The following is a 213,345-nucleotide window of genomic DNA, read 5'->3' as shown; positions in this document are numbered from 1 at the left end:
GTTTTATACTCTTTTTCTAGCATTATATCATGTACCATTTATTGGGTTTTATACCCTTTTTCTAGCAGTATATCATGTACCATTTATTGCGTTTTATACTGGCCCTTTTTCTAGCAGTATATCCTGTACCATTTATTTAGTTTTATACTCTTTTTTTTTTTTTTTTTCCAGCAATATATCATGTACCATTGTCAAACTCGTACCAGTGGCACTAGCTTCTTACCAGGACATGTTCTTTACAAGTGACCAACAACTTCTCTACATGGAACAGAGGTAGAAGGCAAAAGGCTTTGGGTTTTCAAGTATGTCCGAGTCTGAGAGATCATTTTTCACATCTTCAGACTGTTGGCCTGATGCTCTTTCTATTTTGCTAAGCTGGTGTGTTGGGCCGGGTTTACATGATAGAACAAAACTAATAATATATCACATTTATTTTTAGTTACAAAGGTCAATAAACTGGTTTACAAAATTTAACATGAAAAGTCCACATTTATAAATTCAAATAAATATGCTCACATTGTAGATAAAATCATTTTAAACTGCATTAAAAACTTAATAAACTGCAGTTGATAAACCTCTTGCAAAAATACCAAGAGTTTAAATTCAACATGAATTTCAGCTCGCATGCTTAGCTCAGTTGGGACAGCATTGGTCTACGGATCGCGGGGTCGCGAGTTCGATCCCCGGGCGGGCGTATGTTCTCCGTGACGATTTGATAAAAGACATTGTGTCTGAAATCATTCGTCCTCCACCTCTGATAATTCATGTGGGGAAGTTGGCAGTTACTTGTGGAGAACAGGTTTGTACTGGTACAGAATCCAGGAACACTGGTTAGGTTAACTGCCCGCCGTTACATGACCGAAATACTGTTGAAAAACGGCGTTAAACCCAAAACAAACAAAATGTATTTCAGAAGATCCAATATTTATATCAATTTTGTTATACAAGAGTTACTCAGCTTTCGTGTCATTGGTCCATTATCACAATTACCGACCAATGAAACTGAAGTTAAGAAGACATTAACCAATCAGATCAAGTAACACAAACAGTATCACAGACATTGACCAATGATATTTCTTGGCACAGGGCTAATCTTTACGACCATAATACAAATAATATTTCTACAAAAATCACGGATAAATGTTGGTCTTTTAAATGGTGGCCTTAAGTTAATGTTACAGATAAAAATATGAATGTACAAAGAAAAATCAATGCAGTAAATATTACAAGGTTTACACAAATTTAAAGTGATCTTACAATATCAAAGAAAACAGCTGCCATTATTTCCAGGAAATGTTCATTGTTCCTATAAAGGCCGTTACATAAAAGTATAATATAACACAGTATAAATGCGTGTAAATTCCTATTCTGGTTAAATATAAAACATTAGCACTTGACTTAAATATCCAAGACAGACTGTACGGATCAAGCCAACAGATTACTAAACATATTAAGTAGAAAATTGATACAGGAAAGATATATTCTAGAAAACTTGCAGACATAATAGTCGGAGGAAAATCAACTTTAGTTCTGTATAATCAAGGCAGGCGGACTATGCATATTTCGTGTTGAGTTTCACTGCATATGAAAAATGAAGTAAGGGAAGGTACTCTAGTTACCTTAACTAATATATTGCAAGAGAGACCACTCAGTGTATCAGAAAATATTCAAAGAAATGTTCCATGGAAACTTTTTAAAAGGCATAAAGAATTGCATATAATACTTCTAACCCTGTATCTATATCTATTTTCAGTATCATGTCATCATTTGATTTAAAGTTAACAAAAATTGCAAAGTAACAGACACATATTAAATGCTGATTTTCTAATACTGAAACCCTTCTGACTCATCAGCTTACTGGTCAATGTAAGTTTAAATCATCATCGAAACAATGCAGTTCTACAGCTGCATGCATTTCACTGACCAAGCGAATATTTCCGAAGTCCAATAATCAGGAAAAAATGTGTTGCCCAGATGATATAAAGGTAACTTGTATACTTGAGTGCTGCTGTGCAAAAACTAATGTTTGGGCTTTATGACCACTATTGATTCAGATCAGACTTCACATCCATGCAGTCTGATCAGGATCTGTACTCTTACTTGTCAGTTGTATACAAGTGCTGACACTGATAAATAAATGGTAAAGATGTGTGGATAAACAAATAGTGCACTGATTCTCTGCTGATCACAAAGTCCTAACGTTGGTTTTTGCACAACGGCACCTACAAGCACTTGCAATAACTCTGACTAACAAAAGGAAATATATAGGGAAACAATAGAAATGATATATTCATAAACGAAATGAAATTCAATAATTTACCTATGTAATATCACAGAATTTTTTAATGTAGAAGAAGTGTGTATAGAAAAATACTACATCACAGACTTGTATCATTTTACACAACTGTATCCAGTTACTTGAAAGGTAAAACTGAATTACACCAAGAGAAGAAACTGAGAGCCGTATATTATCAATTTTTTACAATGTTAAATAATTGGCCTCATTTACCAAACAAAGTAATGTTGTTTACTGAAAACATGTTAAATGGCAAATAATACACATGCTTAAATAAAACCTCATGATTTATATTAATATAATCCAAAATTTAACTGTACCCATATATCCTAGAAAACGGTATTTCGCAATTAATTTAAATAATGTAATATCACAGTATATTACAGCATATGAAAAGTATATTATGGCAGTTATATATATATAATGATGTATATAGATACATGCTGGGATATATTCTACTTTTTAAGCGAAATACGACGATATTTCTGATCTGTCAGCTAAGTGAAAAATAAATAACTGTATGACTCTTCAATTAAAAAAAAATGGACGGAATAAGCACTTAATATACAGATATAAATAAATATAAATATAAACTGATTGTTCTATAAAATAGATATGGATGGAATCTGTATATATATATTTGCTTATTCATAAATAAGCAATGATATATTTCTTTAAGAACAGTCTAGGTGTTAGGCTGATTATCGTACAGAAGTTCTTGGTGACTTGGCATGTTGATTTAACTGAGTGTATGCTTTCTCTAGCTGAATTAATTCCTGAAATGAAATAAAAAAAAAAACCATAGTTTTAAAGGTGTACGCTAGAAATCAGGGCAAAATTTGTCCCAATAATAGAATTTCTTCAAACTTTGGATATTCCCCACTAATGCTGTTTTCAAGGGCAGATAACTCTTTTCAATACTGGTGACCTATGATTTTTATTGCATATTGTCCTTTTAATATCCAAAGTTTGAAGAAATTATTTTATTTGGAAAAATTTAGCCCATCTCTTACACAGGGAATTCTAGGGTACGCCTTTAATACACATTTATTTTTCTTATGCAGTATAAATTATCCCCTCTTTATACAAAGAATGAACTCCCTTTTATACAAAAAAGTTAGCCTGATACACAATAAATTACCCCCACTTGTACACCATAAATTATCTCTTTTTATACACTGTAAGATATCCCTAAAAAACAAGGGCGGACACAAAATGGAAGGCTCAAACCTTTTCCCTTGAGCTGTGACCCTGACCTAACATGGCTGATTCATGAGTTCTGCACATCATCTTGATGAGGGGATTATCTGACTCAAGTTTCATGAAAATCCTTCAGAGATACAGAGCGAACACAAAATGTTACGGACAGATGGAAGGAAGGAAGACAGTAAGATGGACAGATGGAGACCATTTCTATAACCACCACCATTTGTGGCAAGGGATTAATAACCTATCCCACCATTTGTGACAAGGGATTAATAACCTATCCCACCATTTGTGACAAGGGATTAATAACCTATCCCACCATTTGTGACAAGGGATTAATAACCTATCCCACCATTTGTGACAAGGGAGTAATAACCTATCCCACCATTTGTGACAAGGGAGTAATAACCTATCCCACCATTTGTGACAAGGGATTAATAACCTATCCCACCATTTGTGACAAGGGATTAATAACCTATCCCACCATTTGTGACAAGGGAGTAATAACCTATCCCACCATTTGTGACAAGGGATTAATAACCTATCCCACCATTTGTGACAAGGGATTAATAACCTATCCCACCATTTGTGACAAGGGATTAATAACCTATCCCACCATTTGTGACCTATCCCACCATTTGTGACAAGGGATTAATAACCTATCCCACCATTTGTGACAAGGGATTAATAACCTATCCCACCATTTGTGACCTATCCCACCATTTGTGACAAGGGATTAATAACCTATCCCACCATTTGTGACAAGGGATTAATAACCTATCCCACCATTTGTGACCTATCCCACCATTTGTGACAAGGGATTAATAACCTATCCCACCATTTGTGACAAGGGATTAATAACCTATCCCACCATTTGTGGCAAGGGATTAATAACCGATAAACAATTATTATACCTTTGCTTGATTAGTGAGTGTATTTTGTAATTTCGACATTTCCGCCATTTTCTTCGACATTATATCTCTGTTAACTCTCTGATGATGAGTGAGGGCTTCTGTCTCGTAATCGTGTTCACGCGTTCTTAGTTCAAGATTACTGGCCAACCTCTGCTGGTCGCGCGTCGGTGACGGAGACCTCATTGTGAACTATATGGTAGGAAAATGCAATTCATATCAATTATTATTTTTATATCTATGTTAATTAAAGGTCAAATGACAGGCCTTTTGTTGACCCGTTACAAATTATTTTCAATACAATAAAAACTGAAACGCTGATGGGAGCAAGACTTTCAAACTGTTAAATATGGAAATTAATCAATCAGAATAATCATAAATAAATTCTAGTTTTAGTTCAGTAAAAGAATTTCCAAAAAAGTTTGAATAAAACATACCTTAATTGGTGACAAAATTCATTAGCATAAAAAGTGTAGGGATAAATTTACCTTTCTATGTGAGTTGTACATGTCAGGTGTGGTGAGATTAGGGCTACTGGAAGACACGTTAAATTTGGCACGTCGTAGGTTACTGTTGTCAGATTGCAGCTGTCGTACCTTCGACTGTAACTGGGCAAGTCTTTTTGCATAATCTATATCTTCATGACCATGTGAACCTGATCCTGTATTCTAAAGAATAAATGTTTGGAATCAGTTAACTTTATATTAAATATAAAGTTTGATTCAGGACTTTGGCATCTTTATTTCAAACCATTTTACTCCTTTACAGCCCTTATTTATGCATCAAAAGTACTTTTGTGCACATTTCATAAACAAATCATCAATTTTTTTTTTAATTTCTTAAAAGTACATAATGCTTGTCTAAGACTTAGAACTGTGACTAAATTTTGCCAATGTTGTTTTTGTTCTGTCTTCTTTTTGCCCATAAAAAGACAATGTTTTCTTCATTATTTTGTATTTTTGTTGATTTGTCAGTGAAAAAATTAAGATTTATATTATCTGTATGTAGCATGTAATTATTTCATTCTGTCACACTGACTACCTCTACCCCAATAACTGTACACTTAATTGTCATCTTTTCATGGACATAAAATGAAAATATAAAATTAAATGTGTTAGAAACCATTACTAATTTGTCAGTCCAACAAATGGTTTAGTCTACAGTACTTAGAGAAACCATTGCTAATTTGTCAGTCCAACAAATGGGTTAGTCTACAGTACTAAGAGAAACCATTGCTAATTTGTCAGTCCAACAAATGGTTTAGTCTACAGTACTTAAAGAAACCATTGCTAATTTGTCAGTCCAACAAATGGGTTAGTCTAAAGTACGTAAAGAAACCATTGCTAATTTGTCAGTCCAACAAATGGGTTAATCTACAGTACTTAAACAATTACTAATTTGTCAGTCCAACAAATGGGTTAGTCTACAGTACTTAAAGAAACCATTGCTAATTTGTCAGTCCAACAAATGGGTTAGTCTACAGTACTTAAACAATTACTAATTTGTCAGTCCAACAAATATGTTATTCTACGGTATTTAAACCTACCATTACTAATTTGCTGATCTCCTGCTCAAGTCTCTCCAGATCTTGATGTTGTTGTTCAGACATCTGTCGGAGATGGCGTTCATTTGGATAAGACTTCAACTCACTGCGATGACTGAAGAAAAAAATTTTGTATTGCATAATAACTTACAAATAAATTTAGGATTTTGGAATTGATTTGCTATTTTCACTAGTATTCATATATGTGAAAAGACTTTTCTTGCAGATAAAAACTGTTAGGACGATTAAATCAACATAAATTTCCTTTATCATATATCATGCCCTACACTTTCATCACAACTTTTTTTGTATTTTCGTATAATACAAAAGTAGTAATTAAGTGTAAGAATTTTCTTCAAATTATTCTAAAAGTATCTTTACCTTTTTAGGTTATTTACAACTTTTACATCTGATTTCTCTGATTTTGTCAATATACATGAAAAGGTGAGACTTACACTGTTGCGTCATTGTCAGGGGCATATAGTAAACTTCTGTATTCATTGGTTGAAAGTCCCTGAAATAAAAAAAAAGTATTTTTTGATCAAAATATAATATTTTTTTCTCTTTTTTTTTATGGATCATTTTAATGTCAATTCAAGTTATGAGGTCATAATCATGACTTGCCAGTTTTACTGGTAAACATGGACCCAAGGATATAAACTGAATTTGGACATGTGTTTCAATATTCTAGCAACTGACAGGCTGTTCCTGAAAACAGATTTGAAATCCATAACTTGTAAGGGACAAACCACTTGTGGCAAGGGTCAGTCCACATCAGGCCAGGCTCAAACCACATCTGGCAAAGCTGAGTCCATATCTGACAAGGGACAAACAACATGTGGCAAGGGACAAACAACACATAGCAAGTGACAAACTATATCTAGAAAGGAACAACATGTGGCAAGGGACAAACTATATCTGGCAAGGGACAAAACACGTAGCATCAGGCATGGGACAAACAACATGTGGCAAGGGACAAACCATATCTGGCAAGAAACAACATGTGGCAAGGGACAGACTAGATCTGGCAAAGGACAAACAACATGACTGTAGCAAGGGACAAACTACATCTGGCAATGGACAAAGTACATGCGGCAAGGGACATATTATATCTGGCAAGGGACAAACTAGATCTGGCAAGGGACAAAACACATGTAGCATCAGGCATGGGACAAACAACATGTAGCAATCGAGACAAACAACATGTGGCAAGGGTCAAACCATATCTGGCAAGAAACAACATGTGGCAAGGGACAAACTAGATCTGGCAAAGGACAAACAACATGACTGTAGCAAGGGACAAACTACATCTGGCAATGGACAAAGTACATGCGGCAAGGGACATATTATATCTGGCAAGGGACAAACTAGATCCAGCAAAAGACAAACAATATGTAGCAAGGGACAAACTAGATCCAGCAAAAGACAAACAATATGTAGCAAGGGACAAACTATATCTGGCAAGGGACAAAGCACAAGTAGCAGAGCAAACCACATCTGGCAAAGCTTAAACCAATCTGGCAAATAATTCCAAGGTCTGTGACCTTTCACTTCTGAGTCAAAACTATGGCTATCACTAAAGGTGATGAATGTACCCCCCGCATGCACTGACACAGTACATTGCAATTTGACGCACACAAGATTGCATAATTATGTGGACTGTATGTATATAGACTGTATGTATGCAGTATAGTAACAAAAAACAAAGTCCCATAACTATGCAGAATATTTATCTAAAAGAATGTAACATGCACCATGCACAACTAGGGTTGGTACTGATCACTTGTGTGAAGTTTCATTAAATTGTGTGTAAGGGTTTGGTAGATCAGGCACGCACAAGATTGCATATGCAGACTGTATGTACATAGTATGTTAACAAGAAACAAAGTCCCATAACTCTGCAATTTTTGTCGCTGAAAGAACCTAACATGCCCCATGCACAACTACTGTTGTTACTGATCACTTGTGTGAAGTTTTATTAAATTGTGTCAAGTGGATGAGGAGAGATGGTGCGTACAAGATTGTGTCTATGTATACAGTATAGTAACAAAAAAACAAAGTCCCATAACTCTGCAATTTTTTTTCTGAAAGAACCTAACATGCCCCATGCACAACTACTGTTGTTACTGATCACTTGTGTGAAGTTTCATTAAATTGTGTCAAGGGGATGAGGAGAGATGGTGCACACAAGATTGTGTCTATGTATATAGTATAGTAACAAAAAACAAAGTCCCGTAACTCTGCCAACTTTTTTTCTAAAAGAACCTAACATGCCCCATGCACAACTACTGTTGGTACTGATCACTTGTGTGAAGTTTCATTAAATTCTGTCAAGGGGATAAGGAGAGATGGTGCGCACAAGATTGCGTCTACGGACAGACGGACAGACGACCAGACGGACAGACAGACAGACAGACAGACAGACAGACAACCTGAAACCAGTATACCCCCCCTTACAACTTTGTTGTCGGGGGGTACAAAAAGACACTAAAATCGTTAAAAATTTTCAGTTCATTCAAAATATTACACCCTGTCTTTTATGTTCATAGGCCTCCTTTTTCAGTCCTACTTGAGAGGAATCTTTCGTCATCATGATATTATGACCATGATATCAAGTAAGTAGAGTTTGAAGATTACTCATATAGCTATTTTCATTGCTTTTTCTTAAATAAATTCAATATTTCACATGATTAAAACTGATATAAATCACATTATGGCTGATCTCTAAGTAAGGTATAAAAACATAAAGGTCTTAAATAAAAGTTAATTAAACCAAAGTAAATACATATGCAAACAATGCAGGAAACATGGATTTTAATAAAATGATAAAATGTTTAAATTACTTGCAGAAATGTGCACCTGTATTAAAGATAACTTTGAAAAGTTGAAATAAATCATGACAAAATTCTTTTTATCACGATTACTTTTATACAAACCTTTCATTAATAAAATGTCCTTTTATTTATGATCTTCTTTATTAAACCAATGACATGACATTGTTATTGCCTAATTGTTGTCATAGGGATAAAATAGTACCCTGTCCTGGTTCCCAGCACTATTGAGATTATATATACTTGATAGAAAAACAAGACCTGCTTTCCATTGCCATAAATATTTTCATTTTACTGTTCTTTCTGTAACAGGTTTTATTTATGATAACAGTGTGCACACATTATAAACATTGTGCACACATTATAAACATTATGGAACCCTATTCTTTTTCACTTCTTTGACTTAAAAGTGTGCACAGAATATTTGGAGAAATTAATGGAATATGATCAGAGCCAGATGCTCCACCTAAATTTTCTATTATAGAGAAACAAAGGGAGCTTACCCTGACAAGTTTTTCCTTCAGTCGTGCCATTTCTTCCTCCTTCTCTCTCTCCAGCTGTCTCTTCAATGTAGAAAGTGCTTCATCCTGCAAACATACACACACTGTATGATATGACGTAGGTTAGTACAATACAAGGCCTTTTGTTATATTGTCATAGGGTTTATTATCATATTGTATAAGCCGAGAGAAGGCACTGTGACCATGGATTTGTTTTCATTGAGTTTAACATCACATTGGCTAAATTATAGGTCATATAGCCCATTTCACTACGGTTTTTAACGAGAATCCACGAAAAACGGCGATCATGATCCGAACATCTAATCGTCTGACGAATCAAATGCTGGAGGATACATGTACAAAATACGCTTTAAATAGTAACATAAATTATAAACAACGGCGCGTATTTACTTTTTAAAATATGGATTTTATTGTAAAAACGTCAACTGAAACTACTTCATTATTTATACAATCACTCAGTGCGTTTAACCAGAGAGTGGTAATGTGAAAAAAGGACAAAAGTCCAGCAGGAAAAACTTCACAACTAACTTTTCTTTGTCTTGGAACTTGACCTACATACGCTACGATACCAATACATGTATAATTACTCGGACATGTCCGTTCGTGTAGTGCTCGTAAGAAACTTCCCTGATTGAGCGAAAATCGGAATGCGAATGAGGAAATAAGTAATAATAGTAAGAATATTGAATTTTCTGAAAGTCTGTGGCAGTTTTCTAATAAAATAAGAGTCTTTTAATTCAATAAAAGGGTGCTCGTCTGCTGCTGAAGTACTCGCCATCACAAAACAGTCATGTAGAATTAAGAACCAGTATTTCATTGGTCGAGCCGATCAGCTGATAAGCCTCCACGTGATTTGATTTTACCAACATTTCCGATAAATTCCGAAGTTCCTGTGAAATGGGCTATGGTGACTTTCAAAACCCCAGATGCCTCTCCAGGGATTAAAGGTATGGGTAAGCACCTGGATAGAATTACTGCTCATGAGCTTCCATAAGCCTGCAGGATGACTTCATAATGAAAGACTTCTAAACACCTAGCTACGTTCTGAACACACAGTGGTTAGGGACAAGTGACCTAAACTACTGGGCAATGGAGGCCCTAGACTGGCTCCCGTCCCTATGTTTGTTCTTATTTACATATATACAAGCTCATTCATTAAGAGGGAATTAACTCCAGCATGTTATTTCTACATCATCATTTTTTATTGCCCCTGGCTCCGAACATAGGTATGGTTCAGCCATCAGATAAAATGTGCTATTTTAGAGGCTTAAGATTTTCTAATTTTGCTTGCAGTATTTATATAAAAAACAAGAGCACCGCCTTGCGGGTGCTGACGCTCATCTGATTTTTTTGTATAATAGAAATATTGTCCTACCCATGATTTTCTAAGTCTAAAAAGGGCCATCATTCTTGCAAAAAGCAGGGTAGAGTTATGTTTCTTGATGTACAGTGTCCGCTTATGACGGTGAAAAACTGTTGCAAGTTTTAAAGCAATAGCTTTGATAGTTTATGAGAAAAGCTGACTTAAACATAATACTCAACCAATAAAATGATTTTCTAAGTCCAAAAGGGGCAAAAATTATTGCAAAAAGCAGGATGGAGTTATGTTGCTTGCTGTACAGGGTCAGCTTATGATGGTGAACAAGTGTTGCAAGTTTCAAAGCAATAGCTTAGATAGTTTAAGAGAAAAAGTTGACCTAAACATAAAACTTAACCAAGAAATCCGATATTTTCTAAGTCCAAAAGGGGCCATAAATCTTGCAAAAAGCAGGATGGAGTTATTTTTCTTGCTGTACAGGGTCAGCTTATGACGGTGAACAAGTGTTGCAAGTTTTAAAGCAATAGCTTTGATAGTTTAGGAGAAAAGCTGACCTAAACATAAAACTTAACCAAGAAAACTGATTTTCTAAGTCCAAACGGGGCAATAATTCTTGCAAAAAGCATGATGGAGTTATATTTCTTGATGTACAGGGTCAGCTTATGATGGTGAACAAGTGATGCAAGTTTCAAAGCAATAGCTTTGATAGTTTAGGAGAAAAGTTGACCTAAACATAAAACTTAACCAAGAAATCTGATAATTTCTAAGTACAAAAGGGGCCATAAATCTTGCAAAAAGCAGGATGGAGTTATGTTTCTTGCTATACAGTGTCAGCTTATGATGGTGAACAAGTGCTGCAAGTTTCAAAGCAATAGCTTTGATAGTTTAGGAGAAAAGCTGACCTAAACATAAAACTTAACCAGGCAACGCTGACACAGACGCCGACACCGCTCAAGTGATGACAATAACTCATCATTTTTTTTCAAAAAATCAGATGAGCTAATAACCATGCAGCCAGGGAGCCAGGCTATGGAGGTCCCTCCGCTATGACTTTGCGAGAGCACTAGCATTGAGTGGATTTTTGTTACTTGAGACAATACAATAAGCATATTATAACAGAACCTTAATCTTCAATATTATATTTGGCTCAAGTGGATTTTACCAGGCACTTGCACCAAGTGTGGTCCAGTCTGGCAAAATCCAGGAGAACCTAATGCATCATAGCAGATCAAGGAATTGTTTTAATGACCCCTTTGTTATATACCTTTACCTGTTTATACTGTTGGTGAAAACATTACATCATTTCTGATGTCCTATTTGACACCATGACTAAAGCAAGTAATCCTACCATTGATTATATATTTGGAATTCAATGGGAGCTGAATTTAGCAATTTGTGTTTGTGAAATACAAGCTGTTTTTTTTTTTTCAGATAGAAATTCATAGGTATATAATAAAAGAAAAAAAAACATGAAAAATACGCAACAAGCTGAACTATTTGGTGTCTACAACTAGATTAGGTACATAAGACAGCAAGAGCCACATCCTGTTCTTCTTAAATGGAACAACTTACAAATATAAAATATTCATAACTTTTTATAACAAAAGATAAAATATTGCACACATACATGCATTTTAATTATGAATTTTCAAATATATCACTGCTCACATTTAAACATTCCACTTCAAAACTTGAAATAAAACATGCACAAACCATACATGCAAAACAGAAAATAGTGAAAATTCTGTACCATGTCCGAGGGTGTACCAAGAGTTTTGTATTTAATAAAAAAAAAAAACTATTTTGAAAGAATAAAACATATGTGACAGAGAGACAAAAAGAAATAAAAGTCTAAGTAAATTTCTTTATGTATTTTATCAATTGTCTGTGATCTACAAAATTAAAACACATGGGAGTGTTATTTTGATGATATTACCAAATAAATAATTCTGAAGTTTAAAATCTTGTAAGAAAGCTTAAACTATCTTCCTATTTTATCAAAATAACATTTGCTCTTTTCAATTCCAAAGCATACTGGTACTGATGATAAACCCAGACAGAAAATGAGGTTTTTTTTCCTGTAACTTTTTTATTTCTGCACATTGTTATCAATGGTTGGTATCAAAATAAAGCTTAACATTTGCTGAAAACTTTACATAAGGCGTAAAAAAAAAAATTCTTTGTTTCCGGTATCCCGACCTACCCTAAATTTTTGGCCCGACCCTAAATGTTTTTATGGCCTTGGAGAATATATTTTTCAACTTTTTAACAAAAAAGATGCAAAACCGCACTTTTTATGCTTTAAACATGGCCAGTGATGTTAGAAGTCAACTTACTGATGGTCTAAAGGCATAACCCCCTTATTTGTAATCATTTTTTGACAAAAAAATAATTTCCGAAAAGTCTCCCTTAATAAAAAAAAATTCCAAAAAAAAATATTTTCCGACCTACCTACCCTAATTTTTTTGAGCATGTTACCGGAAACAAAGAATTTTTTTTTTTAGGCCTAATTCAAATTTATATTTAGAATGCAAACTCACATGAAGTGGGGCCTTGAAAGGGGTATGTAAAATGGGGACTGTACGAAAGTTGACTGATGATAAATTTGACCACTTTGTCATTTACAAAATTTTCCTCATAGTATTATATTGAAACTTTCCCAAAAATGATGCAACAGTCATCCCGGATCAATCAAATAATGAAAAGTGACCAAATGTCAGGCCTTTATGTGTTGACAGTGAGCATGCGTAAAAGAGCACCCTCTTCCCCAGTAATTTTGGATAAATATTTTGTTATTCAGATAAATGTAAGTCATTTATTTATACAGAATATTTACCAATTTTGTTTTTGTTTACACCAGTTGGTGTTGTAAGTGGTTACTATTATTATGGTGTGTTCAATTATATAAATATAACCAATTGCAATCAAATAATTCCAAGGTGGTCGACTTTATCATCTGTCCAGATTTATCATCAGTACCAGTACTTGATTGTTTTCCCTTTTTCCTAGGGATTAAGAGTCTGGTAAACTATAGTAATTCCAAGGAATTAAAGAATGTTTTGAAAATCCTTTAGATTATGAGCAACATTTCACTTAGTTTCAGTGATGCAAGTGCTGGAATAATTTAGTAAACTATCTTGCTGCTGCCTATGTGGTGTACAGTATTGACATAAGGTCATTCCCCATTATAACTGGACAGAACTTTAATAATTAACAACAATTTTTTAAAAAACTTCAAGTAACTGCCATTGGCACAATTGGACCAGAGGGGATTTGTTAAATATCACACAATATTCAGGCATGCTAGATTAATATTGGTAAATGTCAAAGAATCCTGTCATAACTCTTTTAAAAACTTTGTCACAGCTGTTAAATATTTCAAACATATTGTATAGCAAATCATGTTTTTTTTATGTTAACTGTTTTAAGAAAAGATATTTCTCATGCTAAATGTTTCAAAAAGTTTAGAACAATCTGCAATGAAATGCAAAGCGGAGCATGTTTTACATTTCTGTCCCAGATTCTGTTCCATATACGTCTGAAATTGCAGCTCTGTAAAAGGACAAGGCAACATGAAAAGACTACAAAAACAACAACAACAAAATTCAAGAGACTTGGTGCTTATTCTCAGTTAATGTCCCTTCAATCTAAATAGAGCTGCTGGCAAGATGTGAAGTTCATCCTGAAAAGCAGAAGTACCAAATTTCTGGGAATTACAAAGAGCAGGAAGATTTTTTTTTAAGAGATTCAAAATATTCAAGAAATGTTTATTTCATTTAAATTTTACCCTATTTACACCACTGATTTATCATGACAGAAGGACATTTTTTATGTGTCAGTGAAAGAATTTCAATGGGAAAAAAAAAGAAGTTGAAAGAGAAATAACAACACTGGTGAATGAAGAGAAACAACAAATTGGTGGGTTAGAAGGGAATTCTATAGTACCATTTTCACTATGTCCTCCGCCATTTTTCTATTCTGCAAGAAAACATGCTTCAATTGAATACAACATTCTAACATATATATGCACTAGAACTTCTGTACTATACTTTTATTAAGTCATTTGTGTTTCCAGTTCACCATTATTATTGCAATCACATTTAGATTTATAAAGCACCCATATCAGTCAAACACGTCCAAAGGCAGTCACTCAGGGCTCTACCAGTACTGACACAGAGCGATCTAACTAGAGTGAAAGAGAGAAAGAAATCCCCCCAAGAACAGAATTCTTATTCATCAGATGTTCGACATGGTACCCCGAGATGAACCAGAGGACTATGGTAAACATCTGGTACGTGAGAAAGCAGAACAAAGAGAGAGTAATCGTTTAGATACAGGCATGTACTACTGGTAAGTTTGATATGGCAACCTCCTTAAAAAGCCTATTTCTTGTACTTGTTTACTTGATAATTTACCTATAACGGTTTTGCACTAAGCTGAAAATGTGCAGTTACCTGACTTTTGTAACAAGTGTAACTATAACTATACATGACAAAAACTACATGTATTAAAAATTAGCGCAAAACGTAAGCAGGCAGTTACTAAAGTTAGTACCTTTTGTCTATCTGCAACATTTAATGTGTTACGCTGTACCTCAAGTTCACGCTGTAAGTCGGTCACATGCATTCTCAGTTCCTCGTTACATGCACGTAGGTTAGCCTGAAATTAGTGCCCCAGTTTAAATATTATTGTCACAAGTTCTGTCCTTATTATTACAAGAAAAATGAGTTCAATACCCATGATTATATTTCAATCGGTTAAAATGATACTGTCAAAGAAAGAGAAATGGTAAAATTCAATCAGTTTATGATGTTACATATTAGTATGACGTCATGCCTACTGTCTGATCTGCATTTTCCATAACAAAGTTTTTCCTAAATTACTTTTTTTGTACAGGACAGTAAATGTATGTTATACAGCATGCAAAAGAAATCTGAGAGGGGTAATAGGAACTTTTAAATTCTTTAAGATATCACGGTAAGTTTTGAACTGATAACAAAAAGATACCAAAACATTTTAATTTAAACATTATTTGTAGATGAATTGTTTTGAAATGTTCAGGACATCTTAATTAGCCTAAAAGCAGCATTTTCTGAAATTATAACAAACTGAAAAGTATATTTCTTTCAAATTTTCCATGGCCAAGATTTTACACAGGAAAAAATACAATTCTGGCTAAGAATAAACACCACTAAAACTACCTTAGAGACCTTTTTTTTTCTTTTTTTTTTGTTGGGTTTAACGTCGCACCGACACAATTTTAGGTCATATGGCGACTTTCCAGCTTTAATGGTGGAGGAAGCCCCAGGTGCCCCTCCGTGCATAATTTCATCATGAGCGGGCACCTGGGTAGAACCACCGACCTTCCGTAAGCCAGCTGGATGGCTTCCTCACGTGAAGAATTCTACGCCCCAAATGAGGTTTCGAACCCACATAGATGAGGGGCAAATGGTTTGAAGTCAATGACTCTAACCACTCGGCCACAGAGGCCCCCTTAGAGACCTTTAGAATGATAGATATAACTTATATTTGGACCTTGCAAAATAAGGTCATATCTCGAGAAAAGCTTATTACAGTACTTGCAGATCAAACGGGAAGATTAAGGCACTTGATCTTTAATGAACAGTTAGTAGACAAAACATACACAATGGAAAATTAATATGAACACAAAATGTTGCAAACACATAACGACCCTGAAATACAATGTAACAATATGACCAAGGATCAGAGTTAGAGTTTGTCCATGACCTTGACCTCGGAGGTGCAGACTCTTGCATGACACATCTCTTCTGACAATAATTCATGAACTGTGTAAAGTTTAGCATAAAACAAAAGAGGTCAAATATCTCTTCTGATCAAATTTGAGAGAGAACCTTACAAGGGGATCAGCCATTCAGTTCAGTGAAAAAAGTTATTTCGAGACATTTCTCTGTGTGTGTGTGTGTGTGTGTGTGTGTGTGTGTGTTCGGGTTTAACGTCTTTTTCAACAACTTTTCAGTCATATAAACGACGGTGTCTACTTGTAGCAGTGAGCACAATGCCCAACTTTATAGTGCTGCCTCACTGGAATATCACACCGTAGACACGTGGCATGATACCCCACCCAGTCACATTATACTGACACCAGGCTGACCAGTCCTAGCACTATCCTCTTAATGCTGAGCGCCAAGCGAGGAAGCTACTAGTACCATTTTTTACGTCTTTGGTATGACGCGGCTGAGGATCAAACGCACAACCTCCCGCACTGGAAGCGGATGCTCTACCACTAGGCTACCGAGGCGGTTCTTTTTTTAGCTTTAGTGGCCCCTTAATGCAAGTGTCCCCATTAACAGAGTTAACAGAGGACTTTATAAGAATGCTACTGACCAAGTTTGATGAAGATCCATGAAGCAGTTCATGAAAAGAAACTGTTTAAACCTTTTTCTACTTTTGGCTCTAGCAGCCCCAAGTGCCTCCATTTGAACAAATTTAAGAGAAGAGTTTGCAAGGATACTACAGACCAAGTTTGGTGTAAGTCTGACCAACGAGTAGTTTCAGAGAAGATGATGTTTATGTAAATTATGGATGATGGAAAATAGATGCCATACCATCCATCTATTCTAATAGCTCACTCTGTACCTTTGTTTTAAGCATCTAAGAAAGACTGAATATATTTGAGCTGCATCATGAGAAAACCAACATAGCGCATTTGCGCCCAGCATCTGTAGTTTGGTCAGGATCCATGCTGTTCGCTTTCAAAGCCTATTGCAATTAGAGAAACCATTAGTGAACAGCATGGATTCTGACCAGACTGCGCAGATGCGCAGGCTGGTCTGGATCCATGCTGGCCGTAAATGCATTTTGTTGGTTTTCTCATGGCGCAGCTCATTTATGTTAAAATAAAAGAATAGGATACTGTTTCTAAGTGCACATGAAAAATATGTAAACAAAATAGTATTCAATAAAATAACACTAAATGTGCAAGAAAACAGTCTTAAGAAACAACTACATGTAAAAAGCTCAGCTACTGATGTGTACATAAAACAAAGGTCATTCAACAGAAACACCATACCTGTATAAACCAGAATTTTACTAATAACTGGAATTATGTGTGTATATTGGCTCAGTGTAATAAATGTATTTTTGGGATATAAACAAGAGCTGTCCGAAAGACAGGGCGCTCGACTTTTCTCAGTGCTTGACTCAAAATTAGAGCTTTGCCAGTAAATACTTTAAACAAACGTTTTAGTTAAAAAGGGTCATAACTCTGACAACATTCAAATCAAAGTTATGGGGATTGCTTCTCCAAGTGTTCACTTTGATAGTTAATAACTATTTTAAGTTTCAAGTCAATAGCTTTGATAGTAACAGAGATATTTGACTTTATCAAAAACTTTAACCGAAAATTCTTAATTAAAAACTGGCATAACTCTGTCAAGATTCAATCAGAGTTATGGGGATTGTTTCTCCTGGTGTAGACTTTGATAGTAGATTACTATTTTAAGTTTCAAGTCAATAGCTGTAATAGTAACAGAGATATTTTACTTTATCAAAAACTTTAGCGACGGCGATGCAGACACCGGGGCGAGTGCAGTAGCTCTACTTTTTCTTCGAAATGTCGAGCTAAAAATAGAAACAGATAAAAATCAAGTTGTGCTAGGGTTGAAAGGAAAAACAATCAACCAGAAAACCCTTGTCTAGAGGTAGTAGCTAGTGTAGAGCTTCCCTGTAGCTGGGTGCAAATCCGTAACCTTAAAACAATTTGCAAAAAAATACCCGATCTGTTTTGAACTCCTGGTTTTGTTCATTTGGCTCCTTTGGGCCAACCCTTGGGGAGGTTAATATCTTAAACTGAAAGACGTAGGATATACTTTAAAATTGAAATTATCCACCAGGGAGTAACTTTTATCAATTTAGCTTTGCCAAACATTAATTCTCCTGGAAAACTCAGATTTAAAATACAGCTTCACAGTGTAGATACCAAACTGCACAATTAAACTCTTTCTAAATGTTGGTTACTGTTATAATTCATTTAACTACCAAATTAAGACATTAAGTAAAACTTGCGATTTGCTTCATAATTGTGTCTGCAGTTAATTCACATAATCCTTATTTGCAGACTGTTTTAATAAAGAGCCGTGCCATAAGAAAACCAACATAGTGGGTTTGCAACCAGCATGGATCCAGACCAGCCTGCGCATCCGCGCAGTCTAGTCAGGATCCATGCTGTTCGCTAACAGTTTCTCTAATTCCAATAGGCTTTGAAAGCGAACAGCATGGATCCTGACCAGACTGTGCAGATGCGCAGGCTGGTCTGGATCCATGCTGGTCTCAAACCCACTATGTTCGTTTTCCCATGGCGCGGCTCAATTATATCTTCAATCAGTCCTGATATAACAGATATATAAAGCTATACAGACGGTAAAGCACCACTGGCACTAGGTCACAACGGGGTGAGAAAAATTATTCGAGTGGATCCTGATAATCTCATAGTGAAATTATTTTTTTTCACTGGTATAAAACTACACAATATACAAATGTGGAAAAGATGAGATATATGAATAATTGGAAAATCATTTAAAAAAAACAAACTACATTGAAAGACAATTATAGATATTTAGTGTTTGAAATTATTTTTTGTCCAATGGCATTGCAGTATTTTTCAAATTATTGGGAAATTTATTTTCAAATTGGTAAATCAACATTTACTTCCAGTTGTTCAAAATTAACCCGATGAGTCACATACTGTAGGCGGAGCTTAAATTTGTAAACAAAAAATAATTTCAAACACAGGTTAGTGTTTATTAGTAAGCATTTATCAAATTAAATTCGTTGCGCGGGTGACAGACAAATTTAATTTGACAAATGCTTACTAATAAACACTAACCTATACATAAAATTCCTTATTTATAAATCCCTTCATAATAAAGTATGCAACAGTAACATGAGGTGATTCCAAGTACAAAATGTACTAAGAAATCATTTAATTTCATGTGTAAAAAATGTCCATGGATTTTGGCCAAATATGGCTATTTCATGCAGATAAGAAGTTGTGGATTTTTGTGCTTGAAGGGTACTTATATGCGAAAATTATTTGTTTATAGGAATTAAATTTCATACACTGACGCAAAAACCATAAATATTAGTCCCACATGAATACTAATGATTTCACAGTATCTTTAACCCTTAACCTGCTTAATTGCTATAATGAACTTGTCCATCTTTCAATTTGGACAGTACCATTAACTGATAAAAGGGGTGCTTATCAAAAAAGATACTGACTGAATGGCAAACAGTGCAGATCTTGATCAAACTGCACAGATGTGCAGGCTGATCATGATCTACATTGGTAGCAAGGCAGAATCAGTTCTGTTTAGCATGATACGGGTTAAAGTAAAGCAAAGCTAACTGTAAAGAATATCATGATAGTTTTAAACTCTGATACCTCTTAAAAATTTTTGAAAATTAATTAACTTAATAACATATTAATACAATGCTTTTTACCTCTTAAAAAATTTTGAAAATTAATTAACTTAATAACATATATTAATACAATGCTTTTTATACTGATAAACAACAAATCTCAAACTTACTAGCAATATCTACTGAAAACCTTGACCTGACCAAAAAAGATTGAATAAATCCTTTATGAAATTATTAAAACCCATGGTCCAAGGTTATAAAACAATGTTTGGAGGTCAGCCTAAAATATGCAACATCTGATTGGTTCTTGCTGAGTACAGTTTTTGAAATCGACCAATGGTATGACTGCATTCTTAGACTGATCTCCATAACCTAGGGGTCTCTTTATATTCTTAGCCATATTCATAATTGTCACCAAAAAGCAATTTCAACATGATAAGACTGGCAACATATTTACATCTAAGCAAAGAAAAGAGGAAGAAAACTTCAATTTTAGAGTAGAAATTGACTGAAGTGTAATTCTACAGTTTTTATCAAATGGGGAAAAAGTGATTCTGGTGTTGAAAGTCTGAATATACGTGCATTTTTGTTCTATGGGCAAAACATCTGACACTACATAAATCCATAACATTGAAGCAAAACACACATTTAACTATATGTCTGAATAAAACAGATCTAGAAATAAGTTGAACTCTGTCTTGTATTAAAACTGTCTACCATAATGAGCAAAAATCTAATCTCTCAGTACTTGAAAGAAGAGGGCCAAGATGGCTCTATTTGCCCACCTGACTCAAATGGGTATACATGTTTTCTTGGCAGAGGGCCTCTCATAAAGCAATATGCCAAGTATACAAGCTTTAGGCCATGGGGTTTTTGACAAGAAGACAAGGGACCCAACAGGTGGGGCCAATTTGACCCCAGGGTCATTACTTCAACAAACCTTGTAGGGGATCACTACACAATAATTCAAACCAACTATCTAGGGCTCTATGTTTTAGACAAGAACATCTTTTAAAGATTTTAAAAATAAGTCTACGAAAACCAAGTCAACCCCTGGGCAGGGCCAATTTTGACCCAAGGGACATAATTTAACCACTGGCAGAGTACCACTACACAATTATATTAATAACTTTATTAGAGGACTATGCAAGGTCTAATTTATACATAATTTATTATAGGTCAATTGTGAAGCAAGTTCCACAACTTATATTAATCACTCTAGACACCTCATTCCTGATGAAATCCATCACCACAAACGTATGAGAGAAGAGAAGCCAGTTTCCCTTTTAATGCCGAGTGTCAAGCAAGGGAGCTACTGGTACCATTTTTCACGTCTTTGGTATGACGCGGATGGGGAATGAACCCGCGACCTCCCGCATTCGAAGCCGGTGCTCTACCACTAGACTATCGAGGTGGTTTATGCAAGGTGTCAGCCATCGACTTCCAACAAATGGTTTCAGAGATGTTGTTTGAAGAGAAAAGAGGACGGACAGATGGACAGTAAGTGATCACAATAATTCACCCCAAGGACGTCTTGTTCAGGTGATCTAAAAAGTGCACTAAAGTGTCTTGTGTCTTGAATAAGACAAGAGGACCATGATGGTCCTGAATCGCTCACCTCTTCCCATATGACCCAGTTTTGAGTATGACGTCATTTTTTCTATTATCTGACATAGTGACCTAGTTTTTGAGCTCATGTGACCCAGTTTTGAACTTGACCTAGATATTATCAAGATAAAAATTCTGACCAATTTTCATGAAGATCCATTGAAAAATATGGTCTCTAGAGAGGTCAAAAGATTTTAATAATTTTAGACCTACTGACCTAGTTTTTGACCGCAGTTGACCCAGTTTCAAATTTGACTTAGATATCATCAAGATGAACATTCAGACCAACTTTCATACAGATCCCATGAAAAGTATGGCCTCTAGAGAGGTCACAAGGTTTTTTTATTATTTGACCTACTGACCTAGTTTTTTATGGCATGTGACCCAGTTTCAAACTTGACCTAGATATCATCAAGATGAACATTCTGACCAATTTTTATGGAGATCCATTCACAAGTATGGTCTCTAGAGAGGTCACAAGGTTTTTCTATTTTTAGACCTAATGACCTAGTTTTTGACCGCACATGACCCTGTTTCGAACTGGACCTAGATATCATCAAGATGAACATTCAGACCAATTTTCATACAGATCCCATGAAAAATATGGCCTTTAGAGAGGTCACAAGGTTTTTCTATTATTTGACCTACTGACCTAGTTTTTGATGGCACATGACCCACTTTCAAACTTGACCTAGATATCATCAAGATGAACATTCAGACCAATTTTCATACAGATCCCATGAAAAATATGGCCTCTAGAGAGGTCACAAGGTTTTTCTATTATTTGACCTACTGACCTACTTTTTGACCGCACATGACCCACTTTCGAACTTGACCTAGATATCATCAAGGTGAACATTCTGACCAATTTTCATGAAGATCTTATGAAATATATGGCCTCTAGAGAGGTCACAAGGTTTTTCTATTTTTAGACCTACTGACCTAGTTTTTGTCCGCACATGACCCAGTTTCGAACTTGACCTAGATATCATCAAGATGAACATTCAGACCAACTTTCATACATATCCCATGAAAAATATGGCCTCTAGAGAGGTCACAAGGTTTTTCTATTATTTGGCCTACTGACCTAGTTTTTGATGGCACGTGACCCAGTTTCGAACTTGACCTAGATATTATCAAGGTGAACGTTTTCACTAATTTTCATGAAGATCTTGTGAAATATATGGCCTCTAGAGAGGTCACAAGGTTTTTCTATTTTTAGACCTACTGACCTAGTTTTTGATGGCACGTGACCCAGTTTCGAACTTGACCTAGATATCATCAAGGTGAACATTCTGACCATGTTTCATGAAGATCTTGTGAAATATATGGCCTCTAGAGAGGTCACAAGGTTTTTCTATTTTTAGACCTACTGACCTAGTTTTTGAAGGCACGTGACCCAGTTTCGAACTTGACCTAGATATCATCAAGATGAACATTCTGACCAACTTTCATAAAGATCCCATGAAAAATGTTACCTCTAGAGTGGTCACAAGCAAAAGTTTACGGACGGACGCACGCACGCACGGACGGACGACGGACGACGGACACCGCGCGATCACAAAAGCTCACCTTGTCACTTTGTGACAGGTGAGCTAAAAATGGGTGATTTGGGTGCAGAGAAATCTAAAAATATGTGATTTGATCCTGTATACTAAAAAATTCCGACACTACATGAAATCTACGTTACTGTAGCAGCACACCCATATCTAAATATTACACAAACCTCACTCGCACGACAAACTTCCTGGGCGTCAGTAAACAGAAACAGGTCGTCTCGAGATTTTTGCTTAAAGTTTACAAAAAATTGGAACAAATGAAAATAAAACACATACAGGAAACAGATAAAATGATAGTAACTAAATGTACAGAATGTTGCAAAGAAATGGTGATTATAAACAGAATGTTAAGATATTTATGTAAAATGAAAGCATGACTTTTTGATTCCTTCTGGCATTAAATTTTAGTTTACAAATAGTCTGTTTCATATCGCATCAACCAACAGAAAAATAATAGTAAAAGTTACAATTTAGCCAACTACATACAATTCTGATAAATTTTGAAATGAGACTGTAACAAGAGGGCCATAAAGGCCCTGTATCGCTCACCTGACCTACTGACCTACTGACCTAAAGATCATCAAGATTAACATTCTGACCAAGTTTCATAAAGATATGGTCATAAATGTGATCTTGAAGTGTTAACTAGCTTTTCCTTTTATGCCCTAGTTTTTGACCCCACAAGACCAAGATTCAAACTTGACCTAAAGATCATCAAGATTAACATTCTGACCAAGTTCCATGAAGATACAGTCATAAATGTGGCCTCTAGAGTGTTAACAAGCTTTTCTTTGATTTGACCTAGTGACCTAGTTTTTGACCCCACCTGACCCAGATTAGGACTTGACCTATAGATCATCGAGAACAACATTCTGACCAAGTTTCATTAAGATATGGACATAAATGTGGCCTCTACAGTGTTGACTAGCTTTTCCTTTGATTTGACCTGGTGACCTAGTTTTTGATCCTACATTCCCCGGGGAAAGAACTGACTGGGGAAAAAACTGACCATTACACCGGTTCAAACTGGACCTTGAGACAATCAAGATTAACATTCTGACCAAGATTCATGAAGATACAGTCATAAATGTGGCCTCTACAGTGTTAAAAAGCTTTTCCTTTGATTTGACCTGGTGACCTAGTTTTTGACCCCAGATAGCCTAATATTGAACTCGTCCAAGATTTTATTGAGAGTAATATTCTGACCAAGTTTCATTAACATTGGGCCAAAAATGTGACCTCTAGAGTGTTAACAAGCTTTTCCTTTGATTTGACCTGGTGACCTAGTTTTTGATCCCAGATGACCCAATATCAAATTCGTCCAAGATTTTATTGAGAGTAATATTCTGACCAAGTTTCATTTAGATTGGCCCAAAATTGTGATCTCTAGAGTGTTAACAAGCTTTTCCTTTGATTTGACCTGATGACCTAGTTTTTGACCCCAGATGACCCAATATCAAACTCATCTAAGATTTTATTGAGGATAACATTCGGACCAAGTTTCATTAAGATTGGGCCAAAATTGTGACCTCTAGAGTGTTAACAAGCTTTTCCTTTGATTTGACCTGGTGACCTAGTTTTTGACATCAGATGACCCAATATCGAACTCGTTCAAGATTTTATTGAGAGTAACATTCTGACCAAGATTCATTAAGATTGGGCCAAAATTGTGACCTCTAGAGTGTTAACAAGCTTTTCCTTTGATTTGACCTGGTGACCCTAGTTTTTGACCCCAGATGACCCAATATCAAACTCGTCTAAGATTTTATTGAGAGTAATATTCTGACAAAGTTTCATTAAGATTGGGCCAAAATTTTGACCTCTAGAGTGTTAACAAGCTTTTCCTTTGATTTGACCTGGTGACCTAGTTTTTGACCCCAGATGACCCAATATCGAATCATCCAAGATTTTATTGAGGGTAACATTCTGACCAAGTTTCATTAAGATTGGGCCCAAATTGTGACCTCTAGAGTGTTAACAAGCTTTTCCTTTGATTTGACCTGGTGTCCTACTTTTTGACCTCAGATGACCCAATGTTGAACTCGTCCAAGATTTTATTGAGGATAACATTCGGACCAAGTTTCATTAAGATTGGGCCAAAATTGTGACCTCTAGAGTGTTAATTAATAGTCAAATTGTTGACGATGGACGGACGGACGACGGACACAGGGCGATCACAAAAGCTCACCTTTGAGCACCTTGTGCTCAGGTGAGCTAAAAATCTATGAAGAAAAATGACCAAACGCCATTCTTTCGTCAAAAAGTCAGCTCTAAATGTGAGTAAAAAATTCACAGCACTGTGGTCAGTTACGTCGATATACACAAAACTAAAACATTTTTATCATCAGAATCTACAAATTCACAATACTGAATGCACATGTATCTGAAAAAACAACCATCTGCTTATATTAATGAGAGACGATCTTTGTTGAATATATTCTAAAAGAGTAGATTAGAACTATTAGAGTTCTAAAACCTATTCTACTTGTAAAGGAATAATACATCTCAGTATATACATACCAGGGCTGAAGTTGTAGGTGACTTTGAGCTAGTAGTATTCTGTGAACTGAAATACAAAAATATTTTACTACATATGCAGACAAGCAATGGGTTGGCAAGTGTTAATTGTAAACTTCATAGAGAAAAATTGAAATAAATCACTTTCTTCTAAATTCTGCTAGTATGTTAAGAATATGTTCACTTCTAAATTGAAGTAAAATAGTTAGAATGACCATTATATCAACTTATAAATAATTTAAAGAAACTGTAGATCAAAGCCAGAAACTCATATCTACAGCTCAACAAAACCAATTGTCTGCTCATGCATAAATATGTGTAGAAATCATCTCTGAACAAGTGTAACTTGCAGCAATTTTTGTTCTGCTGGATGAGTGCAAGTTTTGACCAAAAATATAATAAAATTCTACGAAAATGAATCTGTAAAAAACATCCACACATCTCAGTGACTGTTTAAAAAAAGAAAATGATTTGTTTTCGCAACTCTAAAATCCGTTACAACACCAAATTATGGTCACATCAGATAGATGCTCTGTACACAACAAGATTCCGGTATGTACAGTCCATAAAATAAACGACCTGTACCACTTTCACCATACGCAAACAGATGCATTATGAACAATACAGTATAATAGGCATTTTTCTCAAGTGAGTTGCAGACCAAATACAAATTGCAGCAGGATGAGTGAAAATTTTAAGCAGCTCGTCCTGCAGAATGACTTGCTTTCAAACAATTTGTTTAGTTTTAAAGAAATTTCTGCATTTTTTAATTGTAAAAAATTAAAGAACTAACTTGCTAAGTGAAATCTGTCTGGGTGTGAGCCCAAGCACCTCTGATGTTTTCCGGCATTCTTCATTAATCTCGTTAACCAATGTTCGCTCTGTCCGGTCCTGAGAAAAACTGAGTTCTTTTTGTTGTCTTGCTAAACGCATCCGCTCCTCACGGAACTGACGTAGCTCTTCTTCTTGAACTCTGATTGTATCCTTTAATTTGTCAATTTCTTTCTTATGCTCCTGTAATGACAGAAATGAAATGAGACAACATCCCATTAACATTCATTCAAATAACTTTAAACATGTACAATATTGTTCATCAAAAACATATATGAGCCGTTCCATGAGAAAACCAACATAGTGGGTTTGCGACCAGCATGGATCCAGACCAGCCTGCGCATCTGCGCAGTCTGGTCAGGATCCATGCTGTTCGCTTTTAAAGCCTATTGGTATTGGAGAAACCGTTAGCGAACAGCATGGATCCTGACCAGACTGCGAAGATGCGCAGGCTGGTCTGGATCCATGCTGGTCGCAAACCCACTATGTTGGTTTTCTCATGGCACGGCTCAATTATATTATACATGATTACCATCAAAATAGAAGGGTGTTATAGCATCACAGTATAACCTTGAAACCACTGTCCTCATTCCGACCTATCCAAAAGCAAGCTATGCACTCTCCTTGCAGATCAATGTAACTTCTTCAGTCCCTAAAATAATTTGGCATTGAACTGAATAGTTTTGTTGTAAAATTGTGGTAGACACATCCACTTAGTTATTTGAAAAAAAATAAATACATATTACGGTACCTTTATATGTTTTGTAAACTATAATATTGCAGCAAGACAAGAAATTTTACTACTGTTGGATTGACCTTCTAAAACAGCAAGTGAATAATTTCTTTACTTTCCTCATTTACCTGTTTCAATTGTTCTTTAATTCTGTCTAACTCTGATAATTGCTCCTGTCTCATCAACTCCTTGGCACGTGCTACAGCCACAAGTTTCTCGTGCACTACTGCTTTGTTTGAGTTCTTCAGCTCTTCCAATTCCTGACATGAAAGTAATCAGTTATGTACATTTGCCTTATTATGTCATGTACACATAGTCTAAAAATTTTCCAGAAATAACAAAACAGAGTAGTAAAAAAAAAAAAAAATAATAACATTTTTTACAAAAACAATTTTTTAACTCTTTGCATGAAGAAATCTGTTTTGTAACTGTGAAAATATCATTTGGGACTTCTACATATTTTACGATTTTTTTTTTTTACGAACTGAAGATGAACATCTGCAATTAAATACATGACAGTTAAGTACATGCCTATATAGGACTCAGAACTTCACTATTTTTTAAGGCATGACAGTTCCTTTTCATTTGTTGTAAACTTTAATACCACAATACACCTCAAAAGAAAACAAATCTTTATCATACTGTCACCTTGGCACAAAACTGAATAAATGCATTGAAATACAGAAGCATTATTGAGATTTTGTGCTGAGGTGACAAAATTATTGTATAAAATTTATAGAACATGGAAATACACTTATACATTATAAGTGTGGTCCCTAATGCATTGAAAAAGTCCATTAAGTTATTATTACTATTATTATTATACCAGATTTATATAGCGCCCTTTTCATGATCAATTTCATGTTCAAAGGCACTTTACATAGTTCAAATGCAGCCAAACAGGGCGCATAATTCATCCTCTACTAGTACAGACACAGAGCGATCTGACCAGCGGGACAGAGTGAGACAAAGCCCCCACGACTGAGAGATCAGAAATCAGATACAGGCTTGTCCGGCTAACTTAGCCTAGCTCATTTCGAATAGACAGCCTGGTTCTTTAACGTGCCCAGTGTATAGCACTGATACACGCAAGGATTGCCTGGGTTCCTGACCAGTACACCTCTAGTTATATAAGGCCAATCTTTAAAATATCTTTGTTTCCTCTCATTAACGGCTGGGTAGGCAGGTAGGTAAGTTATCTTAGTATTTCTTTCTTTGTTTAATACATTTGTATCGTTTTCAATATATATATGTGTGATATATATAAGCAGCCTGTCCCTCCTGTATTAAGAATAACACCATTTTTTTATTCACACACAGCTCTGTTACATCTGTAACTTTTGTCATAAGTTTAATTTAAAAGACCATAATTATATTCATTCAGAATCAGAACCATATATCCTAAAAGATAATAATACTTTCTTAATTTTAGGCCAAACTATTTCTGATTTTACAGACTGTCAAAATTAACTTTTAATTTATCATGTTTAAATACAAGTTACTATATTTACAAAAGAGTAAAAGCCATATAGATAAGACTAGGCTAAAGTTTGAAAGGGTAGAATAATAATGTTTAGAATACAAGAACAATACTATCGCTGTATCTCAGTGTTTTATGATACCCCTTGATAAACTATTTGTTCAACAAGTTTTACTTTAAACATACAATAATTATGTAAAGGTGTTTAAACATGTTCCTAAAATTTACACACTTCTGAACTTTTCTTTTTAATTTCAGCATAATTTTAACATAATTTAGCATACCAGAAGCATTAATTAGATGACTGAAAAGAAAAGTATGTCCATGACTTTTTTTTTGGAGAACGGGAAGTAGAAGAATTTTGTCTGATAAACTGTTTTCAAACATAAAATGTTCAAATATTATAGTATTCAATATGAAATATGTCGAAAATAAAATATCCTGCAAATTAAATAGACATTATTATTTCCATCCTAAGGGAGAATAGACCACATCAAGACTCGACTGAAACTCTCAGAAAATACAATACATCTTCATAGGGTGTCGAAATGTTTACATCATATTTACATCTCGGGGGGTGGGGGCGGGGGGTGGAATCTGAGTCATGTCCAGCATGATAAGGGTTCATTTACTGTGTAAGTACAGTAAAACTTTTTTTTGTAAATTGTGAATACTCCAATCACACAGTCTACCTACTGCATTAGTGATATTATTTACAAACTAACGCTACAACAGACCCTTCAGTGTCATTTCATCTTAAAATTGCAATTACCAAAGGCTAGCACAATTCTTGTATTTAAAAGAAGTCTCAATGTTTATTCCTGTGTAAAAACACAAACATAGCATTTAATATATAATACAAATTAAATAAATAATTTTCCCAATAAACTAAGATTTCAAAAAATTACCCGTGAACAGGACAAGAACCTGTTCCTGACTTCTCTCAATTGGTCATAATCCAGATCCATTTTTAAGATATTGATACCTCCACTATTTTGAAAACTTTTTTTTCACAATCCAGGCTACAGGCGTTCTCTCAAAGCTATGTAGTTCTCTACTTGTTCAAGCCTACTAATATTCAACCATTGTGGCTGATGGTCTAAATGTATGAATGCCTCTCGTATATTCTCTACTATCTTCTATGTTCCTTCATTAATTATTAAATTATTTCAATCTATTTAATTGCACACTGAGTTAAATTGAACATCAATTTCATTTTAATTATTCATTTCACCATAGTATACTTGCATTCAGGCGAAAACTCCACAATTTTAAATTTTTTTTTACACAATTATTTAAAATAAAAAAAATATTCCATAAGGCTTTCGACTGCACTTCAACCGTCAACAAACCACTGACAGTAATTAAACGTCTACCATAAATCACGTTTCGAAAGTTTTTTTTTCTTTACAATTAAAACGGGTGATTAAATGTAATCACTATACTAATGATTTATCAATAGTTCACAGTGCTTATATAGAAAGCTATTGGCGAGTTGAAATGCCTGTCTTAAATGCCCAAAGATAATCAATCTCCCACCGCTAATAAATTCTTTATCCATTCAACTTAGTACACCTTTTATGTAAATGTACGTTAAAGAAGCATTCGTATAATCGCTATAATGCATTAATAATTTACCGCCACTTGCACTTAAAACTACTGTTCTTTAAGCGTCTTTAAGATGTTTGTTTTCCCAGCTTAAGGAGCTGTTGTAAATATTTTTATCTTATATTTTATACAAAAGATTAAACAAACAAGTATTCTCGCTTTTGAGTTACGAAAATATTGAAAAGATAATGTTTTTCGACAGTTTAGAACATGTGTGGATCAATTTTGCGCACTAGTTTTTAAAGAAAATATTTAGAAGGTAATAGTTTTCGACAGTTTTGAATATGTATGAATCAATTTTGCACACTAGTATGTACAATGAAAATGGAGGAGTGGACAATATTCTATAACAGTCATCAAATTTGAATTAAGAATTAATTATGCAACTGTGTACCATCAGGTTAAAAACGACTTCCTTAAACCATCTTACAATTTTTTTCAAATTCTGGTTACCGAAACAAGAACAGTCATGTTAAAACACAATTGTTAATGCATATCACAACTCAAAAAAGGACTCTATAAAAGTAAAAACATGAAAAAATACTATGATCTCTGACAAAAAATGCCAATCTATATAATGGTCTATTTTTCATGACACACATCATAAATTGAAAATCAACCTGTCATCTGAAAAATCTTCCATGTACCAGAATGCCAAATTTAAGGATAATTTTGAATCAGAATAAATACATTTCACTTGCATTGTTACACAACATACACAGCTTTTGTTAAATTGCTAAAACTGACTAAAGTACTTTCTTTCATTTGAAAATAATTAATCCAAGCTATATACAAATGAATTTATGGTTGTACAAATTTTGATTTAAAATCACTGTACCGAAATTACAATACATTCTACTATTCTAAACCATTTTATTGCTATCCAATTTATTTTTTCACACAAATAACTAAAACTTTAGCGTAAGCAAAATCAGTTTCTTTTGATAACTCTAAATAATACATGACAGACATAAATGCACTAAAAATCTCAACAATTCTGTAGAAAATGCAGGATTTAAACATTTTTTAAACTTACATATAATGTATAAATAAAGTTTAGCCAAATAAATGAGATGAAAAACTGGTTTGAATTTTGTAATACTGTGGAATCATTAACCTTTAGCCCACAGAATTTCTAAAATGGACTGGTCCATCATTCAATTTGGGCGGTAACATCTATTATTCGAAGGGGTGTTCACTGAAAATTTACTGACTGTATAGCGACCAGTACAGACAAATATCGGCCTGTACGTCTAAGGCAGAATCACTTGCTGCCGGCAGGCTAAAGGTTAATATAGTCTTGATGGACTATTTTTCACGGACTTGGTGTTTGACACTCAAAAGGCGAACCAGTAAAGTATATTTGAGCTGTCCTAGAGAAAACCAACATAGTGGCTTTGCGACCAGCATGGATCCAGACCAGCCTGCGCATCCGCGCAGTCTGGTCAGGATCCATGCTGTTCGCTAACAGTTTCTCCAATTCCAATAGCCTTTAAAAGCGAACAGCATGGAGCCTGACCAGACTGCACAGATGCGCAGGCTGGTCTGGATCCACGCTGGTCGCAAACCCACTATGTTGGTTTTCTCATGGCACGGCTCATTTCAACTTTATAAGGTCTATAATTCACCATTCATATTTCTTTTCCCTTAAAACAAATCTGATTAACATAAATTTTCTCTTACCTGGCCTAGAGACCTAATTTTTTTTCTGCTATGTTATAAAATATTTTACCAGTCATTAAACAATCATAAAAAATTATATGAAAAATTCTTACTCAATAATATGTACATGTATATGCAAATCAAAGAAAAAAAAGATTGCTGGTGGGGGACCTCCAACATTCTATTCTACATTAACAACTAAACCTGGGTAAAAGCTATCAAGCTAATAAACCCTATATAAATCAAACATGTTCACATCAACATTATTAGATGCTTTGCTAACAAAACATAAACACATTTTTACACAAGTCAGCTTCTGCAGAAAATCATAAAATCTATCCACATGCCAGTTCAAAAATTCACATACAACTTACCGCCTGCAAGAGTTTAACATGCAATAAAAAATCCATTTTTTGAAATAACTTTCATCCGGAATAGGCAGTGTTAGTTGCCAACTTTAGTTTGAATCACTTATCAAAAGCATTGACAAATGATAACACACAAATCAAATACTGGTAACCCTGAATAGTTTGTTTTAAAGGCCTATAGAATTGAAAGAAATGTTGATATTATTCTACTATTAAGACTCAAACCCAATCCATTATACATTTTACACTGCTTTTATGTTTTTTATTTTACTGTTTGGTTTAGTTATACAAACACAATTTAGGTCTTGTGGCTACTTTTCCAGCATTTGGTTGTTAAGGAAGAGCTCAGCTGGCCTTACAATACAGGCGTCTCAGGCATGCGCAGGTACCTGGGTGAAACCACCGACCTTCCATAAGACAACTAGATGTCTTCCTCACATGAAAAAGCTATGTTTCGAACCCACATTGGTTAGGGGCAAGTGATTCAAAGCCAATGACCTTAACCACTCTAATACAAAGCCCCAGCTCTTATGAAAGGATCTAGCTGTCAGCATATGAGCCGCACCATGAGAAAACCGACACAGTGTGTTTGCGACCAGCATGGATCCAGACCAGCCTGCGCATCCTTGCAGTCTGGTCAAGATCAATGCTGTTCGTCAGTGGTTTCTCTAGTTGCAATAGGCTTTGGAAGCACAGGCTGGTCTGGATCCATGCTGGTCACAAACGCACTATGTTGGTTTTCTCATGGCGCCTCATATGTAAGCCAGCTTCTGGGAGAAAAAAAAGACTGGCTTCTAAGGAGAAACAGATCTGCATCAACTGGAGCTCAAACCTGTGCTGCATGACATGAGGGGCAGACACTATATCATTTACACAACAAAAACCTTTAAATCTTACTATTTCATCCATCAAGCAATGAATATTATAAAGCAGTATAAAGTGTCCATTCACAGCAGACAGAGTGTGTTTTTTTTTAACAAAAAAAGGTCATTTGTAATTAAATTTTTAGAACCAGTCCCTTTTCAGTCAGCCAGAGCACTATGAATATAAATAATTAATATTTTTCCAATATTATTTGCTGTTTATATATTTACTATTTGCTTATGGCAAAAACAAATATTATACTTTCAGTTCATCAATAATTTTTCAATTTACTGAAAGATTTTTAATTTCAAAATTCCAAACAAGGAAAATGGAAATGTGTTTACAAAAGAAATTCTTTTGAATCTAAAAATGTTTTTTACACGGAAGCTCACAATAGTAAAATCTATGGTACTATATTTTTAACACTTAAAGACCTATTTCTTTTATTTTTTGATGTTAGTTGATATGTATTAGTTTTAACATTTAAACTGGCCTTTGAACAGTCGATATCTTTCCCTCACATTTCGTATTCAACCATCCAATATTTGATTTTGCCATGTGCATAAAATAATTCTGGCCAAAAATAAAATTAAAACCAGAGACATTACATTTGAGTTTGATTTAGAAACAAGAGGCCCAAATGGGATTAAGTCGTTCACCTGATGAAAACCTTAACCATCTGACTTTGCTTCTAACTAGGTTTGGTGAAAATCCTTTAAGCTATTCATTAAAACAAAACGGAGGCATGACGATGGACGCCAGACCATCCACCTATACTAATAGCTCACCCTGAACAAAGTTCAGGTGAGCTAAAAATATCTTGACTATATTACTAGGTAGTATACTTTTGGTACAGACATCCAAGAAGCATATTCTGCCAAATTACTTTGTAAGTTGATCTGCAGACGGTAGATTTCAGAATTTTCAATAGAGTCATGTATGAAAATTAGCCACGCCCCTTGCAGCCATGTTTTTTGGTGTGTTTTTTTTTTGGACAAATCAAAATGACTTTAATAGAGGGCCATCAAACTGAAACTGTATCAAAATTTAACCAGTGATTAAGGAGATGGCTTTTGTAGAAACTTCTATTTTTAGCTCTGGTGGCCATGTCTTTTGACAAATCCGAATAATAAAGCACAACTGTTTGAACAACTTTGAAATAAGACCATCCCTCAAAAGTTCCATCAATTTCCACTAGACAAAAAGGATATGTTATCTGAAGACAAGTGGGAATGTACACAAGCAAACTGGACAGTTTGTGACCACAATAGCCTACCATAAGGTCTTTGTGCTCGGGCAAGGTAGAAAGATAACTAACATAGCATCTATAATGTTAAGCTTCTTACATGTCTTTGTTCTTTCATCCTGGCCTCTAGACCTCTCTGTTCATCTTTCATCCTTGTCATCTGCTCCTGAAAATGTTTGATCTTCTCCCGGTGCTCGTGCTCCAGTCGATCCTTCAACTGCTGCATCGCCCAGTCCTTGTCATCCTCTAAGTTCTTTCTCTCCTTGCTCACTGCTTCCTGTACCTATAGATGATAAATCTTTTTACATATGACGAGTCTAACATTCTTTCCCATCCATCACTTTACACCAGTAGTTAATTCTAAATTAGGCAATTTAGCTAGATCTACCATACTTAAACGGAAGGAAACGTTGTGGTAATGTTAAGTCTATCTGACAGGTCATTTTTTATCATATAAGGCAGTGAAAATTTTTTAAAAATCAGCTTAGAAATGCCAGTTATAAACATTTCAATATTTGTTCAAAATGGCAGCCATTTCATTTCCATGGCAACATAAAACAAAATGGTAAATTTAATTACCTTTTAAACATTTATTTGAACTATATATCTGTAATTCTGTACATGTAAAATATTTTCTATAACTTTTTTCAAATAGAATGAAAGATGTCATAAACACACTAAAATGGCTGCCTCAATGGTTAGCCATTTTCTTTAATATCAAAATGTCATGTCTTTTTCAAAAAGTGGTCCAAATTTAAAATCATTTTTCAAATGGTTTAAACATGGCTTTCAAATAAAATCAACGTATGGTTATGCATTCATTCCCCTTTAACCTTCACACTGCTAAATTTCTAAAATGGACTAGTCGATCTTTCAATTTGGGCAGTACCATTTATGATTCGAAGGGGTGTTCACTGAAAATTTACTGACTGAATAGCGAACAGTGCAGACCATGATCAGCGTGCAGGCTGATCTTGGTCTGCACTGGTCGCAAAGGCAGAATCACTTGCTGCCAACAGGCTAAAGGATAATGACAACTAGATAACAAGTATTTCAAACCAGTACTAACTCTTTTACTAAGGTTATTGTCAAAGTACCTTCAAAACAAAAATCTAAAGGACTAGTGACATTAGAGACTGTCATGCCAAGACTGAAATTTTGAAGCTGCTAGTGTATTCATGTATTGTCAAAATCTTGTAACAAGTGTTTTGCTTGAAAAGGCAGAACTGTTGCTAACCTTTCCATGTATTCTGGTCACGGTCATCTATAATACAGCCCTTATACTCCGAGCTAACCATACATGCCAAAATCTGCTATTTTGAAAATGAGCTTAACCAGTATTGAAGTCATTTACAGATGGCCCTTACTCCTTGATTTCATACCAGTAATTATTTGTTTTCCAGAAATACATGACAACTTCTCCACATGAATCAGTAGTTGAATGACTAGACGAATTGAGCCATGCCATGAGAAAACCAACATAGTGCAGTCTGGTTAGGATCCATGCAGTTCGCTTTCAAAGTCTATTGCAATTAGAGAAACTGTTAGCGAACAGCATGGATCCTGACCAGACTGCGCGGATGCGCAGGATGGTCTGGATCCATGCTGGTCGCAAACCCACTATGTTGGTTTTCTCATGGCACGGCTCAATTATTGTATTCTGTCTTTGTTTTGTTCTTTTAGGGGCCTCCGTGGCCGAGTGGTTAGAGTCGTTGACTTCAAACCATTTGCCCCTCATCGATGTGGGTTCGAAACCTCATTTGGGGCGTAGAATTCTTCACGTGAGGAAGCCATCCAGCTGGCTTACGGAAGGTCGGTGGTTCTACCCAGGTGCCCGCTCGTGATGAAATAGTGCACGGAGGGGCACCTGGGGTCTTCCTCCACCATTAAAGCTGGAAAGTCGCCATATGACCTAAAATTGTGTCGGTGCGACGTTAAACCCAACAAAATAAATAAAATAAATTGTTTTGTTCTTGCTGTGTTTAGGGTCACTCCGTATTGTGATTTTTCCAGCCTTTTTACCATGGAGGAAGGCCACAAGAAACCCTCTGAGCACTGATTAAAGCATGTTTTGTTTGTTTTTGTTGGGTTCAATGTCACACCAACACAATTTAGGTCATATGACGACTTTCCAGCTTTGAATAATGATGGTGGAGGAAGACCCTAGGTGCCCTTCGGTGCATTATTTCATCACGAGCGGGCACCTGGGTAGAACCACCCACCTTCCAGCTGGATGGCTTCCTCGCATGAAGAATTCAACGCCCCGAGTGAGGCTCGAACCAACATCAGTGAGGGGCAAGTGATTCGAGGTCAGCAACCTTAACCGATCAGCCATGGAGGCCACTGATTCAGGCACGGGCTGGAATTTTGATAGAACCACCAGCCTTCCTCACATGATGAATTCTACACCTCAAGTAATGTTTTAATCCCAATCTCACATGGATGAGGCGCCAGTGACCTTAACCACTTGACCATGGAGACCCTTTCGTCTTCTGTCAAATCAGTATGTATTCAAAATTGATGTTCTTACTCTGCCTGCTGGACTAACCAGGTGAACTGGGCAATAACTAGAGATGGTACCTACCCAAATAAATCAAAGGGGGACAACTCTGAATTGATCAATAAACTGAAGCCAATATTAAACATTGATCAAAAGTGAATTTATTAGGCAGACAAAATATGACCTACATTTGTTTAAATCCTTTTGTATTCAATGTACAATATGCATGCTTTTCTCATGACTTACACTGACAGTTATTTTGTAAGTTGTAGTGAGGCCCTGATAGAAAGTTAAGTAATGCATGAAGATTATATAGAGTAATGCATATATTCCTTTGAAGAAAATAAACGACATTAAGAAATGTTATTAAGTTTTGATCTTTTAGCCAAAGTTGTTTACTTATTGTTCTCAATGGTCATACATTGGTTTACACAACATTTATATATCAAAATGTAAAATGTATATATCCAACAATGAGAAATAACAAAAAAAGTAAAATTGGTAACACAAAAATTCATTGTCGTCAAATATAATTACAAGGTTTTAAGGTAGTGGTTGTAATTACTACATGTTAAGGTAGCTGACAGGTAATGACTCTATGAAATGTATTTTAAGCAATTCTCAATTTAAACATTCTCTGGAGGGAACTAGCACGATCATTTGCTTTCCTTGAAAAACGAATAAATGCTGAAAAAGCATATGGAGATTACTCTATTTGATGATTTTCGTTACAGGTCAACTACCCTAAACAAACTAAAGGTGTTTTATTTATTGTTGAAAACAAAGTAATCGGATAGTTTCAGATATCAACATTAATTTAAAACTTATACTGTTTACACAACTTGAAAAAAGGTTTTTGTTGGGGCCTCTCATTTACAAATATATCAACAATTTTCACCTGAATTGAGTGCATTCATGAGTGGAAAATATTGATGGTAAAATGGTGTAGGGGTTTGTTTACAATATAAAATCTTTAATAACTTCCTTAAGGTACATTATTGGTATGGTTTTAGTAAGCTTATAATAAAGAGCATGTCATTCTCTTTCACTCAGAATTTTTTCAAGCGTTTCAGACTCTTGGCTAGTCTTGGAATTTGACTTTATTAAAAGACAAAAGGAAGTTCAGTATAGGCTCTTTCAAAATGTTGAAAGTAGAGTAAACTTACCTTATACTCTATTGAATTTATTTAGCTGTGGGAGCTTTTGATATAGACTATAATTGGGGAAGTCCTTAAATCTTTGAAAAACTGTCAATACAAGAGTTGTCCATTTTGCTTCAGATATTTTCAGAAAGCCATTTTTTAGATATCAAATATTTCTATTTTTGACATGGAGAAGAGGAAAACCATAAATATATTTAGAAAATTGGTGCACTTAGCTATCATTCCACTCTGAAAAAAACCTGTAAAGATGAATTTGAATTTTTTTGGTACCATCTCTACAATAACTTTCATTAATTTACTGCTATTCAAACAAGTGCCTCCTATTTCTTAAACAATTAAAATATATGGATATATACCTTATACATATATATACCTGCATTTTTATTTCATCGTCCCTGTTCACCTTACTTCTAGTCAGATCTGTTTCTAATTTAGCAGCTATTTTGCTCAAATGTGTAATCTCATCAGTTTTAGCCTGTAACAAATATTTTGTTTCAAATAAACCACACACTAAATGTCTAAACTGTTTCTAATTTAGCAACGAACTTGCTCAAATGACTTGTGTAACCTCATCAGTTTTAGCCTGTAACAAACATTTCGTTTCAAATAAACCACACACTAAATGTCTAAACTGTTTCTAATTTAGCAACGAACTTGCTCAAATGACTTGTGTAACCTCATCAGTTTTAGCCTGTAACAAACATTTCGTTTCAAATAAACCACACACTAAATGTCTAAACTGTTTCTAATTTAGCAACGAACTTGCTCAAATGACTTGTGTAATCTCATCAGTTTTAGCCTGTAAGGAACATTTTATTTAAAACAGCCACACAAAATCCTGAAAGAAATATCTCATCAAAAACAGCCACACAATATATGTCAGAACTGTTTCCATATAGCAGCTAGAAGTTCTCATCAGCTTTAGCCTAAAGCAAACATTTTGTATATTATGATCATAAAACGTTCTAATTTAGCAGCTAACTTGCTAAATGTGTAATCTCATCTGCTTTAGCCTGTAACAAATATTTTGTTTGAAATAGCTAAACAATGTATTAGTATTATGTTAGAACTGTTTCTAACTTAGCAGCTTAATGTAATCTCATCACTTGATTTGACATAGTCACACAATATTTTATGTCAGACCTGTTTCTAATTAAGCAGCCAACCATTGCACAGTAGTGAAAACTTTTCTGTTTTAGCGACACAGTATGTCAGATCTGTTTCTAATGTAGCAACTAACTTGCTCAAACGTGTTATCTTGTCACATATTGTTCTTCAGAGCCAAGTATCGTGAAACACATGAACATCATAAGTATTTCATTACAAAATGCAATGATAAGCTATACGATATATATCTTGCAAGACATATGATCAAAACTACCATGGCTACCACACATATTGTGTGACATTACTATATGCTAGCCAGCGTGTGCACATACCTTGATAATTGTCTCAAGTTCTGTGATTTGAGAGTCATATCTCTCCTCAGTACGTGCCGCAATATCTCGCCTCTCTTGATCTAGTTCTTCACGCATCATATCAACCGTTTTCTGCTTCTCAAGAAATAATGATTCCCTCATCTGAACCATTGCTGTATCCTGAAATTGACACAATCATTACAAGACACTCAAGACAGGTCTGATTTGCTGTTCTCTTTGAATTGGACTGAAACTATGCTGAACTTCATTCATCAATATAGTAATGAATATGATGTCATGCGGTAAAATTTCACATGTTCTCTCACCAGTCTGCACATCAAACCTGCCGTTTATGAATTCAAAATGCTTGACATCCTTCAATATTTGACCAATGCAAGCTATGTCTAATACAGAATAGAACAGTTTTACTCACCGTTTCTTTCCTCAGTGTTTGAAGGGTCTTTTTGTGTTCATCGAGGATTGAATTACGGCTTGTTTTTTCATGTTCATATTTCTCCTGCAGTGTCAATATCTGATCCCTGTAACATTAGCATCAATTTATACAGCTGAAATTTTACTAAGCTCAGGCTGTTGAAGACACACCTTTGCAATTTTTATTACAACTTGTGGTAATTTTTTCCACATTAGTACAAGTTTTGTGACCCTGGACTGCACTATTCGCTATTCAGTCAGTAAATGTTCAGTTAACACTCCTCTGAATAGTAAGTGGTGCTTCCCAAACTAAACAATGGACCAGTCCATTTTAGAAATTTAGCAGGGCAAAGGTTAAAGAGAAATACAGGGTTTTTCAAGTCCATTGTTTCAGCCCTACTGCAGACAAACCTATTATGGCTTATTTGATGAGACCACAATTCTAAACTGTCAGTATTATATTGCTATCCAGTAAAATGTTTTCACTTTATTTAAAACAAAATACAGACACCATATTTCATTAATGGCCATTAATTTTCATTTCTTATCAAGAATAATTTGAACGGCTACACACGGCTTTCACCATAATTCTTATAACTGACCTGAGCTGTAAATGTAGTTCTTCCTTCGCCCTCACTTCATCTTGCAGACTTGCAACTTTATTTGTCATTCTAATGAGATCTTGTCGCATTGTTTCCACTTCATCTAAGTTACGTTTCCTCAATTCGTTTTTCTCCGACTTGTATTTTTCTCGTTCCTCTTCATAATGGCGTGTTTTCTCCTGAAGAAATGCAAAAGTAATAAAGATTAAATGCCACACATGTAAATGTATTTCAAAATATTCAAAACTTCCCTTTTCTCTATAAGTAAATAACAAGAGATAGGATATCTTAAATTCCAAATTTGGAGACCAGACTGAAAATTCTAGCATCAGATTGGTTGATTCTGATACTAAATTCAAAACTGACAAATGCAAAGGCAGCATTCTCTGACTGGTTTCTTAACTAAATTTTACAACTTTGGAACCTGAAGAATCTAATTTGCAGGTACTTTTCATTCTACACAATGGCTATAAGTCAAACAATGTCTGAATTTTTTTTATAAATTTACTAAAAATTAAACTATTTGCATTACAAAAGAATCTCTTGGAAACAAGAATCCAATATGACAAAACTATTGTTTTGGTTCAGAATAAGTTCCTGCTATTGAAAATAACCCCTCTAATATTGAAACCCTTTCAAATTAAACTCTTCCTTTGGTGTTTGCTTTGATGGGATCCAGTGTATATGTTAAAACAAATATTTCGTAATTTTCAAAACGATACAATGAACTTCTGATCATTACAATAACATAATCATGCTGCCTAAGAACATAATACGTTACAGATTGAGGCTAGCACCTTGTCACTTCAGACTAGCACCTTATTAACTCAGCGTGAAACTGTCTTATAATTCATATAATGGTTCAATACTAAGGTGAAATTTCTATCATATAACTGCTAATAAAACATAATGTATATGAATAACATAGTTATCTTCTAAACATTATATTAACACATATAACACCGTAATACATATAACATTGACTTAGACTAGCACCTATAATATTACGCTGCTAAAAAGTGATTAAAACATATCACAAAAATACAGGGCTAACAAATACTAGTTTAACATTCAGCACAATTCATTTGTAAAATATGAAGCAGGTGAGATAGAACATTAATAAGCTAATAAACTTACTAGTGAATTAAATGAGATGTAAGTGTCATATTCTTCCCTAAAACCTAAAAAAGCCTGAGAAAAAAGGGACATAATTTTGTCTAGTCTGAACAGTTGAAAGCAATGCTCTTCTCATGTAAAACAGCAAAAATGCAATGATACAACCAAACTATTACAATATATTTTCGCTTATAAGACGCATTCTTAAGAGTCATATATCCAGTTCAAAGAGCAGGGAGCGTCTTATAAGCGCATACTCCAAGAAATTAAAAATAAATCACGTGTTTAAAATTGTTCAAGAGTCAAAACTTTGCTTAAATTTAGGAAAGAGTTATAGAACCACTGAATTGAACTTACAGATTAATGTTGATGAGAAGTGTGAAAATTTGTAAAAAAAAATAAATCTGCAACCTATCATAATGAAAAAAAAAGTCTTTGACACAATGATTTAACTGAAAGTAAATACAGTACTAGCACATCTTTGTACATGAAATTTATGGAAACAGGCAGAACAAAACTACAAGTCTTAGTATAAATATCATCAATTTGTGTAACATAAATTAGCTGAAATCAATTTAACATGTAGCCCCATCACATTTACTAAATGGAGCTTAAAGAAACATGCACTATGACTTATAGTGACTTACATTTAACACGTAATATATTATAAACATTTAGCATTAAGTTAGCTATTAAGTAATTACATGTGAACTACAGCGTGAAATATTAAACATGTAGCGGAACTTACCCCGGAACTTACTGCCTGCATTTAAACATATTTTCATTTTATACTTAGCACAATGGCCACATATAAAACCTAAGTGATAATTCATACGTATGACAAAATAAAAGCATTACTGTGGACAAAAATAATTCTATAGCTATGAAAATAGTTTAGATGATGAAATACAATATACTGCAAAATCATTTGAGCTGTGCCATGAGAAAATCAACATAGTGGGTTTGCGTCTAGCATGGATCCAGACCAGCCTGCGCATGCGCGCAGTCTGGTCAGGATCCATGCTGTTCGCCTTCAAAGCCTATTGCAATTAGAGAACCTGTTAGCGAACAGCATGGATCCTGACAGACTGCGCGCATGCGCAGGCTGGTCTGGATCCATGCTGGTCGCAAACCCACTATGTTGATTTTCTAATGGCACGGCTCATTTTTCTTTTTGGGGGAGTACTAATTTTCATGAATTTTGTGATTTTGTCACTAGATTAAAAGGATTTAAAATTACTAAGACAACACATTCTTTACTAGTTTCAGCTTTTATGCCTTTGTCAGAAATAACAACGTACAATACAAATGACTTCACATTCGTTTGGATGCTAACGTCAACATGAAAAAAAGTGCAAATATAGAATATATTTGTATTACTGAACATATAGATATTGATCATAATGATACTGTGGGTATTTATCGAAAACATATATTTCTTCAATATGAAGTAAAGGAAAATAAACCCAACATATCTACACGACAATGTTTGATATATACACATGAAGAATATGTGAGAATTAACACAACATATCAAATTAAGTCCTAATGTACCTGCAAGTTCATGTCCTGACAATAAATCGTTTAAGCAGAAGCAACATTTTATGTCAACAAGAGGGTCATAATGACCCTGGATCGCTCACCTGAGTAATATGAGCTACATGTTTCAATCAAAGGCCTGAATGGCCTGAGTCGGCTAACGATTGATGTACTGACAGTATAGTCTACCAGTTTCAGTTTGTTTTTAGTTTTTGTTTCTTAAAATTTCATAACACAGCTCGATATTTACCCAAAATATTATATCCGGATACGATTACACTTTTCTCCAGTTTGAACAATATATTTTACAAATTGTGATGATACGAAGACATTTAACAGCAATTGGCAGTATCTGACATTGACGGTTAAATTACCTCTTATTTAAATCTTTTCATAAAAAAGTTGTTTCGTTTCGCCAAACATAGACGATCTACTTTCGATTTCAAAAACTACAAGAAAATACAATTTAATGTTTCGCCGATTTGTTTATTTCTCGAAAAATAAGAATTAAAATCATTTTTAATATCAGTAGTAACTAAACAAACCAGTAAGAGCTTCTTCTTCCGATACTTTATCCGTTTACTGACTGCAAAATTCAACCCACGCAAAGTTTATAGAAATCATACGATGCGTGTTTACGTTCAATGTGGGAGAATTAAGGCTGATCGGCTATGTTACCTAACGCATCCAGACGATTCAGATTTTGTTTTTAAAAAAGCATTGTGTGCGTTTCTGTAATTTTATATACGTTTTTATACGCTTAGAAATTATTAGACATGCGTATTTGCATTATTTCTATACATAATTTACGCTAATACGCATATTATCTGGAGCCCTGCTGGAACTATTTTTTGTCTTTCGCTGGATGTTACCCAAGCTTTGTAAGCCTGCACAATTCTTAAAATGCACATTTATGCTTAAAGAGTTACATTCGAGAATTGCACAATTACAGGTCATAAATATGACAGATTACATCGTATATTGGTCATAGCAAAGGGAATTGACACAACTTAACTTCATTCATGCAGTGAACTGTTTGAAGTTTGAGAAATCTAATGGAACTACATCCCTTCACTGTGTTATTTGGTCCATTTAGAGAATCGTTGGGTAGCAAGGACTCGTCAAAAGGCTTTCAGCCTTTAGCCGACTCAAAAATCAAACTGATGATAAAATATTAAGAAAGTCAGTAGATCACATTCATGGTCAATGATATTCAGTTTTACGATTGGCGTGCAAAACTGTGTATGTCATCAAAATTTCAAGGCTGTATCTTAAAAAACAAGAAAGTAGGTCAGTAGGTCAAGTCCACAGTCAAGTGACATCATATTACTTGGGGTCATCAGGTAATTATTATAAAACAGTCTTGGAAATAGGATCAAATGATTTTTTAAGTATTTTTTCCTATACAACTCACATAGTAACTAAGTGACCTCAGGGCAGGGCCTCTTTTAATCCCAGGGGCATAATTTGAACAAGTTTGGCAGAGGACTACTAGACAATGCATCATACCAAATATCAAAAGCATAGGTCATATGGTTTCAGACAAGAAGATTTTTAAAGTTTTTTTCCTATATATTTAATTTAAGTCTATATAAAACTTTGGACCCCCAGGGCAGGGCCTCTTTTCACCCCAGGGGTACAATTTGAACAATTTTAGTTGAGGACTATAAGACAATGCTACAAACCAAATATCAAAGGTCTAAGTGTTGTGGTTTCAAACAAGAAGATTTTTAAACTTCTTTTCACATATAAGTCTATGTAAAACTTGGGACCCCCGTTGCGGGGCCATATTTGACCCAAGAGGGATAATTTTAACAATCTTGGTAGAGGACCACAAGATGATGCTACAAACCAAATATCAAAGCCCTAGGCCGTGTGGTTTTGTACAATAAGATTTTCGAACTTTTCCCTATATAAGTCTATATAAACCATGTGACCCTTGGGGCGGGGCCATATTTGGCCCTAGGGGGATAATTTGAACAATTTTGGTAGAGGACCACTAGATGATGCTACATACCAGAGATCAAAGCCCTAGGCCCTGTGGTTTTGGACAAGAAGATTTTTAAAGTTTTTCCTTTCGGTTGCCATGGCAACCAGAGTTCTGCATGGAATTCAATTCTTTGAACAATTATGAAAAGGTGACACCCAAGGATCATTCCTGTGAAGTTTGGTGTAATTTTCAAGAAGATTTTTTTAGAAAATGTTGACGGACACATGACACACGACGGACGACAGAGCCTTTGGCTCAGGTGAGGTAATAAAATAAAAGAATTCACAGAATTTTCAATAAAAACAATCTGGATGAAAACACAAAAGTGTCTAAGTTGTGTCATGTGGGCACTACAATATAACAGAGAGCAAGAATCACATGAATTAAGGCAGTTATTGTGCTTCACATTTATAATGAAACCTTGAAACAATGCACTGTTATATATAAGGTTAGGTCTTATGTTATACTTTTCTGATGATGTTGTCATTTCTGTTTTACTTTGTCCACACAGATCTACTTAATATAATAAAGTCTGGCCAAATTACATCAAAACAGGCTTATTCATACAAGAAAAAATTGTCAGAACTAGTCCATGGTAACTTTTCAGGAGAAAGATTTTCTGTCAGAAGTTGTCAGGAGAACAATTTTTGTCAGAGGAAGTACGGAAGACATTTTTTGTCAGAAGATGTCACTGGAACGTTTTTGTTAGAAGTCAGGTGGACAATTTTGTCAGAAGGAGACAGGACACATTTTTGTCAGAAGTCAGGTGGACATTTTTGTCAGAAGAAGACAGGAGACATTTTTGTCAGAAGTCAGGTGGACATTTTTGTTAGAAATCAGGTGGTCATTTTTGTCAGAAGGAGGCAGGAGACATTTTTGTCAGAAGTCAGGTGGACATTTTTGTCAAGAGGCAGGAGACATTTTTGTCAGAAGTCAGGTGGACATTTTTGTCAGAAGTCAGGTGGACATTTTTGTCAAGAGGCAGGAGACATTTTTGTCAGAAGTCAGGTGGACATTTTTGTCAGAAGTCAGGTGGACATTTTTGTCAGAAGTCAGGTAGACATTTTTTTGTCAGAAGGAGTCGGGGTGGGGGGGGAAATATTTTTGTGAGGGGAAGTCAGGGGACAAAGTAACTTGTTTGAATAAATGATCCTACTTGTAAGAAGTTACCTGAAAGAATACCTCAATAACAGACAACAACAATCCTTTTTCTGTAATAAGTTGCAAAGATAATGATTTTACCTGAATAAGTTCATTTTTCTCTTTCTCCATTTTCCTGTAAGCCGTCTCAAGTTTCTGAACTTTTTTAACAGCTTCATCTCTCTCTGTCTGTGCTTGTTCATATGTACTTGTCACATTTTCTATTTCCTGCAAATATTTTTTTTTTTTGTACAGTGAAACATGTTGGTTAAGACTACCTTTAGGAAAAGTCTTTTTGAACAAGTGAAATTTAATAAATGGTAAAATGGTCAGTAATTTTCCTCAGTCATGTCTTTCCACAGGGTAAAGACAACTAGTGGAGTTCCCCTGGGAAAAACCCGACTGGAAGATTCTTTCCCCTTGAAAAAAATAACTGGTTGATTCTTTCCCCATGAAAAAAATAACTGGTTGATTCTTTCCCCATGAAAAAAAATAACTGGTTGATTCTTTCCCCATGAAAAAAATAACTGCTTGATTCTTTCCCCATGAAAAAAATAACTGGTTGATTCTTTCCCCATGAAAAAAATAACTGCTTGATTCTTTCCCCTTGAAAAAAAAAACACACAAGGTGTTCTTTCACTAGGGAACAAAGAGACTGGTTGGTTTTTCTCCACTCTAAAGAAACCTGATCAGTGTTTGTAGGTGACTTGGAAGACAAAATAATTATGCAATGTGTGAAAGACAGGAAAACTTGATAATAAAAATTGTCAATTCAAAACAGAAAATGGAAGGGAAAATATTCAATAGTCTAGCCTTATGCAATTGTATCACTTCTCAAGGGAATTTATGCATTTTAGACCTAAATTGAATTTACATAAAAAAAACAGTAGCTGCATCAAATGTAACTATCAGTGCATCATCAGAAATGGACAGGTATGTGATATTGATTTTTACCTGATAGCTTTTCAATCAGACTGGTTTCTATGCTACAAATCAATTTTGTCATATATTTTACTTTTTTTTTTCCAGCATTTCTGTAGGAAATGTTCAGTTAAAATCAGTTTCAAAATTATAAAAACTGTATGGATCATTTAAGGCTAAAGTCAAGCTTGTTCTTTGCAAACAATTTAGTCTGTTTGTTTGTTGGGTTTTATGTCACACCGATACAATGTAGGCCATATAGTGACTTTCCTGCTTTTCTGGTGGAGGATGACCCCATATGCCTCTCTCTGCAGGCTCCTGGTAGAACCACTGACCTCCATATACCAGCTGAGTGGCTTCCTCATGTGAAAAAATTCTACACCCAAAGCCAAGTTTCAAATCCACTGAGGTGAGGGGCATGACCAGGTACATAACAGGTAAGGTTAACAGACTGCAATACGGTAATTAAATACTGCTGAAAACGGCTTTAAACCCACATCATAACAAACAAAAACCCAATCTATTTTCTCCAAAAATTAAGGAAACACAATAGAAGATACGAGACCTTCTTTCTCATACCTCAAAAACAATACAAATGTTTTTATGTAAGACAGTACCAATCAGCCTCAAATTACCTCTTTCAGTTCTTCAATCTGAGTCCTTGCTTTCTTTGATTCAGTGAACAGTTCCTGCTTGGTAGAATCAAGCTGTTGTATCAACTCATCTCTCTCTGCATGTATGGCATCTAGATTCCTTAACCTACTCTTCATCTTCTCATTATCCCCTATAATCTGTACAGCCTGAAATAAATATCAAAAATAATCTGTACAGCATGTATGGCATCTAGATTCCTTAATCTACTCTTCATCTTCTCATTATCCCCTATAATCTGTACAGCCTGAAATAAATATCAAAAATAATCTGTACAGCATGTATGGCATCTAGATTCCTTAATCTACTCTTCATCTTCTCATTATCCCCTATAATCTGTAGAGCCTACAATATAAACAGTATTTAATCTGTACAGTCTGAAATGAATATTGTTAGTAATCTGTACGGCATGTATGGCATCTAGATTCCTTAACCTACTCTTCATCTTTTCATCATCCTCTATAATCTGTACAGCCTACAATATAAACAGTATTTAATCTGTACAGTTTGTAAGATACATAGTAAATTATCTGTACAGCTTACAATAAACACAGTCTAACATCTTAACAGTTTCAATATCCATAGTATATAACCTGTACAGCCTGTTAAAACAGTATATAACCTGTACAGCTTGCAAGATACATAGTATATAATCTGTATAGCTTGCAAGATAGTATATAATCTGTATAGCTTGCAAGATACATAGTATATAATCTGCACAGCTTTTGTATAGCTTCAAATAAATGAAGTATATAACTGTTCAACCTTTACTTATCATAGAATGTCCTATGCGGCCTTCAATAAATATACATGTATACTCATCAAAGTATGCATTATGCTATGATTTGTGGTGAAAATGAATATACTTATATAAAATTTAAACAGCTATAGTAGTTATCTCCTATGAACAAAACATAGTGTCCGAATGCTGACTACTCAATCTGTTTATACTTAAAGGGAAAAGCAATGTTGTTCTTACTTTCATTTTGTATGTTAGCATTCCATATATAATTTTAAGAAGTTAAGGATTTTTCGAAATCATCATAAAATAAGAAAGCTGTTAAAATTTAAATTTTTAATTAGAATGGTAGCCATTTTGTCTGAACCCTTATCGTGCAGTCTGATCATGATCTGCACTGTTCGCCAATCAGTCAGAATCTTTCTGGTAAGCACTCCTTTTGACAGTAATGGTACTGTCCAAATTGAAAGATGGACCAGTTCAATATAGAAATTTAGCAGGGTAAGGGTTAATGGTATCCTTCAAGATTCTGCGTACCTCATCCTTTGTAAATCCTATGGCATCGAACTGTTTCAACTCTTCCATTCTGGTTTTTGTTTGTGAATCCAGATTCTGAACCTCTGCCTGCTTTCTCTGCAGGTCATTTGATATCCGAGCAAGCTGTTTAGAGGAGTTTTCTTTCTTGTATTCTGACAACATCAACTGCGTTCTGAAACAAAAACAGCAGAAACACTTTTTCAATCAGCATTGAAATATTTACAATCAAAAGATTTCATGTACAACAGAAACTAGATGTGTGTCCATAGGACACAGGTGCCCCCCGCTCCTGCCACTGTAACATGGTTTTAATGATTCAGGTTAAACAATTTTTAAGATACAACATTCCTGTAAAGTTTTGTGACTCTACGTCAAATACTTTTGGAGCTACGTGCGACAAAACATTAAAATGACAATCTTTTCCTAAGTCAGGGGCCATAACTCCTACAATACTGAATGAATTCGGACGCGAAACCCCAGGTGCACAACTGCACATGCTGACCAACATTCCTGTAAACTTTGGTGACTCTAGGTCAAATACTTTTGGAGCTACATGCTGATTTGGTTGGTGGTTGGTGAGAGTTCCAGGAGGTAAAAAAATATGTACATTACACCCAATATAGTAACTGAAATGCTAAATAAGCAAAAATTAATACCTCTCAACCTTGCAAATATTTCTGATTTTAAAATAGTTTTTACCTGACATCTTCAAACTGTGCTTGAACCTCTTTCAAGTTTTTACGAGCTTCTACCAATGCAGACTGTGTCACTTCTAAAGCACTGTGAGTTGCCTTTAGTTCTGCTGACCTCTCCTGCAACAATCATAATCAAAATACAGTGACTTCTAAACAGAAACCCCTGAAACCTTTAATCTAACTACAATAAATAATACAGTAAAACCAGTTTTGAATACCACCCCTGTGCATAGAACAACCCTGTGCAAAGTACACCCCTGTGCAAAGACCACCCCTGTGCACAGTCCATCCCTATTCATGGACCACCCATGTGCAAAGATCACCCCTGTGTAAAGACCACCCCTGTGCAAAAACCACCCTTGTGCACAGACCACCTGGTTATAGTTATAGAGTAAACTGTAATTTTAACAGCATTTTCTCCTAATGACCATCAGGCCTACAAATAAAGTCAATTTCTGCCTCTTCCAAACACAGACCTTATTTACAAGTTTGACTGTATTGCTGGTCCTACATTTTGTAAACTTCTGTCAATATTCTATCAACATCACAATAGTCTTGTAAATAAGGTGTCTGCCTCTCACCCGAGAAATGGCATGTCTGACCCCAGCTGGGGTGCGCATTTTTAGGAAGCTGATTTTGAGAATGATTCAAATACGTCTGAGCCTTCTCCATTTTTTTACAGAAATAAACTGAACTTGAAAAAAACAATTTTTTCCTCTGGGTGGAAAGTCTTGAGGAGTTTCTCCTTACAGTGCAACTTTGAGACTGAAATGTGTTTGTTGTACAGAGGCTGTTGCTCTGGAGAGGTATATCTACTTTAAAAATTATCTACTTCGAATGAAATAACTGGTCTTTCAAGGTGTCATTTAGAAATGCTAAACTGTCCTCTTCTAATTCTGTAGAATCTTCTATCATTCACAAAGCAAGGATATTACTTGGAACATCTTTGTTCATTGTGAAATACTATAAGGTTAAAATTTCTGAGTTAGGCCTAAAAAAAAATGTTTGTTTCCGGTATCCCGACCTACCCTACCCTAAATGTTTTTATGGCCTTTGAGAAATTTTTTTCAACTTTTTAACAAAAAGTTGCAAAACTGCACTTTTTACGTTTTAAACATGGCCAGTGATGCTAGAAATCAACTTACTGATGCTCTAAAGGTATAAACCCCTTATTTGTATTCATTTTTTGACACAAAAATAATTTCTAAAAAGTCTCCCTTAATAAAAGAAAATTCCAAAAAAAAAAAAAAAATTCCGACCTACCTACCCTAATTTTTTTTAGCATGTTACCGGAAACAAAGAATTTTTTTTTTTTTTAGGCCTTATTAACTTCCTATATTTCACCCAGGGAATTATAAGCAGGTCACATTAACAAGTGAAATCAGATACATAATCCATCACTAAAAGTAGTATTTGCTGGATGTCTTTACTCTTTCATTTTTATCACTCCAACATGGAAAATAGAAAAACTTAATTACAATCTGTTGTCATGGCAATAGAATTCTAGATATTCTTATGTTTCATGTTGTGAGGTAAAAGTAGGTATACAGTGCAATTCCTTTAGAACAAACTTAATATTGATATATGTTTTTGAACAAAGGTTTTTGCTCTGGAGAGGTTAATTCCTTAAAACAAGAGGGCCATGATAAAGCTGTGTCACTCATCCAACCAAGTCTGGTGAAGATCCAACCAGTTGTTTATGAGAAGAAGTTGTTCAAAGGTTATTTCAAGCAGCCCCAAAGTGCAGTCAAACTGAACAGTTAAAACAAGCAAATTCAATGATTCAATGAATTGGTATCTTTCCACTCCCCCAACGCCCCCCCCCCCCACACCCACCAATGGGTTTATGGTGATGAATTGTACCCGTATTGATATAATGCAATCATAATAGTTGTATGTATAAATTTTTTTAACTAAGGTGCTGTATAAACAAGCAAATTCAATGAATTGGTATCCCCTGCTGATTGGGTGTGTAGTGAAAAATGGCAAGAAATATATCTGGCAAAAGAAAAAATATTTTTGGCAGGGGGGTGGGGAGTGGGGGGTTCACAACTTCACATGTTGATAATAAATGTTCATGGAAAAAAATGAAAGAAGTTTAATGAAATTCTACCAATTTGTTAGTTTGTTTAACACAAATATATGGATTTTTTAAACAATAAACTCTGAAGTTACTAAAGAGATCCTGACAAAATTGTGTGTGCACTGCCACATTATGGTGATCTAATTTCATAGTTCTAGGTCAAATATGTCACAAGTTATGAAGCACAAATTGCCATATTTACAGTACTCTATATAGTTAACACTAGAAACTTGTAACTAGGGGCCATAACTCTGGTGTAATCTTGACAGGTTGCATTTCCCTATAGTGTTGAACAAGTATATGAAGTTTTATTAAAATATTCCAAACCACTTCCTAGATATGGCTCACAACAGACCGACAGAAAGATGGACAGATGGACAATGCCAAAATTGTATCCCTCTGTCTTTAGTGCGGGATAATAAAGTAGGGAAAAGTTCTTCAAAGGATACTACAGACCAACTTTGGTAAAGATCCATCAAGTGGTTCATAAGATGTCTTTTTTTAAAGAGTTTTTATTACAGCATTAATTAGCTCTAATGGCCCCTAAGTGCAATCAAGCATAACCTTCCGAACAAATCTTAGAAAGGTCCATCCAAGGATTGCTCATGTTTGGTGAAGTGTTTCAAAAGAAAAAGAGGTTCATGACAAGACGTTTAAAGGTTTTCACTATCATCAGTTCTACTAGCCTCCAAGTGCAATCACTCAAACTTTTGAACAAACTTGAAAAAAAGTCAACCCCAAGATGCTACTGACAAAGTTTGGTGTAATTCTGCAGAGGTTCCCCTAGACCTTAAAACCCAAGAGTCCCAGGACCCTTGGGTCCAAATTTTGAAGAGTCCTTTTCCAAAATACAGGAGTCCTGTCCCAACATGTCAAGATTATTGACTAAATTTTCTTATATAGTAATACCCAGCTGGTAACACAATAATATTAACCAAAAGTTGTTTTACTAATAATTACTTCATAATAAACATTATACGGCTTATTCAGTTTTAAGTAAGGAACTATTACAAGAATGGTGGTTGGGGTTTAATGCCTTTGCATGTTTTATTATCAAAAATGCTTCAAACTATTGGCTGCTTTTGGAACAGTTAGTCATATTTTTTGCAAATGCAGACTTTTAATTGACTAATAATTAAGACTGCACTAGAAAATCTCATAAGAAAGGGCAGGTATGTCCGAAAATCACGGTCGCGAAAACAGGTGACAAATATGGAAAACGAATGTTAAGACTTAAATTCCTGATAAATTACCTGTTTTTAATTTATTTTCTTTCATCATAGCTATTCAAAACTTACAATTTCTGCTTCTTTAAAGCATTTTCCTCCCAAACTAAGACTCGGTAACAATAAAAAAATTGCTATATCGAAACAGCCGATCCGCTCATAAAATTGTATCAAGCATACAAAATAATGATTATAATTATCCAATTTGTTATTCAGTAATCTAATTATTGCCAACTGACTGCCTAATCAAATCTTTCTATAACGATCTTTCCTATAATGGGTTGTTTATATATACACAGATTATCGATTTTTCACACCTTTTGGTCCATAAAAACAGACATAACATCAGGCCATTTTCACCAATTACAATGTAGATTGGAAATTTACTGCTGTCATTAGACAAGTCCCACCTTGCGATCACTTGTTGACGGAGGTTTGACTCCCTGCCTTCCATACCTTACTGCTTACATCACGCATATCATTATTAGTGTATGTGTGCTTTCAGTGACCACGAGAGTTTATTTAGAATTCATGAGTCATTTAATAACACAGTTTTATTGCAGGAAATGAATGATAAGAGGAAGGATTATCAAAGGAAAATGCCCCCGGGTCCCAAGTGACGCAAGGCAAGTATCATGCCAGGTCCTCTGAGCGTCTTTTGAAAATCTCCCATGTCCGGACCCGGGGTCCCGGGTCAAATGGAACCCCCGACTCTGAACTAGTCCATCTTTCAATTTGGACGAATGTGCAGTCTGATCATGATCTGCATTGTTAGCCATTCAGTCAGTATCTTTATGGCAAACACCCCTTTTAACAGTTCATGGTACTGTCCAAGTTGGAAGATGGACAAGTTAATTATAGAAATTTAGCAATGTAAGGGTTAAAAGTATATTGGTAGTCAGCAGTTCTGCTCATTTGTTTCATGTTAAGCTGCTTTTGTACTGTTTACTTTCATATGTTTGTATACTGAGGATATGTACGGTGCTCAGAGACACTGTTTTTTTCCAGCTGATTTCATTATCAACAACCGAAAAAGACTTCACATACAAAAGCATCGAGTACAACTGCAGCATTTAACCTTAGTCATATACCTTTTCTTCATCCGAAAGGCTTTTTCCAGCTCCACAGTTTACGTTAGGTCTATCACCTTTGTCATATACTGTCTGTAGGAAAGACAAAAGAAATTTTTTATATATCACAAATATATATCTTACCTTGTACAGAGAAACTCTCTGGTGGACGTTTCTTAAAATGGCTTTTTGCAGATAATCTTTCCAGGTATCTTAATTAAATTTTTGGTGTACCTGGGTGGTATTTTTGGCGAAAATAAATTGGAAGTATGTACACCAACCAAAAAGAATACATTTATTTTTAAAAGGAAATAAAGAGGTTCGTGACAATAAACCACAATTAAACTGTATCTAAACATAAACAAATTAAGGTTCTAGTGTAAAATAAAATGTTTTAAGGTATTCTTTGATGATTTAAAGTATTCTATACGTAAGTATTCATAAAACTAACCTTTGGTGTTTGTGTGAGGGTAAGGTAAGTTCTTGTCGGTGAACGATCTCGCCCAGGAGACATGGATTTGGCTCTTCGTTCTCGCTCCATCTCCCTCCGAATCTTGTCTGATTCACGTGCAATCTGTCTCCGAGTCTCATCCACACTTTCATCTTGCAGTGCATGTGTACTCTCAGGACTTCTGTAAAAATATTACATAGCTGTCAACTTTATTTGTTTGTTGTGGGTTTAACGCCATTTTTCAACAGTATTTCAGTCATGTAACGGCGGGCAGTTAACCTAACCAGCGTTCCTGGATTCTGTACCAGTACAAACCTGTTCTCCGCACATAACTGCCAACTTCCCCACATGAATCAGAGGTGGAGGACTAATGATTTCGGACACAATGTAGTTTATCAAATAGTCACAGAGAACATACGCCCCGCCCGAGGATCAAACTTGCAACCCCGCGACCCATAGACCGACGCTCTACCTACTGAGCTAAGCGGGCGGGCTATCAACTTTAAAACGGTCAAATATATGCTTTATGTTTTTCAAAATTCTGGTTACCATGAATTCATTTAAATCCTTGGCACCAAATTTTGTGGTTTTTGACCAAAATGGCTATATCATGCGGACACAAATGTGCGGATATCATCTTTTAAAGATAAAATGAATTTCAATGCAATTTAATTGTCTGCCAATTGATGAAATCATGAAATCCACTATAATTGGTGCCCCCGGGAAAATTTTTGATTTTGACGAAATACTAAGGTTTTAGTTGTTCTTTTTTCCCCCAGATAATATAGAGAAGTTAATTTTATTTGGGATTAATTTTCATTCAAACCAAAGTTAACAAATGTCAAACTTTTTGAAGAATATGAAAGTTGACAGGTTTTACACGCAGATTTAACCATATACTTATACTGAATCATTTGTTCTCCAACTAATAAAGAACGTTGCGTACTATACATAGCTTAAACACGGGGCTTCCATGGCCAAGTGGTTTAGGTCGATGACTTCAAATCACTTGCCCCTCACCGACGTGGGTTCGAGCCTCACAAGGGGTGTTGAAATCTTCATGTGAGGAAGCCATCCAGCTGCCTTACAGAAGATCGGTGGTTCTACCCAGGTGCCCGCTCATGATGAAATAATGCACAGAGGTCTTCCTCCACCATCAAAGCTGGAAAGTCATGACCTAGAAATTGTGTCGGTGCGACGTTAAACCCAACAAAACAAAACAAACAAACATAGCTAAAACACTGTTAACAAGAGCTGTCTCCATAGGATAACACATGCCCCCGATGGCACTTTGAATGAATAGTTATGGCCGATGTTAGAGTTTAGGACTTTTGACCTACGGAGCTGGGTCTTGCGTGCAACACGTCGCCTTACTGTGTCACACATTCATGCATAGTTATTTTAAAATCCATGCATGAATGACAAAGATATGGACCGGACATGCCCATCAATGCACTATCATGAAAAATGACCTTTAACGTCTAAGTGTGACCTTGACCTTTGAGCTACGGACCTGGGTCTTGCGTGTGACACGTCGTCTTACTGTGGTACACATTCATGCCAAGTTATTTGAAAATCCATCCATCGATGACAAAGATATGGACCGGACACGCCAATCAATGCACTATCCTTTAACGTCTAAGTGTGACCTTGACCTTTGAGCTACGAACCTGGGTCTTGCGCACGACATGTCGTCTTACTGTGGTACACATTCATGCCAAGTTATTTGAAAATCCATCCATCGATGACAAAGATATGGGCCAGGCACGCCCATCAATGCACTATCCTTTAACGTCTAAGTGTGACCTTGACCTTTGAGCTACGGACCTGGGTCTTGTGTGCGACATGTCATCTTACTGTGGTACACATTTATGCCAAGTTATTTGAAAATCCATCCATCAATGACAAAGATATGGACTGGACACGCCCATCAATGCACTATCCTTTAATGTCTAAGTGTGACCTTGACCTTTGAGCTACGGACCTGGGTCTTGCGCGCGACACGTCGTCTTACTGTGGTACACATTCATGCCAAGTTATTTGAAAATCCATCCATCGATGACAAAGATATGGACCGGACACGAAAATTGCGGACAGACCGACAGACTGACAGACCCACAGACAGACGGTTCAAAAACTATATGCCTCCCTTCGGGGGCATAAAAATGACATCAAATGTGTACAATTTGTGTGTGTGTGTGGTGTTCGGGTTTAACGTCTTTCTCAACAATTTTTCAGTCATATAAACGATGGTGTCTACTTGTAGCAGTGAGCACAATGCCCAACTTTATAGTGCTGCCTCACTGGAATATCACGCTGTAGACACGTGGCATGATACCCCACCCAGTCACATTATACTGACACTGGGCTAACCAGTCCTAGCACTATCCCCTTAATGCTGAGCGCCAAGCGAGGAAGCTGCTAGTACCATTTATTTACGTCTTTGGTATGACGCGACCGGGAATCGAACCCATGACCTCCCGCACTCGAAGCGGACACTCTACCACTAGGCTACCAAAGCGGTTGTGTACAATTTGTATTTTTTCCAACAAAATAAATACTACAAGAAATTTCTACAACATCTTAAGCTACATATCGTTAATACACTATGTCTTACTGATCTGTCTATAGCTACCCATATCTACCATACGACAGTCACTACTCATGCTTACTGTTACCAAGAATACCTCAGTTAAAATACTTAACATACTTAACCTCATTTTATTTCTCAATTGGAACTGTTTAAGGTTACAGAAAGATATTCCCCCGCCCCGTCCCTGCCCCACCCCGTAACTCTGGTAGGTTTTATTTAGTAAAATCAGCAAGTTGACAAGTTACTTGTATTCACGCACTGTCATGGAAAGGTTTATATTCATTATACACATAAATTAGAAATAACACAAACCTTTGAAGATTAAAACAAATAAAATTTTATCCCGTATAAGAGTAATTTAATATTTATTTTAAAATTCATTACCTCCCTTTATTATTTAACTCTGTAAGAAACAGAACTTCGCAAATCGTGTGATCTTGATGCACAATAAATAAAAGAGATAATTTATTAATTTATTTATTTAAAAAAAAGGCTTTTCATATTGTCAATAAAATGCATCTAGAAATACAAAATGCATTTGTTTTCAAACATTTTCAAAACTGTCATATATGTTGGTTGGTATTTCAGATAAGACACTACCTAGGTAGAACCAACCCCTATGCAGGTAACCGAAACTGTGTTATGCATGCAAGAGTTGGTGAATTTCTTCAAAGATATTCACAATAATCCTTGAAAACATGTTAGAATCGAAATAATATATCTCAACATTGATTGCCTTTGAATGAAATTGTTGTTTTATTTTATCATTATATATCTTCTTGATGTCATTTTTTCTCATCTGAACTCCTGAACTCCATGTAACATACTCCTTTATAAATGGGTGAACTGCCATATTCAAAATAATCCTTGATCGAAATAATATATCTTGAACATTGATTTGCTCTTGAATGAAATTATTGTTGTTCAGTTTTACTTTATTATTCGGGCTGCATCTTATATCATTTTTTCTCATCTGCACTAAATATGATGACTTAAAATACAAAATATCCATACTTTGTACTATGTTAGTTTATAAATGGTTGAACTGCCTTACATGCCTACCTCCCTGATACACAGAGAGACATCTAAACATTGCATACAGTGGAGTTGAGTGACACCTCCAAAGTCTGCCTTCCAGAGGTAATGAAAAGTGCACATTCAATATAAAACTCATGGTATATATATCTAACCTTTCAAAACAAAATATTAAGTTTAAAAACTCCCTTATAATAATGCCTTCTCCATAATTTTAACTCAACTAATATATTTGATAGTAAATTAATTTATTATGTATTTATTACCTGCTTCCAATCATCATTTATTGAGACTTTATCTTCAATTTATTACCTCCCTTTATTTTCAAATGAATTGCAATTTCTACAGCTAAAATATGTCAATTTTTTTATTAACTTTATTTACATTGTAAATTTTTTACCAAATTGGAACCATGTTTAATGTGCTTCCAATCTGATTATGTTTAATGTCCCTGGAAGGACAGAGTAAATATTTTTTCAGAAAATGTTAAAGAAACAGAGAAGAATAAGAATATAATTATATAAATTTAGTTTTCACATTAAAAACCCTGTGTTCTTTCATCAAAATATTATCCATATCAACTTGAAAAAATAGTACATTACCGGTACTTCAAAATCTTATCAGCTAAATAACATGTACTGAATAGGTGAAAGGTAGGTTTCTTTACTCACCCTGTTAATTTTTGTTATTTTGGAAAATATTACTTACCATAGTTTGTATTCTACATCTTTATACTTAACCTCTTCATGCATTTGTTGAATATTCAACCAAAATCTTGTTTGTTATCAATAATATGTTGGGTTTTTTCTGCATGGTTGAACTATAATTATAATGGGGTTGCTTAACATAGATCCAATATCACAACTATGTTCTTCCTAGATGCTATTTACCACAGAGGAAAATGTATATTATACTCAAAGACCTTAAAAATGCCTCGTCCATAATCATTTCTTTCATATCAATTTGACCGGTGTGTAACCAGTATCCGGACAGGACCAGTTTCCGGACACATGTAATAACGGCTTTATTTTGCCGTTATTCACGTAATTGTTTTGTCTGGATAATTAGGATGTTTGTTTTTCATGTCTACAACAAACCACTATATTACAAGGCTTTATAATGAACAGTCCATAAAATAAACAAAGGTGTTTGTAAACATGGATGGATCCAAACGGAAGGGGAAGAAACATTTTACAGAAATATTTCGATGGCAAAATACAATACATATCGTAGTCCAGACTAACCTATAAACTGGGTCAGTCTATTATATAAGTACAACAACACGGTTGACCCATTTAAACGAGCTGTAAGGTTTTATGATGATACCTCACCTGTGTTTACAAAACAATACACTTGTCAAGGTATCAAGTGGGGAAGAAATAATTAAGGCCATTTTTCTTTTTTTTTTTTAGTTTTACCGATTTTTTTTTAGTTTTACCGATTTTTTTTTTTTTTTGAAAGAAGGTAGGGCAGGAGGAGGGGGGTGGTGGGGGGGAAAGTGTCCTTGATTGTAAAGTATTTTTGCAAAATCTCAAACGCAGCCCTGTTCAACCTGGACTGAAACTACAACAAGGCGTTACCCTCTCACCAAATGAAATGATGAATCATTATTGAATCAAACTATAGCCACATCCCTGTTCACAAGGCAAATGCTGACAGCCAGAGGACAGACAGTGGTTGATCATAAAAGCTAACCTGGTGTACCCTGTGCTCAGTTGTTCCCAACATGTTTGAAATATGCATCTTTATTGTTCTGGTATTTTTATTCAAGAAGGCTTGTAATTGCTCAGCAAGCGGGCAAGCGGTGCCAAGTAGATACTGATTCAAATCCGGCTATAGCCCATGACCTTTATATATTAAGTGATTAAGGTCACTAATTTGATATCCTTACACAATGTCATACCATCAACTGTGGAACAAGATTTGAATCCCAATGCTCAACAAACCTCATCATTCTGTGGCACAAGTTGGCAGATAAAAGTTAAAGACAATCGCGATAGTTTTTTTTTCTCATATTAAATTTTCTTTGACTTAGTAAGATACCAGTAATAAAAGGTACATTTTACCATCTAGTTTTACATCCGTGCAGACTGATTATGGTCTGCACTGTTCGCTATTCAGTCAGAAAATATTCAGTGACCACCCCTAATATATAATGGTTTTGCCCATATTGAATGATGGACCATTTAGCAGGCTAAATGTTAAGGCCTAAAAAAAAAAAATTCTTTGTTTCCGGTAACATGCTAAAAAAAATTAGGGTAGGTAGGTCGGAAAAATATTTTTTTTTGGAATTTTTTTTTATTAAGGGAGACTTTTCGGAAATTATTTTTGTGTCAAAAAATGATTACAAATAAGGGGGTTATGCCTTTAGAGCATCAGTAAGTTGATTTCTAACATCACTGGCCATGTTTAAAGCAGAAAAAGTGCAGTTTTGCAACTTTTTGTGAAAAAGTTGAAAAAAAATGTCTCCAAGGCAATAAAAACATTTAGGGTCGGGCCAAAAATTTAGGGTAGGTCGGGATACCGGAAACAAACAATTTTTTTTTTTACGCCTAAACCATTATTCTTTTCTGGGGATGACAAATGAATCTCTATCTATCTGAATTAAACTGATCCAAACACAAGCTTCAGGAATGATAGGCATAGAAAAATTATCACCTTAAAACCCTTAATAATTAAGCATATTTCATTACCATAATGTATTATGCATCACTTTAAATTGTCTTAGATGCATAGATAGGTCATTTTTTAAAGCCCTTGAGTATATATATACGAGCCGCGCCATGAGAAAACCAACATAGTGGCTTTGCGACCAGCATGGATCCTGACCAGACTGCGCGGATCCTGCGCAGTCTGGTCAGGATCCATGCTGTTCGCTAACGGTTTCTCTGATTGCTATAGGCTTTGAAAGCGAACAGCATGGGTCCTGACCAGACTGCACGGATGCGCAGGCTGGTCTGGATCCATACTGGTCGCAAAGCCACTATGTTGGTTTTCTCATGGCGCGGCTCAAATAATGTCAAACAATCAAACCACATCAGTTCAGTAAACATTAAGGTTTAGCAGTATATCACAAAACAACAGAAATGTTTAGTAAACGAACAACATTTTAACAAACAACTTATCTGTCCAAGATATGTTTTACTGTTCTGTCCAATAGAATTGGATACTAAAAATTTTCTAAAGGAGTTGCCCCCCTTTAAAAAAAGAATGACATTTGTAAAGAAATAAATGTAAACAATTGTCATGAACGATGTTTTACCTAAGTTATGTTAAGTTTAAACACTGGTACGTTGTTGCAAATGTATCAAAATGAAAACATGTACAACAGCTTTTTAAAAATGGCGAGTTTTTAAAGGCACTGAACTGTCCAGAAGTGTGACCCGTTTATGCAGCCCCTCTCCGGAATTCAATACATATATGAGTAAACTGACAATTGTTTTGTAGAAAAATATACATGTTTTATATGTTGTTTAATTTTCATGTGAAACAATGCTTTTTTCTATGATATGGTGATGTTCAAACTTTTTTCTCCGAAACATGGACCTAACTCTTAATATAAGTCGTGACTTACCAGATTTTTAACTGAAAGAAACTGGTGTAACTGATGGTTTGACATTCGTTTTCCTAGCAGTAAATGCACTTTTCCATGGGTTTGGCTTCATATTTGTCGATATCAGGGTCACTGGAGGGGTAAAATGTCTGTCGAAGCAGGAACAGGCTTGAAATTAGCCAGAACTGTTTCACTGCATCACTTTTGCTAAACTTTCTATGGTTTCAAATGAAGCATACTTTTTCTTGGAAAGATATATTAGTCAGGATTTATCCTACAGTTAAATCAGGATTTACAAATGTTCAAGTAATAAAAGACCTTGTAATAAGGTTAAAACTAAAAGTTTGTTTGTTTGTTTTGGGTTTTAACAATGTTTTACAACAGTATTTCTGTTATGTAACGGCGGGCAGTTAACCTAACCAGAGTTCCTGCATTCTGTACCAGTACAAACCTGTTCTCCGCAAGTAACTGCCGTCACGGAGAAAATATGCCTCGCCCGAGGATCGAACACACAACCCCACGATCCGTAGATCTGCCAAAACTAAAGATGCAGGTCAGAAAACTAGCACCACTAATTGTAACATTTTGATTTCCCTTACAGAGGACACGTCACTCAGTGACAGTCAATCAGGTAATAGAATGTGATTAAACAACAAAAGAATAAAACATTTCTGGCCATTCATTTTACTGAAACATGTTATTAACATAAACAAATTCCTGCAATATATATATAATATATATATATAATATAGAAAATCAACAGAATACATTTTGTATTCATAAATTTTGGTTATGTAATCATACAACAATCTTTAAGGCCTATAATGATGATGAAGAAGAAGAAGAAGATGATGATGATGATGATGATGATGGCTATGATTACAATTTGATACTCAATAAAACAATTTTTTCTCAGTTTTAAAGTATTCATACCTTCAGCTTCTCAATCACACAGTTAAAACTTTTAATAACTTTGTTTATGAAGCGGTAAGCTCTTTGTTTCTAGTGCAAGAACAACACACAAGATGCATTGTTTTCATGAGGGTGAATATGTAAGATAAGGTGTTTAGAGGTGAAAAAAAATTTCATCTTTAATGTGAAAATAACATCATTTTTGATATTTTTTTCAAAGGTATTAGCCAATTTCCTGTACAGGTAGATAAAGCAGATTTATAGATTTCCATTACATTTCAATATAAAAACCTGTAACAATCTTTTTGTGTTCTTGCAGGAAACTACATGTATCTGAATTCTATTTCGAAATATTTTCCCTAAGTGTCGAGACACCCTTAAAGTTGGGACACCCTCAAAATTTGCAAAAGTAATCATTTTTCTTGTACAGAAACTTCTTGGATTTCAGACAGTATGTGAAGCAATTGTTTTACCAACAAAAAATTGAGACAAGTCAAGGGGAAATGCAATCATATTCCTGTTGAAATGGACATGTTGAAAAAAAGATGTAGTTTTAATCAATAATTTGATTGATTGTTAAATGATACCATTCTGGCCACTGATGAACTTCACTATTCTTTTGATCTCTCTGCAGGTGGTGTGGCATTAGGCAGTTAAAAACAAGAGTGGCAAACTGTCACAAAATACGCCCGTCATCGAACTTGGCCTAATCCAAGGGTCATAATCCAAGAGTGGCTGGGCTGATTTGGCTGGTTATCTATCTTGGCTGAAATATTATGCCCACAAACATTGTCAGCAAGTTTGGTGAAGATTGGATGAAAACTGTTTGACTTTGAGAGCGGACAAGGCTAAATTCACAGATTTCAAGTAATTCAAGGGCCATAATCCAAGACTGCCTGAGGCGACTTGGCTAGTTATCGAACTTGACTGAGATATGATGCCCACAAACAATATCTGCAAGTTTGTGGAAGATCGGGTGAAAACTGTTTGACCTTGAGAGTAGCAAGGCTAAATCCACAGTTTTATGAGTAATTCAAGGGCCATGACCTAAGAGTGCCTGGGGTGATTTGGCTGGTTATTGAACTTGACCATGACATTATGCCCACAAACATTGTCAGCAAGTTTGGTGAAGATCGGACAAAAAAACTCTTCGACTTAGAGGGCAGACGAGGATAAATTTGCATATTTTGAGTTATTCAAGGGCCATTACCCAAAAGTGCCTAGGGGGATTTTGCTGGTTATCTATTTTGGCTGAGATATTATGCCCACAAACATTGTCACCAAGTTTGGTGAAGATCGGATGAAAACTGTTTGACTTAGAGAGCAGACATGCTTTTGGACGCCAACCACCGGCCCACCCGCCAAGGGTGGTCACAGAATATGCTCCGCTCTTTCAGAGACGGGCGTATAAAAACTGAAGTTGACTTGGTAGTTTTACAAGCACATGATTCCTCAGGATATATGTGACAACAGCTTGTGTTTTTTGGGGGATTATTTTGTGCTTTTCTAATTATTCCAGGTAAAATTCTTGGGATATTTTTCCTCCAAATATATTTTTTGAAAGTAAATCTTAGGACAGTAAAAAAAATATTTATTTTTTGTGACCCATATATGATATCAAGCAATCTGGAATGGCTAAGCAGCACCTGTCAATGCTTAGTTTGCAACTCTTATGATTCAATTTTATGGTGTGTAACCAGGCTTTAAAATCAACCTAATTCTTTCACAAAATATTTATAATAAATTAAAATTTTATTACTTTAATTTCAAATTTTGTGAATTAAGTAAGTATCATTCAAAATTGATTTTCTATTTTGTAACATTATTTGTTTTGACATATGTTACTAAAAAAAATAACTTGAGCTAAGCCAGCAGGCTGTATTTAATTTCAAACAATATGACAGAACAACAGAAGACATTCCCCTTTAAAATACTAGTCCAATTAATAATTATCTGTACCAACAGAGCATTCAAGCATTCAATAAACATTGCAATTATAAACCATATAAACTCAAACAATCTAAACAAATGAATCTGCACCAGAGAATTTAACTTAACAACTTAGTTACACATGTGATCATCCTGAGCCATTCTTTGCACTCGCCTTCTCTCCAACATTTCAGCTGTAAACTTTAGAGGAGAACATTTACAGCAATAGTCATGCTTAATCAGTCCTTCATGTTCATATGTACCTGTAATTTCCATGGTAACTGAATGCCCACAATTTCTACAAACATGAGTCTCTGTTAACTCATATTCATCAGTACTGTACAAGTCAAGATGTCTCATTTCTTGATCAAGATAATTGCCATTTTCATAAAGGTTCTCATCTCCACACATTTCTAATTCAAAATTCTCAGGTATACGTGATTCATCATACACAGATAAACTATAAAGCCTTTCAATCTTTTCAAGAGTTTCCCTTGTCTTATCATCATCATCATCATTATCATCATCATCATCATCATCATTATCATCATCATCATCATTAATATGGTTATTATCATTAAAATGGCCATCATCATAATCATCATCATCAATATCATCAATATGACCATCATCATCAATATGACCATTATAATTATCATATGTGTTTTCAATACCAGGATATTCTACTACACTGGCTTCATGGATATGAGGTATTAAGTCAACGTCATCATCAACCACTTGCTGAAACATATTAAAAACTTTTCTTCTCCATGCTCCTTTCACTACACGTGTATCTTGTTTTGCATCATGATTCCCAACATGTATATCATGACCATTTTTATTATCAGCACTGTCCAGATCCTTATCATTATACAAAACATTCTCAATTTCTTCACTATTTCCATTCATTTCTGTTAAAATCTTTTCAAAAGGGCTTTCAAATGTGGTGATACCATGCATCTCCCTATTTATCAATTCCATGACATCTGCTTCTGATAAGGCAAACACACTATCCATTTCAGGTATCTGATTTCCCAAATCTCCTATACTGTCATTATTATTGTTATATAATTCAGACTCATTATCTCTATAAAATTTAACTCTGCCATACACATCAAAACATTCTTTTTCATGATTGTAGTCTAAACCTACTTGATACATCACTTTATTGCAATCATCTGCATGATAAAAATCCTGAATTTCAAATTCTGAATCAATATTATCAGAATTATGTATTTCACTTTCAGTGATACCATCTCGCAAAATCCTATCATCAAACGAACACGTTTTGATATGTGACGTTCGGTTTTCAGACGAATAAACGTCAGTACTTTCTTCAAACTTGCCATCAAGACCATCAACATCAAATGACTTTGAGAATCCTGTTTTAAGACACCTCTGAAGAATGTTTTTTCTTGATCCAATGGTTTCAAAGTCTAAGGACCTAAAAGGCATGACCTCTGATTTAGAATCACAAGGTCCTAAATTTGGCATGTCCTCTGTTGAACTTGTAGGAGAATTTTCAATTTCATCAACGTGGTTTCCTATCAATGCCTTGAATTTTCGCAATAAGTTACTTTTTCTACCTTTTGATTTGCTTTCAGATACTGTCTCAACTATGTTTCTGATAACAAAAGAATTACTTTTGGGCTGACTGGTATTAAACTGATCATCTGAAAAGATTTTTTTGGCATCACAAGACTCTGAATTTGGTAAGCCTTCTGTTAAACCTATAGGTGTATTTTCAACTTCATCAATGTGGTTTCCAATCAACGCCCTAAATTTTCTCAGCAAGTGACTTTTTCTACCTTTTGTTTTGATTTCAATTCTGGATTCATCTATGTCTTCTTTCACTACAGAGTTATTTTGATGCTGATTGGCATCTAATTTATATGTAGATTTGTCTTCATCATTTCCATTGAGTTCCATTTTCTCTAGTTTTCTATGTGCACTTTCAGGTTTACAGTATGAGCATTGATCTCCTCCTATACTGTTTTGTACTACTTTGCCATACATACCACTTCCACATTTAATACAAACAGATTGATTTTCTGATTCTACAATACATCTTTCACCTTCTGAATTGTCTGCTGAAGATGACACTTTCATACTACTGTCCTTTACCTCACTATCAAACACTTCTCTGTCAAATTTTGGCTGTTTTAATTCAAAGAAAATACTGCTAGTATAAGTGCCCTTGAGTGTACATGCAATGTGTTTGTTCCCCCCATTTTCAAACCCTTCAAGGGAAACTTCAGGATATACTGTGCATTCAGTGTGGTACAACATTGTCTGCGAGATATCATCCTTTTCACTTTCATGTTTAACTTCATTTTCAAGTCCAACTAATTCATCTTTGTCACCTCTGATATTTGTATCTGTCCCTTTGAAAATATTTTGCAACTGTTCAGTAATGTACGAGTTCTTCAAATCAAGGCTACTTGGGCTCTGTTTTCTAACTCTCTCTTTACTTTGTTCTGAATTTTCAAGCTGAACAACATTGGCACTTTTTGCACTGTTTTGATTCGTACTGCCACCTTTCATATCATCTGATATATCACTGCTTGAAAATGAACTTGCATCATTCAAGTTAAAAAAGGAAGTACTTCTTTCATTTTTGCTGCTTCTATTTTCATCTAAATCAGCATCAACCGTCTGATTAATTTTGAAAGACTTGTTGGTGTTGTCTCCATCTTCAACATTTGATTCAATAATCTTTTCAATATTAACATTTTCATTTTCAGCTGTTTCCTTTTTCTGTGCTACATTTTTCATTTTTATGCTATTTCTTCTCGCTTCAACCTTCTTATCAGACTGAAATATTTTATTTTCAACAGTTTTTTGCCTCTCATTTGCAAAATTACTTCCATTATCATTACTGATATGCATTGATTCAAACAAATCTGTTGATGAATTCCTTTGAAAAGAATCTTGGCCCAACTGGGGGATTAACGGTTCAAATTCTATCTTTTCATTTTCGTTTCTCCTCATCTGTTCTTCACAGGTTGTTTTCTCTTTTTCTTTAACAGGAACTTTCAAATATGAGGTATGAGAAGATAAAGTTTTTCTATTATTTGATATACATGGTTTTATTTTAAACTTTGGCTCCATCTGTTTCAAACTGACTGTTTTTTCTGATTTAAAGATATCTGGAATGGTATTATTCTGTTCAGAGTCACAATATGTCCCTATTAAAACTTCTTTGACTGTTCTAAACTTTTTCCATTCAGAAAATGGTTTTATGTCAATTGTCAGAATCTCCGAGTCATTTCCTTCAACATCAAAATCATTCACATCTGTCTGACTGTACATGTCTACCACATCTTCATAATGATTTCTTTCCAACAGATCATCAATATTTTTGTCAAAATCCGAAGGCACAGAAAATTTTTGAGCATTAAAGCTGTCAGCATCTACAACCTGTATTTCTTCCTGTGTGCTTATGTTATTTATTGAGTCATTTGTTGATGCAGCACTAAGAATATTGCACTGTGTTCCTCTATCATGAGCCAGGAAGAACATAGGCTCTTTAATAAGCTGAGGAAGTGATTGTGTCAGACGTTGTAATAATGCTGATACATCTGACACTGTAATTATTGGAGATAAGGAATCATCATCAGCCTGTACCTCGTCACTTTTATATTCATTTTTCGCTACATCTGATTTTCTTCCATCAAAGACATTTTCTGAATCAGAGGTAGAATCTTTATCTGACACACTATCACAGTCATTTACATGTCTTTTCAATTTAAGGCACTTAGGTGCTTTGAACCTTTTTGATCTCTTCCTTTTTTGGCTATTCTGCTGAGAAGCTGAATCTTGTTTATCATCAAATTTGATTTCCCTTTGAATACCTACATGACTTTTGCTGTTGCTGTCGACAGTACCACTTGAGTTATGTCTAGTGCTCTTACTCTCAGAGGCCTTAAATTCATCTAACTCAAGACTGTCATTTTGGTTATCTAGTTTGTGCACCTCTATAACGGTAACAGGAGACATAATGTTTGGCGAAGCAATTGAGGATGCTGGTGACAGATGTTTCTCATAAAAATCTGCAGAAGAAATGCTTAGAAAATGGCCAGTTTTTGGAAATGACCATTCTGTCTGCATTTGCTCAAAATCTTTTAAAGTCCTCTCTTTCTTTCCACCTTTTCTAGGCAAGTCAGTATTACCTCTGGTGCCCATGATTTCTGCTATTTCACTGTTGTGTCTGGAACCAAAAATGCTGTGCTCATCTTGATTATCAGGGCTTGGGGATGTTGGCCTACTCATCTGCAATTTTTCGGAATTTGTTGGGGAGCACGTTTCCTCTACTATTCTTGGTAGTGAAGACTCAAGTTTTGTCTCAATATGCATTTCGTTAACTTCTTTCTTTTTCTGAGCATCAACTGATTCAGCACTATCTATTTCACGTTCAGAAACTACAATACTTGGAATGCTTATCACTGAAACCTCATCTTTGAGAGAAAATTCATTTCTTTTTTCTTTGTGGGGAGAACATGTACATTTCCTATTCAATTCTGAACAATGACAATCTTTCTTTACAGAATTCGTTTCTGGTTCAAAGTGTCCTGAAATACTACTCCGGCTACTGAAATCTGAATTGTTGTCTGATGAACTAGCCCGATATCGCCTCTCTTCTTCATCTAAGAATGACTTCATTTTTGAAGCTTTTCTTGATTTGTTTGTAATCTTCTCAAAACTGGGTGTTCTTGATCGTCGTTTTTCCTCATCTTCCTCTGTTAAAGTCTCCAGACAAATTGGCAACGATTTTTGGTGACTTGATGCAAACAGTGACCTCCTAAAATTCTTTTCTTTATACTGCACTGGAATGGAGGAATGCAATATTCTTTTGAGTTTATCAAAGCTGTTTTCTTTCTTAAGAGGCAGAGCCCCAACCTGAGATAGGTCAGATTCCTCATCTTCATTATTCGTAAAACTATTGGTTCCTGATTTACTAAAATTCTGAGAACCAGCATTGAATGTATGAGAACGCTGAAGGTTTTTTTTCCCTGGCATCCTGGGTTTTGGCTGAGGAAATAATTTTGCAACACCATGAATGTTTTCAATAGATGACCTGTACTGGGGTGTTGTAGCAGCAGACTGCTGAGCACTCACACTTGGTGGTAAATCACTATCATCTACATAATATGGACTATCATAAAATGAAGGGACAGCAGACGACATCTGTGGTGAAGCTGTCATCATACAACGCATGTATTCCTCTTGTTGTGTCTGCATTGTTTTTTCAATCCAGCTCTTAAGAAATCGATCTGGTAAAATCGAACGTGCCTCATCCAGCCCCATGCTGTTCAAAATCTGTTCCGGTGCTGGCATTTGGGGAAAGTTATACATCGGGTAATTGTAAGGATTTTGCATAGGTGGTGGAGGTATATTCAAGAACAAATTTGGGGCAGATTTCTGATACCTCATTTTAGGATTTCTCATTCTCCAGTCCTGAATAAAAGGATCAAAGTCTTGACTTTGACTACCTTCTTCGATAGACATGCTTGTTGTGCTGGGATCGTTAAAACTTGAAGTTAGAGAAGATATCATTGAGCTAGTTGACGACTGTTTATTCATAATGGGTACTTTACCATTTTTCAATGTCACATACTGCTTCATTAAACCAACAGAGAATATAGATTCTTGAGAACTACTTTTTGTGGACATTGATGAAAGTGTACTTGTACTGTCATCAGTATTAGATTTTTCAGTTTTCTTATTGAATGTATACTTTGCAAAAGGATAAGCTTCCTCTTCGTCATCTTGGATGATTATGTCACGATGTTTTTTTTTCTCTTTGTTTGTTTTCATAGTGTCTTCACCAGATTTCTTTGTCACATATGGACCACAAGACAAAGCATCACTCAGTGATGACCTACGTCTTGTCGGTCCTGTAACTTCCGAATACTGATAGTCCTTAAAACTATTCTTATCTAGATTTTGTGTTTGAAGTGGAACTGCTACATCATCGAACATAGATTCGCCAGTGCTTGTGCATCTTGAAGCATTTGATGACGTGTTTGGTAATTCCGAGCCGCTCCATGACAGCAGTGAAGTTGCATTTGAGACTTGGGACGTTTGTCTTGAGAATCCTTTGTCAGTGAGGAAGGTAGTGTTGATATTGTTATCAACCTGGCCTAGTTTGCTAGTGGTTTGATGATATTTCTCTCTATCACTGGAACTGAGAGATGACTGAGACAAGGAGCTGGACTTTGACAGGCTGTCTTCAAAGGATGGAGACTTAGAAATTGTACGATGGTGGAAGTCAAGCCACTGCCTGCTGTAGTTGTCAGAGATGCCACTCCACCCAGTTCCTGCAGGATCCCATGGTGCCCAGCTTCTGAAATATACAAAGAAATTATGTCTAATTAATGAAATGGAACCAAAACCATATGATAAAACATAACAGCCTCTGCATTCCTTTAATTTTTCAGCTGCAATAAAAGCCATTTTTCAATGTCAAATATTTACAAATTAAACATATAAGTGATAAACAAAACTGATATTCTTTGATATTTTTGTAACAGTTTAAGGTTTGAGCTGCAAAATAATTTGGTTGAACCATTTCATTATTTGAATTAAACCCAAATGTAAGAAATTCTTTTAGATTCTGGATTTATCCGTGTTTTCCATATACATGTATTGATTATTCCAAGTTTAGGTATTTTTTTTTTATTATTGAGTTTGATTTACTTATTTGTATTTATAAGTAAAAACTATGCATGAACTGTGTGTAAACATTAGTCATACAGTAAAACATAAACTGTAATTTTGTTGTACTTTTAAATACGTTAAATTTAATACTGTGTTATGACTTTTAACTTGATTATGGTGTTGTTAAGGATTAAGCGTTAAGTAGAGTCAATTTTGTGATATGTACTTCACAGCTAAATAATTCAAAAGTGATCAACATGTAGATAAAAAAATTTATCTGTCATATACTGGTATCACTAAAATTAATCATAACCCTGCTAAATTTCTCTAATGAACTTGTCCATCTTTCAATTTGGAAAGTACCGTTAACTGTTAAAAGGGGTGATATCAATAACGATACTGATGAATGGCAAACAGTGCACCGATGTGCAGGCTGATCATGATCTGCACTGGTCACAAAGGCAGAATCAATTGTGTCCAGATGGGTTTTGCTAGTATGGGTAAAATTCATGGGTTAAATTGCAGTCTGGTGTGCAAAAATAGAAAGTCCTTTCCACAGACATACAGTTCATTTCGTGAAATGAATCTCTGAACTAAATATGCAATTTACCTCTACTCTACTATAAAACGAAAAAGGATGCTTTTAACTGACATCAAAAGTTGCTATTGTGTTTAATCTGACAATACATAATGTCACCTCAATGCAAAATGCAGATAACTGCATTAATATCAAGAAACACTTACCCACTTTTTGCATTGAGGTAAATTAGGCTGGCAGTATTAAATGCTTTGCATAACAAATATTGATTGATTGCATAATAAAAGTAAAGTTATTCCCTTTCCATTGATGTATTTAATGTACTCTATTGCATTATCTTTTATCCAATAATGATTTAATCCAATAATAATGGATGCCGATTAATGATTCTTAGTATAATGGATCATGTACTAAAATGACTTCACGCTGAATTCCATAGCTATCAAATGCTTCTTTTTATACTGTACTAATGTACACAATGTACTTATATCAGTATATGGGGTCACAAGTGTCTCTATAATTATATTCTCTTCAAACGTAGTACTACTCCTGCATGATTATGGTCCACATGCTGCATCATTGATCTCAAAAATGTTGTAAATGACAGACGTTAAGTGCAAACTGTAATGATATACAAAAATATTAAAAATCAAAATTATCAAACATGTTATCATTTGAGTTATCATGCAGGATTTATATATTGGGTGCTTTCATCAGTATTGTTTGTTTGTTTGTTTTGTTGAGTTAAACATTGCACTGACACAATTAGCAGTCATATGGTGAATTTCCAGCTTTGATAGTGGAAGACCCATGTGTCCCTGTGTGCATTATTTCATCACCTGAGTAGAACCATCGACCTTCAGACCTTGCTGAATATATAATAATTGAGTCGCGCCATGAGAAAACCAACATAGTGCATTTGCGACCAGCATGGATCCAGACCAGCCTGCGCATCTGCGCTGCAAATACAGATAAAAGTATTACAGATACAATTTGGAACAATACACATCAAGTTAAAACCACCAACAGTAAAGTTATTCTGATAAAAATTAACAAGCACAGCATTTGTAGTTGAAAGCACCGCGTATACAACTAAATGTACTGCATATATTTAAGGCTGAAGGTCAGTAATTCAAATCCTTCTTTGTTTCATATAAAAAATGACAACTTCAGGTTGTCTTTACATAGTTTTATAGAACATCACTTTTTCCTACACCTATTTTTCATGAAAGTTCTATCATAAATTAACGAAAAAATGAAAAGAAAATAGAGGGTTGAATAGTTCCTAGTGAAATGCCAGTCAGTTGTGTTCTGCTACCTTAAAAATGGCGAATATCTGCTCTTGTCTGCACAATAAAACCCTACTTTCAGTTTCGATCTGCAAAACTTGCCATGTGGGGTGTATGAACATGAAAACCATCTCATTTCATGCAGAATGTATTCAGTAGTGAAAAGGTGTGATTAAAGCACTCGTTCTACACAAATTTGTGCTAGAAATGGGAAAATTAGGATCTATTTACTAGTCTATGAACTCCTTTCGACTACACCACAGAAGCATGTTTTCGACCGAATTACTGCATGACCTTATTCCTATAAAAGAATTGCATATAAATTTAAAAAAAAACTTCAAATGCATAATTTTATTATGGAAACACCACATATACTGTTGAAACAACACATGAAACAGTTAACATCAAATATGTCTGTTTGTTTGTTTTGGGTTGAACGCCCTTTTTCAACAGTATTTCAGTCATGTAACGGCGGGTAGTTAACCTAACCAGTATTCCTGGATTCTGTACCAGTACAAACCTGTTCTCCGCAAGTAACTGCCAACTTCCCCACATGAATCAGAGGTGGAGGACTAATGATTTCAGACACAATGTCACAGTGTATAGACTCTCTGTACGCCCAAACGGAAGTCGCCAATAACTAGGCGTTCACTTTCGTTTTTCAAATTTTTGGAAGCTGTCGGTAGTGAGTATTTTTATGTTTTTCTTTGGCTCTTTGAAATAAATATTCTTGTTGTATATATTTTTCAATGTATGATAAATGTCTCTGCAACAAACTGCCGTTAAATAGACATTAACACATGAAATTAAAACGTATTTTCACCCAAAACCCAGCAGGTCAAAGCAAAAGACGATACATTCAGGCTAAAAATGCCCATTATTTAGGAACTGCGAGTGAAATACATGTCAGAACCGCTTCCGAATGTTAAATTATAAATCCATGCAAGTGAGTTTATACCTACAAATATGAATTTACAATCCTGAATAGTTTAAATATTGTTTAATTCAACATGCATCTGAATTATGCACTGACCGCCTAGTCGCAAAACTTTCTATAAAACTGTCCCACTATTCGCCAAAACACTGTACGCCTATTCAATAAAGAAATGACGACGTGTTTCGGCTTGTAGGCTCTATACACTGTACTTATTGAATTTATAAATATAAGTTTTGTTTTGTTTTTTACTTGCGACAGTGAAACAGTATTTATTGGTCTGTTCACCAACGATGTCCTTGTCTTGGACAAGAAATATAATCGTGTACGTGTTTCCGTTAACATACGAGAAAAATATACATGTTGTATATTTATCCATTCAGCTGGACAGACACTGTTTTTTTTTTCCTTTGTATTTTCAGCTCGACTATTCGGGGAATAGCGGTGCTAATTCTACTCGCCCCGGTTTCGGTTAAAGTTAAGTTTTTCGGCAACCTTTTTTCTGTCACATCTTTTTCTGTTTACTTTTGCTTAAAACCTTACTGTAACTTCACATAAACCTTGTGCAAACAAAGCCTTTTTATGCAGGACTTCCCATTATACCCAAGGTGAATGTCACGTCTGGTGTTCTTGAAATTTTTTTTTTTTAGTTTAAGCTCCGCCAACAGACAAACGCGCTGTCTAATGAAAACTTTGTACAATCAAAGTGTCCAAAACGAGTCCGCTCATATATCTTCCAAGACGGTGGTTAGTTATACGTTTAGAACAACTGATGTAAACGTTAGGACCCAGGTCATTTTCATTTTGATTTGTAGCGATTACTGCAATAATTATTAATGCAAAAAAAAAAAAAAAAAAAAAAAAAAAAAAAAAAAAAAAAAAAAAAAAAAAAAAAAAACTGGATATTAGCTTCAATCTGCTTGATTTTGACTGATATCAACTGTGACTTGGAGCCGGATGTTAAAATAAACAGAAATTACCAATAACCGCGCGACGGCAGCTGTTTCTTCTGTGAATGATGATAAAGTTCCCGAGGTAAAGTTCGAACAAGTCTCTGAAATGCCGAAATGGATCAACACTGAGTTGTGCCACGTAACGATTAATGAATGATGCGTTAGTGATTTATGTGTAAAGAATCTAGTCATTATTACAAAAAATAATTCAAACACTATGCAGGTTAGAGTTTAATTAGTACGCATTTACCAAATTGAATAAGTGCGCGGGGCAGTGCCGCGCTAGACTAAATTGATTTGATAATTACTTACTAATAAACACTAACCTTTACGAAAAGTGATTCGAAACTGAAAGTAATAACATATAAAATGGTCCGTGACTGTTACGAAAACGAAAGATATTATAACTATTACTTTTTAACTTTTGGGTTATCATAACACAAAGTCAAATTATTGAAATACATGAATGAAAAGAAGTTCTGAATAGGCGTACAGTTTTTTCGACTAAGTGTTCAGTCCGGATTTTAGAAATTGCGATTAGTGGTCCAGTAATGTATCGACTAGTGGGACAGTGTAATCGGCATATATGTCTCAGAAAAACACATTTTCCTACAAACACATTCGTTCCATAGAGCCATGCTAGTATTTATCGATGCGTAAGATATTTATCTACGAAGTAGCAAAGGTTTTAATTCTTTGCAAAAGCTCAAGATATATGCATTTCAAAGAATTGATAGTTTTATTACAAAATCGAACAAATACCCACACGTAATTTGATTTGAAATGAAGTATATTAAGAGTTTTAATAGGCGTGTTTGGTATCTACGTAAACAGTAGCTCTTAAACAATACGTTGATTAAAAGTACACTTACTTTATACGATATTAAAGAAATAAACAATGAAAATCCAAGCCGTCCGCGACAGCAAAACTTTATGTTTTGATTTCTGAACGCCTAGTTTTTGGCGACTTCCGGTTGGGCGTACAGAGAGTCTATACACTGTGAATGTTGTTTATCAAATAGTCACGGAGAACATATGCCCCACCCAAGGATTGAACTCACAACCCCGCGATCCGTAGACCAACGCTCTTACCTACTGAGCTAAGCAGGCGGGCTTACATCAAATATGTAATACACAGGTTCCATAACCCTGTTTTCTATTTTCACCAAGTTATACCCTCTTTTTTTGAATTAGCAATGTTTGGTTATGTTTTTGTATTTAAGTTAATATCTTTGACTATTTCTTAATATGTTAAACAGGAATATTGTAACTTTTGTATAAGTTTAAGTCATTGTATTCAGTCAATTTTTTTTTTTTTTTTGGCGACAATGCTTAAGGGTGCCAGATGGGAAAACTCACTAGAGTAGCCCGTCTGTTTTGCAAGAGTAATCCTGTCTTCCATTTGAAAGAAAAAAAGAAAACGAAAGGAACAAAGTAAAAAAAATTGCAAAGATTAACTGGGTGTGGCTGGCAAGGGTTTTTCCTGTCTTTGCTTGGTAATATTTTATGAGTATTGTATATCAATAACCATGTAAGAATTCAAGAATGTGATATTGCAGACATAGTTTTGTTTTTGCAATATATGGTATACAGAAATTTAACCGATGGTTACTATGGTTACTACTAGAATTCTTTTAATTTTTTTCCTTCAAAGGTCTGCAAGGTTCAATAATAATATTTATTAAAGAATAAAATAGTCTACCATTTTATCTTAAATCATCTCCTGCACCCACTTCCTTTGCAGTTCATACTAACATTACTTTGACGGAGTACAAAAGTGTGAGAGTGGCAAGGGCGGTAGCAACATAATGTGTTGCCCTTTTGGCTCAAAAACCTTTATTTGCAAAAGAAAAAAAAATGAAAAATAAGGTAAAAAAACACCTTTGTTTTTGTTAGAGCATTTATATCTTATGTTTTTATTAACTTTTTTTTTTTGTTGGGATAGGGTGGGGGTGGGGGTGTCATCAGAAAATCTTCAAGAAATTTTCAGAAGTTTTGGCAGAGGGTGTTACCTTTTGCAAAAGGAGGTGTTCATTTAACAGGTCAATCTTTTTTTCAAAATTATTATTACAAAAACTATAGATCTATCTTCTAATCAAGGAATTAAAAACAAGAGGGCCATGATAGCCCTTTATCGCTCACCTGACTCAATGGATACATGACTTCCTGGTAGAGGACCACTATACAGTGCTACATGATCCTCAAATCAAAGTTTTTTTCCTTGAGGATTTGGACAAGATAGTAACTTGCATGTAAAACTTTAACCAGGATTTTCTAAGTCCAAAAAGGGGCATAATTGGCCAAAATACATGTCAGAGTTCTGGGACTTGGCCCAGTGAGGTTGGTTATTGACCTAGAAAAGGAAAAAATAAGTTTCAAAGCTATATGCCTTTAAATTATAGCCATATGTACTTGCATGCAAAACTATAACCAAGGTGTGACGCCAACAGGGACGATGACGCTGACGCCAGGGTTAGTAGAATAGCTAGACTATTCTTCGAAATAGTCGAGCTAAAAATGCAAAGTTTGTCCATAACTGTGCCTTTTTTCAGTTATAACAAACATTTTCAGTATAAAAAGATATTAAAATATATTTCCAACTAAACACTTTAAAAAATAATTCTATAAATCTCTTAAAAATAATGTCATTTTTACAAAAATTCTGTGAACCAGTAGCTTTAATTATCAATTGTTTCTTTTCTGTTTTTAATGCTTCTTTCAATCATATAACAATGACAATCGGAAATTTCAGACAAATATTAAAGGCAAAAAGAGAGCTGGAAAATTAAAATCTATTACATATGCGTGCTCACCTGTCCATCTTTAAAATATATCAAATATCCCACTGTATTTGCCTGTCATATTATTCTCCAATAATTTCAATTTATCTTGCATAATTCCCTGAAGATTGAGTATTTAATGCAAAAAATGACGGTTCCATGATAATTGATTCCGGACCCGCCCAATATTTCTGCCAGTCAGATTATAGAACAGTTCTATTATTTGTAAAGTAATAGGTTTTCATGGAAATGTTTATTTCCAATATTCCTATATTATTGAAAAGGCATAGTTAATGTTCACAGTGTCACAGTATCATCATATTACAAGATTCTATGCGCCATACCGTAACCTGGCAACATCAGAAAAGCTAGCATCTCTCTCATTTTGCTCAGTCATTATCTAGAGGTATAATTACACGGCAGGAATATATACCATATGCTGACAAGCAAAATCATGAGGTTGACAAGAATATTATCTATGCTGTACATACAACATCAAATCAAAACTTGAGCTATCAATAAATGTGATTAATACCCCTAGTTACTGTGTATTTCATACTTGGAAATATTGATTTTATTTTTTTTTTTTACCAAAAAAAATAATAATAAGCTGGGATGGAACATAGAGCTGTCGGAGGAAAGCAATGCTCGACTATTCAACAGCCTTGATAATTGAATGAATATAAAAGTCGAAAAAAGGGCATAATTTTGTAAAAAAGCAAAATAGAGTTATGGAACCTGTGCAATGTAAGTCAGTTTATCACAGTGAATAAGTGTGTAAGTTTCAATCCATTCCCACAAGTGGTTATTGAGATACCAGCTTACATACAAAAACTAAACCAAACTGGGACGCCGGCGCCAACACAAGGGCGAGTCCAATAGCTCTACCTATTCTTTGAATAGTCGGGCTAAAAATGATTACTGGTGTGTAGGTTGTATCTATAACAGCCATTAGTTACTAATAAGCTTTGATAATGTGGCAGTTGAGTCCAATACATCCAGGGGTGTTCAAAGATAATCCGTCACAGATCTATTGCAAAGCAATTATTGGATTTACCTGTATTGGAAAATAAACAGTGTCAATTGTATTGAGGTCAACTGCCACATTATTAAAGTTTATTAGTAGCAATTTGGTCCCTTTTATGCTTGAAAAACATCTTATTTGAACAGTACTTTAGGATCTCAAAAGAAAGAGTGGTTGATTGAAAGGCTAAAAGGTCTTAAACATCATTCTGAATCAAAGAAAGGATGCATATCTCAAAACACTCAAATAACTTTCATCTGGAAGGGGTCTGTTTTTATTAAGGTATCGCTGTATTAAAGTTAATACAGTACAACCTCTCTAGAGTGGATAAAACCTACAGTGCAACATATCTAGAGTGGACAAAAAAACAGCACATTCTCTTTACAGTGGACATAAAATTACAGTATAACGTCTCTAAACAGGACAAAAGTACAGTATAACTTCTCTAAACAGGACAAAAGTACAGTATAACCTCTCTAAACAGGACAAAATTACAGTATAGCCTCTCTAAACAGGACAAAATTACAGTATAACCTCTCTAAACAGGACAAAATTACAGTATAACCTCTCTAAACAGGACAAAAGTACAGTACAACCTCTCTAAACAGGACAAAATTACAGTACAACCTCTGTACACAGGACAAAAAATACAGTATAACCTCTCTAGATTGGACAAAAAAATGTACTTCCTGTATAGAGGCTGTCATTCTGGAGACAGTAATTTACTATGAAATTTATCAAATGGGATATCTGCCTTTAAAGTTAAGTGTTTGCTAGATAGAGTGTTATTTTACAGAGGTTATATTGTTACTTAAGGTGGTTCTCAAAGGCTGATTCATAACAGGGCAGACCTGGCATGCACCCCCTTAAATATCTGGCAAGAATACTTTTCAGCAGCCTAAAACTGATACCTCAGTCATATAACAGAATAATTTCAGCTCACTTTGCCCAAAAAAAACATAATGTCAGTGATACTTGAAACTGCTGAGGAGGAGGGAGGATCAGACGTCAGTCAAATTTACCCTTACCCTGCTAAATTTCTATAATGAACTTGCCTATCTTTCAGTTTGGACAATACCATTAACTGTTAAAAGGGGTGTTTTACCAAAAAAGATAGTTACTGACTGAATGGCGAACAGTGCAGATCTTGATCAGACTGCATGGACTACTCTGGTCGCAAAGGCAGAATCAGTCGTGTCCAGCATGATAAGGGTTTGAAGCTTAAATAGCTATTATGAAAAAACAAGAGCTGTCTGTTGACAGCGCGCTCGACTATTCAAAGCATTGATAGAAGTATAGGGTCAAAATATTACCTGAGATTTTCAAACAAAAGGAAAGGAGCAGATAAGACAAACAACGTACCTGCATTTGTGGATTTGGATAAGTTTTGCACTATAATGCAATGTGTGACCATGTTGGTAAGCAAGTGTTCAAAGTGTCAAAGTCATATATCAAACACTTAATAGACAAAATATCGAATGGTGTACCAAACCTAACTAATTTCTATGTCCAGAAAAGAGCCATAACTGAGCTCAAGTCCTTGTTCTAGGTAAGCAGACTATGAAGGTAAACAAGTGGTGAAAGTTTCAAAGCCATATGACAAACAGGTTAGGCATAATATAGACTGGTACGAAAAACTTCACTGATTTCCAAGTCCAAAAAGGGCCATAATTTAGCCAAAACAGTTGACAGAGTTTAATGTACTCTTGCCTACAGATGGAAATCATGATGATAAACAAGTGTTCAAAGTTTCAAAGCTACATGTCAAATAGTTTTGACAAAACATTGACTTGTATTTAAACTAAACCAATTTCAAAGTCAAAAAAGGGCCACAATTCAGCCAAAATAGTTGACAGAGTTATGTATTCTTGCCTACCGATGGAAATCACTATGATAAACAAGTGTTCAAAGTTTCAAAGCCACATGTCAAAATTTTAATAATTTTGACAAAATATGGACTTGTACGAAAACTGAACCAATTTCCAAGTCAAAGAAGGGCCATATTTCAGCCAAAATAGTTGACAGAGTTATGTACTCTTGCCTACAGATATAAATCATGATGATGAACAATTGTGCAAACTTTCAAAGCCACATGTCAAATAGTTTTGACAAAACATGGACTTGTACACAAATTGTACCAATTTCCAAGTCCAAAAAGGGCCAAAATTCAGTCAAAATAGTTGACAGAGTTATGTACTCTTGCCTACAGATAGAGACTGTTATAATAAACAAGTGATAAAAGTTTCAAAGCCATATGACAAACACTTTACACAAAATAAGAACTGGTAAGAAAAACTTAACCAGGATTTCTAAGTTAAAAGGGGCCATAATTCAACCAAAATCCTTGATAGAGTTATGTACTCTTGCCTACAACTGGACATGGTGATGGTAAACAAGTGTTGAAAGTTTCAAAGCTTTATCTAAAAAGACTTTGTTAAAAAGTGGACTGGTACGAAAAACTTAACCAAGGTGTGACGCCAACACTGATGCCGTGGTGAGTAGGATAGCTCTACTTATTCTTCAAATAATCGAGTTAAAAATGAAAAAAAGAAACAGCAAGAAGAGCATTATGTCCTTAAAATCACATTTCGAGGGTTCAACGCAATAAGGGCGTATCTACATATAATAATCATATGTAGATATGCCCTTATTGCATTGAACCCTCGATTTATGAGTCCCAGCAAATTTATTTATGCCCTAGATCATGCTATTTTCACTTTTAATGCCTTAAACACAACGTTATTTGGACAGTAAATAACATTGCATGCTAGAGACTTTATGTACCCTATTAATTAGGCAAAGTATTTTGCAAGCTCTAATGCTTGATTAAAGTAATAATTAACAACGATTTAAGAACTGTGATCACGCACTATGACTTTAAACATCATAAAAAAATATATCAAGGGACTCAGCGCAATATCCATTGTAATAAAATGTTGCCATAGAAACCAGGATACTGATAGAATAAAAGTAATAATAATTTCTGCACAGTTTTTTTTTTTTTTTTTTCAATATACATTTTTAATAGCATTCTGCCATTTGAAATGTACAGGTACTTTTTTAAATGGCAAAATTTAAGCCTGCCTTACTGAAAGAGCATGACGACCATAAAGCACAAAATTTAATTATTATGATCATGGTCATTCTACTTTCACTTCTGATGCCCTTAAAACATGTATGTGTGTGTGCATGTGTGCGTGCGGGTCTGCATGCATGTGCTCAGGTTTAGCATGTTTTTCAACAATTTTTCAGTCAATGACACAATGTGACTTGGATAAATATGAAAGGATAACTAAATAGAGTGTCTTCCCTTTTTGAAAATATTATCACATCTCATAAGTTTGCAGAGACTCTGTTAGCTCTCTATGTAGACCCAAAGCTTTGAAAAAACTTTTTAAGTCCACAATGCGGCATCTTTCAAAAGAATGTTGGTCAGAGTTAAACCTGGTTCGCTGACGTCATTTCATGATGTTGACCTTCTAATGTCAAATTTGAAAGCATTCAGACCAAAAGCAGCTGCGAAACCAGCTCACATGTAAAACATGTGGTATAAATGCTGTTCTTCTAAACTATGCAAGCTGAAGACAATGCAAAAGGGTCCTTGATGTAAAGTGCAACCTTTAGCAATTTGTTAATTCTATAGAGAACAAGAGCTGTTTATAGGGAACATAATTATGTCTCCAAATGATGGTCACTGGGTTATTCTGGATCAAAACGTTTATGGGCAAGTCTGTAGGCAACAAACGAGTGTGGCATTCAATAGCTTATCTAGTGAGAATATAATTGTAAACAAAAACAGAGATAGCTCTTGTATAAAATATTAAGAATATTCAGACGTTCAATAAACATTAATTTAAAAAGTTTTGTTTTCTATTTTTTTCTTTTACATGATATGTAGCAAATAAATTTGGTAACACCCGTACCTGTCATTCAATCTGTCCAGCCATAATGTGTTTGTTCAATGATCTCGGTTTTACTTTCAGCAAGTGAGGTAGCCATCCATCCAACTTGTGGAAGGTCATTGCTTCTACCCTAGAGTCTGCAACATATATGAACATGTTAAATTTCTAGTTAGCGACTGAGTAACTTTCATTTTCATATCATAGAAAAACATTTAGTTTTGCACTTGACTAAACTTAATTAAGCACTTACTTAAAATATTTACACCTACATTTAAAAGGTAACTGGTTTGTATAATAATGTAATGGAATTAAGTATAGTAAAACATCCATGCTAAGCACGGCAAGTTATTGTGATTAATACTTTTACTTTTAAGAAGTAAAAAGTTTGTTTTTGGTTTAAAATCTAACATTAAGCATTACATGTACCATATGTGTTCCCACAAGGGCTTAAGCAAAGATCATTTTAACTTTTACCCTGATAAATTTCTAAAATGAACTCATTTATCACTCAATTTCAGCAGCACCATTTATTATTCGAAGTTGTGTCCGACTGAATAGTGAACAGTGCAGACCATGATCAACCTACATAGGCAGAATAAGCAGGTTAATGGTTAAAAGCTACCATGTCATTTCTTGCTGGCTTCTATATTTCCAAAAACATTTTGCTAAAATAATGGAACTGTCTTTCGCTGGCAGTTTTTAGTCGCAGTGTGTAACTAGATTTTTTTTACACAAACGAGTTGTTAAAATGGTCCAGTTTTTAACGAAATATTCATGTAACAAAATGGCATTTGGAAATTTAAAATAGAATTTAACACAGATTATCTTACATTTAATCTATAACCGAGACAAACTAGAGTCAAAACTCGGCACCAAATCATGACACAAAATTTGATATCGACTTCCTAACTGTTACATATTTATCATACATAAAGCTTCTAATATGTTCACTTTAAACAAAATATTTTCAAACAATGCTTTGAAGCATTCATAAAAATTATTAACCCTTACCCTGCTAAATTTCTGAAATGGACTGTTCCATCATTCAGTTTGGGCAATACCATTTAGTATTCGAAGGGGTGTTCACTGAAAATTTACTAACTGAATAGCGAACAGTGCAGACCATGATCAGCCTGCACAGATGTGCAGGCTGATCATGGTCTGCACTAGTCACAAAGGCAAAACCAATCGCCGCCAGCAGGCTAAGGGTTAAATAAAGGGCTACAACTTTACTATAATAAGTTAAAATACTGTTATTTGGACTAATTTGTAACAATTTCGACAAAGAAAATGAAAGTTAAAAAAAAATAAAATTTTTGGTGTTCAGGAAAGCCACAAAAGCAAGAATTTTATTCCAACCATTACAAAACGAAAAAAAAAACATGACTTTTATCTTCATCAAAATGACACTTATCTCCCTCGTGTGTGTTAGTCGTGAACCGCCCCTTCGGGAATAGAACTAATTTTTCAGACTATTATGAAATCTTAAATAATTGCTCATTTTACAGCCACAGTTGTTGAAATATCAAATCCTCACACTACAGTTACCTGGTTAAAAAATAATCCTTTAAAATGCTTTTTATAGTGAATTTATTGGTTCATGAATTCCATTTTATGATTGTTCTAAAATTGAATGCCTAGTCGTAAATGAAGTTTCAATCAACAAATTCCCCAGCAATCTTAAATATTCCAATCCAATCAGACGCCTTCTTCCTTTACAAGTGTATGGTGATTGTAGATGTGAATTAAGCTTTAATTACACGAGATACGATACATAGGATACGCCTTGCTACATGCTAATATACTGCAGTATTATGCAAGTACAAAAAGGTTTTGACGTAAGGATATAATGTGTTCCTAAAATCATCATTTAAGACATATAGTTACAATCTGGCTGCTCAAGGTAGTTTTATATGTTCAGATAAAAAAAAATTCTACAATGTCAATTTTGATTAACCTTTAACCTGCTAAATTTCCAAAATGGACTGGCTCATCATTCAATTTGGGCAGTAAGGGGTGTTCAATGAAAAGTTACAGACTGACAAGTAAATTGGTCAGTGTATAAGACTGCATGCTATTTGCACGAAATAAATGGATATCGTTAGCTAATAGTTCTCTTGGCAGCGCCATTTATCAGTGTCTCAAACAGATACCAAAAGAAGACTATTTATCGGCTTTTTGGGATTGAGTAAAAAGGTTACAGAAATGTGTTTCGGTAAAGGGGGAATACTTTGGAGAAGGTTTGTAATAAAATAAATTTTGATAAAACGTAACACTTAAGAAATCGGAACCCAATGACAGAACTTTTTGCAGGACCCTCGTATAAGTGGCGCCGTAATTTAATTCATAGTTATTTCCTCATTTACTTCAATGCATGTCTTACATTTCTGGTCTTTATTTCATATAACATATGAATATACAAATGCTCAGAAAATAGTGTAATTTTTGTATTTTCAAAAGTATTATCATATTATTTTATAAATAATTAAATATTTCCTTACCTCTGATTGCCATCTTTCATATCCAAAACTGCAGCGTCATCCACCAACGTGATGTTGCATCAAGTATCAAAAGCAGTTTAAAAGATAGTACACTTGATCTAATGGCAGAGGTCATGCCGTAGTTCTTTGTAATTTATAATTATATATAACCATATGCGCTAACAAAATTTAACATTGATCGCCCATGCCTTTCAGGCTTTTTCACTACTTTATTACTACATATTAGCCAGGTAATGACTATTATATAAAATAATGATTGTCTTAAACAATAAGAGAAGTTATTTAATTGGCGTTAGCTAAATCACGTATCTGATACATAGTGGAGTTGAAGTCATAAGCAACCATTTGAGTATTTCTTCACCAATCCTCTTACAAAGATACTGGTGGTCATTTCTGTATAAACTGTTAAATGTGACTATTGATACCAGTGGCCTTCATGATTCTGCACCCAGTTCTAAATAAATATTAAACTTCAGTCTCCATTTGAATCTTATGTGCTTTTTGCATCTTAAAGTCACTTGTCTCCACTTCTTTCTTTCTCAAAAATCAATAAACTGTGGGTGCTGCAAAAGTGACTAGTGGTACAAACTTCTTGGCATATGAATTTTGTAAGATATCCTAAAAATTACCAACAAGAGCGCCGCCAAGCGGGGCAATATACGCCCGAAGGCTTAAGGCTTTCAAGAACTTGACTGTTGTAGCCCCAAAGGACTGGAACAACAAAAGGAAAACTTCAAAAAACAAATCTAAGTCCACAAAAAAAATAATCAGTCTACAAAAAAATCCTTATCAGGTATAGGTATGTAAAAATACACCTTAAAATTAGAGGTACCATCCATGTTGTACCACAGAAAAGTGGTCTCGGTTTTTCCCTACGGCCAATAATAAAAAAGTTTCAAAATAAGCTATTTATAGTAACATAAAAGTGAAGTAATTCAAAAAATTATTGTAAGTACAAAAAAGAGATTTGCCAAATAAAAACAAGAGCACTGCAATGCAGAGCAATATACACAAAGCAAAGTCATATATGACCTTTGACCCTTAAGTGTGACCTTGAAGCGAGTCATCCGGAACATGTGCTCTGCACATCGTCTTGGTGTGGTGAACAATTGTGTCAAGTTTCTTTGAAATCCTTCAAGGGGTTCAAGAGTTACAGAGCGGACACGAAACAAACTGATATGACCTTTGACTCCTAAGTGTGACCTTGACCTTGAAGCGAGACATCCAAAACACGCGCTCTGCACATCGTCTTGGTGTGGTGAACATTTTTGTAAAGTTTCCTTGAAATCCATCAAGGGGTTCAAGAGTTACAGAGCGGACACGAAATTGCTAACGGACAGACGGACGGACAGACAGACTAACAGACGGACACCAGCGTCATAACATAATAGGTTCCTTCGGGCGTATAAAAATATTGTACAGATAGGAGTAACCAGGTGTAACGCTTGTGAAATAATAGAGAAAATCAACATTCTTCTATCTTCTTTTTACCAGTATTTAGCCCTTACCCTGCTAAATTTCTATAATGAACTTGTCCATCTTTCAATTTAGACAGTACCATTAACTGTTAAAAGGAGTGATTATCAAAAAGATGCTGACTGAATGGTGAACAGATGTGCAGGCTGCTCATGATCTGCACTGATCGCAAAAGCAGAATCAATTGTGTCCAGAATAATAAGGGTTAACACTTATTTTCACCCACTTCACCATTTTTCTGTGTCATATATACATTTTATGTCAAACTTGTTGTAGATGAATCTCTTGAAAAATTTCAACCAAACTGTAAGCAAGTAACCGTAAAGAGAATTCCTATAGTTTTTTTCCTTTCATAGAATTTTCATAAATTCACATAATTTATATGATAGGAAAATTTGTGCTGAAAATAATGAACAAATAAAAACAATGGGTCACCAGGCTAGTTTTTGTGAAAAATTGTTTTAAACACACCCACTGTTGCTGAAACTACCAGCGATTTTTCAAAATTTTCATAATTTTCTGCTTTTTTATAAATATCAACCAAAATATACATCAAGACAGCACAATAAGATTTTTTTTCTTTTTACAGATTTTATTACATATTTATTTGATATCATAGTTATATTTGTAATACTCTATCCTTACAATAATGGGTACAAATGAAAATCAAAGCCTTGAGATGTCTGGTGGTTGCGGGTTTTGCTAGTTATTTTCATTTTAAATGCCAATCTATAAATATATATGTATATGAAACAAATACTAATGTGCCTCATATCTAAGATAAACTCTGCCTGACCTTACATGAACAGCTGGAAGTCAGTGATGTAACCATGGGCTGGAATACCTAATCATTGACATATCTTATATAATCTAAATGGCCAGTGTGAATGGATGGAGGATGAATAAGAACTGCTTGATCATTGATAATTCATGAATGGGACTACTTTGTGTAGCACATGAACATCCTTTGAATGTGTGATTTGGAATCAAATAAAGATACTACATGATTGTCAGAAATACACTTAACTTTGGTAACGGGATAAACCCGCAAACAAAAATATATTGTTTCATATTCACTTTTGTGAACTTTTTTCAATGAAAAATACCCACAGTGAAGAATATTTTTTTAAATTTTGAAAAAACTCTTTCATAGAATTTTTTCCTGTTTTTCTTGTGTATAGATAATTGTATTGTGAGCATAAAAATGGCTAAAAATGTATGGGTCACCAGGCTAAATTTTATGTTAAGACCGCTAGAATACAACACCTGTTCGGACGGAAAATGGCGCGAACCTGGCCAAATTGATTACATGTATGTCTGCTAGAGTTAAAGAAAAGTTTTAAAAATTCTTAATTCTTTCTATAATTGAATACTAGATAATCTGAAAGGTTATATTGTTTTATCAGTACTAAGTCAATTATCTTACATTTAATGAACGACACTGTCTTTGTACAAAAATGCGATGTGAAAACACAACCACAAAAATAGCAAGATACCTGTCAGGCATGATACTTGTCAATACAACATAAAACAGTATCAACATTTGATTACTGATAAAACTTATCAAAAATGTTATTTCATTCAAGATTCCTCATATTTAAGATTGTCTGTCACATGTTTCAACGAATGTTGACTTCAGTTCAGTTTTCCATAGAAAGTGTCGGCTGCGCAGAAAGATGCGCATAAAAAACTGTAGGAATTCCCTTTAAAAGCACCACATTTTCTTTCATAGGTACATGTATTCAAGTCAATAGGAATTTCATTTATGACAAAAGTATATAAGCTGTACTAAGCTCATCATATCTTAACATTGCAAGAAGATTTCACTGATAGATCTGTCAAAAGAGCTTAAAGCAATTCTTTCATTAATTTCTGGGAAAAGCTAGAGCTATCACAAAAAAATAATATGACTTCAATTGTGCTTCATCATCAAAAGACTCCAATACAGTCTCCTTAAAATCTGTGGGAATGTAATAAAATTGCCCCCGAAAATAATGCTCAACCAATGCTTTGCTCTTCGGCAAAACTCTGATAAAATAAAAACTTTTTGAAAATTAGATGACGACGTCCATAGGGCACTGGTGCCAACACTTACTGTTATTGTATGGTCACAATTTACTTCTTGACAATATAAGACTAAGAAAACTTTTAAATTACCATGAGGCAAAGGTGCCAATGGGGGTGGGATAAGAATAGGGATAATTCAACGTATCATTAAGAAACACAAAGTGCCGATAGGGGGAGGACTGTAGAGTAGGAAGGACGGACAAGGGCAAATCTATATGCCCCCCCCAAAGTGGGGGCATAAAAACTGTTAGCGAACAGCATGGATCCTGACCAGACTGTGGGGGTGCGCAGGCTGGTCTGGATCAATGCTGTCAGCAAAGCCACTATGTTGGTTTTCTCATTGTGCGGCTCATATATACTTCTAATTATACACTGGGAAAGTTTATTACTCCTACCCACTTTCCTGACCTTTTTTCCATGCTATTGAAAATCTATGAGCATGGACCAATCCAGAATTTTTAAAAGTGATCTACAGAATATGTTCCATTGGGAACTTTGAAAAAGATCAAGTTCAGACAACCAATCAGATGGCAGAACTTAGAGACTGATTCATAAAACACGATTATTTATAAACTGAGACCAGGATAGTTTTATACAGTAAGTAGAGGGGTTGCAATATTTCACATTGTTTACAATTTTGTCCATCCTTTCAATTTTAAAGCATCAGAGAAGTCAAAATGCAGAACATAGTTATTCGTACTTGTCCACCCAGAATCGGAATGTTTTAACATGTGGATTAATTTTAACAAATAATACAACATAATTCAATTGCTATTTTTAGCAAAGCTGGTTGATTTAACAGATTTTATAGTAAGCATTTGAACTTGCAACCTCTTTAATATATCTATATTTCTAAATCATACTTCTGTACCAGAGAAAATTCTACATGTTTAAAAATTTCTAAAACGTACACTGTCCCATATCCTTCTCTCCCTTCACCCTTACCCTTCTCTCCCTCCCCCACTCCCGTCTTTTCTCACTACCATAACTTCTGAACAAGAGGACCATGATGGTCCTGAATCGCTCACCTATCCCCACATGACCAAGTGTTGAACTGAGTATGACGTCGTTATTTCTATTATTTAACATAGTGACCTAGTTTTTGAGCACATGTGACCTAGATATCATCAAGATAAAAAATTCTGACCAATTTTCATGAAGATCCATTGAAAAATATGGCCTCTAGAAAGGTCACAAGCTTTTTCTATTATTTGACCAAATGACCTAGTTTTTGAAGGCACGTGACCCATTTTTAAACTTGACCTAGATATCATCAAGGTGAACATTCTCACCAATTTTCATGAAGATCTCGTGAAAAATATGGCCTCTACAGAGGTCACAAGGTTTTTGTATTTTTCGACCTACTGACCTAGTTTTTGACCGCACATGACCCAGTTACGAACCTGACCTAGATATCTTCAAGCTGAACATTCTCATCAGTTTTCATGAAGATCCATTGAGAAATATGGCCTCTAGGGAGGTCACAGGTTTTTCTATTTTTAGACCTACTGACCTAGTTTTTGACCCCACGTGACCCAGTTTCGAACTTGACCTAGATATCATCAAGGTGAACATTCTGACCAATATTCATGAAGATCTCATGAAAAATATGGCCTCTAGAGAGGTCACAAGGTTTTTCTATTTTTAGATCTACTGACCTAGTTTTTAACCCCACGTGACCCAGTTTCGAAACTTGATCTAGATATCATCAAGGTGAACATTCTGACCAATTTTCCTGAAGATCCATTGAAAAATATGGCCTCTAGAGAGGTCACAAGGTTTTTCTATTTTTAGACCTACTGACCTAGTTTTTGACCGCACGTGACCCAGTTTCGAGCTTGACCTAGATATCATCAAGGTGAACATTCTGACCAATTTTCATGAAGATCCATTGAAATATATGGCCTCTAGAGAGGTCACAAGGTTTTTCTATTTTTAGACCTACTGACCTAGTTTTTGATCAAACATGACCCAGTTTCAAACTTGACCTAGATATCATCAAGGTGAACATTCTGACCATAATTCATGAAGATCTCATGAAAAATATGGCCTCTAGAGAGGTCACAAGGTTTTTCTATTTTTAGATCTACTGACCTAGTTTTTACCCCAATGTGACCCAGTTTCGAACTTGACCTAGATATCATCAAGGTGAACATTCTGACCAATTTTCAGGAAGATCCATTGAGAAATATGGCCTCTAGAGAGGTCAAAAGGTTTTTCTATTTTAAGACCTAATTACCTAGTTTTTGACCCCACGTGACCCAGTTTCGAACTTGACCTAGATATCATCAAGGTGAACATTCTGACCAATATTCATGAAGATCTCATGAAAAATATGGCCTCTAGAGAGGTCACAAGGTTTTTCTATTTTTAGACCTACTGACCTAGTTTTTGATCCCACATGACCCAGTTTCGAACTTGACCTAGATATCATCAAGGTGAACATTCTGACCAATTTTAATGAAGATCTTGTGAAATATATGGCCTCTAGAGAGGTCACAAGGTTTTTCTATTTTTAGACCTACTGACCTAGTTTTTGATGGCACGTGACCCAGTTTCGAACTTGACCTAGATATCATCAAGGTGAACATTCTGACCAACTTTCATAAAGATCCCATGAAAAATGTGACCTCTAGAGTGGTCACAAGCAAAAGTTTACGGACGCACGCACGCATGCACGCACGCACGCACGGACGACGGACGACGGACGCCGCGCGATCACAAAAGCTCACCTTGTCTCATGAAAAATATGGCCTCTAGAGAGGTCACAAGGTTTTTCTATTTTTAGATCGACTGACCTAGTTTTTACCCCCATGTGACCCAGTTTCGAACTTGACCTAGATATCATCAAGGTGAACATTCTGACCAATTTTCATGAAGATCCATTGAGAAATATGGCCTCTAGAGAGGTCACAAGGTTTTTCTATTTTTACACCTACTGACCTAGTTTTTGATGGCACGTGACCCAGTTTCGAACTTGACCTAGATATCATCAAGGTGAACATTCTGACCAACTTTCATAAAGATCCCATGAAAAATGTGACCTCTAGAGTGGTCACAAGCAAAAGTTTACGGACGCACGCACGCACGCACGCACGGACGACGGACGACGGACGCCGCGCGATCACAAAAGCTCACCTTGTCACTTTGTGACAGGTGAGCTAAAAATCAATCTAAACAAATTTCGTATTTCAGTTACTTGTCATGTTTCAAATGTCACTTTTAACTAAATTTTATTGTTTACATGATATTTGCTGTCCATTCATTAACCAGGTATTTTTATTACACAGTCATATAGTTACTCACCAGTCAAAGCAACTACAACATTATTTAAGGAACGTTCTAAACTACACGTGGGCATCATCAAAACAGTGGCACATTATAACTTATCGGCATTGTTGTAATTTTGGTGTCTTTACTTTGCAGTCGTCAAAATTCTCAGTGGATAAAATAGGGAGAATGTAAATACACAGCAACTATGGCGACCATTATGACCCTTCAGTGTGACGAGTAGCAATATCTTCACATTGATTACTGCTTTTACGTAACTGTCAATGCTTTTTCTTCAAATCTACTTGTAACAAGAGCTGTCACTAATGGTGACAAATGCCCCCACAGCACCTTGACCTTTGACCTGGTGACCCCAAAGTCAATAGGGGTGGTGTACTCAATAAGTACTATCAGCATGTGAAGTTTGAAGGTCCTGGGTGAAGTGGTTCGCATGTAAAGTGCCTTCATGCAAAAAGTTAACGTTGGCCCCTGTGACCTTGACCTTTGACCCGGTGACCCCAAAGTCAGTATGGTTGCTGTACTCATAAAGTATTATCAGCATGTAAAGTTTGAAGGTCCTGGGTGAAGTGGTTCGCGAGTAAAGTGCCTTGATGCAAAAAGATAATGTTGGCCTCTGTGACCTTGACCTTTGACCTGGTGACCCCAAAGTCAGTAGGGGTGGTGTACTCAATAAGTACTATCAGCACGTGAAGCTTGAAGGTCCTGGGTGCAGTGGTTCGCGAGTAAAGTGCCTTCATGCAAAAAGTTTACGTTGGCCCCTGTGACCTTGACCTTTGACCTGGTAACCCCAATGTCAGTAGGGGTGGTGTACTCAATAAGTACTATCAGCATGTGAAGTTTGAAGGTCCTGGGTGCAGTGGTTCGTGAGTAAAGTGCCTTCATGCAAAAAGTTAACGTTGGCCCCTGTGACCTTGACCTTTGTCAAGGTGACCCCAAAATCAGGAGGGGTGGTGTACTCAATAAGTGCTATCAGCATGAGAAGTTTGAAGGTCCTGGGTGCAGTGGTTCGCGAGTAAAGTGCCTTCATGCAAAAAGTTAACGTTGTGACGAACGAACAAAACTAACTAACTAACGGACGGACAGTTGAAAACTAATATGCCTCCCTTTGGGGGCATAAAAATACATTCTACATACCAGTAATATACTGTAATTCACATATAAATGCAAGATCACATGGAAAAACATCAAAATTCTACTTAAATTTTCTACCTACAGGTAACATGGTAGCTAAATTTCCTACATATAGATTCTCTATTCTATTTGCTGCTTTTAATCTGGTGAATGCTGCATATGGATCAAAACTGCTATGGATTTAGGATGTTTGTTACAAAGTTTCTAACACTAAATTTCTTCTACAATAACAGAATAATACTTATTCTGTTGCCTCAGCAACGAACAATTTTTTATTTTAAACAGTTCCGAGATGACATGGTCTGCTCTTTATAATATTTTAACAATTTTTTTAGTCTAACCTGTATGAAGAAACTGTAGTGTGTTTGTCTGAACAAAGAGTATCATCAGAGTCATCTCCCTTGTCGTCATCCTGATACTGTACTGGCTGCGGGGAAATTCTCACATGTTGTTTCGTTTTGTAGTCCGATTTCGGCTTGTCTATAACGAAAATGCAAAATAAACAGTGAAATGCAGCAATAATGAAACCTTTCTACTGCAAACACACCTGAGAAGCCTAAATTGTGCTTGTTGTATAGAATGGTATAACACTTTATTTGTTATATAATGAAAAATATCAGTTCTATCTTTGTAGAGTAAATCTGATTTAAGGATGTGTGGTAATAAGGGGTAATACCATGTCTCCTATTAATTCAAACTGTTTTAAGCCGTTCAAAAATTCAAAATAAGAATTCTATGGCAAAAATCTAGAATGACTAAACAATTAGATAAACAAGAGCTGTCCGTAAGACAGCCAAGCTCGACTATTCGAAATATTGTCACAGAAGCAGGAAATTATTACCCAAAATGTTAAATATCAAAAGAGTTTTAAGTTCGAAAGGGGACATAATTTGACTAAAATACATATCAGAGTTATGGGACTTGATGTTATCAACTAGTTTTATAACCCGAAGAAACATGTTAAGTTTCAATTCAATATCTGCATTAGTTTTGGGGATAGTAACTTGCATGTTAAACTTTAACCAGAATTTTCTAAGTCCAAAAGGGGGCATAATTTGCTCAAAATACATGTTAAGAGTTATGGAACTTGACCCAGTGAGGTTGGTAATTGACCTTGAAAAAGAATAAATAAGTTTCAAAGCTATATGCCTTTTGGTAATAGCTGTATGTACTTGCACGCAAAACTTTAACCAGGATTTTCTAAGTCCAAAAGGGGGCATAATTTGCCCAAAATACATGTCAGAGTTATGGGACTTGGTGCTATCAACTAGTTTTATAACCCGAAGACATATGTGAAGTTTCAATTTAATATCTGTAGTAGTTTTGGAGATAGTTACTTGCATGTAAAACTTTAACCAGAATTTTCTAAGTCCAAAAGGGGGTATAATTTGCCCAAAATACGTGTCAGAGTTATGGGACTTGACCCAGTGAGGTAGGTAATTGACCTAGAAAAGAAAAAAAAAGTTTCAAATCTATATGCCTTTTAGTAATAGCTGTATGTACTTGCACGCAAAACTTTAACCAGAATTTTCTAAGTCCAAAAGGGGGCATAATTTGGCCAAAATACATGTCAGAGTTATGGGGCTTGACCCAGTGAGGAAGGTAATTGATCTAGAAAAAGAAAAAAATAAGTTTCAAATCTATATGCCTTTTAGTAATAGCTGTATGTACTTCCACGCAAAACTTTAACCAGAATTTTCTAAGTCCAAAAGGGGGCATAATTTGGCCAAAATGAAGGTCAGAGTTACGGGACTTGGTGCTATCAACTAGTTTTATAACCCCAAAGACACATGTGAAGTTTCAATTCAATATCTGCATTAGTTTTGGAGATAGTAACTTGCATGTAAAACTTTAACCAGAATTTTCTAAGTCCAAAAGGGGGCATAATTTGCTCAAAATACATGTCAGAGTTATGGGACTTGACCCAGTGAGGTAGGTAATTGATCTAGAAAAAAGAAAAAAATTAAGTTTCAAATCTATATGCCTTTTAGTAATAGCTGTATGTACTTGCACGCAAACTTTAACCAGAATTTTCTAAGTCCAAAAGGGGGCATAATTTGGCCAAAATAGAAGGTCAGAGTTATGGACTTGGTGCTATCAACTAGTTTTATAACCCCGAAGACACATGTGAAGTTTCAATTCAATATCTGCATTAGTTTTGAGATAGTAACTTGCATGTAAAACTTTAACCAAATTTTCTAAGTCCAAAAGGGGGCATAATTTGCTCAAAATACATGTCAGAGTTATGGGACTTGACCCAGAGAGGTAGGTAATTGACCTAGAAAAAGAATAAATAAGTTTCAAAGCTATATGCCTTTAAATGATAGCTGTATGTACTTGCATGCAAAAACTTAACCAAGGTGTGACGCCGACGCCGACGCCAGGGTGAGTAGAATAGCTAGACTATTCTTCGAATAGTCGAGCTAAAAAATTCACTTTTCCTTAATTAAAAGTTTGAATAAAATTTCTAATCAAGTATAATTAAAATAATTCAACATGTTGTAAAGGAACGTAATCTACTGACTACAAAATACATGTTCAAAAAACAACCAAAACAAGAAAAATAATCGCAATAAGCATGAAGCTGCACCTATTGTTTGTTTTGGATTTAGTGCCAATTTTCAACAATATTTCAGATATCTTATGTTGAAGAGTTAACCTACAACCATGTTCATGAATTCACTACCAGAACTAAGATAGTTATTCTCTGCATGTAACTGACAACTTATTCACAAGAATCAGAGGTGGAGGATTAAATGACTTTGAACTTGAAGTCATCTAGAATCAAAATTTAAGCTATCTGTTTTCTTTTATTTATTCATTTTGCTGGGTTTAATATTGTACTGATACAATTATCGGTCATATGGGGACTTTCCAGCTTTGATGGTGGAGGAAGACCCCAGGTTCCCCTCCGTGCATTATTTTCATCACATGTATGCACCTGAGTTGAACCACCCGATTTGAAACGGTCCCCTATCTGTTTCAAGCAACTGAAAATTATTTATTCTAATATTTTGAAGTTCAAAGACATAAAGGTTCATTGACCATAAAACTACTCTAGCTTACCCTTTGCCAAACAAAAGTGCTCAATGTATAATACCAAATGCCGTTTTGAAAAGGTCATGCAAGAACAATTTACACATCTAACTAAAGTAAAACAAAAGTCTAAAATATAGAGCAGTGCACTTCTATTCTAACTAGAACTGTCACAGGAGTGACTCATACCCCCACCATACGGTCTTGTCACAGAAGAATGGAAACCATAAGGAATCTTAAAAATACTTTGGAGTACTTCATCTTGGGCTTCCACATATAAGTAATACTAGTATAATACTAGTAAAGTAATACAAGTAAATATATTAAATCTCTAATATTAGAGATACACTAAAAGCGAATACAAACAAGAGCACCGCCATGCGGGTGCTGACGCTCATCTGATTTTTTTGTATAATAGAAATATTGTCCTACCCATGATTTTCTAAAAAGGGCCATCATTCTTGCAAAAAGCAGGATAGAGTTATGTTTCTTGATGTACAGTGTCCACTTATGATTGTGAAAAACTGTTGCAGGTTTTAAAGCAATAGCTTTGATAGTTTATGAGAAAAGTTGCCTTAAACATAATACTCAACCAAGAAAATGATTTTCTAAGTCCAAAAGGGGCAATAATTATTGCAAAAAGCAGGATGGAGTTATGTTGCTTGCTGTACAGGGTCAGCTTATGATGGTGAACAAGTGTTGCAAGTTTCAAAGCAAAAGCTTTGATAGTTTAAGAGAAAAAGTTGACCTAAACATAAAACTTAACCAAGAAATCTGATATTTTCTAAGTCCAAAAGGGGCCATAAATCTTGCAAAAAGCAGGATGGAGTTATGTTTCTTGCTGTACAGGGTCAGCTTATGATGGTGAACAAGTGTTGCAAGTTTTAAAGCAATAGCTTTGATAGTTTATGATAAAAGCTGACCTAAACATAAAACTTAACCAAGAAAACTGATTTTTTAAGTCCAAAAGGGGCAATAATTCTTGCAAAAAGCAAGATGGAGTTATGTTTCTTGATGTACAGGGTCTGCTTATGATGGTGAACAAGTATTCCAAGTTTCAAAGCAATAGCTTTGATAGTTTAGGAGAAAAGTTGACCTAAACATAAAACTTAACCAAGAAATCTAATATTTTCTAAGTACAAAAGGGGCCATAAATCTTGGAAAAAGCAAGATGGAGTTATGTTTCTTGCTATACAGGGTCAGCTTATGATGGTGAACAAGTCTTCTAAGTTTCAAAGCAATAGCTTTGATAGTTTAGGAGAAAAGCTGACCTAAACATAAAACTTAACCAGGCAACGCCGACGCCGACGCCGACGCCAACAACCGCTCAAGTGATGACAATAACTCATCATTTTTTTTCAAAAAATCAGATGAGCTAAAAAGGGTCTTACTGACCCATGTTACCACAGAAAAATGTTTTTACTTTCTACATAGGACTTATAATAAAAAAGTTAGAAAAATACCTAAAATACTGAAAATCTAAAAATAGGATTTCTAAAAATAGACTAATTCCTGGAATTTAAGGGGAAGAAACTCAGTACAAAAGTTAAACAAGAGGACCATGATGGTCCTGAATCGCTCACCTCTTCCCACATGACCCAGTTTTGAATATGACATCGTTTTTTCTATTATTTGACATAGTGACCTAGTTTTTGAGCTCATGTGACCCAGTTTTGCATATAAACTATAGAAAAATATGGTCTCTAGAGAGGTCACAAGGTTTTTCTATTATTTGACCTATTGACCTAGTTTTTTATGGCACGTGACCCAGTTTCAAACTTGACCTAGATATCATCAAGATGAACATTCTGACCAATTTTTATGGAGATCCATTCACAAGTATGGCCTCTAGAGAGGTCACAAGGTTTTTCTATTTTTAGACCTACTGACCTAGGTTTTGACCGCACGTGACCCTGTTTCGAACTTGACCTAGATATCATCAAGATGAACATTCAGACCAATTTTCATACAGATCCCATGAAAAATATGGCCTTTAGAGAGGTCACAAGGTTTTTCAATTATTTGACCTACTGACCTAGTTTTTGAGGGCACGTGACCCACTTTCAAACTTGACCTAGATATCATCAAGATGAACATTCAGACCAAGTTTCATACAGATCCCATGAAAAATATGGCCTCTACAGAGGTCACAAGGTTTTTCTATTATTTGACCTACTGGCCTACTTTTTGAAGACACGTGACCCACTTTCGAAACTGACCTAGATATCATCAAGGTGAACATTCAGACCAATTTTCATGAAGATCTCATGAAAAATATGGCCATTAGAGAGGTCACAAGGTTTTTCTATTATTTGACCTACTGACCTAGTTTTAGAAGGGAAGTGACCCAGTTTCGAACTTGACCTAGATATCATCAAGATGAACATTCAGACCAACTTTCATACAGATCCCATGAAAAATATGGCCTTTAGAGAGGTCACAAGGATTTTCTATTATTTGACCTACTGACCTACTTTTTGAAGACACGTGACCCAGTTTTGAACTTGACCTAGATATCATCAAGGTGAACATTCTGACCAATTTTCATGAAGATCTTGTGAAATATATGGCCTCTAGAGAGGTCACAAGGTTTTTCTATTTTTAGACCTACTGACCTAGTTTTGGACCGCACGTGACCCAGTTTCGAATTTGACCTAGATATCATCAAGATGAACATTCAGACCAACTTTCATACAGATCCCATGAAAAATATGGCCTCTAGAAAGGTCACAAGGTTTTTCTATTATTTGACCTACTGACCTAGTTTTTGAAGGCACGTGACCCAGTTTCGAACTTGACCTAGATATCATCAAGATGAATGTTCTGACCAATTTTCATGAAGATCTCATGAAATACATGGCCTCTAGAGAGGTCACAAGGTTTTTCTATTTTTAGACCTACTGACCTAGTTTTTGATGGCACGTGACCCAGTTTCGAACTTGACCTAGATATCATCAAGGTGAACATTCTGACCAACTTTCATAAAGATCCCATGAAAACTGTGACCTCTAGAGTGGTCACAAGCAAAAGTTTACGGACGCACGCACGGACGGACGGACGGACGACGGACGACGGACACCGCGCGATCACAAAAGCTCACCTTGTCACTTTGTGACAGGTGAGCTAAAAAGGTTACTTCCCTTTGGCTCTAAGCCAATCAGAATGAGATATAGTGAAAATACATCAAAATTAACCTTAAATTCTAGGTAAAAGGGGAAACAAATCAAGAAAAATTAGTGTCAGAGTTATGCACCTTGTGTCACATGATGTGGGTGATGAGGTGGAACATCTATTTTAAGTCTGGATCAAATCCATTCAGTAGTAACTGAGATATAGCGAAATTACATCAAAATTTACCTTAAATTCTAAGTAAAAAGGGGCATAATTCATGAAAAATTGGTGTCAGAGTTATGCACCTTGTGTCACATGATGTGGGTGATGAAGTGGAACATCTATTTTAAGTCTGAATCAAATCCATTCAGTAGTAATTGAGATATAGTGAAAATACATCAAAATTAACCTTAAATTCTAAGTAAAAAGGGGCATAATTCATGAAAAATTGGTGTCAGAGTTGTGCACTTTGTGTCACATGATGTGGGTGATGAGGTGGAACATCTATTTTAAGTTTGAATCAAATCCATTTTGTAATAATTGAGATATGGTGAAAATACATCAAAATCAACCTTAAATTTAAAGTAAAAGGGGACATAATTCATAAAAAATTTATGTCAGAGTTAAGCACCTTATGTCACATCATCTGGGTGATGAGGTGGAACAACTATTTTAAGTTTGAATCAAATCCATTTAGTAACTAGAACTGTCACAGGAGTGACTCATACCCCCACCATACGGTCTTGTCACAGAAGAATGGCAACCATAAGGAATCTTAAAAATACTTTGGAGTACTTCATCCTGGGCTTCCACATAAAAGTAATACTAGTATAATACTAGTATAGTAATACTAGTAAATATATTAAATCTCTAATATTAGAGATACACTAAAAGTGAATACAAACAAGAGGACCATGATGGTCCTGAATCGCTCACCTCTTCCCACATGACCCAGTTTTGAGTATGACGTCGTTTTTTCTATTATTTGATATAGTGACCTAGTTTTTGAGCTCATGTGACCCAGTTTTGAACTTGACCTAGATATTATCAAGATAAAAATTCTGACTAATTTTCATGAAGATCCACTGAAAAATATGGTCTTTAGGTTTTTCTATTATTTGACCTATTGACCTAGTTTTTGAAGGTACGTGACCCTGTTTTTAACTTTACCTAGATATCATCAAGGTGAACATTCTCACTAATTTTCATGAAGATCTCATGAAAAATATGGCCTCTAGAGAGGTCACAAGGTTTTTCTATTTTTATACCTACTGGCCTAGTTTTTGACCGCACATGACCCAGTTTCGAAACTGACCTAGATATCATCAAGGTGAACATTCAGATCAATTTTCATGAAGATCCATTGAAAAATATGGCCTCTAGAGAGGTCAAAAGATTTTAATAATTTTAGACCTATGGACCTAGTTTTTGACCACAGTTTACTCAGTTTCAAATTTGACCTAGATATCATCAAGATGAACATTCAGACCAACTTTCATACAGATCCCATGAAAAGTATGGCCTCTAGAGAGGTCACAAGGTTTTTAATTATTTGACCTACTGACCTAGTTTTTTTATGGCATGTGACCCAGTTTCCAACTTGATCTAGATATCATCAAGGTGAACATTCTGACCATTTTTATGGAGATCTATTCACAAGTATGGCCTCTAGAGAGGTCAAAAGGTTTTTCTATTTTTAGACCTACTGACCTAGTTTTTGACCGCACATGACCCTGTTTCGAAATTGACCTAGATATCATCAAGATGAACATTCTGACCAATTTTCATACAGATCCAATGAAAAATATGGCCTTTAGAGAGGTCACAAGGTTTTTCTATTATTTGACCTACTGACCTAGTTTTTGACGGCACATGACCCACTTTCGAACTTGACCTAGATATCATCAAGATGAACATTCAGATTAACTTTCATACAGATCCCATGAAAAATATGGCCTCTAGAGAGCTGACAAGGTTTTTCTATTATTTGACCTACTGACTTAGTTTTTGATGGCACGTGACCCACTTTCGAACTTGACCTAGATATCATCAAGGTGAACGTTCTGACCAATTTTCATGAAGATGTCATGAAATATATGGCCTCTAGAGAGGTCACAAGGTTTTTCTATTTTTAGACCTACTGACCTAGTTTTTGACAGCACGTGATCCAGTTTCGAATCTGACCTAGATATCATCAAGATGAACATTCAGACCAACTTTCATACAGATCCCATGAAAAATATGGCCTTTAGAGAGGTCACAAGGTTTTTCTATTATTTGACCTACTGACCTAGTTTTTGATGGCACGTGACCGAGTTTCGAACTTGACCTAGATATTATCAAGGTGAACGTTCTGACCAATTTTCATGAAGATCTTGTGAAATATATGGCCTCTAGAGAGCTCACAAGGTTTTTCTATTTTTAGACCTACTGACCTAGTTTTTGAAGGCACGTGACCCAGTTTTGAACTTGACCTAGATATCATCAAGGTGAACATTCTGACCAACTTTCATAAAGATCCCATGAAAAATGTGACCTTTAGAGTGGTCACAAGGTTTTTCTATTTTTAGACCTACTGACCTAGTTTTTGACCGCACATGACCCAGTTTCGACCTTGACCTAGATATTATCAAGATGAACATTCTGATTAATTTTCATGAAGATCCCATGAAAAATGTGACCTCTAGAGTGGTCACAAGGTTTTTCTATTTTTAGACCTACTGACCTAGTTTTTGACCGCACGTGACCCAGTTTCGAACTTGACCTAGATATCATCAAGATGAACATTCTGATTAACTTTCATGAAGATCCCATGAAAAATGTGACCTCTAGAGTGGTCACAAGGTTTTTCTATTTTTAGACCTACTGACCTAGTTTTTGACCGCAGGTGACCCAGTTTCGAACTTGACCTAGATATCATCAAGATGAACATTCTGACCAATTTTCATAAAGATCCCATGAAAAATGTGACCTCTAGAGTGGTCACAAGCAAAAGTTTACGGACGGACGGACGCACGGACGGACTGACGGACGACGGACGACGGACACCGCGCGATCACAAAAGCTCACCTTGTCACTTTGTGACAGGTGAGCTAAAAAGTGTCTTACCGACCCATGTTACCACGGAAAATTTTTTTTACTTTTTACATAGGACTTATAATAAAAAAGTTAGAAAAATACCTAAAATATTGAAAATCTAAAAATAGATTCCTAAAAATAGACTAATTCCTGGAATTTAATACATCAAAATTAACCTTAAATTCTAAGTAAAAAGAGGCATAATTTATGAAAAATTGGTGTCAGAGTTATGCACCTTGTGTCACATGATGTGGGTGATGAGGTGGAACAACTATTTTAAGTTTGAATCAAATCCATTTTGTAATAATTGAGATATAGTGAAAATACATCAAAATCAACCTTAAATTTAAAGTAAAAGGGGACATAATTCATAAAAAATTTATGTCAGAGTTACGCACCTTATGTCACATCATCTGGGTGATGAGGTGGAACAACTATTTTAAGTTTGAATCAAATCCATTTAGTAATAACTGAGATATAGTGAAAATACAACAAAATTAACCTTAAATTCTAAGTAAAAGGGGACATAATTCATGAAAACTTGGTGTCAGAGTTATGCACCTTGTGTCACATGATGTGGGCACATGATGTGGGTGATGAGGTGGAACATCTATTTTAAGTTTGAATCAAATCCATTCAGTAGTAACTGAGATAAAGTGAAAATACATCAAAATCAACCTTAAATTCTAAGTAAAAAAGGGGCATAATTCATAAAAAAAATGGTGTCAGAGTTATGCACCTTATGTCACATGATGTGGGTGATGAGGTGGAACATCTATTTTAAGTTTGAATCAAATCCATTTAGTAATAACTGAGATATAGTGAAAATACAACAAAATTAACCTTAAATTCTAAGTAAAAGGGGACATAATTCATGAAAACTTGGTGTCAAGAGTTACGCACCTTGTGTCACATGATGTGGGTAATAAGGTGGAACATGTATTTTAAGTTTGAATCAAATCCATTTGGTAATAACTGAGATAATAGATTTCGGGACGCGACGGGACGGGATGGACGGGACGCGACAAAACTGACTCCTATATACCCCCCTCAAACATGTTTGGTGGGGGTATAACAATACTGATTAATAAATGTGACTTCTTTAAAGTAACAAAAAAACTGTGTTGACAAAAATTCTTTTTTCTAAAATCTTGTGACCATAACCTTAAATTCAAACCTCCACATTAGACAATTTGGACTTAAAGAGCACAATTTATGTTGTGACAGGAAAGAAAGAGTTGACAAAGACTCAACTGGTAACTATAGCAACCAAAACACACAATGTATACACATGGGGATAAAACATAAAACACAGGCTATAAATGCGGCCACCGCTATTCTATAAAACACTAATACTGAGTGGCTACTGCAATTCTCATCTAACAAGAAAATATAGGTGAAAAATATCGGCCTATTGTAAAATTAAAATTGCCCAGCAACAGAAATCTACCTGATGGCTTATAGTCTGTAACTATGCTCTGTGAAGCTAAACAGAAATCAATCTATTTATAAACACATACACATGAAAAGGCTATTCTATAAAACACTAATACTGAGTGGCTACTGCAATTTCTCATCTAACAAGAAAGTAAAGGTGAAAAATATTGGCCTATTGCAAAATTAAATTGCCCAACAAAATCTACCTGATGGCTTATAGTCTGTAACTATTCTCTGCGAAGCTAAACAGAAATCAGTCTATTTATCAACACATATGTACATGAAAATGTATTTTGCAACATATATAACACAATAAAAATATGTGGCAATATATATTACATGTATATATTTTGCATCATTTGATGTGCTGATTTTCCACATTCTATTAAAAATTTTGTTATCTATAGAAAAAAACAAACTATTTCTACAAACAATTCTTTTCTCATCCGCTTTAATTTGCTTTAAGATTGCAAAAGTGATAAAATAAAACAAAATGTAAGAAGCAATATGTATTTAAGCTAAATGTATGTCCATACATCTCCGGACTGGATGTAAAGTGAACGGACCCCTATCCTGGAACAACCAAGCTTGTTTTAAGTTTGATAGTCTGAAAAAGTCAGTTTAGCGGCTGAACTGTCACTCACCAGTTTGCCTACCACCCATAAACCAGTATGCATCATCTGCAGACATTTGTAAGATACTGGTAACTTTTCAACTAATAAGCCTACGTGCTAGTACAAAGATATGTAATCCTTCACAGAAAAATGACCATGCAAAAACCAAATTTAACATGCATCAAAAACTTTCTATAACATCTGAATTAAGGTAGATCTGCACGTTTGATAAACCGGAAGTGATGGCGTAACGTCATTTATCCGGAAAACGTAGAATAAAGCCTGGATTCAGCTTACAGAAATGAAAATCAATTTATGAAATAAAGGCAAACTGTGAATAAATTTATTAAATTGTAACAGTCTCTATCTTTCTAAAGTTAAAATATGATATTAAAACATCTGACACGTTAAATAATTCAAAATTATGTCTTAAAATAAGCATCAAAAAGGCGGTTCACTTTAATCATGGCCAAATATCTCAGAAATAAGCACATGGACCTACAAATTTTATTTCACTATATTATAGGCCATATGTTTATTTACGACTGTGAGAAGTTTCCTTAAAATCTACATTGTGGAAAATTTTCTATTCGCGAAAATGTTATGCAAGTTGCTATTTTCCCATAGATTCCCATTATGAAAAATTGCGTGAGGTCCGAATTTTTTAAACCACTCTAGCAAACAAGAGCTGTCTGATGACAGCGCGCTCGACTATTCGGAGAATTGATTGAAGAATGGGGTCAAAATATTTCCACGGATATTCAGACAAAAGAAATAAATAGATTAGACAAACAATGTTCCTGTATTACTTTGATTTCGATAAGTCTTGCACTAAATGGCAATATATGAGCCAATTTCAAAGTCCAAAAAGGGCCATAATTCAGTCAAAATAGTTATGTACTCTTGCCTACAGATGGAAATCATAATGATAAACAAGTGTCAAAGTTTAAAAGCCATATGTCAAATAGTTTTGACAAAACATGGACTTGTATGAAAACAGAACCAATTTCAAAGTCCAAAAAGGGCCATAATTCAGCCAAAATAGATGACAGAGTTATGTTCTCTTTCCTACAGATAGAGACTATTATATTAAACAAGTGATAAAAGTTTCAAAGCCATATGTCAAACACTTTACAAAAAATATGAACTGGTACGAAAAACTTAACCAAGATTTCTAAGTCAAAAGGGGCCATAATTCAGCCAAAATCCTTGATGGAGTTATGTACTCTTGCCTATAACTGGACATGGTGATGGTAAACAAGTGTTGAAAGTTTCAAAGCTTTATCTCAAAAGATTTTGTCAAAATATGAACTGGTACGAAATATTAACCCAGATTTCTAAGTCAAAAAGGGCCATAATTCAGCCAAAATCCTTGATGGAGTTATGTGCTCTTGCCTATAACTGGACATGGTGATGGTAAACAAGTGTTGAAAGTTTCAAAGCTTTATCTCAAAAGACTTTGTCAAAATATGAACTAGTACAAAAAACTTAACCAAGATTTCTAAGTCAAAAGGGGCCATAATTCAGCCAAAATCCTTGATGGAGTTATGTGCTCTTGCCTATAACTGGCCATGATGATGGTAAACAAGTGTTGAAAGTTTCAAAGCTTTATCTCAAAAAGACTTTGTCAAAATATGAACTGGTACGAAATATTAACCCAGATTTCTAAGTCAAAAAGGGCCATAATTCAGCCAAAATCCTTGATGGAGTTATGTACTCTTGCCTATAACTGGACATGGTGATGGTAAACAGGTGTTGAAAGTTTCAAAGCTTTATCTCAAAAGACTTTGTCAAAATATGAACTGGTACGAAATATTAACCCAGATTTCTAAGTCAAAAAGGGCCATAATTCAGCCAAAATCCTTGATGGAGTTATGTGCTCTTGCCTATAACTGGACATGGTGATGGTAAACAAGTGTTGAAAGTTTAAAAGCTTTATCTCAAAAGACTTTGTCAAAATATGAACTAGTACGAAAAACTTAACCAAGATTTCTAAGTCAAAAGGGGCCATAATTCAGCCAAAATCCTTGATGGAGTTATGTGCTCTTGCCTATAACTGGCCATGATGATGGTAAACAAGTGTTGAAAGTTTCAAAGCTTTATCTCAAAAGACTTTGTCAAAATGTTGACTGGTACGAAAAACTTAACCCAAGGTGTGACGCCGACGCCGACACCGATGCCGTGGTGAGTAGGATAGCTCTACTTATTCTTCGAATAGTCGAGCTAAAAATCAAGCACACGACCCTGTCTTTTTTATTTGCTGAATTTTCTAGGTATATTCTGAAGTTTTGAAAAATCAGAGTTTAATCAAATTCTACATTGTAGAAAAAATTTTGATCCAAACGTGCAGAACTACCTTAAAGCAACATAATTCTGGATACAATAAACAAAACAGACAATCACAAATCAAGCAAATCAGTAGAAAAGGGTCATTATAAGAGTACATATAGATCAGGGATGCTGTATCTAGCTTGACTGGATTTTGCCTGACCTGGATTATCCAAGGCAAGCAAGCACTGTGTTTGATCCGGTCTGGTAAAATCCAGAAGAGCCCAATGCAACATCCCATATCAATCTACTGTTGCAATGACCCTTTTATCATACACTTCAGTAAAAAAAAATTTATATAAATATTAAATACTGTTATGCTACAGACAATACTTTTTATCTGAATGCATGACACTTGTAACTATGTCTCTAAACATCCTGGTGTCATTTTTGTTTATGGACGCTGGATTCTGGTGCTTTGTTCATGCAAGAGATTTATTGATTGAAAAAGCATCATTAAATGTTTAAAATGAATAAGAAAAGAATTACTATAAGCTTTCTGTAATATCAGGTAAGAAAAGTGGTTATGGAAAAACTTACAGCTTGCCTTTCAATTTTTTAGGTTTTTTAATTGAACAATTTATAAAACTGGGTCATAAATGTTAATGAAAGAAGTCTGGACACATAACAATACAAATTCTTAATACCACATTGTGTTAAACAGATTTTTGTTTTTGTCAGTTTGTATTTATTTAAAAAACACAAGCCATACTTTCCACAGAATATTTACAGGCATACCAAAAACTGTAATTTCATCAAATCTTGAGCAATATTCCTCTCAGATTCTACTCACATTTTGCAGTAGCTTTGAGAAGCTGTTTGACCTTTGTGTGTATAGGATCATTGCTAACAGATTCCAAATCACTTTCTTCCTTCTTGCCACCTGGGTTGACCATCATGTCCTGGAAAAACACAATACAGAGTGTTTACATATAACATGACAAAAAATCACCAGTACATTTATCGAACGACTTGCTAGTAAATAGTCTAAACTATTAACCAATCAGAATGTTTTAATTACATGACAGTAGAAATTATTCTTATTTTTTACTTATTAGCCCAGAAAACATATGCTGAATATGGTCAGTCATATAGCAAGAGCTGTCCGTAAGACAGCCAAGCTCGACTATTTGAAATATTGTCCCAAAAGCAGGAAAATATTACCCAAAATGTTAAAATATCAAAAGAGTTTTAAGTTCAAAAGGGGACATACTTTGACCAAAATGCATATCAGAGTTATGGGACTTGGTGCTATCAACTAGTTTTATAACCCCGAAGGCACACGTGAAGTTTCAATTCAATATCTGCATTAGTTTTGAAGTCCAAATGGGGGCATAATTTGCCCAAAATACATGTCAGAGTTACGGGACTTGACCAAATGAGGTTGATAATTGATCTAGAAAATGAAACAAAAAAGTTTCTAAAATCTATATGCCTTTAAGTAATAGCTGTATGTACATGCACGCAAAACTTTAACCAGGATTTTCTAAGTCCACAGGGGGCATAATTTGACCAGAGTTATGGGACTTGACCCAGTGAGGCTGGTAATTGATCTAGAAAAAGAAAAAAATAAGTTTCAAATCTATATGCCTTTTAGAAATAGCTGTATGTACTTGCATGCAAAACTTTAACCAGAATTTTCTAAGTCCAAAAGGGGGCATAATTTGGCCAAAATGAAGGTCAGAGTTATCGGACTTGCTGCTATCAACTAGATTTATAACCCCGAAGACACATGTGAAGTTTCAAATAAATATATGCATTAGTTTTGGAGATAGTAACTTGCATGTAAAACTTAACCAAAATTTTCTAAGTCTAAAAGGGGGCATAATTTGCTCAAAATACATGTCAGAGTTATGGGTCTTGACCCAGTGAGGTTGGTAATTGATCTAGAAAAAGAAAAAATAAGTTTCAAATCTATATGCCTTTTAGAAATAGCTGTATGTACTTGCACGCAAATCTTTAACCAGAATTTTTTAAGTCCAAAAGGGGGCATAATTTGGCCAAAATGAAAGTCAGAGTTATGGGACTTGCTGCTATCAACTAGTTTTATAACCCCGAAGACACATGTGAAGTTTCAAATCAATATCTGCATTAGTTTTGGAGATAGTAACTTGCATGTAAAACTTTAACCAAAATTTTCTAAGTCCAAAAGGGGGCATAATTTGCTCAAAATACATGTCAGAGTTATGGGGCTTGACCCAGAGAGGTTGGTAATTGACCTAGAAAAAGAAAAAATAAGTTTCAAAGCTATATGCCTTTAATTGATGGCTGTATGTACTTGCATGCAAAAACTTAACCAAGGTGTGATGCTGACGCTGATGCCGACGCCGACGCCAGGGTGAGTAGAATAGCTAGACTATTCTTTGAATAGTCGAGCTAAAAATTCCAAAAATAAAAATTCTAAGTCCAAAAAGAAATTCTAACCAGGTAAAGTTATGTCAAAATACATCTAAAAATTGGATGTACCATCCATGTTGTACCACAGAAAAGTGGTCTCGGTTTTTCCCTACTGCCAATAATAAAAAAGTTTCAAAATAAGCTATTTATAGTAACAACAAGAGTGCCAGAATGTCACAATATACTCCCGTCACAGCAAATTTCTTTACACTAGCACCTGTATTTGCAAATGGTATTTTGATTTTCTAGTTGTTTACAATGTTTTGTTGGTTTTTTTTTAGAAATTATTATATTTTATTTTTCTAAGTCCACAAAAAAAATCCTTACCAGGTAGAGATACCTTAAAATACACCCAAAATTTGAAAGTAACATCAATGTTGTACCACAGAAAAGTGGTCTTGGTTTTTCCCTACGCTCAATTATAAAAAAGTTACAATGTAAGTTATTTATAGTAAAAACTAAGGGAAGTTAATCTTTAAAGAGAGAAAAAAAAAAAAAAAAAAAAAAAATTAAACAAAAAATCAAAAAAAAATTAAAAAAAAAAAGTCCACACAAAAATCCTTACCAGGTAGAGATAACTCAAAATACACCTCAGAATTGGATGTAACATGCATGTTGAACTACAGAAAAGTGGTCTCGATTTTTCCTTACGACTTGTAATGAAAAAGTTACAATATAAGCTATTTATAGTAACAGCAAAGGGAAGTAATTCAAAAGAAGGGACCAGAGCATGACACTCCATCTCATGATGGTGTACAATTGTGCCAAGTTACATCAAAATCCCTCCATGCATGAAGTAGAAATGCTCCGAACAAAGTCATTCTTGTATCTGACCTTTGGCCTCTAAGTGTGACCTTGACCTTGACCTAGGGACCTAGTTCTTGCGCAGGACACTCCGTCTCATGCTTGTGAACATTTGTGCCAAGTTGTATCAAAATCCCTCAATGCATGAAGAAGAAATGCTCCGGACAAAGTTTTCATTCTTGTATCATTGATCTCTAAGTGTGACCTTGACCTTACCCCTAGGGACCTGGTTCTTGCACTTGACACTCCGCCTCATGATGGTGAACAATTGTGCCAAGCTACATCAAAGTCCTTTCATGCATGAAGAAGATATGCTCCAGACAAAGTTTTCATTCTTGTATCCTTTGACCTCTAAGTGTGACCTTGATCTTAAGACCTAGGGACCTGGTTCTTGCGCATGACACTCCCTCTCATTATGGTGAACAACTGTGCCAAGCTACATCAAAATCATTCCATGCATGAAGAAGATATGCTCTGGACAAAGTCATTCTTGAATTTTTCATTCTTGTATCCTTTGGCCTCTAAGTGTGACCTTGACCTTAGACCTAGGGACCTGGTTTTTGTGCATGACACTCCGTCTCATGATGATGAACAATTGTGCCAACTTTCATCAAAATCCCTCCATGCATGAAGAAGATATGCTCCGGACAAAGTCATTCTTGAATTTGACCTTTGACCTCTAAGTGTGACCTTGACCTTAGACCTAGGGACCTGGTTTTTGTGCATGACACTCCGTCTCATGATGGTGAACAACTGTGCCAAGTTTCATCAAAATCCCTCCATGCATGTAGAAGATATGCTCCGGACAAGGTCTGTGGACGCCGCCCGCCCGCCCGCCAGGGGCGTTCCCATAATACGTCCCGTTTTTCAAACGGGCGTATAAAAAAGGGAAGTAATTCAAAAAACATTTTTGTAAGAGAACAAAAAGGGATCTGCCAAATAAAAATAAGAGCACTGCAATGCATAACAATATACACAAAGCAAAGTCATATATGACCTTTGACCCGTAAGTGTGACCTTGACCTTGAAGTGAGCCATCCAAAACATGCGCTCTGCAAGTCGCCTCAGTGTGGTGAACATTTGTGCCAAGTTTCTTTGAAATCCTTCAAGTAGTTCAAGAGTTACAGAGCGTACACAGCAAAGTCATATATGACCTTTTACTCCTAAGTGTGACCTTGACCTTGAAGCTAGTCATCCGAAACAAGCGCTCTGCACGTCGTCTCAGTGTGGTGAACACTTGTGCCAAGTTTCTTTGAAATCCTTCAAGTAGTTCAAGAGTTACAGAGCGGACACGAAACACACTCATATGACCTTTGACCCCTAAGTGTGACCTTGACCTTGAAATGAGACATCCAAAACATGCGCTCTGCATGTCATCTCAGTGTGGTGAACATTTGTGTCAAGTTTCTTTGAAATCCTTCAAGGGGTTCAAGAGTTACAGAACGGACACGAAATTGCTAACGGACGGACGGACGGACAGACGGACACCGAGACCATAACATAATACGTCCCTTTAGGCGTATAAAAACTAGGTGGCCAGTTGGAATTTCGTCAAAGTGTAGTCTACAGGAAAGACCATTTTTTGTTTCAGCATAGTGAAATATTGTTCACTAAGAGTTTGTTTGTTTGTGTTGGGTTTAGCACTGTTTCAGAAGGCAATGGATGGTTTGGTGGTTTCAGAGAAAGCTGTTGATGTACAGGGAAACTATAAAAGTAAACATACAAAAAGAATATTACTAATAGGAAAGACATTTCATATGGATCACTAATGTAAGGGACTGAATGCAAATAGTCATCAGATACAATACATTGCTATCAGAGTTACTTCCTTTGAAAAATAAGTTTTTGAAACCAAAAGAGGAAGTTATAGTTTGGAAAAAATATATAACTAAATATCACCAACTACGCAGACATTAAAATTTTAGTTTTCTGTAAATTTACCAGGTCAGTTATTCTATTTTCTTATCTTTATCAACTTCTTGTCACATTTTAGTACTTATTTTATTAAAAACTGCTCAAATTAAAAAATGTAAAAGTAAACATACATAATTATAGGAAAGACATTTAATATAAATCACTATATAGGTTATTATTAATGTAAGGGACTGAATGCAAATGGTCATCATATACCATACAATGACATCAGAGTTACCTCCCTTGAAAAATAAGCCTTTGAAATCAAAAGAGGAAGTTATATTATTTGGAAAAAATATAATCACCAACTACGTAGACATTTAAAATTTAGTTTTCTGTAAATTTACCAGGTCAGTTATCTATTTTTTTTTATTTTGATCAACTTCTCACATTTTAGTAATTGTTATATTAACAAGAGCTGTCTCCATAGGATGACACATGCCCCCGATGGCACTTTGAATGAATAGTTATGGCCGATGTTAGAGTTTAGGACCTTTGACCTACGGAGCTGGGTCTTGCGCGCGACACGTCGTCTTACTGTGTCACACATTCATGCAAAGTTATTTTAAAATCCATGCATGAATGACAAAGATATGGACCGGACATGCCCATCAATGCACTATCATGAAAAATGACCTTTAACGTCTAAGTGTGACCTTGACCTTTGAGCTACGGACCTGGGTCTTGCGTGTGACATGTCGTCTTACTGTGGTACACATTCATGCCAAGTTATTTGAAAATCCATCCGTCGATGACAAAGATATGGACCGGACACGCCCATCAATGCACTATCATTTAATGTCTAAGTGTGACCTTGCCCTTTGAGCTACGGACCTGAGTCTTGCGCGCGACACGTCGTCTTACTGTGGTACACATTCATGCCAAGTTATTTGAAAATCCATCCATCGATGACAAAGATATGGACCGGACACGCCCATCAATGCACTATCCTTTAATGTCTAAGTGTGACCTTGACCTTTGAGCTACGGACCTGGGTCTTGCGCATGACACGTTGTCTTACTGTGGTACACATTCATGCCAAGTTATTTGAAAGTCCATCCATCGATGACAAAGATATGGACCGGACACGCCCATCAATGCACTATCCTTTAATGTCTAAGTGTGACCTTGACCTTTGAGCTACGGACCTGAGTCTTGCGCGCGACACGTCTTCTTACTGTGGTACACATTCATGCCAAGTTATTTGAAAATCCATCCATCGATGACAAAGATATGGACCGAACACGAAAATTGCGGATAGACCGACAGACAGACAGACGGTTCAAAAACTATATGCCTCTCTTTGGGGGCATAAATACTGCTCAAATTAGAAAATGTAAAAAAATATCATATATACAAATCTGGGGCATAAAAAATGAAAGTTACATCACACAATCATGAATATGTTTTATGAATCTGTCATGTTTAAAATTATATTTCAGGATGTTTCATACACCAGATTACTATCACAATATATCCATGAGACTGTCTGAGGTCCTGGATGATATTGGAGTAAATGATAATATTGTGATGAAGAGGAGGAGGACAGCTTTACTGGAAGAAACTATGTGGACAATCAAATTAAGAGTAAATGGTAAACAACATACTGTTTATAATTTAGGCAGTCAATCAGAAGGCACCACAACAATAGGACTGCAATCAGATACTGACACACTAATCTCTACAGATGATCACATTGTGATACAGGACTGGTCTGAATGGACTCTAGGTAAACATAACCTCTTGATGATTCAGAATGAAACAACACCACCTGGTTATTGTCTTCTACAGATACTTAGGAATGATGCTCCACTTCCTGATACAGTTGAAACAGATAATTACTTTGTAAGTGATACACATGGACGGATCTTGGTGAAGAACACAATAATTGATACTGCAATGGTAGAAGGACAGCAGCGACAAGGACCATCTCTAGCAAAAGCTGAAAAACCAGGTTTTTCTGCAAGTGACTATGTATTCGCATTGCCTTGTAAATCATGGCCCCAAACATCAAGAGATTGGCTACACCAGCAAGAAACACATACATGGCCAACAGCAGAAATGAAAAAATATGCAAAATCAACAAAGTGTTTTGTTGTTGGTGTTGGCAGCAGAGCAAGTGAAAATGTAGCCTTTGAATGGAGACTTTCTACCTCATTAGCTGAACGCTGCTTGATGTTCAATTTGAATATTACTCAGATAAAATGTTACATCTTAATGAAAATGATTCTTAAAACATACATTAATGTTGAAAATCTTGACAATGAAAGTTACATTTCAAGTTTCATGTGTAAAACTGTTTTATTTCACTGTATAGCAAGTAAACCTTCATGTGTATGGAAGGAGTGTAATACATTAAACTGTTTAAATTACTGTCTATTTACACTGAACAATTGTTTATTAAAAGAACACTGTCCCCATTTCATTGATCACGAAAACAATTTAATGGCAGGAAAATTTTCTGCTGAAGTCAAACAGCAGTTACTTGAAAGAATGTCAACTGTGATACCATTTTATGGCATTTCTCTATTTGGAATTCCGACTGATGACCTTGGTGAAAGACTTCAGATTAAGCTCAATACCATAAATGAAGTACATCATGATATACCACAGCCAGATGAGTGCACAATGTCTGTAACGGGCGGTTTATTATATCTTTTAGCTAAAGGTGTTTTAAACATAGAGGAGAGAGGAGATGAAAGTTTAGAAACACTATTAAAGAAAGTGATACAACTAAAAAGATACTACAGAGCTGGTGACATGTTAGAAAAAACAGCATTCAGACTTCTAGTACCTCTACTTTGTACCTCAATAGGATCTCTGATTGCCTCACAGAACATTCAAATTAACAACACAGTTTCTCCTCAAGCACTTACATGGATTGAAGCTGGACTAGACTCAGATGTTGCTTCAAGCAGATTAAAACTTGCATCTATAATGTACTGTGTAGGCAATGCAGAAATAGCTGCTTTAATTCTTTCTCATATAGAAGAACAATATGAAATAGAAGTTACCGAGCCTATATGTTACTGCTACAATGTCTATAGACCTTACAATAAGAGTGGATTTGATCGACCTTCTAGCCAATATGGTGTAGAGGCTTTAAAATATATTGTTGCATTTTGTGTAAAATTTTTCACTTCGGAAATAAACTGTGTACCACATGAACTTCAGTATGAAATGTTTAGGTCAACACAAGAGGACCTGCTACATAGAGGTCAAGATGATGATTGGATGGACTGTGCTGTAGTAGACTCACTTCCATACCTTTACTTTCTACAATACAAGACATACAGTTTCCTACAGAGACCCCAGGAACAGCAACAAGCACTGAACAAACTTGAGTGGGTTATTACAACAGAGCGCAACCTTGGACACAGAGAAACAGCACTGAATTTACTAGGACAGTGCATGGAACAGAACAGACCTGTTGATGCTCTACAATGTTACATGTCATCTCTACGTCTCAGAGAAAGAAACAAGGGGGGTATTCGATCTACTCCTTACCACCGAAACAAAATGGCAGCCAAAACTGAAAATGTGAGTTTTTCTTACTTTTTTTCTTTTTCAAGGATATCTAGACAATAACACATGTCTATCAACCTGCTCCACTGTTTTCTCTATCAACCGGTACCTTTCACTTTGGAAACAGTGCTGTAATTTGTCTGGAATGCTGGTCATGAGATTCGAATCGATGGAAAATCCTCCGTTAAACACGGGATAAGGAATAGTGCGATTAGCAAAAATGGTCTTTTTTCCTAATATACCGCAGGTTGTAAGCTATTTTTCTGACTGAGAGGAATATTTCCACATACTTATCTAATACTGTTCGTTTTGTGCAGATCACAGTTCGTATTTTCAAAAAAACACAATTTTTGTCGATGGTAAGGAACAGTGTGCGAAATCAGAGGATAAGGTGCAGTGCATTTTTTCAAACGGATTTTACAGTTTTCTTTCATCGTTTCTGAGATAAACAGTTGACATTTCTCTACCATGTAATAACTGAAGGGGTCGGATTGGGGAGTAGAACAGTAACATAATCCCCGAATGAACATATTACCAGACAAGATATGTCAGTAGGTAAGCACACTTGACTTTTTTCAGTGATTGTCGATTAAACAAAACTGTTGTTCTCTGTTCTTCGTGGTGTCTTATATCACTTTTGGCCTAGATATTTGGCCAATCAAACATTTTATAGGAACTTATATTTGGCCATTCAAATGCTAAATAGGTAGGGAGCAAATGTAACCGATTTTTCCATTGGTTAAATATACAAAGCAACCAATTTCCTCTTCAGAAGATATACTACAAAATTTGATTTCACTTCAGAAGCTTTTCACGAAATATAAACAAGAACGATTCTTCTGGAAATTACAAATCGGTTAGGTCTCTTGGTAGACTTTTATGATTATTCATGACGGCCAAGAACCGTTGCTTTTTACTTCACAATCTCATTTGCATATTTAAAGTGAAACTCTGACCATCTTACTGTAATTCGTGTAGTATAATACTAGTAGCAATTTTCAGTTGCTGTGCATTTCCATGTGTAAAATGAATGATATTTCCGCATAAGTATTTGGTTGTCGTGCTTTTGAAATATATAAACCAGGCATTCGGAACAGGACAATGCTCTATTCTGTATGCTAAAACATACTAGTACGGTAATCCAATCTCATTTGAAAGACTTCCAAGTAGGATGTCTCGTTATCAGCCTGCATGAAAAAAGTGAAAAATGTAAACATTTTCATAAACATGGCTTTTAATTATGGGACTCGGATTCAGTCTTCATTTAAAAATGCAAAAGGAATTATTCACCCAAAATCACTAGTGACGCGCATGTGTATGTTACTGTTTACTATCTTATTCACAAATCAATAGAAGAGTAATTCGTCTCCATGTCATATAGCACTAAGCTTGTTTGATTTTTTATACCGAATCTTTGACTGTTACCTTTGTCTGTTAGTAATTTATGAAGCTTCAAACTACCGTAAACAATACATACGTTACTGTCGCCAGCTCATTTTTATGTTTAATGAACGTTCTTGTAGTTAAAATTCATCAGTAGTCAACGAAATCACATATTTTTATGAAGTAACATAGGAAGTTATTTTATAATCAAACATAGATACAAATTTTTCCGACTCCTTTGGTATCAGTCATCATTTAAAATGATGCCAAAAAATATGATAATGTGTTTGCCGTTTCTGGGTAGAATAAACATTCACACATGTCTGTTTGTAAATTATATAACTATTATGCTTGCTCATTCATGCTGTTAAGTCGGGTTACATTTTATACCATATCAGCGTGGAAAACCTTGCCCAAAAGCGTATATAACAGATTGATACATCCGTTACCGTATTGTAGAAATATCACAATTTAATTCATTTTTTTAATGCTCTTAAAGACGAAGATCATTGCCATATCTGATAGCTGATTACCCTTTAGGCAACAAATATCTATCTATGAATATTTTTTATGAGCACCAAAGAAGGAAATGATACATACGTGATCGATACATACGTTACTGAAATATTTAAAAACTAACTCCTACGTCAGCATACGTCAACAGTGACGCAGGGTTTCATGTTTACAAGCTTTTTAGGTCGCCAACTTTTAATTTTGTAACCTTTTATCACGTACACATTGTAAACAAATTCAGTTTTGAGAATTGTATGCTATAGATATGATAAGAGAATAATATCACACCTTAATAAATTTTCATATCTAATAATTTTTAAATATAGAATATGTTTATTATTTTCAAATGAAATCATTACATGTATTTTAATGTATATAAAAGTAAAGATACAGTGTTTACGAGTGATACATACGTATCCAATAGTAACGTATGTATAATTTCAAATAAAAAAAACATTTCTTTTTTTGTGGCATTCGTAATGTAGTAATACAATAATTTGAATATCATGCTCGGAATATACAGGATATGAATAGATAGGAAAGTATTTTCGCATTATGTTCAAAACGGGTGCCATTATTTATCTCCAAAGTTGATTTGACAATGTAATTCAAATTCCATTTGATCTGTAATTCATTTACATCAATACTAATGCTTCAATTCAGTCGTACAGGATGGATTTTATATCGTTTCGTAGAATTTTGACAATTACATAACGCAGATTCTTACTTTTGTACAGCAGGAGGTTACATGCAGTGTAACTGTGCAGTAACGTATGTATTTGCTTTGAAAAAAAGCTATTTGTTATCGCGATATTGTTTATTCTTCTTTTCTGCAATTCACATGATATGCATAACTGCCTTGATAGTGATTAAACATCTTAAAACATTTCCTTTATAATAGTTTTGGACCAATATACTAGAAATTTAGGACGTACATAAATTTCAGGGCAGTATCATAGATGATTGAATTCAAATGAGAATACACTATTGCCCATAAACAGTAATACAAAAATTAATGTGATCGAAACATATTCAAAGGGCATATAAAAGATTTTATTGAATTAACGAAAAGTGGTATCGGTAAATACATTGTATATGCATAATTTACTTAACTGGTACATACGTTACCTTGAGCATACTCATCGATTTTGTGTTATGTATGATGAAAATATGATAGAATGTTCTCAAAGTTGTTAGAATGACTGTAAATATTCCAGGACTTTTCCTTCAGACAAAACTATTGTTTGTATTACGTTTAAATTACATAGAAAAAAAGAAAAAACTGGTTTAGTTCACTCTGAATGTTTAAATAAAATTTGATTTCAATTCATCTTGTTAGTTTGATATACGAAGCCGGAAAAAATAAATGCAGTTTGTATAATCAGTATGTAGCTAAAATGCTGGTATATTTTCAGCTATTCTACTAAACATACCGACACAGTCAACCGCGCAACTGTTCCCGAAAACAGTTTGTTTTTTAAACACTGGTGTAGTCACGTATGTATTTTGAAAACCCTCAAGGAAAAAGTGGTGATGTTTTTAATGTATCATAACTTTCTTCAGAGAAAATTTTCATGGTTGTTTTTTTTTTTTTTTTTTTTTTTTTTTTTTTGTTTAATCTAGGTATCTTTTATTTTGGAAATGAAAACACCTCACTTGTATACCTCATTTTTTTTCCAGATTTGTTACGACCTATATGCGCCTAATTTGTAATTTTGGGTGAATTACTTCCCCAAAAAGCTTTTTAAAATGTTTGAATTATTATATACCATTAGGAGAAAGGCTTCTGGAAAATAAGGTTTAGTCCTTTTCATAAATAGATGTCAGCAGTAGTGTTTTCAAATCATAATAGTAAGATTTAGATTCGTTTATTTATAAAGCTTATGGAACTAGATGTGTTGATAAACGTTTTTTATGATACTGCTTTCAACCCCGAAATTAACATGTATGCTTTAACACATAGTGCAAGCACCACTTGCCAAAACACAAATGTAAAAGCACATAGTGTAAACACTCCTATACCAAAAAGAAATTTACAGATAGTTAAATGTTGGCAAGGGATACTATATTAAATACTTGCTAAACTTTTGGCTTTCAGTACATCACGTGTCTGATAGACAGGCGGATACCTTTTAAATCTTACGACATTGAGCAAGAGATAGTTATAAATGATCACCAGAATATTATTTTAACAGAATTTTACTTGATTGTCTCTGAAAAGAGCGAAGGAAAAGTCGCTTGAAGAAGTGAACTGCACCTTATCCTCTTATTTTCGTACACTGTTCCTCACCATCAGACAAAAAACTGTGTAATTTAAAATTACGACTTTTAATCGGCTCCAGACTAACCATGAAGGAAATACATATTGATATTTTACTTCTAATCAAAAAAATAGCTCACAGCTGTTTGAATAATTAGGAAAAAAGACCATTTTTGCTAATCGCACTATTCCTTATCCTGTGTTTAACGGAGGATTTTCCATCGATTCAAATCCCATGACCAGCATTCCAGACAAATTACAGCACTGTTTCCAAAGTTAAAGGTACCGATAGATAGAGAAAACAGTGGAGCAGGTTGATAGCCATGTGTAATGGTCTAGAAATCCTTAAAAAAGATAAAAAGTAAGAAAAACTCACATTTTCAGTTTTGGCCGCCATTTTGTTTCGGAGGTAAAGAGTAGATCGAATACCCCCCTTGAGAAACAATGCTGCTAGATTTCATATATGCAGATGTTTGGCTAATACAATCTCATAAAGATCTACCTACCTGAACTGACTGGACATTCTGATTTTCAACTGATACAATGACAGAAATACTTCAAATTTATTCTTGTTATGAGACAAGCACCCCATTGGAAATAAGTTGAAAAAACGTTACAGGTTATCTTGTGGTATATATATGTCTCTAAGTTTATATATGGTAAAAAAGGGTTACTTTTTAAATCAATTAGAGATAAAACTTGTAGCTATTTCTGTGATACAATATTGGAATAATGAATACTTGCAATGTTTGTAATCATGGCATATATATTCATGAGTCTGTGTGTGTGTTTGTCTGTCTTTTTATACTAGCAGGAATAGTTCTCAATGGGAGTGAGTAACTTTGTCACCTATTTTACCCATCCTACATAAAAGGTCACCATCCTTGCAATAGGCACATCAAATTTCACAAATACTGTGTATATCTACACTGAGATGAAAATAATCATACTTTAAAATATTTCACCACCACTGTAAATAAGTAGCTTTTCTGCACACTGCAAATATCAGCTTCAAAATGTACTGACTAATTTCGCTCTTGCACACTAAAAATGTACAGACTTTACTTTACTTTCACCCTTGCACACTAAAAATGTACTAATTTCACCCTTGCACACTAAAAATGTACTAATTTCACCCTTGCACACTAAAAATGTACTGACTTTACTTTACTTTTACCCTTGTACACTAAGAATGTACTGACTTGAATTTCTCTCTTGCACACTAAGAATGTACTGACTTGAATTTCTCTCTGGCTCACTTAAGAATGTACTGACTTGAATTTTACTTTACACTAGAAATTAGAGGTGTAAAATATTTTTCTCACCCTGCAGGACTAGTAGCCAGTAAAATCTACTCGCCTTTGTGAACAGTCACTTGCCCTGATTAAATTACAACTATCTTAATGACTTCTTTTCAATACTGTCACTTTTTTGAAAGAAGTATTATAAACAACAACAAACGAATTGCAAACATAACACCCAGTAGACAAATATGATATTCTCTTGTACACTTCATTTCCTTTTTGTTTAATAGTATTGTTATGCTTATATTTTCTTTTCTCTGGCTGCAAGAAATAAACTTTCTTTTTCTTTCTACCATGTTTTGTCATCTCCACCACCCAGTCGCTTTCCAAATAAAACTATAGAATGATGTTGGTTTGTTATAATGTTGAAGCTATTCTTTGACAAAGTAAGGGGGAAAAACAGTGATAATAATAACATTAACTTGGATAAAATATCTTTTATGTTGTCTGGCTTACGGTACATGCTTTTATTGTAAAAAATGCATTGATAATAATAGTAAACATAGTCTAGGGCACACCTGTTAATCACTATAGTTGTGCAAATGAAGTTTAAAGCGTGAAATGATGCAAAGATTGTTATAATTAGCGAATTAATTAAAAAAAAAAGGTTATATTTGGTGAAGTTTCTACTAAATATCACTCGCCTGTTCTGTCGAGTTTACAGCAAGGTCCATTCGTCCAATCCTGACCGTAACTTGCCAACATAAGCAAGTAAGTGCAATCTGCCTTTCATCTGGCCTACTGACCTAGTTTTTGGCCCAGCATGACCAACTTTTGAACTTTATCTAAAGATCACCAAGACAAACATTCTGACCAACTTCATAAAGATTGGGTCACAACTGTGGCCTCTAGCCTGTTTAAAAGCTTTTTCTTTGATTTGACCAGGTGACCTCGTTTTTGACCCCACATGACCAAGATTCGAACTTCACCTAGAGGTTATCAAGACAAACATTCTGACCAATTCTAATGAGTTTCAAACTTAAACTGCCTATTCTACAGTGTTAACAAGATTTTCCTTTGATCTGGCCTACTGACCTAGTTTTTGACCCCACATGACCCAGTGTCAAACCTGACCTAGAGATCATCAAGACAAACATTCTGACTAAGTTTCATAAAGATTGGGTCAAAACTGTAGCCTCTAGAGAGTTAACAAGGCAAATGTTGATGGACACTGCCGAACGCCAGACAATGACAAGTCACGGTAGCTCACCTGAGCATGACTTAAAAGAAATCAATTAAGTTTAAAAGGTTACTGTCAAACTTTATTGTCCTTACCTTAAACTTGTGTTCAAAGTCTTCAGTTCTAACCGAGTCTGCATCACTAACATGTCCAGGTGTTAACTTGAGGGAGGATCTGGCTGAGGGGCGTGGCAGTGATGTTGTGGGCGTAGGCTTAGGATATACTGGAGGTGTGCCAGGTCCTGCAGCTGAAATACATTTACATATCATGTAACATCTTAAATATTTCATGCTAAAATGAAAATACATATCATGTTGTACTGTAAATAATGTTTATAAATTGTATTCTGTTAGATATAAAACATCCGCAAAGATACTTGTTAAATGTTTTGTTCTATATTAACATTTGCAGTTGAAAAACAAAATACTGTTTCACCTGATAGGTAAACAAATATGATTTAAACACTTAAATGCATTTTTTAAACCTTCAGGACATACTAAGAAATTCTGACAATAAACAAAATGTTAAAATTGTGTGCTTGATTCTTTCCCGCAGTCAATAGCTATACATATCTAATGTTGTCTATTTATGTACTGTCGATTTTAAATGAAGTTTGTATTCTGTATCCTGTATCCTAGACTGATTTAGAAACTTAGAGTCTATGGGTTTTAAAATCACTGTTTCATGAACAGAAAACTTTCGAGGGTTAAAAGTAAACATATTTTCTTTTTAATAATTATACACTCAAAGAAAATATATAGGTTCCTGTGTTTTTGTACTTTTTATAATGAAATTTATCTTTACAAATGAAGTAACGTTTTTTTATAATGAACACTTGATCAGATAGATTTAGGCGTTTCCAATTCCAAATTCAGAAGCCCTGATCATATCACCTAGGCACACAATAAGAACAGTTTAACAATGACTTTGTGATTACTGTGAAAACTTTTGAGTACAGTTTGTGTGTAATATCATTTTATTGTAAGCTTCTCAGACAGTTAGTAAAGGGAATGTCTACTCTTCCTAGTTTTTCTTAAGAAAAAAAAAACAGTTAAAACTATAGCTATGTCACTGTAATTCATTAAACAAGAGCTGTCAAATGACAATATGCATAGTTATTTGAAATCCTTCTAAACAATATTTGCTTACATAGACAAGCTTTAGCAAAACTTTTTAAGTTGAGAAAGGGGCCCAGCATAATCTTGTAAACTGTCAAAGACCAAAGCCCAGAATGGTACTGTAAAGATGCTGCAGACTTGTGAAGAGTCTGTAAGTATTCAATACTATAGTTGCTGGGAAACCTTCTTATATGTAATACTTTCACGAGATTTTTTGGGTTAAAAAGGGGCATAATTTATCAAAACATCAGCTAGAGTTTTGTAACTTGTCCTTTGAGCTCATGTACCATATGATGCTGAAGAAATATATAAGTCTGAAAGCATTTGGCCATAAAAACCTGCTTACATGCAAATCTTTAACCAAAAATTCTAAGTTAACATGGGGAATGACTTTCAAAAAAGAAAAGCTAGGATAATGTATTTGTTCTGTGAGGTCAACAAATGATGACAAAGACATGTGTGAAGTTTTGGCGTCGTAGTTTCTGAGAAACCTGCGTACATGCAAAGCTTTTGTGAGATGGATGCCGACACCAACAAATGGCGACAACAAAAGCTTTCATACTGGTATATGAAAAATTTAAAATAGTCATGTTTAAAAAAGTTAAAACTGGTGAATTTAGGAACAAGACATATATAAACAGCAAACAGTTAGTTTGGTGAGTGAAATTATAAGCACATTTATATACACAAATTCTGGTCACACTGACAACCTTTTCTTGGCCTTATCTCCAACGAACTGGCAAGTTTTCTCTTTGTTCTTTCAAGAGGACGTGGCAGTGGTCTAGTACCACCATCTGAAGTTATTTAAATATGGAAACAGTTATTTCACTGCATGATAAAGATTCAGTAAGCAATGATTTTCATTTCATAAACAAACTAGAATCTACAGATGTTCATTTCAGTCCCTTTTCCCGACAATTTGAAGAAAAAGTGTTTTTTCTGTTTCTACACAAACCATATTTGCAGAAGAAATTTAACAGACTACCAATATTAATTTATATCAAGAGCTATTATGGTCTTCATCAGGCTTCAAGCAAAAAACTAGACATGTGTCACAGACACAGATGCCCCCGCAACATGAGAAAGGTCACAGGCATGGTACTGCTCACAAACAAAAAAAAAGACCCTTGGCCCTATTTATTTTTACAAAAAAATATTGCAGGAAAACAAGAAAATTTAGTAATCTGTATATGTAGTGAAAATTGGCTAAGTTCAACCAAGACCTGTGACCTTGACCTTTGAGCTAGGGAAATGGTTGTTGTAAATGACACATCATCTATTCATGCTTATCTTTTGTGTCAAATTATTCTGAAATTGGACCATGCATGTCAATGTTATGGCCCGGACATGAACATCCTCATTTCCTGATCACACAAACACACACATACACAAACAAAGGGGTAACACTATATGCCCCCCCCCCCCCCATTTTATGGCGGTGGCATAAAAACAAGGAATGTTTGCACTACACCGTGTACCAAAAGAGACACCCTTACCCTTCAGAAACATAATGCTCATAGTAGATTGTGCCTATATTGACCACATGCACGTGCACATTTTAACAAGTATGTCTCAAGATAAACATGCACATGTGCTCATATTATAATATTGTGTGTTTCCCTTCCCCTACATATGCATGCAAAACAAGGTGGGTGAAAAAGGGCAATAAAATACCTAGCTTGTTTCATGACAGTTATTTTCCCTGGAAACTTAAAAAAATTACAAATTTATGCATGTATATTTGTCTGATAGTGTCAATATACAGAAAAAGATTCATTAAGCTATAATATGAATTTCTATTAAGGAGAGAAAGTACTGTTACTATAATTTTCAAATATTAAAATTCTTAAATAAAATAGTTAGACAAACTGACCATATATGATAAAAAGTATGAAATTAGAAGGCACAAGAATGGCTAAATATAAGCAGGAACTTAATTAGATTGGAACAGCTGCTGAAAATGTTCAATTCAGCCTAATGTTGGAACATTTTATTTAGAGACTACCATAGATATAAATATACTCCAGCTGAAAATCCTCACTGTTTATTAAAACTCATATGCAACAAAATCTGATGAATTTAGCCACAGAACTCACTAAAATGCTCTAAAATCTACAAAGATATGCAGATATATGGGAGAAATGCTCTAAAATCTATAAAGATATACAGATATATTAGAGAAATGCTCTAAAATCTATAAAGATATGCAGATATATGGGACAAATGCTTTAAAATCTATAAAGATATACAAATATATAGAGAAATCCTCAGAAAACTATAAAGATATACAGATATATTGGAGAAATGCTCTTAAATCTATAAAGATATACAGATATATTACAGAAATGCTAAATCTATAAAGATATGCAGATATACTGGAGAAATGCTCTAAAATCTACAAACAGGGCTGGTGAGGTCACTCAATTATATAAATATAATAATAGAGATATATGGGAGAACTCACTAATTCTACTACAAAGACAAGCAGGTAGAAAGGGTAAAGAGTATATATGGAAGGCCACCTCTGGTATTGTTGATATTGTGAATAGGTGTACGTGTTAGAATGGCAAGTTTTCGTTGTAATGTGTCAGTATCTGACCCACCGTCGCTATGGAGATCATCCTCGATATTTCGTAACTTTTCCGCTTCATCTGCTGAAATATTCCATTTACTGAATGCTTTTATTACCAAGGCAACAAATTCAAGCAGACATTCTTATGAAATATTATCCACGACTGTTATAAGTAAGCATCTTCACAACTCTGACTAACCACTTTTCAAACAAAAGTCAAGTCAACAAGAGCTGTCCATAAGACAGCATGCTCAACTTTTCTCAGTACTTAACTCTGAATTAGAGCTTTGCCAAGAATAAATACTTTATAAAACTTTAACCAAAAAATTTAAAGTTAAAAAGGGGCATAACTCTGTCAAAACTTAAATCATAGTTATGGGGATTGTTTCTCCTGGTGCTGACTTTGATAAAAATAACATTTTCAAGTTTCAAGTTATCAGCTTTAATAGCAACAGAGATATTTGACTTCATCAAAAACTTTAACCAAAGGCGGCTGTGATGGCAATGCAGGGGCAAGAGCAATAGCTCTATTATTTTCTTCGAAAAGTCAAGCTAAAAATGCATTCCAGAGCAAATTATTCCACCATTTCTATTCTTTTTATCTTTACTACTCAGGCTTGAAAAATACTTTTTAAATTTCTCTACTGAAAAGCAAATGTTTCACTGTAAAACAAGCAGGGCATTGAAAAAGCAGCTCGTTAGATATTTCTCTAAATAGAACACTAAATCTTTACCTACAATTGAACGAAACCCCTATTTAACATTTCTTCACCAATAACAAAAGCCAAAAATACATGGAAATGCAACATTGTTAATCTCTTTTACCATCATATTTTGAGCATCTAGTGATACAGAGTTTGATCATTCTGACATGGCGCTCTTTAAATGAAAAGATTCAAAGAGCAAAGTGTCAATAAAACATTATAGAATGGATCTTTTAGGTCTTTTTTTTATTTTCAATTTTTTCTTCTGGGTCTGGTTTAATCTCATACCAATAGAATTAAAGGTCATATGGTGACTTTCTAGCTTCTGATGTTTAGGAAAGACCCCAGGAGCCCCTTCATGCACAATTTCATGCACAATTTCATGCACAAGTGGGCAGATGGGTAGTACCATCGACTTTCCGTAGGCCAACTGGTTGGCTTACTCACCTGAAAGAATTCTACATCTGAGCCATGCCATGAGAAAACCAACATAGTGGCTTTGCGACCATCATGGATCCAGACCAGCCTGCGCATTCATGCAGTCTGGTCTGGATCCATACTGTTCGCTTTCAAAGTCTATTGCAATTACAGAAACTGTTAGGGAACAGCATGGATCCTGACCAGACTGCAAGGATGCGCAGGCTGGTCTGGATCCATGCTGGTCCCAAAGCCACTATGTTGGTTCTCATGGTGCGGCTCATCTAAGTTCGAACTCACAGCAGTGAGGGGCATGTGGTTCAGCATCATCAACTTTAACCACTTGGTTGCAGAAGTCAAACTTAGGTCTTTAAGTATCAGACTTAGAAGAGCAATAGATTACAACAAAACCACAAAGAAAATGTTGTACAACATCAATAACAATCTTGAAAATAGAAATCTGTGCAAGTAAAAAATTGTAAGAATATTTATTAAAATTTTCTATATATACTAATAACTCTATAAACTAGAGTGGAACTAATGCAAATGAATTATACCACGTAAGCTTTCTCTGCTAATAGGCTAAAAAAAAAACTTTAAACATCCCCCTCGATAACTTGGTAATATCTTATATATTACCAAAGTGCATTTTTTGAAATTCCTCACACATTTAGAAACATTTATTGTTAACAACATATAAAAATTTCAATAAAATTGATTTATGATACAATATCTCTAACAACATACTTCTTTATCCTGTCATATCTAAGAATTGGTTTGATATCTGACCAAACAATAGTTACAATTTAATATCTAACGGAAGCACTCTGTATCTTTATAAATAATATTTGTTCCTTGAATTAAATCGAAACATTCACCTATTTCATGTGACTTTTTAAAAATGAGTAGTCTAGAGTAATAAAATGAATACAATGATGTCTTTTCGTTATTTGATTTGCATAAATTTCAGTATGCATTTCATAACATATTTGTCTAATTAGATGTGTCAGAAATTTGATAAATGTACAATTCAGAATTACAATAGATATAAGCCAACAATATCGAAGGGGCATAAAAAGTTTTGTGATTGCATAAATTCACCGAAAAAGTAGTCTGTTCAACCTATGAAAGCTAAGAAAGGTATTGAAAATATGGGCCTGAGTTAATAAAATTTGAGGTTGCAGACCAGTCTAAAATTGGTTGATTTCTGAGCAGAGTTTTAACCTTTATCCTGCTGGCAGCAAGGGATTTTGCCAAGATGGTCTGCACTGCTGGCTATTCAATTAGTAAATTTTCAGTGAACATCCCTTTGAACTGTAAGCGGTACTGCCCAAACTGAATTAACCACCAGTCCATCATAAAAAATTTGCAGAGTAAAGGTTAAAATAAACCAATGAAATATTCGCATTTTCAGACTGGTCTCCAAACACAAGTTTTATAACTCTAGGCCCTGGTGCAAGTGAATAGGCAACCTTACCTGAGCTATACACTAGAGTATCTTGAAATCTGTCGACAAAATCTTCTGTTCTTATAGTTTGACTATCTTCATCAGCATTTCTCAGGGCACCCCCTGCAAGTTGTCACAAAAACAAAATAACAACCAACATACTAATTTGTTTTCCAAACAGACTGTCAGATGTAAACTTTGGATATATATATATATATAAAAAGAAAGTAAATATAAAAGTTAGACAGAGTAATCTGTACAGTAACATATTGGTTTATTAAATGAGACAAACAGTAAACTTGCAATAAAGTTAGTTCCCCTGGCACTGAATCATGCTGGCACAGTCTATTCTTACATTTACTTATACATTATATTTTAATCTTCTAAAGGAATTATACATTAAAATTTGATAAAAACCAAATCAAACCTTTCCGCTTTTGCAATATTTCTTTGAACTTGTCGTCGACATGTTTAGCTTCAAATGGCGAGGCATTCTGGTTCTCACGTTTCTGTTTATCATCTGTTATAATATAAATATTGACACAGTCTGATTTGAAATTCACATCGGAGGGCGTACTTCTTCCACTGCTCACTGCTTTAGCCATGATTCTTTTAATGCGTTTATCAAAACGTTCTTCAGAGACTTTTTATCTCCTACCGAAGTATAAGTCTAGGTATAATCACAGAATGTTATTGCTGCTTGTTTGAAATAATTGGGTTTTAACTTTTACCCTACTAAACTTCTATAATGAACTTGTCCATCTTTCAGTTTGGACAGTACTTTTAACTGTTAAAGGGGTGCTTATCAAAATGATACTGAATGGCAAATAGTTCAGATCTTGATCAGACTGCATGGATATGCAGACTGATCATGATCTGACCTGTTCGCAAAGGCAGTACTTATCCTGTCCAGCATGGTAAGAGTTAAGATTTTTCAGATTTTTCTACAGCCAATGAAGATTAAGGTTTAGGACAAGAAAGAATAAATTGGAAAATTCAAACATTTCTGGCATTCTCCTGGTAATAATACAGCTGGAGGTTTGCCAAGTCTTAAATACCATATTTTACTTATTAAAATTGCATAAAATCAAGGACTTCACTGTTTGTCATTTGGTATACCACAGTGCTACTCAGGCAAGACTGTGGTATATCAGACATTTAACCATAAGAAGGTCTTTACTTTTATCTCATGCTTTAATCTGATGAATGGTACTCTTTTGTTCTGATGTAAATTATTGATTTTCAGTTGTGGTAGTATTTCTTGATAAAGATCACTCTGAAATCATTTGAGCCGCACCATCAGAAAACCAACATTGTGGCTTTGTGACCAGCATGGATCCAGACCAGCCCGTGCAGTCTGGTCAGGATCCATGCTGTTCACTTACTGTTTCTCTAATTGTAATAGGCTTTGAAAGCGAACAGCATGGATCCTGACCAGACTGCACTGCGTCTGGATCCATGCTGGTCGCAAAGCCACTATGTTGGTGTTCCCATGGCACGTCTCATTTTATTTCATCATATTAGATTTTGCTATTTTGGCAAAAAAAGGCTTTAATAAAGACATAATATCTTGGATTTTAAATATTTATTTAATACAGATACTTAATGGGAATTTTATTTGTTTGTTGTTCCACAGAAATTAGTCCCCTCAAAATGAGTGTTTTTCTCTTTGCAGCAGCAGCAGACAAACTGTTCTATCATACATTTACTCTGTCTGACAGCATAATGATGATAAAGTAAAATTTTACCTTTCCATTGGGACATTATGCATTTCATTGTTAAATAACTTTATTACTTTACGTCTACAAAAATAAATGGTCATGTCCCAATGGAACAGTAACCTCAGCTATAACCATGAAAATTTCATGTGCAGGAAACAAAATGATACAACAGTATGTTAACTTTCTACTAATAGAGCAATCAATTTCACTACATTCCCCCCTGGTATTTTTTTCAAGGCAGCGTTTATTTCCCCATTAATTTTCATCAGCATTTTTTCTGTAGTATCGATACCTGATCACCTTAATGAGATTAATTTGTATTTTATGCCTTATTGGTCAGTGACAAATACCTGAATATCTAATAGCAGCCGACACCTGCTGTGACCTTAATTGATTTTTATCAAGCGCCAAGAAGAAAAACACAGGTAAGTGTCAATCAAGATAAACTTGTGTCAGTCCTGAATACTTATTTTGGTCTATGGTCTTTGAATGTTGATATAAAATTAATTTTTCACAAAGATTATTAAATTTGTCATCGACATAATTTGTTTTTGGCTTTACTGAAAGTTGAGACAGATTTAAAATTTCAAAGATAAAGTTTTGTAAATTAAGATTTGATGAGGCAGATCAAATCTACTGAAATCAATGAAAAAATAGTTCCATACAAATACTGAAGATTTTAACGTTACATTTTCTTCATTCATGTAACATAGTGAAAATTTATTATTCGCAACCCTGTCCTATAGCACATACTGCAAGGTCATGAACATTTGTTGGGGACTATTTTTGTGGATTTCGTGGGTGAGTCAATCCACAAAATTGAATAAAAAAAAAAGAAATCTTATAACACATTTTATGTCCTGGAACTGACATCCCCACAAAAAACTGTGCCAATGAAATAAAGTGATAAAGCAGTATCAGAAACAAAAGCTGTCACTATTGGTGACAAATGCCCCCAAAGCGTGCCCAAGAACGCTATATTATTTTGTGACCTTGATCTTGACCCCAAAGACCCGGGTCATAAACTTGACACACCTTCTCAATATGGTCAACATTTCTGTCAAATTCTTTTCAAATCCCTTGATAAATGGCACAGTTATGGACCAGACAAGAAACACCTTTAGTAAGACCTTGATTTTGGAGCTAGAGGTCTGGGTCTTTGCGCATGATATGTCATCTCAATATAGGGAACATTAATGCCAAGTAATTTTAAAATCCTTTCATCAATGGCAGAGTTATAGACAGGACAAGAAATAGACCCTGTTAACCTTTAACCTCTAATGGTGACCTTGACCTTAGAGCTGGGGGGTTTGGATCTTGCACATGACACAATGTCTCATTATGGGGAACATTTATGCCAAGTAATTTGAAAATCCCTTCAACAATGGCAAAGTTATGGACCAGACACAAAACAGGCCCTGTTAACCTTTGACTTCTGTGACCTTGATCTTGGAGTTAGGCGTCCGTGTCTTGCACATGACACATTGTCTCATTATGGTTAACATTTATATATCAAGTTATTTCAAAATCCCTTCATGGTTAGCAGAGTTTATAATGGACCAGACACGAAACAGACCATGTTAACATTGACCTCTAAGTGTGACCTTGACCTTGAAGCTAGGAGTCTGGATCTTGTGCATGACATGTCATCTCATTATGGTGAACATTTAGGCAAAGATATTTCAAAATCCCTTTATGGCTGGCAGAGTTACAGTCCCCGACAAAAATTTGTACAGATGAAACAGTGCGATTTTAATACGCCCACCATCGGAAGTATAAAAAAATCCCACTGTCATGGAAGAATTTAAATATTTATCTGAAAGTACATCCTTCTTATTTTTTTTTTCCTTTTTTCCTAACGTTGTTCAGCCAAGAAATACTACCATATTAATGATCATTTTGCTAAAAAGTGTTTACAAAATTGTGTAAAATCAAATGCAAACACGTCAACCCAACATTTCAAACAAGCCAGTCAATTTTTCCAAGAAAAATAACTACTTATATCAAAGTAATTCCAGCATATATCACAACTATTCTAACTATTTACATATCCTATTCTCTTAACACTTGCAACTTTGGCTATTAAAAAATTAATACTGAATCCAGAACTAAAAGCTTAAAAAATTGAACTGACCAATTTGCAAAATTTTAAGCCGGACTTCTGAGATTAAAATTTAGATTAATAGATTAATAAATTAATCCTTAAATCTGGACTATGGTGCACAGCAAACTATAAATGGTTTATGAATTAAATGTTAAATCTTCAACATATATACCCCTTGACCATGATTTGTCTAAAACTGTATGGGTAAATATGTGAAATATTTCAGTCCATTTTTGTCCATTAAGAAACATCATTTCTAGCTGTAACCGGTCTGACAAACTTACCATCAGACATATGGTGTCCATTAAGGAACATCATTTCTGGTGCCGTAGCTGAACGCCTGTGATGTCCCCGCATATCATCTGTAATATAACAATAAATATTCACTCAAAATAACCTACACTAAAACTAATTTAGATATTATAGGCAATTCTTTGACTTGTAGATATTTTTCAAAATTTGAAAAGTGGTGAGAGTAATTACAGAATAAGAGATATTGTCATAAAATGACAACATTCACTATTTACTTAATTTTCTGCAAATTTCTTTACTAATATAAAGATAAGGGGTCCATTAATTTTTTTACTCTCTCATCAGGTTATATCCTACACCTGTCAGAGACATTGTTGTTGAGTTTACCAGATTGATAAACTTCTATCAAATATATATCTTCTGAATTTTTTGGTGAATTTCATTTTCAACATATGTAAACTGAGAACAGCTGACGTTTTATAGATTCATCAAAGATCATTTTGTGTTTTCTTTCTGGCTATGTGACATGTCCTAAATTAAGGTATTCCATTTGGGCAATCATTGTTATGTGAAGATGCCAAGATGCGATGTCTTAAAAATACAATGCGAAAAAACAATAGCTTGACACAAACATGCAATATTAACTTCACTTTTCCACATTGTTTTACAGTTTTCTAATGTATTACCACACTGTCTGCCCTTTGACTTAAGGTTGGTTTAAACATATTTTATTTTGCAATATTTTTACAACATGATTACAAATATACAATAAAGAATTGGACAGGAAGCTTTATAAGCTTAAGGTTGTCCTCTCCTTAAACTTAAGGTTGAAACTGCAATGCAATGAAGCAAGGACAGGAAAACACGATGTGATGGCATGACAGCACGATGAGTTTTAGTATTACTGCACCTTCACAACCAGCTATCATGCCATTGCCCCTTCAACTGTTATGAAAGAATGATAGTGCTATATCAGTATAACATTTACACATCGTAACACAATAATTTCACCTTTAGGTAAAGGTAATTATTGCAATAATATGCTACAAAAACACAATACTAAAGTGCCTACCAATGTTACGTTTTTGCATTGTGTTTTCGAGATTTCGTATTGCCCAATCATATTGTATCTTAACAATTTATATGCATAATAGTAGAATCAGACGCATATGGATCTGTTTACTGAATATAGTATATCCATTAAAGACTTTGGTATATATTTAAAGAGGAAGGATAATCAACAAAATGATCCAAACAGGCTTATTTAAAACTGTTTATCTTGTGAATGTTTGTAATTTTGAAGACTATTATTTCTTTATCAGTTTAAGGACAAATATTTACCTTTAAAACTATCTCCTGGCTCCAGAGGTCTTACTTCTGGTTCCAGGCTTCTATGCTGCAAAGTACTATCCTGTAGGCTGCTGGTTCCTATACCAGTGTCTTGCTCACTTTGTAACGAAACAGATGGTTTAAAATTTGGACCTGCAAAAACACAAGCAGTGAATTGAATCTACTGGCAATTTTTCATCTCAAAACATAAAATAAATTTTGTTGTTGGTGTTGCTGCTGCTGCTGCTGCTGCTGATGATGATGATTACGGTAGTGGTGATGATGATCACCACAGTCGCTGCAATCATCATCACGGTAAAGAAAATGATAAAAAGCACTTAGTATGATGATGATTTTGCTGATGGCAAAAAGAAACAATCATATCCTATTAATCGGTCACACATTTTCCTAAATTTTCTTTTTGTATTTCAATCCAAAATAATCTTTCCTCAAGCATAACAGGATACATGTACTTTGTAAACTGAGGACATCAGAAATGATGCAAGTTATGGCTTGAAATTCCAATAATTAGCAGGGAATTACCTAAATGAATGAGAAAATTACCTTATTTGCCAAAATGATTATTTTACCAAATACCAGCCCAGATAAATTCAGATTTTTAAGTTCTCTAAATCTAGACAAAATATTTCTTACATAGGAATGTTGAAACAGGGATAATACTCTATTTATATCATTCATTAATCATTTTAACCATCGGGAATGATAACACTAAAAATTAGGGATGGGAACGAATATTCGAATATTCGAATATTCGAAAATCGGTCGAATATTCGAATATGAAAATCAAATTCGAATATTCGTAAATTATTGTATATCTTTTTTTTTCAAAATAAGTATCATTGATTTTGGGCAACATGAGCTTACTAATTCTACAGAATAAAACCAAGTCATGTTTGTTTATCGCGTATCAAAAAATGTCCAATTAACAAGAAAATAGCAATGCATAATTGGCAGGGGCCATCGTTACGGATTAACAGTTTGCAACAGGCGTCAATGTGTCAGATGCATGTCAAAAGATGTCCAATTAACAAGAAAATTGCAATGCATAATTACCTGGGGTCATCGCTACGGATTAACAGTTTGTATTAGGCGTAAATGTGATATCTTTTTATCTTTTGTTCATTTTCATTGGCGCCTGTTTTATGTAACAAGTTGTAGATTTTTTTTTTCGAAAAATATAGATATTGTCGATCTTTTCACAATATTTTGTACGAGGTTTCAGACCATCCGCAGAATCGGTTTTCATCCGCCATCGGCCGTATTCGAATTAAATTTTGAAGTACTTTTTAATAAAATCAAGAAATAACATATGATTGATGCATAAGTTCATGTTGAAGGAGGTTTAAGTCTGCCTTACTTGCTTTTAACACGACGATTGAAAATTTTCAAAATGGCGGCGGTAATACAACAGCGCGTCACGTGTTTAAATGGGACGACCTGCTATTTTTAGATAAAATTGCGACGGTCTAAATTATGATCGTTTTGATTTTTTGTATCATTTTGAAGCTAAAACACTGAATTAGTTAAATCTGTTCATGATTATACTGACATAATCGTGAAATAAAACGCTAGGATCGGCGGGTTTTGCTAGGTAGGATCGGGTTACCCGAAACAAACATTTTTTGGCCTAATTACGTACGATGACCCACGCTTTAAACAAATGAATACGTTGTGAATATGCCAATCACTTAATAAGAATATAAAGCTTCCACGAAAACAAACCGAATATTCGAATATATTCGAATATGGCAAAACGAATATTCGAATATTGATTTCAGTATTCGTTCCCATCCCTACTAAAAATGGTAATCCAAAATATAAGGTGGCTCACTTGTCAAAAAAGGGCAAAGTTCTTCAAGTAGGACCACAACTTTCATGCAACAACCCACAAATAATCTTTATTTAATAAGTAACAGCAAGCAGAAATTGCAAGTACTGATATCTATTTGCAGTATAAACTAGAGCTATCACTAAAGGTGATTAATACCTCCATATGCCCCTTTGATACAAAGTATCCATGCAGACTGATCATGATCTGCACTGTTCACTATTCAGTCAGTAAATTTTCAGTGAACACCCCTTCAAATAATGAATAGTACTGCCCAAATTGAATGATGGACCAGTCCATCATAGAAATTTAGCAAGGACAAGGTCAAGCTCTTTGACCTTTGTTCTTAAAGTGTGACACTGACCTTGGATCTATTGACTTGAATCATGCATGTTACTCATCATAGTATAAAGGTGAATACTGTGTTACAGTTAATTGAAAATTCATTATAACTATTTCAACTTGGACCTCCCAATGTGACCTTGACCTTAAATCTACTGACATGGATTTTATGCTCTGCTTGAGATAAACATTAATGAGCCATACCATGAGAAAACCAACATAGTGGCTTTGTGACCAGCATGGATCCAGACCAGTTTGCACATCCGCGCAGTCTGGTCAGGATCCATGCTGTTCGCTAACAGTTTCTTTAATTGCAATTGACTTTGAAAGCGAACAGCATGGATCCTGGCCAGACTGCGAAGATGGTTTTCTCATGGCACAGCTAATTTTGTTCTTAGTTGTATGAAAATCCTTCTAGCAGTTGAGAAGGAGCAGACTTTTATGATCTGGCTATATTATGCAGGTGAACACTTTATGTGAAGTAATTTAAAACAAGAGCTCGTCGAACATGAAATGCCCCCCTTGATGCATTCAGTAATTGCACAAGGAACAGAAATTATATGCTCACTGTAAGTTCTACCATTCTGGTTTAATCAGACCTTGACCTTTAACCTATTAACCTAACAAGAGATTACAGAGTGATCTTGGCGCCATCCACTGAGCCATTTTTGAATGTTCCAAGACTAGCTCAAGGTCAAAATCAAGGTCAAATTTCATTTCGGTACAAAACAATGTGTATTTCAGAAAACGATAAATAAATATTCATTACATGGTTCTGGAGATATACCTTCATAAAGGAATAATGAATACACAGGCTGATGGACAAAAGATGGATGAATGTGACTCCAGTATATCCTTCATTTACACAGTACCTGGATGTATAACGTATTAACAAACTTTGATAACATAAAACTTTAAAGACTCACAACTAATTTAAGACTGAGGTATAACCTGCGTTAATGTCAACCCTAAAGAAAAACATACCTAACTGACTGAGAGATAAACCTTCTCCATTGTCAAGCCGACTACTCTCCAGTGATTGTCTACTGTTTGGTCTCCTGATTACTGTATTGTCTGTCCCTGTTGTGGCAGTGCTGCTACTCTGTAATAACAACAACAAACAAGTTAATGTTGGGTTCAAGGTCAGAGAATGTCATAACATTCAAGGAATATTCATGCAAGGGCAGGAAACTCTGCAGAACATTCAACCATTGCTCTGGTTCATAACTGAAATGTTTACCAGCCATCCATTGAACCCCCTCTCTTCTCTTTCAATGGAAAAGCAACACATTTTGCAGTGCTTATCCCTGATGCTTTGCAATTAGAAATTACTAGAACAAGACATAGAGTAGACATAAGATAACCCTATTTGACCTTTGACCTTGACCTCGGACCTAGTGACTTTGATCGTGCTATCTTCTTGTATGGTAACATGAAACATTTTTGTGTAGTAATTTGAAAATCCACTGAATTGTAGAGACTTTGCGGAAATTATTTTTGTGTCAAAAAATGAATAGAAATAAGGGGGTTATGCCTTTAGAGCACCAGTAAGTTGATTTCCAACATCACTGACCATGTTCAAAGTATAAAAAGTGCAGTTTTACAACTTTTTGTTAAAAAATTGAAAAAAATATTCTCCATGGCCATAAAACATTTAGGGTCAGGCCAAAAATTTAGGGTAGGTCGGGATACCGGAAACAAACATTTTTTTTTAAACCTAATTATGCTACTAGAAAGATTTATGGTTTTATAGATGTGCAAGACTGCAGTACAGCTCATGCATTTTAAAATGATTTTAGCATTAAAAGAAACAAACACAGCTAAAGCAAGCTATTTTTGACAAAATTAAAATGCTTGAACTATCCAAGGTCTCAAATTATCCAAGCAATGATAACCTTGTACAGACAAAAAAGTATATCAAAATTTACAGACTTTGTAAGCAGACAAGATCTGTTGTTGCTGTTGTTGTTGTTGTATGTTAAATATCTTTTGAAAATCTCAGAAATACAAATGAAAACAAAAAATACATACTCCCTGAGATCTGGTAAGCGATACAAGTTCAGCATCAATCTTGTCCAGAATCTGGGTCACAGGGTCAAACGTGTTGTTCATTCTCTGTGCAGCTTTAGCTGATTCTTCACGTTCCCCATCAGAGAAGCCCGTCGCCGACCCTGACTGGACCTCTTCATCACTGAATGTACTATGGTTGTGAAACCTCATACCTCATGTCCTGAAAATCAGAATGATCAAAAATTAGAATTTTTTCTTTGTCCCAGGTTTATCAGCACTCTAACCCTGTCATTGTAACTTGACATCTGTCATGATGCTCTTCCTCAAATCAAAAGATGCCTCCATTTCATGATATTTGATAAAACAACAATTCGTATTGTCTGCACATTATTTGGGTAGTAAATATCAATATTTCTTTCACTTTAACTGCCCTAAATCCATATGGCAAAATAGATCAGTTGGTATTAAAAATGCCGACACTAGTAGAAAATCATCAAATGGTTTTGTTATGAGTTCCAGTTCTAATGTTTTTTCATGTTTTTCCTATTGATTTTCCATTTTGTTAAGATTTTCTACATTTTTTTTCTTTGATGACAGTTTTCATTTACATATATTTTTTTGTCAAATAACATAGAAGCAAACAACAACAAACATCTCTTAGGGGCAAATCATCAGTACTATACTGTCACAAACTTACGATTTACACCATATCGCGGAAACCACTCAATCTTATAATCCGCACACTTGCACCCATTTTCAAAAGATTACAGAAAAAAGTATGCCAAATATGACAGATAAAAGACACGGCACGCCAGACAGCCAGCTTGTACTGATGGTTTACTCTAAGCCAACTTTAGCAAATTGTATACTTATTACAAATGAGTAACATATTTGCATACCCTATAGTAATAAGGTTAAATTGACTATGCTAGCTTGCATTTTGATGCTAAAGCAAACAATTTTCTTTATTTATTAGGATCTGCCTTTGGAAAAATTAAATTTACTTATGTTTAGAGAATATCTAACTGTCACATAAACAATGTGTACATCATATTATCAAATGAGCTGATTTCTTCTACTTATTTTAACAAATGTTAACGTTACTTAGGCACAACAGTAGTTTAGGTATACTGAGATACACTGAAACAATTATTACAGTGGTTAGATAAAAAATGGGGAACAAGCAAATTCGATGAATTGGAATCCCCCGCCGAAAGGGTCAGAGTTGAGGAACGGCAAAAAAATATATCCAGCAAAAAGTTAAGAATGTTACCAAGAAGCAAATAATTTCATTAGTCAAAATCAAATTAAAAGAAAATGAATGGTTGTTTGGGTGGGGCTGGGGGGGGGGTGAGGATACAACAGTTTACATGTTGATTATAAATATGATAGAAAATGAAAAATGAAAAAAAAAAAAAAAAAAAAAATGGTGTGGGGGTGGGGGGTGGGGGTGGGGGGGGGGACCAAGGTAAGGTGGTGACCAGTGTAGGTTCACAACATCACATGTTTATAATAAATGTTCATGGAAAAGAATGAAAGAAGTTTAATGAAATTCTTCCAATTGGTTGGTTTGTTATGTACAGATCTGTGGATTTTTAAACAATTAAAGGGCAATAACTATATGGAAAATGACCAATCGAAAAAAACCTTGAAGGCATCGTCGCAGTATCTTTGTTCATGTCTGTTTCAATTTGATGAAATTCTACCTGCTAGTTACTGAGAAATGGCTGCAGACGGACATTTTTCATTAAATCAAGGTAATAACTCTGACGAAATTGACTATCAAAAAAAAAACTTGACGGGCATCAGCACAGTATCTTGGTTCATGTCTATTTCAAATTTGATGAAATTCTACTGTTAGTTACTGAGAAATAGCTGCAGACGTACATTTTTTATTAAATCAAGGGCAATAACTCTGAGGAAATTGACAATCAAAAAAAAAACTTGACGGGCATCATCGCAGTATGTTGGTTCATGTTATTTCAAGTTTCATGAAATTCTACCAAGTAGTTACTGAGAAATGGCTGCGGACGGACGGACGGACGGACGGACTGACGGACGGATGACGGACGGACAACGCCATTTCAATACCCCCCTCCCGATTTCATCGGCGGGGGATAAAAATTAAAGAAATATTTAAAAATTCTGCCTCTGTATTTTATGCCTGGCAATGTCACAGCACAAAATATTTATTTTACTGTAAAATTAGTAATATTCTGTTACGCAGGACTAATACATGGTCTTTTCCTGTCAATCCTTCAAATTAAACCCTAACATATGAGTAAAATAAAATAATTTTAATAAAAACCCTGTTCATATCCCCACAAAATAGAAAGTCTGACCAAAACAACAAAAAAATTTACAATGAAAATAAATGATTTCACAGTATTATTACCTTTTCATGGCATAACAACATGATATGAGCTGCACATGAGAAAACCAACATAGTGCATCTGTGACCAGCATGGATCCAGACCAGCCTGCGCATCCGCGCAGTCTGGTCAGGATCCATGCTGTTCGCTTTCAAAGCCTATTGCAATTAGAGAAACCGTTAGCAAACAGCATGGATCCTGACAGGACTACACGGATGCGCAGGCTGGTCTGGATCCATGCTGGTCGCAAATGCACTATGTTAGTTTTCTCATGGCGCAGCTCATATATCAATGTTTGAAAAATACTCTTTGAAATATATTCAAGCTCCTGCCATTAACATTATAAATCATTATAATGCAACCTTTAATAACCATGCACTTTAACCCTTAGCACGCTAAATTTCTAAAATGGACTGGTCCATCATTCAATTTGGGCAGTACCACTTATCATTCAAGGGGGTGTTCACTGAAAATTTACTGACTGAATAGCGAACAGTGCAGACCATGATCAGACTGCACGGATGTGCAGGCTGATCTTGGTCTGCACTGGTCGCAAAGGCTGAAATATTCGCCGCCAGCAGGCTAAAGGTTAATAGCCCATTGAAAGTCTTAAGTAATCAATATTATATTTTCTAAAATTGCTACCTCAAACGTTAATGACATATTTCAGATGGAACTATTTACTTTTTAATTTACATTGTAAATATTACACCACTGCTCAATTCTAAAATCAAATTATACAGAATAAATGGTTCAGACATTAACTTATTCCAATGATAAACAACTTGATTATCTCTTTGAAAAAAATTTCAAAGTCAATTCAGAATAATTTAGGCAAGTACGTGCCAATACATTTTGCAAAACGTTCGGAAATGAATGAATAACATTCCTTCAAGGTTCAATACCTAATATAGGTTTTCAATAATTTGTTTGTAATTCATCAATATATTTTCATTTGCATCAAACCTTAGGCTGATAACTTTACACTTAATTAAACCTGCTTTCATAATTTAATCGTTAATAAATTTATTAAGCAATCATGCACTTGTTAAACACATGCTTTAACTTTTTTGCCACTTTCTGATTACTTCTTTTCTATTCAAATGGATTTTTTGTGTCATATACAAATGCCAAAATTAATCCACCCCTATTGTATACTGAGGTTTAATAGTGTACATTCAATTCATATGGAGACTATTCACCCCTCGGGCCCCTCTGGGATTTATTTCTGGCACAGGTAAGAACCTGGGTAGAACCGCCTTATCAGCCGTGCAGGAAGACCCCTGGTGCCACTCTGTGCTATATTTCTGGCACAGGTGAGAACCTGGGTAGAACCACCTTATCAATGGTGCAGGAAGACCCCGGTGCCCCTCTGGGCTCTATTTCTGGCACAGGTGAGAACCTAGGTAGAACCACCTTATCAATGGTGCAGGAAGACCCCTGGTGCCCCTATTGGCTTTATTTCTTGCACAGGTGAACACCTGGGTAGAAGCACCTTATCAATAGTGCAGGAAGACCCCGGTGCCCCTCTGGGCTCTATTTCTAGCACAGGTAAGCCCAGGGTAGAACCACCTTATCAATGGTGCAGGAACACCCCTGGTGCCCCTATAGGCTTTATTTTTTGCACAGGTGAGCACCTGGGTAGAAGCACCAGCCTTCCACAAGCCAACTAAATGACTTCCTGAAATGATGACAGGAAGACAGCTTAAAAAAAACCCAGAGGTTTGGGGTATGGGATTCGAAGTCAAGAACCTTAACCACTCAACCGATGAGAACCCTAACTTCTGCATGTATAATATCTATTCTAATCATTAATGTGGATCTAGTTCCAGTCCTGAAAAAGAAAGTGGACTTTCACAAACAAGATTCCAGTATGTAGTGAAAAAAACTAACAAAAAGGCCGAGAACTCCTAATTTAAATGTTTACTGCATCCCCTCTCCCTCCATAAAACCCACCTACATACCTATCTTCAATACCCAATTCTCAGAGATTATGTAAAATGATGTTATAACTATTTCTGGTGATGTTCCATAATATGTGTGAAGCAAATTGAATGATATGAGCCATACCATGAGAAAATCAACATGATGGCTTTGCGACCAGCATGGATCCAGACCAGCCTGCGCATCCGCGCAGTCTGGTCAGGATCCATGCTGTTCGCTAACGGTTTCTCCAATTCCAATAGGCTTTAAAAGCGAACAGCATGGATCCTGACCAGACTGTGTGGATGCGCAGGCTGGTCTGGATCCATGCTGGTCGCAAACCCACTATGTTGGTTTTCTCATGTCGTGGCTCATATACTGTTGACACTAGTTCAAACCCTGCATAGGTCGTGACAGTCCTAAATCCAAATTAAACTGACCCTACTAATTATATATACAGACATGCAGATGGTCAAATGGAAAGAAAACACAATTAGTAAGTGTTCCTTTTACCTTCTTTATAAGATCAATATTTACACATTAAAGCCTATTGATTGAACAAAACAAATCCATGTTCTTCAAACAAATATTTAAATAAACTTCTGAAGGCTTAAATCTTGACAACATTCCACTGTATATCCAATATCAACTATCTATATCAAAATACCAGAATGATTGAGTACCTTGACTAGAAAATAAGGATACTACCCAATGTTAACATGAGTGCCAGGGCTATTAAATGTGATAACCACTTTTAATAAAAAAAAAAAAATGAAAATCATAGAGCCCTGCATAATGCCCTTGTATTTATAAGTAGATAATTTCATTCTATTAAAAGCTGACAGATGGTCTATAGCTTGAACTTCCTTCTTCAAATACTTCAAGTTTGAAAATGTTCCAATATTGCTGAATTTTAAAACATTTTGACTACAGTTTACTTTTAAGCTTTAATGGTGAAGAAAGCTGCTACACAGAACATCATTAACCTTCTATAAGCCTACCACATGGTTCCCTCACATGAAATCAAACACTGAGTGAGGTCCAAATCTACCACAACGAGTATCAGGAGATTCAAAGTGACTTTGACCAACTTTTGCTTTGTTTTTGTTGGGTTTAATGTCCAACCAACACAATCATAGCTAGGTCATATGGTGAATCTCCAACTTTGATGTTGGAGGAAGACTTGAGGTGCCCCTCCATGCTTTATTTCATCACAAGTAGGAGGCACCTGGGTAAAACCCAAAACTTCTGATGGCTTCCTCACATGAAGAATTCAATGCCCCAAGTGAGGCTCATACCCACATTGGTGAGGGTCAGTGATATGAAGACAGTGACATTAAACACTTGGCCATAGAGACCCCTACTTTGACCAACAGGACCCTGCAATTATTGTCACATTTAGCAATGAAATTAGCTGTTTTACCACATCTAAAATACTGAGTCCTAATCAATCAACAAAAGGTTCCTGACAGCATATCAATAAAGGGTTTAAACATGAAAGCTATCAGTTTTCCATAATGATACCTTAGAAATATTCCTTAGCTATGACTTTTCATCAAATTCCTCAGCGATATAGATGCTATCAATTCAATCAGCATCCAAAAATTTTCCTAAACATTAAACTTCCACAGATATTAAGTCATTAACATTTTAGGAATGTTCCAAACTGATGACTGCTATCAAATAACATTTTAGAAATATTCCACCAGTGTTGACTTTAATCATAGTCAATAAAGAGTTTAGAATGTTAAATTAGATGACTAGCATCTAAGAAATGTTTCTATGTGGTTACTGTTAACAAATAACATAGAAGAAGTATGCCACAGTGATGCCTGTTTACAATCAATTAACATCTTAGAAATGTTCCATATTGTGAATTGTTTATAATCAATTACCGGTAACATTTTAGAAATGTTCCACAATGGTAACTGCATGTAATCCATTAACATCTTAGAAATGTTCCATATTGAGAATTGTTTATAATCAATTACCGGTAACATTTTAGAAATGTTCCACAATGGTGACTGCATGTAATCCATTAACATCTTAAAAATGTTCAGGATTGAGAATTGTTTATAATCAATTAACATTTTAGAAATGTTCCACAATGGTGACTGCATGTAACCTATTAACATCTTAAAATTGTTCCATATTGAGAATTGTTTATAATCAATTAATATTTTAGAAATGTTCCACAATGGTGACTGCATGTAACCTATTAACATCTTAAAAATGTTCCATATTGAGAATTGTTTATAATCAATTAACATTTTAGAAATGTTCCACAGTGGTGACTGCATGTAACCTATTAACATCTTAAAATTGTTCCATATTGAGAATAGTTTATAATCAATTAATATTTTAGAAATGTTCCACAATGGTGACTGCATGTAACCTATTAACATCTTAAAATTGTTTCATATTGAGAATTGTTTATACCGTATAACCCCATATTAACGCCCCCCCTCTAATTAACGCACCCCCCCCCCCCCCATGTTTTTTTTGGGGAAAATAAAAAAAAAACTTACCTTCAAAAATTGGTCCTAGATCCAACACAATAATATCCAGATAATAACAATTCCATAACAATACAAATGAATTTAAAAAAAAACCCACACTTTATTAGCACAAACTTTTAAACACGTCAACAGGCATGGCACAAATAAATCTACTGAGTGTAAGTACTGAATATGCTACGTGCAGGTAAATCCACATAAACATCTGGGCTATAAACGCTACAGTATTGATCGAATTTAACTCGGATCACGTCACTCAGCGCGCGACTTTACACAGATTCCCAGTACGATGACGTATCGGGTTAATATGTCAGTGCGTGAATTGGGATGAATAGGGGAGCGTTTATACGAGTTACTGACATTGTTTGGATCAAATTTTTCGTAAAATGCATCGCCCCTGGGGGCGTTAAAACGGGGTTATACGGTAATCAATTAACATTTTAGAAATGTTCCACAATGGTGACTGCATGTAACCTATTAACATCTTAAAATTGTTCCATATTGAGAATTGTTTATAATCAATTAACATTTTAGAAATGTTCCACATTGGTGACTGCAAGTAGTCCATTAACATCTTAGAAATATTTCTAAGTGTTGACTAGATACAATTCATTAACAACTCAAAAATGACCATTTACAAGCCATCAAAATCTTAGAAATATTGCTTATTGCATATTGCTTATATACTCTTTAATGCCAGTTAGTACAGGTGCCAGTGTCAGTATGAACCAGTTTTGGCTTTTAAATAACTGACTGGGAATCTTTGACATTTTGGAGTATTAATGTATTTTACATCTATACAGGGCAAAGAAGTATAAAATACACAGAATGGCAACTGGCTGTAATCTCGCGTGATCTCGTGTCAGAGTGTGAATCGGCGTTATCTTAGTAAAAACAAACATCGGCGAGCATGGAGTTACAATTTGTACCTTTAAAACTACATTTAAAATACATGTTAGCTTCTGAAACAACATTAGTTTAATGTGAAATAGTCTTAAGACACAGAGTACACGTTTCTTACTATCAAAAGAAGCGTGGTCATACGGTGATAATTAATTTACCGATGAATAATTGCTTTCGCATACAAAATGGCGCGTGGAGAACACGCCACTTCCGGTAAACGAGATCTCATTAGTTGTCACGGGATGTTGGCGAGATTTGCTCTATACGCCTTTTAAGTTGCCGATCTATTTATTTTTATAGCTCTTTGTACAGGGCAACTTTAATTAATGGACAATTCTAAAAGTCTGTTGTAGGGCTTTTCCACATCTCCCTCTGGCATGGCAACTTGTCAGTCAATGTTTTGTGATTATTCAGTCTGTCTTCTTCATTTATATATTCTTGTTTTGATGTGATCCTCCTGGTTTTTCTGAGGAGTTTAAAAACACAGTAAAGGCATTGCCTGGTATTATTTCCAATGATTTGTTGAATGTATCAGGGGCATCCTCTATAATTATAAATATATTGTAGTACCTTCAGGTGTGTTTGTCCAAATTCCCTTTCCTGCAATAATGCCAATTGCATTTTTGACATTCATACTTAGTGTTCATATGTACTCTTCTCTAGTGTCCATGGAAAGATCTCTGGTGTTTGTATGATGTATCAATCATATATTTTTGCCACACTGACACAAAATCTGTGGGAAATTCTTTTTATAATGATAGGGTATGATCATTATTAGCACTTGTCTTAAACATCAAAATAAACTTTTCATAATCTTATGGAAGAGAATTGTACAGGCCAAGTCAAAACAGATCAATAAGGTCCTATTAAAAAATCATTTATCTATACCAATATTGCCCTTTCATATTCAAACCGCTAATGTCCTGTAATAAGATACATTATTGTGCACATTTAAGTACAGAATAAATAAAAACCGAGCTTAGTATGTAATATATCACGTCAGTGGCGGAATACACACACAATACACTTACAGGACATTTTACATACAAAGACCTTTATATAAACATCTTTCAAAACTATAAAAACATACACCCAATGGGGTGTGAAAATCAACCTTGTTTCTTACGAAAGGCAATGTATTCGTCAAGGACCTCCAATTTAAATTTGAATGAACTGATCGCCTTACGATCATTTATCTGATTTTATCAGATCCAAAATTGAACAAGTTTGGAATCATCGTGTAATTTAGCACCGAAAATTTTGATATTTTGTGATTAATGAATAACAAGTTTGATCAAAGTATAATCCCTGTCTGATACCTGTTTGTCCGAGTTATAAGTTTATCAAAAGCATATTTTTGCGTAACCCTTTTCAGATTGGTTGCATCTATTTTGGAAATCTAAATATTTTTTGATAATCAGCTTCTATCGAATAAAATACAGTGAATCTCTTATTGCTGAAAGTGCCATGGCAAGGAGATGAGTAAATTTCTCAAGTTATCCAAGGTTTTGAGTGATCAAAACATAGAAAATATAAGGAGATGCTGGGGTCCACATTAACCTTTACCCTGCTAAATGTCTAAAATGGACTGGTCTATCTTTTAATTTGGGCAGTATCATTTGAATAGCAAACAGTGTAGACCAAGATCAGCCAGAACAGATGTGCAGGCTGATCTTGGTCCGCACTGGTCGCAAAGGCAGAATCACTTGCCGCCAGCAGGCTTAATGTTAATTGCTAGAATGAACCTGGCTGCTGGAGCTATTTATGCTTAAGTGAAAAATGTTCTACTGTGTATGCATTTTGGTGCGAAACTTGTCAAAAAATAAAAAGATGCTTAGATTTAATGAACAGTATGAAAACTTCTTTCACTAAATTCAAACATTTTTTTCATTATATACATTTTTGGTGAAACAAGCTCTTTGACCTTTTCATTGAATAAGACAGGAAAAAAAACTCTTACAACACAAGTTTATAATAAAAGCTATAATTATGCAATGGTTAGTTAAAGTCAAGTCATTAAAACAGTCTCTTTTATAAAAATGGGGGGGGGGGGGGGGGGGGGGGGGAATGGAGCAAAAACAATTATGATATAATAAAATGTAACAAGTTGTTTTATTAAGACTGCTAATCCAAGATTAAAGGTTAAAAAACTGTCTAAGTATGTTAGTTCTTTAGTTAAATGATTCAAAAGAAGCAATTAATCTGTGGGATTAATTTATGTACTTTTTCATCAAAATTTAACCATACTGGACGAATATTCATAACTGAATACATGCATACTTTTAAACACGTTCACATAAATGTGAAAATAGTGCTTGATAATATGATACAATTAAATCAATAATTTATAATAAAAAATATCATTTACTGTAAAATCATAAATCTTCATGGGAGATTTTTTTTTAGATTCTGAAGCTGCATCAAATCCATTAAATTTAACCCCAACAAGCACAAAATTTACATTCATTATATCTTCTAAAATTCACTAATTCACCCCCCCCCCCCCCCCCCCCCCCCCCCAAAAAAAAAAATCTATTTTGGCCAAAACAATGAAAATTTATTCCAAAATATTAACTTATTTAAGATTCTATGCAAAAATCAGCAAAAAAAAAAGATCAAGTGAGCTTAACTGAAGATAATTCTCGTTTATTTCATACTGAAGATTATACATTTTACAGTATTCTAATAAATAATGAGTGATTTTTTTGTCTGTGACTGTATGAAAGTATAATCACAATTTTATTTATATAATATATTATTGTTATCATATGCTACTAACATGTCAATATCATGCGTGATATATCTTATTTAATTAAAATATCACTGTACAGAAATATCTCATTTTTTAAGGAAAGGTAAGACAGAGCATTCCTTGTAGAAAAGTTAATTCCAATAAATTATTTACATATTCTGCAATATACTTAACTACACTTTATTAAAATGAGTTTCCTTTCAGTGAAAAATGCATTTGAAAAAAGTAACGTCATCATTTGCTTTTTCAAAACAGAGGAATGATAAATCTTCAGTTTGTGTTTAACTTGAAATAAAACTGTCAAACAGTTGGAAAAATGGCCCAATAATTAATCTTGTAAAAACATTAAATAAACAAACAAAATCGAAACACTTGTTAAATACCTACCGTAAACAAATTCTAGATATTGCAAATGACAACTCTAAAAAGTTTAAACTCACATACCTGAAGATGCGTTTAATAAATTCCAAGTTCAAATTTATTATAGATCCACATATACAGTTATCACATTAGAAGCGGAAAAAAAACAATGAAAATCGAAACTGCGAAAAAATCAGTAGCTGAGTGACCGTTTATACCTATATTGAGTGAAGAAATTGTCACTGCACCATGTTTGTCTACCACTTGAGATCAACTTAAATTCGCCAATGTATTGATACTGGCTATTCAATTATTGCCTTTCATACCATGTCGAATCGAGTCATCTGGTATTTGATATCACGACATAGATTTATAAATCGGTGAATGATTGAACTAAAATATTTTCTTTTCAGTGATATAATTCCTTTATATAGGAAAGTAACATAGAATGTTTGAGGTCAGAAAAAATAAACAAACAATCTATAGTTGACTTTCACTTGTTCTTTTAACAACCCTAAGTGTCTAGAAGAAAAAAATAGCATATTGCAAGTTGTCAGAGCTTTGAAATCCATACAATTAACTATAAATTATCAGTGAAAAGTATACAGAAAAAGAAGTTTCTTTACATTTTCTCCACGAACTGCTTTAGGTATTCAATTACAACTGTCTATACAGACAGAGAAAATAGCCCTCTCAGCTGCAAAAAAAAATCCCCAAAAAACTAGAGCTATCACTGAATGTGATTAATACCCCTGATATACCACTTTGTTACAGTACACATTTTGTCTAAGGGTCTAAGGACCCTGCAAAAAATGTCTTGCACCTTTGCATTATTTGGTAATCACGTGTGTGAAGTTTTACTCAAATCCCTATCAAAGTGTGGATGCATTTTGTACCACACATTTTTTGCAATGGACAGACTAATTAACTGACTTATTGCATGACCATCAGACCTTAACACGACTCCTATAATACCCCTTCAAACTTTGTGGGTGTATATTTAAATTTCACAATTAGACTCCAATTATTACTTTTTTTAAATATCAATAGAATTTCTCCGAAAATGTAATAAACAAATCAAACTGACGCGCTTTAATATTTTCTGTGAAAATGACGTCAACTTGTTGTCGCAACATGCGCATTGATGTCATGGACGTCACAAGATTCTTTCCATTACAACGTTAAGAAAGCATTCCACGTCCGATATGAAAGCATTCCACATCAATATGGAAAAATACTGCATGATCGTGGTCCATTGAAACTCAATGGAAAATAATTTTAGGTATGTAATAATGCAAAATATGTTTCTTAAACAGCTAGACTGTATAAAAGTTTTAAAAATTAACTGCCAAAGTAATTTCTTCTGTTATTCTGTATACAGTATAAATATATATTGGTGATGACAAAACAGTCCTTATGCTCACTTAAGAAAACTTAAGTAATTGTTGTTATTGTTGCTGCAGTTAATATGAAACTGCCTAGCTATAATGAAACTTCTGCAAAACAGACACTGATAGAGAAATAAATTTGCTTGTTATTGAGTGGTTGTTGCAATGGAAAGGTCTTCGACTTTGACTTTGACCTTGTACTCTCCAACGCCTCTGTGGACATTGACTTAAGCCGGTTAAAAACTGCACATGGCAGAGTGAGAAACGCATCTTCAACATGTGTGCTGTTAAAATGACTTATGCCAAACGTATATAAACACTGTACAGTTTATTCTTCACCTAAGCAGAGAGTCCGGGGAGCTACAGGACAGATACAACAGCAGTGGGTAGAGAAAGTTACTTACTAAGCAGGAAAGAAAATATCAGCCGCAGCATGAGAAAACCAACACAGTGGGTTTGCGACCAGCATCTATCCAGACCAGACTGCGCATCCACGCAGTCTGGTCAGGATCCATGCTGGTTGCCAACAGTTTCTCCAATTCCAATAGGCTTTGAAAGCGAACAGCATAGATCCTGGCCTGACTCTAGATCCATGCTGGTCGCAAACCCACTATGTTGCTTTTCCCATGACACAGCTCATATATACCTATCTTAATTTGCTCTTCAAACATGCTGTTATTAGGAATAATACTAAAGTTTGCTTTGCTTATTGCGTTAATGTTTTAGTCAAATAGTTTGATTCATATTTGTATTTAACCCTTACCCTGTTTCAATATAATGAACTTATCCATCTTTTTTTGGACAGTACCATTAATTGTTAAAAGGGGTGCTTTCCAAAAAGATACTGACTAAATGGGGAACAGTGCATGGATGTGCAGGCTGATTATGATCTAAACTGGTTGCAAAGGCAGACTCAATCATGTCCAGCATGGTAAGGGTTAATGACCACGCTTAGGAAGACCAAAAAGCAGTCTTTATGTGCAGGTGGTCTGTGTTCATAAGTTAAAGTACACAGCAATTATTTCGAATAGCAGTGAAACTTGTGGTCTCAGCCCATCGGTGATCTTTTGCAGATATTACTTTTCTGTAGTGCAGAAAAGAAAACGAATTTCTGCATACCAGTGGCTACTGTCATCTGTTAGAATTCAACGGAACTTTAAACCTTAACAGCAGACAACTTGGGATCTATACATTTTGTATATATAACAACCATATTTCAACTATTAATGCAAGAAAACTGTCATTGATTCTGTACTTGGATACTTCAGTATTGGTAAGCAATGGCTGGGGAAAAATTAAATGGATTATTCCCTTAAGTCTTAATAGCTCTTAAATTGAATAGAGAACATTCCCTTGAAACACTAGGGGGTAATTTCAACATATTTTTTGCTATTTTTTGCAACTTTTCATAATAGCGTGTCTTTATTCTGGTAGTTTGTCACGTTATCTAGCATTAGTGTATACTATTCATCATTATATACAGAAGGATCAGGCAAATAATTGTTTGTTTCACATTTATATGCAGTTGCATATGCAAAAGGATCAGAAGAATCACTAACTGTTTTACATTGCTATCTGATACAAACAAGAGGGCCATGATGGCCCTATATCGCTCACCTGAGTTTAATTGCTTTCTTGAAAAAAATTCTTTGCTAAAGCTAAACAAATAACCCCATGGGGTGGGGTCAATTTGACCCCGGAGGTAATGATTTGAACAAATTTTGTAGAAGTCTACTAGGCAATGCTACATGTCAAATATCTAAGATCTGAGCCTTCTGGTTTATTTTTAGAAATTTTTTGAAGATTTTCCTATGTAAAATCAAGTGACCCCTGGGGTGGGGTCAATTTTAACCCCGGGGGTCATGATTTGAACAAATTTTGTAGACGTCCACTAGGCAATGCTACATATGAAATATCTAAGCTCTAGGCCTTCTGGTTTATTTTGAAGATTTTTCTATGTACAATCAAGTAATCCCATGGGGCGGGGTCAATTTGACCCCGGGGGTCATGATTTGAATAAATTTTGTAGAAGTCTACTAGGCAATGCTACAAGTCAAATATCTAAGCTCTAGGGCTTCTGGTTTTTAAGAAGAAGATTTTTTAAGATTTTCCTATGTAAAATCAAGTGACCCCCGGGGTGGGGTCAATTTTGACCCGGGGGTCATGATTTGAACAAATTTTGTAGAGGTCCACTAGGCAATGCTACATTTCAAATATCTAAGCTCTAAGCCTTCTGGTTTATTTTTAGAAATTTTTTGAAGATTTTCATATGTAAAATCAAGTGACCCCTGGGGCGAGGTCAATTTTGACCCCGGGGTCATGATTTGAACAATTTTAGTAGAGGTCCACTAGGCAATGCTACAAGTCAAATATCTAAGCTCTAGGGCTTCTGGTTTTTGAGAAGAAGATTTTTTAAGATTTTCCTATGTAAAATCAAGTGACCCCCGGGGCGGGGTCAATTTTGACCCTGGGGTCATGATTTGAACAAACTTGGTAGAGGTCCACTAGGCAATGCTTCACATCAAATATCTAAGCTCTAGGGCTTCTGGTTTTTGAGAAGAAGATTTTTAAAGTTTTTACTTTTGGTTGCCATGGCAACCAGAATTCTGTATGGAATTCAATTTTTTAAACAATTTTTAAAGAAGACCATCCAAGGAACAACCCTGTGAAGTTTCATCAAAATTGGCCTGTTGGTTTAGGAGGAGATGTTGTTTAAAGGAAAATGTGGACGGACGGACGGACGGACGGACGCCGGACGGTGAGTGATCACAATACCTCACCCTGAGCACTTTGTGCTCAGGTGAGCTAAAAACATAACTTTTTGCTTTTAGTTGCACACTCTACGTATTAGTATATATTGGACAAAGAACTTTTTGCTGCACATCAATATACTGTTGCTTTTTGTTACACAATTTACATAAGGAGCTGACAAATAATTGTTTATTTCACATTTATGATTAATCTTTACCCTGCTTAATTTCTAATATGAACTGGTCCATCATTCAATTTGGGCAATACCATTTATTATTCAAAGGGGTGTTCACTGAAAATTTACTGACTGAATAGCAAACAGTGCAGACCATGATTAGGCTGCACAGATCGTGCAGGCTAATCTTGGTCTGCATTGGTCGCAAAGGCAGATTGAATAACTCGCTGTCAGCAGGGTAAAGGTTTATAACTATTGCTGCTCTTAGCTACAGAATCAATGAAAGAATTGTCAGACAAATATCGTAAGTATTTGTTTCACATCAATATGTTATTTAAGTTACAAAATTTACTGTTGCTTGTGTTACACAATACATAGTTCCTTTTTTGTCACACAATATATTTTTGCATACAGCTACACAACATATGAAAGAACGATTAATTTCACAGCAATATTTTACCTTTTATTTAAGGGAAAAAGTGCTTGGTACCTGAACAAAAAGAAAATAAAATTCCTGCTGTAAAGCCAATTTGGGGGGAAACCTGAAGAAAAAAATCATCTGAAGGGAAATGGCTTATGAAAGCCCCCTCCCAGCCCCCTGCCCCCCATCCCCCACCCACCTCGGTAAAGAAAATATGCTCTATTAGATTTAATACTGTACATGTCGTATACCAGCCAGTCAAATAGTAACAACTGTTTCATTTTAAAGGCCTAATCCTTTATCTTTTTAAGTATACACATAATGTACCAGTAGTATCAGAATATTGGTATACCCTTGTTTAAACGATTTGCTTTAATTAAATATTGACACTCTTCATATTGAATCTTCAAATAGAAATTATCGCTGGAAGTGTCGTAAATCAAGAGTGTGGAAATGACCAGAAGAGATCTCTAATCCTGCACCCATTCATACACGTTCTTATAACTATAATAGAAGAATTTCATGACAATATAAAATTTGGCACTTTTAAAACTTACCCTGCTAAATTTCTATAACGAACTTGTCCATCTTTCAATTTGGACAGTACCATTTACTGTTAAAAGGGGTGCTTATCAAAAAGATACTGACTTAATGGCGAACAGTACATATCTTGATCAGAGGCAGAATCCACTGAGTCCAGGATGATAAGGATTAATGTCTAAATAATAGACAAGCATTGCACAAATCTAACATTTAAGACTTGCTAAATTTTCTGTAAACCATGAAAATATGAATCTTCTGCATCTTTTACTGAACCTTAACCTTTACCCTGCTAAATTTCTATTATGGACTGGTCCGTCATTCAATTTGGGCAGTACCATTTATTATTCAAAGGGGTGTTCACTGAAAATTTACTGACTGAATAGCGAACAGTGCAGACCATGATTAGATGTGCAGGCTGATCTTGAATTGCACTGGTCTCAATGGCAGAATCGCTTGCCACCAGCAGGCTAAATCTTAAAGCTCTAACTGCAAAAATAGTTTGTAAATTTGTAACATTGCAAAATATTATCCAAATATAACCTGAATTGTGGTAAATCAAATATTTCATAATTTTGAGTCTGACTTTGCACGATGAAGAATATGTACAACCACTGCATTGTTGAATATGGATCCAGAACATTGAGGCTTACCGTAATCTGCCTTAGGCAATGTTCCATATTGTTTCCCTCTACAGAGTGAAATGTGCTATGTATCCATATCAATCCCCTATATTGCCGCCCCTAACAATATTGATATTTAGTTACAACAATCTAGCAAGTTACTAAATCAACATATTTTTATCTCCCTTTATTATTTTCAGTCATTCAATAAAGAGAGAGAACTATTGCAGGATTACGTGCCCTGAACCCATAAAATAATGTGGGTGCTTATGCACCAACCTCTATAAATTTAACTGGAATGTTTGAATTTTTGTTTGTCTAATTATTTAACTTTGCCTAAATATTGTTTTTGTAACTATAAAAAGCATTCCAAAAATTTAATTAGTATAGAAATATTATATTCAAAAACAAAGTTAGGGCAAAATAAAAATGTGATGCATATAAGTGCACATCTGAATTTAAGACTGCACACATTCTTTCAATTTCAAGACTCCAGATGATTATGATACTGGCAACTCTGAATGCAAGTGGAAATCTGCTGCACACTTACCAAAAGAAGAAGTCTAAAATCTACGTTTAACTCCAAAATCACAAATGATAATAAGATTTCTCCTTTTTAGTTCAAGTTATATAAATCACTGTCTATTCCATTCTTCCTACCCTGGTGCAAAAAATCCTACCATACATAAATATATTGGATACTTTGAAAAATGTATCATATTAAAAATATAAGTTTAACTTACCGACCAAAATTTACACATCCATTGTTAAATAATGCTTCAAAATAATTGCTCGTCAGTTTTCAATAGAGTTAATTACAATACACTATCTATTGGATCTTCAAATATTATAAATTCAAATATCAGCGTATATTTTTAAAACTGGCACTGATGCGTTTAAAACAATTATTAAGGCATTTCTGCATGTTCAGATAAAAAAATTTCTCTGGTAAAAAAAAAAAACACTTAAAATTTTAATTTTAATGAAACTTCTTGCAGTTGTAAATTTTACCTTTTCTCTATCATATTGTAAGTCAAACTGTTTTTTTTGCACATGATTAAGAAATCCTAAATTTGAATCTGATTTTATGACATTTGGAATCATTGAACATGCAAATATTTTTGTTTTATGACTAATGGTTAGGTTGCTAGTTATCATTCCTTCATAGCAGGCTTAATTTTCCTGTGCACAAGATAAAGGTCATTTTCCAAGTTATCCAAAGTACTGTTAACATGGAGAAGTGCTGAAAACAAAAAACAAAATTACAATTAATATACCTCCCCTTCCCAACCCCCCCCCCCCTCCCACCATCATATATATCATATCCCATAAAATCCATACACAAAACTGTATTACATCCAGTCTTAAAGCATAAAATTCTGTAAATATATATGGAAATCTACATTCTTGCAGAGAGAAAGACATTTTACAGAAAATGATCACATCAATTATTCAAGAATGCTTTTAGGCCCCTTTAACTTCAAGTGCATAAGAAATAAGCTTTAAACATTACTTCCTTTGACAAAAAGTATTATATTATACTAGTGTGTCGAAGTTATGATTTAAAACAATTTCAACCGGCAGTTTTTTTTTTAAAATTTCAATTACAAAAAAATGCACCAAACTCCTATGCAGTGATCCCCTTTGCCACTACACTGCCAACACAAATAATTTATCTAAAAAAACTTTTTTATTTATCTTATTATTTCGGCTTGAAAATCTAAATTCGTTATAAAGTTTACCTTAATTATTAATTCTGGCGATTTTTTTTCACTTAAATTTTAGTACTTCTTTCTATCACTTTTTTTTATCACAAAGAAAACAATTAAGGGGAACCCGTTTCTCCCGACTTTCGTCTGCCATGTTTACCGATCACCATGACGAACAATGGTCACGAGAATGTTGTGTTGGCAGTGGTCAATGAGAGCATAGTGGCCTGGGAGATCACTGCAAAGGAGTTTGAAAATGCATAAGTCCCACAATAGCAAGAAACATCAGCAGTATGATAACATATACTAGTATATAAAATGTAGAATGGAAAATGGCTACTCCGATGTGAACAGTGGCGACAGCTCTAAAGCAAACACCCAGAAAGCCTAAGAAGGCAAAAAAACAGAGCTGAAGTAATTCTAGGCCTTACCAAAGTGGATCTTTGTTTCAGCGTCCTTGGGCTGGTATGTTTTCAACTGCCTGATTGAACAAAAATTCATTTCTGAAAATATTAAAACACCAGTGATGATGTATAAAACAATGTTACAATGATCACTTCTGTAAATTGCAGAACTACTACATTAAACAGACACTACAGTCTAACTTCGTTTGCTCGAACTCGGATAATTTAAGTACCACCCTTCGTTCGGACTCATCATCAGGTCCCAGCAAAATCCCATTTAATATACATTGTTCGAAGGCTCGAACTACTGATAACTCAAACTAATTTTGCCAGTCCCATCGAGTTCGAGCAAATGAAGTCTGACTGTATTTCAACTTAATAAATACTTTCTTGTTACTATGACTTAAAACAAGAGGACCAAGATGGCCCTAGGTAGCTCACCTAAGAAACACTCCATAACAGTGTAAAACATGTTTGACCTAGTGATTTCATGGAAACAAATATTCTGACCAATTTTCATTAAGATTGGGCCAAAAAATTGGTCTCTTGCGATAAAACAAGCATTTTCTTAGATATGACCTAGTTTTTGACCCTAGATGACCCATGTTCAAACTCGACCTAGATTTTATCAAGGCAATCATTCTGACCAAAATTCATGAAGATCAACTGAAAAATACAGCCTCTATCACATACAGAAGTTTTTTCTTTGATTTGACCAAGTGACCTAGTTTTTGACCTCAGATGACCCATATTCAAATTCGACCTAGATTTCATTAAGGCAATCAACCTGACCAAATTTCATAAATATCAACTGAAAAAAACAGTCTCTATCGCATACACAAGATTTTTCTTTAATTTGACCTAGTGACCTAGTTTTTGACCTCAGATAACCCATATTCAAAACCGACCTAGTTTTCATCAAGGCAATCACTCTGACCAAATTTCATGAAGATCAATTGAAAAATACATCCTCTATTGCATACACAATGTTTTTCTTCGATTTGACCTAGTGACCTAGTTTTTGACCCCAGATGACCCATTTTCGAAATCAGCCTAGATTTTATCAAGGTAATCATTCTGGCTAAATTTCATGAAGATCAGTTGAAAAATACAGCCTCTATTGCATACACAAGGTTTTTCTTTGATTTGACCTATACACCTAGTTTTTGACCCCAGATGACCCATTTTCGAACTTGGTCTAAATTTCATCAAGGCAATCATTCTGACCAAACTTCATGAAAATCAATTGAAAAATACAGCCTCTATCGCATACACAAGGTTTTTACGTGATATGACCTAGTGACCTAGTTTTTGACCCCAGATGACCCATTTTCGAACTCGGCCTAGATTTCATCAAGGTAATCATTCTGACCAAAATTCATGACGATCAATTGAAAAATACCGCCTCTATCGCATACACAAGGTTTTTCTTTGATTTGACCTAGTGACCTAGTTTTTGACCCGAGATGACCCATTTTCGAACTCGGCCTAGATTTCATCAAGGCAATCATTCTGACCAAAATTCATGAAGATCAATTGAAAAATACAGCCTCTATCGCATACACAAGGTTTTTCCTTGATTTGACCTAGTGACTTAGTTTTTGACCCGAGATGACCCATTTTCGAACTCGGCCTAGATTTCATCAAGGTTATCATTCTGACCAATACTCATGAAGAAGAATTGAAAAATACAGCCTCTATCGCATACACAATGTTTTTCTTTGATTTGACCTAGTGACCTAGTTTTTGACCCGAGATGACCCATTTTCGAACTCGGCCTAGATTTCATCAAGGTTATCATTCTGACCAATATTCATGAAGATTAAAATACCACCTCTATCGCATACACAAGGTTTTTCTTTGATTTGACCTAGTGACCTAGTTTTTGACCCGAGATGACCCATTTTCGAACTCGGCCTAGATTTCATCAAAGTTATCATTCTGACCAATATTCATGAAGATTAAATGAAAAATACAGCCTCTATCGCATACACAAGGTTTTTCTTTGATTTGACCTAGTGACCTAGTTTTTGACCCGAGATGACCCATTTTCGAACTCGGCCTAGATTTCATCAAGGTTATCATTCTGACCAATATTCATGAAGATTAATTGAAAAATACAGCCTCTATCGCATACACAAGCTAAATGTTGACAGACGACGGACGACAGACGACAGACGCCAGACGACGGACGACGGACGCCGGACATCGAGCGATCAGAAAAACTCACCTGAGCATTGCTCAGGTGAGCTAAAAAACAAATAAGGCTAAAACTCAGGAATATTTTTCACTGGTGTCAAAGTTCTCATGAAGTAACAACAGTTTTTGTTTTTCTACCAACTCTTGTTTTTTCCTGTTTGAAGAAGTGGTGGGGATGTTAAACATAAATCATGTTTGGTATAGCCTTTCTATTAATTAAGGCAAGAGAGTCATGATGACCCTATATCACTCACCTGTTCAACCTGGCCTAGGAATCATCAAGATAAACATTCTGACCAAGTTTTATGAAGATTGGGTCATAAATGTGGCCACTACAGTGTTAACAAGCTTTTCCTTTGATTTGCATGGTGACCTAGTTTTTGACCAAACATGACCCAGTTTCGACCTTGGCCTAGGAATCATCAAGATAAACATGCTGACCAAGTTTCATGAAGATAGGATCATAAATGTGGCCTCTAGGGTGTTAACGAGCTTTTCCTTTGATTTGACCTGGTGACCTAGTTTTTGACCCCAAGTTTCGATCTTGGCCTAGAGATCATCAAGATAAACATTCTGTGCAAGTCTGTATCAAATCTATGCATAAATTAAACCTCTATATGGCAGAAAGGGTCAGAATAGAAAAATTTGCCCCTTTCAGGGGTAGTAACTCTAAAACCCATGATGGAATCCTGCCGATTTTCGAAAGGAACCGAGATCTTATAGCGACTTAAGTTGTGTGTAAGTGTGGTTAAAATCAAATGTAAAATGTCACTTCTATCATGTTCACAATTGTTATTAAAGATATTTTGCAAGTTTGTATCAAATCAATCCATAAATGAAGTCTCTATATGGCTGCAAAAGCCAAAATAGCAAATTTTGGCCCTTTAAGGGGCCATAACTCTGGAACCCATGTTAGCATCTGGCCAGCTTAAGAAAGGAACTGAGGTATTACGCCAATACAAGTTGGGTGAAAGTTTCATTAAAACTGATTACAAAATGTGGTCTCTATCGTGTTCACAAGCCAAAAATAGCAAATTTTGGCCATTTAAAGGCCATAACTCTGGAACTCATGATGGGATCTGGCCAGTTTTCGAAAGGAACCGAGATATTAGGCCAATACAAGTTGTGTGCAAGTTTGATAAAAGTTGATTACAAAATGTGGTCTCTATTGTGTTCACAATCCAAAAATAGCAAATGTTGGCCCTTTAAGGGGCATAACTCTGGAACCCATGATGGGATCTGGCCAGTTTTCGGAAGGAACCGAGATATTACGCCAGTACAAGTTGTGTGCAAGTTTTATCAAAGTTGATTGCAAAATGTAGTCTCTATCGTGTTCACAAGCCAAAAATAGCAAATTTTGGCCCTTTAAGGGGCCATAACTCTGGAACCCATGAAGAGATCTAGCCAGTTTTTGAAAGGAATCGAGATATTACGCCAATACAAGTTGTGTGCAAGTTTAATCAAAATTGATTGCAAAATGTGGTCTCTATCGTGTTCACAAGAAATTGTGGACAGACGACGGACGAAGGGCTTACCTTTTCACTACATGAAACTACGGTATCCCAACCTACCCTTAATTTTTGGCCTGACCCTAAATGTTTTCATGGCCTCGGAAATTTTTTTTTTACAACTTTTTAATAAAAAGTTGCAAAACTGCACTTTTTATGCTTTAAACATGGTCAGTGATGTTAGAAATCAACTTACTGATGCTCTAAAGGCATAACCCCCTTATTTGTATTCATTTTTTGACACAAAAATAATTTCCAAAAAGTCTCTTAATAAAAAAAAAAAAAAAAAATTTCCAACCTACCTACCCTAATTTTTTTGAGCATGTAACTGGAAACAAAGAATTTCTTTGGCCTAAATAGGAATGCCAAAAGGACGTTGCCACATGGGCGAGACCAATAGTTCTACCTGTTCTTCAAATAGTGGAGCTAAAAAGACTTTAAATCTTTGACCCTGTGTGTGATCTTTGGGGTCTCGCTATGGCAAAATTATCATGTCTCTCCCACATACTGTTTTGGCCCCGTCCATCTGTCACACTTTATTTCAATCAATAACTAGAGAACCATTTGACCTAGAACCTTCAAACTTCATAGGGTGATAGGGCTTATGGAGTAGATGACACCTACTGTTAATGGGGTTACTCCATCAAAGGTCAAGGTCACAGGGGCCTGAACATGGAAAACTGTTTCCGATCAATAACTTGAGAACCACTTAACCCAGTGTTGAAACTTCTTAGGATGATTGGACATGCAGAGTTGATGACCCTTATTGGTTTTGGGGTTACTCCATCAAAGGTCAAGGTCACAGGGAAACAGTTTCCAGTCAATAACTTGAGAACCATTGACCCAGAATGTTGAAACTTCATAGGATGATTGGACATGCAAAGCAGATGACCCCTGTTGACTTTGGGGTCACTCCCTCAAAGGTAATGTTTAAGTGGGCCAGAACATGGAAAACCATTTCCGATCAATAACTTGACAACCATCTGACCCGGAACCTTCAAACTTCATAAGGTGACAGATGACAGAGTAGATGACCTCTATTGATTTTGGGGTCACTTGATCAAAGGTCAAGTTCACAGGGGCCAGAAGATGGAAAATCATTTCCAATCCATAACTTGAAAACCACTTGATCCAGAACATTGAAACTTCATGGGATGATTGGACGGGCCAAGTAAATGAACCCTATTGCATTTCAGTCACTAAGCCAACCATCAGTGTCTCTTTGACTTTCGCTCATGTCCCCTATTGACTTCTTGCCAATTACTACTACGCTTTGGATGAGAGATGCACTTTTCTACAAATGCATCCTCTAGTTTATTTAAATTTAAATATCATTCCTTGCATGAAAAAGTTATAGGCTGGAAAAGACTCATGTTTTTTTCCCTTTAAACACAATTTTCTGAAATGTGGCCAGCAGTGGCTCATGGTAATAGATGTCACTGTATATTCTTTTCAACTTTTTTTCAAATGCAAAAGCTTACCAAAAGTGAATGCATCAGAGTTCTGATTAGAATGATCTGCATTACTTCCCTTGTTAGTTTGTTTTGAAGTTCCATCTGTACAAAAATCTGCTCTGCCAACCTGCATGGCCTTTACTGAAAAAAAAACACAACTATTTTTTACAAATGGGCATTAAAAATAACAGTCTTTGCAAAATACAATATCAAGAAGTGGACTGAAAGTGAAAAAATATATGGGAGCAAGTGGATGGGCTTGGGTGGGGGATTGGAATGTAGATGAGGCATACTAAGATACAAACTGAAGTAAAAAAAATAATAACACAGGGGCAGAAAGGGGTGAGTTATACTGGGGTAATGTGGGAGTTGGTTGTAGATGAGTTGTACTAATATGTCTTATAAAAAACTGAACTAAAAGTTATAAAAAATCTTTGAGCCTCTGGCCCCAATATCAACATAGAGTCTGGATACCATTTTCAGACTCCCAAATACTGTGGCATTGACCTTTGACCTACTGATCCCAAAAACAACTTGGATCCACCTCAAGCATGTATAGTTTGAAAACTTAGAGCCTGAAAATAAAAAAATACCAGAAAATAAACCAGATCCCTATGACCTTGACATTTAGCAATTGACCCCAAAAATCAAAAGGGATCTTCCTTAGTACTAAGCCACTGTGCAGGGGTGTAAAATTCCACTTGCCAACTCGCATTGGCGAGTTAAAGTCCGGATAGGACGAGTGGACCTCGCTGTATGCTCGAACGATCGAGCAATTGCTTTTTACCTCGTAAATTTACCAACAAAAAAGTTTTGAATTACATTGCAAAAAAATGATAACAAACTTTGCGTCAGTAGACCCTTTAAAATTCAATTGCTTACCGATATTGATTGCAAGCTAGACTGTGATGATTATTATTATCCATGCAGTTATTACAAGAAAAGCATGTACCATAAGCCAGTCAAGATAAACTTATTTATCCGAGTTTATGATATCATTGTCACCTTTTGTTTTCCCGTACTTTGTCAAAGCATGGCAAACCAACATCCGTAATTTATTTGGAGAGCGACCGGGTGGTGGAGATGACAAAAATACAGTGAAAGAAAAAGCAAAATGTCTGCTGTGAAAAGAAAATTTATGCAGAATGAATATGATTAATTAAAAAGGAAATGTAGTGTACAAGAGAATATTATTTGTCTACTATGTGTTATATTTGACATTTGTTTGTTGTTCATAATACTTCTTTCATAAAAGTGACAGTATTAAAAATGTCATTAAGATAGTTGTAATTTTATAAGGGCAAGTGACTGTTCACTAAGGCCGAATAGATTTTACTGGCTATTAATCCTGCAGGGCGAGTGGTGTGAAACAAAAATTTACACCCCTGCTGTGTGGAGTTTAAAAGTCATAGCTAGATTCTGTAATACTCTATGACTTAAGAGTCCAGAAAATATTTTCAATCTCCAGGTCACTATGACTGACCTATTGAACCCAGAAGCATTAGGGGTCCTCTTAAAGTCTGCTTTAGTCAACATGTGAAGTTTGAAAGCTGCCACTATTATACTTTCTCATTTTTAGAGTCTGGAAATTAAATTATTAGTCCCTTAGTCAAAGTAATCCAACACATACAGTTTGTTTTATATTGTGACAGGACAAACTGTAAGGTTGTGGTGGCTGCAATGTCAGAAATTAAAAAAGCAGCCACTCAGCGACAGTAAGCTTGTCTACAAGTCCCTGTGACCTTAAACTTTCAGCAACTGAGAACCCCTGCCCATAACCAACCCTTAAATCTGGATATCTCTCTAGTGGTATTTTGGTATTGTTTAAAGTCTGAAAGCCAAAGCTGTTACACTTTGACTTAGATTCATGAAGCCATTTTCAATTTCAGTCGTCACTGTCGTTAGACTATATTTTCTCAAATTTCTGCTTTAAAATCAAATTTCCGGGAACAGGAAATGTTGACGGTCGGACAGACAGATGGACAATGCTATTCCATTTTTCAAAACGGGCTTATAAAATTACTAAAATACAGTTCTATAACCCTACAGTATCTCACCAATGCCAGAAAGCAAATGGCGTTAAACTGATTAAGGGAGGTAAACAAGACGTACAGTCTCAAATAAGTACGTAGTGACCTCCCTTTCAACGGATTTCACAAAATGATTTACAGGAGACCAATAACTCTGACAAAACAATTGTGCACACTGTCTCTTCGTCAGTCAGGATACACTTTACCAATCTTATAAAAAAAGCTAAGCATTTTATACCCATTCCAACGCGATTTTCGTGTAAAAGATCATGTGATGTTAGTGATTAATTGCTTTCCTATCTGTCTACAACAAGAAAAGAAACAACTGACCTCGCTCTATCAGACGTCCTTACACGTGGAGAAACGCTTTAAGCCTCCAGATAATGGGTCTAGCTTCTAGCCCAATATTGGTTTACGCTGGAGTCACCAATGTATTTTTGCTCAACCCACTACTCTTCATAGCCTACATTCATGACCTCTTTCAAGTAGTCCAACCAAGGTCGTCTATGTGCAGATGACACTGCCATCTGCATGACCCTCACAACTGTTAATCAATTAAAGACCCTTAACATGGACCTGATTATTAAAAAAATCGAACTTGGATTGGGGCACGGAACTTAATCAAAAGTTTAAGTAATTCACGTTACAAGAAGGAAATATCCAATAGCAACAACGAAGTACACCCTTCATGATAAAATGCTCGAATCAGTCAAATAGGCTAAATGATGAGCACAACAATAGCCAAACAAAACAAAAAGAACATACTAAACTTTTGGATTCCTTCGAGTAAACTCTGAACTAGAATCTGTCCAAGAAAGATTTGTGCGCTGGGTCAAGTCTGACTTCAGACGCACACCAAGTGCCACACATATGTTACAGTCACTAAATTGTTACTGACTTGGTCTTCGTCGTATTGACTGTAGGTGCTCCCTGAGCAAACTCAAGAACTTTAGTTGACATTCCGAAAGAAGGATACTTATTAGGAGCCTCCGGCATGCACATCTGCTGAGCTGTAAGTTAGTGAAAAGCCAACACAGATTAATTCAAATTCTCATATTTCCCCAAGGATTTGATTCCCATGAAACAGCCTCCCGCCTGATATTCCGTCCCTCCAAACACTTGAACAATTCAGTATGTCTAACAGCCATATTGGCCATCGCCGCTGACTGTTTTTGACTGTAACAAACCAGCCCTTTTACTTGTGTATAAAGTATATACATTTCTCTTAAATATCCTTAGTAGCAATAGGGTGCATATATTGCATGTATATAGAAGATAGAAATATATAAGTATTTAACGATATTGTTTTTTTATGTTAACTTAGACATTCTAAAGCGATACAAATCAAACCGAAAAGTTTTAGAACAAAAATATGTGTAATTTACAACGGAAACAGTGTACACATATTTATGTATATGAAACCTAAGTTTTTAAACATTATTCTCGATCATAAGGCTTATTTGCCCGATCAACGGGAGATAATGTATTCGCGATCGTGTAAAGTTGACTAAAGGAGTTGCCATCCTTTCATATTTCTGCTGATACCTATGAAGGAGAGCTCGGGACGAATATCGACTGGAGTCTCAGACCGGATGGATATTCCGCTGAACTATTATATCTTTCATTTTTTAAATTTTAATACATGTATCATCTAACAGTAACACTTCGTATTTTGCAAATGTTTTAACTTACTCTTAGCAATTTTAGTAGCAATTTTTGTAAATTTTGGCAAACTTTAAAAATAGTTTGTTGTCAGTAAGACATTGAAATACGAATTTGGGATAGTTATAAAGAATTTTTCAAAATTAAGTGTGTTAGTTAAGTGCTAGATAATTATGACGATAAGTTTTTCTGTCTTTGTTGTTTTCTTAAATAAAAGTGGAATACAATGTACTTGTATTTCCCAAATAAAAGGTCTTTACAATAGTTTCCATATCATAAGTTGGAACGGCTTCTGACATTGCCAGTCATGCCTTAACTCCAGAATGGAATCCGGGAATCTATGTAATTTTAAGGTGAATGGACAATCAAAAGACATGATACTTGTAAACATTTGAAATTATTTCTACTTTAGTAAGTGTATTGTTAAGTGAACTGTTCTCGACATAGGCTTCAAATATTAATCAGCGAGTAGTGACCACTGTATTGAACGACTTTACGAGGGGTAGTATAATCCTATGTGCAACAAAATGATTGTTTTAATGAATAGAAGAGTAATGTTTTTGTGCGTACTGGTCGCTGAACAATATTCACAGAATTCGATTCACTTTAAATAATACTAAAATAATACTACTCGTTTATTACAGCTGAGTACTACTCAAAGAACAATAATCACTGATCATTATTCATTGAGTACAAAAAGCAAATTTAATTGAGTACCAGTCAATAGACTAATTTTCATCGAATTTTCCACATTAAATAGTTCTCAGCGAGCGATGTTCAGTGCTTTTTTTCTAACTGAGAGGTACTCGGAGTTGCTCACGGTACACAACTCGGTGAGTGATATTCAGTGATTGTACTCAGCGACTGTCTTTCAGTGTTTATTACTCAAAGGATTGTACTCAGTTGGTGATGTTTAATATTATTGATAATTGAATTGAATAAAACTCAGAGAATAATATTCAGTGATTATTCCTAACTGAATAGTTCTCAATGGAGTTAAGGTCAGTGCCCATATTGCTTTTTGAATAGTACACTGCGGAGTGATTATTGCTCATTGAATAGTACCCAGTGGAGTTTTGGTCAGTGATTATTATTCATTGAATTGTACTCAGTGAATAATATTCAGTGATTTTTCCTAATTGAATAGTACTCAGAGGAGTTAAGGTCAGTGATTATTGCTCACTGAATAGTAGTCAGCGGAGTTACGGTCAGTAATAATTGCTCATTGAATACTCTGTGGAGTGATTATTGCTCATTGAAAAGTACTCTGCGGAGTGATTATTGCTCACTGAATAGTACCCAGTGGAGTTATGGTCAGTGATTATTGCTCATTGAATAGTACTCTGTGGAGTTATGGTCAGTGATTATTGCTCATTGAATAGTACTTTGTGGAGTTATGGTCAGTGATTATTGCTCATTGAATAGTACTCTGTGGACTGATTATTGCTCATTGAATAGTACCCAGTGGAGTTATGGTCAGTGATTATTGCTCATTGAATAGTACTCCGTGGAGTTATGGTCAGTGATTATTGCTCATTGAATAGTACTCTGTGGAGTGATTATTGCTCACTGAATAGTACTCAGTGGAGTTATGGTCAGTGATTATTGCTCATTGAATAGTACTCTGTGGAGTGATTATTGCTCATTGAATAGTACTCTGCGGAGTGATTATTGCTCACTGAATAGTACTCCGTGGAGTTATGGTCAGTGATTATTGCTCATTGAATAGTACTCTGTGGAGTGATTATTGCTCATTGAATAGTACTCAGTGGAGTTATGGTCAGTGATTATTGCTCATTGAAAAGTACTCTGCGGAGTGATTATTGCTCATTGAATAGTACTCTGTGGAGTGATTACTGCTCATTGAATAGTACTCTGTGGAGTGATTATTGCTCATTCAAAAGTACCCTGTGGAGTTATGGTCAGTGATTATTGCTCATTGAAAAGTACTCTGCGGAGTGATTACTGCTCATTGAATAGTACCGGGTCGAGTTATGGTCAGTGATTATTGCTCATTGAATAGTACTCTGTGGAGTTATGGTCAGTGATTATTGCTCATTGAATAGTACTCTGTGGAGTGATTATTGCTCACTGAATAGTACTCTAGTGGAGTTATGGTCAGTGATTATTGCTCATTGAATAGTACTCTGTGGAGTGATTATTGCTCATTGAATAGTACCCAGTGGAGTTATGGTCAGTGATTATTGGTCATTGAAAAGTACTCTGCGGAGTGATTACTGCTCATTGAATAGTACTCTGTAGAGTGATTATTGCTCATTGAATAGTACCCTGTGGAGTGATTATTGCTCATTGAAAAGTACTCTGTGGAGTTATGGTCAGTGATTATTGCTCATTGAAAAGTACTCTGCGGAGTGATTATTGCTCACTGAATAGTACCCAGTGGAGTTATGGTCAGTGATTATTGCTCATTGAATAGTACCCAGTGGAGTTATGGTCAGTGATTATTGCTCATTGAAAAGTACTCTGTGGAGTGATTATTGCTCATTGAATAGTACCCATTGGAGTTATGGTCAGTGATTATTTCTCATTGAATAGTACCCAGTGGAGTTATGGTCAGTGATTAGTGCTCATTGAATAGTACCCAGTGGAGTTATGGTCAATGATTATAGCTCATTGAATAGTACTCTGCAGAATTATGGTCAATGATTATTGTTCACCGAATAGGTCTCAGCGGAGTTATGGTCAGTGATTATTTCTCATTGAATAGTTTTCAACGGAGTTTTGGTCAGTGATTACTGCTCATTGAATAGTTCTCTGCGGAGTGGTTATTGCTCATTAAATAGTACTCTGCGGAGTTATGGTCAGTGATTATTGTTCACTAAATAGTTCTCAGCAGAGTTATGGTCAGTGATTACTGCTCATTGAATAGAACTCTGCGGAGTTTAATAGTACTCAGCGGAGTTATAGTCAGTTATTGCTCATTGAATAGTACTCTGTGGAGTTTTGATCAGTGATTATTGCTCACTGAATAGTACTCTACGGAGTTTAATAGTACTCTGCGGAGATATGGTCAGTGATTATTGCTCATTGAATAGTACTCTATGGAGTTTAATAGTACTCTGCGGAGTTATGGTCAGTTATTATTGCTCATTGAATAGTACTCTGCGGAGTTTAATTTATAGTACTCTGCGGAGTTATAGTCAGTGATTTTTGTTCACTGAATAGTTATCAGCGGAGTGATTGTTGCTCATTGAATAGAACTCAGTGAGTGATATATTCAGTATAACTGATTTCTGAATAGTACCGAGCGAGTTATATTCAGTATTATAGCCCATTGAAAACTACGTGAAAGTGTATTTTTAACCAGAAAGTGCGAGTTAAATTTCGGTTTTGTTGTATGGCTGTTTTCAAACGTGCATGTTTAAAACACCTCGGCGGGACTATGAATTAAAGTGGGTAATAATTGTCCATAATAACACACAGGTGACGAACACTACCATTAAAATATTTTGAAATTAGAAAAATACGTTTATCAATATTGCATTCATAAAAGGAGACTATTTCAAGTATTTGCCTTGTAATAAATTATGTCGGGAACGCGGATATGTAAATAGTTAGGTGAGCTTATTTTTTTCTACTGTTTAATTGACCTGTTTATTTTTCGTAAAAAGTGATATATTTTATGTGTTGTTTTACGCTTTACGTAATGAGAAAGAACTGTCAATATATTTCTGTTTCATAAACATAATAGTTTTCAAAAGGTCGTTCAATTACAAATACCAGGTACATTTGGTTTGAAGTATTTTCTGAAAAGAAGATATTACAGTATTTGAAAGTTAAGACGTTAGGTTTTTGAATCTCTGACCACCTTGGCAAAACTTACAAAAATCAAAATGTACGTAATACGGCCTTTCCCACGTAAAATATGCATTCATGCTTATGTTAAATTATTTCCTAAACGATTGGTCATAGTTAAATATTCACTTTCCTTATTGTTTTTGACATTGCCTGAGGTGTCTGTGAGTGATATGTTTAGTAGTACCGTACATAAGGTACGGAAAAATCTACATTAAAGTAGCATATAAATGCATTTATTTTTAAAGTCACGAATAATCAGAATCAGACATAATTGAAATATGCTTACTGAACTTGTATTAATGACAGTATCCACATCTACATCTACAGAGATACTCCCAACAATCAATTTCTGATCATAACTGGGAGGTGGGTACGATAGATGCAATTTTACATACCGCAGTACTTATTAAGTTATATTGAAGCGGTATGGCATTCAGTGTAGAAAGGTAATGACACATTATGGTACAGAATACCAACAGTAATTGTTGGTTAATAGCTTACTCCTTGCGCAATCCTCTGACATTGATATGTTTGTATGTTACGTATATTTGGAATTAGATATGTATCAAAACCAGTGGTTCCCGTGAGCTTTTGCGACCACTAAAGGTCCTTCCGTACGTTATGTTTCACCAGAATTCATCCCCTTGGGAAAATTCTTCTCTATGCAAAATTTTGGCTCACATGTCCAGGAAAGATAAACCTTTGAAAACACAGGAATTGCTGAAGGGAGCTCAACAAATGAGCCGTGCCATGCTGGTCGCAAAGCCACTATGTTGGTTTTCTCATGGCGCGGCTCAAATGTTCTATCCAGTAATGCATCACTAGGATTTTGATCAGCGTTCTGACAGGGCGAATGTGCGAAAACACGCCTTCAAGGGCAAAAATGCGAGCGGTCGCGGATTTTAATATGTCATGCACGGTACCATACATTAGTAAGAGTTTTTTTTTTAATTTTATCTTGATATAGGTACTAAAACATTCCTAAATTATATAAGCATTACCTTTATATACATTCGTGATGGGCTGTTTGCTGCAATAGGCTAAGGCTATACTTATATGGTTCAGTACATCTGTTCAAGACAGATAATAAGTAAAAGCTATTATTTCTTCTCTAGAGGGAACATTAACCTAAACATTTTGCTCCTACATTCCATATGAAATGCACAGAATTCAAAAGAATTAAAGGGAAGTTGTTACAGCTTTTGGGAGTTTCAATAAACACATGGAAACTAAGGTATACAGTGGCGTTGAAATGTTTTCTTAGCTGCATAATTAGGAAAATTGTTTCATTTTATTACCACATTTATGTATTTGGGCCATTATCTAAAAGATTTGTACCGTTTACATTATCATGGACACTAGAACAGACATAAGTATGAACAGTATCAAAGCGGATATCTAAATGATTGTACATATCGGGTATGCTTTGTTCCCTCTTAACCTTTATAAACCGCTGATTAAACTTTAAAACACGGCCATTATAAATATTTTAAAAGCTTAAATGTAAATTTAAACATACATTATCAGGTTAAAAGAGTGTTAAGTAGTCAAGGATTAAATCCTAATGCAGTTGATACCTGAGTAAGTCCATGTTATATTATATACTTGTCTTATGTCATTTCTGTTTGAGGACAAATATTATGTAACTGACATGTATTGCGACAAAATTGTCATATCAATCAATGTTTCTAAAATCTTTTATAAAAATAGCATTTTCATTGCCTTTTTACCGAAATTTAAAGAGAAGGATAAATGAGAGAGAAAAAAGAACAAAACATTAAGAAAGAAAGAAACAAACAAGAGGAAATAAAGAAAGGAAGAATGAAAAGATGAAATTGGACACTGAGAGAAAGAATTTCACGTTTTCATATCTTCACGTTTTACACTGCACGTTTTTCACTAACGTTGCCTAACCGTTAAAATATCTGCCTGGTTTCTTTACAGTATATATGTTCTAATTATTTGAATAATTTGAAAATCATTTTTCCTTTAACTAACTTCCTAATCAATAACCGATTTATCATTCCATTCTGCCTTTTTCTGGTCAACACATGATCCATCCTACAACAATGTCACAGGTTTTCGCGACCGTATGACTTATACTCCACCACGCAGACTAAGGCGAGTCTTGTATCATTTAAACACTTAAAGCAGCATGCCTCCAGATTTGGCTAAAAAATAATCTTTCTTTCAAATTAAAGTTTGGTCATATTATGAACATTAGAGCATGAATTTATAATCGAGACAGTTTACCTGGAGTAAAAGCGTAACAAACGCTTTTCGATTTTCATCGTAAAAAGTAGTAAAAACAGCAAATTCTCATGTGTTTCCGTAATATAAAGTTTGTCAGTAATTAAGTTTTAAAGCCTTCTTGAGAAATATAGCATTTATTTCAAGATATCTAAATAAAATATTTTTTTTGTTGTTGTCGAACGATCTGGAGGCATGCCGCTTTAAAGTCACCATACGATTTATATGATGTTGATTACACTAATAAAACCAAATACCCCCAAAAAACTATTTCTCTCATGTTGTAACCCTGTGGGTAATTTTTTTCTTTGCCTGAAAAATACTCGGAACTTGATTGCCTGCGACTTGATATAAGCAGTTGAAGCACAGTTACGTAAAAGAATGGGACGAGCGCCGAATTGGAGCAGTATTCAGATGTGTTTAATGCTGTTTTGACAATCTTTTTAATAAGCGTGTTTTGGCACCGTCTCCTTAAGCATTTAAACTTTGAAAGAGAATAAAGTTAAATATAACTGTTAAAATCTATACTTTGGCAAATCTATGCTTACGTAAGATTAACAGCAATTCATTTTGGTAAGATTCGATCTATTGACCTTTTTCTCCCATAATCTGCTGATCAGTGATAATTTTGATCAAAGGTCTGTAGCGAATGCGGCAAAGGGAAATAAAATATACAACTTTTTTTCTAATGTTCATGCGATCTGTTGGTATTTTTAAATCATCATAGTAAAGGCAGTAGAAGAAAACAAATGAGAAAGTTATGATTGATAAAATGGCATTCAATTTGTTTCCATGGCAACGTAAAATAAAATGTCGGGTTTAACTATTTTTAGATATACTTTTTAATTTAACTTTTGTCTTTCCAACCAGAGCGGAAAAAAAAGCTACATTTAGTTTATCTTTTTACAGGTGTTTTTTGCTAAGTAAATAATTTAGCAGTGTGAGGATGACATCATAAACTTTAAAACGGCTGCCTACTCATATGGACTAAACGCGACTGCTGATAAGCCTTATTTTAAAAGCCGATAATCTTAATTTACGTCCATCTCCGATATCTAGCGGACGATATCTAGTGCAATTTTGAATGTTCTTTTGATTTTATGAAAAGTTGGTTAATAACTTCGTTTCAAATCAACTTTAATTATAAATTTCCTTCTTCATTAAGGTATGAAGTAAAAACGCCGCGCCATGGGAAAACCAACATAGTGGCTTTGCGACCAGCATGGATCCAGACCAGCCTGCGCATCCGCGCAGTCTGGTCAGGATCCATGCTGTTCGCTAACAGTTTCTCCAATTCCAATAGGCTTTCAAAGCGAACAGCATGGAGCCTGACCAGACTGCGTGGATGCGCAGGCTGGTCTGGATCCATGCTGGTCGCAAACCCACTATGTTGGTTTTCTCATGGCACGGCATATTTGATCATCGATTATCCTAAAAGAATTCGCACGAGCCTCCTGTTTTGATTGTTTAATTTCTAAATGGATGTTGAAGTTTTGAATGAAAAATTTAAAATTTTACATTGTAGAAAATACCAAGGCCAAAACTTAGGCAAACATGCATAATACCTTTAATTTAAATATCCAGCATTTAAAAAATGATTGATATACTAGTACGATTGTATTCTTAAAATCATAACATTATTTATTTAACCCTTACATAATCGACACAACTCTATAACAGTTCAATGCACTGGCATCTGGCATTGTTATTTTTGGAGCTGAACCGATAGACTGTTAAAATCTTTAACGAAAATCTAAAATGTACTCTTTTGTCAAAGTAGCCCTCTATTGACTAAAACTGTGACCTATCGTTGTTTGAATTGTGCGCAATTTATCAACGTAAATCTTTGATCTATAAAATGTAACTGTTTAACGTTAAGTTATAAATATTTAAGTTAGTTTGCCCTAGAAGGAAAATAATTGGCACTCTCAACTTTTATCTGCTTTGCGTATAAAGAAATAATCACGTATTTTCGCGAAGGACTTCAGATAAGCACGACTGGCGTATTAAGTTTTAATACCTTGAAACTTTAAACCGAGAGATGTCAGTCAATATTTAAAACCCCTGCCAAATTAAAATGTAAGAAATCGCAAGTGAATGGACGTTTATGTCATATAGAAATATACCTTTGGATTATTGGCATCAAGTGTCGGAATTTGTCTGTAAATCAAACACTCGTCATGCTTGGGAGACCAATAGAAATGAATACAGGTGCGCATTTTTTATTGTCGTTCTTGAGGAACATTCTACTGCACGTATAATCTATGTTATCCACCTTTTTTCATTATTTAGATTTTGATTGCGTTACTTTAACCGATACATTTTATCATTATACAAAGTGCATGCATATTATTTACTCAGTTAAATAATTCTGTTTTCTCATTACCTAGCTCATGTATGCTTTCGTTGTATTGTATTAAAGGAAATGTTATGTATCAGAGATGCTATCTTAACCCTTACCATGCTTGACATGATTAATTATTCCTTTGCCACCAGTGTAGTTTATTTATTTATTTATTTGGGTTTTACGGCGCACCAATACAGTATAGGTTATCTGGCGCCAAACAGGACTACAGATTTTGGTTCCACGTCTCATTTACATCGAAAGTATGGAATCAAAATTTGCATACCTGCTGGAATCACAGAGTTACTGCAAAACCAAGTGTTAAGACCCTATATATTAGTCGCCTCTTACGATCATGCAAGGGTAAGGCAGTGGTTCCAATTCTTTTCATACACAGATCGTCCCAGAACCACATGGGGCGCGACCAGTGTAGATCATGATCAGCCTGCACATCCGTGCAGTTTGATCATGACCTGCACTGTTCGCCATTCATTCAGTATGTTTTCGTTCAGCACCCCGTTTAACAGTAAATGGTACTGTCCAAATTGGAAGATGGACAAGTTCATTATAGAAATTTATTAGGGTAAGGGTTAAATGTGTGATTGTTCATCCTCTGTTATGATGTCTGTGACAGTATGATGTCATATTTCCATTTCTTGTACTCCTATGTGGTTTTCTCAAAAACTGTTTTATTGTTCACTTAACTATACTGTGCCCTTTCACATGCTTTGTGATTTTATTATTATTATTATCATCATTATTATCATCATCATCATCATTATTATCATTATTACTATTATTATTATTATTACATTGTAAATGTATATTTTTTCACAGTGGTTTGGGTATTTAATTTTTAGCTCGAAAACTTGAACTCCCGAGTAAATCAAGTACATATGTTTTTTTGAGGTCCGGTCGTGTCCTCTGTGAGGCTCTCACCCACGAACTCCGAGTTGAGCGGCTGACACCCTACCACTGGACCCATTATGATGCTAATATCATTTTTCGTCAGTGTATAAATCATGTTCCAACCTATACTGTTAGATTGAATAATTATGTGAAAAAGCATCACAAATTTACAAGTGCAGAATATGAATTATTTTATATATCCTACAAATCTACGGAAGTTGAAGTAAACATTATTTTCGGAAGTTTTAATATATCTTGCATATTTAGTCAAAATACATTTTCTTAGGTATTTCTGTATTTCTGTGTAGTTTTCTTTCTTGTAAGTACTATTTTCATTAGCACTATTTTTATGCAACTTATATGTATAAACTACTTTGATCTTATAGCAAATGGGACTAATAGATCTTAGTTATATTATTAAAGCCCCGAAATTACTGAAATTAGAAATGGATTTTCATTAAAATCTGCTTCCTCAGAAGTATATGAGCCGTGCCATGAGAAAACCAACATAGTGGGTTTGCGACCAGCATGGATCCAGACCAGCCTGCGCATCCGCGCAGTCTGGTCAGGATCCATGCTGTTCGCTAAGTTTCTTCAATTCCAATAGGCTTTCAAAGCGAACAGCATGGAGCCTGACCAGACTGCGCGGATGCGCAGGCTGGTCTGGATCCATGCTGGTCGCAAACCCACTATGTTGGTTTTCTCATGGCACGGCTCATATATACATGTATTTTAATATAAGAATCAAGTATTCAAAAAGATAAAACCTGATACCGAGAATATCGATTATTTGATGATAATTTCAAAAATCATTGATACATCTTACAAATTGAATTTTTTAAATACATATATGCAATGCATGATAAATGATTTTCATCAAGTATTTAAATAAAAATTAATCTAAAAAAGAAATTGCCACGGAAGTGATTAATCACACATTGTTAAAGCATAGACTGCGTTAAATAACATTGATAGAGTCTATAAATATCGACACACTTCGATTTCCTATAAAAAATATTATTAAACATTTGCTGTTTAAATATTTTCTGTTTGTATATTAAAAATCGAAGGGCTTTGGAGCTTTTGAACGAAGCCAGGTCACATTTTGGTCAAATGCAAACATTTTACAGGTTTTTGAAAATATTTCACACCATCTTTAACCCTTATCATGCTAGACACGATTGATTCTGCCTTTGCGACCAGTGTAGATCTTGATCAGCTTGCACATCCGTGCAGTCTGATAAAGATATGCACTGTTCGCCATTCAGTCACTAACTGTTTTGGTGAGCACCCCTTTTAACAGTTAATGGTACTGTCTAAATTGAAAGATGGACAAATTCATTATAGAAATTTAGCAGGGTAAGGGTTCAATTAAATAGAACTTTATTTCTCAAATACAGGTGGCGCTTGGTCAAATTAAAGTACCAAAACCACTGAGCCTGGCGGGATGCCATAATTTGTATGATTTTGAACGATAAAAATGGTACGATTAGTTAATTGACATGGTGAGGCACAGCCTAATTCGAGTACAGAAACTTTAAACAATTCTTTTTCAAAAGCACTACCTTGATAAATTGATAAATATAAACACATTTTGCCATTTTCATTATTGTTACTATCGAAAATGCACATTCATTAATAAATATGTGTAAATACTGTTGTTAATATTAAGGTATTTAAAGGGAAAGGCAACATTTTCTTACGTTAATTCGGAGTAAAAATGAGAAAGTTATGAGCATTTAGATATTTGGTCAAATTGGCGGCCATTTTGTTTCCATGGCAACAAAAAGCAAAATGGCGGATTTATTAAATATTAAGATACACATTTGAACTGTATTTACTTATTTCTGTAAGAGAATTTCTCTACTTTTTCCAGCTATAATGAAAGAAATTATCATGTTTTACACCTTACACGCAAGAAACGTATTAAAACGTATTTGCTAAATAAAGAATTCAGCAGTGTGTAAATGACGTCATAAACACACTAAAATGGCTGCCTCCATGATCAGACATTTTCTTAAATTTCAAACTGCCATATCTTTTTCAATAGTGGTCCGATTTTAAAAATTCTTTCAGCGTTATGAAAGGCTTGAGTATTACTTTCATATAGAATGAATTTATTGTCAGGCTTTTCTTAACCTTTAAAGAAGCACCGTCGTCTTCATTTTTTGGCAAATGCGATGAAGAAAAAATATTTCACGAAAAAGCCTAAATGTTACCGTGAGCGTGGCTCTAAAATATATCTTGTTAAGGCTTTTCCCTGGATTTTTGGATGTAAATTACAAACAAACAAAAAATAAAATAAGAGAAAGGGTTTTTACTGTACCTGCATGATATATAATAGCCTAGGTAAACATAAATTTATTGATTTTATACCATTCTTTCACATGTTTCAACATTTGTAACATGTGTTTGTATCTTTCTTTTCGTGAATAAGAGAAATGTGAGTTTAGCAAACTTATATATTTGAGATTGATTCTTTTTACTTTTACTGTATCCCAAAGATAAAAGCCATGAAACATTCAATCTATAAACATAACATAGATCATTGAATATATAAAAATGTTCATTTACGGTTATTATATTTTTTCAGGGTTTCAACAGCACACAGTGCCGGGAAAATAAACAGCACCTTACCTTGGCTATCACGCGAAGTGAAAAGTACCAAGTTTTAGACTACATCCTTACCTAAAATATAACTATGATGGCCGTAGCATAATTTGGAATTGAGTAGCACTGGCTATAGAAAGTTGTCTACCGATTGTCTCTTAATTTTAAAATGTAAATTGTTTCTTCACGGCGCATGCGTATCCGGAAATGATATTATGCAATGATATCAACTAAAATGAAAAATATGGCGTCTTATGATCTCAATAACAAAACTACAGTAACAATGGATTTCAAAGTAAAGTACGAAGTGGGAATACATAAAATGCAAAAAGTAACTTTCCCGCCAATTAGAACAGGCGTCCACGTGAGCGTTGCTGCAAAAGAACCACCAGAGAGAAGTTGGTCAAAATATAAGAAAGTTCTCATTGACAATCCTAAAGACTCCAACTTACTGCAGAGACAGAAACTTTGGAATTTTCAAAAATTGAATCGTGGAGCATTTAGATCACAGCTGGCGTCACTTCCGGATATACCTTATCGTGTGCAGCCGAATCCGGTTGAGAAGGTAAGCGTCGGAGTGCAAGCAGATTTGACGAACAGATTTAGTCAAAATTTGAGAGTTATATTTCCGAATTTAGTGGATAAAAGAAAACGCTCTTCACTTGATCAGACTGGTACCGAAACAAATGACAGCTCTAATAATCAAACGGAACTAAGTTTAAAATTGTCGAAGCCGGCGTCAAATGCAGACGACTATTCAGACGATTTCGATGAGGAAAGTTTTTATGATGATCCAGGATTAGAATTTGATACGGTTGTTCGGAAGAAAAATGCTGGAACAATGACGGACACGATAGCGAGTGTAAAACCAGCAATGAAACGAGAAAAGAAACTGAGATCTTTTCGAGAAAGAAACACAAGTATGTATAAATATAAGCTTCCAATTTTGAAATCAAATGAACAGACTCCTCGAGTAACACGTGAAGCGAAAAGTGTGAAATTTGAACGCGAGATTATTGCACAAGAAACAGACGATGAAGATGAAAAAGTAAATGTGGAATCTGCAATTACTACACCGGAAGCAGAAGAACTGGAAGAAATACTCTCGGCTGTAAGCAAAGTCGAAATTACGGAAATACCCGAACGTGTGCGCGTGCCGTCCCCAGCATCGTCAGTAGACAGTAGAGTTCCTAAAATTCCACTTGAAAACATTGGCCCTTCTAGTAACTTAGCAACAGATCCAGTCTCTATACTTGATTACATAAGCGGCAATCTTTCAAACCGTTCTAGGAACAGTGAAAATGGCGGCAAAAAGCGCCGTACAAAATTTGTGTCTGATCCAGAAGCCGATCGTGTTTGGTTTGAGAAAATTGTTGGAGATAAAGAGATCATTGACTCTGGAACTTACGAGAATTTTGCACGCTCACGTCCAAACGTTGATGATCAGACGGATTCTAATAATGAGAAATATACAGATTTAACAAGAAATAGTCCAAGGAAGAACTTTACTCCTAGAATTAACGACGAATTTGCAGTTTATCATTCTGTTGTAGCAAAATCGACTAAAAAGCCATCAAACAATGCTCCCGCTAATACAAACAAAGGCAAAAATCTAAAACGAGGTTTAATTAATATAGGCAAGTCATATTAATCCATGAAGCATTCATTAAACAGGCTGAGCATATAAATTTTCTCCTTCGGGGTAAATTACACATATGTACCTCGGTCGTGGTATTATACCATACAAGAACAGCAGTAAAATACACAATATCTGGGTGTGAATTTAAGCTGTCTTTAGTACCAGCCTTTACCACGAAGATGCTACTTATTATTCTACCTGTACAATTTTATATGAAAATAACACTTACAATATTAAAACTTCCGCCCCCCCCCCACACACCCTTCCAAAGAAAGAACTTTTGACACAGCGAGCTAGAATGAACTATACTTGTTCTGTTGTCCGTCTAATAAGGAAGGTTCCCATCCTTCTTCAGATAAAAGCAAATTATCATATTGTTGTTTATCATAATTGTCTAAACTACAGGGGGTCCTGGAATTATGCCGATTACCCTTATCTAAGACACCTGCAAAATTCTAGAAAGGTACGGATCATTAGTTTTCGATACTTCAATATTTATAAGATAAACATTTATAGATTGAATAAAGAGAACGAAACCAGTATAAATATTGCAATAAAATTCATTGGACCCTATTGATACGTGCGCTAATCAATAAGTTTATACGTTTTCTTTCTTTTAACTTGCCGCCGATCAATTTTAATCATGAATCTTAAACACATAAGCATAAAAGCGAGATATTGTCACACCATATGTATATATTTCTTAATCTATTTATGCGTTATCTCAGTCAATTTTTATAATATTTTGAGAGAAAAAAAACAACAACAACAACAAAACAGTGGTAAACCACAAAGTCTTCCGGCGCCGGCATCCTACGGTCCTACGACTGGGCTTCACATATTGTCTATTTTTTATTTTTTTAAATATTCGTTCAGTTCATCCAATGTCCTTCTGCTATAAAGTGACATCGTCGTTTGTACTCTACCTTGATATTGAACCAACACGGTATGCAAGTTGAAGTTCATCCGTGCCAAGTAAAGATATGAAACAGACATGAAATACGACCTTGTCCTTGGAAAAATATTGCCAGATGCTACATTCTACACATTATCCAATTATGCCCCTAGGGCGAAAAGAGGCCCCGCCCTGGGGGTCACTTATTATATGAGTTATATAGGAAAAAATGCTTAAAAAATTATCAGATCATTTTTCTTAGACTGTTTAATTATATTTACCTGATGTACCCAAGTGATTACGGGTCACCTTACTGTGACCTTGACCTTCTGACATACTTTCATGTTTTTTTAAGATACAGCCGTGAAACTTCGATGACGTGTACAATTTTGCACACAGATCTTAAAAATTGACTTTCAGTAACCATGAATGTGACCTAATGACCTACTTTCTTAATATTTTAACATCAGTTTGCCATTTGAAACGTGGCTCATACTACTCAGGTGAGCGATTCAGGGTCATCATGACCCTCTTGTTTTTCTTTTTTTGTCTAATGAGGCAAATATGAACGTTATTATTTCCAAAATCTATATTGAATCGTAGATCATTTGCTGGTATATGAGTTCCATAAATTATCACCGTTTAAGTAACATCAGAACTTAAGAAATCCAACAGTTTTAATTTCTTGAGACACTCTGACGTTAAATGGAAGCAAGAAGCTTTTACCCTATTACTATTATAAATATACCGTTGTATTGTTTATAAAGTCAAGAATACCTATGTGTTAATAAGCACAGGCACCAGTATCGGACCTAGGACAAAAATATGTTGGTTTTTTTTTACATATGTATCTTTTGAAAGGGGCTCATATTTCACTACATAGTTTTCATTTTCAACTCATTAAGGATGAAAACAAACATATTTTTGTCCCAGGTCCGATACTGGTGCCTGTGTTAATAAGCTGTCATGTTTTGGAAAAATATAGTTTATTTGCCTCTAAAGTAAAAGAAATTGAAAAGTTTAGTGTATTTCACAATATGTTCAATATAAGCGATGGTGATACTTTTAAAACAAATTGGAAGCAAGATGTTCAGTTAGAATAAATATTTTCACATGAAACTGAAGAGGGGAAATTGATGTATACTGCCATATGTGTTAAAATATTCACAAATTTAAATTTATATTTGAAATTAATCATTGAAAATAAATGTCCTATATAATCTATTGCTCAAAGTGACATCACCAGGTAATTGGATAATTTTCAAGGGGGACAACCTACTAGGATATGCCAGTCAAATATAATAAAAGCTGGGGATGAAGAAAAAGAAAATTTATGTATTGTGACCAGAGAAAAGAAAATATAAGCATAACGAATATGATTAAACGAAAAGGAAATGTAATGTAAACAAGAATATTATTTGCCTACTGTGTGATATGTTTGCAATTTGTTTGTTGTTTATACTTCTTTCAAAAAAATTACAGTATTGAAAAGAAGCAATTAAGATTGTTGCAATTTTATCAGGGCAGGTGACTGTTCACAAAGGGCAAGTAGATTTTACTGGCTACTAGTCCTGCAGGGTGTGTGGTAAGAAAAATATTTTACACCCCTAATTTTTAGTGTACAAAAGTGAAATTCATGTCAGTACATTCTTAGTGTGCAAGAGTTAAATTTAAGTCCGTACATTTTGAATGTGCAAGAGTGAAATTCAAGTCAGTACATTCTGAATGTGCAAGAGTGAAATTCAAGTCAGTACATTCTGAATGTACAAAGGTGAAATTCAAGTCAGTACATTCTGAATGTGCAAGAGTGAAATTCATTAAGTCAGTACATTCTTAGTGTTCAAGAGTGAAATTAGTCAGTACATTTTGAGGCTGTACATTCACAGTGCAGAAGTGAAATTAAAGTCAGTACATTTAAAGCTTCTCATTTACAGTGGTAGTGAACATTTTTAAAGTATGATAATTTTCATCTCAAAGTAGATAGGAACCCGCCCGCTTAGCTCAGTAGGTAGAGCGTCGGTCTACGGATCGCGGGGTCGCGAGTTCGATCCTCGGGCGGGGCGTGTGTTCTCCGTGACTATTTGATAAACGACATTGTGTCTGAAATCATTAGTCCTCCACCTCTGATTCATGTGGGGAAGTTGGCAGTTACTTGCGGAGAACAGGTTTGTACTGGTACAGAATCCAGGAACACTGGTTAGGTTAACTGCCCGCCGTTACATAACTGAAATACTGTTGAAAAACGGCGTTAAACCAAAAACAAACAAAATCAAAGTAGATAGGGTGAGTAAAATAGGAGACAAAGTTTTACTGATATTCAGTCTCATTGATAAGTGTTGATAATTTTATGATTACAAACATATCACATTAAGAACAACTCCAATACAAGCAAACATTCAATTGTATCACAGAAATAGCTACAGGTTTTATCTCTAATTGATTTAAACAACAGCTGTCTGATGGCAGCGCGCTCGACTATTCGAAGAATTGATTGAAGAAACGGATATTCAGACAAAAGAAATAAATGGATTAGACAAACAATGTTCCGGTATTACTTTGATTTCGATAAGTCTTGCACTAAATGGCAATATCTGAGCAAATTTCAAAGTCCAAAAAGGGCCATAATTCAGTCAAAATAGTTATGTACTCTTGCCTACAGATGGAAATCATAATGATAAACAAGTGTTTAAAGTTTAAAAGCCATATGTCAAATAGTTTTGACAAAACAAGGACTTGTATGAAAACAGAACCAATTTCAAAGTCCAAAAAGAGCCATAATTCAGCCAAAATAGATGACGGAGTTATGTTCTTTCCTACAGATAGAGACTATTATACTAAACAAGTGATAAAAGTTTCAAAGCCATATGTCAAACACTTCTAAAAAAAATATGAACTGGTACGAAAAACTTAACCAATATTTCTAAGTCAAAGGGGCCATAATTCAGCCAAAATCCTTGATGGAGTTATGTACTCTTGCCTATAACTGGACATGGTGATGGTTAACAGGTGTTGAAAGTTTCAAAGCTTTATCTCAAAAGACTTTGTCAAAATATGAACTGGTACGAAATATTAACCCAGATTTCTAAGTCAAAAAGGGCCATAATATAGCCAAAATTCCTGATGGAGTTATGTACTCTTGCCTATAACTGGCCATGGTGATGGTTAACAAGTGTTGAAAGTTTCAAAGCTTTATCTTAAAAGACTTTGTCAAAATATGAACTGGTACGAAAAACTTAACCTTGATTTCTAAGACAAAAGGGGCCATAATTCAGCCAAAATCCTCGATGGAGTTATGTGCTCTTGCCTATAACTGGCCACGATGATGTTAAACAAGTGTTGAAAGTTTCAAAGCTTTATCTCAAAAGACTTTGTCAAAATGTGGACTGGTACGAAAAACTTAACCAAGGTGTGACGCCGACGCCGACGCCGTGGTGAGTAGGATAGCTCTACTTATTCTTCGAATAGTCGAGCTAAAAATAAAGAAACTTACCCTTTTTAACATATATAAATTTAGAGACATATATATACCATAGGATAATCCAAAAAGTTTTTCAACTTATTTCCAATGGGGTCCTTGGCTCATAACAAGCTCAATGGCTCGTAACAAAAGTAACAACTTTTTGAAATATGAAGCATTTCTGTCATTGTGTCAGTTAAAAATCAGAATAACCGGTCAGTTCAGGTAGGTAGATCTTTATGAGATTGTATTAGCCAAACATCTGCATATATGAAATCTAGCAGCATTGTTTCTTTCTCTGAGGCCTAAAGATGACATGTAACATTGTAGAGCATCAGCAGGTCTGTTCTCCTGTTCCATGCACTGTCCTAATAAATTCAGTTTCTCTGTGTGCAAGGTTGAGCTCTGTTCTAATGACCCACTCAAGTTTGTTCAGTGCTTGTTGCTGTTCCTGGGGTCTCTGTAGGAAACTGTATGTCTTGTATTGTAGAAAGTAAAGGTATGGAAGTGAGTCTACTACCGCACAGTCCATCCAGTCATCATCTTCACCTCTATGTAGCAGGTCTTCTTGTGTTGACCTAAACATTTCATACTGAAGTTCATGTGGTACACAGTTTATTTCTAAAGTGAAAAATTTTACACAAAATGCAACAATATATTTTAAAACCTCTACACCATATTGACTAGAAAGTCGACCAAATCCTTTCTTACAGTAACGTCTATCAAACATGTAGCAGTCACACATAGGCTCAGTAACTTCAGTTTTATATTGTTCTTCTATATGAGGAAGAATTAAAGCAGCTATTTCTGCATTGCCTACACAGTACATTATAGAGGCAAGTTTTAGTCTACTTGAAGCAACATCTGAGTCCAGTCCAGCTTCAATCCATGTAAGTGCTTCAGAAGAAACTGTGTTGTTAATTTGAATGTTCTGTGACGCTATCAGAGATCCTATTGAGGTACAAAGTGGAGGTACTAGAAGTCTGCATGCTGTCTTTTCAAGCATGTCACCAGCTCTGTAGTATCTTTTTAGTTTTATCACTTTCTGTAATAGTGTTTCTAAACTTCCATCTCCTATCTCCACTATTCTTAAAACATCTTTAGCTAATTCAGCTAATAAATTACCTGTTACAGTCATTGTGTACTCGTCTTGCTGTGGCATAGCATGATGTACTTCATTTTTCATATTGAGCTTAACCTGAAGTCTTTCACCAAGGTTGTCAATCGGAATTCCAAAAAGAGAAATGCCATCAAATGGTATCAAAGTTGACATTCTTTCAAGTAACTGCTGTTTGACTTCAGCAGAAAATTTTCCTGCCATTAAATTGTTTTCATGATCAATGAAATGGGGACAATGTTCATTTAATAAACAATTGTTCAGTGTAAATAGACAGTAATTTAAACAGTTTAATATATTACACTCCTTCCATACACATGAAGGTTTACTTGCTATACAGTGAAATAAAACAGTTTTACACATGAAACTTGAAATGTAACTTTCATTGTCAAGATTTTCAACATTAATGTATTTTTTAAGAATCATTTTCATTAAGTTGTAACATTTTATCTGAGTAATATTCAAATTGAACATCAAGCAGCGTTCAGCTAACGAAGTAGAAAGTCTCCATTCAAAGGCTGCAATTTCACTTGCTCTGCTGCCAACACCAACAGCAAAACACTTTGTTGATTTTGCATATCTCTTCATTTCTGTTGTTGGCCATGTATTTGTTTCTTGTTGGTCCAGCCAAGCTCTTGCTTACTGGGGCCATGATTTACAAGGAAATGCTGCTACAGAGTCACTTGCAAGAACACCTGGTTTTGCAGCTGATGCATGTGATGGTCCTTGTCGCTGTTCTCCTTCTATCATTACAGTATCAGTTATTGTGTTCTTCATTAAGATCCGTCCATGCATATCTTTTACAAAGTCATTATCCATTTCAACTGTAGCAGGAAGTGGAGCATCCTTCCTTAGTAACTGTAGAAGACAATAACCATGTGGTGTTGTTTCATTGTGGATCATCAGGAAGTTACTATTACCTGGAGTCCATTCAGACCAGTCCTGTATCACAATGCTATCATCTAGACAGTAAAGTATGTCAGTATCTGATTCCAGTCCTATTGTTGTGGTGCCTTCTGATAGACTGCCTAAATTATAAACAGTAAGTTGTCTACCATCAGCTCTATGTGGGATTTTCCACATAGTTTCTGTCAGTAAAGCTGTCCTCCTCCTCTTCATCACAATATTTTCATTTACTCCAATATCATCCAGGACCTCAGACAGTCTCATGGATATATTGTGATAGTAATCTGGTGTATGAAACATCCTGAAATATATAAACATGACAGACTTCATAAAATATTTTCATGACTGTGTTATGTAATTTTCATTTTTTATGTCCCAGATTTGTATACATATTTTTTACATTTTTTAATCTGAGCAGTTTTTAATAAAACAAGTACTAAAATGTGGTATGAAGTTGATAAAAAAAATGAATAACTGACCTGGTAAATTTACAGAAAACTAAATTTTAAATGTCTACGTTGTTGGTGATTATATTTTTTCCAAACAATATAACTTCCTCTTTTGGTTTCAAAGGCTTATTTTTCAAGGGAAGTAACTCTGATATCATTGTATGGTATATGATGACCATTTGCATTCAGTCCCTTACATTAATGATATCCTATATAGTGATTTATATTAAATTGGTTTCCCATTAGACTAAGAGTGTATACAAGCTTTTCCTTTGATTTGACCTAGTGACCTAGTTTTTGATACGACGTGACCCAGATTTTAAATCATCCAAGACTTCATGATAATAAACATTCTGACCAAGTTTTATGAAGACAGAATAAATAAAATGTAGCCCCTATTGCATTTGCAAAGGTTTTTTCAAATTTTACTTGGTGACCTAGTTCTTGACCCCAGATGACCCCTATTTGAACTCTACTTAGATTTCATCAAAACAAACATTCTGATCCAGTTTCATGAAAATCCAGTGAAAAATGCAGCCCCGATTACATACACAAGGTTATTCTTTAATTTGACCTAGTTTTTGACCCATATTTAAACTTGAACTAGATTTCATCAAAGCAAACATTTTGATCAAGTTTCATGAACATCCTGCTTAAAATTAGCCCCTTTTGCATTCACAAAGTTTTTCTTTGATTTTAGACCCCAGATACCCCATATTCGATCTTGACCTAGATTTCGTCCAGACAAACATTGTGATCAAGTTTCGTGAAGATCCAGTGTAAAATGCAGTCCCATGCACATGGTTTTTCTTTGATTTGACCTAGCGATCTAGTTTTTTACCCCAGATTACCCATAATCGAACTTGACCTAGATTTTATCAAGGCAATCATTCCGACTAAATTTTATGAATTTCAAGTGTAAAATTGCATAGCCCCTATTGCATACACAAAGGTTTTCTTTGATTTGCCTGGGTGACCTAGTTTTTGACCCATATTCGAATTTGATCTAGATTTTATCCAAACATTCTGATCAAATTTCATGAAGATCCAGTGTAAAATGCAGTCCCTATTGCATACACGTTTTTCTTTGATTTGACCTAGTTGTTTTTATCCCAGATGACCCATTTTTCGAACTTGATCTCGATTTTATCAAGGCAATTATTCTGACCAAATTTCATGAAGATCAATTGAAAAAACCCAGCCTCTATCACATACACAAGCTAAATGTTGACAGACAACAGACATTGAGCGATCACAATAACTCACCTGAGCAATGCTCTCAATAAAATGACTAGTTCAACTGCAACAAGAGGGCCATCATGGCCCTATATCGCTCACCTGAGTACCATTGCTCTTAATGATAAGATCAAGTTTTGACATAGATCACATAGGCATACACATTAAATATCATCAGGATAAATATTTTTTGTAACAGTCCCTTTTGACCTATGGGTCACGTACTAGTCAGCGCCAATCTCCATACCAAGTTTGAGGGTCCTAGGCTCAAATGCTGTATTTTTGTACTAGCATGACTATTCCTTACCCTGGAAGACTTAAATAACATTCAAAACCAATCTCATTAGATGCTGCTGAGGTTTATTCATTTACATAAAATAAAGGGAGGTAATTGTCATAAATTCAGTCAAAATTTATCTACCCTGATTGTCCGAGTCCATCTGATGGCTTCAAATCAGTATCTTCATTGGTTACCGAGATACACCCATATTAATTTGAAACGAAGGGAGGTAATTTGACATAAAATCAGTCCATTGTTGTCTACCCCGATTGTCTCAGTCCAACTAATGACAATAATGAAATTTCAAAAGTCCTATAAATACTTACGGAGATAAATCCATTTTGATTAAAATCAGGGGAGGTAATCATGCATTGGTATATGCATGTAGAAGATACAGAGTACAAGCCTTTACAATAATATATTAGAAAAGTAAGTAAAAGTAGAAATTTATTACCATTGAAGACATAAATAACGCTTCAAACCAATCTCATTAGAAGCTGCTAGGTATATTCATTTACATAAAAAATAAAGGGAGATTATTTGTCATAAATTCAGTCAATATGTATCTTCACCGATTGTCCAAGTCCATCTGATGGCATAAATGAAATTTCAGATCAGTATCTTCATTAGTTAAGGATATACCAATTTTAATTTGGGAGGTAATTCGACATAAAATCAGTCCAGTTATCTACCCTGATTGAGTCCAACTAATGACAATGATGAAATTTGAAACTAGTCTTATAAGTACTTACTAGATCTAATATAAATCCATTTTGATTTAAATCAGGGGAGGTAATCAGATATAATTCCAGAACCTATGATTGGATCTGACAGATTCATCATGGAATGCAAGATTTGTTGTTGTTGAAGATATTTTGCAAGTTTGTTTATCATGATATTATGCCAATACAAGTTTGATTAAAGTCGATTGCAAAATGCTGTATCTATCATGTTCACAAGCCAAAAATAGCAAATTTTGGCCCTTTAAGGGGCCATAACTCTGGAACCCATGATAGGATCTGGCCAGTTCTCGAAAGGAACCAAGATATTATGCCAGTACAAGTTGTGTGCAAGTTTGATTGCAAAATGTGGTCTCTATCATGTTCAAAAGCCAAATATGGCAAATTTTGGTCCTTTAAGGAGCCATAACTCTTGAACCAATGACGGGATTTGGCCAGTTTTCGAAAGGAACCGAGATATTATGCCATTACAAGTTGTGTGCATGTTTGAGTAAAGTTGATTGCAAAATGTTGTCTCTACCCTGTTCACACGCCAAAAATAGCAAATTTTGGCCCTTTAAGGGGCCATAACTCTGGAACCCATGATGGGATCTGGCCAGTTTTCGAAAGGAACCGAGATATTATGCCCATACAAGTCGAGTGCAAGTTTGATTAAAATCAAATACAAAATGTGGTCTCTATTGTGTTCAACAAAGAAATTGTGGACGGACGGATGATCACAAAAGCTCACCCTGTCACTATGTGACAGGCGAGGTAAAAATAAACAACCACGAAAAAGGTTTACAAGATTTTAATATTATTTAATGTGTATTTCCTTTCATCCGAGGTAAACAAGCACATATACATGAAACAAATTTATTGATGGAAATTGCTGGTAAGGTCACACTGTTCAAAATTGGGAATCAGTTTTCAATAAAAAATGCGATAGGAAGTTTTCGAAGTCCTTGAAACATGCTTCACAAGAAACATTTCAAAGAAAAGCAATCTGTTAAATAATTTTAGATTATCCGAGTAAAATTATTTCACATATTCACTCTTCTAGTTTAATTCCTTTTCTTCTTAATCATATTCATTTGCACATACTACCATGCCTTCTTGAAAACTTATAAATCAAAAGTACCTTCTCAACAGTCAAACACTGGAACAATTTCTTCTAATTTCCTTTTAAACTAAATCGCAACAACTGTGATTTGTCTTGTCAAAATATTTAAAACTTTACTAGAATGTCAACTTTTACAAAATATTAACCTTTACCTGCTAAATTTCCAAAACAGACTGGTCTATCATTCAATTTGGGCAGTACCATTTATTATTTGAAGGGGTGTTTAATGAAAATGTACTGACTGAATAGCGAACAGTACAGACCAACTTAAGCCTAGATGGTTGTGCAGGTTTATCTTGGTCTGCACTTGTCGCAAATACAGAAACACTTGCCACAAGCAGGCTAAAGGTTAAATTCTGGTGTGTAGAAATAAATCCTGAAATAATAATATCAAACACTTATCCATGTAAACTGAAATAAATAAACATGCATTTAAAATTTTATGATGTATGAAAACACTTCATGTGTATTACATGAATTATTACATAATATAAGCTGGCTAACATTGTTTTAATTCATGTCTATAGGTGAATAAACTTGTTTTTGTTCAAAATCAGGCTGTTCCCTTTTAAGACGCTAAACATTTTTCAGCTCTTCACCTCAAACTGGCAAAGGTCAAATTAACATGTAACAGGCAATTTTTAAATTTAAGCATATTTTTATACTTCATTGACCTTGAAACTATGATGTATCGACTTGATGTGAATTTGTGCTTTGGTTGAGCTATCATTTTGAAACTATTACAGCTGGCACATATTTCTAAGTTTATTTTCAGATTTTGCACTGTTGTTGAAATAAGAAAATGTGTAGCAGTTGGCGCTATTATTTGCAGAGAATTTTCGAAGGTGATTTGCAAATGGGACCTTTTCCCATCATCAGATTCGGCAACATGAACACAGATTCTGCAACCAGAACACAGAATTCTGGGCTTGCAAAATGAAAACCATTTGTTAGACATGCATTGTCAATAGTTTGTAATGAGATAAATACAGTCATGTTAACATTACAACAGGGTTGCCACTTTGAGAAAATGAAATTCCCTGACTTTTCCCCCGACTAAACCATACTTTTCCCCGACCAATACCACTATATTTTTTTCAGCCTCCTCCTCCCCTACAGTCGTCCAATCCACCCCTTTATATTTATTTTGTTTCAGGCAAGGGTTGCAATGCCTTTCAGTTCACAAAATTCCAAAGTTAACATAAAAACGAAATTGATTCAAACACATTTAAATTACGTTTTAATATACACAATTACACCAAAATGCGTTTGTTTATTTATTTATTTGGGTTTTACGGCGCACCAACACAGTACAGGTTATATGGCGCCGAACAGGACTACAAATTTTGGTTTCACATCTCATTTACATCGAAATAAAAACATGAGGTATGGAATCAAAATTTGTATAGAGTTACAGCAAAACCAAGTGTTAAGACACTATTAGTCGCCTTTTACGATCATGAAAGGGTAAGGCAGTGGTTCCAATTCTTTTCATAGATCGTCCCAGAACCACATGGGGCCCAAAATGTGTTTGGAAATTCTTACAAATACTGCTTGAAGACTACCATAGCCACTGAACATATTAAACATCAATCCAGAATTTCATTTTTCCCTGACTTTTCTAACATTTCATTTTTCACTGACCATTATCAAGATTTCCCTGACAATTCACCGACCTTGAAAAAAAAAAAAAAATTCCCTGACTTTTCAAGGTAAGTGGCAACCCTGTTGCAATATTTTTATCGGCCTATAGTTACAGACCTTGGTGTGAGGTTCTGAGTCAAGTAGGCGACTGTAGTCTGAGAAGCTTTGGAAACTTATCTCCCTCTGTAAAAAGTGGCTATAGATGCTAAATTGAACAGGTTTATACAATAGGATTTCAAATTCTGAGGAATGATTACTGTTATGATTAACAGAACATCTCCATAAATTTCATCAAGTGAGGTACCGAAGTTTGAGCTCAGAGTCATAATTTCTATTGCCTGCAGCAAAATTTGACAAACGACAACTGTAAAATTTCAAAGCTATTCAAATTCACTGCAAATAAACTACTTTTCAAGCACTCTTAACATTTAGAATACACATGTATTTACTGACCTTTTTTGTATGACCAATATCCCCAAATACATTTTTCCTGATTTATACTTAAGAATTAAGTATTAAGAAAATTGCTCTCATGAACAAAAATCATTGTGCATAAAGCTTATAAATCACTGTAAATAGTAGCTCTAGCACAGATATAATATTTCATTAATCCAGTGAATGTAATCCATGAAGGCAATACTAGCCATTCTGTTTATTCAAGTAAAACTGGCTTTGTAAAACAAAAATCTATGTCTTTACTTGTTAGTTTGGCAATAAAAGAAACTGAGCTTGTCCCAATAATTTTGTTAAGGTGGACCATGTGCTGATAAGCCTGGTGTTTTGGTGCATACTGTACTGCATTAATACTGTGCTATAATGAAAATTGTTTAAAATGTTATACAATCTTAATTTGTCAAAAAGAAAGTCACAATATCTATTTTCAAAGCACAATAATGTCATACGCCGACAAGAACTACGATGTATATGAACAGCCTGAGTACAGAAATTACCAGTATATATATCGGACAGATAAATCCTTAACAACCACCCTAGCATGTCCTCAACATAACAAAATGTACCGGTAACAATTTTGTTCTAAATCTACATTCAACATTATCGCTTAACTCTTCTCTTCATTTTCAGTTTTATTCTCTAATGATTTATCTTCACTGTCTTTTGAGTTATCACCATTTTCTTTCACAGTCAAGTTTGTTAATTTTTCTGCGACAGAATCAGCCTCTTTATCTGCTTTCTCTGTTTCAGCTGGTTCAGCATCGTCATCTTTACTCTTGTCACCTGATGCTTTTGTTTCTTCTGTAGTGTCATTATTGCTGTCTTTCTCTTTATTTATGCTCGTATCCGATTCTTTGCCTACAGGAGAAGCATTATATATATTTTAATGGTAACTTAAGTGATCTATATTCAGGATGTACAAGCAGTTCATTTATTCACTATGCAAACTGACACTGTTTCAATTATCTTCATCAGTTTGCTAAGATTCTCCTACTACAGATATGTGTCGGTTCTGTAACTTCCAATGTTTCTTGTAACAGCAAATTAAAAAGTCTACTTAAATTTTGACTACAACACCACTATTTTTTAATATCAGTATTCAAGTTACATACATGTATATACATGCATGTAACAGCGAGGCATTTTTTTCCTTTATAAAGTAACTACAATAAACACAGAAGTAGGTTTCTTTTTTTCCATAAGAGAGGCAAGAATTTCCAAAATTCAGCTGACCCCCACAAAAAAAATCCATCTTCTCAGGTAAGTCTTTGTTAAAACATATTCGAACACTGCCAAATATTTCAGGTAGCAGACAACATGGGGATTTTTTCATTTATTTATTTTCCTCTTAAATAACTAGCCTTACATAACAGAACTTTAGTATGTACAATCAACATCAGGTCTACCAATGTCATCCTGGATATCACAACAGCTACCCAATCCACAGCTGCTGGTAATATTCAGGGCACTAGACACATTTTGGGGACAGGTACCCATACCCTCAGGAAGGGGAATTTTTCGTCAAAAAGGGAAAGTTTTTAGCCATATATATGTTAATGTTACTTTTTTTCACACTTAATAATACTGTTTTCAATCATTTCAAACTAATGTAACTATAATGCAGCAGTAACCTTCCTTAGAGGCACTATAATATAACTTGAAAGAGAGTTCTGATCTAGTTGTGTCAAACAACCTATTATCAGGGGAATTTTCTTCTGGGAAAGGGGAAAAAACCATATTATTTTATGAGGGGAATGGGGCCCATATTCGGCCCCCCAAAACGGCCAAATGAGTGCCCTGATACTGCACCACTTTCTGTTATAGAAACAGTATTTCTCTCCTTCACCACAAACCCCTTACTTCCAAGGCATTCCCCACCTCTCGTTTTACTAGAACCTATACCTTCCCTAAAATGTTGAGAACAAAATCCGTACAGCGGTGAGACAGAAAACCTAACCAGTGTTCCTGACCATTTACCACCAACATGTTCCCCACAAATAAATGACAACTTCTCTACATAACTAGAGAAGGGCCATTGACTTAATTTAAACTGTCACAGAACATTCATTTTGCCCTGTTCTCTGTCATACTGGGTAAAACTAAATTAAAAGTAGTGTAAAAGTTTAAACTAGCCATGAACTTACTCAGTTTATCGTTATGACCAGGTATAGCCTCCCTCATTATCTTTTGAGCTTCGATAAACTTTTCTTTCCATTTCTGAGCATCTGAAAACGTATATTCACATTTAGTATGGTTACTATAGCATTAAAAGTGATCTTACTACTCAAACACTACCAATGTGATTTCGGTAGCAGGAAATTTCATGGTTTTGGTCAAGAACGCTTTTTCTTGGGGATTATGAAATTGTGGATTTTAACTTTCGAAGACAAAATGAATTGGAATTTTAAATGTTCATAGTTATTAAATTTCATAGAATGAGACAGCAATTTAAGTTAGGAAAATTAGATTCCCACCAGTATTAATGAATTCACAGTATTATATTTCATGGATCATTTCCCTTACTTTTTTCTTGCACATATAAATTTGCCATTCACTAACTTGAATGTAAGTTGAAAGGAACTCAAATGGAAAAATGTTCCCTTTGTTGACACTGACAGCTGAGGGAACTATCAGCAACTGTCCCTGGATCTGCTGAAGTACTGACCACTATCCTTGAATCAGAATTTCCACTATAGATGCATTCTATCCGGACAGTAACAGTCACAATCAATGAGAATTTTACTGCTTCGTGATTAAATTTTTTGTATTGAATAAACTGCAAAAATCAATTATTTCAGATTACCTAACTACTCATAAATGTATCATTTAAATGTTTATGTTGCTTCTCCTTTCTGCCTAACTGAAACAAGCCAGAGGCCAATAGACTGAAAATGGAAGTGAAGGAATACTTACTTTCTGCATTAGCAAATCTCATAGCTAAAAGTTCTGGTTTTGCTTCACCATCTGAGAAGTCTGCTGTCGTCGTCCATACCCAAGCCTTCTCACTACCACAGTTAGGTTTTAATTCCATTTCTGGTTGTACTGCAATAAACAACAAGCTTCTACTATAACTTAACCAGACCATTTGTCATCATTTTTGGAAATGTTCTCGAAAATTGTCTAAATTAGGAAAATTGAACTGAAAGTAACCACAACAGATTAAAGAAAATTCTTGGATGTAAATATTTGTAAATATGGAATAGCATTTTAATAATGATTCACAGTTTAACCAGCGTTCGACACTAACGGTGTCCCGGGATCCCGAGGACACCAAAAATCCGCAAGGGATCCTAAAGTTCACAATTTCGGTGTTCCGTCGGGACTCTTGATTTTCAGATAAAATATGATTCTAAAAAAATGAAATTCCCCAGTCTTGTTCGCTCAAAACATCGGTCTTTTGCTAAGCCAGGGCGTTCAGTTGACACGAGGTCCCGGGTTTTGACCCGCGAAAATCAAGAAAAACTCGTATTTTACCCGCATAAATTACGGCACATGCGTCGGCTTGACTCGCGAAAATTTACTTAGATGCGTTCCAAGTTCGATAGTTCTGCCCCCTGTCAATCAAAATCCCAGTGAATTTCAATATTGTTAGCCGGCACAAGCGGAAATATGGCAGTAGGCGGAGCGTCGTATGTTAATTAGCTACCGACAGATGTCAGTCACGCCACGCGCCAAATGACATGTGCTTATCTCGCGGTTTGTATTTAGTTTAATATGCCTTGTCATTATCAAAGGTGTTTATTGATCAATGTTTACAAGTTAATTGATAAACAATGCAGCCTTAGATTATCGTGTTTGTACCATTATTTTGTGTGCTCGATACGATTACATGAGCCTGTCGGCCGTTACGGTCTATAACAAATTTATTATCATTGCCGAGGCTTTGTTTGGGCAAAACAAATTAAATAAGCAGAAATTATACGTGGTATGATGAGAAAATAAAGTTAAAACAGTTATCTTTTCAAGAACTTTAACTGCTACTTTTGTTTTTCTTATTTGTCACTCGTTTTCTAGACTGACATTTTCGAACATTTTTATCATTTCTTACAAGATTTTTTCTAGTACAAACTAAAATAAAAAGCCAATAAAACGTCTGCATTTACGAAAAATATGATCACTGTTGCCAAAGCAGCTCTTATTTAGAAGAATTTGCTGATAATAAAAGCATGCAAACACTAAACCCCACCCACTTTTAGGCAATGTGCAAAATAAAACAACTAAAATATGAAATGTTTAAGAAAATCTGTTATGACCAATGTACTAGTTTTAGATAAAGTCTGTGGGAGTTGCATTAATAAGGCCTAAAAAATCTTTGTATCTGGTAACATGCTCAAACAAGAGCTGTCGGAGGACAGCAACGCTCGACTATTCAACAGCCTTGTCAATTGAATGAATACAAAAGTTGAAAAAGGGGCATAATTTTGTAAAATGCAAAGTAGAGGTATTGAACCTATGTACTGCATGTCATATCATGACAGTGAACAAGTGTGTGAAGTTTCAATCCTTTCCAATTTGTGGATACTGAGATACTAGCTTACATACAAAAACTTAACAAAAAACTGCTAAGTCAAAGGGGCATAATTTTGTAAAAATGCCAAGTAAAGTTATGGGACCTTCACAGTACATGTTAAATCATGACAGTGAACAAGTGTGTGAAGTTTCAATCCATTCCAATTAGTGGATACTGAGATATCAGACTACATACAAAAATTTGACCAAAAACTGCTAAGTCGAAAAAGGGGCATAATTTTGAAAAAAAAAAGAGAGTAGAGTTATGGGACCTGCTTAGTGCATGTCAGATCATGACAGTGAACAAGTATGTGAAGTTTCAATCCATTCCCATTAGTAAGTACTGAGATACCAGCTTACATACAAAACCTTAACCAAAAATTTCTAAGACGAAAAAGGGGCATAATTTTGTAAAAAAGCAAAATAGAGTTATGGAACCTGTGCAATGTAGATCAGTTCATCACAGTGAATAAGTGTGTGAAGTTTCAATCCATTCCCACAAGTGGTTACTGAGTTACCAGCTTACATACAAAACCTTAACCAAAAATTTCTAAGTCGAAAAAGGGGCATAATTTTGTAAAAAAGCAAAATAGAGTTATGGAACCTGTGCAATGTAAGTCAGTTTGTCACAGTGAATAAGTGTGTGAAGTTTCAATCCATTTCCACAAGTGGTTACTGAGATACCAGCTTACATACAAAACCTTAACCAAAATCGGGACGCGGACGCGGACGCCAACGCATGGGCGAGTCCAATAGCTCACTATTCTATGAATAGTCGAGCTAAAAATTAGGGTAGGTAGGTCGGAACATTTTTTTTTTTTGAATTTTTTTTTTATTTAAGAGACTTTTCGGAATTTTTTTTATGTCAAAAAATGATTACAAATATGGGGGTTATAAGGGGGAATGAACTAGGCGGCATACATTTAGACGAACTACAACAAATGGCAGAGGAGTGCGATGGTAGTGAAGATGAGGGGGAAGAGGACTTGGACAGAAATGACATTATTCTTTTACAGCAAAAGTCATACAAGCTATTGTTGTCATTGATGTAAAATGGAAATAAAGTGGAAATAAAATACATGTAGTACTGTAAACAGTTGTGTTTGTTAGATTTTAGTTTTTTCATGTTCTTACCACATTTTGTTATCAGGGACTCCTAATTTTCAGCAGGGATTCCTAAATTTCCCAGCAGGTATTCCTTTGGGATACCTGGCAAAAAAGTTAGTGTCGAACGCTGGTTTAACTTGTATCTTAAAAGATAGGGCTGTAACGAATACACTAAGGGGCGAATATGATACATTTATTTATTTATTCATGAATACGAATTCTACATTAAAAGGTCACTGAACATTTGGTGGCTTTTGCCAACAATAGATTACAGTCTGCTGACAAGATTATAGTACTTACTTGGTACTCAAAACACTGTGATTGTGAACAAATACTGTTCAAAGTAAAAAACAAGAGGACCATGATGGTCCTGAATCGCTCACCTATCTCCACATGACCCAGTGTTCAACTGAGTATGACATCGTTATTTCTATTATTTGACATAGTGACCTAGTTTTTGAGCACATGTGACCTAGATATCATCAAGATAAAAAATTCTGACCAATTTTCATAAAGATCCATTGAAAAACATGGCCTCTAGAGAGGTCACAAGGTTTTTCTATTATTTGACCTAATGACCTAGTTTTTGAAGGCACGTGACCCACTTTTAAACTTGACCTAGATATCATCAAGATGAACATTCTCACCAATTTTCATGAAGATCTCGTGAAAAATATGGCCTCTAGAGAGGTCACAAGGTTTTTATATTTTTCGACCTACTGACCTAGTTTTTGACCGCACATGACCCAGTTATGAACCTGACCTAGATATCATCAAGCTGAACATTCTCACCAATTTTCATGAAGATCCATTGAGAAATATGGCCTCTAGAGAGGTCACAAGGTTTTTTCTATTTTTAGACCTACTGACCTAGTTTTTGACCCCACGTGACCCAGTTTTGAATCTGACTTAGATATCATCAAGATGAACATTCTGACCAATATTCATGAAGATCTCATGAAAAATATGGCCTCTAGAGAGGTCACAAGGTTTTTCTATTTTTAGATCTACTGACCTAGTTTTAAACCCCACGTGACCCAGTTTCGAACTTGACCTAGATATCTTCAAGGTACACATTCTGACCTATTTTCATGAAGATCCATTGAAAAATATCGCCTCTAGAGAGGTCACAAGGTTTTCCTCTTTTTAGACCTACTGACCTAGTTTTTGACCGCACATGACCCAGTTTCGAACTCGACCTAGATATCATTAAGGTGAACATTCTGACCAATTTTCATGAAGATCCATTGAGAAATATGGCCACTAGAGAGGTCACAAGGTTTTTCTATTTTTAGATCTACTGACCTAGTTTTTGACCCCACATGACCCAGTTTCGAACTTGACCTAGATATCATCAAGGTGAACATCCTGACCAATATTCATGAAGATCCATTGAAAAATATGGCCTCTAGAGAGGTCACAAGGTTTTTCTATTTTTAGATCTACTGACCTAGTTTTTAACCCCACGTGACCCAGTTTCGAACTTGACCTAGATATCATCAAGATGAACATTCTGACCAATTTTCATGAAGATGCATTGAGAAATATGGCCTCTAGAGAGGTCACAAGGTTTTTCTATTTTTAGACCTAATGACCTAGTTTTTGACCCTACGTGACCCAGTTTCGAACTTGACCTAGATATCATCAAGATAAACATTCTGACCAACATTCATGAAGATCTCATGAAAAATATGGCCTCTAGAGAGGTCACAAGGTTTTTCTATTTTTAGACCTACTGACCTAGTTTTTGACCCCACGTGACCCAGTTTCAAACTTGACCTAGATATCATCAAGGTGAACATTCTGACCAATTTTCATGAAGATCTTGTGAAATATATGGCCTCTAGAGAGGTCACAAGGTTTTTCTATTTTTAGACCTACTGACCTAGTTTTTGAAGGCACGTGACCCAGTTTCGAACTTGACCTAGATATCATCAAGATGAACATTCTGACCAACTTTCATAAAGATCCCATGAAAAATGTGACCTCTAGAGTGGTCACAAGCAAAAGTTTACGGACGCACGGACGCACTGACGCACGGACGGACGACGGACGACGGACACCGCGCGATCACAAAAGCTCACCTTGTCACTTTGTGACAGGTGAGCTAAAAACTATCTAGAATGTGTCTGTAGGACACAGGGTGTGCCCCCCACAGGTACATTAGTCACAAATAAGGGGCAATAATTCAAATGTTTGCAGTCTTAATGGGGTATAGCCTCAACAAACATTTTATGAAAAGGGTTCATTATTCTAGGCCCTATACTTTTTGAGCTATGAGCATCACAAACAAAAAATCCACTATTCTGGCTATTTCAAGGGCCATAACTCTGTAATAAGAGTAAGATTCTCAAGAAGAATGCCAAGAGTGCAAGGCCACATCATGATAAAGACTCCTGCAAGGTTTCCTGAATTTACATCTAATACTTTTTGAGCTAGGCACATAATTAGGTGAAAAAGTGCATTTTTTTACTATTTAAGGGGCCATAACTTTAAAAATAGGGGTGGAACCTGCCAAAAAATTAGAGGTGTGCAAGTTTATATCATGATAAAGACTTATGCAAGTTTTCAACCATTCATATTAAATACTTTTTGAGCTAGGCGCGTCACAAGGTGAAAATGTGCATTTTTGACTATTTCAGGGGCCATAACTCTAAAAATAGGGGGCATAGCCAGACAAAAAATAGGAGGTACGCAAGTTCATATCTTGATATAGACTCATGCAAGGTTTCATCAATTTATATGAAATACTTTTTTAACTCGGGGTGTCACAAGGTGAAAATGTGCATTTTTGACTATTTCAGGGGCCATAACTCTAAAAATGGGGGGCAGACCCAAAGAAAAACAGGATGTGCGCAAGTTCTTATCATGATTAATACACATGCAAGGTTTCATGAATCTATATCAAATACTTTTTCAGCTAGGCGCGTCACAAGGGGAAAATGTGCATTTTTGACTATTTCAGGGGCCATAACTCAAAAAATAGGGGGCGGAGCCAAAATAAAAATAGGAGGTGCGCAAGTTCATATCATGATAAAGAATCATGCAATGTTTCATCAATTTATATGAAATGCTTTTTGAGCTAGGCGTGTCACAAGGTGAAAATGTGTATTTTTGACTATTTCAGGGGCCATAACTCTCAAAACAGGGCGCGGACCCAAATGAAAAATAGGAGGTGCGCAAGTTCATATCATGATTAATACACATGCAAGGTTTCATGAATCTATATCAAATAGTTTTTGAGCTAGGCGTGTCACATGGTGAAAATATGCATTTTTGACTATTTCAGGGTCCATAACTCTAAAAATAGTGGGTGGAGCCACATGAAAAATAGGAGGTGCGCAAGTTCATATCATGATAAAGACTCATGCAAGGTTTCATCAATTTATATGAAATACTTTTTGAGCTAGGAGTGTCACAAGGTGAAAATGTGCATTTTTGACTATTTCAGGGGCCATAACTCTGAAAATAGGGGGCAGACCCAAGTGAAAAATAGAAGGTGCGCAAGTTCATATCATGATTAATACACATGCAAGGTTTCATGAATCTATATCAAATAGTTTTTGAGCTAGGCGCATCACAAGGTGATAACGTGCATTTTTGACTATTTCAGGGGCCATAACTCTAAAAATAGTGGGCGGAGCCAGACGAAAAATAGGAGGTGCGCAAGTTCATATCATGATAAAGACTCATGCAAGGTTTCATGAATTTATATCAAATACTTTTTGAGCTAGGCGTGTCACGAACTTCGGATGGACGGACAGACGGACGGACGCACGGACAAGACCAAATCTATATGCCCCCACCACTCATGGGGGGGGGGGCACAAAAAACACACACACAGTCAGCATTTAAGCTTTATGGATTCAAATGACTTAGACTGTCAACTGTTTGGCAAAAAAATGACTAGAGAAGACCAAAAACTGACTATGTGTATTTGGCAAGAGGATCCCCTATTTCAACGGTTTACTCGTTGCTCAACATGTTATGTAGACAGTTTTTGGATGTCGTGAAATGGGAATTCCCACATGTTGAAATCAAATATTTTAAAATTATATAAAATTATGAATTCAATCTCATTTCAAAAACCATAAAATTATTTATAGCATATTATTAACATGATTAATGGCAGTGATTTTTTTACTCTTTTTGGCAACAGCCCATGCCTTTTCAATTGGGAATTTTTAGCGCGATAAACTTCAAAATTGGGAAAAATTAACAAACCTAAATAAAGAAATAATTTTGAAAAGTTTTATTTTAAGGTAAATTTATTTCATTCAAATATGCACTGAGGTTGAACAGACAGGACAGACAGGTTATTTTCTGATGTCACAGGATCTGATGGCTCAGATAGCTTAGGGTCAACATGAGCTTCTGCTGATTTCTGAGGGTCATTTTGTGGGGACTCAGATTTCTTGGACAGATCACTTTGCTTTTCTGACGTTTGATTTGAATTTAATTTCTCTTTAACTTTACCAAAAGATGTTCCAATGTCCGGAGTACCGATGGCATGTTTAAGTCTTATTTTCTTATTATAATATTTGGAATTATGCGACATTTTTCGATAATTTACCTAAGTTTCTAACAATTTTTTTCCGACTCATTTTGACACATGAGCGATTGTGATGAAAGTCATACTAAATGCCGTACTATGCCGTGACCCGTTTTATGTAAACAACGCGCTTTGAGTTGGCAACAAAATTCTGCAAATAAACCATAGAGTCAGAATTTTTATGATTATTTGCATCGTTTTAGTTCAACTTTCACAAGAAATCAATCTAATTGGGAAAAATCATCTCGTTTTTGGGAATTTTGAAGCATTTTTTGGGAATTTTGACCATTTTTGTCAGTTGGGAAGACGCCGAATTTCGGAGTCAAATCGGCGCAAAAAAAATCACTGAATGGTAAACCAACAACAAATAGCGACCCTACGAGACTTATCAAATCATTGTCGTGAAAACATAATTTGTCTACTGTTGTGGGTGGGATAATACGAAGAAAACGGATAATTAATGCAAAATGCGCTATGAAACAGGAGCATTTTCGGTAGCTTTCTTGTGTTTTAGGTAAATTCAAGTTATTTTAGTTTGGATTATGCAGTTTTTATTTATATTCGTAAATATCTGGTTCAAGACATGGCGAATAACTAATATACAATTCGGACAAAACTGTATTCGACTAAATCGAATATTCGAATGTATCGTTACAGCCATATTAAAAGAATCCTCTACTTAGGAAATATTTTTCTTATCTCACTGGTCAATAGAAGCACTGAACATAACAAAGTTAACCCTACTTAAACTTTATATGAATTCCTACAAAATAAGAATCAGTGATCATGCAGCAACTTACCATAGTGATTGGCACATAATTTCAATGTTTTGTCCCTCCTCATCAACACTCGTACCAGATCCGACTTCTTGTGACGTAACAGTTTCGCTGTTCCTGTGCCTCTTTCCTTCCACTGAGCAGGCTCATCTGAGTGGTCAAATCTAAACAGTTTCGCCCTCCTGAAGGGAACAAAATCAGAATATACCATAATAAGCTATTTGTTCAGTTTTTGGCTACATTAATTTTTAAAGTAACTTTAATAGATCACAAGTAGTTCCCATGCAGCTGTAGCCATCATTTAGGTATGGCACTAATATAATTACATTTGCATGAAGATTAATGCTAAAACCTGGAATTCATATGCCAAAGACAAAACAGAATATATGAAAATGGCTGAATTTTGCATGCTGAAGTAGCTGTGAATTGTGAAGTAACCATTTTATAACTGTGAATTCAATTAGCCAAGAATCGTCTTCTTTTATATAGTGTAAAGAAGTTCTAAGTCCGCAATTTTTTAATTTGAACTAAGACCTCTTAGATTAAGCAAACATTACAACATCAATTGCCGTGGAATTTTTAGCTAGTTCAGCCAATCTCCATTTGCTAGTCAGGAAAACATATACTTGCAGGGTTAGAATTTTTAACAGTTTTTTGCACTTGCAAATTTCTGCGAGTACAAAAAATTTCAACTCGCAATTTATCAACTTTAATTGCAGTTTTGTTCAACCATTTTGGGCAGAAACAAGGCTCTGCCCTCTATAACACTACCGGTAAGCGTGTGTAGTACAAAACATGTTTTTTCCATCAAATATTGTTCGCCCGCAGGTTTTTTTCCCGGCTATATTCCCAATGCCAAAAAGAATGTATTTTTTTTTCCCAATCTACATTCTGAAAAATTCATCAAAATTGCACAAATATTGACCAAATTATGGGCAATTTTGTAATGGAAGTATGTTAAAAGAGGTTGAACAATGTGAAACAAGTGTATGAGAAAGTGCTTAAACACATCCTTACTATATCCTATGGGACTAAATATTTCCCAATTTTGGGGGTAAAGGCTATGTTCCCAAATTAGCTAGAAAAAACCCTGCAGTGTACGAAATTCAGATTTGAATCCAATAGCCCGTTCGGGCTACCAGATTAAAAATTTTCCAAGCCCGACATCAATTTCACTAGCCCGAACTTTAACACCTTAAAATACATAATTTTTGCACCATATAACATTTTGTTTTACAGACATCTCTATGCATGTTTGAAGTAATAAAAAAGACATACATGTCTGCCATGTTTTTGAAAAATTTTAACTCGAAATACTCCAGTCCAGATCAGCATCGTCAGAGTCCAAAAGCATCGGACATGACACTCCTTGCCAAAACGAAATCTAAACTGTTATGCCCGATTTTTTAGGATCCGCACTCGCCAATTACTGCTACTAGGACTGTTGACAATTTGTAAGATGTAACACCGAGTGCTGAATACACATTTACACACACGCTGATAGCATAATTTAAGCTCCGCCTACTGCAGGTACTTGTGAGATTTTTGCGAGAAGTGTGAAAGCTAATCAAATTATCCGTTACGCTAGAGGTGATTGTATTCAGCCAATTAGAGCTGCGGTTACGTCTTTGGCACTGTGTTTGATTGTCAACAAGTAAGAGTGCAAAAACCAATAATTCCATAAGCGTTTCTCAGTCTGGAAAATCATGATGCAGTACTCGTTTAATTAGCATGATTTTTAAACAAATGAGAAAAATTCGGTAGCCCAGTCGGGCTTGTACCTGTGGAAAATCGGTAGCCCGAGCTGAAATTTGGTAGCCACGGGCTGTCGGACTACCGTGAATTTCGAACACTGACCCTGGCCCGCATACTGTAGTTACCATGTTGCGTAATCAAAATCTGCAAACTGTCCACACACTATGAAAAAATGTTACAATCAGTGCGTACTGTGTGAAACATCATCATTAAATGCGTATTTACAGCAGACTGAAACTGAAAGTTAAAGAAATTAAAACCGTTGTGACTTGAATTTTCAACTCGAGTGTTGCACCTGCAAAATTTTGTGACTTTGGACAAAAGTCACTCGTGTTTTACAAAATGTACTCACATTTTGCGAGTATGCGAGCTTGAATTCCAACCCTGTACTTGGTAAATTGCAATCAAATAAAGGCTGTTAAAAACTGTAAACTTACATCTGTATTAATTCTTCTTCCTCTTCTTCCATGGTGACCACATCGACAGCAGTAAGCTGTACCACTGGTTCAAAATGGACATCTGGAGACTCTACCTCCTGAAAATTGACAAACTTTCATTTATAATTTTTACATTTAAGGCACTGACCTCCAAATCGTTCAACAACAAAAAAAGATTTCTTTAAGATATCTGGAAATTAATGCTATATTTCTTAAGAATGCTTTGATACGTAATTACTGACAGACTATATGTTAAGAAAACACATGACAGGGATGTAAACTAGCTATTTTTATTTAAGGACCCAGACTGTCAAAAATAAATGTTTAACATTAGGTATATGGGCATTTTCTCCAACAATTTAGGGGTCCAGTCCAAAATCTAGGGGCCATGGGCCCCTGCTAATTTATATCCCTAAATGATAGTTGTTTTAACTACTTTTTACGATGAAAATCGAAAAGCATTTGTAACGCTTTACTCGAGGCCAGACTTCCGGAAAGTCGTCAGTCCGACGGACTTGACCGGGAAATTTTGATCCGGTCCGCGGTCTGACTGACCGGCATTTATCGTACCCCGAGAACTGCAACATCTCGGACAACATGTCAAAAAGGCGTCACTTACATATTATGCCGGGGCATAACCGGGAAAGAAACGTAAATTAACGCCCAACAATCGTAGTGAAAGGAAACAAATGTATGAAAATAAGAGGGTTGACCGAACATTTAACTAGAAATGGACTAAAATTCACACCTGGCTTGAATTTGATGGAGAAAAGCAACATATGCTGTACACCGACAATTTCTTCAGTCCGGCAGATTTTTAGGCATTGATGGACCAAATGTCCTGCCATGTTTTCCAACTTTCCTGAAGTCTGGAGGTAAACTGCCTCGATTATAAATATCTATATTTAACGTGCATTGAACACTAAATCCACCATAACGCTATTGGTAACAACACAGGGGTTCCATTTGACCCGGGACCCCGGGTCCGGACCCGGGAGATTTTCAAAAGACGCTCAAAGGACCCGGCAGTATACTTGCCTGTGCGTCCTTCGGGACCCGGGGGCATTTTCCTTTGATAATCCTTTCTCTTATCATTAATTTCCTTCAGTAAAACTATTTCCACGATAGACACGTGTACCGGTATTCAAAATAAACACTCGCGGTCATGCTCTCCTGCCTTTGATCTCTGCTAAATCCTGCCCTTTCTCCTGTAGACATGCCTCGCTGATTTTTTATCAGCAAGTTACGTCACGGCGAGTGCACATAGGTAACAAGAAATCAATGAAGTGTTGAAATTAAAATTGATAAAGCGAATCCTGTGTACTGTCAAAAAGGCGCCAATTATTAAATTATCGTAAGCAGTAATTACCGAGCATGTGAAAAGTGCCCTGCAAGATTTTTTCATGCCAACTTTAAAATTAGCCCAAATGTTTAGTGATCATATCGTAAATTCAACAAGAAACTTCACAAATTTTGATGAATTTCGAAAGTTTAGAATGTCCGTTCACGGGTCTAATTACACCCGATGTCAAATGCATATTTCCAAAATTCCTAAAAAAAACCTGACTTTCAATGCAGTTTTTTATAAGTAGCATCATTATTTGAGGAACTATCGCTGATTTAGCTTAGTTTGCCAAATAAACTGAGCAAAAACTACTTTCCGATGACATTCTGAAAGTGTAACAGTATTCGGATAGTACATTTTGGATACATTTTTCAAGAGTGTTATAGCACTGTTCTGTTATTAAAAAAAAAAATGAAGATAACCCTAATTAAAATAACATGAAATGTTATAGTAAATTATACTGACGTGTTGGGACAGGACTCCTGTATTTTGGAAAAGGACCCTTCAAAATTTGGGCCCAAGGGTCCTGGGACTCTTGGGTTTTCGGGTCTAGTGGAACCCCTGCAACAGCCAAAAACTTTTTTATTGCCGTGGCGATCAGGGTTCCATTCCTGAAGCGATCATCTTTTTTTCTTGATATGGCATTTCAAAAGTAGTTTAGAAACAAAAACTCATATTCTAATGTTCATAATTATGGCCAAACTTCAATTTGAAAAAAAAAAAAACAATACTTTTTTAGCCAAAATCTGGAGGTCAGTGCCTTTAATAGAAATCGTCTATTGATCAAAAACTGAACCAGACAGCATTTAACAATTTTTTTTTTTTAAAAAGAAAATCTAAAATGTGCTTAGTATTTTGTAACAAGTCTGGACTAGGACTTCTTATAGTTTTATGCGTTCACATAGGGAATTTTTTGCTTCAACTTAGGAAAAAATGAAGCATATTTGGCATTGGGAATGGGGCCAATATTCGATCACCGTTATTTATTTACTCCAGCAGAAAAACGAATTCAACAATTCATGAGCGCAATCTATGTCTTTAAATACTGAAGAAAACATTAAGTTTACTTTTTATTATTTTTAATTCATTCGTCCCGAGAAAAACAAGAATTTGGTAAAAGTTTCCAATTGCGGCGTTCAAATTGCTGTTTATTATTTATCAAATTTATGATTGTATTTCCCCCTTGATATAATAAAAGAACAATAAATACTTCCATTTCCCGTCACTATGTGTAACAACAAGAAAAATACAAGCAGTGTTCCCACTCTGACAGTATTTTTTTCCAAGGGTAAACTTACCCCCTTGACACAAAAACTGGGGGTAAATCTCAGTTTTCGAGGTTATGAAAATAATAAAAATTTCCATACTAAAATTAAACTCCGACAACCACTTATTTTGGAAACATTTCGGGTACTTTTTCTGAACTTTAGCATTAATTTATAAGTAGTGTCAGTTCTTGTAGACAGCTGGCACTCTTTTACTCTATTGTTGCGAAGTATCACTTGTTGTTTTGTTATAAAAAATTTGCTGTAAAACCATAGGCTGAAAGCTCCAAATGCCACTTTCTTGCAGACGGGAGAAATTGGGGGTATCATTTATTTAAAATGCTAATTCATTTCCCGGGGCATTAAAATATAAAACCAGTCTACATTTTTAAGATGTCACTGAGAAAACATCTGCAGTTATTTAGTATTTCTAAGGTTTATTTTTAGGACATACTGTGGGATTTCAGCTTAACCTATTCATCCCCGGCATTTTCGTACACACGCGATCTCACACAGGGTAAAAATTTATGCGTGATTTTTAATTTTATACTTTTTACTTCATTTAAGCAAAATTTTACTTGAGTGGGAACATTGACAAGTGCAAACCTCTGAAAACATCTCCATTTCATAAAGATAGAATATAGTCTCCTCTTTGTAAATACAATTATCAGTATTCACATATAATTTGATTAACAGACCTCTAGTCAGCCCTGTACAGGCTGTCTAAGAGAGCGGGCAACTCCGATCTCGAGATCCTGTTACTGGACCCCTACCCACTGCCCTATTTTTGTGCAAGATTCCCCCCATATCATGGCCTCAGCAGGGCCAGAAGATGGTCAAATACCAAGACCTCTCCCGAGTACTGTGTAGGTAGTTCTGATCTAAGATGTGACACCTTGAATATGGCTAACAAATGTATACATCCCCGTGAGGCGTTTTACGGTATCAGAAGATAGATAAACAGAGATTACCCTGTATATAACGTAAAACAATTTTCCTTTGGTATTTTTCAAAATTCAGCGCCACCGGTTATAAGCATTTACAAACGATGGGATACTTCAAAGAACATATAATGAACAACGGCCCAGAAGACAATTAATTTATTAGAGTAAATGTTTTACCGAATGGGGTTCGTCTGACATAATGGAAAGGATTCAAACAGATTTTGTCACTCAAAATACAACTCTCTTTCAATTTTTTCGTAATAACAACACTTCCGGTTCCGTTACCCCGCGAAAAATGGGTATAATGTGACTAAAAGCATTGATCAGACTCCACTAATTTTTTTGTGACCCAGTGCTCTGTTGGGACAGAGGTCAGTAAATTGAAAAATTCTACAAAGCTGTGCTAACACACAAAAAACCCCCACATAATAATAACTTCTTGAGAATTGCCAGGAAAGAGTAGAGCGCAGGTATTGCATATACATAGCATTTCATCAGGTGACACTTCCAACCTGCTGATTCCGAGGTTTGTATGGTAACAACGAGTAAAATTTTGGTCACAAAACACAAATTTAGAAGCAAGAAATGGTCCCGTTTGCAAACTTTATCACGTATTATCTGTAAATGACTGATTTTAAACGTATGTATAATTTTAAAACATATAACAAGTCAAGTCAAGTCAAGTAATATTTATTCACAAAGTAGGAGATAATAACAAGTTACAAACGAAAATGTGACGGTAAGAAACGTGTCTCATAACCGTTTACTTTTTGCGCAAATCTGAGCTGAATCTAGATGGAGAGATGGCTGCATGTGCCCATTTCATCTGATTTTCCCAAAGAAGTATAAAATTAAATATAGCTCTTTGATTTTCAATACCTCAGCAAAGAAGTATAAAATACATTCATTTTATAGCTCTTTGACCTCAGGTAAGATTTTAGAACTCGACCGTCTACATGGAGCTTGGAAAATCGATTCAGGTATTCATTTATTTCACATAACATCTACTTGTCTAATGGAAATATCCTCAGTTCTTTAAACATCATGACCTGATTAATATGAATGCCTTTTAAAATATCTGCCTATTGGTTAGAGAACAGTATCTGTTTTCCCATAGACCTCCATTATAATATTATGGCCTGTACGGCTCTCCATAACAACAAACATATCTGTATCTGATTACATTTCATCCAAGAACAATCTTAGTTCCACCAAAATAACCAACTAAAAAAAACGGAATAGTAATACTGTATTAAAATACAGATCGAAAAACTTAACTGCATGCATCATGCCATTATTATGTCAGCATAATAAGTAAAACGCTACAAAACAAAAGCACATTAGTAAGTTTTATCCTGTCACTTGCAGTATTTTCGACCCGATATCAGGGTGCCGTATATCTATTTTGATATACCGTCAGTTGATCATGTGACCAGTGATATACGGTCAGTTGATCATGTGACCTTATTATCGATATTGTTGACATATAAATTTTGCAACGAAACCATCATCATTGTGTTGGAAATGGCCGAACTAAGAAAATGAGTGGTCAAATAATGAGTTTTTATTAAAAAACGAAGAAGTTATTACAATTTTGCCGGTAATCACGTCATTATATAAGTGACGTCATTACGAATATGACGTCATTAAAGCGGCTGTCGCACACTTATTTTTGTAAAATAAATTGCCAAATATCGGAAAATGAAGTAATGACAAGATAAATAGAATAATAGGTTAGTGCCGTAGATGAGAAAGTTTATCTGGCGAGGTGGAGGAGGTTATCGGATAAAAAGGTGGATTTATCAAATTTCTACATAGATCTACAAATTTTTTTTTTATTTAAACTGTATTTACTTAAAAAATCAAATGGTACAAACAACTGTAAGTCAGAAATCGGAAAGCATGTACTACTTAACTACTTAATACAGGATAACAGCTTGATCTGTGTTTCCTCAAGGGATACAGTGTGCATGACCTTTAGTCTCTTGAAATCAAAAAGCTGTATTATATCAGGACTGGGTCCAGAATATTTTACTAGATGTAGATGGGTTACAAGTTGAGGTGTGTGTGTGTGTGTGTGTGTGTGTGTGAGTAGGGATGGAGGGTAGATACAGAAGTGGGGAGGAGGTTACCAATTCCTGTAATTTGGGTCAGGGGGGTCTCCCCTAGACATGTAAGATATACATGTATGAAATGGTAGCGTTTGGTGTATTGTAGACCTAAACTCTGACTACTAACTATCTTTAACCCGAATGCAGGAAAAGAGGGTCTCCCTCTGGAAATTTAGAATTGTTGAACTGAGGCCGCTGGTGCATTTCTATCTGGTCTTATTTTGAGTACCCAAATATAACCAATCTGGACGCAGGAGGAGATTAAGACATATAACGACATTATTGCAGACATCATTTTGGTAGAACTTCGAATTCTGTTCAATCGTTGTAGGAAGTTACGGAAGAGGGTAACCCCTCCTGCAAGGGGGTTAGGGGGCCCCCTACTGGAAATGTAAGAAATATAGGTATGAGCTGGATGCCTCTGATGCATTTTTGGGTCTAAAGTCTGAGTATTCAAATATCATTAATCTGGATGCATCGTGCATCGTCCAGAAAGATACAAAGGCATATAAAATGACCTCTGTGCAGACAATATTTTGTGTGTGTGTTAGGATCCCCAATGCTGTTCACCTTCTGGGGCTATGTACGGCAGGGATGAAATTTTAGGAAATTTTGGAACATCGGTTTGAAATGGCATCCTCTGATACAATTTTGAGTCTAAATTTTGGTGAGTGCAGGTCACTTCTCAGTCGATGCTGGTGGTGGGCCCTCCGATCCCCTGGGTACGGGCCCGTGAATAATTTCTTTGCTAAAATAGTGTCAGCATATTACCATGTAACATTGTTGTGCGTGTATTTAATCTTGAAACTGTGATCTTTTGGTAGCAAATGTTTGCTAAACGCACTCGATATGAGCTTTTATTTTATGCTGGTATTGTGGGGAGGGGAAGGTTAATTTGAAAATTCCACAAAAATGCGTTGATACCAGTGAGAAAAAGGTATTAAAGCTGCTCTGTAACTGGTGAGATAAAGAGTGAGTATAGGCTCGCAGTTTATCGGTTTAAGTTCCCCAGTGTTTTTTGCCACGGATCTTCCCTTTTCAGTTTGCGCAACTAAGATATGCAAAGGGGGATGATAATAATGATATTACAAACTTGCATTTCTAATGTATTTGGGCTAAATATATAGTTGTAAATCAAACTCCTCGACACATATAATTCAATAGATTCATGTTATTCCCTATTCTAAGTATGTTCATTAAAGTTATTCTAAATGAACTCTCAGCTGGGCAACCAGAATAGGAAAATCAAATTTAAAAAATGTCTCCATTAAAAATTCAACATGAATTTAGCACTCTGCGAACAAAGAAGTGTAAATGTTCGCTGTTAAAGTTTTGAACAAATACATTATTTGACCAAAATTTGATGACCTTTTAACACACAAACATATACTGTTGTAGGCTTTTATTTTGGGAGGCTGCGTTGTTCTTATTGGATCTTTGCTCTTGGTTTTAACCTTAAACCTGCTAAATTTCTATAATGGTCTGGTCTATAATTCAGTTTGGGCAATACCATTTATTATTTGAAGGGGTGTTCACTGAAAATTTACTGACTGAAAAGCGAAATGTGCAGATCTTGATCAGTCTGCAAAGGCAGAATCACCTGCCGCAGGCAGGCGAAGGATAATTTCAGTTCAGCACTTCACGTATTTAGATAAACATCACTGGTAAGTGAGACACACTTTAGCTAGCTGTGAGCAAAATTTGAATATTAATTAATCTTCTTAGTAGTACAAAGGTCAAGTATTCATGTCCAGCTTTCTGTAAATATTAGTAACTTGCGTTTGTTTCTATTATCATTTTTTAAAATTGATATGAAAAAGGAGTGTAGCATGTTTTAATCGATTGCATTTTAAACCACAGAAAGGCTGTGTCAAGCATAGTGAATAGGCATACTATCGGTAACGGTTTATTTGCCGATATCGGCTATATGTCTGTAACAGATATTGGCCCGATGTATATTCGAACTGCACTCTAAATATCGGCCCGATGTGGCAGCCGATAACGTGCTGATGTAGATGTGACATGTTTGTGACATGTTTGCTGGGATAATTGTTGTGGAGTCACCCTCCTGCTCACCAAGGCACAATCAAACAGGAATGCGGATAACTGTAACAGGAATTGGCATTAAACATGCCATCTGTCTGAGAGCCTCTAATTCATTAAACATGTAATAGACGACTATGCCTGAGAAACTTTTGAATTGGGTAAATTACATCTCCACAAAACAGGTTGTGATATACCTCGCCGCAGAAGTGTCTTTAGATTACTTTTAAATTCTATAACCAATTTAGAATTACGGTGATAAAATTAAGCATAAGATTTGTTAAGTGTATGATAACGGTGGTCCTGCTGAAGAATCTGTTTGAAAATAATGTTGTAATATGACGAAACATAACTAAGCGGTAAAATAGAAACCACATTATACGTTGCACAAGGAACATCTTAACCATTAAGAAAAGAGAAACTGGCAATGTCAAACTTATGTCATATAATTTGTCATACATATGTGTTAAAATGTACAAATAGTTCCATTATAAATCGCGATATACAAATCTAAAAATGAAACAATTTTATTCGCATCGTTTGTCTTACTAACTGAAACTGTCCAGGATACTAATATTACACAACATCAATAAAACCTTTAGCTGACAAGGTGAGAGAATGTACTCTTAGCTCAATTACCCCAGCAAGCATGGCCAAATCAGACCGATACCAGCATATCGGCAATTTCAATGTATGGCCTATGTCGCCTGTTTCGTTTGATCAAATTATTGCTAAAATGGCGTGTTATTTTTTTTAGATGCATCCCGTCTTTGTATCTGGCATTGTGCGTCTCTTTCAACAATAGCTGTGCTGCCAGTACTGCTAGACTCTAAATGTTCTCTTTCGTCCGACGGTCTACAGGTCCGA

At 35.2% G+C, this 213,345-nt stretch overlaps 4 protein-coding genes across 30 annotated transcripts; 1 reads left to right on the top strand and 3 right to left on the bottom strand.

Moving 5' to 3' along the window:
* Nucleotides 1–416: 416 nt before the first annotated feature.
* On the bottom strand, nt 417–155,627 carry LOC123534684 (trichohyalin-like). Of its 26 annotated transcripts, none has more exons than XM_053519111.1 (38): nt 155,562–155,627; nt 138,116–138,314; nt 137,069–137,186; nt 133,906–134,046; nt 132,597–132,674; nt 128,915–129,007; nt 128,518–128,610; nt 125,870–126,001; nt 124,058–124,141; nt 122,325–122,476; nt 107,743–107,851; nt 104,214–104,249; nt 93,687–93,825; nt 54,778–54,958; nt 54,348–54,419; nt 49,952–50,064; nt 49,253–49,424; nt 47,961–48,125; nt 46,507–46,632; nt 42,484–42,498; nt 40,620–40,798; nt 40,019–40,124; nt 39,607–39,765; nt 38,541–38,642; nt 34,605–34,787; nt 27,405–27,536; nt 26,506–26,726; nt 25,716–25,761; nt 23,363–23,425; nt 18,382–18,456; nt 15,181–15,285; nt 14,572–14,604; nt 9,291–9,374; nt 6,412–6,470; nt 5,960–6,071; nt 4,902–5,081; nt 4,417–4,605; nt 417–3,072 (listed from the first exon to the last, which is right to left on the bottom strand). In XM_053519111.1, exons 2-38 carry the CDS (start codon nt 138,302–138,304, stop codon nt 2,998–3,000), a joined length of 4,311 nt encoding a protein of 1,436 aa, XP_053375086.1. In that variant the 5' UTR covers nt 138,305–138,314; nt 155,562–155,627; the 3' UTR covers nt 417–2,997. The 26 variants fall into 26 exon arrangements, with proteins under 26 accessions (XP_053375086.1, XP_053375085.1, XP_053375087.1 ...); XM_053519110.1 differs by lacking the exon at nt 155,562–155,627 and adding an exon at nt 155,369–155,515; XM_053519112.1 differs by lacking the exon at nt 155,562–155,627 and adding an exon at nt 149,139–149,294.
* A 15,418-nt stretch (nt 155,628–171,045) lies between these two features.
* LOC123534387 (uncharacterized) lies at nt 171,046–181,742 on the top strand. 2 transcript variants are annotated; one of them, XM_045316614.2, is made up of 2 exons: nt 171,046–171,184; nt 177,700–181,742. In XM_045316614.2, the coding sequence occupies exon 2, from the start codon at nt 177,937–177,939 to the stop codon at nt 179,365–179,367; it is 1,431 nt and encodes a 476-aa protein (XP_045172549.2). In that variant the 5' UTR covers nt 171,046–171,184; nt 177,700–177,936; the 3' UTR covers nt 179,368–181,742. The 2 variants fall into 2 exon arrangements, with proteins under 2 accessions (XP_045172549.2, XP_053375083.1); XM_053519108.1 differs by lacking the exon at nt 171,046–171,184 and adding an exon at nt 173,774–174,064.
* Nucleotides 181,743–182,525: 783 nt separating this feature from the next.
* LOC123534326 (uncharacterized) lies at nt 182,526–186,302 on the bottom strand. The gene is made up of 2 exons (XM_045316532.2): nt 186,210–186,302; nt 182,526–186,031 (listed from the first exon to the last, which is right to left on the bottom strand). Exon 2 carries the CDS (start codon nt 185,410–185,412, stop codon nt 184,042–184,044), a length of 1,371 nt encoding a protein of 456 aa, XP_045172467.2. The 5' UTR covers nt 185,413–186,031; nt 186,210–186,302; the 3' UTR covers nt 182,526–184,041.
* Nucleotides 186,303–189,210: 2,908 nt separating this feature from the next.
* Nucleotides 189,211–208,622, bottom strand: LOC123533835 (ran-specific GTPase-activating protein-like). The gene is made up of 6 exons (XM_045315749.2): nt 208,502–208,622; nt 204,771–204,868; nt 202,603–202,760; nt 194,548–194,676; nt 193,779–193,859; nt 189,211–192,492 (listed from the first exon to the last, which is right to left on the bottom strand). Exons 1-6 carry the CDS (start codon nt 208,520–208,522, stop codon nt 192,242–192,244), a joined length of 738 nt encoding a protein of 245 aa, XP_045171684.1. The 5' UTR covers nt 208,523–208,622; the 3' UTR covers nt 189,211–192,241.
* Nucleotides 208,623–213,345: the final 4,723 nt, after the last annotated feature.

This window comes from Mercenaria mercenaria, chromosome 12 (assembly GCF_021730395.1).
Source record: "Mercenaria mercenaria strain notata chromosome 12, MADL_Memer_1, whole genome shotgun sequence".
Classification (NCBI taxonomy): Eukaryota; Metazoa; Mollusca; class Bivalvia; order Venerida; family Veneridae; genus Mercenaria; species Mercenaria mercenaria.
The sequence above is the reverse complement of the archived record's forward strand: the minus strand, read 5'-3'. Positions and strand labels throughout refer to the sequence as shown.

What these genes read in the sequence shown, in the direction of transcription:
- LOC123534684 (XM_053519111.1), bottom strand. Translation starts at nt 138,304, where the DNA reads ATGAGGTTTCACAACCATAGTACATTCAGTGATGAAGAGGTCCAGTCA. An exon ending in TAGGATTTACAAAGGATGAG is followed by an intron (nt 48,126 to 49,252) that starts GTACGCAGAATC and finishes TATTTATTTCAG; the next exon opens with GCTGTACAGATTATAGGGGA. An exon ending in CACTCACTAATCAAGCAAAG is followed by an intron (nt 3,073 to 4,416) that starts GTATAATAATTG and finishes ATTTCATTTCAG; the next exon opens with GAATTAATTCAGCTAGAGAA.
- LOC123534387 (XM_045316614.2), top strand. Translation starts at nt 177,937, where the DNA reads ATGATATCAACTAAAATGAAAAATATGGCGTCTTATGATCTCAATAAC.
- LOC123534326 (XM_045316532.2), bottom strand. Translation starts at nt 185,412, where the DNA reads ATGAAGAGATATGCAAAATCAACAAAGTGTTTTGCTGTTGGTGTTGGC.
- LOC123533835 (XM_045315749.2), bottom strand. Translation starts at nt 208,522, where the DNA reads ATGTCAGACGAACCCCATTCG. An exon ending in ATTATGTGCCAATCACTATG is followed by an intron (nt 194,677 to 202,602) that starts GTAAGTTGCTGC and finishes TGTTTATTGCAG; the next exon opens with TACAACCAGAAATGGAATTA. An exon ending in TGGTCATAACGATAAACTGA is followed by an intron (nt 192,493 to 193,778) that starts GTAAGTTCATGG and finishes CTTCTCCTGTAG; the next exon opens with GCAAAGAATCGGATACGAGC.